General features: G+C 39.1%; 7 protein-coding genes and 1 long non-coding RNA gene across 20 annotated transcripts; 5 read left to right on the plus strand and 3 right to left on the minus strand.

The window, feature by feature from the left end:
• Positions 1-9199: 9199 nt before the first annotated feature.
• poll (polymerase (DNA directed), lambda) lies at positions 9200-15254 on the minus strand. 2 transcript variants are annotated; one of them, XM_077246731.1, is made up of 9 exons: positions 15196-15254; positions 14818-14950; positions 13589-13886; positions 13313-13412; positions 12906-13226; positions 12351-12524; positions 11134-11262; positions 9904-10072; positions 9200-9820 (listed from the first exon to the last, which is right to left on the minus strand). In XM_077246731.1, exons 2-9 carry the CDS (start codon positions 14924-14926, stop codon positions 9459-9461), a joined length of 1662 nt encoding a protein of 553 aa, XP_077102846.1. In that variant the 5' UTR covers positions 14927-14950; positions 15196-15254; the 3' UTR covers positions 9200-9458. The 2 variants fall into 2 exon arrangements, with proteins under 2 accessions (XP_077102846.1, XP_077102847.1); XM_077246732.1 differs by lacking the exon at positions 15196-15254 and adding an exon at positions 15018-15106.
• Positions 15255-15447: 193 nt separating this feature from the next.
• On the plus strand, positions 15448-24980 carry dpcd (deleted in primary ciliary dyskinesia homolog (mouse)). The gene is made up of 7 exons (XM_077246713.1): positions 15448-15548; positions 15786-15866; positions 15958-16073; positions 16185-16318; positions 19327-19349; positions 22591-22670; positions 23300-24980. The coding sequence occupies exons 1-7, from the start codon at positions 15485-15487 to the stop codon at positions 23402-23404; spliced, it is 603 nt and encodes a 200-aa protein (XP_077102828.1). The 5' UTR covers positions 15448-15484; the 3' UTR covers positions 23405-24980.
• Positions 19379-20679, plus strand: LOC143753893 (uncharacterized). The gene is made up of 3 exons (XR_013207834.1): positions 19379-20100; positions 20248-20310; positions 20427-20679. It is a non-coding gene; the product is annotated as an uncharacterized LOC143753893 (long non-coding RNA).
• A 7154-nt stretch (positions 24981-32134) lies between the features above and the next one.
• fgf8b (fibroblast growth factor 8b) lies at positions 32135-36532 on the minus strand. The gene is made up of 5 exons (XM_077246715.1): positions 36046-36532; positions 35927-35963; positions 34361-34547; positions 33250-33356; positions 32135-32785 (listed from the first exon to the last, which is right to left on the minus strand). The coding sequence occupies exons 1-5, from the start codon at positions 36075-36077 to the stop codon at positions 32510-32512; spliced, it is 639 nt and encodes a 212-aa protein (XP_077102830.1). The 5' UTR covers positions 36078-36532; the 3' UTR covers positions 32135-32509.
• Positions 36533-55033: 18501 nt separating this feature from the next.
• On the minus strand, positions 55034-70840 carry slc2a15b (solute carrier family 2 member 15b). The gene is made up of 12 exons (XM_077246716.1): positions 70689-70840; positions 67192-67290; positions 66173-66333; positions 64783-64907; positions 63902-64047; positions 63597-63729; positions 61064-61251; positions 60853-60963; positions 60558-60659; positions 57556-57631; positions 56255-56382; positions 55034-56084 (listed from the first exon to the last, which is right to left on the minus strand). The coding sequence occupies exons 1-12, from the start codon at positions 70731-70733 to the stop codon at positions 55821-55823; spliced, it is 1578 nt and encodes a 525-aa protein (XP_077102831.1). The 5' UTR covers positions 70734-70840; the 3' UTR covers positions 55034-55820.
• A 16358-nt stretch (positions 70841-87198) lies between these two features.
• Positions 87199-89507, plus strand: lbx1b (ladybird homeobox 1b). The gene is made up of 2 exons (XM_077246973.1): positions 87199-87511; positions 88084-89507. Exons 1-2 carry the CDS (start codon positions 87199-87201, stop codon positions 88557-88559), a joined length of 789 nt encoding a protein of 262 aa, XP_077103088.1. The 3' UTR covers positions 88560-89507.
• A 6473-nt stretch (positions 89508-95980) lies between these two features.
• cenpk (centromere protein K) lies at positions 95981-106586 on the plus strand. The gene is made up of 10 exons (XM_077246717.1): positions 95981-96091; positions 96332-96485; positions 96795-96839; positions 102308-102371; positions 102525-102571; positions 102670-102752; positions 104539-104634; positions 104941-105076; positions 105171-105224; positions 106151-106586. The coding sequence occupies exons 2-10, from the start codon at positions 96378-96380 to the stop codon at positions 106304-106306; spliced, it is 789 nt and encodes a 262-aa protein (XP_077102832.1). The 5' UTR covers positions 95981-96091; positions 96332-96377; the 3' UTR covers positions 106307-106586.
• A 5622-nt stretch (positions 106587-112208) lies between these two features.
• On the plus strand, positions 112209-226554 carry rims1b (regulating synaptic membrane exocytosis 1b). Of its 12 annotated transcripts, XM_077246718.1 has the most exons (35): positions 112492-112781; positions 125201-125414; positions 132913-132933; positions 153345-153610; positions 154998-155872; positions 166603-166646; positions 166829-166939; positions 169114-169213; positions 169420-169543; positions 169657-169713; positions 169989-170035; positions 172235-172350; positions 172509-172639; positions 173444-173615; positions 173859-174012; positions 191745-191801; positions 194563-194716; positions 195356-195469; positions 196022-196084; positions 196437-196514; positions 198248-198367; positions 198728-198817; positions 199458-199541; positions 199759-199872; positions 201064-201155; positions 201420-201458; positions 213384-213499; positions 213664-213824; positions 214947-215099; positions 218124-218341; positions 221556-221706; positions 222346-222452; positions 223193-223294; positions 223511-223650; positions 223906-226554. In XM_077246718.1, exons 1-35 carry the CDS (start codon positions 112615-112617, stop codon positions 224122-224124), a joined length of 4971 nt encoding a protein of 1656 aa, XP_077102833.1. In that variant the 5' UTR covers positions 112492-112614; the 3' UTR covers positions 224125-226554. The 12 variants fall into 12 exon arrangements, with proteins under 12 accessions (XP_077102834.1, XP_077102844.1, XP_077102840.1 ...); XM_077246719.1 differs by lacking the exons at positions 132913-132933; positions 191745-191801 and having other exon boundaries at positions 112209-112781; XM_077246720.1 differs by lacking the exons at positions 132913-132933; positions 169657-169713; positions 191745-191801; positions 196437-196514; positions 198248-198367 and having other exon boundaries at positions 112311-112781.
• The last annotated feature ends 8668 nt before the right edge of the window (positions 226555-235222 follow it).

The following is a 235222-nucleotide window of genomic DNA, read 5'->3' on the forward strand; positions in this document are numbered from 1 at the left end:
GACGGGTGTCGGATTGATTCGAAGCCTCGAAACAATATGGACCATTTGGTTCAACTGTTTCATTGCTTCACGAAGCCTCGATCTGCCCATCACTAGCACTAACCCCCCAAACCCTTCTTATCGGTAATTGGCAGGAACAGTTTGTTATGTTTCGTGGTGCGGTTAGCCCAGTTTGTTTTTGTTGCCGTTTGTGGAGTCAGTCCCCAGTCTGCAGAGACCGTGTTTTTTTATAGTGTGTTCAGGGGACAGGCAGCTAGCAGATAGTGAGATGTTTGTTGTATGTGACAAAAAATGTTTTGGCCTAAAAAACGCGTGACATCGCTTAGAGCACCTTTAAACATTAATAAATGAATAAATAAACAAATAATTATGCGAATAAATGTAAAAATAAATAAATAAATGACTATACTTTTATTTCCTTATTTATGTATAATTATATTTTTTCCACATTTATTTTGTCATTTATTTATTTATGCATTTTTTAATTTTCAATTTTATTTATTTTCACATTTATTTATGTATATATGTATTTATGTCTACATTTATTTATTTATTCATTTATTTATTTATGTATTTATTTATACATTTATTTATGTATACATTTATTGCTCTGTATGCTAATGAGGGGGCGTGTTTTACCTAAGACATAGCAATTGATCTCAGAGTGGCAGTGCTGAAGCATTGAGGCCACAGTGACACCTTGTGGTGTGACCAAACAATACGCAAGAGGTTTGTGGACCTGACTTTACAGGTCACGCAGGAAATAAATTACTTAGAGATGGGAAATATGGCCAAAATCTTATAACACGGTTTATGTCATTTAATATGCCCTAACTGTATGTAGCTTTAGGTTTACCATACATAGGCCTACTCTTTGTTCCGGACATGGCCGTAAAACATCAGCAGGTCGGGATTTCTTATGTCTGGGCACACATGAACAGAATCCGCAGACAACAGACACTTTTACACGGAAGCGCGTCATCCAAAAAACACATTTTATGACATGCATTGTAGATCCGTACACAGAAATAACTGCTAACTGCATTTTTAATGTAGCCTATCTTTCCAAAAACAATGTCATTTATTTATTTATTTTTACATTTATTCGCATATTTATTTATTATTTATTCATTTATTCATTTTGAATTTCTGCAGGTTTGGTCATCCATAGAATGTATGTACTTTTGTTGTGTAACATGCATTTAGTGATTAGAATTGGGTAAGTAAATGTGCCTCAGTGAGCCCCCTCTGACAGCGTGTCTTCCTAAATCGTTGTGAAGTGTCCCCAGATGTCAGAGTATGTGAGAGAGGTTCATGCTTCTGGGTCTTTTTTTTTTTTCATTTATTTGTGAACTGCTTTCTGTGCATTTGTAAATCGCTGCACACATTCAAAGCTTCTTATGCATTTGTAAATCCCCTCACGCATCTGTTGATTTTGAAACACTTCTAGCGTCGACGTGCAGACAAATCCACAAATAAGTGGACTCCACCCTGTGTTTCCTCAAGCCAATCAGATAACGGCCAGCTTTGAAAGCTGGCTCAAAGCTGGCCAATCTAAATCTAATTTTCAAGTAGCCAGCACTAGTCAATATAAGTATGATTATGCAGACAGTTCATATATCTGCAGCTAAAAAAACAGACGTCACATAGGGTAAAATGTGTTAACATTTCAAACATGCTAGTTTTACCTTATTTGAAACTGCTACGGCAGCAGTGAAATGATATTGGGGCACTATTTGCTTTTCCCAAGCTGTGTTGCGCCTCTTGCCGGTGTAGAGAGGGTGTTACTGATCATGATGCTCGGGATCTGTGATGATTATAATTCCCTGAGTTTATCCTGATGGAATTATAAAGAGGCCTTAAACTCCAACAATCTTTTGAAAAGAGACAGTTCAGCTCAATCAAAAGCTAAAAAGTATTTTTTTTAGTTAAGATAATAATGACCAATCTGATTCAATTTACGACATTAGGATACAGTAAATGTCATGAATAAGTTATTATCAATAATGCATGCTTAAGTTTTAAAATCCTAATGTGTCCTTTTCTTTCATGTTAGACAATGATTGAGGGCCATGCTGATGTGAAGACCACCAATGGCTATGCCTATTTTGCATGGGCTTCCCCAAGTAGTGCACCAACCATATCAGAAATATGCAAGAAGATGATGAAAATCATGGCCAATGACCTCAAGAAGGTGCTCAACAAACTGTACGAATAAAGTTCTGACCCTCATCTGTGGCATTACAAGTTCATGTTAGATCAGGGTAGTCAGGCCCTGCCAGCCGCCATTAAAAACCTACATGAAGAAGAAGAAGGAGTCAGGCCCTGCTCCTGCGTATACAACTACTGCCCTAATTTAACTAATCAAGGTCTAGAAGATTACTGGGGAAATTATTGGCAGTTGTGTTTGAATTAAACACTGCAGGTGGCCCTTTAGGAACGGGGTTTGGTTTATTAAATTAATTGGGCTAAGATTTACTCTTACTAAAATTTACTGGTTGAAATACTGTTGTAGAGAATAAGTGGTCAAATGATTTCTAATAGTGTTTTTCAATTGTCATTTTGATGCTGCTTTTAGCCATTATGCACCTTGCCGCTGGAAGAACCTTCCGGGGGAAGTGAGATGTGCAGAAAATAATTAAATTTTTTAAATATAATAATATTTTAAATCTAAATTAAAAACCCCACCTTTTCAGTCTGGTTTTCGTGTAATTTCTTAGACCCTCAAATCTTATGAAACCCAATCTTTTATATTTTAGTTTGCTAATTATGGTAATTAATCATCATTAGTAGGTAATGTTTTGTCTTTTACAACATTGATTTTCTATTTGATACTTTTAAACTTGTTTAATGTTTTTGTTATAATCTATTTGTGGGTCTATTTTATTTGTTATTTTAAATTAATGTAAATTGCTTGTTCTTTCCTGATCATTATTTGTAGTGTCAATTGCTTCTTGCCTCTAAAGCACTTTGAACTGCATTGATTTGTTTGTAAAGGTGCTACATAAATCAAATTTGATTGATGATTTGATTATAAATGATTGATTGATTTTAGTAGATACTCTTCTTTATACAACGGAACTCATACTTCTTACAAATGCCATTATTAGCATAACTTTTGAGTGTTGTGGTGATGCAGAGGATGGAGTAGGCTAACTCTCAATACCTGGGTTGTAACCTGAAAACTTTTTTGGCAGTCAGTTCAATTCAATTCAATACTTATTGTCCCCAATGGGAAAATTTGTCTTGGACTCATACACATTCACTGACCAAAAACATAATCTAGTCTTGATCTATGTTATGCTTTGTGTTATAGCCTAAATGCTTCTCTCTCTTCTTTTGTTGCGTAGGATTCCTGACAGTGTTGGCAAGGACACTGAAAAGGCCTGCCAATCCATCTACCCTCTGCTTGACGTCTATGTCAGGAAGGTTAAGATGCTGGGGGTGGATTTGAGGTCAGAAAGTTTGGGAACCTGTTCTAGACACACAGATAGGATAGTAGATTATATTAGATTCTCAACCAATGAAAAGCCCCTTCACAGGCTGCACTCGAATGCTACTGGCTTGTGCTATAGTCAGTCTCTGGAGGCACTGTAACTGTAAATGAAGATAATAATGCTAATAGAGAGCTCATGTTGCTCTAATTGACTTACTGCTGATATCAAGTGTTGTTTACATTTAAATGAGCTTTAACTTTCTATGTCAGTACAGCAGCTTGAGTTGATATTTGAAATTAACACAACTGTCCCTGAAGCCTTGAAGTTTGATCAAAGGTGCTACAAGCTTTTCACAAATCTCCAATTTAGTAAGTTTCATCAACTTTTATAATTTAGGAAGTTGTTCGTCAGTCATCAGCATGGAGCAGCATCGCCCGAGAAGAACCAGGGATTTTCCCACACACCCAAGAGGATTCTTGGTGGAGGGCATCTCTTCCATTCAAGCCCCCTGAGAGCTTTCACAGCTGACCTCTGTAATCAGGTTGGATCACACTTACAGCTCCATCTCTGTGAAAGCTCAAGGACCCAGTGGTTTGGAAGACTACTACATGAAGAACACTGCTGTCCTTCCCAACATCCGCCCAGCAGCCTTAGTCTCTTCAGTGGACATGTGTCAGCAGGAGGAGCCATGTCTCCATCCACGGCTGCAGCGTGCAGGGCTACCTGGACTACCAGAACATGTACCGCACTGTGGCGGAGCCCATGATGAAGACACTCTGTGGCCGACAATGTCCCTACAGCCTAGCGTTGGGAGACCCTCAACTGCCCTTCACTGGTACCCAGCAGAAGCTTCGCTCCATGAATCCACGTGGACATCCGTGAACAGTTGTTAAGTTGGTCAAGTTGTTTTTAATGCATTGTTATGTGATTGATATGATGTTTTGGGTGGTTTCCTGTGTGTTGACATGTGCTTGTCAAGATTTTCTGAGCGGTTGTTATTACTGTGTTGCTGTGCGGTTGCTGGACTTTTCTGTGGTTGCTCATGCATTTCTGCTAACTGGTTGTTAGAATGTTGGGGTTGGTTGATATGTTGTTGCTTTTAAACAGTTAGGGTAGGATCCCTCACATGGTTTGCAGATTGACATGCTGTGAGGGCTTGTATGCATCAGTGATGCTGAGATCTACGCCACTGGTACTTCACAACTACTGGTAGGGTCACCCATAGGGGACAGGTCTGAGCTGTGATAGCAGACAAAGACAAACCACCTGATTCTCGATGGCAACAGATAGGCCTGATTTTCCTGACTGTAGAACATTGTCCTGTGATAACAGCTACAAGACCAGTGTTACCTGAATGAAAGAAATGTTATGTGAAAGTAATTGATGGATCAATGGAAGCAACCATTCAAACAGAATGAGGAAACACAGAATGGTTTAATATTAGTAAAGGTGTACGACAAGGCCACATTCTTTCTTCAGCAATCTTGTAACTGTGTTCAAAAATCTAATTTGAGGACCAGTAATTCTAAAATATTATATTGTTTCTTAAATGCAGGGTTAACATGAAATAAATCACTTCTGAAATTGTTTCTAAATTTAGGCACATGATCATGCAAATACTGTTGATTAGAGCAGTGAAAATTATGAAAATAACAGTAATTTCTATTTACAGCAGGCATCACAGTAATCTAAACTTCATAAACTGTAGCTTATAACACTAATTTGTTCATGAATAATCAAGTTGTGCGTGTTAAAAATAAAAACTAGATTGGTCAGTTGATTGATATATTTAATCTCGAATGACCAGATTTTGTTTAAATCACACACATACACAAACAAGGCCTTACTAAAACTAAAATAAAAAATGTACTGAAAAGCTAAAACTAAATAGCTTTAGTTTTTTTATGTTAGGCCATTGTTGGTGAAAAAATAATAAAAATATAATTTTATTCAAGTTGTCCTTTTTCTTGGTTTCATTTCTAATGTCTGATTGTATTTTATGCTTCAAGACAAACTGCTTGGTTGTAGAAGAAATATTTTTAACGAAAAATAAATTCTTGACATTTCTTTTTAAACAACTGGCTCACCAGATTGATCCGATTCTTAAACCAATTCTTTTTAAAAAAAAAGGACTTCTGTTTATGTCATATATCATTGTTGTTCCATATAAAGTAAATAGTTGGAGAGGAATTATGCTTGAAAATCATGTCGAAAGTGCTTGCTTGTGGAAGGTAGAGCCACAGGAAGCCTCATTTTATCTTGTTTGAGAAGCCATTTCACTTATACATCCCAATAGGGAAGAAAATACCTTCTGTTTGATGTTGACTTTAAACTTAAACAATTCATTCAATATTACAGAGAAATAGAAGTGGGGAACTCGTATACAGTGGGGAAAATAATTTTTTGATCCCCTGAAGGTTTTTTGGCTGTTGCTTTGCAACTTGAGGTTTCAGCTCCCTTCACAGATTTCCTTTAGGATTTAGGTCTGGAGACTGGCTAGGCCACTCCAAGACCTTAATGTGCTTCTTCTTGAGCCAATCCTTTGTTGCCTGGGTGGCATGTTTTGGGTCATTGTCATGCTGGAAGACCCATCCAAGACCCATCTTCAGTGTTCTGGCTGAGAGAAGGAGGTTCTCATCCAAGATTTTACGGTAGATGGGGCCATCTACAGTAAAATCTTGGATGAGAACCTCCTTCTCTCAGCCAGAACACTGAAGATGGGTCTTGGATGGGTCTTCCAGCATGACAATGACCCAAAACATTAGCCCTCAATACGGTGAAGTCTTCCTGTACACTTAACTGAGAAACAGCCCCAGAGCATGTTTCCATCTCCGTGGTTGAGTGTAGGGATGGTGTTCTTGGGGTCATAGTCGGCATTTCTCTTTCTCCAAACACGGCGAGTTCAGTGAATGCCAAAAGAGCTAAATTTTGGTCTCATCCGACCACAAGCCTTTTCTGAATCATTTGATATTCATTGGAAAGCTTCAGAGGGGCTTCTGTGCTTTCTTGAGCAGGGGGACCTTGCGGGCGCTGCATGATTTCAATCCATTGCGGCGAAGTGTTATTAATTGTTTGATTGGTGACTGTGGTCCCAACTGCCTTGAGATCATTAACAAACTCCTCCCATGTTGTTCTGGGCTGATCCCTCACCTGTCTCATTATCATCCTTACCTCACGAGGCCAGATCTTGCATGGAGCTCCAGGCCGAGGGCGATTGATGGTTATTTTGTATTTCTTCCATTTCCGAATAATGGCACCAACAGTTGTATTCTTCTTACCAAGCTTCTTGCTGATGATCTTGTAGCCCATTCCAGCTTTGTGCAGGTCTACAATTTTGTCCTTGATGTCCTTTGACAGCTCTTTGGTCTTGGAGAGGTTGGAATGGAAGATACAGATTCTGTGGACAGGTGTCTTTTATACACATTACAAGCTGTTATTAGGAGTACTTTCTTAAAGTGACAGGACTAATCTGTGTTTCACATGGGCACATAACTGTGGGAGGCAGAATTCTTGCTGGTTGGTTGGGGATCAAATACTTATTTCTCGCGATCAAATGCTAATCAATTTATAGCCTTTTATAATGTGTTTTTTCTGGATTTTTTGGTTGATATTCTGTCTCTATCCATTAAAATAAACCTAAATTATAGACCCTTCATTTCTTTGTAAGTGGGCAAACGTACAAAATCATCAGGGGTTCAAATCATTAAAATAATTTAACCACTGTTTACAATTTGTTCAAAAATAAATTGCAGAATGTTTTAAAGATTTTTTTAAAAAATGTTAATAGTAAATGTAAATCCTAGGCAAGTACTCATGATTAGTTTTAAATATCTTGCTTTCTGAATATGGTATTTATCCAACAGTTTGAGACATTTATCTCCCTATTGAAAGTGACACACTTCCTGCTGCCAGTTGGTGGCACTATGACTTTGACTCACAATAGTCCAACCCATGTGATCGGCCTCCTACAATGAACACACAGCTGAAGTTTCTTTAAAATCTGTCGATGTATGCAGAAGTTATAACACACTTCCCGTTTCCCTTTTTTCGCCATAAATTCATTGCCTTGCTACGGCCAAACCATTTAGCATTCTCAATGTCTTGACTTAATGCTGACTGAGTTTGGTTGCAATCTGATGAATCCACTAGGAGGAGTATATCAAATTCCAGGGCATGCTTTTTTCAAACAACCCATAATAGCCAACTTCCTGTTGGGCGGGCGTATGACTTAGACTGTGAAAGTTGTTCGGCTCGATGAGATCTATGAGTGTATGAAGTTTGGTTACTCAGGGTATATGCAGGAATCATAGAGATGATTTTTTACTACCAACACAACATCAAGCAGCAGCCCTTTTTTGGGGGGTGTGGGAGGGGTATACAAAGCACCACTTACTACTTACTATAAGTGTGACACTGTCACACTCATCATATAAATTAGGTACAATAATGTTTAATTGTGATCATTAAGTATTGTCATTGTCAATTATGTTTTTTTTGTATTGTCGAGTTGAGTTTCAGTTGTCCTTATCTTAACCCTAGCCCTAGAGTTATCCTAACCATAGCCCTTAGCCCTAATAAGGTGAATAATAACCTTGGCACTTCTCAAAAACAAATTACACTTAACAACCATAAACATTAATAAAGATTAATAATAAAGTGTGTCATGTCACACACACTTATCCACAAACACACATTCTCACACATGCAGACTTAAGCAGTGAATTTCCATCCCAACATAACATGTTTTCGAACAATTCCCCAATGCCCTCATTAGAATTATATGAATGATAGTTGGCTGCGATGTTCTCAGCCCTGAGGGCTGATGTTTGTGACGGTAAGGTCTGTTGTCTGGCTATCGCTGCCGTGGTGGTGCTGGTGGCACTGGTTTGCTGCTGAGGTGGTGCGACGACAGCTGACCTTAAGTTGGCATGATTTGCCGCGAACTGTGTAGTGCTGCTAGCATCGCAAAACAACGAAATATGGAGCTGCTCCCCCCTCACGCGAATCCGCTGCTGGTGAATGTTCGATCTACTGTGTGACTTGATAGCAGTAATGCCGTTCAAGGAAACATTTATAGTTTTTTTGCAGACAGTGCAAAAAGCTTCCCGGTCATTCCCCATGACGGGTCGTCAACCCAAGTTTGCTAAAACTTACATTTCCCCATTTCACACTGTAAGTTTGGTAGAAAATAGAAGCAAGTGGCTAATATCAACTGAGGTAAAAAGGCGGTAAATGTTGTTGGCGTCGCTGATAGGCTATCAACCACGGAACTCACAGTTTACTTCTACGTCATTGCTATCAACTCCGACTCACTCAGGTCCTGTTAGCGCCGTATATAATATGTAAACTCATATTGAGGTGGTGATGAAAAATTTACTACCAATTCAAATTGCGTTTGTTACCTTTTACTACCTTTCAAGGGCCTTAATTTTGGTAGATTCTTTTTACTACCTCACGGACAGAAAAGGAGTGTGCTACAGAGCCCCTCAAATACGCCCACATAAAAGAGTGCGTCACAGAACCCCCCCCATCACAACTTGTGCCTAGCCATGAGATGTCCAACGTGTGTGCAAAGTCTGCAAGAGTTTTTGAGCTTGTAAAGGGCCCCAGAAAAGCTTTTAAGTTCGAAAAAATTCAGCAATACAAAAAAAGTCATCAATACAGCCCATGTTGAAATGAACGATAAATTTCAATAATGTCCACTTTCGTTCTCCAGTAAGATGGCTTGCTCATCCAATTTATTCATGAACGACACAAGTTCATACTTTTTGAGGGGTTTTAATAATTTACATATTTATAGTAGCATAAATAGAGAGAAAATAATTCTCTCATTAATAAACAATAAAAAATCTCATCTTTGACTTTGATATCAGGATTAAAAATTTCAATTCCTCACTATAGAACAACCTTTTATGCACTCATACATTAAAAATGTGCTTACAACAGCATGATTCTATAAAATCATAAGGAGTTCGCATGTAAAACTTGCAGTCACATGCAAAAAATAAGAATCTAGCCTCGTCACCAGTCACGCTCATGTGGTTCTCTATAAGGTATGCCCAGGTGTTTGAATACATCCTTCTCTGCCAGTGTGTGTAAAGGAGTTCCTGCCACCAATTTCACGCCACATTGCCGCACGACAGCACAGTTTAGCGAGTGCTCTGATAGGCTCATGTGTTTGGTCTTAGCCAATGCCCTCATTGATCGGTTAAAGTGGGCGGAGCCAGTGAAGTACAGAAGAGAACATGCAAATTCAGCATAAGGCACTACAATGATGTCTAGGCGTCTGTGGCGCTGTGAAGGGCCTGGAAGCCGGCAGACGCCCATGTACTTCTTCTGCTCACCGTTCTCTTCATGGCTAACAAGGTCATCTGTCAGGAAACCTGGATGGTAAAATAAATATCAAAAATGGGTTTATTGAATCAATCTAAATTATTCTACATTTCTCTGTAATATCACAGTATACCGCTCTGATGGAGGAAGTGCAACACTTTGCTGAAAACACCCTTGTGCGATACTCCATCAGGGTGAGTGATGAGAACATCCACATCTCCACACGTGGTCTTGCCCCTGCGGTATGAGCCACACGCCATAACCACCAGCTGTGTGTCCACACTGTGAGCTGCCTCCTCCACCTGTCAATCACAAAAATATTAATGTTTTTAAGTCGTATCATTTATTTTGTTCATATGTAACAGTTTTTATATAATTGATGTAATTTATATACACTTATTTAAAAGTTTAAGGTAAATTTTTTATTACTACTTTTATTCAGCAAGCATACATTCAATAGATCAAAAGTGAAAGTAAAGACTTTCTTCTGGACTTTCTATTCAAAGAATTTAAGGAAAAAAATGTTTAAGCAGAACAGAAATGTTTTCAACATTTATAATAGTAGGAAATAATCACCAGATCATATTAGAATGATTTCTGAAGGATCATATGACACTGAAGACTGGAGAAATGATGCTGAAAATTCAGCTTTGCCACCACAGAAAAAAAATGTAATTTTAAAATATATAAAAATAGAAAACAGTTATTTAAATTGTAATAATATTTCAAAATATTAGTTTTACTATATTTGATCAAATATGCCATTTTCATTAAAAAAAAGGACATGGTGATTAAAAATGTACCCATGCTTATTTGTACCTAGCATTCAGGCAATTTGGAGCTGAAACGCTGAGGGAAAATAAGTTTACATGCTCTACATATCATTCTGTCAAGCTAGAACAGCACATGCTGCCCTCATCTGCCCTTTTTATGTATCAGGTCTGTTTAGAGGAAAACAGGGGACTGTTCCAAGTAAAAGTAAGAAAACAATTTCCTTGGGCCAAAGACTCCGTAAGGGAGCTCCGTAGCTTCTGACTTATGACGCGCCAGCTTTCAAGGACTCCCACTCTTCCTATGGGATGAGAGACTCACTAACAATATCTGTTACGTCCATCAGCCAACAGACAGAGACAGATTGACAGTATTGCTGCTACCAATGCAAAAGAGTTTTTTAACCTGCTTGTGCTTTAGAAATTCAGTTTTATTATTTACTGCTTTGAAAATCAAGTAGATACATTCTTGTTCTTCACAACCGGATGCTTTTGTTATGGATATAAGGAACAAAGGAAATCCCTCTGTTAAATCGCTTGGTTATAGCCATTTTCTTTTACTACAGGCCATTTAAAATAAGGTCTGTACAAACCTTTTTCTCGATCGCATTTGCTTCACTTCTCGGCATCCGCTCGAGGAGATCATCGTAGTGTTTTAGTCCGATCCTTAGAGTGTGATTCAAAACTGCCTTAGTGCGAATATCCTCCAGTGTGCGAAATCCCTGATAATAAAAGAAATCAAATCATCCATTTAAACTTAAACGTAAAATATTATGGTTATTACTTAATATTATTGAAAACTGTATTTTCCACAGAGTACAAAGCTGCTATAAATGTTCTGCACTACTAGTAACACCAAATATTCCCCATCTAGGCTTGGTAATATAGCATTAAAGTGTGTTCCGCATGACTGTAATTTTCGACCGCTACGGCAGTCACTGAGGAGGGTGAACCACAAAGGGTTGCAGGGAACCTGGCATTAGCTGGCTTACTTCTGAATGGAATGTACTGACAGTTTACAGATGACTTTCATGCCTGAGAACACTAAAATTTGAAAAGTGTCCATTGTTTGGACATCAGGTAATCCGGCACTAAATTCACATTACTGGTTGAAGTTGGCAGAGAGCTACCTCCATGTTTTTCCTGATTAACTAACGGAGTCATATGGTGCATCCCAATTTGTACTTATGCACTATTCTATGACGTTTTGTAGTATAAATACGCGAGTAGTGTCTTCACATTGAAAATTCCCAAAAGATCAAATTGAACTTGAAATACCTGGATTATGCACTTAATTAACCAAGAAAAACAAAGTGTGGAACGTTGGACACTTAATAATGCACTCGACTGACGCGGACTCCAATGTTGCATGACAAAATAACCATATTAAAATTCATACACTACACGGTTGAGTACATGGCACATAAGTTAATTGTGTATGAGTGCATAGTGCGTTATTGGGATACAACTATAGCCTTTTTTCCCTAAGGCTGTCATAATCCAAACTGTTTTGGCGATAATTTATTATTTCATTCCCTCATTTTAGTTAAATCGTGACCACATTGTACCAATTCATTCCCTCGGTTTAGTTAAATTTGTACAACGTGACCACAATTAAAATAAACCAAGGGAACAAAATAATAAATTAAATATTTTCGTCTGTCATGTGTGGGGCTCCATATAATTTAGAATAATAATGTTGCATTACAGTGGAACCTGGCATACAAATGCATTTTTTTTTTATTTATTTTTTTTTACATATGATTAATATCAAAGAGTGAACTACAGTTTCCTTGTATAACAGTCTTACCTGTTGATACCACATCTGTGCAGTCTTGGCCCCGGCACCCCAGATGTTAGTGAACATTTCAAGAACAGGTACTTCCTCCCCAATGTGATCCAGTTTACGCAAGTGTCCGCTTTCCATGATTTCCATGATCTTGTCTGCCATGCGTTTACCAATGCCTGGAATTTTACATGCTTCCTATACATAGAAGGGGTAAAAAGCATGTTTATGTTTAAGGTATTGTTTTTTTTACTGAAATAATTATTAAAGAAGCCAGCCATATTATGCCCTTTTACAAAGTCTTGATTTAGTTTTTGGGGTCCACTAGAATAGGCTTTCATTTATTGAATGTTCAAAACTTTTGCAGACATTTTTCATGCTCAAAAAGCATTACACATTAAATTAAGTTGAAAATGTTAAAAAGCAAAATAATAAAGTATTTTATTATTACTAAATTAATTACTGTTGCATGCTTGAAACTACCTTTGCAACAGTACCCATTAGTGTTCCTAACACAAATAAGCACCTCCATGAACCCTAAAACCTCATAAAAGGACTCATATGCCTATCTGAACTGACCTCATATGAAGTGATGGGCTTGTGGTAGCTTTTAAGGGCATTGATTGCTTTAGAGTAGCCCAGAGCTCTCCATTTATCGCCCTTGTGTGTATAAGCTTTTGCCAGCGGCTCCAGTTTGTCAGTTATGTGCTTGTTATGGTTCTCCCCTTTAGTCGTGGATGGTTGGGAACAGACCCACTTCTCGGACAAAACTGGATTCACTGCCAAACTCTGGCTCTGGTCTTGGTTGCTCTCAGATGGGTGAACGCCACTGATCAAGGCCTCCAGATCATTCTGAGATACACCATCTTCCTCATGGTGCTCCTCCTGAATATCTGGCACCTGTGAAATGAGTCATATTAAATGCACTGCATGAAAAAAAAAAAAAAAAGATTCTCAAAATAACCTCCAATCCTTCCCTTTCTTACCATCTCTGTGGGATTTTCTTGAGGATCCTGAGCTACTGCTACTTGTGGAACTGGGCTGACTTCCGTCTCATTTAACTTCTCAGAAGGGGCAACTGTGGGACTGAGCACATGTACATTTAAACATTTATGTCTACACAACTTCCTTTAGAATAAACATTTACAAAGGTATTCAAAAGTAAAACAACAGGTGTCTAAATATCAATGCAGTTATACACATTTCTTAAATAAAATCACAGGCAATGCCACTGAAATTGAGTCTAGTGTCCAGTGCCCTACCTCTCAGGAGGAAGGAGGCTGTAGTCTTCAGGGGCTAGTAATCTTTTCTCACAAATGCAGGAACTTAACCAAGTGCATTTGACCAGTTGAACAGCAGAGGGCAGTCTTTCCACTTTCAGAAGCCTCAGAGCTCTATTACAATCGACTGAATCATCCACCACAATGTGTGTGCAGATGGGAGAGAATGTGGACACTACCTGTCCTCCATTCTGGGTGATCTGTCGATGGAATATATCACACCTGGCTTTCCCTATACCAGCTGGAACTATGTATATTGTGACTCCTTGGAATAATGTACCTAAGAAAAAAAAGAAGCAGACATTTAAAACATAACCACTACTAGTACTCACCAGATTGGGCTGACTGAAGCAGGTTGAGAGGAGCAGGAAGTTAAACTTTAATAATATAAATAATTATAATACTCTATTATATATTTTAATTCTTTAAAAAAAAAAATTACTGGAAAATTAGCAGGTTGAAATTGTTTCAGAAGATTCATATATTAGAATAGAAATCAAGTCAGTTCTGGCAGGTCACATCAGTCAAGCTTGCATCAGCTGATCCAAGTCTACCTATAGGAATATGATGCCTATCACAGCATCCCTATATATAAGGCCCACACAGTATTATCAGCAGCTTTATAATGTTGCTCAGTAGCCAACTACCCTCCCCCATCCCTATCCCCAGCTCCAGCTCTCTTCCAGTCAGGATTTGGCCTTCTAATACTCCTCTTCGAATCAGACTGTCATTCATTTATTGTCATTAAGAATGTGATTGATATGGATGGGCAGGGAGTTCTTGCCCAGAACAAAAACATATATGTCCAATACAAACTGTAGTCGAATTGTCAGTCATCTTTGACGTTAGTGGTCCTGACAGAACTACTTGTTCAAGTTGCTTCGGTAAGTTAGGTAGTTTTGGTTGATTTCTAAACAAATCCAATATCTATGGAACTAGGGCAATTCCATTGTTCTTTTTTTTTTTTTTTGGCATAATGGTGATTTTCATTAAAACTAATTCACGGTCACATCCTAAACCATAAAATGACCGTCAAATTAAAAGGAACAGCACTTCACCACTCAAACAAAGATACATAATTCAGTGGAAGAAATAGAATGATATCTATTTGACAAAATATTTACATTAAGTAAAATAAGGACTGGAACTTCAATCTCTCAAACAGTCCTTGTTGCTTTACTCAAGTGTACTTTGAAGGGGGAATTATGAACCTGTTATTGGTTTAGCGGGCGTCCGCTTGTGGGGAGGCTCGTCCTTCTGAACATTCGGCCTGGGTCTCTTTACTTTAGGGAAGGCTTTCAGGATACCATGACCTTCCATTCCGGCCAGGGTAGGGAAAGGAGCCTTAAAAACAAATTGATTGGGATCAGTAGGCTTCACATATCTACAGAAATACACAGATCGAACCTACAGAAGGGTGTTAGCACAAGCAGAAATACTATCCGAAGAATCCATTAGACTAATGTCCTCATATGCAACCAGAGCAGCAAGCGAATAAACAGATTGCTGTGTTTTAAAACAAATATTAAACAGTATAAATCTCTTAAAGGCACAACAACTTATAATGACTTAAAATACCCCAACCTTACCCCTTCCAGCTACTTTTTCTAGGAACAACACACGAGATCAACGGATCGACTTCCGGGTCATAGTCAACACTAGCGTTTGCGTTTTTTAAAAAATGAAACATTTTAAATTATACTTTGCTTTTGTAACGTTACTTAATTTTAATACTTTTCATATTGTTATAATTACATATATCATTGTAAATACATTTTGTAAATGCATTAAAGATACGAAATATCTTGTTTGAGAAATAGCAGTTGCCTTGGCAACTTCAGGCGTGGGATTGTTTGAGGAAATGAAAGCGCATGAAGCATGGCTGTCCAACACTGGGTAAATGCGCTCAGGAAAGCCAAGAAAACAGCCATAATATCGGATGGTGCGCATATATATTCTGTATTATTTTTTGATTTGCTATTTTGTATGTCTATTTATGCTGGTAGTCTTGCTAATACGTGTTATAAGTCGAATACATTTGCTACTGGCTAATAGCATTGGAGTCTATGCAAAATATCATAACATACCTGTTAAAAGAATGTTTTTTTAAAGCGTGAATATTGTTCGATGTAAAGTACAGTATGAATTGACAGATTCTTTCATATGCCTTTCTCATTAGGGAAAAGGAAAGCTCATTATCTGTTTGAGGATGGAAATGAGATGGCTGAGGAGTATGACCTGAAAACTGACGAACTTGTCTGTAAGTGACTATCGTTTTGTTAATGTTTTTGTTTAATTAAATCTCATACTAATTTAGATTTGTATTTTATAATCATTCCATCTTTCTTCAGTGCGAAAGTGGCGACATAAAACCACTTTTGGAGGGCAAGGGCAGTGGACATGGGAAGTTGGTGAAACAAACCCAAACGACATAACCTCTGATTTAATAAAAGAGAACAGTTCAAATGTAAGATTTCCTTTCATTTTTCATTATGTTTAAATGACTGTGTTTTAATATTGATGTGTGCTAGGCACCTGTTTTGTTATTTAAGTGTGTTTTTTTTTTTAATGCCCACAGCCATTGTTCATGCGTAAGGACACAAAGGCCAGTTTTCAATGGAGGATCCGTAATATTTCTTATCCTGTTGAAGTCTACAGTGTGTCAGCAGAGCCGACGGAAAGATGTTGTGTCATTCGAACCTCAAACAAAAAGTGAGTTCTTTAAAATTGATGCAAGTAGGAGGCTTTAAACCATTTCAAAATCAACTAGTCTTGATTGTGGCCTATGAAAGGAGTGTTTTAAGTAATTTAGCGTTTATTGACTGTATATGTTCATGTTGTCTGACTAAAATTGGACAAAGTATCACATTTTGTGTTAAAGTAGGTTGTTTATGTAATAGTTGTACAGTATAATGTGTGTGTGTGTGTGTGTGTGTGTGTGTGTGTGTGTGTGTGTGTGTGTGTGTGTGTGTGTGTGTGTGTGTGTGTGTATACTTTAAAATATAATTTATTTCTGTGGCCAAAAGCTGAATTTTCATCAGCCATTACTCCAGTCTTCAGTGTCAAATAATCCTTCAGAAATAATTATAATATGCTGCTTAATATTTTTTTGGAACCTAACTTAATAAAAAGTTAAAAATTACAACATTTTTTTCAAAATATAATGTTTTTCTAACAATAGAAATCTTTACTATCACTTTAAATTACAATTTAACACATCCTTTCTGAATAAAAATATTAATTTCTTTTCAAAAAAGAAATGAAAAACTTTTGAATGGTGGTGTATATTGTTTCAAAAGATCTCTATTTTAAAGGGGTGGTTGATTGCGATTTCACTTTTTTATTTTAAATAGTGTGTAATGTTGCTGTTGGTGCATGAACAGTATCTGCAAAGTTGCTGCTCTGAAAGTTCAACGTAAGCAGAGATATCGTCTTTTAAAAATCAGGAAGTTTAATGCCTACAAAAACGACTCGAATGGGACTACAACGAGATACTTCCCGGGTTTTATACGTAACTAACCCATAATCAACCCTCCCTCCGGAATATGCAAAAAAGGCGGCATGGCCATATTTCTGCGGCTTTGTCGAAGAGGAAGAGTTATAGTAGAGAGCAGTAGCCATGCCGTCGAAAGTGTGTTATTTTCACCCAGCTGTCAGGTCTTCTGTGTTCGGGCTTCCTACGGACGCGGTAGTTCGTCAACAATGGCTACAATTTATGTTTGATTATGTTCCAGAAAATTACAATCGGACTTTTAGCTCTCTGTGCTGCGCATTTTACGGTAGACAGCTTCCAGAATCTCCACGAATTCAATGTCGGATTCAACAACAAACTGTTACTAAAACATGAAGCAGTTCCAACTTTAAAACCAGAGGCAGCAGTTGTTGGGCCACAACCAGTAAGTAAGACTTAATAATTTTAAGTGTATTTGCATGTATAATTTCAGGCGTAATGTTTTAGTTCTTATCAAGGACGTAAAAAAATGCCAGCGCTGGCTTTAGTAACCACTTAGTTATGCTATTTCCTGTGTCTATGACAAACGCGTACAAACATTTTAGACCTGAATTTGTAATTATGTACTAATTTTGTAAATGTATTTTCCATGTATACTTTATGACGTGATTTTTCGATTTGATCAAGAACGTAAACTAATGCCAACGCTGTTTGCCTATAGTAGCCAGTTAGTTCGATGCTATTTTGTGTGTATAAGACAAACTGCTGCTGTTATCAGATGTTTTCACGTTCTGTTGGCATTTTAACACAGTTGCCACATGTACACCAAAAGAAAATGATACACTGAGTAAACTGAGTTTTGTGAATAGATAAACGGTTGTTCATTATATCGATAAAACAATAACTTTAAAAAACGCTACTACTCAGTCATTTATTCAGTTATATTAAACATTTAATCAGGAGAAAACCGTATCTCAAAAGCCAACAAGCAGCAGTAGCATTTTCAAGTAACAGCGTATCGAAATTCTTATATAATAATAGTAGAATAGAATAATAATAATAATACAAAAATGTACCATTATGAAACGTTTTGTAAGATCCGTGTTTGGGGAGGTTCTGCTTGACTCTCTTCATTGCCGCTTGCTGGGTCCGGCAGTTTTGACACCATTATTTACATTTGACCGGAGCACATGCAACTTTCGCCCATAAAGGCGTGAAGTTTACGGACTACGTGCGCTACGCAGTTTAGCCAAGTGCAACACACCGGCCCAACCAACCAATCTGAGCCCATTGCCTGTTTCTGAGCGAGTGGTTTCATAGAATCAGGAAGTCAACCGATCGTTCAAATGACAGAGGAGAAAGCGGCTTACAATAAAGGTGAAATTTATGAAAAATAAGACTTTTAAAAAAACAAAACCACGAAGACATGTTATATTCACCCCATAAACAAAATCATGCAAAGGAAAAAAGCAGTAAACTACCCCTTTAAATAAATGTTGTTCTTTTTTAAAATCTTTTTATTCATCAAAGAATCCTGAAAAAAGTATCACAGCTTATAAAAAAAATATTAAGCAGCAACTGTTTCCAAAATTGATAATAAATCAGCATATTAGACTGATTCCTGAAGGATTATGTGACACTGAAGACTGGAGTAATGGCTGATTAAAATTCAGCTTTGCATCACATAAATACATTTAATTTTTTAGTATATTTAATTTATTATTATTATTTTAAAATAGAAATCCATCATTTTAAATTGTAATAATATTACACAATACTACTGTTTTTTCTTTCTATATTTTTGATCAAATAAATGCAGGCTTGATGAGCACGAGACTTCTTTCAAAAACATTAAAAATAAGTTTGTAAGCATGTTCATTTATGCATTCATCTTAATTTTAAATGAAATTGGTCAACTTCTGCTTATAAATTCAGGATTACCTAGTGAAAAGCAGTGTTATTTTAGTATCATATAGTATACTATTATAGTTCTATAGTATCCGTTTTTTACATCAAATTTTAGACAAGCTGAAATTTGTTTTTTATATTTTATTTTATTAAGTTAAAGTTTATAGCATTTCGAGTAATATAAATATTTTTTTATGGTTTTAGTTTTAGTTAGCTACAATAACCCTGGTGAAAAGTATTGATGAACTAATTGTTTAGTTGCACAAGCCCTACAGTAGCCCTATAGGTGGCACTGTTGATCTAGATGGAAGATGGATGGCCGGCCATGAGAAACATTCTTGTTTATCTCCTCATTTCCTAGGTACTATAAGAAGTTCAGTATTCCAGTGCCCGGTTGCATAAAGCACCTTAAGTTTTTCCCTTAAGTGTGGGACTTAAGGCGTGATTTCCCCTTAACTAAGGGAATGATTTAAGGGTGTTGCATATAATCCCTTAATGAGTTCTCTTAGGTAAGGGAAACCGTTAAGTGTTTCACGGCAGCGATCCAGGTTTGCCGTTATAAAAATCTATCGTTGCCATAGATACGCTCCTATACACATTAACCTAGGAGCTTTAAAACAACGAATAGCCTAAAGAAATGGATAAGGAAAACAAAAAAAGAAAGCCAAACTGGACTGAGGATGAGAAGTGTATTCTTCTAGATGAATATGGGAAAAGAAAAGGAATTTTAAGAAGCAAATTTAATCCCGTCATAACTGCTGGCAAAAAAAATAAACAGTGGGAGGAAATAACCGAGAAAATTAATGCACGGAACTTAGGAGTAAAGAGGACGGTTTCAGAGGTAATTAAAAAATATGAAAACATCTCTGTGGGGGCAAAAAAAGAAATAAGCATTCATAAGAGGGAGTCCAACAAAACTGGTAAGAAAAAAAACGCTCTTAGTTTTTTCTCTATTTTCTTCGCACGCACCGAGAGCTAACGATAACAAAACTGTAGGTGGAGGACCACCGCCAACAGAATTATCAGAGACAACTAAACTGGTCCAAGACATCCTTGGGGCGGACTCACCTGTCCTGGCTGGCATCCCTGGCGGCTTAGAGAGTGAAGTGACTCAACCAGAGGAATGTAACACGGAGTGAGAGAACATTATTGTCTTAAATTAAATAAAATGTATCTCTATGGGGATAAACGATATGAAAATCACGACAGGCGTAGTAATAAAATATTTTTATTTGTATATAAATATAAATTTTGATTGGTATTTCTTTGTTTCACGCGTTAGACCTTTCCAGCAATCAAAGCAACACCGACAGAGCGCCAGCAGTACGCCAAACCAGGCAACAAAGTGAGTTATTTATTAGTTAACAATTATTTTAGTTTTGTTAATTTGACTTAGAACAGCCCCAATATTATTTATTATATTATATTTCATAATTCCTCCAAAACACTTGTGAATTGCAGAAAGACGCAACTACCCTCTCCAGCCTCTACAAGAGAAGAAGTGCTGGAACTGCAGAGAGACGTCCTACAGCTACAAAAAACAAAGCTGCAATTGGAGATCGAAAAAATTAAAAAGGAGAAGGAAAATCAAGACCTTTACAACATAATTCTTAACAACAAACTGTTGCAACTACAAAGTGAAGGGAAAATAACAATAACATCACTTGACGAATAAATATATTATTATAAATACATTTTATGACATATCTGAAAAGTTTTGTATTTATTTATGTAATTACAAGGACAAATATATTAACAAAATTCCAATAATAATAGCAAAATACAATATAGCTAATATATTTATAAAATATTAATACTAAACAACACTAGCCTATAAATTATAATTTATAAATCATTACATTAACTTGCAACTGCTAACCTACTATATACATTGTATCATTAACATTAATAATAATTATTGTAATAGGCTAATAATACATTTTATTAATAATATTACTACTGCTGCTAATATATATATATATATATATATATATATATATATATATATATATATATATATATATATATATATATATATATATATATTTAAATATTAGCCTACAACTATTGGTCATACTAGGCCTGCTAATTAAAGAATGCATTTACGATGGCATCTCTGACAACAAATCCAGCCTGTTGGAAATCTTGCTGCAGAAGATTTGCTTCATGAGCCTCTTCTGCTTCATTACCCTCTTCTTCGAGCTCATCTTCCTCTTCGAAGGCAGAATACATCTTGGACATGTTAAAAAGAACAACGCAGGCGACAATAATTTTGCAAGCCCTTGGAGGCTCAACGCGCAGTTCACTGTGGAGACAGTGAAATCTCCGTTTAAGCTGTCCGATCGTCCTCTCAACTATCGACCTTGTGTGAGTCAACGCACTGTTGTATCTTTCCTACAGGACCAAAGAATAACCATAATTATCAACAAGTCAAAATACATTTTAATACACAAAAAAATATCAATAAGTTAGACAACATATGGCCTATGTTTTTACGTTCAGTTTATGTTTTTTTAAAGTTAGTAAAGAGGATTTTTTTTTCAAGTCAGTTTAATATCAAGTTGATATAATTTGTACATCTTAGTTGTCTGTAACATTATTAAATACATGCCTGCGCAGCGTTAAGGCAATTCATGAAGGGCGTCATGAGCCATGGTCGGCAGGGGTAACCACTGTCACCGAGCAGAAGACCACCGTGCATTCCAGCTTCAAAATCTCTCCCGATCTTACTCTCTGTCAAAATCCTAGAGTCATGTGTACTCCCTGGCCACGATGCAACGACATTTCTTATTCTGCACAGATGGTCACACACTAACTGCACATTAACAGAATGGTAATTTTTCCTGTTCACATACTGATCTTCGTGCGTGCGGGACGCTTGAATTCTGACATGTGTGCCGTCAATTACACCACTTATTCGAGGAAACCCCGCTTTCCGAAAAAAAGAGGTTTGAATGACATCAAGTTCAACACCAGATGGAAACGTCACGGTTTGGCTTAAATGACGGCAAAGGGCCCCTGCAACCCTGTGAATAACTCTACTGACGGACGACTTATGAACGTGGAAAACATCTCCCACTACAGACTGGAAACTCCCAGTTGCAAAGAACCGAAGTGCTATAAGTAACTGAAGCACAGAGGGTAGTGAGTGGTTGCGCTGGGTAACATGGCCAAGGTCGCCTTCCAGTTTGTCAGCAATTTCATAGATTCCGCGGCGATTAAATCGATATTCTCGAAGCAGTTTTTCATCGCTAAGATGATCCAAAGGGTTCTCCCTATCCCTAAAAATTCTTCTTGGCACATAATTATCTTCAATTGGTTCCATAAATTCAGCCATGTCGTCTTTTTTTGTCCGCGTTACTCTTAAGGTAAAGTTTTCCTAACCTTAAACTGTACTTAGGAAAATGACAGTTAAGGGGCTTTATGCAACACTTAACGGTTTTTAAGGGATTCCTTAAGTGAAAAAACAGCATTTAAGGGAAATTCTAAGTGTTTATGACGTTTCACTTAAAGAAACCCTTAAGTACCATATAAGGGCATTTTCTGCAACACCCTTAAGTTTAAGGGAAACATAAGGGCGAACTTAAGGGAAAATTACACTTAAGGTGCTTTATGCAACCGGGCACAGATCTCGACCGTTGCCAGCTGCCTTTGGAGAGCGCAGCCTTGAGTTTTACCCACGCCAACAACACTTTAATCATCAGCGTGAGTGAACTCTCACCGCTAGTCTCACTTAAAGGACAATTCAGGCCAAAAATGAAATCAAAGTTCTCAATGCTTCGGGTTGCAGGTAGAGACCCTAATTATGCTACCGTGTTACTGTGGGGCTATTTTGAGCCTTGCTAGTGGTCTTAACTAGCGATTTTTATTCATACTTATTCGATGCCCCATACACTAGCGTTATAAGCTAATCCGTGGTTAAACTGAAAATAACGTTAAAACTGGGTACATTCGATTATCATGAAAACACATCCCAGAGAACGGTCGACTCGGTACTCATGTGTTATTTAGCCGGAATTGTCCTTTAATCACTTTCTCTAAGCTCTTTCTGTATTGTAAGGTATGTATTCACAGTTTTTTTCCGCATCACGTAGAGGAACTTTCCCTTTTGCATGGATCTGGGACCAGGTTGCCAAAACCCTAATCCCCACTAAGAGAGCAAACAATTCTGGTCTCAGATCATCAAAAGGGCAACTATGCCGTCAGTTTTTATAGGTTCACCTAAGTAGAGAAGGTTGAACTGAACTGCTCTCACCTCTGTTGTCTGCTCCAGTACTCAGCTATTCCATCCAGCAAGGGATTTTTATATGGAGTTTCTCTTGCTTTTGTTGTAGTACAAGAAGCCCAAAGAGATTTTAGCACTGGAACAGGAGCTGCTTGTGGAACTGAAGAAACTGAAGGGGACAAGTGAAGGAGATATTGACTGTAAAACTCAGTGAACTGCTGTGGATGCGGAGCCTTTGCGTTATTGTATTTGTCCTGGAAGCGGTTCTGCACAATCACTTCAGCTCTGTGTCTCACATTGGCATGTTTCTGTCAGCCTTGTGCATCCAAGCAACTCACTTACAATGTATGTTCTTTTTCAATGTAAAATTTCAAATAGTGTTCTGAATGATGTTCCTACAGCTGTTCTTTGTTAAATAATGCGTTCACTGACTAAAATTAAATAAAATTATTATAAGAAGTTTGTTTTATTCCAGCTATTTCCACTATACTGTAACCTAAAAAATAGAATACAAGTGTTGTGAGATAAATCATCACTTAGTAAACACTGTTTGTACATTTAGGCAAGGTATGTTTATACAGGTACATATCATATGCAATAGTAATTCAAATTTAGCATAAAAGACTCCAAAAACATACAATAATTATAGCAGATGCATAAGAATTAAAAATAAAAACTGACTTAAATTAAAATGTATTAAAAACAAATCAGAAAACATACATAAATAGATAGTAAACAGCAATTCCAATAGGGTCCTCACCATCGGTGCTCGGGCCCTAATGATACAGTGCAATCAGCAGAGTGCTCATTCAGTAAATGTATCAAATTCATAAACTGACTACTTGTGCATCTAGCAGTTGTCTAGTTGCATTATTGGAGATTCATCATCATATTTCTATAACATGAAGGTAATTGAACTTCAGTTTCCATATACTGCCATTTCCACTCATCAGTTTCTTTGAAGTGAATCGTGGGAAAATTAAACATTTAATTATTTTTATTTTTTATCTTGGTTCCTTGATTTTATCTGTATTCATCTCAAGTTTATGGATAATGCATGGACCACAGTACTGTTGTTTGTGTTTCTACTGTAAATAGAATACTACAAACTCAAAGTCTTTGGTGGTTTAAGCCAAGGGAAAGACAAAACAATACCATGTGAGTATATAGTTTCTGATTCTGGTGACTCTTCACTTCTAGTTCCCACTCCACCGTTTTTGTGCCAAACCAAGAGATTGTATGCATATAACAGGCACTAAACCACAAGTCGTTCTCACTATTGTGTATAATGGCCTCTGAGGATGTTGTTTTCGGCCCTGGAATTCACCAGCCAGGGTTCACGGCTGACACTGCAGTCTCTTGTTTTGGGTTTTTACATGGAAACAATTTAATATTTTAGAATGACAAAGGTGGAAAATGTGGCAGATGGCACGCTGTAAAAAGTGATCAGTTGACTTGACTTACATAAGTGATAAACTTCACGCGTAATTTAAAAAAATTAGTTATGTTAACTTGACACTTCCACATAACTTATTTTTTTTTTAAATTTTGCACAAAGTTTATTTACTAATAATTTGAAGGCAAATGCTGTCCTTACTTTTTAAGTTAAGTCAACTGATCACTTTTTATGCATGTTAATTCATTCATCTGTATTATTTAAGTTGTAAAGCTTGTTATTTTATTGTCGTTTTGGGTTTTAGGCATTACACTGTCATCGTTACAACATTGCAAATATTGTAATACCTTTATTATACACATTCACATTAAAACAAGTTAACTTGCATTGTTTACATTTTGTTTTGAGTATTTCAACTTGTTTACGAATTTGCCCTATTTAATTTAAGTTTTGTGGTAATCAACATTATGCCGTGCACAAGTGCTGCCAATTAAAGTCGAGATGTGATGAAAGTCGTGACAGATCTATTCTTCTTAAAAAAAGATAAAGAAATATAGGGAGAACTGGTTAAATCCATCAGTTGTTGATTGGATAGAGGCAAATGAGAGCTTGCAAATGTAAGAAAGGGACAGATTTTAAACAGACAAAATGATTGGAGACATACATCACCAGTAAGAAGTTTAATTTTACTGGAAGATTGTTATGACATGTTGATTAAAAAGTATGCGGTATAATATATATATATATATATATATATATATATATATATATATATATATATATACACACACCTAAAGGATTATTAGGAACACCATACTAATACTGTCTAATACAATAAAGATGCTCTATTGGGTTGAGATCTAGTGACTGTGGGGGCCATTTTAGTACAGTGAACTCATTGTCATGTTCAAGAAACCAATTTGAAATGATTCGAGCTTTGTGACATGGTGCATTATCCTGCTGGAAGTAGCCATCAGAGGATGGGTACATGGTGGCCATAAAGGGATGGACATGGTCAGAAACAATGCTCAGGTATAGGCCGTGGCATTTAAACGATGCCCAATTGGCACGAAGGGGCCTAAAGTGTGCCAAGAAAACCTCCCCCACACCATTACACCATCACCACCAGCCTGCACAGTGGTAACAAGGCATGATGGATCCATGTTCTCATTCTGTTTACGCCAATTTCTGACTCTACCATCTGAATGTCTCAACAGAAATCGAGACTCATCAGACCAGGTAAAATTTTTCCAGTCTTCAACTGTTCAATTTTGGTGAGCTCTTGCAAATTGTAGATGAGTGGTACCCGGTGGGTTCTTCTGCTGTTGTAGCCCATCCGCCTCAAGGTTGTGCGTGTTGTGGCTTCACAAATGCTTTGCTGCATACCTCGGTTGTAACGAGTGGTTATTTCAGTCAAAGTTACTCTTCTATCAACTTGAATCAGTCGGCCCATTCTCCTCTGACCTATACCATCAACAAGGCGTTTTCGCCCACAGGATTGCCGCATACTGGATGTTTTCCCCTTTTCACACCATTCTTTCTAAACCCTAGAAATGGTTGTGCGTGAAAATCCCAGTAACTGAGCAGATTGTGAAATACTCAGACCGGCCCGTCTGGCACCAACAACCATGCCACGCTCAAAATTGCTTAAATCACCTTTCTTTCCCATTCTGACATTCAGTTTGGTGTTATATATATATATATATATATTCATTGATGTATTCATGGATATATATTCAATAAGATCAACATGCATTTAGAAATATAGATAGGGCGAATTTCCATTCATACCAACTGGCATTAAAACCTTAAAATATTCCTTTAATGGCTAAACATAAGCTTGTTAAGTTCTGTTAGTTTAGTTTCATTTTCATGGACTTTTAGTTTATTTATCTTCAGTTACTTGTTCCCTTTGTTCTACTTTTCCACCAGTCTTTAGTTACAATGGACACTCATGGAATCAAAACACCTGTTTGCCATTTAGTTTGTTATCATTGTATATTTAAATTCTTCCTTACATTCAGGTTATTGTCTAATATTGTTTGTGCCTAGCACTCTCTTTCGTGGTGTTCGCACATTTCTGCACTACCTGCTTTTTCGTTATTTAATAAACATAAATGGACTGAAACATTACATTTGTAAAGCGTAACGTATCTGTGCATCATTTTGCCATAAATGCTGCTCAAGATCAGTGTTTTGATTAAATATACCTTTAAAGCTGCAGTAGGTAACTTTTGTAAACAAATATTTGTTAAAACTGTCATTATGTCCTGACAGTAAAATATGAGACAGATAATCTGTGAAAACATCAAGCTCCTCTGGCTCCTCCCTGTGGTCCTATTGCCATTTGCAGAAATACACTGATCACCCCTCTCTTGCACAGCACGAGCGCGTACCATCGTTCGTGACTCCTGTTCGAACTCGTTCATCCAAATGAACGAATCCTTTTTATAGTCATTTCGTTCATTCAATGAACGAAATGACTCGAAAAAAGATTTGTTCATTTTTTGTACGAGTCTTTTTCAGAGTAATTTCGTTCATTCAACGAACGAAATGACTCGAAAAAAGATTTGTTCATTTTGATGAACGAGTTTTAACAGGATCACGAACGTGCATCACAGAACAGAGCAAGGCGAGCATTTGTGCTTATAAAACTTAAAGTTTTTTATTTATTTTTGAAATGACCGATCGTTTTGCTAGATAAGACCCGAATTCATCGTCTGGTATCGTTTAAAGCCCTTTGACGCCGCACTGAAACTGTCATTTGGTCCTTGAAACGTTTGTGTCCTATTGAAGTCCATTATATGGAGAAAAGGCCTGAAATGTTTTCATCAAAAACCTTAATTTTTTTTCGACTGAAGAAAGAAAGACATGGACATCTTGGATGACATGGGGGTGAGTAAATTATCAGCAAAAGTTTTTTTTAAAGTGAACTAATCCTTTAACGTTATCTCACTAGCTATTTATAACTTATAGAAAGAGAGCAACGTTATAAAGTTACATGTATTGCAAAATACATCATTATTTGAGGACCAAGTTTGTAGTCAAAGTATTGGCAGGCCATAGTCAGTGTAAAGCATATTGTTGATGTTTTGTCCCTATTAGTGAATGTTCCATAACTGTTTATAATCCGCCGTCATCGGTGGTCCTGCTTACTAGCCTGCGCGTTCACGGCAGGCTCCGCTGTGGGGGAGGAGCTGTGGAGGGAGGGCTGTAGCGTAGAAGAGAGCAAGGGGGTTGGACCTGAAAGTTGTGCTTTTTCAAATTTTCAGGCTTAGTCAACATTTTCTCAAAACTCCCTACTGCAGCTTTAAAGAATTGTATAAGTGTGAAGTTATACATGTTAAGATTCAAGGATTTTTAAAGCAGTTAACTGTCACCTGCTTCAATATTCAACGTCCCATGACGCACCATGGAGCCTGATTTCTGGCAACACTCTTCTGGTGATGGTGATGGTAGCAACTGTGGGGACATGCCATTGACATGAGCTGTCAACATTATTTAAAACATACCGTCCGTTCACCAGAATCTGCAGCTTTTGCAGGGTGTTAACCTCTCATTGTAACAGCCTCGTATTGTCCACAGACAGACGGAAACCATTGTGCATCATTACACTCGTGTGTTGACAAGCAGTGCCACGAGCCAAACATCTGCACACATCATTGAGACCTTCTAGGAGGAGAGCAAGAGTCCTGGCGCTGTCTTCACCCCTTCTTGCACTGCCCAAAGATTGTACGCTCCAGTTCACAGCAATATGAGATTCCATATTCATCCAATATCAAATGTCCAGGGGAGATTGTTGGCCTGAGGTCTGTGAAAAATTATTTAGAAATGTCTTACATGGAAAGAATCAGATGACTAGGGTTAACTGCTACCGAGAGAGATTCTTATAGTTCCACCTTCTATTTCTTACAGTCCTGTTTTCTTAGAGGTACCGGCTCTTCTGACAGACTGGTGACCAGTGGTCTGAACTTTTGGCAGATGTTGACTGTTATCAGTAAGTCAGAGCAGATAGAATGGGTCTTACAGGAGCGATCTGCAATCCCGTTAGCATTTTGGAAAGAGTTATTGAATACTGATACTTTAGCAATGCAGTTTTTTCTTTAAAACTGGGTGGTGGTCAACATTTGCATTGTTTTGTTTTTACATTGTTTGACTCAAGTTTCCAGACCTTTGACTGGATGTCTGGTCTATATTACAGCTTATTCTTGTAACGCCTACAGCTTGGCTGACATGTAAAGCAATCAATTACAGTTAGCCTTTTTGAATTCCCGCTTCCATTAGGTCAATGTGTTTTGTAAAGGTTTTTATATGTAAGCTCAAGGTATTTTCACATTTTATTCTATGAGATAAAATACATCACTATAAGACTATAAGAGATTTCTAATAAGTGTCTAAATGTGACTGGATTTTACTGCACAACCTTTACTGGATTTATGCCCAGATTTGCAGTCTGGAGTTGATGCTAATTGCCAAAAATCAGAGTCAGTCTGCAGATTTTGGGCAGTCAGAGAACAGAAAATCTTGTAGAATATGATGGACACAGACTCAGACTAGATTCAGACTGTGATTCCATCCAGTCTAGAGGATTTCAAACATGTTTTAGAACACATATTGTTTTAATTTGCTGTGTGTCTATGCGTTTCTGTTTCTGTATGAGCTTTCAGAGCTGTGTTCAGAAGAATGTAAAATTCTGGTGTGATCCTCAGTTGTTTAGTGCATGATGTCCAGTTTTTCTCTGTAACTATTTACAGGAACATGTATGATGCTTTTGTCTTTTATAATCTGTTCACGTTTTAAAAGTTGTGCAGTGTAAACATTGAATGTTTTATAATACCTGCATCATATAATACCCTGTATAATACCTACATCAAATTTGTAGCAATGGTCTGGTTTATATACTGGTATGTTTTTTTAAAAATGGATAATGTATGAACAATTCTAACTTAGGAAATTTGTGGTTAATAAGCGGACACAAAAACAGTTCCCTTTTAAAATACTAAAATTAAGTCTAATTTTTTGAATGATCCAAGCATAGAATTAGCCTATAGTGGTCTTTTGACAAGAACAGAACAAAGCACCAATTTAAATATAGATTTAGTAGGTCAATAAAATGCTTTTCTAGATGCTTTTCTACCACAACGTGGCTCTGCAGATGGAAGCAGTCCAAGGGCCAACTAACAAATCAGAAGTCCTGGGAAAAGGCGACAGGGCGAAGAGCTCAGTGCTGTGATTTTTGTTCAGTGTCTCTTCTTCCCTTTCTCCCTCCCCATCCTGAGGCCTCAATGGTCATGCTCAACTGCCTCAACAGAGAGACACTCTTTTTTGGCCCTTTTCATTCGTCTGTGCCCCTCATTGCCTCTTCCCAGCCATTTGCCCTCTTTCAGCCCCTCTCGCCCACATCTCAACCCATAACACCCCCCGAAACGTTTTCTCTCCCCCCGATTCGCTCTTGGTTTCTCTCTCTCGCCCGCCCTCACCCCCTCTGTGTGACTGGGCTTCCTTTTTTGATAGCTGACCCCTCCTTGTGTTATTATTCAGGTCCACCATTGTATAACATGTTTCTTTTCTACGGTGCCTACAAAGGCAGCATTTGATCAGAGGGTTACGGTGTGCGGGTCGCAGAAATGCAACTACACGGTGGTAACCTTTGTTTGGGACAGCAATGGTGGGTTGACCTCATCTCTTCTAAAGCAAAAGGCCCAAGCTATTCAAAGGCCCAGTCTCACTTGCTGAGCACATTCAATCGAGGCCGGCCTGTCACAGATATTGCCTCACAGTTATCTGAGGCTCAGGCCTCTTTTACTAGGAGTTCGACTGCTGGGCCAAAAACATAACAACAGCTATACGGTCCTGGAGGTATACCTCTTGAATAGACCCGAGCATGCCCTTGAGGTTTCTCTCAGGCTGCTGTTGTTGTCAACTGAATAAGCCTGACTCTGAAAGAAACTGGCTCCCAATTTGGCCGACTTCTGTTCCTGGAGGCCTTAGACTTTAACCCACACTTGTCGTGTTCGTGTTCTTGATGCGCCCACACACATTCAGTGTGATCTATGAGATAGCGAGAATTCAACCCGTCAGCTAATGATCGCTGACTCCTTCAAAGCAAATTCAGCATAGAAGCGCATCTCAATGGAGTCGAATCAATCACGGTCCGAATTTAAAGTTCCCACAAAAGACTTTTAGGGAGTCAATGAATCACACACCCAATAAACTTGTTAAATCAATACATGAATTTAATACACGCTCTAAAATAAATATTTCCACTTTTTGAAGTATCTTACAATCTTCCAATAAAAATATATAGTCATGTACAAACAAAAAAGATGCTTTTTGATAATGTCACTACTCATCATGTATCTGTGTGAATCTGTGTGTATCTGCATACTTTTGAGATTATGAGTAGGTAGCTGCCATGTTCTCTGTCAATAAAAAATGTGCAAAAACAGTACCCTTAATTGGTCAGCTTACGTTAGAGTAGTGATATATACCCTTTACGGGGTAAATGAGGTCACAAGTTATCCCTTTAAAGAGGTCCTATTATGTCCTTTTACGAAGTCTTGATTTTGTTTCTGGGGTGTACTAGAATATGCTTTAATGCTTGATTGTTCAAAAAACACATTTTTCACGTTACAAATTTTATATTTCGAACGCGTCATTAGTTCCAGTTTTGATGAAGCCTCTCCTTTTGAAATACAAAATGTGCTGTGATTGGTTAGCTGGCCCAGTGTGCTGTAATTGGCACCATGTTCGGAAAATGTCACGCCCCTTACCATAATGTTTAATCTGCTCAGGTGTAAATATTAAGTATGATGTCAATTTCAAACCAATTCAAGCTTGATTCAGACTTAAAAATGTTAATGAACAAGAGGATCGTCCAAAACGGATTTTGTCTCTGCAACCACGGATTTCACAGGACGTTTCAGAGTGGTATGTTTTTTTTTCTGTAATTTTCTTATTCATTTTAGATATGATGTTATACACAATTTAATCATGATATTTGTTGAGAATCTATGGTAATACAAACAGTAATTGGTCACAAAACCATGGTTAATTTCGTAAGAGGCGGTGAACAGTCTTACATAAGCAAGAGCTTACAAAAGCTACAGTAAACACTACATCAACACTAAGCGGAGGCAAAGCTTTGCCCTTTGTTTACATCGTAGAAACTACATAAAACGTTTAATTGGAACTGTTAATAGAAAATACAACTGCAAATAAATAATAGGACATAGCTTTGGAAATGGGGGTGGACAAAACATTGTCTCTTTGCCATAGTGGCAACACTGTCTTCTCTAATGCAGCTCATTCAGGCCTTGTCCCTTTATTTGCGTTTTCTGTGGGCGGATATTATTTAAATGAGTAACATTATGACTTCACAAAGCCCAGAATAAAACGCACTGTAGTACAAACGAGTCGTTCGCTGTTGTTCTTGGAAAGTGGATTTATTTAAATAAAATATCTCCCTTTGGAGTGGACTTTAAGCTTTGTAACCTTGCAGATCTTTTTTATGCTCAAACAGCAACATTACAGACTAACTAAAGTTGAAAAAGTTAAATAGCATAATAGGACCCCTTAAAGATTACTGTCCCTGTGACATGATATGTTGTATCCCAAAAGGTAAAATGTGTGCACATTTTTCTGAGAGTGTTTGTCTGTCATGTGTTCTGTTGTCTTGTTGTATTCCCAGAGATGTGTTGCTCATTATTACAAGGCTTACGGTGTGCTTTGTTCAGTCAACAGTTCAGTAATTGTCCCAGAACAAACTGTTCGTGATACAGCCGTTCATCTGTACAGCCTCCTTTTTTCATTTCTTTTACACAGCATCAGTTTGCCATGATGTCCAGAACTATGGATGCACATAGATTAGATTAACTCAAAGTAAGATAGCACTCCGGTATAAGATATGATACTGTCCTTTTCTCAATTCGTGTTTGTGCGTTGATGGTGCTTAGTCCTCTTGTTGAGGGGATATGGGATTAAATCAAAAGGCTTTCTTTCTGTTAACAGGTGTCCTCGAGGAAGACGTTTCATGAAATGAGCCTCTCGCTGGTGCTGCTGGGTCTGCATGGCTTTCCTGGGTCGGCCCTTGCGTGTAAAGGCCATGTACCAGCCTTTGTACTTAGCGTTCTGCAAAGCCGTGTAGTTATTTTCCAGAACAATCTCAGTGAATATGCAGTCCTTGCCACGGCCCTTCCTCTGGCAACAAAAAGAGACAGACAGCGGAGGACTGAAATGACAAACTCAGAAATCTGCTATTCAAGCCTGAGAGATTTATGAGGCTCAGTTTTGTTCACAGGGCATGATGGGTTTACCTGTGATATGATTAGTGCCGTTCGAGCCAATTTAGATGTCTATATTTTATTAAAATTATACAAGTATGATTTCATCGCATTCAGCACTTCTTAGACTCTTTTATCCAAAGTGACTTACAGTATATTGCATTCAAGGTATACATTTGATCAGGTTCTTGCTTTTCCTGGGAATCAAACCCATGAACCTTGGCATTTCTAGTGTCATGCTCTACTGTTTGAGTTAAAGGAAGGTATCTTATAGATATATCATTGAAAAATAATTAAACATAAACACACTTAATTACAATTACATTTTCATGTGTATGCAAAAAAAAAAGGGGGGGGGGGCACTTAAGGGGTTAAACTTACCCGTCCAATAAGCTTGCCTCTCTTGTTCATGCAAATGTAGTATCCTGTTTTTGCTCCTCTGATTCGAACCCGGCTTCCAAACGTGTCGGTTTCCACAATAAGTTTAGCTAGAAATGTGACAATGTTTGTTACTTTTACACATCACTTTCAGGTGATATATACAATGAGTGATGCTTCTGATTGTGTACTGGATAGTTTATGATTTGCACTGTTGTAATGTTGTTTGGGTTGGAAGTGTGAACTGCTAATATTGAATCTAGATGTGTGAATGCATGAGTGTGTTAGGCTAAGACTACAAAGAGTAAAAGTAAGAGTAACAAAGAAAGGTAAAACCAATGACGCTGACCTCACTTCTCTTCATAAACTGACTCATACTTTGAGTTGTAAAGCTATGAAAATTCCTCGTAAAATGACCCTCCAAAAAAGTGGGCAAAGTGGATGGACTGCACGAGTGGAAAGATGGCTAGACACACAGAAATACTTTGGTGACAGAAATTCATTCCCAGCGGACGGGATTCTAACCACTGTTTTGTTTGGAGAAGAAGTGCTGTAGCTCACTTAAAACAGGTGCCTTACTGTATAGCTTTAAAATTACATTGAGTTCAAGTAAAAACAAGATTCACTTTTCATTGCCTATTTGCAACATCAAGGCACACTATGAATCATATATTTAGCAGAATAAAATATGTATGTAATTTTGGTGATTGAAACTTTAGATCACCATCTTGCTTCAAACATAATACAGGAACATTTGCAATAAACATTTGTTTTGGAAGACATGAAAGATGAAAAATAATTATGTTAGAAAATGGCATGTTATATTTCTGTCCTACAACTTTTATTATTTGGAGAACTATTCAGGAAATGTTAAGACGACAGAGGTAAGATGAGTACTGATGTGTTTTCCAGCAACGAAACGGGTTTCTCTTGAGATTCCCAAACTCGACAATATAGAATCCATTTCAAACTATGCAGGTTACTTTTTGGCAATGGCATTTACTGGACATTCTTTAAGGTAACCTGAGGTGATATCCTCAACTGACTGTTCTGTCCTATTGTTTGACAAAGTAAAATAATGCATAAGAGTGCATCTGCAAAGATTGTGACTTGCCATGAATATCACCATCCTCGCCGTTGGCATTGACCCTCTTATTGCCCAGGACTTGTACATGTTTTCCGCTGGTCCGGCTATAGAGCTGATAAGTCCTTGTTAATCTCCGACTCATCCTGTCCGATAGACGACTCTGCTCCGTTACGTGGTGCTTAAAATTGGGGACGGAGATGGACTGCATCGTCATCTATAAAAATTTGACAGAAGAACATGCAGATTCATGGTGAATAAACAGAATAACTATATTACGATTATTGATTCATTGTGTATATTAAAACAATGATATAAACATTATGGACTGCACTCTTAAGTACAATAAATTGTTTCTCATCAGATTCAAATAAGGATTCCATATGTGCCTGGTCTAATGAAGTGGAGGACACAAGATGGTTGGCATTCTCAGGGCAAGTGCGCTGTCCACACTCTAGATGACATGCCAATGAGGGTTTGTTTCTAACACTGATCTTTCACCCCTGTCTCTCTGTCTTTTCCCATAATGATTTTCTTTTGTAAGTCAGCCATGTGCCTTGCCCACATGTTAGAGCCATTACCTTTAAAGTGAGGGGTTTACGCCTTTTCAAGATGTTTGACAATTTGCCAATGACTCTATTAATAATGAGTTGTTTTCACGGTTATAACACATTTACTACACACATATAACATCACAGGATTAATGTGCGTAAAATACTTATCGTTTTCAGTGTGTCTTAATGAATGTTTACAGGAAAATATTTGTAGGGGAGACGGAGTAGTGTTGTAACATTTTTTTTTTCAATGTCTGTGACTGTTTTGTTTTGCATTATGTGACTAAAACTTTGACACATTATTCCCATTTACCTACAAATTAAAGAAATGTATAATTCTATGAATTATTTATAATCCATAAAAATTGATTTCAGGCACAAAAAGTGTTGCTGTTGCAACCTAAATCTACAACAGGATGGGGTGTAATAATAGAAAATTATTTTTAAGGTTTATATTTTGTGCATGAATTTATTGTGGTATCCAAACATTCTTGTGCTAAATATTTAGTATTGCCCATGCATGATCACCCCACCCAATTTATTTTGAAAATATTAAACATACAATAAACATAATTAAAAACAGCACATAAAATGTGAAACAAATTTGAAATATATGCTTACAACTCTAAAGATGAAGAGTGTGGTTTGCCACAAGAGTTGTCACACCTGTCTTTGTGGGTCCAATAGAAAACTCTGTAAAGTCATGTTACAACCCTCCCAGTGATATTTCTATTTTATAACATGTAGGTAAAAAGTTTATGTGGATGCTATATATCAATGTAAACAAAACAGCATGCTCATTCACTTGAAACTGTTCTTTAACATCCACTAATACCTAAAGTTACAAACCAGATCTAAACATTTTACTTTATTATTATATATATTTTTATTTTTTTACAGAGACACTTACATCTACAGGTGATTTCACCCATGTAGCTCATTTTGGTTAAACCGATGTTACAATATTAAAGGTTAACAACGGTGTATACCTATTAGTTTGAGATGCTTGTTTGCGAAAACTTACATAATGAAGAAAACTTACCTGAGAGTAAAAACACAGTGTCATGAATTGAAGGAATCTGAAATGCAACAATTGTAGATTATTATTATTTCAAAAATATAAAAATAATGAAATGAAACGTCTATATTAAGTATACTTACAGGTAACCTAACCTCGATGATTTCAGCCTCATTGTGAGATTTCCAAACCCTGTCTGATTATTATCCCAAATGATAAGTTCTTCATTAATTCCTCTGTACGTGTATTTTATTGTGTGAAGATGCTCGGTCCATCGGACTTTCAGCAAAAATGAACTAAGTAAATAAACTGAGTGACAGGACAAAATATAGCCTTTTGGTATTGATAGAATGTGTGATTTATTTATCCACCGAGTCCATGTCAAACGAATCCGTCAAGCAGTTCGTATTCCTGAAAGTTCAAGCACCTTACTTGCGACTGTTCCCACAAACATAATTCATGGTCGATGTCCAATTACAGCGAATATACGAAAAATAAAACATTCTTCATTGAAAGTCACCGACAAGATCCGGCAGCGTGCGCGCGCCCATGTTTAGACTATGTTTCCACACGGTGTCTCCAATTCTGATGTAGCCTATTGCTAGCCTAAATGTCACTGAAAGAAGTCACATTCGGGTTGATAAACTGTTATGTTTCCCTGACGAGAGGCTGAGAGCATAAGCCTCACTGTGTCGATCTCCACTTTCAAACACCCAATGTCAAACCCACTCTTCACGTGCGTTACCTTTACTGAAGCGCCATCCCACTCGTCAACATTTAAACTCCTTCAAAGACATTCGTTTAACCTGAATCATTAGGCTACAAGAAGAGTTTATGCTATCCAGTTAAATATAGGCTACACTCATAAAACCTGAATCGAATTTTTTGTCACAATTTTATGAACAATAAAAAATGCAAGTTTATGTCGTTTATTTGCGATTATCCTAAGTAAAGAACAGTGTTTGAAAATGTAATTAATTTATTATGCTTTTTAGATAATAATTAGATTAAGGAAAAAACATGGTTATAGTAGGCTAATCCGCATGGGCTAATACAAAGAACACAATTTAACCTTGCTCTTAAATTTGTGATAAAAATTTATGTTGGAATTAGATTAGTCTAAAACGGGTTTATGTATTTTAAACAAGAGTTTGTGTCAAAGCACCATAAAAGAAGGTGTACTAAACATATAATTAATATAATTATCACAAGTATTTAGCCTAAATACTTTATGATTTTTAAATGGTCTATTAATAGTAGCATTACGTTTGTTCTGTCTCAGATAGGCTACATATCATGAAACCAGAGTCCGAGCCCCATTTGGGATAACATGCATTTAAAATGTATAGTTCTAAAAGTATAACATTAAATGAACAAGTGACGTTTTCTTCAAGAAATAGGCCTATGGCTTCAGAGTAATAATAAAAAAAGACTTGTGTTACAGAAATTGTAAATAGTTATCATTTACAATAGCCAAAAATAAAACATAGTCTATACTTGTACTTTTTTTATTTTTATTTTTATTAGAAAAGTCATGACATTTGTATTGAACTATCCAATGAGTAACATGCTTGCTTGCTTAGTTGGGAAAAAGAGTGATTAAAAGGGTTAACACCTACAGTAAATATAATAACCTGAAAACCCACATTGTTACATCACCTCTTCATCATTAAAAATATGCATTTTTGCATTACCTGCAAAATCATGACAGACTTAATGCTTATTATATTTTTTTACATATATAAAAAATAAATAATTTATCATTGTTGTTACTGGTTTAAGTACACCTACCAACCAGACAAACCAAAGAAATATATAACCTAGCCCTTAATAGTTGTTTTTTTTTAAAGGGAAAAATTCTCCCACAAGGAAAAGGGAAAAATTGCAAAGATTCTGGTATGCACTGCAGAACATACAGCTACATTAGTATATACCCTGGCTGCCTGTAAGACTTTACTTCATGTGCCTTTGTGGTGACCCCAGTTTTCTTTTTTCTTTTTTCACTCACACACACTACATGTGTAAGTAATATACGCTCCATGAGAGTACTGGACTTCAGATGTTTATAACATCTAATGGCTAGACATGTGCTGTCAGTACTACAGCTTAGTTAACTTTGAAACGTTAGATCCACCGAAAAACAAAGCATTTAACAGTTCAGATATTTCAGGGAGGAATTGAAGTCTTAGTCTGCAGCCTACATTTGTGATAATAATATTTCAAGGTCATATCATGCTTCCATCAGCATACATTAAATGTCTCAATGCAATGATGATGTGTCACAAAGCTGTAATTGCCCTGGATCATTGGACTAGAAACCACTGGCATATCTCAATTGCATATTGAGATGTCTTTATCTGCTATAGTGGGCTTTTTTTCTTTAAATAAAGGCTTTACTCTTGCCTTTAATACACTCATATCCTGCAATGACCATAACACGGATCACTGCAAGTTCCACCAATCTCAGACTGAGACTATAATTCCCATGCATGACTCAAACCCCAAAAAAGGATTTTCACACCTTTTGAGCACTCATAGGAGCGACAAAACAGCTGCTAAGCAGCATAGAAAATGTCATTATCGGTATTGGTTTAATTCTGTCCCATAAATTACTCATATCAGCCCATGTGCTGGCTTAGAGGGTGAGAATGTACCTGATTGATTAGTTCCAGAGGGAGACGGCCACAAGTGATTTTGCCACATGGAATGATTCAGTGCACTAGTCAGGTCCTTTCTCAGATATTACACTGGATTTGTGTGTTTAAAACTTTTGTTCAGGTCCTATCTTGGATTTTAATGTGTTTTTTGCAATCAGATATGTTAAGGTAAAGAGTAGCCTACTGAAAGTACTGAAAGTCTTTTGATTGAAATCATATTTAGTGTATGCTTATTTATGAGAATTTATGAGAAAAGATATTTTGTTTGATCACCTTCATTCAACTGTGTTACTGTCACATGTACGTTCTGTTTTGGTTTAATTCCAGTTCCTGTACCATTGTTCTTTGTTCCCCATTACCCTGCCACTAGTTAGTTTCCTTGGTTACTGATTGTTACACACCTGTTTCAGATTCCGTTGGTTAACCTCCCTTCTGTATTTAAGCCTTAAGTTCTCACAGTTCTTTGTTCGGCGTTGATTTTCGTCTACGTTATACGTGGTTGTGTTGCTAAGCTTTCTCCTGTAATCTCCTGCATGTTCCTTTGTTGGATTTTTGATTAAAGGTGTCATCGGATGCAAAATTCACTTTTATATGGTGTTTGTAAATAAATGTGTCTTTGCAGTGTGTGGACACAACCAACCTACAATTAAAAAAAATCCATTCACCTCTTTTATTTGTAATCCTCAAAAAGCCTAAACACTCTCAATAATCAAGCCGTTTGGATTTTCTGAGCAATATAATGTAATATTGCTCATGCTCTGCCCACGACCACTGACGGACTTTCCCGTATTAGCATTTTCCCGCCCTCAGCCATTTGTATACTGTCCACCAAGGCAGGTTGCCAGGGCAGCACTTTGTGTCTTTTGTTGACCCCCCCCCCCCCCCCCCCCCCCACATGGAAGAGAGAGGTGGGTTGAGCAGTTGCCCATTATCATTTAAAGAGACATGCCCCGAAACGGGTCGCTGTGAACAGAGCTGTTTTACACAACCATTGAGGAATTTTAATCAAAGTATGTTACAAACTTTACATGAAGACCCTACAGAATCATACCAACTTGTGGAAAATGGGCATCCGATGACCCCACTTAAATTCTCCATCATCATCCGCTCTCTAGTCACGGTATGTTACTGTTACATGGGCAAATTTTCTCAGATGACAAATGTCTTGATTAATTTCCATTCAATTCATCTCTAACATTTTACAATAAGGTATCATTTGTTAACATAAGTTAATTACATTAGTTAACATAAACTTACAATGGACAATACTTATACAGCATTTATTAATCTTAATAATTCCAACATTTACTAATACATTTTTTAAATCAAAAGTTGTATCTGTAAAAGGAATAGGAATCTGTCATTGTTTTACTCACCCTCATGTTCTTCGAAACCCAGAGGCTTCGTTCAAATTCGTAACACTTATGAAAATATTTATAATATTCATATTTTTTTGTGCATTCATCATTCAAGTGGCTTAATCCAAGTTTTATGGAGAGACATGATCGCTTTATATGATGAACACATTTAATTTAGGCGTCTATTCAAATAAACATTGATCAAAAGACAAACAGTAGGCTACATAGGCCAGTGCACTTCAGAAATCATCCAAGAACAAACCTCACTGTGTGTGAAGTCTTAAATTATTTATTGATCATATAACAACCTTATTGATAATATAGCATTTGGTTTCTTAGCTGTTTTATTATCCTTAACATGTGCAAAATGATTTTGGCAAGACATATCAGATATAATCCCATTACTATTTCTTCCACTTCCTTCACCTTAAACACATTAAAGCCTGTATATATTGTTTTTTCCCAAAACAATTTTATCTTTCACCTTCAAATCGCCTCATTAAACCTTAGCACCCCAAACCAAATATATTCTACTAGATTCACTGACTTGACTCATCATTATGGACCTGATATAGTTCTTTGAAAATATATGTGTCACAAACTACATTCCCCATAATCCTCCCTGACACGTGATAATGCGCACCTGTTTTCCGTCAACTCTCCACCTGCTCATTCTCCGTCTGCAACAGATAAGACTATCATTCAAATTGTCATTAAGTTTGGTCACTCCATGATCCAAGTAACTTGTGCTAATCCTGCTGCTGGTTCAATAAACTTATCATTGCAGCATTCCTGTTCTCTCTCATCCTGTGTCTCAAACATGACAAAATGCAGTGTATTCACAATTGGTATAACATTCTCTGTTTTTCTTGGCATTTGAGACCTTAATTCAGTGTGTTCATTTTCCTGTTAGTAACGTTCACTGCACATAAAAGCACAACTCTATAATTTGTACATATATAACAGAACATTGTCTCCTTTATTTGACCCTGTCTTTTTCTCAGCTTTTAAACACCCTCTACAACAATCTGTTCAGGGTGAGAAGCTAGCTTGTTTTCTTTCTTGTTCTCCCTCATTCTATCTCTCTTTGGTCAAACAGGCAAAATAATTCTGCAGTGGTTCACCAAGAGTCATGCTTTTGTCAAGTTTGTGGGAACCCGATGGTACATTTTAATATCACAGCCATGTTTTAATTCAAACTTAACCAGGTCTGGTCCAGATCTGCCATCTGGTCATTGAGTGGTTGATGCTCTTCCAAACATCGTCCCCGTCCTTCTAAATAGCAGCAGGAAAATAAAATAGAGAGACAGAGTGAAACATGAACCCTGGCACAAGGATCTCTGGTTATATTTAGAGGAAGAGGGGAATGAGTAAATGTCTGAAGCAGCTAATATGAGCCCACTCCATTAAGTAAAGTATTATTCACTCCATCTGATGCCAAGCATAAAAATACACACCACTAAAGAGAGAGAGAGAGTGGTGGAAAGGTAGACACCTTGGAGGAAAATAAAATGAAATGTGCCTTGAATGTGGAAACAAAGTTGGAAGCAGATCACAGGTGTCATCCAGTAACACTAATCACAATATATGCTTTTAGAAGATACATGCTGTCAGAGACTGTTCTAAACGCACTGAATCCAGCCGTAATTATACTGTAACTGCCTGGATAGCAGACATGTGTTAATGCTTTTAGCACAAGCGAATCTAAGGGAACTGAAAAAGGGGGTTCAAACTTGTTGTTTAGTGCCTTATTGGTTATAGTAGCAATTATTGACATCCCATAATTGCAACCGGACTGTGAGTAGGCCTACAACATTTAATTTCTATTTCTTAATTTTCTTTTTAAGGGCAGTGCAGATTAGGGATCTCGGTAACAATTTACAATGAGGTTCAATTTGTTAAAGTGTCCATGAAATCAAAACTGATTTTATTTTTTTATTGCATGGTTTATTATATATATTTTTTTTAAACATGGACGTGCCCTCATAATCTTTAATCCAAAATTCATCTCCCCTCGTAATATGGGACAATATCACAGCAATTAGACAACAATCCAATCAATAGTTCACCCAAAAATGAAAATTATCCCATACTTTACTCACCCTCAACCCATTCGTGTATAACTTTCTTCAATCGGAGTTATATTAAAAAATATCCTGGCTCTTCCAAGATTTTATAATGGGAGTGAATAGAGCCTGAGTTTTTGAAGCGATATTGAGTATAGAGCTAAACATTTGGCAATATTGTATTATTTACAGTCATGCCAATAAAGCAATTTTTTAATTGAATTGAATTGATAAAGGTTAGAACTAATCATTTTTAAGGAGTAGCCTATTACAGCACACTGTAAGTGTATATTAGCACCCTTTGTTTTTTTTTGGCTTCTGATAGAGTGTTTAGTCCTGGAAATGGCAAGTCCCCATGAAATCAAAATGAAGTTTTTTGGCTTTTAGTGTAAATATGTTAGCCTAAGTCTGTTATCTATAAGCTAGTGTGCTCCAATGATGTGCAACAATGATAAAATTTGCATTTTGAAGATATAAGCATTCAAAACTTACAGTTTTTCACTTCCGCCATGGGGATCAACAATTTTGATGACATCACTGTGCACTTTAGCTTCTCTTCAGACTTTCTGTCCAATCAAATGCTTTCTAGAATCAAAAAGTGTCCCGCCCCCTATATAGACGCTGAAGCGGCGTCTGAAATTGGTCACTCTTCACACATTTACTATTTTCAACATGGTGATTGGGGAAAGGACCGATTCAGACAGTGTAAATATGCTTTCCATTCAGACGAATGAAGACTGGTTTCACGTTAGTATCACGCGAACCGCCGCAGCTCGCACAGTCTTCTCCAGTCCAGAGACACAATAGCACAGAGCAGATCATATGCGCGAGTCGACGCAGACCACGAAACGTATCGTACTAATTTGAATTCTGCACAGAATGCCATATTTTAAAGCGATATGCAGGATACTTGGAGGAAACTGCGGCTTTGCCGAGCACAACGGATCTGGCAGAGCTGTGAAATAAATGAAACGCTATTGGCTATTTTCAAAAAGGGGAGAAGCTGCTCGATATGTCCCGCCCTGTCTTCCTGTTTCAGTGAAAATTACTTCAACACATTGAACAATGCTTTGCATTTCAAGGCACTTCAGTGGGCCTTTAACAAGCAGATTACGGCTCTATGAAAAAAACTCGATCCTGATTGGTTAGTCGCACCACCCACCAGTCACTGTCATCCATGGCAATACTGTATATCACATTGCTCTGGGTAACTAAAAACCTTTTATATTTCTCATATCTCTTGTTTTATACAAATGCAACAGGCATGATCTTAGATCTCATTGAAAGATTCTATTGAAAATTACATCGCTTTAGTTGGTTATTAGGCACACAGTGACATCATTGGTCTTGTTGCGAGGCTAAAAGTTTTGAACTGTACAATATTAATTTTTTTTAATGGAAGCTTTAAAACAGGTAATATTCAGGAATTACAGTAATTATCATTCATTTTATTTAATGATTAGCTGTGTGATAAGCTAGATAATGCACATTTAGCCCATCTTCATTTTAATAAATGCTTACTTAAAGGGTTAGTTCACCCAAAAATGAAAATTAAGTCATTAATTACTCACCCCCATGCTGTACCAACCCCGTAAGACCTTCGTTCATCTTCGGAACACAAATGAAGATATTTTTGATTAAATCTGAGAGGTGGTTCACTGCTACATAGGCTGCCTGAGGGAATGAAACTTGACGGCCCAGAAAGTCATTAAAGAACATGTTTAAATATTCCATGTGCCTACAGTGGCTCAACTATAAGTTTATCAAGCGACGAGAATACTTTTTTTCCGAAAAAAACACACATAAATAACGACTTTATTCGACTATTCCTTTTCTTCCTTTGAGGGCCTGAGACGAGAGTTCAAGAGATTTCCACGACGCATGCGCGAGAACTGAACAAGAAGTATTAGAAGAAGAACGTCCTCTTCTCAGTTCTCGCGCATGCGTCGTGGAAATCTCTTGAACTCTCGTCTCAGGCCCTCAAAGGAAGAAAAGGAATAGTCGAATAAAGTCGTTATTTATGGGGTTTTTTTCGGAAAAAAAGTATTCTCGTCGCTTGATAAACTTATAGTTGAGCCACTGTAGGCACATGGAATATTTAAACATGTTCTTTAATGACTTTCTGGGCCGTCAAGTTTCATTCCCTCAGGCAGCCTATGTAGCCGTGATCCACCTCTCAGATTTAATCAAAAATATCTTCATTTGTGTTCCGAAGATGAACGAAGGTCTTACGGGGTTGGTACAGCATGGGGGTGAGTAATTAATGACTTAATTTTCATTTTTGGGTGAACTAACCCTTTAATTGTTCATTGTTAGTTCATGATTAACAGCAAATGCATTAATGTTTACAAACTGAATCTTATTGGAAAGTGTTGCCTGCCAGCATCTTCAAGTCAGGCCAAGGTAGCGGATAGTTCAGGTTGAGAATGCTCCTTGTCTCTGCTTTTACTCTCCTCTCCGCCAAGGGGTTTTTCCATTGACATGGGCGCTCCATTCCACTGAATGAGATCTGATTTACTGTCTTGTAAACACATAGGAAGTAGCATTGAGAACGGTTTAACAAAGTCAATAAAAGCAGATATCATTCCTGGTATAGGGCGTGCATGTGGTCTCCCTCATGCACGCACTTACACTCACACTAAAGCAAACACACACTTTTGAGCCTTTTGCTCCCCCTTTCTTCTGTTTTTCTGTTCTGTGCTGGAGAAAAGCGATTGCTTTTGCAGGCCTACCTGCAAGTTTGCTTTGAGTCTTTCTCTTTTTCATCTGGGTGCAGAAAAGTGGCCCCTGGTGCCCAAACAGCTGTGTAGACCTGGGAGGGAAAGAGGCTTGAAAAAGGGACGAGAAGAAAGAGAGGAAATTCAGTGGACCTCAGAGACTCTCCTTTTCTGCCTCTTTCCCGTTCTTTAACTCTCTCTCTCTTTCTAGCTCTCTCCTCTACATTTCTCTCTTCACATCCCCCCCTTTGACTTTCTGCTCTTCATCTCCTCCCATCTCTGCTTTTCCAGCCTCTTTCATTCTCCCTCTCTCTCTGCTCCTAAAACAGCTTTAGGCCTCTGAAAGATGAGATAGAAATGATTTTTTAAATCCTAAACATTTTTGTCCCAGGTGCATCATCGATCAGACCCTCTAGTGCGGTTATGTTTCGAGTTTTGAACTTCTTCGAAAACCCCTCCCGAAAGAGCTTTCTTTAGTACGGTAAGGTGGTGGAAATCCCATTTGCTCAAATCCTGCAAGATATGTATATATATGGTCTGAATATAAATGTACAAGGTCCTGGGCTTACTAAACTGTCGTCTGTCCAAAGTTAGGGGGGGAGATGGCTGAAATCTTCATAGGAGCTATATGGGAGTGTTACCTCCCACAATGGAATTCGCTCTGGAGAGGGTCAATGCTACCCTGTCACTACCTTCTATATCATCTTTCAACCCCCCCCCAAAAAAAAATCCAAAGATGAAATGGCTCGCTTTTGACCCTAATACTTGGACTTTTAAACTACCTTTTTTGGGGGGGAAGAATTCTTAGTGTTGAGAGACATATGGTGATTGATAGGAAACTTGAATCAGAGCTCTACTGATCTCTGTAGGCTTGTGTTCCAATGGACCAGAAATTCTCAGTTATAGCTGAATATTAATTCAACTTAAGACTAAAAGAATAGAAGATCACTGCAGCACATTTACAATGAAAAATTCACAAACCCTGAACATTTGCTGGAGGATTTAAGGTACCTAATTAGATCACTTGTCAGACTTCAACTGCTCACATTTTGTGAAATCAGAAAAGGTTTATAACCCACTGTTTCTTTTAAATGTCAAGATTTTATCTTGTTATATATACATTGCAGACTTTTTATCTCAAATGTCAATTCCAAATTTGAAACAGATCAGAGAAGCTGCAAAATAGGCGTTCTGACTCATCTGGTTCTCCAGAAAAGTTGCAACACGTCTCCAGAGACTCTACAGAAAAAAAAAAGGCAAAAGAGGGAGAAAGAGCATACATAGATATACTGTACACAGGTGAAACTCGAAAAATGTTAATATCGTGCAAAAGTTATAATTTTGATGATTATAACTTACAGTTTATGAAAACCCCAAATTTCGTGGTTGGATCTTCCAACAGGACACTGATCCAAAAACAAACATCAAAATCAAAACAAAAATGGGTCACTGAGCACAAAAACCAAGCATCTGCCATGACCGTCCCAGTCCCTGACCTGAACCCTATAGAAAATGAGTGAGCTGAACTGAAGAGAAGAAGCGCCAACATGAATCTGAAGGATCTGGAGAGATTCTGTATGGAGGAATGATCTCTGATCTCTTGTCAGGTGTTCTCCAAACTCATCAGGCATAGGAGAAGATTCAGAGCTGTTATCTTGGCAAAAGGAGGTTGCAAAAAGTATTTAATAAAAGGGGGCAAATAATTGTTCCCAACATGTTTTGGAGAAAAACATTTATTTCATAATGAAATTACTTCAATGAAAGGTTCTATTTTTTCTTTTTTTTTCTTTTTTTTTGTTGATGATTATAACTTACAGCTTATGAAAACCCCAAATTCAAAATCTCAGAAAATTTGAATATTACATGAAATCAATGATAAAAGGATTTTAAATACAGAAATGTCAGCCATCTAAAAAAGTATTATCATGCATATAGTTATATATATATACTAAATATATTAGTTTCACCTTTTAATTGGAATTACTGAAATACATGAACTGTTGCACGATATTCAAATTTTTCGAGTTTCACCTGTATATATATATATATGTATATTTGTGTGTGTGTGTACTCACATGCAAAGCGAGAAAACAGAAAGGGATTCGGCTGGCCAATGTTTCAGAGGGAACTCATCGCGGAGAGGATGAGAGGGGAAAAAAGGGCAGTGTTGAGAGCGGTAATGTTTGTTTAGTCCCCATCAAAGCCAGGCGTAATTACTTTACCATGCGGAGGTTTAGCCTGCTGCAGCATCTCTCTCTTCAACCTTAACATCACCCACACTACCTCAGTCTTATGTCCTCAGATCCATCATTTGCTCCCTTAAAACAAGATTTTTCAACATGGGGTCTAGAGACCCCATTTCTCAAACAAATAAACAAACAAACAAATAAATAATTATATGTTAGTAAATAAATAAGTAATGAAAAGTAACTGACACGATTGGAATTTCAAACAGGACAAGTTCTATGGTCAGATGAAACAAAACGATTAGCTATTTTGGCAGCAAACACTTAAGATGGGTTTGGTGGACACAGGGATAAAAAGTATCTCATGTGTAAAATTAAATACTCTGCTGTATCTTTAATGCTGTGGGGCTAATTTTCTGCCAGAGGTCCTGGACATCTTGTTCAGATACATGGCATCATGGATTAAACCAGACCAAATACAGTATGTGAGGTGGGCTGCACCCGTCACACTTAACAAAATAATTATAACCAAATTAGAACAATGCAGATAAAACAGATAACAGATAAAAAATAAAAACCTGACTGCCTCTGCTAGAAACTTTATAATGGGCCGTGGTTGGATCTTCCAACAGGACAGTGATCCAAAGACAAACATCAAAATCAAAACAAAAATGGGTCACTGAGCACAAAACCAAGCATCTGCCATGACCGTCCCAGTCCCTGACCTGAACCCTATAGAAAATGAGTGAGCTGAACTGAAGAGAAGAAGCGCCAACATGAATCTGGGAATCTGAAGGATCTGGAGAGGTTCTGTATGGAGGAATGATCTCTTGTCAGGTGTTCTACAAACTCATCAGGCATAGGAGAAGATTCAGAGCTGTTATCTTGGCAAAAGGAGGTTGCAAAAAATATTTAAAATAGGGGGCAAATAATTGTTCCCAACATGTTTTGGAGAAAAACATTTATTTAATAATGTGATTTTCTCCCTACTTTCAATTCTTTTACTTCAATGAAAGGTTTGATTTTTGCAACAAAATTTTTTTTTTTAATAAAATATCAAAAGGATTAACAAAGCAGATTTGTTTTTTACAGCCATCTTTGATCATGTTAGCCAAGGGGGCGAATAATTCTGACAAGCACTGTATGTATGTATGTATGTATGTATGTAAGTATGTTTGTACATACAGTATGTATGTATGTATGTATGCATGTATGTTCAGTGTCTATGTATGTATGTATGTATGTAAGTATGTACAGTTTGTATGTATGTACAGTATGTTTGTATGTTTGTATGTAGAGTATGTATGTATGTACGTACGTATGTACAGTATGTATGTATGTATGAATGAATGAACGAACACTACTAATAATTATTATTATTATTATTATTGTTATTGCTACACTATTGTTTCATTTCAGGATTAACACAACTCTTAAAGTGTCAACTCTATAGACAGTGAATATTTGCCACATAATATTGTACATGTACTGTACAACAAATTAGTTCTCACATTTTAAATGGGTTGAAAATGTAATGGCTGCCTTTATATTTTAGAAAGGGGGTCCGTAGTCAAATTTGGGTGTCCATGGTTAAGAAAAAAATTAAAAACACTACCTTAAAATACTCCTTGATAGTCCAGCATTATTTAATTTATGACAATTTTTTTTTTTTTAAATCTCTCTTGTTAAAGATTGACTGAAATGTTAAGGTGAGATACACAGAGATCTGACATGATAAATCTTACATGGTGGTTTTGGTTGGTATGTGGTATGACATTAGTTTGTTGGCATCCCCAGTCCTTCATATATCCCATGGTGCATCAGGCTCACTGCAATTGTAAAAGTCACTGTAAAATTCAGCAATTTCATCATGGAAACAGGACTCCTCTTTCCCAAAGCCAGCCTGGAGAACTAATCATCTGTCTATCACAGAGGTGAAGCTGTACATGAGTGTGTGTGGCAAGGGGGTTAAATGTGACCCCAGCTTACACCGTGACCCCCATCTGGGTGGGAGACAACCACAAGATTGTTAGGGGACCACAAACCCTGCAGAATCATGTTCGTCTGACCCCATCTTCACTCCATCCTTTAAATTCTTCATCTTGCTCCATTATAAAGACCACACCTGTAGTGTATATAAAATTAAGAATCTTCTTAAGCTGACTAATGCAGCCATCTGCGTTATTTGGGAGCAACTTTTAAATAAAGCATAAAAAACATTTGTGGGGTTGTGCGACATTCAGAATTAAAAATTGTTTTGTTTTTTAATTAATGAGTGTGAATTTGAATTGAATTGGCCACATCCTAGGATGTTCTTTTTCAGTTAAATTTAATTCTATTTCCTTCCATTTAAATTCAAATTTCAGTTCTGTGTACTATTTGCTACCTCAATTCAATTTCAGGAATTATACTGGAATTTAAAAGTAATTGTCAGTTTATTTCGGAATGGCACACAACCCTGCAGCCTCCACAGTTTATTATACCATTCACATTTAAATTTACAATGAGATATTTTATTTTTATTTTTGCTGGGCGTGTCCCAATAGTTGGGAATGCTTTTAAAAATGTTCTGTCGGACACATTATAACTTAAGATTGGCACATTCCAGGGGCATTTCTGTCCCTCTTCAGGCATCTATCATCTCTATTATCTGTACATATACACAGTCGCTCTGCAGCACCAGTTTGGGACTGTCAATGTGTTAATCACCTAAGAATGCTAGCACACACACGCACATTTACACACAGACATACCGTTATATGGTCACCAAAAATGCAAAGAGTAATAACAGTAATAGAAATTACCAACTAATACTGCTAATAATAATCTAATAATCATCATCATCATCATCATCATCATCAATCATTATATATACTGTATAATCCTGGTTAGTTTTTTTCACCCTGTTGATTAGTGTTTGATTTGTCCCCAGGTGTGTCTTGTCAGCTTGTTACCTCCTATGGATATATATACCCCAGTGTTTCCTGTGTTCTTTATCAGGTCTTGTCCTGTTATGATGGTGTGCTCAGTTCTGTTTTGTTTCAGAAACAACCTCCTTGGCCGTAATGGGACAGGTAGAGTTCCGAGGGAGATGTAGATGTGTATGCGGAGGCACTTGCTATCACAGGCAGCACTGATGACAGTGGAAGGACATCTGGGACCACAGGTCTTGAGACCACCAGAATTGCGAGCGCTGCCTCCACCGGACTTGGGACCACTGTACTAGAGACCACTGGACTTGGAAGCACTGAGACCACCAGACTTGGGACCACCGGACTTGAGTCCACTGGATGTGAGACCACCAGACTTGGGACCACCGGACTTGAGTCCACTGGATGTGAGACCACCGGACTTGGAAGTGTTGAGACCTCCGGACTTGGGACAACCGGACTTGGGATCACCAGACTTAGAACCACCGTACTAGTGATCACTGAACTTGGAAGCACTAAGGCCACCAGACTTGGGACCACCAGACTTGGAAGCACCAAGATCTCCAAACTTCGGGCAACCAGACTTGGGACCACTATATTAGGGACCACTGGACTTGGAAATGCAGAGTCCACCAGACTTGGGACATTCACTGGGCTTGGGATCATCTGACTAGGGACCACCGGACTCGGAAGGGCTGAGACCTCTGGACTTGGGACCACCGGACTTGGGATCACCAGACTTGGGACCACTGGACTTGGGATCACCAGACTTGGGACCACCGGATTTGGGATCACCAGACTTGGGACCACTGGACTTGGATGGACCGAGATCTCCAAACTTCGGACAACCGGACTTGGGACCACTGTACTAGGGACCACTGGACTCGGAAGCACAGAGACCTCCAGACTTAGGACCTCCACTGGGCGTGAGACCCCTGGACTTGGGACCATTGGACTAGGGACCACCTGACATGGAAGGGCAGAGACCTCGGGACTTGGGACTCCCGGACTAGGGACCATCAGACTTGGAAGTGCTGAGACATCTGGACTTGTGATCATCAGACTTGGGACAACAGTACTAGTGACCACCAGACTTGGGACCACCGGACTTGGGACCACCAGATTTGGAAGCACAGAGATCTTGGGACCACCGGATTTGGAACACCCCACTTGGGACCACGTTACTAAGGATATATGTATAGATAGATAGATAGATAGATAGATAGATAGATAGATAGATAGATAGATAGATAGATAGATAGATAGATAGATAGATAGATAGATAGATAATATTAATTATATAATAATAATTATGATTTCCGTTTATCAGAGAAACATCATAATCCACAAATAACAGAACACATAACACAGACACATGTGCAGTAATATTTTTTTTTCCTTCAGCAAAAATACCTAACTTTCTGAAAAATAAGACTTGGCTTTCCAGGGTTTCCTGTTTCCAGGAAGCTTAGACAGGTATGAAAAACATGCTGTGCCATACAGGAAAGATAAGACAGAGCTGGAATTCCATGGCAAATTTTTCAAGTGTTGAAAGCACCTGACTGGTATGTGCTGGTACTCTTGACAGTGAATGAGTTGGGGATTTTGGGAGATGGTGTGTGCATGTGCATGTATGCGTGTGTGTGTGTGTGTGTGTGTGCGTACGCGCGTGCGTGCCTTGTAGGGGTGAAGGGTGGATGGATTGATGAAAGTGATAAGAGCTTAGTGGACACTTGACACAATCTGTCAGTGACAGTGTGTTCTTGCATGTCTCGGGTGTAACTGAGAGGAGTGTTTTTTGATCATTAAACACTCGTGTCTGCCGCTCTGTCACTCAAAGCCCAGGAGGTGACGTGCTTGGATGCTCCACCCGAATCTCAGAGTGATGTCCCTGGATCACAAAACCAGTCACAAGTCGCACGGGTATATTTGTGGCAAATGCCCAACAACATTGTAAGGGATGCCCAGGGGTCTGTGGAAAATTAGATTTATATCTCTAAACATTTTAATAAAAAAAAACTGTTTCTCTTCCGATTTATACATCTAATACTGCAGATAATATTTTCGAGATAATATATATTTTTATAAAATCTTTTGACTATATAAATAATATAAATACATATTAGGCCTATTTGATTTTACAAACACCATGTGGTCTTTATATCATCACACTCTCTTTCTCAGATAGTATTACAGCTGCCTTTTATTTTTTAGGGAGGGAGCCCTTCAAATTGGGAAGACCCCATTTTTAGGAAACTGGTCATATTTATGTCCGGGATGCCCTCTGCTGTTTTTTCCTGCACATGTCATTCTGTGGTCTTTCATTAATACACACACCATAAATAAAGTGTCACATGACGTGAAATATTAAATAAACAGTTGTTGTATTAATACTTGAAAACAACATTTAATCTGTAACAGTACAGACAGGTACAGTGCAGAATGTATGTATATATATATATATATACATACAATGTAGTTTCACTTTCATATACATGTATATTGCTTTTCAGATATTTGACTTGCATTGTTCTAATTTGGTTATAATTATTTTGTTAAGTTGTTAAAGTAACACTATGTATTTTTCAACCTTCATAATATATTTCCAAGACCCTTGTGATGGTACATCGACTTACACTAGGTTAAATGACACGTCTGTCATAGCCTGACGTGGTCTGTATCGCTTTTACTGGCACTATGTAACTTCGGGTTTCGGGTAGTACGGTTACATAGTGCCAGTAAAAGCACAAAAACAACTACAAAATTCGACTGCTTTACGGCTTACATAGAATTTCTTCGTTTATGATGTCTTTCATAAAATCATGCATCATACTCTACCTTGTCTGTGGCCATTGTTGACAGAGCCGGCCCAGGCCTTTTGGGGGCCCTAAGCAGAATTTGATTTTGGGGCCCCCTCCCACTACGCGGAGTCACCTGTGCTTTGACGATTATTGACACAAATACCATGCAATAGTGATACATTATAAATTAATACAGCGAGGTTATGTCTTATTAATACAAAATAAATACTTAATAAAAAATAGATAGCCTACTTAAATAAAAAAGTTTTAACTTTTACTTTACTCTTTTACTAACTCTCAGAAACGTCTTAAAACAAACTGTCTCAAAACATATAATATAAATTATTTGCTAAAATAATGACAAAACTGAGAAATCAGAAACATAATAAGAGCAAGGGTTCAACAATGACAATTATTGTTGAAAACTGTAAAAATATTATTATTTCTCAACTGTCTCAATACAGTGTAACTGTCCTCAAAATCTTTTTTTTTTTTTTTGATTATTATTGTAACAGACATTGTTGGATTGTACATGACAGAATCCAACAAAGCCTGTTACTGTAATACCGGTAATGATGTACTGGCGCTCGTTGTATATGTGTGTATGCAATGTATTTTTCCCCTCGGGGCTTGCCGTAGATAGGAATGGGTCAATTGCTGCACAAAACACACCGTAAATAATCATGCAAACATACTTTTATCTTGCTCTTTTTGTCCCCTCCTCTGTCATTTTTGTCTTTCTATTTTCGGCACCAGAGGGATAGGTCCTTTTTGTGACATGGCTTAACATTACCGTGACTATGCGCAGTTGCGCACGAATTGTCTATGCACGCGCGAGGTGTCTAGATTATACGCATGACTTAAACGCTGGCAAACCCAGCAGCCGTTGTAGGCAGGTATATTGATCATGAAATCAGAATTTACTTGTCTTTAATTATTCATTCATATTAATTCATTCATTTATGTCACTTGTTTAAGTCATGTAAAAAAAAAATTCCGATTTTTCGACTCGATTGGGTGGCCCCCTCGTGGCCAGGGACCCCAAGCAGCCGCTTAGTTCGCTTATGCCTCGGGCCGGCCCTGATTGTTGATTCCAAAGCCGGTGCTGGATAAACAGCGAGCGTGAGCGTGCGACAGTAGTAGGCTAAATTATTTACGACAGCGGTAATGGACAATTCCGCTTCCAACCTGTAGGGCGACCGCAGAGGAAAAGTTCCTTGGTGTTGCTTTAAGTGTGACGGGTGCAGCTCACCTCACATATTTGGCCTCTAACATGGTTTAAATTGGTTATTTTGAAATTTAATTGGATATTTTTTTGTTATTTATTTAAATCCCTTAGATAAAAAAAACACAGGAAAAGTTAACAAGTTAACAGTTTATTAAGTCTTGAATGTTTAGAAGGTTGAACACGTATATTCCTCTTTACTGTTTAACTCTACCTAGATTCTTCTGGTCCAGGGGATAGGTGATGCTTCAGTCTCCCAATTTGTGCTTTTCCAGAGAAAATGGAAATTTATTTTATTTCATTCAGTATTATTGTTGTTTGGGGTTTATTTGGTAAAGTATTATTTTTTTAATTTACCTCCAGGCTAAATAGGTATTTACAGCAGTGTTGTCCAGCAACAGTAACATCATGACCTGCTGATTTTAGTGTTTTTGTTTTGTTGTTACTTTGTTATTTGGGCCAGTCTCATTTATAGTTTCAGTTAACTTCCATCTTAAGTCTTTGATTTTTGTATGGACTTTGTTTGAAAATGATCTTCGTTACATCTGTCCCTGTATATTATTTGGTTGCTGTTGTTGCTTTTGTTCTTTTTTTGGAATAAAATAAACCTTCTTTTCATCTGTCCACTACCTGTCCTGCCTGTTCTTGGCCATGATCACCACATTAACTTTAATAAAGCTGCAATTAAAACTACTGAATGGACAGTGTAAGTAGTAGTAATAATAATATTAAAACTTTTAGCCATGTTGTACCTGCCTGGTAACAGATTTCAACAGGCAGGAGGAATAGAAATCCTCTTTATCTTTAAATATACAAACCAAATAAGAAGCACTTGACAAGTTCTTTGGTTATTTGTAATTTAGCTCATGTGCTCTTATCCAAAGAGACTTTCAATACAGAAACAGTTCCCTGCAATGCAACCTGAGGAGAGTTATGTGGAATTAGAACCCATATGCTGTTATTTTTCCATGGAACACACTTTAAAATTTGTATCATCACAAATCACAAATAATTATTTACTATACAAAAAAGGTTCATGGTGACTATGGGCCGTCGCACCCCAAAAAAACTTTAGTAATTTTAGTTTAGTAAAATTTTTTTGGGAAAGAATACTTTTATTCAGCAAGGGTGCATTAACTAATCAAAAGTGACAGCAAAACTTCTACATAAAAATATTAAGCAGCACAACTGTTTTCAACATTGACAATAAGAAATGTTTATTATTAGGGAAAATAAATCAGCGTTCTGTAATGATTTCTAAAGGATCACGTGACACTGAAGACTGGAGTAATGGCTGCTGTAAATTCATCACAGGAAGAAATCACATTTTAAAATATATTAAAATAGAAAACAGTTATTTTAAATTGTAATAATATTTTACAATATACCGTATTTTGAATAAATAAATAAATGCAGCAGAGCTTAAGAGAAAAAAAAAAGTCCAATCCCAAACTTTTGAACAGTAGTGTAGTCCATATGACTTTTGCTCTATAGCCTATTCTAAGCCTTCTGAAGGCATACAATAGCTTTGTGTGAGGAAGCTCACAGGCAGTTCAAATTAAATGTGGAGAATAATGCAATTTTGTAGCTTTCAATAAAATTATGACATCTTCAAATGAACTCTCAAATATGGCAACTAATATGCAGTTTTGACATTTGGTTAGCAGTCAAGCAACAATGTCTGATGTTGTTGATTTCCATTGAGGCTCCATTTTGGTCAGATAGATGTGAGAAGTTTGTCTGATCATCACACAAACCACTGTATGGCTTTCAAAAGATCTGCAAACCAAAGCATCATAAAAGTATCCCATATGACTTGTGCGCTACATTGTACAAATTATATGGGCTGCTTTAATGGTTGCTCTTGTAGTAAATATTTTACAGAATAATTCTTAAATGAAAACTTCACATTCTCACAGCACTCAGAACAGTGTTTTGTAGCACCAGAAAACAGCATACCGCACTCTTTTTTCCACAACTATTTCTCGATTCTGTCCATTTTTTCTATTTTTTCCACATCTACAGACACCAGTGCTCCATACCCATTCATCTTTTTGAGCCTGAGTTGGTCAGTGGTTCCCAGCGGCTGGTTTTCAATTTCACAAGCGTTTCTTGAGGCGAACATCTCACTGATCTCCACAAAGGTTTTGTTCTTTGTTTCAGGGATGATGAAGTAGACGTAGGCTGCCACCCCCACACACACACCACAGAACACCAGGTAACAGAACGCTCCAGCTGACATCTGAAATACAATGCAAATCTGGGATTCAAATCTATCATTTTAACCTGGAAACGAACAACAAACTTGTCTCTCAAATTAGCATGCTGACAACATAATTTGCAAATAAATCAATTGTGAACTGCATTCTGTCCGCAATATACAGCAAGCTCCCTACGCAAAAAAAGGCGTACCTGAAGGAACGGAAAGACAAATCCCACAGTGAAGTTTGATATCCAGTTGAGAAATCCCCCTACAATGTAGGCAGAAGGTCGATGGGATTGTTTAAAGAGCTCTCCTGTCATGAGGAATGGGACACCAGCTGTGCAGGAGCAAACATAATAGCATCAAAGTCATATTAAAAATATATATTTAAAGTCATTTAAAAAGCAACACAACGATATGATGAGTTATGTAGCATATATATAGTACATGACTCAACATCTTTTGCAAACAAAATACAAATATACTCCTTCACCAGCAGGTGACACTAGTCTATCAAATAAAAGGCTTAATTGTAGCAAACCTTGGCTTCATTTTAGAATTTGTTTAATTGGCTGCAGCAGTAAATAACAATAACATCTATTTACAAGGAAAGTACATTAAACTATGTCTGACAGAGTTCATTTTACTAGTATCATTCCATAAATATGATTTTTTGGTAAAAAAAAAAATAAAAAAAAAAATTTTGCAAGAACCCTTGCAACATTATTTTAATTAAGAAAGACACCACTACTGCTCACATCTATGGTTAGATTGATTTGTTTAGATCCAGTGAAGTCGTGTCCCAGCACTTTTTCTCAGGATCGATGTTGTCCCCCACCACTTTTTGAAACATTGAGGCAAGGATGTACCTAATACAAATAAATTAAACATCTCCAGTTAACTAGCAGAGCATTCATTTAGTCCGCTATTAAATAAGAGATCTAGCGCTAAAATGTGTTATTTTTTAAAATCAAGCTGAGAGCTCGTTGCCTCTGCTATCAGTGTCATGGATACAGTGTTCTCTGTGGCTCGCGCAGTCTTCACTCGGACGCGCGCTTCAATCTATCGCCGTTGCGGAGACTCTCTATTCATTCCGGTGAAATCACAAAATAAAATGCACACAAACGTGTCCCTGCTTGATATAGACTGTAACCACTTATGAACATATTCAGTTTTGATGAGAGAGAAAAAAACTACACGAGTGCGGATTAGAACCCGTAACCTCTGACACGCTTGGCAAAAGATCTAGCACTAGACCATTTAAGAACTCAAATAAACTTTGCGGATTGATGCATTTATTTACGGGTTGAGCAGAGAGGCTGTACAGTTTGACAGGTGGGCAGCGTTGCTAAGAACTTGCAATGTGTAACAATTATCAGACCGGCCCTCGCGGCCTTGAAACACTACCGGCCCACCAGGAAAAGTCCCGACTCTCCCGACTGCAACTCCACCCCTGTATGAAGGCATGAAAATGAGAAAAAGAGAAATTCCTGTTCAGTGAGATTCTCACCAGGTCCAATGCAGAATCCAGCGATGATTCCAACCACACAGGCCACACTGATGTACCGCATAAAGGGTAAATGAGCCTAACCAAAGACAAAAGTACAGGTGATCAAAATATATAAAAGTTTGAGGTCAGTCATATTTTTTCCCCCAGAAAGTATGCATTAAACTGATCAAAATTAAAATAAAGACTTAAATCCTTACAAAAGACTTATATGTCAAATAAATGCTGTTTCCATCGTGGTTTTTAACAATAATATTAACTGTTTTCATTAGACAACATTGGCAACAATCAGCACTTTAGAATTATATTCTGAAGGATCATGTGACACTGAAGACTGTAATGGCTGAGTAATGAGCTTTGCAATCACAGGAATAAATTATATTTTGTAATATTAAATTAGAAAACTGTTATTTTAAATTCTAACAATATTTCTGTCACGCTTGACAGCCGGAGTGCCTATTATGACCACCAGAGGGCACTCCTCCCATGTCCTTTGCCATTCCATCATGAACTACATTTCCCATAAACCTTTGCCTGGAATCATTAGGTGTGATTACATCCACCTGCATGTCTTTAAAGGCTGATTTATACTTCTGAATCGGACCTACGCGGGAGCCTCTACGCTAATACACTACGCGTTGGTTTTCATTTATACGTCTGCGTCGTTGTCCGCGTTGACGCGCAATTACACCTGCAGAGGGAGCATGTGAAACCCGAGGGAGGGGTTCTAGCAGACCAATCACAGCGCTTGCGTCCGCATAGATTGACGCGTTGTTATATAAATTGGGCTTTAGTATTGGAGCAGTCCGTAACAATTTCACACTATTCCTGCTTTTATTGTTTTTTCGATCATATTAAATGCTGCTTTGATGCGCAGAAGAAACTTTTTTATCGACACACACACACACACATTGCTATATTTGTGGGGTTTCTCCATAGGCGTAATGGTTTTTATACAGTATAAACTGTAAATTCTATCCCTTTACACTAACCCTACCCCTGAATCTACCCCTCACAGAAAACTTTCTGCATTTGTACATTTTCAAAAAAAGATCATTTAGCATGTTAATTAATCAATCCATTTCCCTCGTGGGGACCGCTGACTGGTCCCAGAGCCCGTCCTCAGAGAGCCTGGTCACTCCCTATTAAGTCATATTGTACCAAATTTTGGTTGTAGTCCACCAAAATTCCACTAGGGGGCGATTGCCCATGAGTGCAAAATGAATGGGAGTCTATGGAGTTAGACGGCTAAATCGGTCTCTTTCACCGGATTGCCGTTGAGAAATCTCAGATTTGATTGTCGATTTAGCAAGTTCAACATGGGTTATAGGTCGAAAGTCGAATGAACGAGTACTTTTGTCCTTTCGATTTCTTACAGGTTGAGCTGTTGTTGCCCATTACACACTAGCATTCTGCTAATGAACGCTGATTGGTCAGTGAAGCCAGAGATACTGCTTGATGGCATCGTGGCATCCGAAGCGGGACCAGAGTGTGTGTGTATTTTTGGCGTGGTCTTTTAAAACAACAAAACAAAAACTCTTCTAGCACGTGTATTTACCTGTGTCAGCTGTGTTGTCGATGCCTCGAGAGAAAAGACAGTGCAGAGCGTGAAAGCACCAAAGTGACTGAAGGATTGTCGTAAAGCAGTATCTCTGGTCGTAGGATGTGTATGACGTCATTTTTTAGAGTCACTAGGTGTTTCTCAATGTCAAGGAAGGATCCTCGGAAGCCGTTATTTCGAGGATGCTACGTCATCGACATCCGTCGAAGGACTGTTCCAATGTCGAGAACCCTCAGAATTTCAACCAAGGACTGAGTCCTTCGTTCGAAAAATATCCCATACACAGGAAAGGATGCATATGTGTAGCCTTCGCGCTCTCAAATCACCCACAATCCTATGCGCCAGCTTTACTATCTTGTTCAAAAAATAAAAAATGTCAGACGTTAGCGGAGTCGGAGCAATAATGGGGCACTATGCTTGTACATGTAAGATACCATATATTTGTTATAAAAGTTGTACATATAAGTAAAGTTTAACGTTTAAGTGCCAGTACAAATTACTACCGTATTGATATTACAAATTATACAAATATATACAAATTACGTTATTCATGGCTAACTGAACCGGACCTGTCATTTAGCTTGGTTGCGGTCACCGGCATTTCTTTTATAAATAACTAGTTAAATTGTACAAAGTAATTTAAGATGATTAGCAGAAGAGAATTCTTTTAAAAGCATTTAAAATCGTACTGGCCCCAAACTTTTGAACGGTAGTGTACATCACAACTTTTTGATCTTTTTGAATTTTTGCAGCGCCAAAAGCGGACCTTTTCACTGACGTAATGACGTGCACTTGCTAGCCTGTTCCATTTACGTGTTCTCCGAATGCTAAAGAGGAGCCTCGCCTAGCCTCTGAAGGAAATGACTTGGAAGGATCAAACCTGCCAAGGAAGTATCCTTGACATTGAGAAACTGCTACTTATTTGCTTTAAAAAGTCTTTTAGATTGTAAAATACTTTTTAAAGCAAATAAGTGACTCTAAAAAATCTAACACCTAGCAATGAGTAATTTATTTGCATCTCCATTCGAATATTACATTCAAATTACTAGACAAAAAATTATATCCTGAGAAAAGTGGATTTTGAGAGGTGGTATAGCTCCATAGACCTTCATTCATTCTGCACTCGTCCTGTGAGCGCCCTCATATGGAACCAGAGTGGAACTGCAACCAGTTCAGAAGCCGGAAGTTTACAGAGTGAAAGTTCTCCCCTTATTAGACCTTCTCTGCTGGTCCCCACAATGTAGGTGATTTCAGGTTTTACTATTTAAGTGGTTTTACAAGATAAATCTTGCTAGACTTTTCTGTAGACTTGCTGTACATTTTCTAAAAGTACCTTTAATTTACAATTAGTTATAGTAATAATTAATAACTAATTAATACTTAAGTTTCAAAATTCTTGAGGTCATTAAGACAAGAGGAAGTAAATATTGGTGATCATAATTACCTGTAACATGAGGGAGAAAGTGATTCCAGCACAGCACATGCCCATAAAGCTGAAGCCACCAATCATCAGAGCCCTCCTACCCACACGCTCAATAGTAAAGCACTGGACAAAACATCAGATTATGAATTACACAGTGTTACTTAGGAGCCAGTAATATCATCAAAGGTTAAATTTGCCATTCTCTCAGCAAAGAACCTAATATGCATGTACAGAACAATCACAATTGCAAAAAACAATTTAAGATTGTTTCCTAATAATTACGGTATATCTTTGATGTCAGTCATTGTGTTCTCACCCCTACGAGTCCAGCGATGACCTCTATGGCTCCAGTGCCAACGGTTGTGTACTGAATCTGAGGAGCAGGAATGCCGGCATTCTCAAAGATGGTATTGGTGTAAAACCAGATCTAGAAATAGAAACCAGGTGTTCCATTTTATTATTTCAAATAACGTCATTGCCATTTTATGGTAATTGTCATAAGCAGTACCACTGTTAAAAACACACACCGCATCGATTCCGGACAGCTGCATCCCAGCATTGACCACAATGACTGTAACAAGCTGCCAGCGAACAGAGGGATCCCTGATGAGCTGCCATACAGAGACGGTGTCCATTGAGGACAAAGAGCGCTGCTCTTCCTGCATCTCCTCTACCTCAGCCTGGATGTTAGACTTAGTACGGTACCACTTCAGTGCTGCAAAGAGGAATCAGAATCTGAGCGTCATTATATAAGAGTATCGGCTCATCAGATCATGCCAGAACACCAGTGAATCAGAACAGCAGAATACAACAGATCACTTTGTGTGAAAAAGAAGTATGCTTAAAGTCCCCCTGTGGTGAAAATCAAGTTTTTAATTGTTGTTATTACATGTGGTATTATGATGTGTGGTTGTATGATTTTACTGTGTGGTTATACGCTTTAAGATAAACCATATGCAAATTCAAAAGTTAACACCATTGCTGAGTATTACAATGCTGGCCTACTTACACACAACACTGCAAGACCATGCTGTGAACCAGCTTCACCAGCACTATACCAGCAGAAACCAGACTGGAACAGCATGGAATCCATGCTGGTTTATGCTGGATTTCTCAGCAGGGTATATATACATCTTCAGATATGCTTCAATGGACTATATGCACGGAGCGTTCTTTAAAACTTCCATATAAGCCAGCTGGAAAACCTCCGGTGAAATGTCACTTCCTTTTTTGTTGCTATCTTCAATGTCCTGAGGTAGCTTTAACAGCATAAATATTTTAATACTTAGTTTATAATCAGAATATAGTCACTTAAATAGTCAGACCTATAGAATTATTTTGGTTATTCAAATGTAAGACGACATAAAAAAAGACGTGTTCCTCAGCAAAATTCGATCATCATTCACACTTTCGTTTGAAAACAAACCCTCAACACTGTAAAAATTAAACATTTAGTGTGTACTTTAGTAAGATTTATTGAACAACACTGGAGTTTTCACAAGTGTGCCGAAATCAGTGAGCTTTCGCTGGCATCGCTGCACTGACTGACAGTTATTGTTTTTCATGAGACTTTTGTGAATACTTGATACTTCACCTTGACAAAGTTTATTTTTAAACCTAGTATTTATTGGTATATATTTATAGTTTTTGGTCATCACATTAAAAATAACATTTGAAGTGCTTAAAAAATGTTTCGTGAGCATGTCCAATTACAGGCATCGCGTTTCTCATTCCAACGTTCACATTACATTCACAAGTCTTTATTGCAATCAATAGAACTGAATTATTGGTTAAATTAGGTAAGTGTGATAATGGCATTGAAATGTAAATACAACATTAAAAAGTCAACCATTGATGGTTTTGTGTGGATGTACAGTGAGTACAGAATGTTCACCGGAAATGCCCGAGCTGGCTTATCGAAAACCAGGAAGTAACTGTGCATATAGTCCATTAGGAACTCAACATGAGGTTAAGCCTCATAACATTATGAGCTACATTTTGCCATGATGACAATATAAAAATCATTCCCTTAAATCATGCGCAAATATATCATAATTCTGAATGGAAAGGTCTTTGTTTCTACTCTTCTCTAATCCTGTCACATTCTTTGCTGTCATTGAGTTCTTCACCTGGTAGCTGCTGTATGACTGATGGGCCTTTGTAATGGCGCCATTATCTGAAGAGATTACAGTAAGGACAATAACTATAATCTTATGAGAGTCTCCTGGTCTGGCCACTAATCCCTCCAACATAATTCAATCAGCTTTAATGCAGTGAAGTGAGAGGAAACATTCAGAAGAATTTCTAGAATCCATCTTTTCACGGAAGATTTTAAGTATTTTTTTGGTTTCAAACTTGACACACCAGAGGATATAGTGATCAATTTTTTCCATGCAATTACAATGAATGGGCACTGATACAAAAGCACCAATAAAAGTATCATCACACTAGTCCAGGCAACATATGTGCTGTATAAATCTCTTGAATTTAGACAATAGCTTTCTGTGAGACAAAATGTTGTTATTCACTGATAATCTTCGTTATATTCTCAAAAAAATCACCTTTTGTGTTCCAGAAGAAAGAAAGTAATACATATTTGGAACAACATGATCCACCGTCCTGATGGAACCACATCCATAATGGCATACTCTCTGAGTATGTACTTCTCTTGAATTAGTAATTACTTTGTGACCACTAAAAAGTACATTCTATATAGTATGAATGTGTGTAGCATGAATGTAATCCGGACATACAATACAACATCCCTCATGCTGTCATTGTCATGTGACTAGCGTCAGTTGGGTCGCTTCACTACCATTCACAAATCATCTCTAATGTCCTCATGGGATAGGAAAGTGTCCATCGTTTGCACACTTCAGAATCTCGTCAGAAGCTGCAGAAGTCATCGGAGTACTTTTCGCCTACTGTTTTATGGATACTGTGAATTCAGAAATACTACTCTTTTTCAGCTACTAAACAGTAGGGATGTATGCAATTCTGGATGCAGCCATGATTTAGATATTTGGGTGAACTGTTTCTTTAAGTGGGAAAAGTCTTTACCTGTGATAGTGGCATGAATGTTTCGCTTTTCCATCAACAGATATCTCGGACTCTCTGGAAACCACGGCAACAACATGAGCTGAATAAATGTAGGCACCACGACTAGGGAGAGAAACAGAGGCCAGTGCTCTTCCTGTGTGGAACAACCAAATGATAATGATAAGACTAAAATCAAAGCAGTAACAGCTCTGTTTAACATGACACAACATGCTGGTACAACAAATCTTAAAAATATATCATTCTGAAATACTCATAACAGAGAAAGAAAATCAGATATTATAAAATTCAATATAAAAAGGAACAACCTTGCCCAAGATCTCATGGAGTCCTAAAATCTGAGCAATAAACACTCCTATACAGATGAAGATGCTGGGCACGAGTCCTAGGAAGCCCCGGAGATTCTTTGGAGCAATTTCTCCCAGATACATTGGCACAACGCTGAGAGATATTCCTACAGCAGCACAGCAGAGGAACATTTATCAGTACAGCAGAAAAATACATAAGATGAATATTATTGATGGTACTAGAAATCTAAGGGAAAAATTCAAATCCTATATATGTAGACAGAGTCAAGTGTAAATTTTTACGATGCGAACAGTGACACTGCGTCATGGTGTTGACGCTATGCGAATGGCTTCAGCATGAGCCAGAGTCTGCGTGTAATGACATGTGACGTGTAGTTCACGCCAAGCCATTGGCCAAGGAAGAAGTCAGGTGATGTAATGTCATGCGTGATCAAGTCTATAAATAACACCTGTGCAAAAGTGTCACCAGCTTCTTGTCTTTATAAGCCGCTTTGTCTGTCACTTTGTATGCAAAACTGTCCGTCTCTGTTTAGAGTTCAAAGTCAAAGAAGTTTAGGAAATGTGTCTCGCCGTTCCCCCGATCTACCGTATTCCTGGGAATGATGGATGCAAGTTTTTTGCAAGTGTTCCTTGTTTGGGAGTGGAGCACGCTCGATCAGCTCTCGAGGGGTAAGGTAAGATGATATTGCACCCTAGGACGGATTACGTCCCGAAGAATGTTAACCGTTTTGGTGACCGCATTTAGTAAAAAAATAAAATAAATAAATAAACAATTTCATGTCCCACAGAAAAAAGAAATTCATATAGCTCTGGAATTGGCATGAGGGTGAGCAAATGATGACAGAATTTTTGGCATTAAAGGCCTTATTTTTTTGAATTACCTGAATGTATCCCTGTAATGAAGCGCCCAATGATGATCATCTCTGGAGATCCACATAATCGGCTGAAGCCCATCAGCACTCCAGCAATAAACACCAGAACTGTGCTGTGTACCAGTGTCCCTTTCCTACAAATTATGAAGATGCGCAAAACATTATAGCAGCTACAAGACTTTAGCCTTGAAGCTGTGTAATGTATTAAAGGTGCAATGTGTAATAATTTTGAGTATCTATTAACAGAAATGCAATATGACATCCATAACTATGTTTTCAGTGGTGTATAAAGAAAAGAGAAGAACTTACTTAACAAACCGTAATGTTTTTATAACCTTAGAATGAGACATTTATATCTACATAACCGCGGGCACCCCCTTCTATGAAGGCCGACATATTGTGACTTCATGTTTCTACCGTAGCCGAACGAGAACAAACAGCGCTACAGAGTCCGTTTCCTCACTACCTTGAAAGAGAACCCGCAGAAGGCTAGCAGCTAGCCATAAACACCGTGAGTAGTGACTTTTCCCTTGTCAGTGGTGTAAAATATGTAGTTGGATTGTTTCATGTAACTTAATTCTTCTCCCTCGCTGTGTTATGGCTTTGCATGTGGGGATAAATGTGCTGGTTACGTTCGTGAGACAGCTGATTAGTACTCTTGTCATTGACCGAAACAGTAACTTTACAGGAATCACCAACCCGTTGATCGCGGCCGACAAGTTGATCTTGGAAGCGTTTTAAGTCGATCGCGAAGAGTTTTCAAAATCAGAGAAAAAAAGCCTATTGTGTGTAGTAAATGGTGTCTAGGGGATGCGGAGGCGCGCGCGCTGTTACAATCATGTCCTTTTTGCCGCACGCACCTTTGGGCTCATGCGGACGCGTCGAGTTTAAACAAGGCTTTACGCTTTACGCTTTAACCAACTCAGCCAGAGTAACAGCTCATATTTAGCCAGCTAAACTTTTACTTTCCTGTTAGAAAAAATATATAGTTGCATAGTTTCATGTGGTTCTTCTCCCTCGCTGTATTATGGGTTTGCTATGTGGTGGGAAATGTGCTGGTTACGTTTGTGAGACAATCAGCTGATTACTATTATTATATTATATATTAAGACCCTTGATCCTCACCTGACTATGGCTTTGTAAACTTTATCCATGATGTGGTTTATAATGGACTGTGGTACAGAAACAGTGACAATGTTACACACTCTTGGCTTACTCTGGCTATTCTCTGCTGTCTCAGACGACGATAAGTTTGTCCGGTTTTAGCCACCGTAGCTTCTTCGAAAGGGAGGGGTGAGCAGTGGGCCCTCAGTGCAACTCGCAACCGAACCACTAGATGTCGCTAAAAAATACACACTGCACCTTTAAGTGTCATTTATGTATAAACTGCGGACTCTACCTCCCAAATCTGGTAACCTGCATTCCCACTGTGAGAGAGCCAACCAGGCCTCCAATGGCAAATATAGACACAGTGACTGAATACATAAGTGTGAGAGTCTCTTCATCCACTCCTGACCCATTCCGCCTCACAATGGTTTGGTTAAAAAAGTCCTTTATATACTATGAGAAGAGCAAATACAAAGAAAATATGACATTGGATAGCTCTTAATTAATATACATTTCTAATACCTTGTCTGGGGATTACCTTTCTTGCTTACACTATTATAGGCTTATTATAGGCAGCAATGTGAGATTCAGTTACCTAAATGATTTAGGCTAAGTTATATCACACACTTAATTCAAAACAATTTTTTCAGTTGTTCGCAATCAAATTTTAATAAAATGGGCCTCTAGTATTATGTAATTGAATGATAGCGTAAAGAATGATAGCAAATAAAAATAGCAGGTCAAAATGACTCGATGAATGTAATCATCGTAGAGAAAAACTCACTCTCCCAAAAATCTTTATATATATATATATATAAAAAAAAATTCTCTCACTTTTTTTCCATTTGAATGACCTTTTTTGTGTTCCCTTGTTTTGCCATTGTCATATTTATTTAATCTAAATGAGAATGAATTTATGGCATACATTTTTAGCTTCTCCATTACTCTTTCACAAGCTGCAGTTACACAAGCTTTCAGTACGATCACACTCTCATACTTCTAGTCAGGACTCGTGACTTGTTGGCAAAAGGGTGTACCATTTCAAGCCTTCACTGTAATGAAGATTCAATTATTTCATATTATTTAGCACTTGTGTAGTTTAAATAGCCTTCATTCAAATTAAATGTTATGTCAGAGGGCACATTTTAAGAGCATATTAAAAAGCCCTCAATCAACATCAGAAGAAAATAAGTGAACAAACTGATTCAGTGTTTCAGCAAGTAAGTGATTCAATCCAGCTGCATAAAAACAACGGTTAGTGTTACTGTATGTGAGTCTATGTGAAAACTTGTGTTTGTTGGTGTCAGTCACCTGAGCAGGAGAATTAACCACAGCCAGGTTATAACCATAGAGCATGGAGCTCCCAAAGGAAGAGAGGAACGCTACTGCCAACAGGGATGAGGTTAAATGCTGGAGAAACATGTGATAGACAACCATTTTTAATAACTTTCCTTCCTGTTTTTGGATTTAAACTTTTCAGATGATCTCTGGCACTTAGATTAAGCACATTATATGTTTCTAACATGAGGTTTTTTTTTCACAACGAACCTGTTTTAGGAAGAATATGAAACTATATGAAAATGAACAGACTTTTCTTTAATCTCAAATTCTCCCTATAAGCAGCTTTGGGAGTTCAGTGCTGTTGGCAATGGTATAGGCAGCATGAGTAGATTACAGAAATATTTGCATTTCAATACACACTGCAACAAACATGGACAAAGAAGTAAGAATTTTCTATCTGGAGCACAAAATCACACTTCAAGCATAAACGTGTTAACTTGTTTAAAAACAGTACACGGAGTCTGAAGTATTGGACACTGGCGCTGATCCATTTAGCATGTGACTGCATAAGCGTGAAAGTGGACCATGACTAGATCTGGCATGGGTGTTCACTGCCCAGGGAAACTGAGTTACAATAATTATCCTGCACATGAACAAAATTCTCAACACTATCACAACCTGCTAAAAGTGTGAAAGCAGTTAAGTGGAAAAAATTCTCAGCTGCAGGAGATGGAAGAACTGGAAAACTGAAAGCATGAAGGTTGTCATTCATGAGATATTTATAGTGGTAGTATATTGTAAAAGGAAAGACTGTATTATAAAATAAATTAGTAATGCTTTGTTGGAGACTGACATTCAGGGAAATATTTATGAAAAAGCAACTAATTGTTTTCCAAATTTTCTCATGAGCAGCAGAAATAGAGTAACAACATGTAAGCAGGATCTGAGGTTACATTTACTCAAAATTGTATATGGGTGGGATCTTGTCACAGGGCCGAAAAAGAGAACAAGGTTCTCAGAAAGAGAGCTTTTTTTTCATCAGGAACAAGATGTTCACAAGATGCAATAGAGTTCTGGAATTTAAAAAAAAAAACATTCATTTTCATTGCATACAGAAATTGAGCCATAACAGTATAAACCTTTCACATTTTGAGAAAATTTCACAGCAAACAATGACTATGAGTCAAATAGTTTATCATAGTAATTTATAATGTGTTTACATCATTCATTCCAATAACTCCATTGAAAAGGTAATGTTTATCTTTTTAAAAGTTAGGATTTTTGTTGGCATGAGTAAAAAAAAGGTTGTAATGGCGTGATTGATCTCTGGGTTTGGTTTTGGTGTATCCTTTTTCGAAGAAGTTTTAATCCCTTCACAGAAAATGAATGGGAAATATAGTTCCAGTGTAGCCTACTACATCCAGGTCCACATGACAGCTTTCACATTCCCAATTTTTCATGCAAACCATGCATGCTCCGTTTTGACTAAACATTTACTACATTTACTACTACAGTGATAAACAGTTTTTTTTTCTGTCTGACAAGATGTGTTGTGTTATGTTATTTTCTAAGATGACACCTTTCTTGCAGCCGTTTTGCTCGATTACTAGAGATTTTGCAGCTCGCTAAAATACTTGGGAGCATTTACTATAGTAATATATGCATTTATAAACTTGACCATGAAGCATGAATATGCATGATCAAGTTCTTGTTTATTTGACGAGACAAATCCCAAATAAAAGACACTTTGGACAACTGGGGGGGGGGGGGGGGGGTATTTAACTCTGAGGAAGAGCAGTGTAAGTACTGGTAACTGAGGTAACAGAGGTACATCATTAGAGTTGATAGACGCCTGCATAAATCTAATTATTCTAAGTTAGAATATGTTATCTGTCAAACTGAGACAATAACTATATTTTTAAATTGGAGAAATGCTATAAATAAACAGGCACTTCCCAAGTTGGGTTTAGTTGGGATCAGCTTTTATAGAGAAGACATTGCAGGTAAAATAAAGGCTTTGCAAACAATCACACTTACAAAATAGAAAAACATATTTCGTTATAATGCCAATTTCTCCCAGTCAGTGCGAAGGAATTACACAGACGTCATGTTTTATCATGTTTTGTATGTTTTCTCTCTCTCTCATAACTCGGGCTGGGTATTGTTCAAAATCTTTCGATCCGGTGCCAATTTCAATACCTCAGTTTCGATACCGGTTCCTAACAATACTTTTTTCGATACCAATTTTATGAAATCCATTTTAACAAGATTACATAACACATTACCTCGGAAAAACTTTGGTTTTATTTTTTCAGTTTGACTCATGCTCCTTAGCCAGTGTAAAAAGGAACAAAGAAACAAAGAATGTGTTATAATGTCCTCATGCTCACCAAAGCTGAATTTTTAAAAATAAAAAATACAGTAAAACTTGTAATATTGTGAAATAGTATAACAATTTAAAATCTTATTTGTATATATTTCAAAATGTAATTTATTGAAATGAATTGAATTCAAAGCTGAATTTTCAAAATCATTACTTCAGTGTCACATGACCCTTCAGAAATATGAAAACAGTTTGCTGCTTAATATTTTGAAAACTATGATACATTTTTTCATGATTCTTTGATGAATAAAAAATTCAAAAGAACAGCATTTATTTAAAAACGAAATCTTTTGTAACATTACACATGTTTTAATGTTACCTTTGATAACTTTAATGCATATTCCTATTCCTTAGCTACTGAGAAATAATTCTGACTAACAAACACATTTTTGAACGGCAGTGTACGTATTATTTATTGTAATATAAACACTGTCAGAGTGATCAACAAGGTATCTCTTCATTTACCAGTCGAAGACGGAGCTACTTGTATATTTACTCCGTGCACTGTCAAGGTCTTCATCATATTTGTCGTGGTACCGGACTTTGCAGCAATTATTTTACCGCAAATACTGCATCGCGCGCTGTTGGCATGGAGCATGGAGAAATGTACCCACACTTTTGATCGACTTCTCCACATCTTTAAGGTATTATGTGGGTGTTCTCGCGTCTCATATGAATATGTGCGCGGAGAATGTGTGTGTGTGTCCGCGCGTGTCGCTGAGTATGTGCGCGAGTTTGTGTGTGTGCTCGCGTCTCATATAAGTATGCGCGTGGACGTGGAGAGTTTATGCGTGCACGCGCGCGTTTCATATGAGTGTGCGCTGTGTGTCTTGAGTTTGCGTGTATGTGCATTTCATATGTATTTGTTTGAGCACTGACGTTGACGAGTTACCTCCTTAGGTATCGAAATCTGGAACCGAACAACATGTCATTTTCGGTACTTTATTATCGAGGCAATTCGGTCGGTACCTAAAAAGTATCGAACTCGGTAGCCTACAGCCCTACTCATAACTCTTGCGTCTTAACGTTGCGTCAAAAATTAAAGACACTCAGCATTTACATGTATTATTATTATTAATAATAATAATAAAAATAATAGGCTACTAGTCTAATAGCCTATGCAAAGTAAATTAGGCCTACTTACCCCTCTAGATTTCCCATTAGGATCTATCAAAACCTCCTCTGCCATATGAGAACAAAAGAAAGCAGCCCTCTGAATAAAACTCGAATGAGAGCGGGTATTGTCTTTCCCTAAAAACTTTATACAACCGGCATCCAAATGTAGGCTATTTCGGGAAAGAAGGCGTGCTGAATTATGATGCTCATTTAAGAGAGAGGAGGAAGAGTATATGACGTTCAACCAATCAGTGCTTGCTGTCAAATGAAGCTCCTCCTGGAAGTATTTTCCACCATTTTAAAAGGTCAAATTGTAAGACTGACATTGTCACATGCTAACAACCCGCGTGATTTAACTCTTTGTTCAAATTAACTGACTTCAATGCGTGAGTGGACATTATTCCGCTTTTTTTTGTCAAACTGCCCCATTGGAAATAACTGAAGAGTAGCTATAGCCTACTCAAAATGAACCATAAATGAAATGCAAATAGTTGGTCCAATGATAATAATAAATTGTAGAGTGGAGAATTTTATACGTCTTCTTTTCATTTCATAATGCAATATCTACTTTCCCATTGAAAGCAATTAACAATGATCAATGAAAGACACTAAATAGACCTATTTAGCCTATATTATTTATGTAATGTATGACCTGTATGACTTTCTTTCTTTTGTAGAACATACAATAACATATTTTGAGAAATGTCTGAGGTTTGTTGTTGTTAATCAATGGAAGTCAAAACTGTTTGGTTACCAACATTCTTCCAAATATCTTCTTTTGTGTTTCGCAGAAGAAAGAAGTGAGTAAATAGACCTTTTTAGCCTATATTATTTATGTAACTTGCATCAAAACCCCAAAGCTTTGCATGAACTTTTAGTGAACTGCTTGTGTATTTAATCAGATTCAATAGGTTAAGTGCAACCACACAACACTGGGCATAAATGACAGAAGACCAATGATTCATTGTTCTATGTTAGATTATTGATACAAAGATTGTGCATCATGAAGATGACAGACTGATGGAATTGAAACTCCTGATCCCATGTATCACCACATCTAACTCTGAAATCTGCACATGAACTGTAACTGAATTGCTAAATTTTAAATTTGTAAATGTCTTGCAGTGTGAATTAGCACCGCTGTTTAAGCACTCACGTGAAACTAGACTGCAAGCCACTATCTTAAAACATTAGTCATGGTTCGGTGACCTTTGCTTCACATCAGGCCCTCAAGGGCTTAAAGAGTTAGTTCACCCAAAAATGAAAATCCTGCCATCATTTACTGACCACAAAGTAATTACAAACCTGTATGAATTTCTTTCTTTTGTAGAACATAAAATAACATATTTTGAGAAATGTCTGAGGTTTGTTGTTGTTGTTCAGTGGAAGTCAAAACTGTTTGGTTACCAAAATTCTTCCAAACATTTTCTTTTGTGTTTCACTGAAGAAAGAAATGCATTCGGGCTGTATAAATGATGCCAGTTTTCTTTTGGAGGTGAATTATCCCTTAAAAAATACTAAATTAACAGTTTGTCACATAAACTCAATTCAAAAGAGGAATTAATAGCAATATTATAATATAGGGTGCTACACAATCATGTGGTTTATAAACATTAAATATGTTTGTTTCCCGTCATTTTCAAATATTCTCAGTTACTCATCATTGTGACTAACCTTTAACACATTCTGAAATAATAGTTCTGTGTTTGGATTTATTTAGGCTCTTTACTAGCTCCCTCCGGCTTCTTTCTTGGACCTCTCTCTTCTCACATGAGTATGTGTTGACGCACCCACGCAAAACCTCTGAATTGTACATGAAAAGGATCAGATGATAACTTTATCTTATCATACACAAAGACATGATTTTTCAAAACATTATATACATTTAGTTACACAAGTGTTTGGGTTGTTTAACTTAATATATATCAGAGAGCGACTTCTGCTGACAGACCTGGCGTCTTGTGCTTTTCTGAGTAATGTTCTCATGTCAAATGGTTTGGGTCATATGACTCTCAGCGTGGAGTGATGTCCGTAGCCTCAGACAAATTTTTGTGTAGAATCAATTATTATCTCACACAGGAGGTTATTCACTCTCTCTTACTATATCGTCACTCATTCATCCAAATATCTGTAAATCTAACCGATAATGAGAAATGATAGACTGCATCGGGTAGGAACACGTGGAGGAATTTACTATGAGAGTCACTTGGCTCCTATGGGAATTACTCATGTGCTTTTGTTTCACCACACTACTTCAATAATCTGCACTGCATTAAATATATATATATATATATATATATATATATATATATTTCTCTGAGAAATCTAAGAGCAGTATTTGTGTCAGTTCAAGTGTTTGGAACCGTGTACAGTTCTATACATGGTCCACTGTTACGGCTGGTGTTCTCGATCGCACACAGGTATCCAGTTATTTCCTGGGTGTATGACATGCAGGGGTCAGGACTCAGGAATTGGCAGGTTAGTGTCACCCCCTTACCCACTGCTGGTAGATACTGTAAAAAAAGCAGGATTCCCCACTGATGGCTATCCGTGTGTGCTGCCTACATATTTTTTACCAGTGACATTATTTTTGGAGGGCTCTTAAAAGTATGAAATGTACATCTGTATATTTGACTTTGTCTTTGGCCTTTGATGAGTGATCAGTCACATGACAGATGTTCCTAGAAATGAGTGGCCACGTGCAAAGATGACAACACCAGGGTTAGTATTTCCAGGGGATCAAGGTGAAAAACAGCCACTGAGATGAATATAATATAGGTTTCTTCAGGTATCATAGGCCTCCTTGGTCTCTTAGCAGCTCTTACCTTAAAGTCGCCATTAAAAATTCACCTCATTGCATTTTCTTAAATGCATGTTATAGATCTTATTATGAACAATTCAACCATTCATAGAAAAAAAGGAAGTAATGTTTAATCAAAATGCTGGATCTTTTAGTGAAAACAACAGACATCTCTCTGGTGACACATACAGGACTTCTCCAATCATTAGTACGCTTAAGTCTGCATTATTGCTTTAGAAGACTTGGAATGTAACAATTGAAGTCCACTGGAGGCAAGTAGTAGTGAGAACCCAAATGCAATTTATGTTTGGGCGCTTGAGACGCAAGATATCCTTCAAAAAAATCTTCTGTGTTCCACGGAAAAGAAAAGTCATATGAGCTGGAAACAAAATGAGCACACACCTCCAGGGCTCCTTACATTATATCTTTGACAACACCTAGTATGGTATTTTAAGTCCATTTGTAAGATCTTTTGATTTGCTGTTGGATGCATAACATTTCGCCTGATAACATGGAAAGGTTTAATTTGTGATATTTGACTGCAAGACAACAGGATGCATGTTACAAACATAAGACATGATAAGTTAGGCACTAAATAAATCCTTAAATCATTTCAAAAAGAAAAATGGGAAAATAAATGCCAAAAGTAATTTAAAACTATCTTTTTTTTTTTACTCTTTATTTTTATTTTTTATTAATTTAACTGATCCTGCCACAATGTATTTTTGTAATGGTGGTTTTGTAATGGTGAGAGGATCGGTTGCCTGTTATTTTCCTCTTTCTGTCTGCAGGCTGTGCTATTGCTCCAAAATTACAAACGTTCTTTTGTTCAGTTACACACTTTCATTCAGTTTCATTTGAGATCCTCTGACTTTCTTTTATATGACATTGACCATTTCTTCTTAATTGTGTCTCTTTCTTTGTATATTTTGTCACAGATCTGCCCTGTGTAAAAGAAGAACAGCTCCATCAGCTTACTCAGTATGCAGACATATATTTCAAAGTCTAATGTGCACAAGTGAAGTGCTTATTTTGCACTGCTAGTGGTGCACAAATATTTATGCCATGTCTATACACTCAGAGCAAATATCCATGTCGACAAAGCCTGTTTTAACTACGGTAACTCTGGCCAACATTCCTTTAAATATAATATTTGCACTTAGTGATGCTATTTGTTTCTATATAGAAATGGGGCAAACCAGGGTTATTATTGTTGACAAAAAAATTAAAATAAAACCATAAAAGAAAGTCAGTACTTGAAAAAAAAGTTTGAGTACTTCAATGCTGCATATTATTTCAGATACCAAGACAATGTTTCTCATTTTCGTTCAGTTCACGTTGAAGTACTACAATAACTAAAACTAAAAAAATGACACTTAATGACAAATAAAATACCATTTAAAATGTTAACAAAAACTATAATAGTATCAGAGTATCATTATGAACAGTATCTACCATTATTTACATTCATTCTTTTAAAAATGTATCCAAATGTATTTTTTACGTTTTAGTTTTAGTGGAAGTTATTTTAGTACTTCAACGTAAACTAAATACTATTATTTTAAATGAGATTTTATTTGTTCTATTTACTGTTTATTTAGCCTACGTATTAATTTTAGTTCAAGTTTTATACATTGTTGAAGTACTAAAATAACTGAAATTAAAAATTAAAACTTTAAAAAAGTGAAATTGTAATATACCACATTTATAACATAAATATATATACCACATTTTATGGTGCTTTTTCTTTCTTTTTTTCAATATTTAAAAACTCTGCCCACTGCCAAAGATTTATGACTTAATATTAGTTCAAGTCATAAGATAGAGTCTCTTGTAGTTTGAGATTCTGTTGAAGAAGAGCTGACGTTTAAAACAATTGTGAACGGGTCGGTGCTTATGAAGTTGTGGAGGGTCTTCTGATGTAACCCTTGTTGTAGCGCATTCAAAAAAAGAAGTTGTTGTGGAGGGTGCTGTTATCAACAACAACAAAAAAATCTAATAGTAATTTACATATGACCTATTCGTATAATACATTTCAATAATTAAAAAAAATGTTGCAAGATGTGGATTTAAAGTGTGTGAATCGTCATGAATTAAACCAACATGATACAATGAACATTCAAAAAAAATGTTGCTCCTATACTGACCTCTGCTGGACAATCCTTGGATGGCAAATAAATAGATCAAATAGATCTAAGTGTATGAACCTCTTCTGATTTTATCCAAATAGTTAAAGATAATAAAATATCCATCCATCCATCCATCCATCCATCCATTCTCTAAACTGCTTATCCCTTTAGGGTCGTGGGATAATACAATGTTTTTCAAAATATCTTCTTCGGTGTTCGACAGAGGAAAGACATACATACAGGTTTGGAACGACATGAGATATGATGACAGAATTTATTTATTTATTTATTTATTTTATATGGGGCGAAAATACCTTTAACTCACTATGTGTAACATTACAGTGAACATTCTCAATTGCATTTCACACAGAAGAAACTGGGTCATAAAAATGACATTCATAAAAACGCACATGCAGGTGCAACAATGGGACCATATCTCCATGGCCTCATGCTAAATGAGTTCTTAATCACAGATCATTACGCGTTTTAAACTCCTGTTGGCTGATAATGGCTGTTCTCCAGTGCTGAGTCTGGTGGTTATTAAGTTAATTTGTCTTTCCTTGCCTGATAAATCACTCTGTCACTCTCCCTCCACTCCAGCATCATGAGTGTAAATCTGTCTAAATTACTTTTATTAGGTTTACGCTGACAGACATTTTTACACAGATCAAGACTGCTCCTCCTTATATAGTCTTACCCACTGAAAGCTGATCTCAGATCAGGTCATAAGACCACTGTCAGAGCAGTGCGGATGAAACATCAGTCATCATAAGCTCAGGAAATGTTCTCTTGGGGTGTCATGCTGAGAATAAGATTAATTGAATTGTCCTGAATATACCAAAGAGGCTCTTGATTTAACAAAGGATATGTAATTGGGATGGAAGCGAATGTAAGCATATTTATTGCACTGGGAATTTTCTAAGACAATGCTGATTTACACAGATGTGTAGAAAAATGTGCAGTCTCTGCTAAAAAATAATAGTGAGACATCAAAATAACTATGATTAATATATTTGAATATTTGATGCATTCGCATACAGTGAAGCGTAATGTGACTGGCTGCTGGAAATGCTTGTGGTCAAAAAATAATTCTAAATTCTTTGTATTTTATCAGTAGAGATGAAAAAGGGAGGGAAAAGGAAATTTTATTGAACTGAAAATGGAAATGCTGAATTTATGGCAGTGTCCATTGCTTAAATTCTTTACATACCTACATGCCAAACCAACATTTTTACTGAACATAGAAAAAGTTGCAACTCAAATTATAGTGAGCTAGAATCTTAAAAATGTCTAAACTTCATTTATTTGAGAAAAATTCTGTGAAATATGTGTAAGATGCACATTTCCAAGTAACATATAATCAAAAACATACAGTATGAATTTACATTTATTCATTTAGCAGATGCTTTAGCGACTTACAAAGTATAATGAATATCAAATATGCATTTTAGCACCAGCTCATTTTAACCCCCCCCCTCCAAATGAAAATCATTTAGGAAAATAATTTTCCTAAAAATATGTAATGATGTTTTTCATAAGTTCACTTTTCTGGTTAAAACTGGTTAAATTGACTGTTGACTGGTAACTTTTTGAATAACATTTTTTGTTTAATTTATTAATTTATTAATTAATTAATTAATTTATATTTTTTGTTTAATTTAATTAATTTATTTATTAATTTATTTTCAACCACACTAAAAAATGTAATTACATTTTTTTTTTAAATCCAAATCCAAAAGTTTCAGTGTGCCGTGGCAGTTGATAAACTGAAGTCAATTAATCAATGGAATTAAAAAAAGGTTCACACAAATCTTTTTAGTATGGACAAGAATATTCTAAAATGTAAATAGTAATTCCAAATTTGAAAGAAGCACAGCTGAAAGTCAGTGTAATCATCTGCAAACATCATCTCAATGGGTGGTAATGCTATTAAAACACCAAGGGGGTTTAATTACTCAGCCTCCACCATACAGCACAGACTCACTATGCTAAAGACCTTTGAACTCAGCTTAAACACTCTGCACATACTCCGGCTCGTCACAAAGACACGAGTCCAAGTCGAGCCGCACCGTTAGCAAAGCGACCAAGAAAGGGGCCGCCCAAACTGTCTGTCATGTGTGACGAAGCACCCTCTCCATCACTGGAAATAGTGAGCCTTTTTTGCCATCCTTCTCAATTTCTCCCAAACACTCTTCACTCCGTGCTCCAGAGGGGGCCGCTCGGTGTAAGTGAACCCCCTGTCACCCCTCACCCTTCAGACCCGCAGAGTGTGCTGTGAGACAGCTGTGCTCTGCTACACTGAATAGCCAGGACAAGGGGCTGTGTTAATGTGTAGCTCCTCTTTGTGGCTCTAGTCTCTTTTAAGGACAATAGAGCAGGCAGGCAGAAAAGCTGTACGGGGAGAATAGAGTCACTGCATATTTAAGCCTAGTTCATAAAAACAGGACACCAAAAACCCATTGGATCCATCACTGTCTTATTTGGCTGGGAAAGCATGTGATTCGGAGTGTAGAGGAGGAGAAGTCAGTCACTCTACTATATTTAGAGAGCAGGTGAACTGTAGCAGAGACATACAGAGCTGCGTGAGTCAAAGGAATTGTTAGTTTGTGATTACAGTATTTGTCTATGGTTTTATTCTGTTCGTGCAGAGCCAGTGCACTCACAACAGGGTTTTATACCAAGGGTCCATGGACATACTGCAGTAAATGTTACATAGAAAGTAGAGAGAAAACATATGAAACACATAGACTTTCCTTTAAATTTGACTTTTCTAACAATCTTTTTATGGATTCTATTATTATTATTACTAAGAGAATACTGCTAACCGGGTGGTTCGACATGGACTTGTGTCTTTGCAATGAACTGTAGTATGTTGGGAGAGTTATATTATTATTATTATTATTATATAATGTAATGATGTTATTGTTTTTAATGAAAGTTATTATGAAGGTCAAATGTAAGAATAACTCTAACAATACATAATCTGATATGAAATACACTATAATACATTGTATAATGTATTACTAAATGTATATGTGAGAAAGCGTATCAGTGTAGAGACCCATTAAGAATATTCTATATAAAAAGAAAATTCGGTAAATGAGAACAATTACGAAATAAAATCAATTAGAGAAAAATAAGGAGAAAACTAGAGCATGGAAAAAGGAAAGATCTGTGATTTAAGCGAACTGGAGTGATGAGACAGTTCATGTCTCTTTATTTGATTGTATTTTCTTCGTTTGTTTTCTTTGTGCAATATTGTATGTTCAGGCATTTCATTCCAGTCCTGCACTATACTATGACAACAATGAGGCCAAACCTCCAACAGTCTCCAGCATAAACAAGGGTAATTGAGTATGCTAATGAGCCCACACTCCTGTGATTGGCCGGCTCGTTAAACCGCCTAAATGGCTTTTACTAACCCTTCTGATTGATGAGTGTCTGACAGGCTCAATGTAGGAGTGTTTGGGCCAAACTACAGGCGACCAAAGCCTCTCTGACACAGACAGATCCTCTTCTTGTACAGTATACACACACACAAACACAAAGCTCGATGCTGCTAAGTAAGTGACTTCACAAATGAAAACAAAGACACACTCACTCCGACACATACTTACTCACATACAAAGAGCAGCTGAGGATTTCTCTTCTCTAATGCCATCCCATTCATCAAACTGAGTGTAATTGATGTTAAAAGCTCAAAGCAGTTCCCTCAGCCCTCCCCCTGTCTCTCAGTGATACGTAAAGCTGGGTTCAGTCGGAACAACTCATTGATCTGACAAGAAGACCATATGACATCCTAGTGGCACAATATGTTCTGCTCAGATTCAATTAGGTTTCCGACAGACACTGACAGAGATGCAGGTGATATTTGTATGTAACGATAATATATAATGAGCAATTTAAAATGAAAAAAACTTTTGACAATAAAGTAACTTAAAAAATAACATAAAGCCAATTCAAATCGAAATTAATTTTACTAAACAGCCTTTACAAAAGAGTGTTACTAGTGAATATATGGCTAGACGAGGATGAGGTGTTACTGTGACTTACAGTGTCCCAGGAAACAGGGAATTTTTCAGAACTTTGGATTTACGTTCTGGCAAGGTTCTCTCAAAGTGACGAGTAAACATTCTCTCAGTGACGTTAAAGGGTTAGTTCACCTAAAAATGAAAATTCTTTCATTAATTACTCACCCACATGTCGTTCCAAACCTGTAAGACTTTCGTTCATCTTCAGTAACACAAAAGAAGATCTTATTGATGAAATCTGAGAACTTTCTGACCCTCCAAAAATGGTTTTTGCGTGCATATGTGGGTAGGATTAGGGGGAGGGGGTGCGTGCGTATTACACGCCATAAAGTGCGTATCATATGCACGCTAAAACTATATCATATACACGCAAAAGACTATAATTTGGACTAAATACTCTTTTTTAAAAATATATACAAAATTCTAATCACTCATTAAAAACTTCTGCATAGTTAATGGGATAATGGTCCACTTAATGTAATAACACAAGTAGTTATCTAATCAATCCAATATTATATTTCAGGTTGTGGTGGATATTATATTTCAAGCTTTGTGTTTGGGCCTCATGAAAATTAATTTACTTAATCCACAAATCTATGGTAATTGCAATATAGGTATAAACTGGTAATATATTATTGTGAAAGTGGTCTTACACTGTTAAGAAATGATCTATATCATAATATTTTAAAATAATAATCAAATATTTACATGTGATGGAAATGACATTTGTTCAGTGCGGATCGGAAAATATGTCAAAAAACACCAATTTGTCTTATAATGCAAGTGCGTTCTCTTATGGATCATTAAACTAGACTAGTTATATTTAACTGTTACACTGTGACAATTTTGATTTGAGCACTTTTTTCCCCCTCAAGTTCACAAGACCAAAAGTGCCTGTAGTTGAAGAACCATGGATTAGTTGTATGATCTCTTTAACTTTTTGAAGCGTCAAAGTGTCCATGGAGGGACAGAAAGTTCTCAGATTTTATCAAAAATATCTTCATTTGTGTTCAAAAGATGAACGAAAGTCTTATAGGTTTGGAACGACATGAGGGTGAGTAATTAATGACAGAATTTTAACTTTTGGGTGAACTAAACCTTTAAGAGTGCGTTCATTCAAAGGTATCCGGTCCAATGTTCTTATGATGCTATCACAAACACATGGAACGTCTTTTTTTTCTGAAACATTTCAGTTGGACGTTTGTCTAACTTTTTTTTTTTTTTTTTAGTTCAAAGGTAACGCTCCCATAATGTTTGAAAAATGATAAAATGGAATGTTCCTTAATATTAACATAACCAAAACATTTGCAAAAAGACATTTCAGAGAACATTCAGATAACTTTTACTAAATGTAAGAACATTAGCAAAACGTTCTTAGAACATATTTTTGTTAGCTGGGATAGCCTACTGCAGTGTTTAATATGAAGCAATGTACACTGTAAAAACATATATATTTTTAAGTTGTTAATAAAAAAAAGTTCACATTTATTTCAATGTGTTTCTTTAAATATTTGTAAAATTTACTAGCAATTTCTGTGTGAAAATCGTTTCAATCGTTAAATCCTACACTTTTTTTCCACTTTGTAGCACACACAAATGCACACACTTGCACTTTCATACACTGCACTGAAACAGTCTCCATTGTTGGGTTAATTAAACACTTCAGGTTTGACACTTTGACCTGTCATTGAGACAAATTACTCATCAGTCATTTTTTTGTTTGTTGGTTTTAGTCACTATTTGCATTTGTGTAATATTGTTTGACATTTTTTATTATATTAGTGTACTGGAATGACGTGTTTTCATGTTTCATGCAAATCATTGCTAATATGCTACATTCTCAAATACCATTGGGGCAACCGGAGGTATGTTGATGCCAGGCTGTGTGAACAGCTTTCAAAGGGAATGACTGTGTCCGCTGGCATCAGGCCTAACCAGCAGACAGGCACAATGCCACATGGGCGCCGTGTAACAAATGTTCTGCCATCGAGACAAAGAGGCAGCAGACTGCAGTGAAGCCTCAGTCCCACGTTCAGTGAAATACAGGTTGCATTTATAGAGTTCAGTCATTTCTAAAATCAAAGAATCTGGTACAGATATTTTTTTGAAGTATATGCTTTTATGATTTTCACATGTTGTATTTGTAAAGCGTTTGCCTGTGGCTATGGGTCTCTTCGATTTATCGTTCTTGTTCTTCTATGTGTTATTTTACAGACAGTCAGTTTTAGAAACATCATGCACTTTTTAAGTTCCTCATGTCTCCAGTAGGTGGCAGACTTATGTTAGTGAATTCTCACGATAGCCGCACACTCGCATGCTGTCCGCTTACTTTTCACGAAAGTTTTTGTTCAGGCCAGGGAGTTGTCATTACGAAAGTAACTTATAAAATATCTAATAAAATATTAATTTAAAAAAATCTGATTTTAACTAATAAAAGCCTTCTCTGATAGCCTATATCAAGGCTATTGGACCTTGATCGTCATATAAAACAGAGAGTGAATTTGATAAAAAGCAATATTCTAATATCATCGAATTAATATAGTTAAAATAGTTAATATAATAATATGAATATTTATTTTGGCTTATATAAGAGAAAAAAAATATTGATCTCCTAAACAATAATAAGGCACATATTTCTGCGTTTTTGACAATGGCTGCATCAATAATTTATCATTTTTTTTCAGTCTGTTGTTTTCACCAATGTAAAAAAATTAATAAAAAAAAAAAAACCTCTCAAATTTCCAGCCCATTCACCATTACCTTCAGGGGAAATACACGATTACATTAATGTTCCTTGCTTCAGTTCATTATTTAATGGTATTAAAATCTCTTTTTCGCTTTTGATGAGCTTTTCTTTCTTCTGTGATTCAACCTTTTAATTACACTGATTTAGAATCTATTTATTTGTTAGGCCTGAAGCCATTACATAGTGTATATTCACATTTAATTTAGAGTTAAGAAATCTCTCATTTGTCTCAGTCTCTACTGTTATTTGTTTTTAAACTGCTTTTTCAAATCCAGTATGTTCTCTAAATGACATATAGGTTACACTGTTTTTGTGTGCTATACTAATTTTCCACCACAATGCACATTGTAATACCTATTATTAGTGTGTTTTCAGTATAGTTCCAGTATTTGCAGTTATGTGCTTTATTCTCTTTTAATTTAATAGATACGTGTAATTTTACCCCATCTCCATTGGCTTATGTTTTACTGTGACTAATCTGAAGGTTGTGACCCTCAACATAAGCCTGACCTGTTTGTTCACATACATTGATCTCTGACTATTAGGATATCCTGTTCTTAAACATTTGTTGTTATAAAAGTGCTACAGTAAAATATTACGAACATTACAAATTGTAATAACATTAATTATTTTCCCTGTCTAACTATAAATACATTTTTTAATAAATATATAAATAAATACTATTACTACTACTACTACTACTACTAATTATTATTATTATTATAACTACAACAACAACAATATATACATTTTTAATGTCGTTTGAAATATTTTCTACAAAATATGTCTAAACTATAACTATTTTTACTAAAGATAGACTAAATATATACTAAGATATACTAAAGATTTGTGTGACAAGAAATTATCATAGAAGCTTGTTCTAAATACAAATCATGTTGCAAATAAAGGTGGCACATGTCCACCTGCATTGGGGAAATGGGGTTAGTAATATTAGGGATATAATTGTTACCATGCATATACAAATGAAAAGATTTTTGATATGGCAAGATAAACAAAACAAGCCCTTCTTCCTCGCTAATGGAAAACGATTTGTTGAAGTACAGGCATCTTTCAACCAGCACTGGCTGATGCCATTGTAGGGCTTTTGCCCGTAAAATGGGGGCTCTTTACCCTAAATCATTTATCCTTTCATTTGTTCAATAATTAATTGATTTGATCACCTTGAACAAAACTGAAAATTTCACACAGTGAATTCCTAGATCAGGAAAACTGTTCTGCAGTGTATGTGTTGAGTCGATGGTATTTTGGAATAAATACCTACATTGATAAGTGCATTGTGCTTTCCTGATCATTTTGAATGTAACCAGTGATGAAGATAATCAAATTCCCTGAAGATCTCATTCATTTACATAGGGAACTTTGTTTCTTTGTGACTATTCCAACATTTTGATACTCTGAACCGAAGGCAAATTGCAGCACACACACACACTTTAGCTGTTATAACTGGAAGATGAAATCACTTAAGATTCACATGAAAATTAATGAAATGCTGGCATTTATAGACTAATATAATAGTAATATAATAGACAAATAACTGTTAAAGGTTTGTTTGCTCAAATAATAATACCGGTATACAAAAAAAAAATAACATTAAATTGTTAGTTTTTTTAAAACTTTTGCAAGCTATTCAAAGTCCATTCATATTTTCATTATACAAGGTGACTTCATTTTCACATCTTAGAAGCTGTCCAAAATAACCTTTATTGGACCTAATAGAAACATGAGGGCATTCTTAAGCAATCTAATTCAGATTCTTCCTATGTAAAGTTGCATAAACATTGAAAAAAAGTGTAAGAATGACATTGGATTTAACCCTATTTATTTCTTAAGCTATTGCATTAGTTAGCTATTGATGAGCAATCTTTCTTAAAAAGCCAGACGTTCACTTTTCATATATTAAAAATGTGTAACCAATCCGCATGGCGACGGCTCTATCGGGACAAGGCTGTTCCCTGTCAGGGAATGTTCAGATGTGAGATGAAACGCTTGTATTACACAGAAATAAACGTTTGATCAAAATGTCACATTCTTATGTAACTTAATAATCATTGAAGGTGGTCTGTTTTAGGGGTGGGATTTGGTGGATTACCACAAGCTCATGTTTCTCTTAGATATTGGAGACTGTTATCCTTCCACTTCCTACATCTCTCCAACTCAAACACACTCTCACATTCACATGCATGAGACTGCACAATTGTTTTTTAATCAAAGTCATTTTAAATATGGCATTTCAATAGGTTTTTATATCATTTATCTATATTTGACACTTTTGTTTATACCTCTATTTATTGCCTCTTCGTTTACTTTTTTTTTTTGCCTCCATATTTGCTTAATATAGCTCTTCAGATCAGCTGTTTTATGATTTAGTTGAGCTGACATCACTCTCTCTGAAGGACTCGCTGATTTACTTTAGGCAGATGATCTTCCATAATCACAATGTTCATTCCCCACCCAGGCTGTCTATAATTTCCCTATGAATATACAGTATACAATATGTGGAGATCACATGATTTTAATTATTTTGGTTATTTTTAAATTGATTAATCTTTAAACTATAAGCTATACTAAATTTCAACCAAATTTTAACATAAACCATGTTTCAGACTTTGACAATCAATGATTGTCATTGTGAGAGAATGCGAGATATTTGGGGTAACTGCTGGTTAATTTAACATCATGCATTTTTAATTTAGAACTTCTGGGGAAAAAAGCCATTCCTTTGTATTCATGTCTCTCTTCTAATGAGTGCTTAATCCAGAAATGTTTTCAAATAACAGAAATAACACCAGTTATTTATTTATTTATGTTTATGGCTGCCCATTTGGGCATAATTGGCTTAGTAGATTCTTTTAACAATATTTTTTCTCATTTCAGATGTCACTAAAACACAATTTACTCTGATAGAATTATAGACTTTGTAGCCCCAGTTAATAAAGAAAAACACTAAACAAAGAAGGCAGCCAGAGGTCAAGACTGCCATTAACTCAACAGTCAGACTGCATTGTCTGGGCTAATTCATGTTTCCTGCAAGCTGCAAGAATTGAGCGTGTTGTGTGTGTTGTTTGAAGAAAAAAAAAGAATAAAGCATTAGAGCATTCATTGGGTGACAGATTCTCCCTCTCAAATTAAACAGTCATGTCTGTTGTCAAAGTTAAAGTTTGTGCTCTCTTTTTGTGCTCAATATTAATAGGAGAACTGTGAGTTTTCAGTTGTCTTGGTCTGCATGTTTTTAACCAATTTCACAAGAAGACCCCACAATAGTTCCACATTGAAATAAAAAGCTTAATATATAAAGTTAATAAGCAAAATAAGTCCCTCCCTTGTCCTAATTTTCCTTCATCCAATGACAATTTGCACTAGTCTAGCATTCACATTCAAAGCAAATCAGACTAATCGTGTTCTGTTAGATTGAATATATCTTGGACCACTTCTATTCATCTTGAGAGTCAATAATCTTAAACGTTATCTTAATTATTTTTCAAATTAACTTACAATTTGTTTGAATTCTGAAAAGACTTTGGGGAACGTATTTATTTGGGGAACTTAGGAACTTAAGTTATTATTTACGCGGTGGCTTGTCTGGCATGATCTTGTTTCGAACTCTAAAAAATGCTGGGTTGTTTTTTTCCTAAATTTGGGTGAAATATGGACAAACCCAACCGTTGGGTTAAAAATGTAATCTAAAAACCTAACCTAACAGTTGGGTTTGTCAATTTTTTACCCTAATTTTGGTTAAAACAACCCAGCATTTTTTAGAGTGTTATAGTTCAGAACTTTCAGACCTGGCAGATTTTTTAAGGATGCGCTTTATAATTTTACATAATAACGAGAAGGGGAAAAAACACTTTGGTTAAGATTGAACGAATCGGGAAATAAGATTTAATACTTTTTATAGCCTAATAAATATGGTAATTAGAACTCAGGACAAAGGAATGAGTTCCGATATTAAACGGATAACAAATAAAATTACACATTTCAAATGCCAATAGGTTTTATGTAATTATCTAATAGCTAATTAATGAATATTAATACTTCATGGTGTGTAGGCCAATAAGCAGCGATCGCATATGAACTTCAGAAAATGCATGGCTTAATGTCGACTACCTTTTTTTTCTTTTTAGCAAATTGGCATGTCTAAAAGACTCAAAAGGCACAACCCCCCCCCCCCCCCCCCCCTTATCTTATGAGAACAATAACACGTAGGCCTATGCGTGTTCTAAATAGGCTATATTATAAAGCGGCTATATTTATTTAAAAAGCTACAAGGCAGACTGCTTCGTAGCCTACAATGTTTCACTGCAGCAAATATTTCTCAATAATAAAATAATGCACACGTTTAATTATTATTGATTGAAAAATTGGCGCGAAGGCTTTTTAATATTAGAATCTCACCAGTTGTCAACTGTAAGATTATGATCAGTCGTCGTGTAGGACTGTTTGTTTCTTGTGTAGAAGGCAAACAACAGCCACCAAAGACAAACCTTCATCACTTTACACGACTCCGCCTTTCCGTCATAGTTAATTAAGTGATCACTAAGTCTCCTCGGTCTCCAGAACTCTTAACAGAACTGCAGAGCTGTCAAAGCACAAGACTCACTGCTACTTGCTGTTGGGTGGTGATGCTTGGTGAGAGAGTAACTCGTTGGACGTCACCATTGTAGCTGGGTAGGCAACAATCACGTGCTGCACGATTATTGGAAAACTGGACAGATAGTGATAGTGTACTATCGCCAACACATATTTTGATAGTAGCCTATACCACTTCTCTTAAACACAAGTTTTGTAACCAAAGCTGATTGGCAAAGGCTTGGATGATGACCGCCAAAGTTATCAAAATGTGTGAGGCTATGGAGAGGCGTGGGATGAACCCCCTGGACCACCTTCCACCACCTGCGAGTTCCAACAAGCCCTTAACGCCCTTCAGCATCGCAGACATCCTCAGCAAACCTACTGTCAAACGACCTCACAGGATTCACCGGCTTCCAGCATCAGAGAGAGCCCGGCAGAGCATCACTATATCAAGGCAGACTCTCATCAGTGAAACATCGCCTCTGTGTGCTCTGCAGGAGCTGGCGAGCAAAACGTTCAAAGGTCTCGAATTAGGTGTGCTCCATGCAGCAGAAGGTAAGAGAAGAGTAATTTAAGTTTTAGATTGTAAAATAAATAAGTAATAATAATTCAAAATGAATGTAGGCTACAAATAGTAAAAAAAAAAAAAAAAATTTGATCAATAAGTTATAACAACATATGTTTTACATTGCTTTAACTCATCAAATTAGTTAAGCAATTTTCAACTTTTTTTACAATTTGGAAGATTCAACTCATTTTTTTAAAAGTCAGTTTAATGTCATTTAAGTTGATTGTACTTAAACATTTAAGGCAGCAACTTTTTTACAGTACAATGGCATGGAAAACTAAGTCATTTTGATTAATAGTCTATATGTTTATTGATTCATGTTTAAATTAATTTTGAATCTGTTGTCATATTAACTTATCAATTAATTAATTAATATTAATATATATATATATAGTGAAAGTTATTAAAAATATTATCAAACGTAAATAGGCCCACATTTCTTTATTCGCCATTATTTATTAGTAATATTCTAAAATATCATGTTCTAGGCTACTACTATTATTAATGTAACTTAAAATCTGTCAGTGCTGCATCATAACGTTTTTTTTCTCTTCGACAGGAAGGGATGGGTTGACTGTGTTTGGTCAAAGGGACAGTCCAAAAAAGCGCCGAAAATCTAGGACGGCCTTCACTAACCACCAGTTATATGAACTAGAGAAAAGGTTTCTCCATCAGAAATACTTGTCCCCTGCAGACAGAGACCAAATTGCCCATCAGCTCGGGCTGACAAATGCGCAGGTCATAACCTGGTTTCAGAACCGAAGGGCAAAATTAAAGAGAGACTTGGAGGAGATGAAAGCGGACGTGGAGTCGGTCAGATCCACGGGTGTAGTAGTGCCTCTGGATAAACTCGCTAAATTGGCGGATCTGGAGAGGTGTGCAGCTGGAGCCACGGGGCCCGAGTGCTCGCCACGGCTAGGTCAGGAGTACAAGAGTGCGCACAAATTGTGTCTGTCCCCCATGTCGTCTCTCTCGGACCACACAAGTCAATACTTCTCCGAGGACGAAGACGTGGAAATAGACGTTGATGCCTGATGTGAACCACTATTTAAACTCTTTAAAGACTCATATTTTAAGTTGTTACAGTGCGTAACAACAGCATGCATGAACATAAATGCAAGTCTGGCTATAAATTAAAGTTTCAGTAAACACTATGTTCTCCTATTTGTTCAATATAGTGTTTGAGCTAGCAGCTGTAATATATTGTATAAAATGGCTTATATGAGTGTAATAAGAGAATATTTCATAAATCAGGGCAACAAACAGAGCAATACAACTTCCTAATGAGAAAACTATTTTTACAAGTGTATTTATTGCATATTCTTCATTTGTACACAATCGACAGTGACTGCTTTTTGTAAAGTTTTGTACAGTTTACATGCAAGATAGTGCCTTTCAAAATAGGGCATTGCACCAATGTGTCGTTTAATGTATTGAGTTCAAAAATAAAACAAATTATTTATACCTTTTATAATGATGATGTTGTTGCCGATTGGTTAAATTACAAAATCTTACAAAACACTTTATGGCCTATAGGCTATATAGGCTATATAGTCTACATATATAGGCTATGTATACAATTAGCCTATTGCAAAGGAAAATTATATAATTTTCCTTTGCATTAGGCTAATTGTTAATGTAGGATATTAAGTGATTCTTGATAACGGTAGCCTACAGCAAGAAAAGTCTAAATTTTATAGCTTTAGCCTATAGGCTACTGCGGTAGTTTATACGTCAATTATATTTTACATACGATGCTGTGAATTTTTTAATAAAAAAAAACAGTGAAATATTTTCAGATGTTAAACATTTATTGACAGAAAGGGTATTTGCACGACGACCAAGAGCTTCATAGCTACTCTCTTTTCTTTCTTTTTTTTAAAGTGCGAACTGCCTTGATTTCTTAAGAAAAGAAGAAAGAAAAACATTCTTGGCCCTTTAACGCTATTGTTTTTGCTCTCTGCAGAAGAAACAGAGAGCCTTTGGCTTGTTCCTCTCTCTCTTTCACTCTCCAATAGCGTGACTTGGCTTTTGACCCAACAACGTGTGTTTTTCCATTCTGGGCGAAATTTATGTGAGAAACACAAATCTGGGGCGCTGGGGAGAAAAAAAGGAGAAGAAAGACACAAAAACACCAAGTTTTGGTCCAGTTTCTCCAGGGCTATATAATCCTTTTTGTTCACGGGTGAAGCTGTAATTTCCAGCGTAAAGCATGAAAGCTGAGGACAAATGAGCCATCCACCCCGATGTGACAAGCGACAATGGCGCATGGCTGGACTCCTGCGGCTCACCATACTGAAACAAGTGTGTCCAGCCACATAAAAAAGACGCGAACGTTTGGAGGCCATATGGTTTCTGAAATTTTCACACAATTTCAGACAATTTGATGGATTGCGTTAACCCCTCTTTTAAACTGTTTAACGCGGCGCGAACAAAGGCCATACATTGGAGTCTCTCCTCGGGAAAGCATCTGTACCCATGAATGTCCGCTCTTTTCTTCTCGCCTTTTTAGCTTGCCATTTTGAACAAGTCAATGAATTACAATGAAACTCTCTCTCTTTTTTGTGAGCCACTGAATTTCGTCCCCCTTTTGGGGATTTCAAATGATTTGTTAGACTTGTGTGGGGGGACTTTTTAGTTCAAGAATACGTCCTTATTTTGTTGGAGTTTTTCATGTTAAGGAAGGGACTCGTTAAGCGTTCAAACCAAGGCCCTCATGACAGCTTTGCTAAAAGGGGGTCTTTTGTTTATAAAGCTTAATTCTTTTGCCTCCTTACCTTGAGCGTATTTGACTTTGAGGAGATTAATAACGAAAAAAAAATCTGGATAATGTGCTAAAGAGCGTGCAAGCGAGCTTTAAAAACAAGACACATTGAGTTTGTCAGTAGCAGGTGTGTCATGTATAAAAGGAACAACAGCAGGCCAACGACTGCTTTGAACAGTAACTGTAATAAATGTTTACCTCTTCACCTTATTTTGTAAAGAGTAAGATAAAGAGTAAGGCCAAGAGAATGTAGCTGTTATTGTGGCTAGAAGCATATAAATGCTCACAATTTGTCCTGTCATAGAATCACTGTCATAGAACCCCCCCAAGTTTAAAGGTAAAAGTTCATATTTTGTGTAATTTACTTTTATTAAACAATTGTACTAAATGATGGACCTGATAAAACTGATAAGAACATGGGTTTAACTTAATTTTTTCTAAAGAAAAAACAAACAAACATTAGTAACAGGAATGAACACTGGGTTCACTGTAAAAAAAAGCTAATTTTACAGAAAATAACTGTGATTTTTTAAATAATATCTGTAAATTAAAAATTCAGCTGTTATTTTAGATATTGTGACATTAATGACAAATTCCAGTAATTCACATTTTTTCTACATAACATTTACTATTTTCACACAGTATTATTTCTGTTTTCTTAAATTACATAAAAATGTATGTAAAATTACAAATATAATCTGTAATTAAACAGTAACAAAACAGTTTAATGATAAAATGCTCAAATGACTCCAGCCCCCCCAACCCCCCCCCCACCCCCCAAAACTGTAACATTAAAGTAAAACATCCTACTGATTATTTTTAGTTTATGTATTTAGTTTAAGAACTTATTTTACAGGTATTTCCTGAATTATCAAGATCATATACCTTCATTGTAAAAACAAATCGTAAAAAAACGGTCAAATGACTTGCAGCTAAGGCTGTCAAACAAAAAACATAAAATTAAAGTAAAATATTAAAACACTGTTATTTCACAGGTATTTCCTGAATTATTATGATCAAATACCTACATTGTAAAAAAAATCGTAAAAAAAAGGTCAAATGACTGCTACGGCTGCCAAACAAAAACCAAATAAAATAAAATATAAATATAAAATATGCTAGTTTAAATAAAGTGCAAAAAACTTTAACAGAAATTGGATGTCACCTTGATTGAGATCAGTATTTGCTTTAGTTTGGCTCTTGGCCCTTGAGTTTGTAGCATTAGTTTTTCTCTGGCTGCTCTAATTGTGTATTTGATACACATTTGTTATGGCAATAAATGCAGGAGAATATCTCATCAGATGATGATCAGATGATGGTTGTCACTTATTGGTCATGTTATAATCATGGTGACCTGATTCACTGAGATGATTTTGAGTCAAATCTCTGAATATATTAGCTGAGGTTAAATAATATATAGAGATACTTTAGTTTTATCCAAAGTCTATGATTAATGTCATCATTTTTCACATGGCCCTTGTAATATTGTGGCATTATATTATAACAATCTGATATTCTGAAATTTAAAATATATATTTATTTTACAGAAAAAGTTTTGTGCTGGTTGATTTATTTAGGAGTAGAGACATGAAGAATCAACAAATTCTGTTTGAACTGTTACCGTCAAGACGGAGACTCAGATCACTGGCCACAAGAACATCTCGGCACAGGAACAGTTTCTTCCCACAGGCCATTTCCCTCCTGAACAGTTAACACTCCTCCCAAGGCATATGCCTGTAAGTGCAATACTTCCACTGTTTAGTGCAATATCCCACAACTCAGGTGATACTTATATGTAGATTTATTTATTTATAATATTCAAAACACTGTAAATAGGTTCATAATCTGTAAATCTGAAAATGTCTATTCTGACTAAACCCAACTGTGATAGTTTTATTCTCATATATTTATATTTTTATTTTTTATTCTTATAATTTGTAGTATTATGTTTCATGTTGTATTTGTATATGTCCACTGGAAGCCTCAGTACCAAAACAAATTCCTTGTGTGTGCAAGCACACTTGGCAATAAAGCTCTTTCTGATTCTGATTCTGATTCTGAAATGAATCTAAACAATGGTGACAATCAACAAAGCTTTTTTGTGTCTTTAGTAGCTTGCTTTGTGAGAGTTCATTGATATGAATTTTTTTCAATGTCACCATTGTTTTTTGTTTTTTTTTAAATTTATTTTCAAGGATAGCCCCTTGAGATGAACCATCTCATTTTCGAGGGGGTCCCTTCTTTACAACAAACAAGATCATAGTCGAAAATCATAAATAAAGTAAATACAACACAGGACTATTACAAACATTTAGATACATTGACATTCTCATTCATAAACACACACACTCAAACAATGCTCTCATAAACTTACTCCCATCCCATTTGTCCCATACCATCATCAAAAACAGGTCAATAAACCATCTGCGAAAAATGAAAATACACAAACAAGATATGGATATGCTTACAAACATCCATAAACCCATACATCTGAATAGAAGAGAGAAAAAAAAAAGGAATCAAAAACAAGAACATATTGTTTGAAGATAAGTAAAAAGAGATGATTTGAAAACATAAAAAGAGGTTATAGATCTGAGCGAACAAGGAAGATTGTTCAATCTGATGGAGCTTTAAATTTAACTGCACGACGTCCTAATTCTTTATTAATTCTGGGTATATGAAAAAATAACTGATCCGTGTGCCTTAAATTGTACTGAGTGTTAAAAGGAATTAGGTAATATTTCAAATATGAAGGGAAATTAAAATGAATGCATTTAAAAATAAGTAATGACCAATGAAATTGCCTCCTTGACTTGGGTGCCAGCCAGTTCAAAGACTCGTACAATTGACAGTGGTGAGTTCTGTAGGGACATCGAAGCACAAATCTACAAAGACTATTATATAATACAGAAATAGGACGATTGTTGCGATTCATACTGTGATTATTGATGTCTGAGTGAATCTATGATCCTGTGACTTCATAAAATCTATCATTTTCACAGCACTGCAGGTTTTTCTGCACCAGTATCAGCATGCAAATTTATTTAATGACTTAATCAGATGTTAGACTTCAGGCCACTACATGATGACTAAAAAGTGACCAAGATCATCTGATCTGAGGTTGTCTTCCTTGATTCCTACAATAACAAATATGTTAAAGTGAGACACACAGTTAAAAGAACCAGAGAAAAACTAAAGTTAAAAACGGAAAGGTCAGAGCCCAACTAAAGCAAACACTGATCATCAAAATGGTGACATCAATCTTTATTATTTGAAATAAAAGATCAACTTCTAAACCTCTGTTAATTCTCAATAAGAATGTTAGTATGAAAGAAATAAAGTTGTAAAAAATTGTAATAAGTGAAGATGCTGAGATCTTGAGAGATCTGTTAGTGTTTAATGTTCTGTTGGGATTTAAAGTGTTTCTGTATGGTCTGTTTTGTGGGTCACCATTGTGTAGAGTGTGCTTCAGTCCAGGATGAGCAGAGAAACACTGATGCTATGCTGCGTGTTGCTTTATTTAACTGACAGTGTGACATCAACATGACAGTGATGTACAGTAAATCATGCATGTAGTTCACTGCAAGAGATTCAATGTGTTTTTTAATAAAAATTCAGCAAATATATGTGAAATAACTGTTTCTGTTATAAAGTTTAATGAAGATATATATAAAAGTCATTTGCACTTATATAAATTAGGATATTTTACATTCATTGTATTATAAAATCACGGAGCTGATCACGGAGCATAAAATGTTTTTTGTTTTTTTTTACAGTGAAGGTGTTTGGTCGCAATAATTCAGGAAATAGCTGTAAAATAATAGTGTTCTGTAAAACAAGGAAAATTTCTTTAAAAGTTTCTTTGCACTTTATTTAAATTTGGATATTTTACTTTATTTTTACGGTTTTTGTTTGGCAGTCGTAGCTGACAGTCATTGACCGTGTTTTAAGATTTTATTTTTTACAGTGTGGAATGAGTGTCCACGTGTGTGTGTGTGTGTGTGTGTGTGTGTGTGTGTGTGTGTGTGTGTGTGTGTGTGTGTGTGTGTGTGTGTGTGTGTGTGTGTGTGTGTGAGAGAGAGAGAATGTACATGACTGTGTGTGAATGACATTTCTGAAGGGATGTACTGTGAAGTACTTCACAGCGAAGGAGGTGGAAAGAGAAGAGAGAGGAAGAGAGAAAGAGGGAAGTTAAGACAAAAAGGGGGAAAGAGAGTTTCGGGTGTGTCTTGCTCCTTCCCTTGCAGAATGCCATGGGTGGGTGTTTCTGGCACCACGTGTTTCTCGCATCTTCTACGAAATATAAGAAAGACGAAGACAAAAAGTTTGTCACTTCGTGGTGGACTGCCTCTGGAGGTATGGTTTACATTGTAAAACTAATAATGTCTACAATTTAAGTAACTGTAAAATTCATAAATCAGGAGAATATTATTAACGTTATATCAACTAATATTCACACTATAAAATCAACAGAGGACTCTACTCACCCCTGTTACTTTAACTCACTCCTGTTATTTTTCATATGAGTAACAGGACTGAAAGTAACAGGATTGCGTTTTTAAGCAAAAAGTTATCAAATACACAACATATGGCCACATAGCATACATGCTAATGAGGACACTGAGCAAATTCTAGTAACTTACTTAAAGTTAACAATTTTTTTAAAATAAACAAATAACATCTGAAGAAATAATCAGTGTTTTGAGATCGACCTGCTTAGTCTCAATCATAGGTATAATTTCATAAAATATACAGAAATTGAGAGGACTCACTTTGGTTTTCACATGGCCTGCATAAGATCCAGATGACGCAACTTCCAGATGAAAATGTGTCTTGTGGCTTGTCCCAAGTTTTTTGTAAGGGTAACAGGATTGAGTGAAAACCCGGGGACCTGAAAAAAATGTGTATTTTATATATAACATATTATGGATTTCTTATGGGAAAAAAACACAACAATTGTTGAGTCACAACAATGCAAAAATAAAATAAAATAATAATAATAAGATTTCTGAAATATTGATGATAAAGTTTAGGTTAAGATATAGGGGACATATAACAAATTCTATTTTTTCTAGTATTCTCAGTTTTTATTAATGTTTTAAATTATATATTTAACATTGGAAGAAAAAGTAATGTTCAGGACACTTTTCTTAATAATAAAATATATTTTGGCTCGATATAATTATTTTCATGTATATTTATAAATACAATGTCCTGGGGACAGAAATTTTACCCATTCGGTGGAATGGCTCATCTATTTTCCTTCGCCATTTGGTAGAATGTAATGCAGAACGTATCGGCCAATTTCACTATTTCTCGCTCAAGTTCTGTTATTCTGCTGCCCTCTTGTGGAGAACATTCTGGTATTGCAGTCTTGTGTACTAGCTTGATTTTTGCAGTTACACAGGATATGTTAAGATCTTGTTTGCGCATTTATCTCAAATCCGCAGATTTTTTTGTATTTGTAAAAGGAACTTTGTGTCGTTTTTTTTTAAAGTAGCCTATATAGCTATATTTATATTTATTTATTACTCTTATATACTTCTCGTATAAGTCCACGTTTTACATTCGTAGCAAATATTCCTTGAAGTTCTATGCAATATACAGACAAATTGGTGTGATTAAACCTATGTATTAATGAAATATACAAGCAGCGCCGTCGCAAAATCCTTGAACGTCCACAGCGTATGACGTCAGCCTTACGTCACGACGTTGTTGCTGGCGGTAGTTTTGTTTTGCGGGTTTTGTTTAGTAGTGCCAAACTTGGGTGTGTAGAATTCGCTTAAAAGAAAACCGATATATGGTGAGTACAGCATGACTGCGAAATTTGGATATACCACATGATATCGACACAAAATATACGAAAGCTTTTTCACTTTACAAAACTGTTTCGCGAAAAGTTATTTGAAATCGTTAGCTGCACGGCTAACGTTCACATGTTGGATCATAAACATTTTTGAATGTAACGTTATCTGGCTGGAGTTTTGCGTATGATCTGCGTTTCTCTTTGCTGCTCTTATGTTTGGTGCTTCTTGTTTGTTAGACTTTTATCACATCTGTAGAGCCCAGGACCATCAAAGCGAACAGAAATGGAGCAGGACAACCAGTCCTCTCATTCTTCAGATGACGCAGGATGTATGGCTGCAAAAGCAGTGTTGTTAGAGGATTGTGAGGAGCAGTTTGGACTGCTACAGAAGGTAACTTAAGTTCATTTGCTATGGAATTCTTTTCAGATCGGTGGTCAAATAAGTTATACCAATTCCTTGTTATGAAAAATGTACAACTCTTTATGAAACACAAGGCTTTTTTATAGCCTATGATCACAAGGCGCACAGACCTGGGTGGTGTACATTTTTGTATCATTGAATGTAGACCAAAAAAATTACATGTTTGTCAGATTTTTTTGCACCCTTTTATTTAGCCTTTTGTGAATTATGTTGACAGCAGCTGCAGAAATTCAGCTGGGATGCAACTGTTTAGGTAACACAAGCACTTATATCTTTCAGCTTCAAAATGAGATCATTTTGGCTGACGCAGAGGCGGATGATGAGGTTTGTCTTTCTCCTTTTGGTACTTTTTATTTTAGAAATCAGTTGTGTGCATATAAATGTAACTTTTCAGTATATAGGCCATTCTACAAAATTGGTTCAGAGTTTGAAACATCTTGCAAAAAATGTCTTTCCCCACAAATGTTGTATTCAGCAAATTGTATAATGTACACATTTCTAGTAATTGCGCAGTTAATTCTCATATTTTATTTTCAGAAAGTTTTGGAATATTTTTTTCTCTCCCCAAATTTGAAACTACCGAAACCACAATAATAAATAATTTAGTAAGAAGGCTTTTATTGACCTATTAATATTTTGTTTATACCTACCTTGTAAATATATTTTTTGCTATTTTATTAAACAGTTTTAACTCAATAAGTTTTAGTCAATAACAAACACAATTTTAACAATATTTCAAGTGTATTTTATGAGATTTTTTGTATTTTGAATCCAATCTTTCTTTGTAAAAGGCATAATGTTTATCATACTGATTTCAAAGTTAAGTTTAGATATACATTAAACATATACAGTATCTCACAAAAGTGAGTATTTCCCTCACATTTCAGCAAACATTTTAATATATCTACTCAAGGGAGAATGCTAAAGAAATGAAACTTGGATTTATTTTAGAGTAGTAGATGTGCTGCTTGTATAGCTATGTATGTTTACTGTCCTCTAAAAATAACTCAACATACAGCCATTATTGTCAAAATATCTGGCAAAGTGAGTACTCCCTAAGTGATAATAGCTGTACGTCGTTTAACCATGCAAAGCCACATGTCCTATTCATCATGTTCATGTTTTTGCCTGCTGACAGGACCATACAAATTGTTGTATCTTGTATTAGAGCGGTTACAATTTGTGCTTGGCGTACAATACTCTCATACTGACCACTGGATGGCACCTCATGGCAAATAACTCCCTAAGGATTTGAGAATTAGAATTGTTGCTCTCCACAAAGATGGTCTAGGCCAGTGTTTTTCAAACTTTTTCAAGAGGGTCCCTTTTTTTTCTTTTCTTTTTTGACGCGACCCATAGGCTTGTGAGCAGAAAAAAAATCAGATCAGCACTTTTTTAACCACTTTTGATGATGCACGTGCACTTGCTGATCCTTGACGCGATTGCAACGCAAAGTCGATTCTGATATAATTTGATCAAGCTATAGGCCTACATACAGGAATTTTAACCAATTAATAGCCTGCTGCATGCTTAAAAAATACACAAAACATATTCCACAATAAACTCTTTAAATGTAATATTCAGAACAGAACGAGAATTTTAAAAAATAACTATAAACAAGCCAAAACGAAATAATTTAAAGCGAAAGTAAAAAGGGGCATTATGCTCACGTAACTCTCTCATTAGAATCAAAATGTTTCAACATTCGCGATGTATTTGATGGTAAACTATTTTTTATTATAGGCTTTGTAGCAACTTCACTCACGTTGCAATATCGACAGGGAAAAAATCATCACTTTCACATATGCAAAAATGTGCTTGGAAACATCACAGTTGAGCGGTGCTTACGCTGAATGGTACGAATTGTACTACTGCTATTTAAACAGAGCAGTGTGAGTTTATATTAGGTTGACTATTTTATTATCATATTTTATTTCGGCAGCCTGGAATGGTGTATTTGTGTGTGTGTGTGTGTGAGGCGCGGCACTGGAAACAAAAGCATATTCCGTCACTTTGTACAGGACATCATTCAAACTGCAAAGTGTTTATTTATATTTGTGTACACTCGCAATAAAACACAACATTGTGCTTTTGTCAAACTGTAAACTCTTGTCAAACTTAACCTACAACTGTCACCCAACCAAAATCACACACAGTTTAAAAGCAAACATATTTATAATTCAAATGAGAATAAAGTTAGTGTTAATTTCAATTTTAAGGAAAACAAATATTGATCTGAAATGTGTGTGTTGCTGCCAATGGAGCGAACGAGAGTGTGTTGCGGAAGGAACGACGAGTGTTTGTGTGTTGCTGCCGATGGAGCGAACGTGTTTGTTGTGGATGGAGCGAACAAGTGCGTGTTTTGTGTATAATATTAATGAGAAGGGTGGGCCTGCTTATTCTGCTTAATCTGGTCCCAAGCCGGTTCGCAGGACGAGAGGGCAACACGCATGTCAGGAAAAGCATTCCGTTCAGTTTGTTTCGTTTCGTCAAGGTTTTTTGTTTTGTGTTGCCTATGGCTACGAGTAGGTCGGTCAGCCGGTCAGGTGACATGTGGATTATTTATTTTGCATGAATTTGAATGTTTTTTTTTTACTGTACTTCTAATCAAAGCTATTATTATTAATATTATTAGAAAACGGAATTTATTTATTTTTTATAAATCACTGGCGACCCATTTTTTAATTCTCGCGACCCACGGTTTGAAAACCACTGGTCTAGGCTATAAGAAGATTGGTAACATCCTGAAACTGAGTTACAGTACAGGCCAGGGTCATACAGAGGTTTTCCAAGACGGGTTCGTGTCTCGCGAGGGTCAATCAAAGAAGTTGAGTCCTCGTGCTGTACGTCAGGTGCAGAAGCTGGCTTCAAAAAACAGACGCATGAGTCCTGCCAACATTGCTTTAGAGGTTGTAGAAGGGAAAGGTCAGCTTGTCAGTGCTCAGACCATACACCGCACACAGCAACAACTCGGTTTGCATGGCCGTTGTCACAGAAGGAAGTCTCTTCTGAAGCTGGCTCACAAGAAAGCCCGCAACTGTTTGCTGAAAGCAACCTGTCCAAGAGCATGAATTACTGGAACCATGTCCTGTGGTCTGATGAGACTAAGATAAACTTGTTTGGCTCAGATGGTGTCCAGAATGTGTGGCGATGCCCTGGTGAGGAGTACCAAGAAAATGGTGTCTTGCCTACAGTCAAGCATGGTGGTGGCAGCATCACTTTCTGGGGCTGCATGAGTGCTGCTGGTACTGGGGAGCTGTGCTTCATTGTGGGAAACATGGATTCCAACATGTACTGTGACATTCTGAAGCAGAACATGATGCCCTCCCTTCAGAAACTGGGCCGAATGGCATGATAACGACCCCAAACACACCGACAAGGTGACAACTCCCTTGCTGAGGAAGCTGAAGGTGAAGGTGCGGAGTGGCCAAGTATTTCTCCAGACCTGAACCCTATTGAGCACCTGTGGGGCGTCCTCAAGCGGAAGGTGGAGAAGACCCGTGTGTCTAACAACCAGCAGCTCCGTGATGTCATTATGGAGGAGTGGAAGAGGATTCACTTAGGGTGTACATACTTTGGTTGCCAGCTATTTTGACAATAATGGCTGTATGTTGAGTTATTTTCAGAGTAAATATATATTGCTAGACAAGCAACACAATGATTACTCTAAAATATATCCAAGTTTCATTTCTCTAGTATTGTCCCTTGAGAAGATATACTAAATGTTTGCTGAAATGTGAGGGGTGTACTCACTTTTGTGAGATACTGTAGATGATATAGGCTACATACATTAGTTTGGATATACATTGAACCAAACACTATAATATCATCTAAGTTGATTATTCATATACTTTATTTTTTGCAAAACATCTCATGTTTCGGTCATGACTGCACATTTTCGGTAGGGACTAATGTTTAGGTAGCGACTAACTCACATTACAGAATTTTAACTCTAAACACTACTAAAACATACTAAAATACTAATGATATGCATAAATACTATAATGTTGTTTATTTCCCCCAAATAAAGGATGTGTTCCTTTTGTCACTACCAAAACAATGATGACGTTTCGGTCATGGCTGTTTCAATAGTGCCAATTTCAGATACTTTTGGGGCTAGATCAAAGATGCTAATCAGCACATGCTTATAACTAGCACAGTTCTGAACAGTTCCGTTGTACAAACATAACACATTAACTCACAATGATGGGACCTAGTATCTACTATGAACATACCTGTCAAGTATCCCGTTTTGGCCGGGAAAGTCCCGTATTTAACCCTTCTTTCCCGCCGTCCTCCCGTATTAGTATTTTCCCGTAAATCTCCCGTATTTTAACCTGCGCTATTAAAAAATAATAATGGCCCGGGCGGATAAAAAAAAAAACATCCCCAATCTGAGCTCTGTCACTAGCCACGCGATAACTGCCAACTGCAGTAGCCTACTACAGGTACTGTGGGTACTGTAGGTGGCAGTTGTCGCGAGGTTAGTGTGTGAGGTCAGATGATGAGTGACAACGCGGGGGGAAAAAAGAAAAAAATCGGAGACGGATGGTGGACGCTACGACAGAGACGGAAGGCATGTAAATACCGCGATCAAAGTTACTATCAGATTTAATGTTATTACCTTGACAAACTATACATCATTAAAATATAACACTCAAGTTTCAGTATTTGACCACTATTGTATTCTCAGAAACTTTGAAGATGTTTCATACAAAATACATTTCTAATAACTTTACAAAACTTTGTAGCTATTACTAACTATTTTTTTCCATTATGACAATAATTAATTCTACATTTACAATAAACTGCCAGGTGTCAGCTTTCAAATGAGATCATACTTGTGCTTTTAGTGCAAAGTGTTTATGAACTGTAGGCTATCTGTTTCAGTTTGGGTATGCCATTTCTGAGGATTTTTCAAAAGTGGGGTTGCAGCCTAACAGGTTAAAGAATGCAAAGTCTGCAACAAATTTGAACAACAACTCACTAAAAGAGTAAATAAAAGTTATGTGACATGTAAAGAAAAGCTGTAAAAGAAAAGCAATATGAAATTAAAAGAATGTGTGGAATGAAAATAAAATGTAAATGAGACAAGCAATGTTAAATGAACAGAAAATATGCAAATAAGCCTTTAAAATAAATGCTCTTCATATATACGCTTTTGTGTTTTCATTTAAGCTATAACACTTGTCTGAAAATGTAAGGGATAACGTTACTGGAGCTTGGTTTGGGGTGGTGGGACTGCTCGCGGTGGGCGCCGGAAAATTTCCCTTATTTTCAAATCCAAAACTTGACAGGTATGACTATGAAAGAGAGGCTATGAGAGACAAGGACAGGAATTTTTCCTGATCAAAAATGAAGGGGTGCAGTTAAAATACAATACCCGAAAGACTAAAACATACACTGTTTCGGTAATTTGCGCGAAATTTTTTTTTTACATGGGAGTTTCATGATTTACAAAGAAAATGTAAATTATTTTTTTAGCTTTTTTGTTTAAGAAAAAAATTGTTTATTTTCGAAAACAAGAAAGGAAACAATTTGCAAAAATGATTTACATTTTTTTTTCCCATAAGTTAAAATTGAGGGGTTAGGGTTCGGGACAGACACCTTTTGAAAGTACCCTATAAATCAGTAAGCTTACTGATATTTTAAATATTATCGTGGGGTTCAATAGATAATAGAAGGATCTTAGTAAACATCTAAGGTTTGAATACTTAAATGCTTTTTAAATGTGATTTTTGTTTGTGGTTGCCAAAATACAGTTTATTAATTATTAATTTTTTTGTGGGCAGGCAGTGAATCGCCTGATTGCAATCACATCTGAGCTTGAGCAGTGGCAGGAAATGGAACCAAAATGTAAGCTGTTACCTCTTGTTTTATGTGCTGTTTCAAAATTATAATATAGGCTAATAAGTATTCAATATTCAAAACTCTGGTAACCACACTTTTAATTACACAGTTTATTTGAAGACATTTATTATTATTATTATTATTATTATTATTTTCTAGTGCTGACAACAAATCCTGAAGTCCTAGTTGCTGTTGGAAAAGAAGAGGTACGTAACTTATTACTTCGATAACACTTAATAGGCAGTGAGCGTACCGAAATATAAATACAGTTACAACTTTCTTTTTACACTATTTCTCCTCACAGTTGCAAAGACTCAACGGTCAACTTAAAATGGTCCTGTCATACTCGCAAGCAAAGTTGGATGCCCAGAAAAAGATTTTGAAAAGGTGCGACACAGTTTTTGTTAAAGAGCTCCAATTATGCTTTTTAATGTTTCTTTTCATGCAGTGTTGCATACTTACTTCTGACGAGTCATATTTCATGCACAAATTCCAGCCTATGGTCTTATTTGGCTGCCCGCGAATGTCTACTTTGATCCGCCCTTAAACACTGTAGTTGTAGCTGAGGCCTGGAAGAGTTTGGTTTGTGTCGTCATTGACGAGAAGATGCTGTTTTCTGTGCTGCGAAAGCAAATCCACTTTGCATGCACTTCCAAAGGATGAGGACTCGGGCTCGAATTGATACGGTTAAATCAATGCCATCATTACTGTTCGTATCACTGTGTATACGTGCTGAGGAAGGTTTCGGAGCTGAAATTCAGATATGGTAATAGACAGTTTAGTTTCTGACAAGCTGTAGACCAACAGACTGGGCCATCTGAATAATCAGAGCAGAGTAGGCTCTCGGAAAGGAGGGGTTTAGAGAGACGTTTCAGGCTCTGTGAGAAAAGGTGATGCTGCGATGTAGTGTTGTCAAGATACTGAAATTTCGAACTGTTCAAATACCTTGAACAATATCAATTTTCGATACTATGGGGAATACTGCCATACATATAATATATTATCTGATAATTGTTTGATAATTTGGGTAATTTTGTTCCAGTAGCTTACATACAGAAGAGGGAGGCTTTATTTGAATCGTCGAACTAAAATTTAATTACAATAGAATAAAGAGATACAATAGAATAAAGAGACAAATGAAATGGCTTTAAGTTTTTCAGGTGGGCCTAATGGTAGTTTTCAGGTGAGAGACACTACAGAAATAAATCAAATGTAAATTAACACTGGATAGTCTTCATTGTAAAAATGAAATACAGATGAATGCTTACAATTAAAGTTACAAAAGTTTCTCTTTTTCTCTTGTTCTTTGATTAACATGATGACACTCAGCAGCAGCAGGTATATCAGGCTGCTTTCACTTTAAAAGCTTATGCACAGACAGATTCAACAGAGTGGTGCAGGTATGACGTCACTTTGTAGGCCAACCAGAAGTTAGCATCAAACTGGTTCCCTCGACAAAAACCCAAAAGGATTTTTACATAGGCTTTCGGATTATCGCAAAAGACACAAGTTTATGATACTTGCATGTTTTGTCCATCAAGAGAATTTTCACAGATGAACACAACTTCTGTGAATTTTGAAGAGTAAATGCAGTTGCCAGAAGTAAAAAGCTAAAGGTAGGCTATAAACAAACTACACCACAGTCCCAAGAATTCAACGTCACCACCACTTAGCTTCCGACTTAACTCTTTTGGGTTTTATCTAATAACATCTTCCCAGAACATTTGAGTTAGAATAGATAATAAGAGCACAACTATAAGCATAGTGAGGCTGTAAAAGCGGACTGAGCTTACCTGCTCAGCGTTATGTTTAATCTCCCCGACAGCCTCTGTAGTCTCGGTTTGCCACTTGTTAGCAAAAAATCACGTTTTGGAGTAATACTGATGCATTTTATGTCAGAATAAAAGTGAAAGTGTCTTGAGCTTGTTCACCTCCAGACCTTATTTCAGCCATTAAACCAAAATCCTATTAAAAAAACCCACTGTCTTCGGGAGTTTTAGTCATTTTAGTACCAAATGTATATATATATTTTAATGTTTTTTTTCTTCATGGTTTTAGTTTAGTTAACAGTAATAACTTTGTTCAAGATTACTATGCTTAAATTAACTTTTAAATAGGACTGAAAAATACATTCATTAATAATATATACAACATGTATAAACATGTTTTTCAGGGAGCAGACATGGCAAGCTGAGAAGAAAGAAGCATTGAATGCAGTGTCTGAGAAAATCACCAGATTACGATCTGAAAATGAGAAGTCGGAGCACAGGTTCTTAGTATAATGCTGGGATTAAAAATCACATTTTTACATCTGCTTAAAGGGACATTTACCCAAGAATAAAAATATACTCACCATCATGCCATTCCAAACATTGGGGTTTATACTTTATCTGTAAAAAACAAAAGGGCAATTCTTTTTAGCCATGTTCATTCATTTGGTTAAAATGGCATGCGAGAACTAATAGTGCTTGTTTATAGAAGATTATATCTATACACGCACTCTTTGTGTTTTTACTATAATGATAATGTGTTTTACATTAATAATCCAATCCTATTTTTCCACATTTTCTTGCAGTATTTTGCAGGATATGAAGAGAAAAATTAACAATCTAAAGGAATATCATAGCAGTCTGATGGAAATGCTGAGCGACATGTTAGCTGAGCACTTCCCACTTCCTGATCCCCTAGGAAACGTCACAAAGAAAAAAAGAGTAGGTGGCATCTTTACCGTCTCAATCAGATCAGAGAATATTGGATTTGTATTTTTTGGCTTTTGCATATAAATATTGGATTTGAATTTTTCAGGCTGTTGGATATGCTGCAGAGATTAACCTGATTTCACTGAGTGAGATTATCGAGGTATGTTCGGATACTCATCACAATAAAACAAATTTATTTTTATATCTTCACATTATGTTTGCAATCGTTTTAAGAATATAAAAAGTTCATTTCCATTCTATTAAATCAATAACAACATAATGTGAAGATTTTAAGAACATAATCTGTTATTGATTTAATAGAATGGAAATGAACTTGTTTCTTGACACAGTATGTTTAAAGGCACAGAAAGTGATTTCTGAGAAACACTGTTGATATTTGAAATCAACCCAAACAAACACACACACCCCCCAAAATGCACAAGCACGCCATGCAAGAGTGGATGTCTCTTTATCAAAGCTGAAGCAAAGTAATATTATGCCAAAATAAATAAAGCGAAGATGACAAAAGAAAGACAAGGGAGAACAAAAAATGAACATACAGTATACCAGAGTACAAGTAGGAGTTGGTTGTTAGTTGCCAGCAGCATAGCAGCTCCAGACAAAATATGAAAAAACTATCCTGTTACTATAGCTAACATTACAACAACATATATTGGTTCTCTGAAACATAAAACCAATGTTACTCGCATATGGAGCAGAAACAACAACGTCTGCGTCCGTTTTCAGGCCTTCCCGCTTGGGTCTCTCCAGTGTTGGAAAGCTTTTCTAATATTAACGTGGGTCTTAAAGCTCTTGCCTGATCATAACCATTCTTTTCCCAGTGATATTCCGCTGACCTTTTCTCTTTTAAGTCTCTCTGCTATCTCTCTTTCAACAGTCATTCTTCAAATCTCGCTCTTGCTCACTCCCTCTCTCAATGCCTCCTACTTCTGATTGGGTTCACGTTTGTTGTGCTGCTCGTCAGATCCACTTTCAACAGTGTTTCTCAGAAATCGCTTACTGCGCCTTTAATTTACTAACCCAGTGTTATTAACACATTTAATCATACACATTTATTTATTACAGAGATTGACCAATAAAACATTAGAAACTCCACATGACCCTTATGTGACTACTGATGACACTTTCTGGCCCCCGTACACAGAGATGCTTCTTCGCAATGGTATTGCAATAAGACATCCAGAAGATTGCAATAAAATCCGTCTGGAAATGTTTTTTTAAATCTTAAGCGCACTAAACTGAATCTAATTTAAAAATTACATTTTTTGTATGTCTGTCGTTAACTGTAAATGTCTATTTTTACTTCTGCAAAATCTGCAAAATATTTGCCATTATGGTATCACATTGCAATTGATTTGTTTTGGAAGTACATGTCAAGTAAAACACTTAGAATACGTGTTTCTCTTCTATAGTTGTGTTGGTGTTTTGTTTTACTTTGTATATACATATATTTGTCTACCTGGCAAAAATAATTTCTTAATTAAAACCACCTTAAACATTCCCTTTGACTTTTAGTTGTCTCCAGTGCTGCTTCAAGATGTCAGTTTGGGAAATTCTCAGGGTTTGTAAACAAAAACAAAACTGAAAAATTTCTACAATTTGTTGTTTAACATGTTGTATGTAGCTTTTTTTTAATTGTGTGAAATCAGAAATGGCTTTCAAAAATACACCTCTTCTAAAAAAAGATTTCATTAAATGTCATTATATCATCATGTATTATTAATGAATAAGTAACAAGTTCCTATTTTGTTTTAAAAGTTCTCAATTTGTTAATAGTGCAGTGTTTAGTTTGTTTATTGGACTATTTCATTGTTGTGTGTTACCCATATGCTGTTGTCTTTATGTGGGTAATACTGAGAGCTGTATTTTAAGTCATTGTGTGGTCTTAGCTTACACGTCTGTGTTAATATCAGTACATTTTACAGTAATATACAGATTTTAATAATTCAGGCTGTAACATGTTTTAATGACAGAAACTGAACTACAGTCACCAAAACACCATCCAATAATGCTTATAACATTGTTATTGTATTTTTACAGTAATGTCCTGTTGACAGCTGGCACAGCTGCTGGTTTTGTGAAATTAAAATGAACAATCAAAAATATTGTTTACACATAGAAATATTAAATGGAGCCAAAAATAGCCTTGTGACAACTAGCCCCAGGGCATTTTCCTGTGTAATGCCATGTCCTTTCAACAGAGAGCGCGAGGGCGCTACTTTTTCCACTGGCGGTTTGTTAACCTTTTTCCTGTTGAAAAGTAAGGTAGGCCTACATTGAACCAGTTCAGTTCCTGTAGTCGTTCAGAAGTACACTTAAGCGTATATAAATGTTGCTTTTATATAATCTGTCAATATTGCCATTCGGATACAACATTACATTGGGCAGTATAAAGTTCGGCGACACTGAATAAAAATTGAACGGGCTACATCATATTGTCCTTCCTAGCGTACTTGTTGGTTTAAACGAATTCGCATTGCTTTAAAGAAATAGCTCAAAAGTGTGGGATATTGTGAATATTTAGCCTACCTGAGTACTGAACTTGACAAAAATATCTAAGCTTCTTTCTCTAAACACAACTGTCTTTCCCAAACACTTTATTCAATAATAATTAATTAACAAACTTTACTTAAATCATAAATTAATATATACTCACATAGCTAGAAATATGAGATAATGTAGCCTACTTGTTAATGTTTGAACTTATTAAACATTACATAATGATTAACAGAACAGTAAAATAAAATGCTTACAAATGATAAAACTTTCAAATTCTTGAAAATATGCAAATGTCATTAAGCTTCAGTTTCATTTATTACCTAATGCACTTTTTTTTCAATTTACAAATGTACAATATAGCAAAAAAGTTGTTTGGTAGTGATCCAGATGTTCAACAGAAAATGAACCAATATACAGTATGACTGGCCTTTAGGGGTCTTTAACTATGTACTTGCATCAAAATAATAATAATTAAAGTCCCTGTAAAGGCAATTTAAAAAATAAATTCTAAACACATTATAAATGTTAGAAATGTGCTGCTAAAACATATTACAAAGACTGTGAACTGTGAAGAACTGAATTGTGTGGAGTTAGATCGTTAAACAGTTTTTCACTATTACTATTTTCCGGATTTTTTGGGCGGGTCTAAAACGGGGCTCGATGACGGACTGGAGCCCCTGAGCTCCTCGACAAGCCCCTACTTGATGACAAACTGGATCGAGCCACAGAGGCTGGCCGCTGGCGCCGAAAACTGGTGAGTGCTTGCCGCGAGTGGGCGTGGTTTCAGCGCAGCCAGCGGACACGCCCCCAGCGTTTGAGAGCAGAGGCTACTGATCATTTTTTCAAGATTTTGATAGCTTATTTTATGTACTTGTCGGCTTTTTTTATCATTCAAATTTGGTTGGGTGGCTAATAACACATTTTTCTGTGGTGTGACAAACTCAGAACACATAATTAATTTTGACTTTACAGGGACTTTAATCATAATTGTTAGTTATTCAAAAACACTATTGCTGCTATTGAGATGTGATATGGGTAAGGATAGAGACAGGTTTGGTGGTAGCCTATGTGAAGGTTAGGGTTCAATTAGATTACTATAAGGGAACAAGTGGTTCAAACTGTTTATATTGCTTTGTTTTGCTAAACAAGTTTTTTCTTTAAAAAAAATGTTTTCTCCTGTTGATGTTTGATTCAAGTTATCCTGTTTAAGTATATAAGTGTTGAGGCAATGCAAACTTGTTTTGCACCCAAATTACAAAAAAAAAAAAAAAAACATGAACAAATAATGAATAAATTAATTGTAATTAATTTGGGACATTTTAACTTTAGATTGGGTACTGTACTGCAAAAACATGAACAAATTATTAACCCTCTGGGGTCCTTCGGCCCAAATGGACCGAAACATTTAAATAAATTTATTTTTAAAAATCATAGCTTCATCGGAATGGTCTGAAATTTGGTGACTTTGTTGGTACTTGGTATATGAACACCCAATCAAATTGGGGACAGGATTTGAATAATTTAAGTGGGTGTAAAAAAATTGTCACACTCAGGAACTTCGGGTCCAAATGGACCCGCATAGGAAATGAATGGCAAATTGGCAAAAATGTGAAAATACCGAGTTTTTTTGTGCGTACAATCTACAAATCAGCCACGATCCAGAAAAAAAGCACACAACAATGAAGGGGTGAATCTATAAAACATCAAGAGTGCAAAACAGACACAGACACATCCACATCCACACACACACACACACACACACACACACACACACACACACACACACACACACACACACACACACACACACACACACACACACACACACACACACACACACTTTTATACATAAACAAACTAATAAATTCAGATTACATATGTGTTTTGCATTTTTAAAATGCTCAGTTTGTCCACCAGATGGCATCCATCTCATTTCAAAAATTGCTTTCATGAGGTCTAGGCTTGACTCTAAAATGAAATACAGCTTTAAAAAAATATATATTTTTTTAAATAATTTTCTATTATATTCAATGGGGGAAATGGGTCATATTTATTGCATAAATATTAATTATAAATCAAAATTATCTCAAAACACCAAAAAAGAAAAGAAAAAATATTATAAAAAACAAGTAAAAAAAAAAAATGATGATTTTCTTTTAATAAATATGAATCCCACCCTTCCGGCCCATTTGGACCCGAAGGTCCTGAGTGTGATTCTGAAATGAAGGACCCCAGAGTTAAGAAAGGATTTGTGAAAATGTGTAAATAGTAGAAGTCTGCTGCATACACACCACAACAAACAAATATCAAATGTGTGAACTCTACAGACTGTGGTTATGAGTTTATGAATAATAAGTTCACACAAATAGTGTGAAGTTCTTAAAATTACTAATTAAACTTTTTTTTCAACATTTGTAAATGTAAAAAAATTGTAATAGGTAATAAATGACTTGAAGTTAAATTACATTTGTTAGCAATTGTTTTATTTACATTACATAATGATTATGTATATTATCTCATAGCTCTTTGATTTTATACTATTAACGAATTATCCATTAAGCATAATGTTTCTTTATTATGTATTAATGTAATTTTTAACTATTGTAAACCATCTGTCAAAATCATATGTAGATTTAAAAAAGTTCTTGATCATTTGAATTGAAAGTTAAATGGCATTTGTAGCATTTCATTAAATAATGATCTGTTGTCATTATGTAACATTTAATAAGTTTATTAGTAGCTTAAACATTAACAAGCACATTATCTCATGTTTCTATCTATGTGAATATATATTAACTAATTTGTTAATGATTTGTTGATGAAAGTTATTATAAAGTGTTACCGAGCTGTTTTAACTTAAAGCAACTTGCACTGGCATATCTTAAAATTCGCCAGTGTCATTGTTTTGACTCAAGTAATAAGTGAAACATTGTACAAAACATTGTTTTGACTTTTTTTTTTTCTAAGGCATGATTATAAAAGCTATGTAAATGTCCCATTTGAACCAAGGCCTAATCCTGCCTTAATCTAAACCCTGCTGTGAAACCAAGTCTTGGTGTTCTTATCTAGCCTGGTTCTAATTATTCTCAATTATTCATATTTCTGCATCATGTTCAGTTACCACATCATGTGAAAGTCAATGGCATGTGATATCAATGATGTCAAATGCATTGACTTGCTGTTTTTAAATCTGAGTGCATGTGAAGAACATTCCACATGCTTTGGCAGTCTTTTGGAGCTTGACATGTAGGAACTATACTGTCTTTATATATTTATAAGGTTACTTTTAAATAATTAGAGGAAAATTATGGTAGACGGCGACATTAAGAACAGTGTGCATTCAAGTCAAAGCTGCAATATATTTGGAGATGAGACTAGAACGCACAATTTATTTAGGCATCGTCTAATATTTTATTGATAAATAAATGGAAATATTTGCTAATTTAGTTGTTATAGCACAACATTAGAAATCATGAAATGATGTTTTATTAACAAAGTTCGGGAGGAGCACGTTCAGATAATTACCACGAGTGGAGAGCACTCTACCATCAATGATTAAAATGTGTGTATAGACTCAGCAGTCTCACCTCATTTCATTGACAGTTTAGCAGCATCCCTCCACCCCCCCTTCTCCACTCTTCTAGTCCTAACCACTTTACATACGGGTGGAGTACTCTGGGTTCGGGCCGAACTACGAGCTCGGAGCCCTCCCCCGGACAGCACGCCAAATACGCATTATACTTTACCCCCTCTAATTGTATGCAAGTGTGAACTCGTGAAATGGGCTATATTGCAACACATGGGACAAGAAATCAGCGATACAAACATTCACAGAAATGCACTAAAGTAGCTGAAAGTGTTTTGTTACACACATGCACGCACAAAATGCACTTTTCAAGTTTTGGAATATGTGTTCTATTATAACTTTGTGGACCGAATTCATAGCGGAACAAGTTTGTCCATTGCAGCGTGTGTCGCTGTCCGGGGTTCTGAAGAAAAAAAACTAGCCTAGCTGTTGGACTTACATGTAATCAGCAACATTCGTCGAATTAATTAATCATATAAATTGGATTATTGTTGTATTTTTTCTTCTTCTGCGTGGATTGTTTACTTGCTTTGGTTTCATTTCTGACATGCATTAGAATTATTATTTATATATATATATAGCTATACAGGCCATGTGCAGCCTAAATAAAATTATAGGTTTCTTTTAAGATGTCTATTTGATTTTTGTTATGTGCACATTATACTTTTGCGGATAATTTAATTTCAGACATCCCTCAGTCAGACAAAACTGTCGAATTGATTGTATTTAAGTGGTCCGCGCGAGCGATTCTAAAAATAACCTGGCGAGAGTGTGCACATATTACCGTACTACTGCCAGATAGGCTAGCCTACTCCTAGAAATACAGAGATGCCAGCATACTTGTGAAGGTGCGTGGTCGAGCAAAAACACGACACACCGATATGAAAAAATAAACGGGAATGTAACTTTCATACAAATGCCTTTTTGCCAATTTCACAAACGAGTAAGCGTTGAAGATAGTTGTATACGCGGCCGCGGATCTGCATTTCCATTGACTCTTCTCTCTGAGAGCGACGGAGAGAAAGAGAGAGAGAGAGAGAGAGAGAGAGAGAGAGAGAGAGAGAGATCAGTGGGCGAGAGACGGACTCCGCCTTTGCCATCGCCCAATACCGAGCCCCCGGTTCAGTGAAGGGGGAAATCACAGATCTGCTAGCTAATGCCGGAGTCCCTCTGTTTGCGTCGTCTCCGGGCGTAGAGATGATGGGCTTCCCGTAACTGGAGGTGGAGGAGAGTGGCGGGGGTGGGGGTAGCGAGAAAAGAGGAGGGGTGGGTTAAAAAAAAAACACGAAGAGAAACAAAAGCACAGTTGTGGGTGCCTGAAACCATGCAAGATTTGCACTGTTCTCAAAGAACGCTGCTCTATCCGTGGACCATGTCGTGAGGTGTGGCTCCAGCGCTCGGGATACTGCCAATAGATAGCCTACGCCTGGGAGCAGGGCAAAAGATGTCCGCCTCGGTAGGGCCCCAAGGCGGCCCTCGCCCACCCACCGTGCCGGCACCCATGCCTGATATGCCGGACTTGAGTCATCTCACGGATGAGGAAAGGGAAGTCATCATGGCAGTGATGGTTCGGCAAAGGGAAGAAGAGGAGAAGGAACAAGCCATGCTAAAGTAAGTGCTAGACGATTTCCTTTGTGTATAAAAGCGTCTGGTTGCAATGGCCTCTGTATATAGAAAGCGGGAGTTAATGCAACAGATGAACTTGGGATAGATTGGCTTTAACCGTCGTTGTAGTGTGTGAGTAAAAATTAGCTAGATTTGAGGTCAGGCGAGTTACAGGTGCACCATGAAGAGCAGTCGGAGAGATGGGGCGTGACAGAGAGCGAGGATGAATCATACTTCGCAACTGCGAGCCACCCCACTCCACCCGATGCACCTCCGGGGGCAGCACAAGGTGCTCTTCACCCCCTCAAGCAGTCGCCCAAACACTATTTTATATGGTAGGCTATAACACACAGCGAATGTTATCTTGGAGAAAGGCAATTGAATGAGGCTTGCGCGCTGGTCTGTGAAGAAAGAAAGCACGTCTAATGTTATAGCCTACACGTTAAACGACAGGAAGCTAAAACGTCTGTTTTGTGTCTATTGACAATATTCAAAGGTATCCACTATCTGGACTAGAAATATAGCCTTTCGCAGCGTTACAACCGGGGTGTGGTTCGTGATTGGCTCGTGATTATTTCGCCTGGCTCAGTCGATGCATGTGAGGACGACTTGACTACAAACTTAAAATGTAAATTTTTAAGATAGCCTATAGATTACTGGAAGTGGCGACTGTAGCGATTATCGTGTGTTTCGAGATGATATCTAAAATACAATTTCCTCTCATGTGACAATCATCTCTCTCTCCTCGGCATGAATGATTTTGAGACGAAGCTGACGTAGAGCGTTAGTTATGGTTCTGACTGACTGAGTTGCGTTTCGTGTATTCCCTTACAGTTACTCTTCAGACGGAAATGACGTGATAGAAAATTGAGGCGAGGTTATGTAATTTTCCCTATGACGATTTATCTGCAACGGAAATGGTAATCTATAGCTTTGACGCCACTAAATCACGACTCTCCAGGCACATCTGGAAATGTGTGGCAGTTGTGGCGTTTTCTGTGCCTGTGAAGTGAATGTGCTGAGAGGAGAAGCATATTTCAAAATCACCGTTTGTCTCATTACATATCCACAATGACCTCGTATTTGTCCATACTGTATGTCACTCTCTTTAAGGTTCACAGTGACAGATGTAGAAAATATGGAGAGGCCTACAGATTTACCATAATCTTAATCTTACATGCTTAATGAATCATGTGTGCTTTTTGAAAATGGTTTTCCCTACACTTTTAAGTATCTTTCCTTTGATATAAGCAACTGCTCTATCAACAACCTACTATAGTCAGTGAAAATCAGATAAAATATTTATTAAATTTAAATAGAAGTATGCTGAATGGAAAGTATGTACGGTAAAGTGTGTTATGAAACAATTTCCCTGCCTTAGGCCTAAATATTAAGGAGAAATGTACACAAATATCAAATAGTCTTTTCATATAGGTGATAAGTCACCCTTATAGACTATAGTTTATGACATATTATGCATAGAATTCACTCTCCATTCGAATATGCCTACTTTTCTACTTTATATAGTATGCAAAAAGCATGATGCCAAAAGAGTACATGTCCTAATACCTATTTGAAAAACATTTGGCAAAAAGTACATGGATGGCCTATACCGCTGAGATACTGGAGTGTGCATTCGATTGGCACTTTACCATGATGCCATGGGAGAGAAGTGGCACATGCCACTAAAGAGACACAACTGACCGGTCACATGACAAAGCCAACATGGCAGATGAACTTTTTAACATTTTTCAAATATAGTTCCTACTCAGACAGTAGGCGATTTCAGACAGCATCGCTTATAGATGACACAGAGCACACGCATTTCCTCAATTAGGCTTAATTCTTACCACTTAAACACATTGTGCCCATTGATATTTTAGAGAAATGTGGCCGTGGTCGCAAATAAGGGACCCTTCCGTATCTTTGTATCTTCTATTAAATTGGTTAGGTTCACTTGTATGTGCTAAATGAAAAGTTAGTATCAGTGGTTTGTTGTTTGTTGTAGTCAGCAGTAGGCCTATTTGATGAAATGCCTGTCTGAGAAATTATATTGGTATATTTTTTGATGGGTTACTGTGTTTTATCTCAGTTTTATTTGAGATCAGGCCAGCTGGGACAGATAAAACCCTGTAATCAAGCTGTTCATACGGTTTCAAGGCAGCCTTGAGAACAGGTCAGAGCTAATCATTGAGAAGTGTGTGTGAATGCAACACCTGGTCAGTCACTTTTACCTATAAATACAATTCACTGCAGTTTCCAGCTAAAATGAACACTAGTGGAGAGGTGGACAGTTACGAAGTACATTTACTTCAGTTTAAGGTAGTCATTTGCTAGCATGTCAGGTGGAGCATCATTGACTGGCTTAAGGCACCTTGATGGCACAACAATGCAACAATAATAAAACAATGTGTTGACATAAAGAGAAAAATAAATTTACTTTTGATACTTAAGTACTTTTAAATACAACTGTCACTTAAAGGTGTAATATTTTACCAGTAGTACTATCTATACTTTCACTCAAGTAATGGAGTTGTGTACGTTGTCCACCTCTGCACTAGTGGCAGTAAAATACCAACAACTTTTATTCCTTTTCACACAAATTATGATTAGCCTAACATTTATTTGTCTTGTGGTTCCTTTCACACTGCTATATTATAACCTTAAAACATTGCATATTGACGCATGTTGACATTTGCATCACCATATGTTTGGCTTTTCTGACGTAGTAAACTTGTTTGGTATATGATCAAAGAGCTCAAAGAATAAGCAAGCTAAAGTGGCATGGTTGCTTCTACAAATTAGTTATTATTTTGATTTAATTTTTGTTAACACTATCAGTAAGGTTTTGTGTAGGTGGTATGTTATTTTCAAATGTGAACAGTACATTTCATTTCATAACTGCCATGATAAATACAACATCCAGCGTAATAAAATGTTGCCACATTCACGTTACTAAGTAGCACGTGCAAGTAACAAAATATCATTTTGCAGAAATGTGGGCTCAAGGATGTTTTTTCCAGTGAGCCTGTATGTGTATTTATGCTTAAGAAAATTAAGTTAAAACTCTGAAAACTCATAAAATCATGTAAAAATAACAGACATTATTATGACAAGAAGTGTTCCCTCACAGAGCTCCTTCATTGGAGAGCTGTTCTCCCTTGAACACCTCATCCAGAACACTGTCTTGTTCATAAACCCTGTATCCAGCTTGCAGTTGTATTGGCTGTGTGTTTGTGGATTCTGCTACACCTAAATGGAGGGAATAAATACCTCCCCAAGAGAAGGCAGAAAAAAGGGTTTAGGATTTTTCAAAGGCTAGGATAAAACTGGCTTTCAGTGGTGAGCTACTATTGTATTGGTTACCTAGTAACCAACAGTAAATAAAACATCATCAGTGGAAACAGCCGAGTAGTCACATGGGATTAATATTCTCTACGTCAGAATTTATTCAGCAATGTGTTTCCATCTTCCATTATTCACATTAACTCTTTTTCGCACAAGTCAAAAACCACCTCAAGCGAGCATAAAAACTTTTTTGCAAATTAAGTATTTTTATTTTCTAAAAATTGTCGTTTGCATCACTTGTTTCTGATGTTCTCAGAACTTTTCTTAACCTTCCGGTAAGGTTCTTCTAACATTAATAAATGTTTGTTCAGAATGATCAGATCTTTAATGTATGCACAAATGATAACACAAAAACTTTATTTATACATCTATCATTGAGTGTTTTTTCTTCTTCTTCCTGAAATGTTTTAGATTGACATTATTTAAATGTTACTACTTGTTTCAGAATGTTTAGAACATACACAGTATCTTTCCCATAATGTTTGCAAAATGGAATGTTCCCTTAACATCCACATTATCATCCAAACTGGATGTTTTAAACATTCGGAGAACATTCAGCATGTTTTTTTTTCATATCTAAATGGGAATGCTAGCAAAACTTTCTTATCACAATTTTTGTTTGCTGGGCCTAAGGAAAGCCAGCATGCCTGTCTGAGGATACAAAACCTGCATATTTCAAGCCAATAATTTATTAGATCCCACATAAACAGTAGAAGGTAAGAGGATGTTTAATTCGCATCATTTTAGAAAAATATCCTATAGCCCTCGTTGTTTCTTTTCCAATGTGACTACTAAGAGGGGCAGCCATTTTTTTTCTTCTAGACTTATGAAACAAGTTCGGTTGTTGAGGACAGCCTCTTGCCAGACTGCAATTTCAAAACAGTAGCTTTGTTGCAGAAGAAAAGTCCTTAAAAGATAATGTGTATTACCAAAATCAGTTTGTTGAATAGATCATCTTTTTTTGTTCCTTTCCTTTTTTCTTAGCATATAAGGAAGGTTTCATGGTTTCTGGGAGGAAAAAACGTAGGCATTAAATTATGAATTGAAGCTGAAAATAGCTCAAACTTGGAAGTCATTGCTGATATATTTAAAAATTTAGCTTGTCATGGGCTTCTCTAGATGTTCGCAGTCTATTTTTAACCTGTTTATTTTTTACCTTCCCTCACAAATTCTCACTTACATGTAATTGTGTGAGAGCAAGATTTGGCTTATAGCATTACAAGTCTGTTTGCTTTGAGATGTGAGTGAAGAGGTTCATCTGCTCTTTTAACACTAAAACTGCTTTGACTAAACACTCAATTGACTGGTTAATAATTGCAACAACCGGTTAGTAGTAGCCATTTCATGTTTGCACATAAGTGTTAAGGTCATTTGACCTCCTTTGAGACGTGGATGATAGATCAGGATTCAGTACTGTTATCGGCTGTAGTTCACGGTCTTGAAGGTGTCTTGTATTAGCTATCATGAAATTCTGGGAATATGCCTATAAAAACAGGGCATTCTCTTACATGTTGTAAAAAGAGTAAAAGTGTCTGAGGAAAAAAGGGAGAGAAAAGTTGCTTTTTTAGCACTCAACAACATGAAAGTTTAATGAACAAGCATTCTCCATGGGTTGCCCGGGAATAGTGTGTGTATGTGTGTGTGTGTGTGTGTGTCTGACCAGTCAGAGAAATCCCCAGTTTACCACAGCAATGCTCACCAATACAATCACAAATGGCATCACATCAATGCATCAGTGAAGGTGCTGCATATATAGGCCTATATATACATGGCTATGCCTACACATACTGTATATTATTTGAACAATAATTTTAAAACCACTCAACTCTGGAAAAAAAAAATCTGAAAAGGAAACCGGAAGTCTTGTCAGTGAATATCGAAAAATAAAGGTAGAGAGAGTGAGTTAGAGAGAATAAGAGAGTAGGCATAGAGTCCATTACAAAAGGCACTAAAGGCACTTTTAGCAGTCTATACATTCATAAAACTTTCCAACAGCAACAAACACAATCAACAAACATGATAAAAGATGCTGCCATTAATTTTAAAATCATACATGCAATATAATTATTTCTTATATGAGATGACTGGGTAGGTGACTTATCATCATGAATTGCTGCCAACTGAGACAGTTTCAGAGGTAGTTATTGGATTTTCCTATTTTGCATCAAATTTATATTAGTTACTAAATTTGTACATTTTCTAAAGAGAATGTGAGAGGTGCTTTGCCATTTTCCAAGTTGTTTACTATACATGCATTATATTTTTTCTGGAACTCGCAACCACATATAATACTTTATAATAAATAATAACTTTATAATAATGCTATAATATAAAAGTTTGAAAATGATAGCATATAGTTTATGCTGTTGCTATATGATTAAAGTGTCAGCTCATGGGAGTAAATGAGCAAGAGGAAAAAGTGTGAGCAATTTTTCAGCAGCTGTGCAAACTACAAATAGTTTGTTATTGTACTTAAAGGTAAATTATTTAAGAATTTTTATGTTAAAATACATTCTTTTAACCGAGTTTATTGTTCATTGACTATTATTTATGACAAACAATTTATGAGTTTAAAAGTGTAAACATTGAGCACCCCAGGCACCATTAAAACAGTGAGATGGTTTACTCGGATCTGTCAGTCTCTTTCCAGCTCAAGACTTATTGTCACAAGTCTTCTCTGTTTGTGTTGTGTTGGATAAGAGGATTCCCTACCTCCTTTGATTCTGCCTGAATCCGAATCGCCTTCATCAAACCCGTTGGCCCCTCCCAGCCTCCCTCTCCCACCTCCTCTCCAAACTGTTACAATGGATTTAATGTGTTCTGTCAGTCACTGTGTTTCTCTTCAGTGTCCTCTCCAGTCCTCAGCCATTCTTGCAATCCAGTCATCGTTGTCTCCCATCAGCCCCTCAGTGGCTATACCTCGGGACTGCTGTGAGCCACCTCCTCCTGGGCAGTGCTGGAAAGGGTTTAAATAGGCAGAAGATGCTCTACGTGCAGGAGCTAAAGAACAGAACAGTGTCAGTTTAACTGCTCGAGACAAACAAGGGACTCATGAATAACATAAAAACATGGATCATCCATATGTTGAATCAATGTTAAGAATCAATCAAGTGTATGTAAACTATTAAACTGATTCAACTATTTTTTTTCTTAATTTACATTAAGTAGATTCTTCTGACTACAAGTTGTCAAGTCAATTCTTACATATCCTCAATCAGTTACAGTGTGCAATTATATATTACATTTATTTTACTTTTGATACCTTGGTAGATTTAATATCAGTTATTTTTTCTACTTTATCTTTTACTTGAGCCAGTTTCTGTAAATGTATACTTTTTATTTTATATTAATATTTACTTAACTATGACAATTGGATACTTTATACAACATTGTTTTCTGTAACCATTGGCCATGGTGAATTCAGCTTCTCCTTCATTATAACTACTTTTATCTATTGCTTCCTCTCTTTTGATGGATAAGAATAGATGTTAACTTATGAGCAGATTGAATGATCAATACTTGTCTTTCTTTCCGCTCCTCTGTATCTAGTTTCAAATGGATGTAAAATGGGGGATGAAAATATAGATTTTACTTTTATGAATGAACTTCTCTTATATTTATACACAGTTATAATGAATTTCACAACATGTAAAGGTCTGCAGTGCATAATTTTAACCAGGCTATATTGGAAGAAACAATCTTTTTTTAGTTTTTTGTAACTACTGATCATTCTACAAATTGTATTTTCCATCTGTAAAGTCATTGAAAGCGTAAATGGGTGGGAAGTCCTCTTGGGGTTGAGTCATGTTTGTGTGGCTATTTTTCTGTGTGTTTGTGGGTTCTGAGTGCTGATCCAACTGGACACTTTCAATTAATTTGTGAAAAATAGAGGGGGAAAAAGAGACACCCAGGCGAGGCGGCAGCCGGGAATCAGCCAGCGAGATGGAAATAGTCCCTTTTCTCCGCTCTCCTCCCTTTTCCGCCCGTCCTTCTCTCTCTCTCTCTCTCTCTCTCTCTCTCTCTCTCTCTCTCTCTCTCTCTCTCTCTCTCTATCTATTCATCCAACTGTCCATCCTTCAGTGCTGTCTTGCTCACACCTCACACTACCCTTCTGATGTAATTAACGGGTGATAATTACTAGCCAGGTCATGTCTGAGAAAAAGAGAGAGAGAGAGAGAGAGAGAGAGAGATAGAGATTCTGATATCTGAGGGGCATTTTAAAGCTATGCATGGGTCTTGAAAACTAGAGCAATGAGGAGCTGTACGGAGTATACAGGGGACTTTCCTTATTCAGACTTTCCATACAGAATTTCCTCCGCCTTTGTCTTTTAATTCAACAATATCACACACACAAGTGATAATTTTCACACTAGGTAGTTTGACATTGGTTTTAATATTGGGTAAGTTAAATTTTAGACACAATAATTAGTTTGTCAGTTTTTGGTCCTCCAGCAAAAAATGGTTCCAAACAAAGTCAAATCCATTGTGCATCTGAGACTTAACACATTATTTGCCTTCCTGAATGAATCTGTGTTTTTGATGTCATTTGGGTGAATGATTTAGTGAGTATCTCAGAGAGCCACTGGTTTTGTTCTTGAATGAATTTGTGGCCGAATTCAGAAGAATATACTACTCTTTTTTTTTTACAGAAATAGTAAGAGTAGTATTCTTATGTGTTAATTCGGTCAGAGTTTTTGAATGATGTGTTTCAGTGAATGATTCATTGACTTAAAGACAGTCATTTGTTTTGTTTCTGAATGAGTCTCTGGAGTTAATGATTCAATTACTCACTCATAAAGAGTGGTGTAGAAATATAACCTCCAAAAAGTATCATTGATAAATCCTCACCATTAATGCAGAGGTTTGGTTTTTCTGTACAACGATGTAACTCGCTGCTTAACTACCATAGTTGAAGAAATCAGCTAGCTAGTCACGACTGTTTGACGAAACAGTACTGTCAGAAATTTGTCGTTCAACCACATTGGTTAATGATGTCACGCACGTGGTGGAGTAATAACTTATATTAATGAATCTGTTTGAGATTTATCAAATTAATGATAAATTCTGTGCTATAAATTACGGACATGGTATCTGAGGACTAATTCTCATTTTTCTCACTTATTTTGCTTTATTTCCAAATTAAATCATAGGCTTGTTCTTAGCACGTACGCACATGCGCACAGTCTATCTGGAGCCTGTAAAACAAAGAAGTGGAATTATACAAACAATGAAAGTCTCAGTTCTGTTGCTGGACTGTATTCTAGCACTCTTGTAATGCTGTTCAGCGAGTCAAATTTGAGAAACAGGACTAAAGGTTTTATAATTGTTAATAATTTTCGGATAAATCTGATCAGGTTGGGACATTTACATTTCTGTCAAATCTGAACAGATTTCATAAACACAAACACGAGTTTTTCATATTTTAGTCAGGAATGTGGGTGTCCTTATGTTGTGTCTTACTTTCTTGGCAGAATGAGGTCATCCCATCTTTTCCAATCCCACAAGGAATTTTCTGACTAGTAGAAGGAAAGCTCAAAGTTCTCAGGTTTCCTGATAAATTTATATATATATATATATATATATATATATATATATATATATATATATATATATATATATATATATATATATATTCTTTTTGAGTCTCTAATACATCTCCTTTTATGGTATGCTCCTAGGATTTAGCACAGTTAAGTTACAAGTTTACAAAGTTACAAGTATAGAAAGACCAAAGTTCAACCCTCAGAGCTAACCTCAGTCTGTTCCAACAAAAATGTATTGATGTTTTTTCTTCTGTGGTCCAATGACCAGCCAAGTACTCTATATTAGTGAATCAGTGGATCTAGATTTAGCTTCAGTATCAGCAACCTTTCAAACTTGTGGCACATCATAGAAACACAGAACAATTCAGGTGTAATTTAAACCTGAAATAAACATTTAGAAAAAAACATTTCTATTAAGCTTTCTAATGGTTACAGTTGAGTTTCTTGTCCAGTGTGAGATCATGTTAAACAAACCTGCTCAACTAGATGAGATTTCAGTATTAAAGTAGTAGTAGGGTAGCTAATCTAAAACATTGTATTATCATTATTCACTCACCATCATGTTGTTTCAAACTTGTGAATTTCTTTCTTTCCTGTAAAACAAAAGGTGTTTTTTTTTAAAGAAAATATCATAGCCATGATTTTTATATTATGAAACGACCGGGACTGTCAAGGTCCAAAATGACAAAAACACATGATCAAAGTAGTCCAATAATTTTGAATGATGAGCAGACTGAAATTTAACTTGTTATTCACTGAAACTTTTGATTTCTATCCTAACTCCCTTTGAAACGTTCTTAAGAGAAGTAGCAATGTCTGATTTGTGAACGAATCAGTATTCCGAGTCATATCCTTTCAGTGGGTTGATGGATCCAGTCCACAAAACCGGTTTTAATGATTCTGAACTGATCTAGTTCTCGATTACAACTCACTGTCTCGATTATCTACTCTCAGTGATTAACAAATCACTAGAGGGGAAAATAATCAGTGTTTCTCACACAAGAGAGGGCCACTCTCTGAGAAAACATTTGAACATTTGAACTCCCCCTCATGCACTATTGAGACGAAGGTCTGTTTAGTGATCTCAGTAGTGATTCTCATGATTGGTATTCTATCAAAGAAAATTGTTATGAAATGTTTTGGTTTATTTATTTGAATAAGCATAAATTAAAGGCAGTGCAAACAAAAAGGAGATGACAGATTCAGACCTCATTGACTTTTATTTTATGGAAATGATTGCCCAGCATATTCTTCAACATTTCACCATATAGGGCTATTCTACAGAAGAAAGTCACACAGGTTTGAAACGACATTAGGGTGAGTAAATAATGACGGTTTTTGAGAGTTGTAGAGCTGGCTTACTTGTGTTCCCATGATCCCTGGAGACTTGGTCCCTTGCTATACCATAATAGTTATTCCCAGTTGAGAGGACTGACCGAAAGCAGCTTCAACTCTCTCAACCCCGACAGTTCTCTGAGGTTAGACTTTACCTGTCAATATCTAGCTTTTGTGAACTTAAATAAGTTTATCAATTTGCCTAATAGTGCTTGTCTTACTTCGCTAAATAATGACTTCATGTTTATCATGGGTGGTGATGGTGCAGTGGATAAAACACATGCCTTTGGTGTGAGAAACCCGGGTTCGAATCCACTATGAGACACCAATGTGTCCCTGAGAAAGACACTTAACCCCTAGTTGCTCCAGAGGCGTGCGACCTCTGAAATATAGCAATTGTAAGAAGCTTTGGATAAAAGCGTCAGCTAAATGAATAAATGTAAATGTTATCGTCATTCTTCTGGAAAACCATACACATTTTTCTTGCTAGTCTTGTCATCTTATTTAGAAGATTTGTTTGCCAACGTAATTCAATATGTATATATAATGCACTTGAAATGTCCATACATTTCCTTAAGCATATCCACACATAACCTTAAAGAGGTCACTTTTTTTCTTTGATTCTCCTGCCAATGATTCATCCTTGTCGCCACGCCTTCGACTTCCCACGTAACGGTTTCATCTTGACTGCGTAATATAGCATCACAAGCCAAGACTCCACAAAGTCACAACCTCCATCCAGATACCTGGGACTGCAGTCTGCTGTCTGATTCTAGAAGGAAGCTGCGAATGTGGGCAAGCAAGAGAGAATGCTAGCATTTTCAGCCGTGGAGACCAGAAGTTGTGGGAAGTGTGCATTTGTTAGAGAGTTTCAGTGGATTCTGGAGTCGCTATTTTGTGCAGGTTTGGGATTTTGAGAGAAAATTGCAGATCATGGCTGTTCGCCACAAACAGAGGTGATGCTTTCCACTTGCTTTTGCGGTTTTTATTTCTTGAAGAATAACTTTTACTGCAGTGTAGTAAAAACTGTACATTTTTAAATGGCAAACGTTGTAACAGGGTTGAACAAAACAGTCAGCTCTTGGTTGGAATTTGAAGATGAACATTTCGGTTACCTGTCAGCCTATAGTGTTAGAGGCAACTTTTACAGGAAAATACATGCAAGGAATTCACAATTTACAATGAGCTTTTTTTCAGGGGAATCATTTTAAATGGCTTAATGTCTTTACTGTGGTCATTAGAGCTGCTAACCACTTGCTATAAGAAAACTGTTATGCTAATGTGCTGTTCCTTTGAGAAATGTTTCTGGAATGAAGCCCCATCTTTTTTAAGCAGACAGCAGTGCCTCATTGGCAATTCATTAACAGTTTAATTTCATTCCAGTGAAGGAAGAATACAAACAAAGTGGAGTTAGGATACAATACAGACTGATACGCACTATATGACACATTTCGGATATAATATGATGTTGTACATGTGCTAAATACTTTCCATTAGCCAGATAGCTCATGTACGTCGCCAAGATGTCTGTTCATTTTCATCTGGAAAATAACACTTTTAGTTGTTTAGTTGTCTGCAATTTTAGTAATCTGCAATACTACAATGTTTACCTGTTGGGTTTTTGGAAGATTTCTTGCAAAACGTATGTCCATGGATCCCTGGAGGTACTTGAAGGTACTGCTAGGGGTCTAAGAAGAAGATATACAGTATGAACTGTTTTTTTTTTTAAATCTTCATGACATTTCTAACTTTAAGACAAACAAATTATCTGGTAAATGACACATTAAATGTTATTTAATGTTTTATATTAGGGTTACCTGGGTTGGCTGAGATTCTATTGTAGTATATTTATATACCATTTATTCATATTTTGTAATAGATTTTTATATTTTCAGTTTCATTATTATTTGAAGTTTTATTAATTTTGTGCATTTGTCTTTCTATAGCTTTAATTTATTTATTTTGTCATTTTATTAATTTTAGTCCTTCTTCTCAAAATTTATTTATTTCACTTAGCAGCCAAGACAACACTTCTAATTTTGGCTTAAGTTTTTCATCTAATATTTAAATATTTTTTATTTTTTTATTTTTACATTTCATTAGTTTTATTTGTAGCTTTTTTTAACAATACAAACAAACTAACAAACACTCCTCTTTTCCCTCTCTCTCTTTCTCCCCATCCTATTTAATGTCTGTCAGGACACTGCACCAGCAGTTTGAGAGTTATAAGGAGCAGGTGAAGAAGATTGGAGCAGAAACGAAACGACAGCAGGCTGTCCATAAAGATGATGCACCTACCTGTGGCATCTGTCGTAAGACCAAGTTTGCAGATGGCTGTGGGCATCTGTGTTCCTACTGCCAGACCAAGTTCTGTGCCCGCTGCGGGGGAAGAGTGTCGTTGCGTTCAAATAATGTAAGGACCCTTTCATTGCTTATTTTTCCTCATCCTCCATGTTTTCTTTCTCACTGTGGAGTCACTTCCATTGACACATCATTTACCATTTTAATATTTAATTTGTTTAATTATGCTTGCTTTAGTCTTTTACTGTTTGTAACTACATATCTGTTGTTTGGTTGATTCCCTTCTGAGGAATTTACTGAATCTGTACAAATCATAGAACTTGGAGGGATTGGCAAGTCCAAATTCAGAATGCAAACAGTTAATCTCAGTTTCTCCTATCCAAACAAGTCTACAGATTTAAACTGCGAAATCCGAACCACCCACTGCTCCTCTGAGCTTTATAAATACTCCGTTCTTTGAGTGAAATCTTCATTGACTTTGCTAAGCACCAGCAGGGTAAGGTGGGACCGATTCCAGCAGCACAACATGCGAAGGTCTATTTTAAGAGCTCATCCTTGTCTGCTGTCTCTAAAGACACCCTCCCTGCTCTAGAGTGACTTACCTGAGATTGGACTCATCTCACTGGGCATGCTGAGGAACAATCTGCCTTAGTTCCGTCCTCCCCAGCTGGGTGAGGTCCCCTACTGTCCCTACCCAAAGTTTTCAATAAGGAATAGTAACAGTGGGACTCTGAAAGCAGTGTTCTGTGGATACTGATAATATGACAAAGTATTTTAAAGCAGCTCAACCTTATATTGCTGTTTATGTTAGGGATGCCAGTATACTGGCACCATTTTAATAATTGGCCAGTATTGCCAATTTTAAGCTGATATTGGATGTTTAGATTTAGATAATTGTCTAGCAATAACGTGTAGTGTTAGTTCGTCCAAAAATGAACATTCTTTCATCACTTACTCACCCTCATGTTCCAAACCCATGTGACTTTTGTTCATCCTCTAAACACAGATGAAGTATTTTTTAATGAAACATGAGAGACTCCTCTGAATCAAGTCTGTTCTCACACTTCAAGCATGTAGTGGTCAAATTTTTTTTAAATGATCCTACAAAATATGAGGAAAATTATTTATTTAAAAAATATATATTTTAAATATGTGGAAATAACAAAAAACTACTTGGTTAAGATATTTTTCTGGCAAAAATATTTGGCAATAAAGGCAAACTGCAGATACAGGTTTTAATTGACAAAACTGTAATTATGCAAAAGAAAAAAAAAAGAAAATCAAAAGCTCACCGGAAAAAGCGTAGAATGATTAGCAAGCAAGCAAGCAACTTCATTTATATAGCACATTTTCAAAATACAGACGTTGCCCCTTAGTGCTTTACACAAATGATGACATTAAAACCAACATTTAATATTACAAACAACAAAACAAACATGACTTATTCAAGAGCTAAATAAAAATAAATACGTTTTTAAAATAAGACGTAAAACTGGCAATTGATGGAGCTGACCTCACATGGAATGGATTACAGCATAATCAGTTGTTAATATTTCGGTAGTTCGCTCTTGTTTTTGCATGTGTTGTTCATAATAGGGCTGGGAGGTATTACGATATACTGCATGTCATGGTGACGTATACGTATACGCGTAGCACAGCACTATTGACACTTTAGACTCATGAAACGCCTCGCTTTTAAATTGCTTATGAATGCGCTTAACTTTAGCGAATTAGCGGCAATTCGTTGGCGCAAATTGCTTAAATGGTGGGTTCATTGTTCTTTTTAATGAAAAACATCTCGGGTTACGTCTGTAACCCTTGTTCCCTAAGAAGGGAACGAGACACTGTGTCATTTGAAACGACTCTTTGGGGATGCTCCATATGAGTAGGTCTCTGAAGTATGAATGAAACTATTCCAATCCTGGTTGGTGTTGCGTCATGACGTAACATGTTACGGCATATCCGGAAGTATAAAGTGACCCCGGCACACAACTCGTCCCCAGGCATCAAGGGCCGTGGCGAGGCAACGCAGTGTCTCGTTCCCTTCTCATGGAACAAGGGTTACAGACATAAACCGAGACGTTCCCTTTCGAGGGAACTCGCACTGCGTCGTTAGAAATGACTCTTTGGGGAACGAATGCCCATTATGCCATGCACCAAATATGCCCTCCCTAGTGTGAAACTGTATCAGGCACAAGCTAGGACGAGAGCACTCGTGCACCCGGCGTGTTGGGGAGGTGCAGACTATAAAACCTGATAAAGGTGTGTGGGGTAGCCAAACCGACTGCCTCACAAATCTCCTGGAGAGGCACTCCAGAGTAGTGGGCCCTGGAGAACGCCATGCCCCTAGTGGAATGAGCCCTCACGGCCAAAGGTGAAGGTAGATTGCGCACCAATTACTAATTGTTTGTTTGGATGCTGGGAGCCCCTTCTTAGGTGACCCAAAACACACCAACAGTTGGTCCGACCTCCTCCAAGAAGAGGACCTCTCAAGGTAAATAATCAGTGCTCTGAGAGGAGAGAGAACATGGAGCCTCTCTTCTTCTGCCGACACATGTGGTGGAGAATGAAATGCCTGCAGGACCGTAGACCGTGCCATACTGGAGGGCACCTTGGCACATAGCCAGGTCTCGGATGCAAGATGGCCTTAACTCCTCCCGGGCCAAACTCTAAGCAAGCTGGTGATATTGCCAAGGCCTGATGATCTCCCACCCTCTTAAGCGGGTAATGGCTAGGAGAAAACCCATTTTAAGCATCAGGTCTTTAGCTGATGCCGACTGAGTGGTTCGAAGGGGGCCAGGGATAACCCTTCAAGAACCACCGCCAGGTCTTAGGTTGGAACTCTGGTCCTGGTCGTCATTCTCATCCTCCATGTACCATGTAGACAACGTATGACCAGCTGGTGCCTCCCCAGAGGCCCATCACTTAGCGGTGCATGGAAAGCCGCAATGGCAGCCATGTACACCTTAAGTGTGGACGGGGTGAGACCAGCAGAGAAACGATCTTGAAAGAACTCCAGAACTGAAGCCAGTTAACTGTCAGTTAACTGGGTCTAACTCATGTTCTCTACACCAAGTGGAAAACACATTCCACTTTAGGCCATACAATCACCTAGTGGATGGAGTTCTGGAACTAAGTATGGTCTCTACCACTCCGGCTCAGAGGCCAGCATCTAGGTACTGAACCCCCTCAGGGGCCAGACCCACAGCTTCCACAGCTCCGGGCGAGGGTGGAATATTGTGCCTTCCATCTGAGACAGCAGGTCCCTCCTCAGAGGACCTGTCAGGAGTGCTATTATGTCTGAGAACCATACTCGGGCCGGCCAGAACGAGGCAACTAGAATTAGACTGACTCAATCTAGACGAACCCAGTCCAGAACTCGGGGGAAATGCGTACAAGCGCAGCCTCGGCCACACCTGTACCATGGTATCCAACCTCAATGGGGCTGGATGTATGAGGGAAAGCCACAGTGGACAGTGGGACGTCTCTCGAGTGAGACGCGAACAGGTCCACTTCCATTGGGCCGAATCTCTACCATATCGACTTCACCACCTCTGGGTGAAGTCTCCATTCCCCGGGCTTCAGCCCCTGCTTCGAAAGGATGTCTGCTCCCTGATTCTGAACCCCCGGAACATACATTGCTCTGAGGGAGAACAGTTTCCCCTGAGTCCAGAGGAGGATCTGATGCACCAGTCTGGATAGAGGGCGTGATCTGAGTCCCCCCTGTCGATTCAGATAAGCGACCACCGACATATTGTCTGACCTTATCAGGACGTGGTAACCTTTGATGTCTTGGGGGAAGCGCCTCAGAGCTCTGAACACAGCCAACATCTCTAGGCAATTTATATGCCAAGAGCGATGATGGTCCTGCCACAGACCCCTGGTAAAGTGGCCGTCCATGACCAGGCCCCAACCAGTAAGGGAGGCGTCGGCTGAAACGGTTTTCCCGGCAACATGACGCTCCCAACACTGGACCTTGGGACAGAAACCACGGTTTCATCCATATTGATCGAGAATGAAGGCATGTGCGCATAACCCTGATGCATTGTAGTCGAGTCCCATACCACGCCCAGGAACGTAGTTCTCTGAAACGTAGTTCTCTGGGCGGGCACCAACACGCCTTTCTTCGTCTTGAGTCTCAACCACAAGCTCTGAATATGACCAAGGACGACATCTCGTGACCAAAGACATTTTGTGACCAAAGTCAATGCCCGTTTGCAAGCTTTTGGGACGAATGAGACGGTGTGCGTTCGCTGGACATTGAAGTGTCCTGGACGGCAGGAAATCAACATCGTTTTACTGATGGCTCCATTGCGAGAACAACCGGTTGCTCTGCCACGGGGGGGGACAGCCCTTAGAGGTCCTACTATGGTTAGGACCTCTTACCCGAAGCCCTCTTCGCCTGAAGGACGGCCCTCAGGTCGCCCTTCTGGTCAGAGGACTTCGAGTGAGAGTGTTTCCTCTGTTGTCAGGCTGCTGAGGCAGGGGCTCTAGAGGCAACGCTCTCCTTTTGTACCTGGCGGTACGAGGAGCTCGTTGACGGCTGACCGCTTGGTACAGCATTCTTTGACTTGGATCTTGAGTGGCGAGGGAGAAATTGCTGGAACGCCGCAGATTGAAGACGTCCTTGCCTTCTGAAACCTGTCGACAACAGTATTTACTGTGTCAGCTGATGTTAAGTCTGGCCACAGCACGTGTCACAACCTCAATGAGCTCCTCATAGGCGGGAACGTGAACTGGGAATCTATTTCACATTCATCCGCGTCGATGCTGAGCACATCGACTCCCTCAGAAGCAGAGAGCTCGAGCATCGGGCCCTCGTCACGGGCAGAAGATACCACAGCGCGGGCTTCTGCACCATGAACGGGGGCCTCGGAACCTTCAGATGAAGAATGAGAAGGTGCCGCAGCAGTCTCATTCTCATCTGCAAGATCCCTTTGGGAACCCGACAATCTTAGTCGCCGCGCCGCCTCAACGGATGCGGGACTCGAACCGTGGGGAACGCAGGCCTGGCCATCCTCATCAAAGATAGCCAGGCAAGAGCGCAGCCCTCTGATAGGGAGTGCTTCACAATCATCACAAGCAGCCCCCTCGAGCTGCCCGGGCGTGATGCACTCCCAAACAATTCATGCACAGTTGAATTGTTCACTCATCATGATATATATATATTCTTTCTGATATGTGACAAACAACACCAAAAAGAACAGACAACAACGCATGTGTGTGCCGGCTTCACTTTATACTTCCGGGTATGCCGTCACGTTACGTCATGACGCAACACCAATCAGGATTGGAATAGTTTCATTCATACTTCAGAGACGTACGCTTAGGGAGCGTCCCCAAAGAGTTGTTTCTAACGACACAGTGTACAAAACAAACAACAAAACTGTACAAGGAGAAAATATTGTCAAATAGGCACTTTTACTTTTTGCTTTGAAACCAAATCTTCCGGCATCGTCTTGTCAGTCAGCTCACCTCACTCTTCTTGTTAGTCAGCTGGCCTAACACTCGCCACGTGATAAAATTAATCTGACTCCTGCTGCTGATCTGTGCTGTGACTCTTGTTTGGCTCACACTTAATTGAGCAGATGTGTTCAGTTTTTAATTGTAGTGTCTGTTCTCTAACTTTTACAATAAAAAATCAAAAATGCAATGCAGATGCCGCAGTGGGCAAGGGATGTTATCAGTGTGTGAGTGAACACTGTGTGCAGCACTAACACTGACTAAACTGACTATCGCAGCAAGCCTAGTGTGTGTAAAAAACGGAAGTAGTGTATGCGCAGGTGTATGATAGTGTTTTTAAGCGTGTTTATTTATCCAGTAAATGTTTTCTGGGTCTTGATCACTCTGTCAGACTCACTTTTATGCTAATCAGTCATATCCTCTTCTGAAAATTGTTTATTCCTTGTGATAATTCTAACACTAAATATCAGTTTGTTTCAAATTCACCCAGCCAGCAGGCATAATCAGTCAATACCTTTGAAAGGCCAGGACTGGAATAGAGCACACCCTTCACATGCTGTTCCTGTGTTTCCCTGTTGGGGGCATTACAGGTACAAACTCATGTAACCTCAATCATCCAAAGGATTTGCTGCAGACCTCCCAAATCAAACACAATTTGTATAATAAATATGATGCACAGATTCAGTGAGGCCTCACAGTTATGGACAAGCATCCTGTGAGGTTGCTTGGATCCCCTCATCTGTGTTTTGTTCCATTCTCATTTTAGTATGAGTGGAAAACATGTCTAGAGGTGTCATTGTTTCTGTTCTCACATTTCATCTCTAGCAGAGAGCCAATGGTCATGTCTGCCATTATGTATAGAAAAAAAAACATCTGATCACACAGATAACATTTCAAGTTCAATATGTCAGTATATTAATGGCATTGTTACAGTTCAATATGTCAATGTTACATGTATTAATATTACAAGCATTAAAACATTTTTAAATGCCCTTGACACTCTCAATGTCTATTTTGATGCACAAGAGAAAACTGGGTTGTTTCACTAACACTTTCCCACCTCCTTTGCCCTCCACCCACTCTTCCTTCCTTCTATCCCTCGATTCTTTTTCACACACTATCTCTTTCCATTTCTCACCATTTATTTTCAATTTGAATTTCACACTTTTTCTCTTCCACCTCCAATCCCCCTCTACCTCTGTTTGCTTGTCTTTCACTCTCTGCTTCCTGGACTGCATGACTCAAGGAGGACAAAGTGGTTAGAGTTTTTCTTTTCTTTTTGTTGTGTGCTTTACTAATGTGATTTGAGGAAAGTGTTACGCCTGAATGTGCACAATCACTGGACTGAATGGACCAATGCCATTTCTGTTGCTAATATAAGTAGTTGTGTATGTATGTGTGTGTGAGTGTGTGATTTGAATCTTTTTCCATATGCCAAACCTTCAGTGAAAAAGTGAGTTCATACAAAAAAAATATCCCATTAAATTTACGGTAAAAAAAAAGCAGCTGTGGTTGCCAGAAATTCACTATAAGAGATACTGTGACAATGCTTCGATAATGGTATGGCATTTATGTGCTCAACTTATAACATATATTTAATTTATTTATATAATGTTAATATAACCACTTGAATTACCAAAATCTGCTTTTAATGTATTATGTACTGATAAGCACCATAATAATACAGGTGCCATAATAGAAAGCCACAATACATCATTATAAGTGGCCTGTCCATAAAACTTGGCCAATACTCATATATATCGATGGTTCACAGGGTCATACACACAAAGACAAAAGACCATCAGGGTAACTCAAATAACACTAAAATAATGCAATAAACATTAACTAAATTACTGAAAAGGTAACACATTAGGAAACAACCAAAGAAACCTAAAGAAACCAACCTATTTAAATAAATGCAATCATATTTCATGAATGTACATCTGGGAATGTCTTTTTACTGTATTTCACTGTAAAATGCACGATAATTCATAGTTTTTAGTTGAAAAGAGAGCATTGAATTTTACTGGAATTGTTACCTTATTGAACCTCTGATGTTGATTCTATTGATTTTTTTTCTGCTATATTGAGCACAAACAAAATTTGACTAATATTGCACCCATTATTTGTCTTCTGTTCATGCAAAGTGTCTCATAGGGAAAGACAGGGTAAGACATTCTGAGTATTGTAGATTCTGCATGGGCCACCAATTATTTCCTCATGAGAGCCAGCTAATAGGATACTAGCATGTGTTGGCTGAACCCCATCCCCCTCCCTTCCTTGTTGCTACCACCAGGGATGCCGAAGTAGTTGCCACAGCAAGGGGGATAGGGGAATAGGGTATTTGGATTTGTCGGAATATTGATGTCTCACAACTGGTTGCTCTTTAGTCAAATGGGTTGAACTTAAACACTACGTAAGCTGTGCTCTACATGATTCTCAGTAGAGACATGATTCCAAACATGGAATGGACTCCTTTTCACCTAAAGCGCTACCAGTGATGAGAGAATGCTTATCTGTGCATGTTCACTGCACCTGCTTGTGCCCTGGGACTGCAATAGGCATGGCACGGGGTGAAAGTTCAAGGTCAAAATTCAGGGTTTTACCATGGTGATATGGTAATGTCATATTCACAACTCACTTTGTTAGTATTGATGAAAGCACTCAGAGAGAAATACTTACCCTGCACTCCAGTGGGCACTTGTGACTTGTGTGTTTTTGTGCTATTATGTGTGTGATGTGTTGTCTGTCAGGTGTCTTTGTTTATTACTGTGTTTGTGCTTGTCGTAACTTTGTGAATGACTAGTATTGGTGTTGAATTTATGCTGCTGAAATAAAAATATCCTTCCTTTCTTGTTTTTGTGTAGCATATTCTACTGAACATCATGTGCTTAGTTCTGAATAATCATGTTGTTAAAGAGCTCAACTTTAAGCTGTATACTGTGGATGTCTCCAACAGTGTTGACGCTTACCTCAAAGTATAACTTGTTTTTTCGCATACATTTAGGATGTGCTTTAAGCCCAACGTGTAGCCTTTGAAAGTATTCTTCATTTGACATCGTACCTGATCCCAGGCAGCTGACACATTAAAAAGTTGTATCTTTGTCCAGTGTCTGCGCTACTTCTCTCCAAAAGTTATGGATGAACAATTAATCAAATCAAAACTTAAATCGTATTTAGTGCAATTATCAAATCACAAAGACATTTCAGAGTGAAGTGTGGCACGGTGTTCACTTTCACATGAGAAGCTTATGATCTGGTGTCTAAGAGAAGCTCTGTTTACAGTAAATATTGCTCCACACAAACTCCACACAGCTCCTGCTGGAGTTATGGTGGGGCACTGCAGAGGCAGTATCGAGTTAAGTGGGGCACTGCGGTGGCAGTATCGAGCTCCTACGGGGGCTGTATTTGGACTGGAGGTTTGTCACTGAGGTTGGAGAGTTTCCTGCCACTGAATCAACAACATGGAGCATATAAATTATAAAACTTGAAACTCACCTTCACCGATGTCGCAGAAGGGCCAGGAGCTTCTAACCCAGGAAGACCAGGCCTGACTACCCTGAAAGTTGGCCCCCGCGCTAGTGATGTGCGGATCGATACTAAAATATTGATATTTACGATCCCAACGTCTCCTGCTCTAGTATCGATTCTCATATAAAAAGATCGATATTTTAACTCAGTAATTTGGAGTGAGTGTTTATGTTATCATAAGTAACTTGCTGTCAAAAGTCTAATTATATCCGGTTAGGGAAGGAACTACTTCTCTTTTCGCCGGTCAGTTGTGTGTGCACTGCGGCTCTGTGACGGAGCCGGCTGCTGCAGCCCTTTATTTACATTTCCTGCTACGAAGATAGCAGACTGCAGAGATGGCTGACCGCAAAAGGAGTCATGTCTGGCTGTATTTTAGCTGTAAAGACAGCAGTGACGCTCTGTGTGATGTGTGTGGAAAGACAGTGAAATACAGGGGTAACACTACAAACCTCGCTAAACATCTGAGGTTAAGTCACAACAGTGAATATGATGATATAATGAAGCGTCTGAGGAGGAGGTCCAGGGCGAGAAGACGCAAGCTGCTAGGGCAAGACAGACTACAATCAGCGAGTCATTTGTTAGCGGCAGAAGTTTCATTTGGAGGGAACTCAAACTGCATCAAATGACACTTTGGGGGAACTCCCCTCAGCGCAGTGCCTCTGAAGCATGAATGAAACTAAGCCAATCTTGATTGGTGTTGCTTCATGACGTAACGTGTGACGGCATATGCGGAAGCTACAAAAGGACGCCGGCTAACAGAGTTAGCTTTCTGTTCTTCAGCAAGCGCTCTCTGTTTTGTCAGTCATAAGCATTATATATATATATATATATATATATATATATATATATATATATATATATATATATATATATATATATCATGGCGAGAGCTAGTTACAGGCAGTTTGTGCACCCCTGTCCTCGTTATATCACGAGTGGGGACACACACCAAATGTGCGTGCATTGTTTGGGACTGCAGCACACGCAGGCAGCTCTCGAGGGGGGTGCTTGCGAGGATTGTGAAGCTTTATCAATCCATGTGCTGCGTTGATGGCCAGGCTCGCGAGCCCCGTGGTGCCTGACAGGGGATCTCGAGACTGCTGAGGCACGTTCTCGGTATTATTCTGCCAGTTCCGAAGTTCTCCCTCCTCGTGCGGAAGCCCGCTCTGCGGCTTCTTCTGCTCGAGTGGAGAACCCGATGCTCGAGCTGTCTGCTTCCGAGGAAGTGGACGTGCTCACCATCGAAGGTGGGGATTTTGGGGACGCCACCCCATGTCCCCGCATATGAGGAGCTGGTGGAGGTTGTCTCTCATGCAGTGGCCCGATTAAACATCAGTTGGCCACATGAGAGGCAGGAAGCGCTTGCTAAAAGCAAGTTGGTTGAGCGCTTCCTGGAGCACAGAGAGCAACCTCACCATCGGGGTTTGCCGTTCTTTCCCGATCTACATAACGAGTTGCGTAGATCATGGAATAAACCTCATTCTTCTCGTGTGTACAACCCCCCTATTTTAAATTATAGTAATATTCTGGGGGCACGAGAGAACGGCTATGGGATGATGCCTTGGATGGAACAACCGCTTGCCACTTATTTATCCCCCGAATCTGCATCATCCCTGAAAACCCCGGTGCTGCTCACTAAACCGTGTAGGGATACAACGTCTTTGGTGGGCAGGGCATATATGGCTGCGGGTCGGGCTGCTGCTTGTCTGCACACTATGGCAGTACTTCAAGGCCGACCTTCTTAAGGATATTGATGAGGGCGAGGGTCCAACTCTCGAAGATATCGCAGAGTTGAGGAAGGCTGCTGACTTGTCTCTCCTAGTCACCAAGGAAACGGCCCGTGTTATTGGTCGTTCCATGGCGGCGATGGTGGTCTCGGAGAGACACCTATGGTTGAATTTAGCGGGCATCAAGGATAAGGACAGGGCTTTCCTCCTTGATGCCTCTATTTTGCCTTCTGGCCTGTTCAGCGACGCCATAAACACCGTTGTCGACAGGTTTCAGGAGGCAAAGAAGCAGTCTGCAGCCTTTAAGCAGTACCTCCCTTGACGCTCCAAATCCAAGAAGCCTGCCCTCAGTGGCAGCCGCAGCCATCCACCAGCTCCCCTGCCTATAGACAGCCACAAAAGAAAAGTGTCTCGTCTAGAGCCCCCGCTCAAGGAGCTTGGGGGCATAGACGGCGCTCTCAGGCGAAGCCTCAGCAGAAGCAGGGCAACCTGAGGGCCGTCCTGCAAGGCTAAGAAGGCTTTGTCAAAGTGATCCTAGCCAGCGTAGGTTCTCTGCCGGCGACCCAACCCGTGGCGGAGCGATCGGTGTGCTTCGGGACGAATCGTTTTCCAGCGAACGCACGCTGCACTGTCCGCCCTGCAGCCATGCAGCAATCGTGTCCACCCATCGATATTCGTTTTCGGTCGAAGCCAGCCTCGAGAGGGGTACCATTCAAAAGGGGTACAGACTGCAGTACGGTTTTCGCCCACCAAGATTCAACGGGGTGGTCTGGACTGTAGTCAACCCAGAGCAGGGCCAGGTATTGAGACAGGAGGTAAACTCCCTGCTGGTAAAGGAGGCTATAGAACGTATTCCTCCGCCAGACAGGAAGTCCAGGTTTTACAGTCGCTACTTCATAGTTCCAAAGAAGCATGGGGGGTTCCGTCCAATAATAGATCTCAGGCACTTAAAACCGCTCTCTGAAGAGGTTCAGGTTCAAGATGCTTACTATTCCCATAATCATGAACCAAATTCAATCCGAGGATTGGTTTTTCACGATAGATCTGAAGGACGCATACTTCCACATTTCCATCCTTCCATCTCACAGGAAGTTCCTGAGGTTTGCTTTCGGGGGCAAAGTGTATCAATATCGGGTTCTTCCGTTCGACCTAGCTCTCTCCCCTCGCACATTTACCAAATGCATGGATGCAGCTCTAGCACCCCTGAGACTTCACCGTATGGTGTAGAGAGTGTGAGGACCCAGTTAACTGCCGGGTGGCTTCAGTGCTGGAGTTCCTCCAAGATAGCTTCTCGGCTGGTCTTACCCCGTCCACACTCAAGGTCTACGTGGCTGCCATTGCGGCTTTCCACGCCCCTCTGGGTGATGGGCCTTTGGGGAGACAGCAGTTGGTCTTACGTTTCCTCCGTGGGGCTTGGAGGATGAGATCTGCAGCTCATACCAGGGTTCCCACATGGGACCTGGCAGTGGTTCTTGAAGGGCTGGCTGAGGCCCCCTTCAAATCTCTGGAGTCGGCTGAGGCAAAGAACCTTTCCCTAAAGGTGTTTTTTTGTTGGCCATTAGTTCTCTGATCAGGGAAGGAGATCTCCAGGCGCTCTCTATATCCAAGGGTGCCATTTGCTCCAGGCGACATTAAAGGCATCCTACATCCAAGGCCGGTCATTTTTGCCTAAGGTGCCATCTAATGTAGCACGGCCTATGGTTCTGCAGGCTTTTCATCCTCCACCTCACGTGACGGCGGATGAGGAGAGACTACATCTGCTCTGCCCTGTCAGACCTCTTAAATTGTATATTCAGAGGTCCTCTTCATGGCGGAAGTCAGATCAGTTGCTCTTGGGGGTTTTCGGGTCACCCAAGAAGGGGCTTCCCGCATCCAAGCAGACCATTAGCAACTGGATTGTTCAGGCTATTTCTATGGCCTATCAGGTGCACAGTTTGCCTCCACCTTTGGCTGTGAGGGCTCATTCAACTAGAGGCATGGCGTCCTCTAGAGCCCTCCTTTAAGGGGCCCCAATCCAGGAAGTCTGCGATGCAGCAGGATGAGCCACCCCGCACACTTTCATTAGATTTTATAGCCTGGATATCCCATCTACACCTGGCACCCTTGTGCTCTTGTCCTAAGTGTGCCTGTGCGCAGCTTCACACTGGGACAGGCAGGGCTCGTTGTGGCATAGTGGGTAATCATTCCCCCAAAGTGTGATTCTACGCAGTTCGAGTTCCCTCGAAAGGGAACGTGTCGGGTTACGACTGTAACCCTTGTTCCCTGAGAAAGGGAACGAGAACTGCGTCCCTTTGCCACACCTTCCCCTGCCTGGGAGCGCTTTCTTCATCACGGAAGCTAACTCTGTTGTGTGCCGGCGTCCTTTTGTAGCTTCCGCATATGCCGTCACGCGTTACGTCATTACGCAATCCAGCTATCCAGGTACAGAGAAAGTGTGATAATCACGTTATCACTGACTGTAGTTAAGTTATTCAAGGGAAAATTGTAAACATGTTTTATTACTTAGCAAAACCCTGTGAATAAGGACAGTTTTCAGAACAGACTCAGGTTTAAAATTTTCAGGGGAGCCTAATTTACTTTTTTGTAAACATGCAAGACTTGACTTTACAAAAGGCTGGAAAACACACGAGAGGGAACATACAGCGAGTAAACATATGATGACAATCTGGCACAGGACTGCAAACACAAGGAGAATAAATAACAAGCAAACAAGGCAGGTAATGAGGGAGAACAGGTGGGGCAGATGAACCAATAATCAGGTAACAAAATGTGCGGGGTTAGACAATCGACAGGAGAGCACATGGCACAAGGAAACACACATGATGCTCACACTAGAGGTCTTCACGGGTCCAAAAATTCATGCCCGAACCGGAAGAGACCCGTAATGTGCTACACCGAACCGACCCGGACCCGTCTATTATTTCAAAAGTTGGACCCGGACCCGTGCAGATCCGAGAAATGCCATAAATGTACTGCCCGGACCCGACCTGGACCCGTCTATTATTTGAAAACTGGACCCGAACCCGGCGGGAAGACACAAACCCGACTGGACCCGATTGTCACATATTATTTCGCACAAGTTGCGAAAAATAAAAAATTTTGTCTTACCTAATTTTAGTAGCCGTCGTCTCACTTCCTTGTAACGTTACCTGACTGACTGTGATGGATTACAATCCACCGACAAGAAAGTTCTATCCATGTTATTTCTCTCGTTATTCCAAGCTTAATCCACTCATTATTTCAGCTTTAAAAGTCCATTTGATGTCACAGTGATGGATGACAAATGCAACTTTGCACATGTACATTCTGACTCGAGTTAACTCGCATTATAACTTTAACTGTTTGCCCTTTTGAACTATAATAACGATTGCTCGTTCAGTGCCATGGCCGCTAACGTTATTTATTTGCTATCATATCTGTGCTCTGCATTGAGTCTGAATCTGACCACCAAAACTTTAAGATTAAACAAGACGGTTCATTTATATTATTATAAAAATGGGAGAAAATGTAAAGTGCGGTTTGGCGGAAGCTCTGGTTGCCATAGAAACATGACACGCGCTTGAGACTGCACATGCGCGCTAGCTGGAAGGATCAACCTAAAATATGTTTTATAACGCAATTTGAGTGTCATAGAAAACATTTATGTGACAGTTCACCTCAGATTTTGTTGCTGATTTGAATATTATCAATGTATTACACATGTTAAACAGTCCCGGGACCCGAAGTAATAGATTCGAGTCTCGGGTTGCACTGTGAAGACCTCTAGCTCACACCAAACATGACAAAAACACGAGCACATGGCCAGTGAACAGAATCACAAGCCATGTGCTCAAACAAAACAAGACATGAACACACAACTAATGAAAACACTTATAAGCCGCGTGTTCTCACAAAACTTGACAACTTGTCAATGAAAACACAAGTTATGTGTTACACAGAACACAACAACATGACCACAACAACATGAACACCTGGCCAATGAAAACAAACCAAGCTCTGACATTTGAGACAAGAGCGCTCGACGAGTGAATGAACACACAACTCCTTAATTCCTCCGGGAGCAAACTCCAGGCACTGCGGTAGATATAGAGAGAGCCTGGAGATCTCCCACTCTCTTAAGAGAAGTGATGGCTAGGAGAAAGGCCACTTAAAGTGACGGGTTCTTGGCCGCATCTGAGTTGATGCCTTCCCAAAGGCCCATCACTTAGAGGAGTGTGGAAAGCCGCAATGGCAGCCACATACACCTTAAATGTTGACGGGGTAAGAGCAGCAGAGTAGCAATCCTGGAGGAACTCCAGCACTGAAGCCACTGGGCAGTTAACTGGGTCCATGCCGCGCTCTCTACACCAAGTGGAGAAAACATTCCACTTTAGGTGAAATGTACAACTTTATGGTGGACGGAGCTCTGGAGCTGAGTATAGTATCGATCACTCCTGCCGACAGACCGGCTTCTAGGTACAGGGCCCCCTCAGGGGCCATACCCACAATTTCCACAGCTCTGGCCGAAGGTGGAATATTGAGCCTCCTGCCTGTGAAAGCAGGTCCCTCCTGATGGGAATCTCCCATGGGGGGCCTGCCAGGAGTGATATTATGTCTGAAAACCATACTTGGGCCGGCCACAAGAGGGCTACCAGGAGTAGACTGACCCCGCCGCGACAGACTCTCTCCTGAACTCCCGGGAGCAGAGCAATCGGGGGAAATGCATAAAGGCCATCTGCACCATGGCATCTAACCCTAGTGGAGCTGGATGCGTGAGAGAAAACCACAGTGGACAGTGTGTCATCTCTGGAGATTTGAACAGATCCACTTCCACTGGGCCAAACCTTTCGCATATCAAATTCACCACATCATGGTGAAGTCTCCATTCCCCGGGCCTCAGCCCCTGCCTCGACAGGATTTCTGCCCCCCGATTCTAGTCCCCTGGGACATACATTGCTCTGAGAGATAACAGTTTCCCCGGGGGACAGAGGAGGATCTGATGCGCCAGTCTGGATCTTTGACTGTAAAAAAAAGATCGACGCTCTTCGCTCTCTTCCATAGGTGAGAAGTATAGCCGCCAGTGTCCTGATATGGCGCTGACATCTTGGTACTTGAGTCTGCGCAGTAGCAATCTGGGACCAGACCTGCGCAGTAGTGAGCTGGAAGTAAAACCGCGAAATCAATGCCCCGCCCTCACTCTCGCTGAATCAATCGCAATCATGACGTCACAGCACCGTTTTTATAGCATCAAATAACTAACACAAACAAACACTTGAAATTACATCAGCGTGATAAAACCTACAGTAATTGACAGAAACTATATTTGGAAAAAAGATATGTGAAGTGTAATTTAATTGTTTAGTTGGTCTCACGTCCCGTAATATAACACGGCGAGGCAGGGTTTATGATCTATACTAGGACCAGTCACCGGGCAGCGATCGAGATGCTTTGGCTTCACTTTTCAGGGCTTGTGCGGCACGCTTGGTCTGGATAGAGGACGCTACCTCAGCCCCCCCTTGTGGTTTAAATACAGTAGGACATCACTGATGTATTGTCTGTTCTCACAAGAACGTGCTGACCTTTGAGGTCTGGGAGGAAGCTCCTAAGAGCCCGGAAGACCGGCAACATTTCTAGGCAATTTATGTGCCAAGAAGAATAATGTTCCTGCCACAGACCTCTCGTAAAGCGGCCATCCATGACCGCGCCCCAGCCAGTGAGGGTGGGGTGAGGGAGCATGTGTTGAAACGGTTTTCTGGTGACATGGCACTCCCAGCACTGGGCCTTGGGACACGAACCTAGGTTTCTTCCACACTGATAGGGAACGAAGGCATCTGCGCGTAACCCTTATCATGGGGAACGTGTTCCCCCTCGGGGAAAACACCTTGGTTTTCAACCACCACTGTAGAGCCGTCGTGTGCAGCAGGTATCACATTGGACGCAGCTGCCATGAGCCCTAACAGTCTCTGAAACTGTTTTACAGTGATGGTGCAGCCTAGTTTTATCCTGGTCACCATGGCCAGGACGGATTCGATACGTGCACAAGACATTTGTGCCCGCATCATAGTCGAGTCCCACACCACCCCCAGGAACCTAGTTCGCTGGGGGGGGTGTCAACATGGTGTCAACAAGTCTCAAGCCCAAGCTCTGAATGTGGCCAAGGATGACATCTCGATGCCAAACTGCCATTTCCAGAGACAGTCGTCGATGTAGTTTAGCACACGGATGCCCTGGAGCCTCAGCAGGGCCAGGGCTGCATCCATGCACTTGGTAAAGGTGAAAGGGGAGAGTGCTAGGCCGAAAGGAAGAACCCGATATCGGAACGCTTTGCCCCCGAAACCGAACCTCAGGAACTTCCTGTTTAATGGAAGGATGGATACGTAGAAATATACGTTTTTTAGATCTATCGTGACTAGGGATGGGAATCGAAAACCGGTTCCACTCGAGAACCGGTTCTAAATTTTACGATCCATCGATATTGTATGCCCTCGACGTTAACGAGTCCTCTTATCGATGCTCCTGCTCTGAGTCAGCCATAGTATGTACAGACCGTGAACTCACAACTGTCCCTTTTGTCCTTTATCAAGCACCATAGCACCGCGTCCAAAGATAATCTTTGTCCTGCAAAGTCTTATTTGATCAGTGAGTAAAATTGTCTCTCTCTGGTAATGTAGATGAACCGCTGCGCTTGTGACAGGGCGCATGTTAAACTGATCGAGCAGAGAGAGAGAGAGAGAGAGAGAGCCCCGGTCGCGCGCACGCACTCTCTCTCTTCGGAGCAAGGCGAAAGTAGGCTTCACCGTCTCAAAACTAAGCGCTGTCTTCCTCTCTCCCTCGCACATATTAATCAAAATAAACGACACGATGGTAAGGTAGGGAGACTAAAGTTTTATGTGGAGCATTCGGAGATTTGTTTTTCCTGAATTGCCGCTGGGTGTGAATTGTGCTAAAATACGTTGCCTTATCTTCTCTGAAAAGTCTTCCGCACATTCAGCTGACATAATCACACTTCAAATAAACGAAAAAAAACGATCCAGTGATGAAATGTTTTCTGTGATGACACACATCTTGTGGGATGTCCCAACTGGCAGGATAATCACACAACGCGCACACGTCCGATAATGACACGTCCAATTCGCGAACTAATGACTCATTTGAACCGATTCGTTTTAATGAATGGTTAAAACAACTGATCTTTCCAACACTGAACTCACGGGACGTTTAATCGGTGTATAACTAATCGGTAACACTTTACAATAAGGTTCCATTTATTACAGAAATTACATAAAAAGTACAGTTTGCTTAGTCAAGTGTAAGCATTAAAACGACTTGTTTTCCCCCCGAAAAAGACTACTTTTTCCCACACAGTGCTATCAGGAATCGATAAGAGAATCGTTAAAGAATCGGATCGATAAGCAGAATCGTTAGTGGCATTGATATTGATAAAATCTTATCAATTCCCATCCCTAATCGTGACAAACAAGTCCTCTGATCTGATCTGTTTTTCGAGCGCCGTTCTCAATACCCTGAAGCGGAAGACTGGCAGGGAATGTCGAAAACGATCCTCGGTGTGGGCGATGTGTCCCGAGTGCACTTGGCGGCAGGATACAGATATTGATTCCTGAGGGCTGCCTGGAGGGGAAGCTCCTTCGGTTTCGTTCTCGACACCCTGAAGTGGAGGACCGGCAGAGAATAATCGAAAACCATTGTTGGTGTGCGGACGAGAATAATGCCTGGCCGCATGCCTTTGGGGCAGACACTGCAGCGTGCGTTCGCTGGAAACCGATTTGTCCCAAGCACAGTTGGCGGCGAGATACAGAGCTGCTCATTATGCATGCAGGCAGCCCCCTCGAGAACTGCCCATGCATGCTCTTCCAGCTTAGTCAGATTATTATTTCACCTTTTTAATTCCTCAGAATTAAATGCAGCCATAATCACCAGACAAGTGAAACACAGGCTGAATTAAAATATCTAACTTCTCAAAGCCAGATTATATTAATTAATTTAATTAACCGGTCTCGTAATCTACACATTGGCTCGGCAACGCGAGATACGAGCCGTTCATAATATATATCGGCTTTCTTCCCTCGAGAAGAAAGTCAATAGGTGCGAGGCTGAAACACCCGAAAGCGCACGTCTTTTTTTTTCTTTTTTGCTATACGCATCAAGATATTTCTCAATTAACACAGCCAGCAACCTCGAGAGCTGACTGTGCATACCTCGCATCCAAACAGTATCACACACCGATCACGTGTCACGTCCTGAAGATTTAACGCGGAAGGCACGCGATTTCAGCTTTGCTTAACACGCTTTCACACGCTTTCAGCTTTGCTTAAACTAACAATTCAAGTTCCTAAGGGACTAACAACACCAAATAGACAGATCACATAACAGAAAGCGCTTGCTGAAATGCGAAAGCTAACGCCAATAGGATTAGACTAGTTTCATTCATACTCCAGACGCACTACGCTAAGAGCGTAAGTGTCGTTAAGTGTTGTTATTGACGCAGTGCGAGTTTCCTCGAAAGGGAACTCACTATTTGGTATATACTAAGCCTATAAATATATACAACGCATTTATATGACTATGAATTAACTATAATGATTTGTAAGTACTTTAATACTTATTATAAAGTTTTACCAACCTTTATATTAAAAACGTATTTATTACTATTTATATTAGTATACTTTGTGCTTTAGCCATCAAGCCTTTACCTGTACATAAAGGATGCCATAATTGGTCAGCTGCAGAAATGTTTTGAAAAGAGCAACGTGCTTGTCACTTTCTAACAAGATAAAGAAGCAATCTCTTCCTAACAGCCTTTTAGTGTGAAAACTGCTTAGCTTAACCATTAGCCATGTTGTTAGGAAAAGGAATGAGTTTTACTTACCAGTGTAACAATCCCTTCTGACCAGCAGCTGGCTAGATACTCTATTTATCCCTGTTCTGTTTACACAGAATGCACAAATGCTGATGTATGCACATGCTATTCCTCCTTTCAGTCCTCCTTTGGTCTGCCAGTGATTGAGCTGCTAAGCAAATATGAAAGTCCTTTAGGAGTCTGTATGATGTGTCTGGATTGATGTGTGGCAGTTATAATTGCATGGATAGTGTTACTTCTGGAAAAGAATGGGGCATTTGTATTGGAAATATGTAATTTTCAAAAGATCAGGGAACAATTTGGTTTTCCATGATATGACCCCTTTAAACTATACTGACATATAAGCAGCCTGACACAGGTGTCTGTATTCTTTAATATTATAAGTCCCTTGAGTGCTTCGCTGGATCCAAGCTGTGTGTTTGTGATGTATAGGCAAGTTTTCTCTTTGAGGTGTGCAATGGACACTGCGTCAGCAGATCTGTCAGTTTTTGAGAGGAAGGCAGTTATTTTTCATAACCCATAAACATTTTCTGAACTAGCACAGTTGAGCCCGTCCTTTTCTTCAAACACTGCAGATGCAATTTTCCTCTCAGTCCCACCAGCATTCATTTATCTTCAGTATCATGTTAATGCGTTTGTCCTTTAAAGCTAGTCATATCACTATATTCACTATATTTCAGCTCGTAGCAAGGCGTTCCTGGTTCGTGGTATTATAAAACTTTGTAAGTGTACAGTTTAATAATAATATACTTTATAAAGACAGTACCATCGCGGAGCCATCTTTGGAAAACAGTCTCTGTGATGGTACTGTCTTTATAAAGTATATTATTAATAAACTTTCTGTACACTTACAAAGTTCTCAGTGCTCAGTTCTCAGGTTTGTATTTAGAGACCCTCATTAAACTACCGTGTTAGTGTGGGGCTATTTTGAGCCTTGCTAGTGGTATTAACTAGCAACCTCTTTTTACTTATTATATGCCCCATATACTAGCGTTATAAGCTAAACAGTTTTTAGAGATAAAACTCTTTACACTCGATTATCATGAAAACAAATCCCAGAGAACAGTCGACTCGGTACCAATGTGTTATTACACCCCAGGTTCATTTTGCGCCGGAGTTCTCCTTTAAATATAGACTTTATTATAAAAAATGCCACATATGTCCTTCATTGAACGTTTTTGAGTTATAATGCAAATGAGTCACTGAATCAAGTTTTTAATTTACTGACAAACAGTTTGAACTGATTTACAGAAATTATTTATTAACTTTTTATTAGATTATAACTTAACTTTTCTTTTCATATAATTTTACTAATACTTTTAATAGATAAAAATGCAAAAAAAAAAATCCAAACTAATAATTGTTTCCCCCCCATTTCAATTATGACACAAACCATTTAAAATGATTCACAGAGAACTAATTCACAGAAATGTTGGCATTATTGCTCAGTACTGGCAGTCAGTATAATAGCCTTTTTTGCTTGTGTTTTAGGTTGATGTTAGTAAGTTTATAGAAGACAGAGAGGAAAAGCTGTACCTTTTCCAGAAGGTACTTATGATAGTGATGGCAGTGCATCAGAAAATAAGGTCATAGTAAGAAACGAAGAAGTTGAAGATCAAGGAGGATAGAAGCAGTGAGGGTGATGGAAGAGATGAAGAATATAGTCATAGATTGTTGTGGACGTTTTTGGTACATTATCCTATGCCAGTTTGGAAAATGTGATTCACAATACAACCAGAGGTCAGGAAAGATGCCACTAATGCTCCAAAAATGATAACTAAACAAATCAAAATCAAGTTACGCGTGGAAAGTGATGGGCTACACAGAAAAAGAAGAGTCTTGTTTCATTTTTTGAAAGTTTTTGAAATTTTTACATATGAGGTCCAAATGAAATATTAGCAAAAGATGAAATGGAATGTTAATACAGCTTTTTAATGTTTTTTGAAACACTAAGATCTTTTTTTGTTTGTTTTACTACTTTTCAGTTAGTGAAAATTCACGTGTGTGAACTTTCAGAAAATTTGCCAAAATTAATTTACCATAATAGGACAAAGTCAGTTATAAATGACGGCAAACTAAAAAGGGTCAAGGGTCATATGTACAAATTTAATTTTGGAAAATGATTTCAGCCTTACTTATAAATATAAAGTCATTTATTTTTTCTGTGATTTTATAATTAGTCACAGAGGTTTAAACAGTTTTTGCTACTGAAGATTAAATAGACACTAAAAGACACTAAAGAAGGCACATAATGTTTTTATTCGTCATTTTGTCTATATACTAAATATATATAGTTATTTTTAATATATGAAAAATTCCCCATAGGAACTTCAGTGAACATTTTTGAGGAATGCCGTAAACTAGCTAACCTTTGAATTCTCTGACATGAACCGTTTGAACTGATTCACAGATATGAATCAAACTGAACAACTATAACATACTTTTTTGCAACTGAAGTTTAAATATGAAACACTATTAAAATATCTTAATTAACATTCTCATATTTTTTTGTAACTAGTTGTCATGATATTAGTCTTTAGGAAATTAAAAGTGCAAATAATTGTGATATTCATGATTCTCCATACTGGAGAGTTACATTGTCCTCTGTATTTCTCCTTTCACTGATTTGGTTACCATGGAGAACAGTATTCACCAAAGCAGTGGGTGGCTGGCACACTTTCTCTTAGAGAACAGTAGAGAGTTAATTTACACTCATATAAATGTACAGACAATGCTCTCTCATCCCTCCCTCCCTCTCTTTCTTACCATACAGTATGTGCTGACCTCAGGTCTGCAGTTAAATTCAATTGTGCTTGTTTGCTGTCTGATTTTTTATTGGGTCTTCTGATACTTAGTTTCTAGTGATCTCCCTGCTCAAGAAAATCCTATTCATGCTATTCAGGAATGCAGTGAAACCACAGTTCTTGACCTCTCTCTGATTTAATCTCTCTCTCTCTCTCTCTCTCTCTCTCTCTCTCTCTCTCTCTCTCTCTCTCTCTCTCTCTCTCTCTCTCTCTCTCTCTCTCTCTCTCTCTCTCTCTCTCTCTCTCTCTCTCTCTCTCTCTCTCTCTCTCTCTCTCTCTCTCTCTCTCGTAACAATAGCCAGGTCTTAGTGGCCTACATTCTCCTCAGTTCTCTAGTGGCTCTTGAATCAAGCCTTCGCAAGTTGAGAAGCTTGCCCTTCATATTGTTATGAACTGGCCTTTGTAGAAAAAATAAAAATATTAAATGGAGAGAAAGTGAATCCTCCATTGTGTGTGTAGCTTGAATTCGAAATCTAATTCTAATTGAAATCTAATTCAAGGATTAAAGCCTTGGATTATTTTACCCATCCTTGACTGCACAAAACTAGTGATGGGTAATCCAGCAATCTACACATCTAATCTTATATGAAGCACATTAACATGTATTAGGTGTCTTTAAGGTGTTGATTTTTTTTCTGTTCCTACACAAACTCTTCGGATCATGATCTGCCAAACCAGTTCTCACCAATACGAATAAATTACTTTCTGTTTAGCAATAAGAGCACGTTCTAGTTTTTAATTGAGATCTGTGATCCTTCTTTTCAAGATAAATGTTGATCAATGGTAGTTTCCCCATTGCATTGAGGGGCAGCAGCATTGTCTCATCAATGGATTGAATAATGTTCAGGGGCTAGCAATAGCGTGGTGGGATTAGCCGGGATTGCTAATCCTTCCCGAGAGTGTTTCTCTGGCTGGCTGACAGCTGTGGGCCTCTGCACATCTGATTTACCTCAGATTATGCTGGAGTTGTGCCAACTGGATCCAATCAGGCCATGATGCTCTCTCTTCCCCTCTCTCTCACTCTCCCCATATCAATCCTGTCCTAGAACAGCCTATCTCCTCTTTAAGATCAGGTCAACACTGAAATGCAACGCATTTGTCGACAAAGTATCTTTTACTGGCGATTCTTCAAAGAATTTGTATTGGATTTTCATGGAGTTGAAGGTTGACCCTGTGAGAGGGGATCTATTATCAAGGAGGATGCTGACGTGTGAGTACAGGTGTTTCTTGCATAGAATAGTTAAAAATCAAACTATTCTCATTCAAACCTTTATGAAATATCAAACCTCTGTCTTAACATCATAAAACTGATTGTTATTGCTTAAATTAAGCATTTGTGTCTGTGTCTGTATCTGTTGCGAAACATCGTGTTTTTGTGCATCATATAAGCTCTTGGTTTCATGCGATCATCGAGCGCTAAAGATGACTACAACATTACAGGCTATTTGGGTGATATCTGCTTTTCCGTTCTCACATCATTTATCCAATTGATAAAACATGCAGTGTCATTTGCAGGGTGTCCATGTGATTTACACAGTTTTGCATTTTACAGACCTTTGGCTTCCTTCTTAAGCTTGTAGAATCACTGAGATCAGTAAAAAAATGAAGGTGGTTCTTCTCATCCAAATGTTTTTTGGAGGACAAGAGCCACAGCAGCTGTCATGTACTGCAATAGACTTTGATTTACTGCAGTTCCGAGGGTGCTTTAAGAGCGTAATGTTTGATCAATAGATTGGACCTCTGTGCTTTTAAAGGCATGAACTTTTTGTCAATGCAAGAGCTGCTCATTTGATTTAGCATTCCTGCTAATCATGTAAGATCAGGCCTGTCTAGCTGGCTGGCACAAAAAAAAAAAGCGAGAGAGAGTGTAATAGAGAGGGTGGAAGAAAAATGGGTAGAGGAAGTGAAGAAATATGGTGTCGGCGGAGTTATTTTAGGCAGCCTCAGCCATCCATTTCATGAATGAACTATTACAGGGCTCAATAATAAGGGGCTTCACTGGGGAAAATGAAAGAGAATAGGAAGCAGATATATAACAAATATGAGGCTGATGATATAATAACTTTTGCCTTTGCAATACAAAAATCTACCCAGATTAAGAAAAAGGACGACTGATTTCTTTTAATTCAGAAGATACTTCACCTCCATTTTCACACAGACACACACACACACACACACATACACACACACACACACACACACACACACACACACACACACACACACACACACACACACACACACACACACACACACACACACACACACACACACACACACACACACACACACACACACACACACACACACACAGAGAGAGAGAGAGAGAGAGAGAGAGAGAACCAACTCATAGGGTTACAAACACAGATAAAACATAACAGAACCCTGACATTACACCCCCCCCCCCCCCCCCCCCCCCAAAAAAAAAAGAAAAGGCATGTCTACGCACCTTAAAACATAAACATAAAAAGAGTGAAGGGTGAGAGGATGTTCTGGAGGTGAGTGAAGGGTTGGCAACCAGGACAGGCAGGTTCAGGGCGGACAAGGCAGGAGCAGCCAGGTTGGAACCCCCAGCAGAAGGGCCATGTCGCAGATCCACTGCGGAGACAAGGGAGAAAGGAGCCATGGGGAAGGCATGTCTGTTGGACACAGGGAGACAACTGACCGAGATGCAGCTGTCAGTGGAAACCCAGGTGGAGCCACAGGACTGAAGAGCAAGGCATAGCTGGAGCGATAAGGTGTCCGAGGTGGAGTCGGGGTGTTGGAGGACTGAGGCGAAGGCGCTGCGACAAAGGACCAAGGCGTAGCCAGAGGGAAGGCAAGGCCCGACATAGCAATGGGTTGGAGGGACGAGCCGAAGGTAAAGGACCGGAAGTCTGTGGTGCAGGCAGTGCAACGGCTGACCAAGCTGGAGCCAATAGGAGGACAGACCCAGATGGAGACGAGTAAGGGAGTAGGCATGGTGGAGCCGAATAGGAGGAGTAGCGGGCATGGAGGTCCTAGGTGGAGCTACTGGGTCAATCATCGTTGGCTGAGCTGGCAAATACTCTGATCAAGGTGACCCAATGATTACCAGAAAGGGACCCGAAGGGTAGGGAAAGGTAGTGCAGGCAGGGCTGGAGGACTGGACAATACAGGCGGGGGTGAAAAGACTGGCAAGAGAGGAGGACACAAACATTCAGGACCGGCCTTCTTGGCCGATGCGGAATAGGAAGAAAACTCATGGACAGCTCTCTTGCCCAACACAGAACAGGCAGACTTGAAACCGGAGGAGGTGGGATAGGGAGGCTGGGCAGGAACACAAACTCAGGAAAATTTATGCTGTTAGCAGTGACAGGCTCGATGCAGGGAACAGTAAGGGGCAAGATGCATTCACTTTCAAAGTCACTCAGTTATTCTCCAGCCATGGATGAGGGATTGGGGCTCCATGACATCCCCTCAAACTCCACCAATATATACAGTATATATATATATATGGGAATGAGCGATGTAGCCGGCTCATACACCTGGACACACTCTGGGACAATCCAGGGCTGGGCTGGTGGCTGGGGATGGCATGCTGATTTCCTACTTGCTCTCGCAGATTGTAAATTGTGAACCGTTGGGGAGAATGAGCCATTCCATGTAATCCTTAAAGCTCTCTGGAGGCTTGACTCTGGGTAGGCATGTCCTGGTTTTCTTATTCAAACCTGCACAGAAAAACACATGCAGGCCGGCATCGTCGTAATGGACCAGATGTTGTAAGTCCAAGAACGCATGTGTGCCTCCAGAGACTCACATGCAAGAGAAGGAGGATTCTGATGGCCGCTAAATCTGTTAGAGGTCTGTACTTCTGTCACGTTAAGTTGCAGCAGAATGCAAAAATAAAAAAGCTGAATTTAAGCACAGCTGTCAACACAAAAGAACTGAACAAAACAGATCTTAAATAGACCAAAATAATAAAAGAAATCAGCATCAGGTGTAAGCTAATCAATCAGCCACCTTGGACCACCCTTAGGGTTAATGGGCTAGTTCACCCAAAAATGAAACTTCTGTGAATATAAGTGAAGATATTTTTTTATGAAACCTGATTTCTGTACCTTCATTGAAAGCTAACCCAACCTTTGATACTTCAAATAGTTCATAAAAACTATTTATGATAAAATATAATTCGAGCGGTTTAATCCAAGTCTTCTGAATAGACACAATTAATATAATATAATAAAATATAATATAATATATAATATAATATAAACATTGATCAACTAACATATAAAGAGCATGAAATATGGTAAGGGTCAAACTTGCTTGCTTGATGCGAAATAACAAATGAGGTTTGTTCTCGCATGTGATGCAAGCATGTTGGAACGTCTACAAGAACTAATGAGCTTTGTTCTCGTGTGTCAAGCAAGAATGGTTGATCTTTCATGTTTACCATATTTGATGAGCTATGTAAATGTGTTGATCAATACTTTTAAATGCATTGAATTTTGATTGTGCGGACCTTCAATGGATGGACAAAAAGTATATGAGAATATTAAAAAATATCTTCATTTCTGTTCCAAAGATGAATGTCTTATGGGTTGGGAACAACATAATTACAGAATTTTTGGTTGAGCTAGCCCTTTAAGTGTTTTTAAAAAAAGTATGATTGGGATCATACATTTCTTTAAGGTCATTAAAACCCCCAAAAATTCAGAGCTTTGAATTTTTTTCAATGGGGTCTTTAGGTACCATCTATTTTGAAGGCTTGTACTGGGGATACTAGATCTTGCCCCCTGACAGCTTTGAATGTTGTCTCACCTTTATCTGTATGACCAAAAACGACGCCGTATTTCAAGTTATTTCCACTGTCCACATGAACACTTGGATATGCGCCAAATAACAGCGCACATTTATCTATGTAGTGGCAAATGTACTACTACTACCTACATGTTTCAAATGATAAACCATAGTAGAGTCAATGAATGATAGATGAATGTTTGGATTTCCTGCCCGACAAACTGTAATTACCACATGGACCAGTCGTGTTACAATCTGTACAACACGGACTGCGTGATTTTGCCACTTCCTGTGGAGGTTTTTTTTTTCGGTTACTAATTAAAATTTGGTCGACTAAGTCTCTTTTCATTGACTAACATTTGGCGGACTATTAGAGGGCAGACCTACTAGATCTACAATCTTTGAATCTTTGAAAAATATAACCACCAATTAGCGCAGTCCAGCAAGTGTAGAAAACTGTGGGAAAGTAGTAGATGAAAGTTAAAATAAGTGTTTTTTATATCTGATAGAGTTTAGTCTGGTTGACTTGAATCGCTTGAATAATATCGCAGCTCATATTTACACCTGGTCAACATTGTCAGTTCCTATTCCTTCCTTGAAATTGCTAGATTGAATTTTTGCTGGCTTAATATATAATGAAAGTCCAGTGTTTGGTGTGTTTTAAAGTGTGGATGTGTGTATGTATTGTATGTATATTATATTATATATTATATTATGTGGTTATGTATATATTTATGTCTGTCTCTTTGTCTTAAATTTGTTTGTTTTAAATGTCTTGTAAAAAACTGTAAAAGAATAACATAATTTAATTCAAGTATTAGCTGTACTGTACATCTTGATCATTTACAATGATCATCAATCGCTGCCTCCATTAATAACACTTCTATTTGTCTATGCAGGTGATGTGGGTATGTAACCTGTGCAGGAAACAGCAGGAAATTCTAACTAAATCAGGAGAATGGTTTTCAGGGCCTGGGGCTAGGCCTCTTAGTGTGGGTGCTCCCCTCAGTGGCCCCGAGTTGGAGAAGGACAGGAGGTTGCGCTCCAGATCCCAGGCTCCGGGCACTAACAACACTCTGCCACCCAACGCTGGTTCTGGTGACCCCACCAAGGGAGCAGATACGATGCCCGCCTCACGCTCCCGCAGTGAACCACCACGAGACAAGTAAAATGTTTACACACATACTAGTCCTAAGATATATATCTCAGTGGCCCTACTGATCAAAATGAAGTATGCAGTGCAGTAGTGCATATTTACTGGTGACACTCAACTGACAACAGACAATGAGAAATAGGCTGTTGGGTATTGCGTCAACTAGGCATAGATCACAGTGGTTGATTTGTTGCCTCTTGGGAAAGATCAACTAGATTTTTTAATTATTTATTTTTATTTAGTATTGCTGCATGGTAAAACCACAGTAAAGAGTACCATCGCCACAACCATACAAATCTTTTGACTGTTGTGTCACACCTCGCTCCGTATTTTGAGCATCTTGTGCTACTGCAGGGGTGTCCAAACATACTCCTGGAGGGCCACTTTCCTGCAGAGTTTTAGTTCCAACCTAAGGTAAGCACAACTGGACCAGCTATTCAAGCTCTTCAGACTGACTATAAACTTCCAGGCAAGTGTGTTGGGGCAATTTGGACCTAAACAGAATGTTGGCCCTCCTTGAGCAGGTTTGGGTTTTGAGCAGGTTTCCCTGTGCTAATGTATGAGCATTGCATATTTGGAAACACTTTACAATAGTGTTCAATTCAATTCAAGTTTAGTTTAATAGCACTTTACACAATAAATATAGTCTCAAAGCAGTTTTACAGAAAATGCTTGTTTCAATGTTACATTTTAGGAAGTATTGTGTTATCAAAGTGTATCAAAGTAATACAGTTATAATATAGTACATGATATTTTGTTATATCTGATTATTTTCAATCAAGCAAGACCGATTGAGCTTCAGTTTACCATAATTCATCATTCAAAAGTCTAAAAAATGTTAATAATGTAAAGAGATTTTGTCTCTTTATAAGTCTAGGATCAAAACACTCAATTCATATGGATTACTTTTGCAATTACTTATTTTTAAGATGACATTTCAAATTCTAAGTATTTCCAGGGTTATGTGAAACAATCCTAGTTATACAGGCTTCTTTAAGACAGATTAATCCACTGGCCATTGGGTTCCCACTTCCCAGAACTGAATTTACAAAATATGTGGTGTTACATATCCTTACTGTTAACATACAATTTATTCTATTTTAAGCTGGACATTTCAACAAAATCTGTTCATTCTGACCTCTTTTCAACTGGCACTATATGGACTGCAGCTCCTGCCTTATAATCTCTTTAAAAAAAATGAAGTATGTTTCCTATCAGATGCATATTCAGCTAAATCATTTTTGCATTTGAATTCCCACATTTGAAACACAGGTGTTGATCTATGTATTATTCAAATAACTACTAATGTAGCAGTTGTAAATGCAAATTGGCTTTGATACTTGGAAATTCCAAATACTATATCTCAAAGTCTTACCTACTTCTGTCCAATCAATAATAGGAAGAGACCCGTGTCCCTACACGAGCAGAATGGAAAGGTGATTGGACGTGGAGAGAGAAGACGTGGACCAGCCAGGTTGTCATCGCAGACCTCTGAAGATCGAGCTCCAGGTGAGAAGCGAAACGGCAGACGATTGGAGAAAGGCCACTCACAGGAATACCCAGAGGATGATCCCACCCATCCTGAGCGGCGAAGGAGGCAAGAGGAGGAAGAGCGAGAGCGACAAAGACGAGAAGAAGAGTACCAGACCCGTTACCGCAGTGACCCGAACCTAGCCCGCTACCCTGTTAAACCGCAGAAGGAGGAACAGGAAATGCGTATGCATGCCAAAGTGTCCAAAATGCGTCAGGAGCGTCATCACAGCGACCTAGCCATCAACGAAGTGGGATTGATCCAAGATGGGGTTGAGGCTGCTGGTAATAGAATTAGCAGGCAACGAGGATCTAACAACGACGACCGCAAGACAATTTTAGAGAACCATCGAGCTTATTCTATGGACAGGACCGTGGGGGGTGGTGTTGGGGTACAAGGATCCGTCGCTAAACAGGGCCACGGTAGCCCTCACATGGGCCCTCCAGGGCCCCCAGACCTCAGGGACGGACAGGACTGGGCCCCAAAGGGGCATCTGGAACCTGGGTCCGCAGCTTTTCTGCACAGGGCTAAGCGAGAAAAGGCTGCAGAAATCATGGGTAAAGATTCTTCTCTTAGCTCGGACCAATCGGAGACGTTACGGCCACCTCCACCACGAGCCTATAGACCCAGACGAGGCCTCAACAAAAGGCAGATGTCCATCAGTAGCTCTGAAGAAGAGGGTGGCTCCACTCCTGAATACACCAGCTGTGAGGATGTGGAGATCGAAAGTGTTGGTGAAAAAGGTAGGTACATGACATTTGTATATGTTGTTAAATTTATTGTCAAACTGTAGCCTCAAATTCATTAAAAAGTATTATACTACAAAATCTAATTCAGTGGTAAATATGGTTATAAATTAAAATTTATCTGAAATATTTATTTGAATTCTGTACATTTTTAGTGATTATGGCAGCAGTGTGTGTGTGCGTGTGCGTCTTTATTACATAGCACTGGCACTATTTTATGAGGTTATTAAACTAGCAGGTTTTCTAAACTAAAATGAAATCTGGTTATGGCTATGAAACACCATGATGAATGTTGCTTTTTTTTGTCATGTAAAATTGTCTAAAATAATGCAGCAATTAGAAGAACTAATTCAATATTGGTGAATTCCTCCCTTCTTTAAGTAGTAGTTTTAGTAGTATAGAGTACACAGTACACACTATTGCTCAATAGTTTGGATTGGAAATAAATTAATACTTCCATTTGCCAAGAATGCATTAAATTGATTAAAAGTGACAGTAAAGGCATTAATAATGTTCCAAAATATTTATTTTTCAAATGCTGTTATTTTGAACTTTCTATTCATCAAAGGATCTTGAAAAACTGTATCACAGTTTTCACAAATAATAGTCAGCATAATTGTTTTCAACATTGATAATATTATGAAATATTAGAATGCATAGTAGAATGATCATGTGACATTGAAATCTTGAAAGCGGTAAAATTGAAAACCATGATTTTAAACTGTAATACTATTTTACAATATTACCGGTTTTACTGTGTGTTTTCATAAAATAAATGTAACCTTGGTTAAGCAAAAGAGATTTCTTTCAAAAACATTTTAAAAATCTCAAACAATGTAACTGTGCTCTTTATTCAGCTCACTCACATACAATAATCGATTCAATATTTCTCAAACTGCATCAAAATGCACAAAAATGCTAATTAGGAATGATTTAATAGTAAAACTGTTACCCCACACTTTATGGATGTAATCTTAAAATTGCAAACATCACTTGTTTGGCTTCAATGAATGCCACAAATTAAAATCCAGTTAAATATCTCTGTTTTGTTTTCTATCTACTGTGAATTGCATGTTAGTGTATGAGAGTGTATGCACAGCTTCAGTCAGCTCAGAATGGTCCAATATCTATATATTTATATTGTGGTAGCAAATTTGTGTACAATTATTTTTTTATTTTGCATTTTATTTAAATTTTTACCTCTGTCATCTGTAATGGTTTATAAGTTTATATCTTAATTTTGCATACATTTTCACATCAAGTCCATATATAGCATTATTTTACATACGTCATTGTAGCTGTTGAACCATGATGTGTACCCATAATGATCAGTCCTGAGCCTTAGGTCTGTGGGGAAAAAAACCCCTGCTGATTGATGCAGTGAAGCTGCATTTGTTTTTTTGGAAAATTTTAAGGGAACCAGATTTGGGAATTAGGTCAGCAGCTCTCTCACATAAAACCACTGAGTGACTGACTGACCTGCGTCAGTCCTGGGACGCAGCATGTTCCATTTGGGGACTTTTTCATATTCATCCTTGGGTAACCCATTCCAGCTTTTGAGTGTGATTATGCTTTGGTTCTTCCCATTTTTCTCAGCTGCAAGGTTGCATGGTTTTAAAAAAAGTCCCCAGCATGATACATTTGTGATTAATCAAGATTAATTATACAAAAAAAGGTGAACATATGATTTGATTGTGTGCATTCATGATACAAAAAAGCTAGCTGTGAAATTTGCCTTAGCAAGACAAATGAGTTTGCCATTTTATTCAGGATCCACTGTCATTTTCATTGGAAAATCCTATTAATCACAGTACATAATTTGAGATTTAATAGAAAATTATATTGTGGTGGAAATGATTGTTTAAGAGAGTTTGTTTTAAGTTGAAGTTGAAAACCACTCTGAAGCTACCATGTGCAAACATAATGTCAAACATGCTCAAACATGAATCGGACATGGGTAATTTCCCAATCCCATCTTCCCTTCTTCTCTTTATCACCTCTTGTCACTTCCTCCTATGCTCTCCTAAAAAGGCAAATACAGTAACTATGCCAACACTAGATTCCATAGCTGAGAACACAGAACAAAAACCCAATATTAGTCATAATGCCTTTGTAGGGCAATATGAATATATATTTTCTTTGGCATTAAGTTTATAATGGCAGATGAAGAGATAATGTGACTTCATTCCTGATAACTGGGCCTCGCAAATACTGGATGGAAGCTTATAATGTCAGTGATTGCCAAGGGAATAGCTCATGTTTCATTCAATATGTGCAGAGGGTGTTCTTGGGTGCTGCGTAGTACTATACATTAAAGTTGTACGACAGTTTTAGGAATGCAATCAAGATGATCAAATGAAACTGTAAAATTTTATAGTAGGCTGTATATTATCTTGTTTGGGGTTTGGCATTTTAAACATCTCTCACCTTTGTTGCTGAAGGCAGATATACTCTTTTATATCCCGCCCCTAAGTTAAATGAACTCTATTAATTTATAGCATTCGTGTAAATCTAGCTAATCTTTATGATACTATCATTAAATACTGTTTCTAAAGTGGGAGAATTCCCTATTCCTGTATGGTAAATGTCAAATGCTGAGCCTTTTTAAACCACAAACATTTATTGATTAGGGCTGTCAAAATTACGCATGCATTTAATTGTTGAAAACAGTTAATTTTTCTTAATGCTGTAAAGGAATTTATTCAATTTGACATCAGCAAAAATGACTGACAGGCAGAGTCAGATTAATAAAATACTCCTTTTTACATTGACTTTTATAATACACAAGTACATTTGCTCCAAATTTAGTTTGACAGTCTTAGCATTGCTGTGTATTATTTTCTTTGTGTGTGGCCTGAAGGAGTCAATATCAAACTTATCTGGATCTGAACCTTTGAACTCTCAAAGACACATATATCTCAGAATTCAAGAGGATAATTCCTCACAAAGCAGGGTTAACGTTAACATTAAAGGTACACTATGTTCCTTTTGGTCCTCTAGAGGTTATAAAACAAAACTGCATGCATTTTGCTAAAGAACATTGTTTTGGTTGTGCTTCAGCTCTGTGTAACTATGTGGATAAATATGGTTCCCTTTCAGTCGATAACGTCGGACGTAGTCGACGCGACTGAAATGTGATCCCTTTCAGTCGATAACGTCGGACGTAGTCGACGCGACTGAAATGGGATCACGCTAGGGAGCCTATCATCTTCGATTACTATTGAACGAGCCAATGGAATTTGGCGTGCGTGATTTGCATCACACACTCCGCCCCCGCGGCGCGGGTATAAATACGGAAGTGGATGCACGCACTAGTTGCCTTTCGCTTCGGAGCCGTTCGTCTTTGATGTCTCTGAAGAGTGCTGTTGTGTTCAACGAGCGAGTGTGTCGGTGTTCTTGCGGGAAGACCTCTCCAGTGTTGGTGTTCTACAGCGTGGTGCAGCGGTGATCGCGAGCTTCTCAGCTCTCAACTGCTGTTTTAACAGCATCAAATTTCTACTGTTTGTTTGTGTGTTGACGGTTGGTTAGAGGGCGAGAAGTGAGTGCTTCACTGTTAGTTGAAAGACTATTCAGTGTTTGCCGCGGTCATTCCCTGTGTGCTCCGGCACTGGTGACGGTCCCATTTCCTAAAAGAGCAACACGGGTGTGAGTGCGTCTTTTTCAAGATGCCATTCCATCCGTGCGTTTCTGGGTGCGGTCTGGCACTATCCCCTTCTGACGGTCACGAAAGTTGTGTCGCATGTTTGGGCTTACAGCATGCTGAGGCAGCTTTCGTGGATGAGACATGTTCTCACTGCGGGAACATGTCCATCTCGGTGTTGAGATCTAGACTCGCCTTCGTTAAAAGCGTTGGCGCAGTCCCCACGTCTGGGCCCCGCCCCTGTTCTTCCTCTGGGTTACCTTCCCAGAGGAGGACTGGGGTGCCGTCCAAGCTGGGTGATCTGAGGATCACAGTGAGGGGTAATCCGCCCGGCCACGCCCCGTGGGTCCCTCACTCCTCTTTCACACCGCAACCGGTGGAGCTCCCCATTGATCCCGCTGGTCCCTCTGTAATGGACGGGCCAGCCGTGTCATTTGGGGCCCCTCCAGGGGATACGTTGTCAATCGCAGCATCGGAGGGGGAGCTGAACTCTGGAGATGATGACTCGGCTGCGCTGCCTCCCTCCGGGAGACCAGTGTTGCCCGAGCCAGATCCAGAGATGTCAGCTATGCTGAAAAAGGCCGCCGAGGCGGTAGGGCTCGTGTGGAACCCTCCACCGTGTCCCGAGCCGTCTCGGTTGGATGATTGGTATATCGGGGCGGGCCGTACTGGTTCTCAGTCCGCCGCCCCGGTTCCTTTCTTTCCTGAAGTGCATGAGGAGCTTACGAGGGCATGGATGGCACCTTTCTCTGCCAGAAACCGCCTGAGTAGCTCCTCCCCTCTCACTACCCTTGATGGGGGAGCGGTGAAGGGTTACGAGGCTATCCCTCCGGTGGAGCGGGCCGTTGCGATGCAGTTATGCCCAACGGCGGCCGCTTCCTGGAGAGGTGATCCTCGTCACCCCTCTAAAGCCTGTAAGTTCTCGTCCGCTCTTACGGGCAAGGCTTACAAAGCTTGTGGGCAAGCCGCTTCCTCCTTGCATGCCATGGCGTTGCTCCAGGTCCACCAGGCCCAGGCACTCATGAACATGCACGAGGGTAGTTCGGACCCTGAGCTCATGGGTGAGCTCCGCACTGCAACTGACCTCGCCCTCCGGGCGGCGAAGGTTGCAGCTCGCGCGGTGGGTTCGGCGATGTCCACACTAGTGGTCCAGGAGCGCCATCTCTGGCTCAACCTGGCCGATATGAGAGATGCGGACAAGGTTCGGTTCCTGGACTCTCCCATTTCCCAGGTTGGGTTATTCGGCGACGCTGTGGAGAACTTTGCCCAACAGTTCTCTACAGCTCAGAAGCAGACGGAGGCCATCCGGCACATCCTGCCTCGGAGGGACGCTGCTGCCTTCACCCGCCCCCCGAGGTCAGATCCTCCGCCTGCTCGTCGCCGTGGGCGTCCGCCTGCAGCCGCCTCAGCTCCCGCCGAACCACCGCAGCAGCCTTCACCCAGGTTCCGGCGCGGAGCCGGCCGCGGAAGGGGCGCCCAGCCCGCTCCAGGCGCTGCCAAGCCAGGTGGTAAGTTCCAGCGCAAAAGAAAACGCTGAACCTGGACGGGCTCTCAGGGATGGAGGAGTTGCTTGTGGAGTGGTCGCCGATCCACTCCCTCTGGCTGGTTGGAGGGCCGGCTGGAGTTTTTTGTTATGTGTGTGTCTGTTCCGCCGCTGGCCCCTATAAAAACGGGGTCAGCGGTACCCACATATTCAGAAAAAGAGCAATTTTTCTATTCCTGAGTCCCAAGTGGGCCAGTATGGCGGATGTGACCCTGTATAATAGCCTTACATCCCCCAGCTTCCCTTGGTCGCCAACAGGCAGCTTGGGGCGTTCGAGGACCCGGTCATCCGCCTTCTCACGTCCCCTGCCGCTGGTGGAGACAGGTAAGTGTTGCACTGCACACTAACACCACTGTCTCTACTTTGCTGCCCCACCTCAGGCTCGGCGACCCCGCTCAGGTCAGTGATAGTAACATCACATTAGGTGTTGAGCAGACGTGCTCCTGAAAATTCAGTGATATTCTTCACACCAGGTGTTGAGCAGTGCTCCTGACTTGGGCGTGCTTATCTTATCCTGCTGGCGAAGGATTTGATATAGCCGCTCCTCCAGCCGGTACGAAGGCCAGTTGTAAACTCGTTCTTCGTGCTACTAGGTGGTGGGTTGTGACCATCTTGGCCCAAGATTGGTCTGCAGCTTTGGCCTGAAGGACACGTGGTGTCCTTCCCCTCGAGTGCTCCAGAGCCCGTTGGGTCTTCAGGTCAGCTGGAAGAGAGTAATCTCGCCCACGGGCTGAGTATCTCTGTTTCAGTTTTGGAGAGGTACTCGATCCAACACGTCTCTCCAGTGAGAATGTGTTCAGCTGGGGTTGAAGTGAGAAAGGGTCCCACTGAAAAGATTCAGAGGCTCCTGGGGTATACGATAGCGACAGCCTAAGTTGGCTTCCTCCGTATGTGACCGCTTCAGCGCTAGCTTTACGATCGAGTCCCGAGGTGACCGTGGCAGAGCAGCTCACCCTGTGTGACTATAGTTCATCCCGGTCTGCTGCCAAACCCTCCTCAGCAGAGGGGCCATGTACAAAGGGCGTGTTTTAACGGGGGCCTGGGCGACCCCCGACTACACGGGCATTCGTGCCTCGAGTTGTTAGACATTGCGGGTGTCACAAACTCTCCCGTCACCTCCTCCTTGGAGTCAGACGCTTCTGAGGGCGCCTTGTTCCACCCCTCCCGCTTACTCAATCGTGCCGCCATCGAGCCTCACGACAGTTATAGCCAGGGCAAGTGGAGACTCCATCCCCTGGGTCCGCTGGGTCTTGACCATTCCGGGGCCGCTCAATTGCCCCCCCGGTTTTATTTTTCCGCCAGTGTTTGAGTAAACCGAGCGGACTACCCTTGGACAAACACGGGGTCCCAGCTGTCCCAGGGGCCCGCAGAATACGTTTAACCCCAGTGAGCCTTCTAAGAAGTGACGGCGACTCAGGGTCGCCTTGCGCTGCTCAGGTCAGTGAGATCATCACACTTCATGTTGAGCAGAGTTGCTCCTGAAACTCAGTGAAGTTCATCGCACTCAGGTGTTGAGCAGCAATGCTCCTGTAGCTCAGTGAGTCCATCACAGGTAGCGCAGTGAATTCATCACACGCAGTGCTGAGCAGAAATGCTCCTGGTGCTCAGTGAAGTTCCTCGCACTCAAGTGTTGAGCAGTAATGCTCCTGAAGCTCAGTGAGTTTATCACACTCAGGTGTTGAGCAGTAATGCTCCTGAAGCTCAGTGAACTTGTCACACTCAAGTGCTGAGCAGAAATGCTCCTGTCGTTCAGTGAAATTCTTCGCACTCAAGTGTTGAGCAGAAATGCTCCTGAAGCTCAGTGAGGGAATGCTCCTGAAGTTCAGTGAACTTGTCACACTCAAGTGCTGAGCAGAAATGCTCCTGTCGCTCAGTGAGGTTCTTCGTGCTCAGGTGTTGAGCAGAAATGCTCCTGAAGCTCGGTGAGTTTATCACACTCAGGTGTTGAGCAGGAATGCTCCTGAAGCTCAGTGAACTTGTCACACCCAAGTGCTGAGCAGAAAATGCTCCTGAAGCCCAGTGATCTTCACATGTTGTGTTGAGCAATGCTCCTGTCCTTTGCGCCCGTCACTTGCACCTACGTGCCATGTCAGGAGAGGAACAGGTCTTCATAGTTGCCCCTTATTGGCCCAACTAGACCTGGTTCCCTTCAACAGCCTTCCTGACTTCCCCTGGAAACTCTTTCGGGGACGGGGCACGATGGCACACGCGTTCTTCCCCCGGAGATTCCGGGCGGTCTTACATCTGAACGCGGAGGTTCAGGTGGCTATCACAAGACATGTGATAGTTACCATCACTTCTGCGAGCACCCCCTAGAATTGGGTAGCGTGCTTACGCCTTTAGAAGTGGAACCTAGTCGTTGAGTGCGTCTTCTCTCCTGAGGAGATCCTGAAAGCTTTCGATCACTTCAGTGCTCTCTTTCCTGCAAAATGGGTTGCAGTAGGCTGTTTTCCTGAATCACCCTCAAAATGATGTTGCCTCGGTGTTTAAACGACGCTCATCGTGTTGCAGAAGTATGCAGAAGCACGTTCTGGTCGTCAGGTTCCTGAGGAGCAAGGTCTTGTAAATCCTTGTGTCCCTCTTTATCCTCTTGGGCCTTGTCCCTGGTGCGACTGCACTGCAGAGACCGCCCCTGAGCCACTGCAGGTAGTGAGTTAAAAATTCTGTTATATCAGTTCTCCTGCTCGCGTGGTCTCTACTAGAGGGTAGGGACTTGCTCGCTTTCGGTCAACGTATTGTGCCTGGAGTCTGGGCCGGCTAACTCTCACAGGCTGAGACCCCGGCTCGGATTGTGCCCAAGGTTCCTACCTCTCCCGTAATAGGAGCAGGTGGTGAGCCTGCAAGCGCTGCCCTGGAGGAGGCAGATCCAGCCCTGGCTTCTCTGTCCGTTTGCTTGGACGTGTACAGAATGCAAGTCATAGACCTCAGACCAGCTCTTCAAATATCTGTTGGAATTCAGCAGAGAGGGAAGGCTGTTTCCATGCAAAGTTGCACTTAGTGCTTGCCTTCATTTCGGCAAAGATCCGAGATGCAACATGTCCACTTAGGTGTTGAGCTCCTCTATGATGAGTGTAAAGGGCTCCGCCTGGGCGTTGACGATATACTTTGCTAAACAGATTCTAGAGTTGGGGGCTGGACGACACCTGGTTGAACCGCTGCTTCCCGTGGGCTCCCTTCTCATGAAGCCAGTTTCACCGTGAGCCCGGTTCAAGTGTCGGCTTGCTGCGCCATTCCCCTCCTATGGACTGGATACGTGCGCCTTTTTACTCCAGTTGAGTTCCCTTAAAATTGAACCCTGTTGAGTTCCTCCACACCCCTCCGACGTCGGACGTGCGGAACGTCTGGTGTTAGGCCTACCACTCGTAAGCAGTGTGGAACCTGTGTTAGGCTGGGTCCATATGTTGCGGTCCCTTCGGTGACCCCATATGTGTATTCTTCCACGATACGGCTCCCTGCGGTGAGCCCGTGTCTTCCCTCGGCAGAGTCTCTCTGCCGTCACTGTCCGGTGTGTCTCCCCCCGTCTTAGGCTGGAGCCACCCCAGTGACATTCCATATGTTAGACTGCCCGGTTGCCGCCCAGTTCATATGTGTATTCTCCACATTACCTCCCTCTGGGTTGGATGTGGCTTCCGCAGCGTCCCTTCCTTCCAACGTACGGGGAACGCTTTCCCAGTGGTCCTGTAGGAACAGCAGTGACTTCCCTGGCCTAAGCCCTGTCCTTCCCCGCCTTAAGTTTGCGGGGGCATCAGGAGGCTTTGGTTTAGGCACTGGAAGGTGGCAGCGTTAGTGGCGTGTTCAATGGTTGATCCCATTTCAGTCGCGTCGACTACGTCCGACGTTATCGACTGAAAGGGAACGTCCTGGTTGCGTATGCAACCCACCGTTCCCTGAAGGAGGGAACGGAGGACGTAGTCCCCTTGCCACTACCGCTGGACCACCGCTGACCCCGGGTTACTCTCGGCTCCTCAGCGAAAAGCAACTAGTGCGTGCATCCACTTCCGTATTTATACCCGCGCCGCGGGGGCGGAGTGTGTGATGCAAATCACGCACGCCAAATTCCATTGGCTCGTTCAATAGTAATCGAAGATGATAGGCTCCCTAGCGTGATCCCATTTCAGTCGCGTCGACTACGTCCGACGTTATCGACTGAAAGGGATCACATTTCAGTCGCGTCGACTACGTCCTCCGTTCCCTCCTTCAGGGAACGGTGGGTTGCATACGCAACCAGGACGTTCTTTATCTAACTAAAAAAAGAGACAGAGATTATCCTACTGCTTATAAAACATTCAACCCTAGGCTTAAGAGATATAACCAGTTTAGATGGAAAGGATCTCAAGCTGAATTGCTGAAGACATTACTGTAGCTTTACCCATTAATAGACACAATACTTCCTTGAAAATAAATTTCAGCGCAGCGTTACAACAACCATAATGAAATGGCCCTTCACAATAGATAATACTTTACAGTGAACTCTGTTTTAGAGCTACATATGGCAATTTATCTTTTCAATAAAAAACATATCCACTTGTTGAGTAATAAAAACGCCATCTCTGCATCGCTTTTTACAACATTTCAAATCACTCAGTTCTAGCCATCCCCAAAAAGCCCAGCCAATGTTGATTCTCAATTTATTGTGTGCTCTGTCATGTTCTCTTTTTGCCAGGAGACTCTCCTCAATTTGCCGTTTGTTTAAAATGGGTTATACCCAGAGGTTCGAGATTTAGCGTGTTCGATGTCAACCTTTCTCACTCGTTGTGACAACTAACCTATGCCACTCCCACACCATACATGCGTCAAAGTAGCCCAAGTAACACTTCTCTATTTATGGTTCTGACAAAACATGTACTTTATTATAATGTATGTACGCAAATATGACGCATACATGCAATTTCCCGTGAAAATCATCCTGTCAGGAAACCGTAATCAAATGTAAAATAACACTGCACTTTATAAATAAAATATACATTACAAATATAGTTACAAAAGTTATTTAGCTTTTTCTTTTGTTGTTTGATTAACTTTATTATAGCAAGTGGTGCAGCAGCAGGAATATTAGGCTGCTGTCACTTGCAGCTGATCTTATATACTGTTACACATGGGTTTTCTTTGTAAACTGTTATGTTCACTTAAGACAGGGGTAGGCAAGTTCGGTCCTAGAGAGCCGCTGTCCTGCAGAGTTTGGCTCCAACACTGAAATAAACCTCACCTGCATATAGTCTTAGTAATCCTGAAGACATTGATTAGCTTGTTCAGGTTTGTTTGATTAGGGTTGGAACTAAATTCTGCAGGACAGCGGCTCTCAAGGACCGAACTTGTCTACCCCTGACTTAAGACATAACCGACTGTGTTTACGAGGATATTTTGACATATTTTTGTGTGTATTTGTCCATTCAAACATGCGGAAGAAAACTCAGTTCAGTATCGTGTGCATTATTCAGTTTGAGAGGCAGCTTTCTGTGCAATTTCTGACCTTAAGTATTCGATTGCAGAATTGGAATCTTAATTCGATTTCCAACCATAATTATAATGTCAATTTTCATACAGTAGGTGACTGGGACTGTCATCCTCTGGATCCCACTGTGTGGCATGTAAGTATTTCAATTTGATTTTAATCATATTGCAAACATGTATCAGTGGCAATGGGCATAATAGCAGACACATAAGTTGTTTGATTACAGAGTGTTTCTGTAGCTGAACTCTCTGAAATGTGTGTCAGTTCGTGTATTTTCAGCATTAATGGGACTGAAAAGCATTGTTCTGTTCCTCACAGCATCCAGTGAGCTGGCAGCCATCCAAAGAGGGAGATCATTTGATTGGCCGCATCACTTTAAGTAAGCGCTCCACCATGCCACGAGAAGCAGGTTCCCTACTGGGTCTGAAGGTGAGCTTGTCAATGACAGTTTACACCAGCTAATAACATTGTCCCTGAATTGCGCTTGAAGGGTTGTACTACACCAAAGGTGTGGTCAATTTTACCATTGCTCAGTGAAATTTTGCAGGTGAAAGAAATTGGCGCCAGATGTGACAGATTATGATGAATAATACAGGAATAATGCTAACAAAATAAATTAAATGATTTTAGTTCTATTGTTGATGTGGTTACAATATACAAATATAGACATTTTATTTCTGTACGATTGGATTATTGTAACCCGCTATATGTAGGTGTCAGCCAAGTACTATTGAATCGGCTTCAATTGGTTATGAATGCGTCTGGTAGACTTTCAATAGGGACTCGCAAAAAGCAGCATGCAACACCGATTTTAGCCTCACTAAATTGGTTGCCTGTGCAGTTCAGAATTGATTTTAAATTATTGCATAATTTGGCCCCACCATATCCTGTGCATCTCCTTCATATAAATAAACCTTCTAGGTCTCTTAGATCAGCAAATCAGATGATCCTAGACATTCCAAGAACTAGATTAAAATTGAGTGGTGATCGGGCTTTGCTGTGGGAGCTCCAAAGAGCTGGAATAATTATCTTTACACCTTAGACTTGCTCCCTCTTTAAGTTATTTTAAGCGAAATTTAAAATTTCATTTGCTAAAATTAGCATTTGGATCAGTAGGTTAATTGGTAAGAGGCTCTTCACAGATATTTGTTTGTCATTGTATTGTCTGAAAATACATTTTATTATGCAATTTTATTTTGTGTTTGTACAGCACATTGGTCAACATCACATTGTTTTAATTGTGCTTTATAAATAAAGTAAATGAAACAATGAAAAATATGATGTTCTTTTAAATTTTAAACCAAATTTTAAAATTTCGGATGCAATATCATTTCTAGCTTTGCTAATTTTTACATGCATACATACATATTTATTTATGTATGTATGTTGCATTCAAATCAGAACCCCACAGGATCCCTGGATTTTTTACTTCTCCAACATTTTTCCAAATCTTACCATTAAGACCCTCAAGCTTTTCCTCCATTTGGACTCTTTTTTTTAAAATGTTCTGTGGTTTTTAAGTAGTCAAACTCAGGGTTTGAAAGATTTCTTTATTTTAACAATTTACAGTGGTCTTAAAATATACATGGAGATTATATGGAATATATAGAACATGGAAACAATTTAAACATTTGCATTATTTAATCTGTACAATCTTATTCATAAGTATGCTTTTCTACTGTTCTTGTTCTGGTGTTTTTAAGGTACTAAATAGTCTTTATACTCATGATATTTTTTATTTCCTTAATTCACTTACATCTAAAATCTTTTGTTTTTTCATACTTCTTTACCCTATTAATGCATTTGGCGGACATTTTATCCAAAGTGACACCTGTTTCACATTAAGCAGAGTGTAAGCAGCACAAGCTTTTATAAAAACATTTACAGACATATAAAAGATTCTCCAACATTTACAAAATGCACACATTTTTTCAGGTGCCATATTAACAGATTAGCACATTTACATTGCATTTACGCAAAAATAACAAATTTCACCATAAAATCATATAAGTGTCCCGTGTTTCACAGTCCCTATGACTTTCAGCACTGTGAAAAAAAATACTCAGAAACACATGGCCAAACTTCAAAAGTCTGTTTAAATAAATAAAACTAGAGGTATATCTTAACTTTAAGATTACTTTTATCATATAAACTATATACATATATACAGCATGCCGTATGCATGTATGTGTGGCAGGGAAACACGGTCACATCACAGAAGTGTGTCATAAATCACATCATAAATCAATGCACGTGAAAAAGGTGACACAATGGACAATACTTGTCTGTATTTGCTGTACACAAGCCGCGGTTAAACTGCAGTGTAAAAGCATAACGGGCGCTTGCTGCTTCCACTCTGTATATGCACAGCTTCTGCACTTCCGCCCAGTTTGTGCGTCCAATGTGACACAGCCATTACAGTGTATTCAAGTAAAGCAGTTTATCAGTTTGTGTGTTCTCTTGAAGTCAATCCTATAACCGTAGTGTGGCTAGTGCCATACTTTACAACAAAAAAAATATGTAAAGAAGCTTGAGAACAGTAGTTAGGTTGTTTTTGTAGATTGTGAGTAAACATGGTTGACTCTGTCATCTGTCCTGTCCAGGTGGTTGGTGGGAAAATGACGGAATCAGGGAGACTGGGGGCCTTTATCACCAAAGTAAAGAAAGGAAGCTTGGCTGACATTGTAGGCCATTTACGAGCAGGTATTATGATTATTTGAATTTGGCTTACTATTTAAGAAAATTGCAGTATTTTAAAATATTAGTTCGACCATAGCTTTATTAATGTCTTTTGCTAGAACTCTGTTGATATTTTTGGTTGCATGTACATTTTTCACAGCTCATTATTCAGTCAGTCTGCCTATGCAGAACACCGCCAAGTGTTAAATAGTTTCTTTTTTTGATTTCAGGCGATGAGGTGTTGCAGTGGAATGGAAAGGCTTTGCCTGGAGCAACTAAAAAGGAAGTGTACAATATTATTCTAGAGTCCCAGTCGGCACCTCAAGTGGAAATAGTTGTGTCCAGACCAATTGGGTAAGCTAAACAAAGCACAAAAATCAAACATGGTTTGGAAATGATATAAAAGAAAACAAATATCTGGATCTATGAGTGACTCCAATGATTTTTCTTCCTGTTGCATGTTAAAGATGTATTCAACGTATTCTGTCCAAAAACTTCTTGAAAAAGGTCTATAGAGCATATCAGTAAGTAAAGTATCTGAGAGTGTTATTCCTCCCAGTGTCCCCATTGTCACCCTACATCCTCCAGACCCTCGTCTCATAGTTAAAACTGTTCAGACATTGCATCAGCGATCCTTTGGTTCCCTATTCTTTCCTCTGACTGGACAGTGTTTCCATGATGTCTCAAAAGGGGAAATGCAGTCAAGTCAGTGTTTATGTGTGTGTAAAAACTGACACAGAGAGAAGCTAATGATCTGTCATCTGACTTTTTTTTTTCCTGTGTTTAAATTTTCCTACAGAGATACACCAAGACTTCCAGGGACATCACATCCTCCTCTAGAATCAAGTAGGTTTTGTGAAAATTCTGTCATCATTTACTCACATTTATGCATTTGAAACCGCCTTAAATGGGACACGTGGCTTTTTTCCATGTGGTGAAAGAGGAGTGGAATTATGGACAGTCATAATTGTTTTTTACATGAGAGCAGTGTTAATCACATTAATCACAAATTACTTGTGAAAATAGTCATTAACACATTTTCTTTGGTCATCACATTAAAAAAAAAATTTGTTAACCCTTTGATGCACAAGCTATGCAAACCCCTTCTAATGCACAACATGGGTCTAAAAAGACCAATATTCATTTCGTGTTATTTCATGCATGGCTTGGCATTTTTTTGTTCCATCTTTTGAAATTACTTTATTTCAGCATTTAATATTCCATGATCTATTAATTTATGATTTATGCATATTCAAAATATCTTGTTTTCTATGATCACAAATTTATATTTTAATATTTCCTAGGTTTTGTGTTAATACATCAAGTTTAAACACATGGGTCAAAAATGACCCATCTATACAAGCGTGATAAAACAAAAGAATAAAGAAAACTTTTTGTTAAAATAACCAATTTCGCAGTTATTTAGATCAACACATATACTGTAACACTTGAAATATGTTTATTGGCCACTTTGTCACACATAACACACATATAACAGATAACACTGAAATTGAACTGTAGTGTAGTGCAACTGTAGTGAATTGTGGTGAATGTAACTGAATGAAAAAAAAAACTGACAAATGTGTGAATAAAATCACACGGGTACAGCGCCATCTTAAATTGCCATCTCAGTGCTTACATGTCTCACAAATGACAACTACGCGTTTGTGCTCGTTGCACACGGGCCTGGTGCACTCTTCGATTGGCCCTCCTGCTGATGTCCTCCTGTTTTTTAATTACATTTAAATAGCGCTTTTGTCTGAACTCAAAGTGCTTTACATGTTAGGGGGGAATCTCCTCGACCACCACCAAAGTGCAGCATCCACCTGGATGATGCGACGGCGGCCATAGTGCGCCAGAACGCCCACCACACACCAGCTTATTGGTGGAGAGGAGACAGAGTGATGAAGCCAATCAGTACTGTATATATGGGGATGATTAGGAGGACAATGGGCAAATTTGGCCAGGATGCCGTGAGTTAAACCCCTACTTTTTTTCCGAACGACATCCTAGTTTTTTTTGGAGGTGTCCTCCAAGCACCTCTTCATATGGGGGATGACAAGCTTCTCGACCGTGCAGCTCATTCAGCACATTGTAGTATTGGATAATTTCTGGTTTCTTAACACTGTTATCATCCACATTTTTTCATCATGCATGGTGCTCAGGAGGACAACTGCCTTCCCCTTCTTCAACCATAGCTTATCATGGTCATGTTACCACTGAATCCAAATTCTGATATATACCGCAATATATACTTGTATATATAATAACGTTCTATTTCAAATTTTATTTTGTTGACCTAGCTAACATTAGATAGAAAAGAATATGTCAACAGCAAGCTAATAGTATTGGACATGTTTCTCTTTCTCACTAGTAATGGATTTCAAGGTCACAGTAACGTTAGCCTAAACGTTCAAATATTATATCCAGTTGTCTTTCACAAAATATCTAATATTTTCTGTGACAAAAAAAGAATTATAAAATAAGACTGACATGCATGAAATATACAAAAGCAGGGCGTGTTGAGTTGTGAAATGTGTGGCAGGTGAATAGGATATGTAAAGACCTAAAACAATCTAATTGAGGAATACCTGGAATACTGAATGACGAAATGAATTTCTTGCAAAGATATAAAAGGAAAACTCAGTCGGGTCACTTTAGACCCATGTTGTGCATCAAAGGGTTAATATACTAACAATGAATAATAAAGCGTAAAGAATTTTTCAATATTTTCATTAAAATAGTGTACTCCTTGTTATGTTATTATTTAAATTTACGATATTTTATTTAATTTCACACTCTTGTAAACTAAAATGTTATTTTTATAGAATAAAATTAGATATAACTTTAGTAAGAGTAAAATTGACTTTTAATATTTAAAATAAATTAATCTGATTGACTGAAACTAAATCTATCAAAATTGACACATTTGCACGAATTATCATTTTCCTAATTTTGTCCTTGTTATTAAGACATTTCTCCAAATAAGCATGCAATACATCTTTACAGTTGCACATTTAACATGTAATATATTTAAACTTACAGCTGGTTCGAGTTCTATAGAAGAATCTCAAAAGATCCATCCATCCATCTCTGTAATGTCACCGACTAGTCCCGGGATGTTGAGAGACCTCCCTCTGGTCCTGCCAGGCCAGCTGTCGGTAAGTGTAAAACCACTTTGCAGAGAAAATATTTAGCCGTTTTCTCAACTGAAAAGGAAGGTAGTTTGGTGATGACATTTTATCTGCTAGCTCATATTTAAATAATGTATAGCCAATATTTTGTGAACTTTGAGAAAGTGTAATTTCTTTTTACCAAGGTGAAATTATGGTATGATAAAGTGGGCCATCAGCTTATTGTGAATGTCCTACAAGCACGAGAACTGCCCCCTCGACCTGACGGACGACCCAGAAATCCCTACGTCAAAATGTATTTTCTTCCTGATAGAAGGTAAAAAATGTAAAATACATTCAAATTTACAGAATTTTTTCAAGGGTATTTTTCAGGTCAGTAACATTTGTTTGTTTCTTTGTTCATTTTGAAAGAAATTATACTTTTATTCAGCAAGTAAAGTTTTACAAAAAAATGATATTCCAGAACAAGTGCTGTTCTATTTAACTTTCTTTTCATCAAAGAATCCACAAAATATTAATCAGCACTTCTATTTTCAAAGATGATAATTAGAAATGTTTCTTAAGTACCAAAACAGCATAATACAATGATTTCTGAAGTATCGCGTGATTCTGAAAACTGGAGCAATGGTTGCTGAAAAGTCTACTTTGCTGAATCACAGTAAAATATGCATCATTTTAAATTGTAATTATATTTCACGTTACAGTTCACTCTATTTATGATTAAATAAAGATTGTATCAAAGATAAAGGTCATTATGAGCATAAGAGACTTCTTTCAAAATCACCTAAGAAATCTTACCAACCGTAAATTTTGAACAGTACTGTAGATAAGTGGTCTCAGAAATATTTGTATTATTTTAAATGTTTTAACTATTTGGAATGGTTTTGTATTTTCTTTTCTTTCTTTCATGATATATTTATCAATGCACTAGCTTTGTACTGTAAGAACTCACTTGCATTTTTCATTTTGGGTAATGCTGAGTTTATGAAATTCATTCCATGTTAAAAGATTGAATAATAAGCAGGTGGAAATGGAATCTGCTTTTTTGTGCTGATTTTTGGGAGAAATTTGCAAAGTTTTGCAGTGTACACACTCTTTTAAACACACTACATTCCTCTAGTGACAAGAGCAAGAGAAGGACGAAAACGGTGAAGAAGAGTGCAGAGCCAAAATGGAACCAGACGTTCCTGTACTCTCACATCCACCGCAGAGACTTCAGAGAGCGCATGTTGGAGATCACTGTTTGGGACCAGCCCAGAGTCCAGGAAGAAGAAAGTGAATTTATGGGAGAGGTGTGTGTGTGCTTCAATTATTTTGTCTTGACAGTAAGATATCTATGTATCTATATCTAGGTTCGGAACAACATATAATATATTTGTTAGGATTCATTTCAGAAGTGAATTCAACAAAAAGTGCATTTGTGAAGCAATGTGTTCAATTCCCTTGACTCCACAGGACCCTACAGGTCCTTTTGGCCTCCAAATAGTTATTCTAACATGGTTAATATTCCTCTTTCTGGCTTTCTCTTTGCCCAGATTCTGATTGAGCTAGAAACAGCTCTATTGGATGACCAGCCACACTGGTACAAATTGCAATCCCATGATGTGTCATCCCTACCATTGCCTCAGCCATCCCCCTGCCTCCCCCGCAGACATGTTCATGGAGATAGTCCTAGTAAAAAACTGCAAAGTAAGTATCAGCTAGTGTATGTGTGCTAGTGATGTGTGTGTCACTGTATATAATTTGCATAGTGCTGGGCAACGATTAATCGTGATTATTTAATATATGTGATATATACATCATATATATGTGTGTACGGTGTATAATTATTTTGTATATATAAATACACACATATGCATGTATATATTTAAGGAATATTTGCATGTATATACTGTATATATATTTGTACATAATTTATATTATATACAGTATAAATATAAATATTTTTCTTAAATATATACATGCATGTGTGTGTATTTATATAGACAAAATAATTATACACAGAACACACACATATATCATGTAAACACAAACTTTTATTTTGGATGCGATTAATCATTACCCAGCACAAAATTTTATATTAGCACCAAAAATATATTTACTGGCCATACAATGTCTTACAATTTGGGTCTAGAAGACTTGATTACATGTCTAGATAAAGTATGTTCCCTTTTGAAGTTGAACTCTGATGCTGCGTCATGGCGTTAACGCTATGGGAATGCTCCTGCGTGATCTGGTGTCTGAAGCAGATGCCAAAAATGTGCATGGTCAGCTTATTTGTATTCAGAAGCCGCATGTTTGTTGAGCGTGTCTGTTCCTGTATTGTGTGTGTATTTAAAGTCTTTAGACAGGAGTTAGAAAACAATGTCAGAACTGAACTACAGGATATGTGTGATGCAGTGCACTTGCTTTTTTACGGCGGACGACTCACGTGAAATGCATTTTCTGTATGGGTGAGGAGCAGGCTAGGTCAGTCCTTGTGTGTCCTAGGGCTGTCACGATGTCAGATTTTTCTGATTTACTAGGGCTGTCACGATATTCTTTTTGGCCAAAAGAATTCACAGTGACGATGTATCGAGATATCTGTAGAGACCTTGAAAAAAAAACAATCTTGTCAGTCAAATGTAACTTTACTTTGTTTATTTTGTGTTTTGCTTTCTTTTTTAGCAAATGAATCACAGAATTGCATAACCAGGAGAGAGAAAATACTGTCCAGTTCAACAGTATTATAAATAAGTTTTAACAACACAACTATTACTTTAACCTGTTAACTTGCGTCCCCATTTGGAACCCAAATACCAAAAATGGCATACCCAAATTAAAATACATAGTTCACGAAGCCCTTGGACTTCAAACATTGTAGACTAATTTGAAAGCAAACCTTTTGCAGCTTGTTGTCATATAGTCAGAATTAATTAAATCAATGATACAATTCTGAGATTTATTTAAAACATTTTTAAACCATGTAATGTGATTTCATTTAGAGGAGACTAAAATGCTAAGCTTTTAGCTTAGTACAGCGTCCAAATAAATTTATGAGAATAACAGCATTTCAACATTTCTTTCCAAAATCATGTTATAGCATCGGTCGAGTGATTGAAATAACTGCCTTCTGTGAACTGATGTGGCTTCTTATCACAGAATGGGGCAGAAATAGTTATTTTATAGTATTCTGCATCTGACTCTGAGGGGTTGGAGGTAGACAAGCAGACAGGTGATTCGGCAGAGCAGCTTCCTCAATCTGCTGTACATAGCGTCAACGCCATGATGACACAGCATTTCGTTCCCTTCACAGTGAACCTGGTTGCATATGTAACCCCTGTTTTAGATTTTCTAAGTAGCAAAAACTAAAAAAAAAAGTTATACAAATGATTTACTGTACTTTATTTACATGGTTTTAAAATGGTAAATATTGTGTGCTTCGTTTGATGTTTTCTATGAGAATGTCATGGAGAACAAAGCGCTTGTTTTCCGAAACTATTAACAACGTCACATGAATGCTCATTTCATAAACACTGATGAGACAAAGCACTCATGAAATAATCTATTTTAACATATGTTTTATTTTTTCATAGTTTTTGTCCTTTGGTGAAAAAAAGCCTTTAAATTTAGTGAATATTTTGTCATATCAAATTAATTTTAAAAAATTCTAAGTGACAACTTATTTTGTTGACGTTAATCAAAATGAAACCAAATTTTCATTCATTTTATATATTACGTTAAGCACTTATTAACATTCAAAAAAGAAACATAACTTGTGAATGTGAATTCTTCAGTTATTCATTTTACATTTTGCAGATGGGTTTTATTGCATTGTTAGAGAGTTAATTAAGCACTTCAGTTTACTGGTGTTCATTGTTCAGCTCACGCACCTCAAGCAGGACAATTCTCAGCATAATTTGATTATTTAAAACAATCATAATTTTTTTAAAAGATTTTTCTTCATCCAAAAAAAAAAGTACATTGTTAGTATATTGCTGTGCTAGGTAAAAGTTTATCTTAAAAAAAAAAATTATCATCGTTATGCATATTTTATGCCTTGGCTTTGTAGTCGTTCTCATAATCAAAAAAACACTTTGTTAATGGACATCTCCATAAGCAATGTTGTTTAATTGATTAACTCTGCAGCTAACTGATCATCACAGTACATGAACAGAAGCATCCTGAAATCACATAAAAAGATACTAAACATGAAAAGAAAATCAACAGCTACAGTATAAATAAATCAAGCAAATGCTCAAAAAATGCAACCATATTAATTATTCATACCCCAGTGCATACTGAGAAGAGGGTAATTGGGACTGAGCTACAGTACAAAGCCATTTATAAAGCAAAAAAAAACACACAAAAAAAAAACAGACCAGACCAGAGTTTGGATGATTAAAGTGCACGATAAATGGAGTTCCCTTTGAGAGGTCTCTCCTATTGCGTAAGTAGCTTACGCTATGGGAAAACTCCTTTTCTCGAGAATACTGAAGTCTTTATGTAAAACGCATTGCAGCTGCACAGCTGACAGCAATGAACGAAGGAAGCTCGTTCATTGGCTGTGCTGCGGCAACTTGCTCGAACCAATGACGGGGCGACTCTGAATGCGCGACCAATGAGCGCGCTTCGCGCCCGCGCGCATCAGAGCCCGTCAAGATGGGCGTGGCCAAGAGCTATTTATTGGGCGCCCCGTCATGAGAGTTCTTTAGATTTAACCACCTTCAGCGAACACCTTCTTCGCTGGATCCTCCGGATTATTGAAGCCTTCGCCGCCGTCGAAAAGCATACCAGCGGGATTGCTACGAGGACGTCGGCACCTTCAGCCGCCTTCGAACGCCATCCTAATGAGCCATCCGGCGTGCCACACACGCAAGTATCTTTACATCTGTTCGCCCCGCGACACTTGTAAAAGAGCAAATTTCAGAGGCGTTGTTTCAAATGCCTTCCTGCGTGTCGTGCAGAGACCTTCTCCCGGACGGGGATCGTCACATCATCTGCGCTCGCTGCCTGGGTTCACCAGGGACCACGCAGAAGCTGCTTTGACCAAGGGCGGATGCCCGGAATGTGATGACCTGGGTCTCTCCGCACTGCGGGCTCGCCTCGCCGCTTTCGCCGTGAGCGAGCCCATCGCCGCCACCCCTCTGTTTGAGCCGCGCAAGAAAAAGCGCCGCTCACAGAGGCTTCCTGAACCTGAGCTCAGTGACGTCACGCCGAGCCAGTCTCCGCGTGCTTCACCGCCGCTCTTGCCTTCCCCACCGCCGGTTCAGTTCACCCAGCCGGACCTACACCCCTCTAGCAGAGCGGTGGGCCTTGTGACTTTCGGCGCGTCCGAGGACGATGGGGGAATAGATGACAGCTTGTCCATCGACGCTGCATCGGACGACTGGCCGGGCTCCACTCTCGACCCCGCCCCGTCGACGCTAGCTAGCATGAGCGGGGGCTCCTGCATGGATACCGAGATTATCTGTGTCCTCTCTAAGGCCGTGGAAGACCTCGGGCTCGATTGGTCTTCTTCCGAATAACCAACCCGGAGCCGATTGTGTGACACTTCTATATTAGGGCTAAGAAAAATACACTATTTTAGTAATACTTGGTTTTACAAATGTGAAGGTGGATAAAGCATTGTAAAATAAGTAAAGGTATGATTTAAGTGATTTTAAGTGAGTTAAAGAGAAGACTTGGGTTGTTTTTGGTATTTTTGCCTGTGCATCACATTTGGAGGATTATTATCGTTTTTGCTGGATATTTGTGGTTCATTTCTGGGGCGCAAGGACTAAGGATTCATAAACCCGGACAATACTCCTCACACATGGACTATTTGATCAAGGACTTTGGGATAAGTGTTATTTTTCTTGATTTGATTGCTGTGTTATCAATATACTTTGTTGGGTAATCTGTTTATGCCTTTCTTTGTCTGATTTCAAGCATTGATACAGTTTTTCCCTTTATTCATTCATGCCTTGTGTGTGCCCTGAACTCTTAAGTGACTACTGGTTTACTTAAGTTGTAAGCCAAGTTTGTTACAGATGGTGGCCCGTACGGGGAACACTCATGTGTATGGTGGTAATGAAATGAATTGATTTAACTGTGTTATCTGATTTGTTATTTCCCATTTTGGTCAAACAGTGTTTTATACTTACAATGGAAACTGGTAATTCTAATTCAGAGGCAGAGTTAATTCCAGTAGATGATGTGGGTGTAGCAGAGTCCCTTCCTTTCAATCCTGCTCCACCTGGAAATGTATACAGGAATCCAGGATCTGTAATAGAGATAAGCTCACTGTTGGGGGAAATGTATATTGACAGCCAAGCTGAAGAGAGTGATGATGAGGCTCAGCCTGTTGTAAATCCGTTAAGAAATGAGATTGGAGGAACAGATTTAGTAATATCAGATCTCTCTCAATCAGTCCAAGAATTACGTGCTGAAATGAAAACCTTGAAAGATGGTCTTCGAACATCCTGTGAGAGTGCCGTGAACCGTGAAGCTGTGTTCAGAGATGTGGTGAATCAACGGCTCGATGACATTGAAAATTTCATGCAAAGATCTTTGGCTAAGCTAGAAAATGGAGTTATAGACTGTCTTCAAAGAAGGGATGAAAAGTGGCGAAAGGAAGTTGACCGTATTAGGAAAACCAGCACTCCAATGACCCGTTTTTCCTTTGGGGCTGCCACTTCAAACAGTGAGAGAATGCATTCAACTATACCAACTGCTTCCTATCCCAAACCCCCAATTCATTTAGAATTCCCTAGTTTTGGAGAAACCAGAGAAACCAGTGATGTAGTGGAGTTTGTGGAGCGATGTGAAAATTTTTTGACACTCAGACACTTGTCAGACATCGAACTTGTAGCCACCCTAAATGCTGTTCTCTCTGGACCTTCCAGGAGTTGATGGCTGGCAGAAAGAAATAAGATCCATAACTGGGACGAGTTTAAAGGAGCCTTTTTGGGAGCATTCCTTCCCACTGACTATCTCACGGAGGTAGAGGAACAACTTAAAGCTATGATCCAGGGTCCCGATCAATGCATCAGAGATTTTGCTTATGACTACAGGGCATTATGCTTAAAGTGGAAGACTGATCTTCCTGAGGAAGAAGTGGTGAGAAGAATCCTAAATAACTGTAACCCTTCTCTGACAGGAAGCTTAAGGGGTGCTGTGCATACAGTGGAGCAATTGGTCAAGGTTGGGTCATTGGTGGAAAGAGACCTCAATTCCAAAAGAGACTATTGGGCCAAAATAAATCAGATAAAAGCTAATGAAAAAGGGAAAAAGAATCCAACAGCCCGTCATGTCAATGTCTCCAAACCCCTGTCTGGACCAACTCAACATCTAGCTTTAGTGCAGGCTACCACCCCTCCGTTGCTGCGAGCGGTTTTGGGAATTCGGGGCAAGCTAGTGGAAGCTATCCTAGACACTGGTTCCACATTCACTTTAATGCAGAGACAGCTGTGGGAAGTGTTGGCTAAGCCAGGTGAGCAACTGAGGAAACATTTCAACAGGACTTTCATGCTAGCGGATGGGAAGGCCCAAACCTCAGAAGGCAGAGTCCATGTGACCTACGAGTGGCATGGAATGATGTGGACAGTTGACACTTATGTGATGGCAGACCAACAGCTTGCTTTTCCCCTTATATTAGGCCTGGATTTTTTAAGTCAAACGGGAGTACGTTTACATGTGGGAGAACATAGTTATGAACTGTGTATCAATGGACGGATGACTGTGTTTCCTTTTCTCTGCCAGCCCCTTGGGGAAGAATTATGGAGCCAGCAGGAGGAACAGGTTATCAATGTGTTTATGGCACTGCCATTAGAGGCTGGAGTACCTGAGTCAGTAACGGTGGTGGAATCTTCATTGAAGGATGATCTGATACAGAGCTATCCTCAGGTAATACAACAGCTGTTGCATGCATGGCCTTCTGTCTGTTCCAACAAGCTGGGGAAGACAAACCTAACCACCCACCAGATCATAACCACAGATGACCTCCCAGTTAGGTGCAAAGCCTATCGAGTCTCACCTCTAAAGAAGGATATAATTCGGGAAGAGATTGAAAGGATGCTCCAAGATGGCATTATTGAGCGTTCACAATCTCCTTGGGCATCCCCAGTGGTACTGGTGCCTAAACCTGATCAAAGCCTACGGTTCTGTGTTGTCTATAGGCGTTTAAATGCTAAAACACCTCAAGATGCTTATCCAATGCCCCTCATCCATGATATTCTAGAATCCATGCATGGAGCAAAATATTTCAGCACGCTGGATTTGAAATCAGGGTACTGGCAGGTGGAAATGGAGAAGAGTAGCCAGGAAAAAACTGCTTTTGTCACCCCCTTTGGCCTATATCATTTTTTGACAATGCCGTTTGGTCTGAAAAATGCAGGAGCTTCTTTCCAGCGTCTCATGGAGAGGGTATTGGAGGGGTTGAGAGGCAGCATCTGTTTTGTATACATCGATGATATTATTGTATACTCTCCGTCTGAACAGCAGCATCTTCAGGATCTTGAAGCGGTCCTTTGTAGACTTCAAAGGGCCAATTTGACCTTGAATTTGAAGAAATGCCATTTTCTCAAGACTGAGCTAAAATTCTTGGGCCATGTAGTCTCAGGAAAAGGGTTGGAAGTGGATCCGGAAAAGACAGCTGCTATTTCCAACTATCCTATACCTCATGATCTTCTTTCCTTAAAGAGGTTTGTAGGCCTGATAGGATGGTACCACAAGTTCATTTCTCATTTTGCTGAGCTTGCTGCCCCCTTGTATCATTTGCAGCGGAAAAATGTTTCCTGGGCTTGGACCAAAGAATGTCAGCAGAGTGTGGAGAGTCTGAAAGTAGCCCTACAACAAGCCCCTGTGCTGGCCCAACCAAATTTTCTTCATTCATTTCAAGTACAAACTGATGCCAGTGCCATCGGACTTGGAGCAGTACTCACGCAAAAGATTGATAATGAAGAATTTGTTATCGCTTATGCTTCGAGAAGTCTAAGGGGAGCCGAACTAAATTATTCAACCTCGGAGAAAGAGTGCCTAACTGTTGTTTGGGCAGTAGAAAAATGGCACCACTACCTGGAGGGGGTACCCTTTGTAGTTTACACGGATCATGCAGCATTGACGTGGGCCTTTAACGCTCCAAAGACCACATCCAGACTCACCAGATGGACCCTGAGGCTACAACGATTCCAATTCCAAGTTCAGTATAGGAAAGGTAGAATGAACGTGGTACCTGATGCCCTATCTAGGTCAATCCAAGATCAAGCAATTGTGGCTGCCTGTGTAGCAAAGAGAACCTTCTCATGGAACTTTGAGTTGCCATCCTCTCTGGCTGAGATAGCAGAAGCTCAAGACCAAGATGAGCAGGTAAAGGAGTTGATGGGTAAAGTAGAAGTGAAGAATGAACAAATTGATCGGATAAGATGGGATATTCAGCAGGGCGTGTTATACAGAGTTATACCGTACGCTGGTGGTGCCAAATAACAGCTGGTGGTGCCAAAATCCCTTGTCCTCCCTTTCATCGACTACTTTCACAACAATCCTTTAGGAGCTCATCTCGGGAAGATGAAGACCCTTTTGAACATTTTGGAGGTGGCATGGTGGCCCGAAGTCAGAAAGGATGTGTGGCAACATGTTAAAGAGTGTGTTGTGTGTCAGCAATACAAGCCTTCCAATTCAAAACCTTTGGGTTTCCTCCAATCGACTGAGGTGAATGAGCCTGGTCACATGCTTGGTGTTGACCTCATGGGACCGTTCCCTAAAAGTAAAATGGGCAATATCTTTCTTTTGGTAGTGGTGGACTACTTTACTAAATGGGTTGAGCTTTTTCCTTTGAGAGACAGTAAGACTCCACGCATATGTCGAATCTTAAAGGACGACATCTTCACTCGTTGGGGTGTCCCGAAGTACATCCTATCAGATCGAGGCCCACAATTCCTCAGCCAGCTCTTGGTTGATTTGTGCAGAAACTGGGGAGTAACTCAAAAATTAACTACCAGTTACCACCCACAGACCAACCTCACTGAAAGAGTGAACAGGACCTTGATGACCATGATGGCTTCTAATGTGGGAGAGAACCACCGAGAGTGGGACATGTGGCTGGCAGAGTTTCGATTTGCAATAAATAATGCCAGACATGAATCTACTAAAAGGACGCCTGCGGAGCTCACTCTGGGAAGACAACTTCAAGGACCTCTTGAGAGACTGGTTCAGTTTTCACCAAACCCCTCTCAATCTTCGTACTCAATAATAGAAAGACAACATCACCTCGCTGAAGAAGTTAAACAATCTGTGAGGAAGGCTCAACTTAGACAAGCCAGGTACTATAATACCCACCGGAGAGATACACAATTCCAGGTGGGAGACCTGGTCTGGGTGAGGGCCCATCCTGTTTCTAAAGCTTCTGAGTATTTCTCTTCTAAATTAGCCCCACGATGGTCAGGGCCAGCGAGGGTGAGGACGAAGCTTGGCCCAGTGAATTACAGAGTCAGATGGATTCATCCAAATAACAAAGAAGAGACAGTAAACGTTGTTAATTTAAAACCCTTTTAACTCTGTGACACTTCTATATTAGGGCTAAGAAAAATACACTATTTTAGTAATACTTTGTTTTATAAATGTGAAGGTGAATAAAGCATTGTAAAATAAGTAAAGGTATGATTTAAGTGATTTCAGGCCCTAGTTGAAGTTTTGTCTTTTGTATGTGGGACCTTTATGTTTGGTGTAGAAACATCCTGTAGTTGGCAAAATGGACTTTTATTTTGATAGGAGGGCACCTTATAAGAGGAAGCCATTTGGGGAGAGGAAGGGAGATATACCTGTTTTGAACCAAAGATATGGGTGCTTTTTTAGCCTTCTCCTTGGGGGACATTTATGGATTGATGACCCATCGAGGTTAAAGAGAAGACTTGGGTTGTTTTTGGTATTTTTGCCTGTGCATCACATTTGGAGGATTATTATCGTTTTTGCTGGATATTTGTGGTTCATTTAGGGGGCGCAAGGACTAAGGATTCATAAACCCGGACAATACTCCTCACACATGGACTATTTGATCAAGGACTTTGGGATAAGTGTTATTTTTCTTGATTTGATTGCTGTGTTATCAATATACTTTGTTGGGTAATCTGTTTATGTCTTTCTTTGTCTGATTTCAAGCATTGATACAGTTTTTCCCTTTATTCATTCATGCCTTGTGTGTGCCATGAACTCTTAAGTGACTACTGGTTTACTTAAGTTGTAAGCCAAGTTTGTTACAATTGGATGAGTGGTTTCTGCAGGGGCGCCAGCAGGCCCCTCGGCAAAGGCCTTCTCCCTTCTTCCCGGAAGGTCACGATGAACTCACCAAGTCGTGGAAAGCCCCCCACTCTGCGCGCTTAAAGCCTTCTTTTTCTTCTTCGCTCTCCTCTGTGGACGGCGCGAAGGAAAGAGGCTACGAGGGAACACCGCCCCTCGAGGAGGCCGTGGCCAATCATCTCTGCCCGCCCTCCACCACCGGATGGAAAGCCAAAGCTTCCCACCCCTCGAAGCCCTGCCGCACTACTTCTGCTCTCGCCGGTCGCGCCTACGCTGCCGCCGGCCAAGCTGCATCAGCGCTTCACTCAATGGCGGTACTTCAAGTGTTCCAACGCCAAACTTCTCCGCTCTATGGACGAGTCTGGCCCCGAAGCCTTCAGGGACCTACGCAGCGCAACTGATATAGCTCTGCGAGCCACGAAGGCCACCGCCCAGTCTATTGGCCGTGCCATGGCTAATTTGACTGTTCTCGAGCGCCATCTGTGGTTAACTCTGACGGAGATGAAGGACGCGGATAAGGCGCCATTTCTCGACGCGCCTATCTCCACCAGCGGGCTGTTTGGACCGGCGGTTAAGGGTTTCGCCGAACGCTTCACTGAGGCCCAGAATGCTTCACAAGCTATGCGCCATTTCCTGCCCAAGCGCTCCAGCTCATCGCAGAGCAGACAGAGACCGCTACAGCCGCAGCGGGCTAGAACAGCTCCCACCGCCTCTCAGCCCGCGCCTCAGACTGACACTCGACGCCGCTCGCGCTCTCACAACCACAAGCCGCCGTCTGAGCGACGGGGTCCTCGGCCCAAGATTGTGCTGAACCCTGAGCCTCGAAAGCCGTCCTAGCCACAGGAATGAGAAGAGAGAGTGGGTGTCTCGCAAAAGCCGGACCACTCTCTCTGCAAAAGCTCAAACATTACCCAGTCCCCTTACAGGCGGCTGGATATGTCCATACAGCAGTCAATGGGCCAGTCAAAGAGCTCGCTCACCTGCAAACAAACGCCGTTTTTACGGCGACGTTCAGAAAACACAAAAAGAGTCTTTTTCTGCCTGTGTCACTAAGGGTTCACATGTCCACAAAGTGTGCATTCCCAGATACTGTCAAAACAGTGCCAAATTCATTCCCAGCTCAGGCTGCGGGCCCCATGAATGTAGATCACGTGCCTACGGTCATGTACGCACCACTACACACAAGCACTGTTCACACAGTTATAAATTCACCCCCAGTAAAAGCGGGAAACATTATAAAAGTGACGAGTGTGCCTACCACTGTTTATGCACCCCCACTTATAAACACTGTCCTTACAGTGTCAAACACAACCCCAGCTCAGGTTGCGAGTTTTACAGACACGGCGCGCGCTGTTGTAATCACACACGCGCCCATTCACTCAGCTGCTCAGCGCGCGCCCGCGCCTCTGAGAGCTACGAGCTCAGGCGATTCGCTGGCCGGGTCCCTACGTCACAGCGGCCCGCCCCTAGCCTGTATTCAGCCCATATCTGTACACGCAGCGGCATGGGAAAACATTCCAGATATGCCGACTGTGGTCGAGACGAAAGTGAGAAAGGAGTGTTCACATGTTCTACGCACCGAGGTGCGCAAACTAATAGAAAAGGGCGCTGTGGAAACTGTTCCCCCCTCTATGAGCGAGGAAGGTTTTTACAGCCGCTATTTTCTCGTCCCGAAAAAGGATGGCGGTCTCCGCCCCATCCTAGATCTCAGACACCTGAGCAAAGCACTAATGATTCGCTCATTCAGAATGTTAACAACCAAGCATATCCTCGCGCAAGTATGCCCAGGAGATTGGTTTCTCTCAGTGGATCTGAAAGATGCTTACTTTCACATTCCAATAGCGCCTCATCACAGGCCGTTTCTGAGATTCGCTTTCGAGGGACAGTCTTACCAGTACACAGTACTTCCGTTCGGCCTGTCCCTGGCTCCCCGTACATTCACGAAATGTATGGATGCAGCACTTTCCCCCTTGAGACGAAGGGGAGTGCGAATACTGAACTATCTCGACGATTGGCTGGTCCTAGCACAATCAGAGAGTCAGTTTATAACACACAGATCTTGGATTATCAGCCATTTAGAATGCCTGGGTCTAAGAATCAATTTTGCAAAAAGCATACTATCTACCAGCCAGAGGATTTCTTTCCTGGGAATAGTTCTAGACTCGATGCAAATGACAGCGCGTCTCTCATCAGAGCCCCCGTCAAGCGGTTTCAGAGGATGCTCGGTCTCATGGCCTCAGCATCGGCCGTACTCCAGCTAGGATTGTTGCATATGCGCCCTCTCCAACGCTGGCTCAAGAGCCGCGTCCCTACTCACGCGTGGCGTTCGGGCCAACTTTTAATCAGAGCGAACCACGGCTGTATAAAAGCCCTGACGCACTGGAAAGCCGCCGACTGGTACCAGTCAGGCGTGAGTCTGGGTGTGAACACAAGGAGAAAGATGATAACGACAGATGCCTCCAAAATAGGTTGGGGGGCACTTTACGAGGGCAGGCCTGTCTCCGGCTTTTGGTCAAACCCGGAAAAGCGCCTACACATAAACTGTCTGGAGATGAAAGCGGTTGCTTTGGCTCTCAGAGCCCTGCTTCCACATCTAAAAAAATGAACACGTCCTGGTCCGAACGGACAACATGACGGTAGTGTCGTACATAAATCGCCAGGGTGGATTCAGGTCGAGCTCCATGCATTCAATGGCCAGGAGACTCATTTTATGGTCCCAGCACAACTTGCGCTCGCTGAGAGCAGCGCATGTGCCAGGCGCCCTGAACCAGGGGGCAGACATGCTATCCAGAGACAAGATTCTCCCAGGAGAATGGGCTCTCAACCCGCTGACGATTCAGTGGTTATGGAAAACCTTTGGCAAAGCGTAGATCGACCTCTTCGCCTCCAAGGAGAACGCGCACTGCTCTCTTTTTTTCACGAAAAGCACGGACGCACTCGCCCAGAGCTGGCCGAGCCGCCCCTTATATGCCTTTCCCCCGATCGCGATGCTGCCACAGGTCATCAGTCGGGTCAAAAAGGAGCAAAACACAGTGCTTCTGATAGCCCCACTCTGGAAGAACCAAACATGGTTTACAGATCTGATGCAAATGCAATCTGCACCACGGCCGATTCCACTGAGGCCAGACCTCCTCAGTCAGGCCAGCGGGATGATGTTTCATCCCCGCCCCGATCTGTGGGCCCTTCATGCATGGCCCCTCAACGGGTTCCCAGGAACCTCACGAGCGGAGCACTAAAAACCATCGCTGAGGCGCGGGCGCCCTCCACGAGACGCTTATATGCTCAGAAATGGAAAGTGTTCAGTGACTGGTGTAATGCCAAGGGCCTGAACCCTGAAACATGCGAGATTACGAACGTACTCGCTTTTCTACAAGGGCTTCTGGAGGCGGGCCGCACCCCCTCCACGCTCAAAGTATATGTGGCGGCCATCACAGCGTCACACGACCCTGTAATGGAACGTCCATTGGGAAGAAACGACCTAATTATTCGTTTCCTAAGGGGCGCTAGGAGGATGAACCCTTCACGCCCCCCCTCAGTGCCGATCTGGGACCTAGCTACTGTCCTAGACGCTCTTAAGGGGCCCCCGTTCGAACCACTCCGAACCGTGCACCTTAAACAGCTCTCGCTTAAGACTGCGCTCTTGCTGGCACTCGCCTCGGTCAAGAGAGTGGGCGACCTGCACGCGCTTTCGACAAGCGCTGCCTGCCTAGAATTCGGACCTAACGACTGCAGGGTCGTCCTTAGACCGAAACACGGGTATATTCCTAAAGTGCTCACCACTCCCTTCAGAGCACAGGTTATCTCCCTAACTGCGCTTTCGTCTCCAGCAGACGAACACGACGCTATTCTACTCTGCCCCGTTAGGGCTCTCAGAGTGTATTTGGAGCGTTCTGCCCTATTCAGACAGACAGAACAACTGTTTGTATGCTTTGGCGGCCGTACGAAAGGTTCCACGGTTTCAAAGCAGAGAATCTCTCACTGGATATTTGAGGCTATAGCACTGGCTTATGAAGCTAAGGGACTTCAATGCCCCTGGGGAGTCAAAGCACACTCCACCAGGAGTGTGGCTTCTTCCTGGGCATGGTCGAGCGGGATACCGATCGAGGATATTTGTGCGGCGGCAGGCTGGGCCTCACCGTCCACATTTATCAGGTTCTACAACCTACAGGTCCCGACATTGCATTCCAATGTACTATCAGCATGATGCTAGTTGAACTACAAGTTCGTATCTAGATTATGTATGTGCTTGTTTCACACTGAGCGCCTAATAGCCGCTCTGTATTTTTTCCCACATATAAAGCTCGCCTCTGCCGGCTTGTTGGATGATAACTTTGCTTTTCAGCTCAGGCACCTGCCTCTGGCTATCATAAGGCGAAGTTCAGCATGCACGGCGTTTTGCATGGTGTTCCCATAGCGTAAGCTACTTACGCAATAGGAGAGACTTCTCGAAACGGAACGACTCGGTTACTAACGTAACCTCGGTTCCCTGAGAGGAGGGAACGAGTATTGCGTAAGCTGCCGTGCTTGTGCTTGGTTAGTTCGCTTCAATGACGGGGCGCCCAATAAATATCTCTTGGCCACGCCCATCTTGACGGGCTCTGGCGGGCGCGAAGCGCGCTCATTGGTCGCGCATTCAGAGTCGCCCCGTCATTGGTTCGAGCAAGTTGCCGCAGCACAGCCAATGACCAAGCTTCCTTCGTTCATTGCTGTCAGCTGTGCATCTGCAATGTGTTTTACATAAAGACTTCAGTATTCTCGAGAAAAGGAGTTTTCCCATAGCGTAAGCTACTTACGCAATACTCGTTCCCTCCTCTCAGGGAACCGAGGTTACGTTAGTAACCGAGTCGATATTGTCTCTCAAAAGAAAAAAATAAATTCCGAACTGCCTGTAACAAGTGGTAAATAAGTCTAGTCTTAATTCCTGCTCGTACCTACCTAGGTTTGTAACAAGTTTGCATAATGCCAGCCTATGGTCGTCATTAGCTGCCTGCGAACAATACCCACCCTCAAACACTAGAGTAGTTGTAGCTGAGGTCTGGAAGAGTTTATTTCGTTTTGTCAACATATCGAGAATTTGCTGTTCCCTTTCGAAAGGGAACTCGCACTGTGTCAGAACGCTATGGGGAATGGTGTCTGATAAGCTTATCTAATCATGGAAATCCTATTGGCCGGCGACAGCCTATGACATCATCACTAGTGTGACCCGGAAGTATATAAGGGGAGCCTGGAGAACATGTCAACAGCTTTTTCGTCTTCAGTGACTGTTTTGTTTGTACACTTTAACCTGAAAACTTCAAAAAGGTAATCATGGCTTGTGAAAAATGCTTCAGGAAGTGTATGCATCCGTGTCTAAGATATTGATACTTGATGACACACAACTTGTGTGTTTATTGTTTGGGCTCAGAGCATACACAATCAGTTCCTAAGGGATCTACTTGTGCCACTGTGAGTTTTTTCCCTTGAGAAAACTCCACTCTCGTCTGCTGTCTTCTCGAGGGAAGAGGGACAGACATCTGTACCAGGCGATTCAGGTCCCGCTCGCACTAAGGCAGAGCAGAGACTGGAATCGTGTTTTTTTCAGAGGGAGCTTGCTGAGGAGGTTGAGAGAGTTGTTAATATCTCACACCCTTCAGAGACTCGCGAGAGTGAGCTGCAGGATGAGGATGTGTTGTCCCTAACATCCTCTTATCCAGCAGCGAATGCTCTGCTGTGTATAAAAACAACCAGCCCAAGAGAGCAGGAGATGGCTGATGAGGGTGAAGAGGATATACAACCCAAACCCTCACAGCAACCCTGCACTGCATATGTTAAGCTGTTGAGTGTTATGGAACGCGCTTCAGTGCGCATTCATCGCCATCAGCGAAATACGCTGTTGTTGAGGGGATGGGCGAACACGGGGATGTGTCGATGCCCCAATTGACGAGATGTTCGCAAACTATCTCACGGCTGGAGAGGCATCGACACTGAGTGCTCCGGCCCTGCCTCTTAAGCCACTAAAATATGACAGCACGCTTAAATGGCAGGGCATACGCGGTGGCGGGTCTGGATGGTGATGCCTTGCACACAATGACGGTGTTGCAAGCATACCAGGCTGATCTGCTGACAGATTTGAAGCATTTAAATCTCTCACCCCAAGCGCTTCTTGCATCAGCCTGATGCTGGCCTATTATGAGTTATTCCTTCAATTTGGAATCCTTATGTTGTTCTGGCGCCGGGTTTGGTAGTAAGTGCGCTCTTTTTTGCTCTTTTGGTGATAGGCCTCCATTTTGTGAATGTCGTTTAGGCTATCGCTCTATGGGCAGCAGGTTGAGCTCTGTAGGTCTTCTCCTTTACGTGAGTTGTTAGTAAGTATTAAGGGGGTGTTAAATATGGTTCTCATAGGATGGTGAAATAAGGGCCCTGAAGTTCCCAAATAGGCCATGCATACCCTTCCCATAGGCCTGCTCTTATGTTAGAGTCGCCAGGCTTATATAACTATGTAGCATTCAGGTTGGCTGTATGGAAAATTCTCTAGTGAGGCCATCGTTCATCCGAGCATCTAATAGACATTTTTTTTTTTGTGTGAGATGGCTTCCTCCCTATCAGGAGTTATTCTACTGAGACCACCGCTCTGTCAAGCTCCAGATAGAACTACAAAGTCATGCATTGATAGTGTTGATAGCCACCTTATACTAGAGCAGCAGTTCTCCTCTCACTTTAGAGAGTCCTTGAGATTATAGCTCTGAACTTCAGTCAGAAGCACTGCCTGGGCTGACGTCCATGAAATTCGAAGCTGTAGGCCTCCTCGATAATCCGGTAGCGTAAGATTGTACTCCCCTTGCTTTAAAGGGTCGATAGCAATTTTTGCTGAGTACACTGCCTGTTGGCAATGTGAAATAAGTGTAACCAGGCCCACAGAGATGTTTGTGAGAGCACCTGACTTGAACACCTGTCCCGCTATCAAGTAGTTAGGCCGTGACAGATCCCCTTGAAGGTGGATTCCGAACAAGTTGGATGCTTAGCATTGCAAAGGCAAAACCTAGACCAGAGCTTGGTCAATACTTATCAGATTTTGAGTATAGTGTTCCAGAATCTATCTCAAGATCGTTCTGTATGAATACTTAGCTCCCTAAGTCTGGTCGGAAGGTCGAAGGACTCTCACGAGGCCTCCCTGTTAGATCAGCCCTAGAGCTGGGGGCGCTCCCCTATTAGCGTCCCTTTCAAAGTGTCAAGCCTCCACATCGCTTTGAAGCACTGTGTAGATCCTGACGCCATGCGAGTTCTCTTTCGAAAGGGAAAGTCTCAGGTTACGAATGTAACCTATCTTCCCTGAGAACAGGGAATGAGACACTGTGTCTTTTCGCATGCCTCGGGGATGCCTGCTGAACAGTCTCAGACGAAGTTTTTGACATTTTCTCCAGGCTCCCCTTATATACTTCCGGGTCGCACTAGTGATGATGTCTTAGGCTGTCGCCGGCCAACAGGATTGCCGTGATTAGATAAGCGTTTCAGACAGCGGTTCACGTGGAGGCGTTCCCCATAGCGTTCTGACGCAGTGTCTCCTTCCCTATTCTCAGGGAACATAGGTTACAGTCGTAATCTGAGACGTTTTCTGTGCTGTGAAAGCAAATCCACTTTACTCAAATTGATACGGTAAAACCGGCATAATCGTACTGTATTACTGTTCATACAAGAGCTAAGGAAGACTTCAGAGCTGATATTCAGATATGGTAATGGAAGTTTTGACACACTGTAAGCTTAGGACCAATCACAACAGACTGAGCCATCGGACCAATCAGAGCTGAGTAGGCTCTCTGTAAAAGGAGGGGTTTAGAGAGACTAAATCCTCATAGCGTTTCAGACACTGTGAGAAAATAAATGTTTCTGATATGTATATTATGAGAAAGTTTGTGTTTTTTGATCTTGGATTCATGAAAAACGATAGTAGGAGTCTTTCAAAACAAAATGAGTAACTTTTAAAATAGCACAATAGGGGCACTTTAAAACTGCTAAATTGCTACAACAACAACAACAAAAAACTTTAAATCTATTGTTTTACACTATAAAGTAAAATAAGGTAAAATTGATTAGCTTTGAATGCAGGTTATAATGCAATTATAATACATGTTGTTTTTATGTTCAGCAGTTGAAATGTATGCTGTGTATGTGTGTCTGCGTGTGTGTCTCAGGATCTCATCGCATCATTGAAACAGATTATGATGATGGTATAACAGTAGTGTCCTCAGGTGGGTGGGGGCAATGCTTACTCTTTTCAGAGAGTAGAAACTCAGCACAGGTTGAGAGAGAAAGCTAATGTCATGTATTATTACTGCAGAGGTGTATTGTAGAAAATACAGCTGTTTTTAAATTTCCTCCAAGCCTTTTATTTGTATAGAAGCCTATTAGTTGATATACAAATAAATATGATTCTTAATTGGCACAGATAAAAGCATAAGATGAAAAAGTTTGTTACAAATTGCTGTTTTATAATAGAATAATGGATTATAAGAGAAGGTTGTGTTAGTTTTTGAAGAACAGAATACGGTCTCTCTCCTCCTATGCTGGGCTGAACTATAGTGTTAATTTGAACCACAGAAGTACCTCACATTAATTGTGCATGGACACTGTGGAGGAATGACTCTGTAAGTCAATCCCTCTCTATAAAAACACACTTTTATTACCTTCATAAGACCTGTTTAATTGTGTTGTCAAGCTGGATTAGCAAAAGGGTAAAAGTGAATATAAGATTGTATTACAGCATGTAACAGGATTAATATGGGTCTTATGACAATGGATGTTATCTCTGTTGCATGCCTGTAGAAAAGCTTGCTATAGAGTTTAGAGCATAAAAAAAGAATATGCTGTGGCTGATATTTAAAATTTTATGTTTTATACTATGTTCCATGCATATTTTTAACACATGAGTACTGCAAGTTGTCAGACCTGCAGTAAACACTGTATTTCGTTTTATGCTATAGAGTTGCACCAGTATAATTTAATAGTCAATTTCAATATTGAGTAGTTGATCATGATACTTTTTTGACATTTACGTTAATTATCTATGCAGTAATATTTAGTGCAATGTTTATTTACATGCTTATGTCTACAGTGCAGATATTTGAGTGCTTTCCATTTATATTATATTTATTAATTGAAAAAAACTATACTTGTTCAGTGTTAGTGCTTTGATGAGCAATCACATTTTATCAGATGCATGAGTCATGAATTCTAGCGCTCAGTGCTTAATTTAGCGTTATTCTAATTTTCTTTCAACTTTGATTGGGAGAATATTAATTTCCTTCCCAAATCTACATTTTAATGTAACTGCAAGTTAGAAATGTAAAAGTCAGATTTCTCTTACAAAGAGCATCAATTCTTGACAACTCCATCTGCTTTTCCAGTTCTACGTGTTAAATTGTGCTCAAATACATTCACTTCACAGATATTTTCATAAGTGAACTGTAGTTGTGGAATCTGTATGTTTCAGTGAAAATTATACAGAAATGATACATTAATACTGTTTCACATCATGATTTGATGGATTGGGTTAGCCTAATTAAAGCTCTAATCTCTGTGTTTTTAACCAGCAAATCCTTCATCAGTTGTACTGTACTGTAGCATTATCTTTAGTTGTTTACAGTTGTATTCTGGAATATTAATTTATAACATTGAAACTGTGTTATTTGCTTGACTTGGGTACCGTTGGGCACCAAGCCTTAATGCATCTCTAATTTTTTTTTGCCGGTTTTTAATGTCAAGAAATACATAAAAACAAAGATAGAGGAAAATGTTTATGAAGCCACTAAAGAGACATGGTGATTGTAAAGATATTTGTGAGAACACAAAAGTTTTGTGAGGGAATGAAAAGCATTTAAATTTGCCTCCCATATCATATTGTTACCATCACAATACATTTTTTAAAATCACAAATCTCATGCAACACGTATAGTAAAGGGTTAGTTCACCCAAAAATGAAAATTAAGTCATTAATTACTCACCCCCATGCTGTACCAACCCCGTAAGGCCTTCGTTCATCTTCGGAACACAAATGAAGATATTTTTGATTAAATCTGAGAGGTGGATCACTGCTACATAGGCTGCCTGAGGGAATGAAACTTGACGGCCCAGAAAGTCATTAAAGAACATGTTTAAATATTCCATGTGCCTACAGTGGCTCAACTATAAGTTTATCAAGTTTACTTTATTCGACTATTCCTTTTCTTCCTTGTGGGCCTGAGACGAGAGTTCAAGAGATTTCCACGACGCATGCGCGAGAACTTCAGTTCTAACAAGAAGTATTAGAAGAACAACGTCCTCTTCTCAGTTCTCGCGCATGCGTCGTGGAAATCTCTTGAACTCTCGTCTCAGGCCCACAAGGAAGAAAAGGAATAGTCGAATAAAGTCGTTATTTATGTTTTTTTTTTCGGAAAAAAAGTATTCAGTCGCTTGATAAACTTATAGTTGAGCCACTGTAGGCACATGGAATATTTAAACATGTTCTTTAATGACTTTCTGGGCCGTCAAGTTTCATTCCCTCAGGCAGCCTATGTAGCAGTGATCCACCTCTCAGATTTAATCAAAAATATCTTCATTTGTGTTCCGAAGATGAACGAAGGTCTTACGGGGTTGGTACAGCATGGGGGTGAGTAATTAATGACTTAATTTTCATTTTTGGGTGAACTAACCCTTTAACTCTGCCTTGGATAACATAGATGTAATACATGAAACCAATTGATTATGAAAATAAACACATTTAAGGTACCAAAATCAGATAAACATTTGTAAAAGTACAATCATATAGTGCCTTTTTTGTGCTTGTTTTCTTTCTAGCATGTGTAGAGCAGTAACAGTTGTGCTGGTACCTCAGCGCAATCCTTTGGCATGAATTGTTGTAGTAGTTTTAGAAATGTGAATGTGGGTGTGTTATTGTCACTCTGATGTCCCTCCAAAAAGGTGTATGGTTTTAACTGGAACAAGTTTGTGACACAAAATGTATATGTATTAAAGCAGCAGAGAGGAACTCCAGAGATAGAGAGAGGTCAAGCACACTGACCGTACCTGAGAGGCAGGCGGCCATACAGCATCGCTCGCGGTCCGTATCCCCGCACAGAGAAGACCAATGTAGAGCCCGGTCACGACCTGCACATGTCCCTATGCAGAGGTGAGCCACATCAATTGGATACCACATATTTACATGTTTAATAAATTCAACCTGATTGACCACTAACTGGGGTCACTTATTCATCAATATTGCTGATTTGAGTGCACAGAAACCATTGGATGAGAACTCAATTTAGCTGGATGATGACATCACTGTTTTCTGCAGAGTTTTTTTATATAGCTGAATTCAACTCATTTCATAATTGATGTACTTTACAGTTACTGAACCGACATGAAACAACACTGAACTGATTTTAACTGAATAATGACTGTTTACTATTATCTTTTTACAGCTGCTTTACAGCAGAATTGAATTCCGTTTGCATCATTGAATCATTATTTTCCTGTTATCACTGTAAAGCCTACCTGTATTATTTATCAATTATTATATTTTATAATTAAGTAATTACATTAAATAAAATGGTTGGAAACAAATGTTGTAGTAATGAAAACATGTTTACAGTGTTCAGTGTTTTTATACAGACACAGATTCATGCACCGTTCATACTTGCTTTCTTAAATGTAATTTTGTAAGAATATTATGCTGGAGGTGATATTGCTGTGTACAGTGTCTTGCCCTCTAGACTAGAGGATGATTTATGTGTGCTGTACGACTCATCACCCTTCATCCTCTCTTCAGGAGTCTGGATGAGATCCACAAAAACCATCATCATTCCTGCTCTCCCTCTCGTTACCATGACTCCCACCAGGAACATCGCTCCGGAGATTCGGACTATGAATATTCAGAGGACAGGTATCACTATTTTAGTGTGTGTGTGTGTGTGTGTGTGTGTGTGTGTGTGTGTGTGTGTGTGTGTGTGTGTGTGTGTGTGTGTGTGTGTGTGTGTGTGTGTGTGTGTGTGTGTGTGTGTGTGTGTGTGTGTGTGTGTGTGTGTGGAAAACATTGTAACTCAGCTCTCTACATTGATTTGTGCAGTTTTATTATTTGAATGCTTTGGCTATATTGAACTGGATAATTGTATTCACACCTGGATCTTTTTACTATTAATGATAAGTAGCATCAAGAACAGTTGATGTTTTAGAAATGGAGTTTGACTTGATTTTCATATTGTCAACAAAATGTTTTATGCTATTACTTTACTAAATACTAATACTACTAAAATGACTAACAGCCATAGTTTTTAGTTCATTCCCATTAATAATAGTACAAATATTGCTAAATACATCTATTATTTTCTACACATTTTCTTTTTTTTCTTTTCTTTTTTCCTCACCATCCTCTTACTTTTCTTTTATGTTTGGTTGTCAAATTATCAATGTTTCACCATCACCATGGCAACCTCAGCGAGGTCCTGGAGGTGCACAGATCAATCCGAGGTGGGAGTGCTGAGTGCCTGCATACAAACAGGTAAAAATCCAGAGCTGTGAATCAAACCCTCACTGTAAGCTGCCACCCTGAGTTACCTGTATCTTAGAATCCCTTGCATTTCTATGTTCCATTTGATACTTATTTCTTGACAATTTTAGAGCATAAAAATCATCTGACAAAGACATATAATCAACCAAATGAGGATTTACTGCAATACATATTTATTGTGTGCCTAATTCAAGAATCTTTGAGTTCATTTAACTTTTAAGAATTTTATTTTCTATGCCTACCATGTTAAACAATTTAAACATTTTTGTGTGTTTGCTTGAGTAATCATTTTCATTATTTTTTGCTCTTTTTGATGCCTGCTTGTTTGTGCTAATTAACTTAGGAAATTAGCTAGGCACTGTAACACACTTCCCCCAAAGATGCCATTGTTAGTGAATGGTATACATAAAGATATTTACAGGTAAGCTGGTTGAAACTAACCGAGTATCAATGTTGTGCTTGAGCATATTCCAATTCTGTTATTGAAGCTTTCCAGACCCTTGTGATAATGTGAAATGTACCTCTGTTTAGTGTGATTTGTGTGCTGTTTTAGTCATTACATACATTGTTCTTCATCCCTTTCATTGTGCCGTACTCTCAAGGGTGTCTCATACAACCGTTCACCTCTGTACTGTAGTTAACAATGTTTTCCTTTAAAAGTAACTGTATGTATATTATTAATTGTCTTTGTAGAAAGATTTTTAAGGGGAAAAAAAGTTGAGTTATCTATACATTTCTAGGTAAAGTCAAGGGCCAGTGAAGATTAATGAGAATCAAGTGAGCAGAAGATAAATCACAATTTTAAATTGACTAAAGACAAAGAATTACAATATTTCACGAATTACAATATTTTCATATCATGTATAAATATAACATTGTACACTGACGTTGACAACCCCATCACACCGATAGGTCATACACTATATGGACAAAAGTATTGGGACACCTGACCATTACACCAACTGGGGCTGTAATAACATAACTTTCTAAATACAGACATTAATATGGAGCTGTAACAGCTTCCAGTCTTCTTGGAAGGCATTCCACAAGATTTTGGAGTGTTCTTGTGGGAATTTTAACCATTCATCCGGTAGAGCATTTGTGAGGTCAGGTGTTGGACCAGAATACTGGGCTCGCAATATCCATTCCAGTTCATTCCCAAAGGTGATTGAGGGGATTGAGATCAAGGCTCTGTGTGGGCCAATCAAGTTCTTCCTTAACAAACCATGGACCTTGCCAACCATGGACCTTGCATTGTGCACTAGGGCACAATCATGCTGGAATAGAAAAGAGCTTTCCCCAAACTGTTCTCACAAAGTTGGAAACATGCCATTGTCCAAAATGTCTTAGTATGCTGAACAATTAAGATTTCCCTTCACTAGAAGTAAGGGGCCAACCCCTGAAAAACAGCCCTGTACCATTATCCCTCCTCAACTACATTTAACAGTTGGCAGTCAGCCAAGTAGCATACTCCTGCACCACTCCATCCAACACTTGGCATTGTACTTGGTGATGTGAGGCTTGCCTGTAGCTGCTCGGCCATGGAAACCAATTCCACAAAGCTCCTTTCACACAATTTTTTGTGCTGATATTAATGCCAGTGGAAGTTTGGAACACTTCGGCTATGGAATCAGCTGTTGGTGACTTTTACACACCATGCGGCTCAACACTAGGTGACAACGCTCTGTGACTTTACGTGGTTTTCCTATGTGGATTCCGTGGTTTTTAGTTCCTATAGCTTCCACTTTTGAATAATAGCCTATCACTTTCAGTTGACTGTGAAATATCCAGCAGAGATGATATTCCACAAATTGACTGCAAACGTGGCATCCTATCACAGGTGAACAATGCTTGAGCTCTTCAGAATGACCATTTTCCCCCACAAATGTTTGTAGGTGTTGACTACATGTCTAGGTGCTTGATTTTACACACTTGTGGCACTGAGTCTGATAATTAAGAGGTGTGTTCCAATACGTCTGTCCATATTGTGTATATTAAACTGAGAGCATCAGTAATTTCCCTTCTTGTGATGTTCGCATACAAAAAGCCACCAAGCCTCTCTCTTCTTTTACTTCAGTTTCATAGATTTTTTACTTTCTTTTTGTGGCTGTTATGCATGCTTTTGTTTATTTCTTCATTTCTTCCTATGTTAAGCTCTACCCTCCCTGCATGCTTAAAGAACAAACCGCCACGGCGAACAGAGAGGGATGGAGTTATCCCTCTTAGTGCCATTCCACAGCGTGTTCTCAGGTTCACAGATGAGGTCAGCTCTGGGTAAGGGAATAGTGCTCAGCTGACTAAATCCAAACAAGATAACTGTACAATCAATAGGTAGTGAGGAGTAGTAATGAGAAATGGAAAATATTTCAGTATTTATGCCTGAGAAATATTGGCAACAAGCAACTATTATAATAGTAATATTAGTCATATGGCTTTTCTGTATGATACTAATTTGTTTCTTTCTTTCTTTCTTTCTTTCTTTCTTTCTTTCTTTCTTTCTTTCTTTCTTTCTTTCTTTCTTTCTTTCTTTCTTTCTTTCTTTCTTTCTTTCTTTCTTTCTTTCTTTCTTTCTTTCTTTCTTTCTTTCTTTCTTTCTTTCTTTCTTTCTTTCTTTCTTTCTTTCTTTCTTTGCAGTGATCTTCAGCCTTCATTAGACAGAGTAAGAAGTGCCAGTACGACTTGTTTAAGACCAGAGTCAAACTTCCACTCACCTGAAAGAGAAAGGTATGTGAAAACAAAGGGGAATCCAGTACCTACGAGTATACTATTCTTACTCCACACCCAAACTGTGCCAGGACATAGTGTCTGTGTAACGCTTTAAAATCTTGGGGTCAGTAAGATTTTATTATTATTATTGTTTTATTAATACTTTTATTCAGCAAAAACACATTAAATTTTAATTGAAAGTGACAATGAAGGCTTTTACATTTATACATAATAATAATAATAATATAAGTCAATATGAGCACCAAATCAGGATTTTAGAATGATTTCTGAAGGAGTATGTGACATTGAAGACTGGAGTAATGGTTGGTGAAAATTCACCTTTACAATCACAGCTTTACCATCAAATTTTTAAATATATTTAATTAAAGTTACTTTAAATTGTAATAATATTTGACAATATTACTGTTTTACCTTATCTTTTATTAAATAAATGCAATTAGGTGAGGATAACAGACTAATGATTTAAAAACCTTACTGACACCAAACGTTTAAACGGTAGTGTAGTTGAGGAGTCTGTTCTGCAATCTCAGCCTTTAACTGTTTTGGTTAAATCAGAGATCCATCATACCTCCATGATACCTTTAGCTATTACATTCCTCCTTTTGTTTTTGTTTTTTCTGTTTGTTTTATGGATCAGTCATTTTCCATCTCAAAGGCATTCTGTCAATTTGGATAGGCCAAGCTCTCAGATAGCTAACAGGAAAACGATTGATGGTGACAGGTAAGATCTCATAATAAACCTCAGAACATATCTTTATCATTTATCTTTGTGTGTGTGTAAATCTATTTCAGTTTTTTCACTAGTTTTACTTTTTTTTATAGTTGGTTTACCCTTTTAGTTTTTTAGTTGTTTTTTTTTGCATGTCTGATTATCTCATTACATTTTTTTTTTTTTTTTTTTTTTTGCCCTTGACCTTCTTTGCGGTGGCTGTGTTTAGACTCCAGCCCACCTCTATCCTGAGGGGCAGCAGGAGGAGGAGAGAGCCTCCCCTCATGCCCTTTGGCCAGACCAGCTCAGGGGGTTCCTGCCCTAACTCTCCGCGAGCTGACAGGTGCATGCTGGGAGCCCCTCAGAACTTGATTTGTTTGCTTTAGTTTGTGCAATGCTGTTTATTGTTATGTCTTAGTAATACAAAATCTCTTTCTTAGAAATGTTATCACCATAAATTAGAATTTTTTTAACTGATAACATTAAATCTCAAAGTTGCACTAGGTGATTATTTGTTATTTTGTTTTGTTGGCCGATACAACATTGTACTTGAACTTGATTCGAACATCTACCAGCAAAAACAGTCGGTCAATATATAAATACACTTTTCACAGATGTATTTGTAACACACAATTACAATTTTACACAATAAAAGTGTCTAATAATGGGAGGGGTTATGGAGATAATGTGTGCACTGGTCATTCTTAGCGTGACGGCTACAATCCCACTCTTTGAATAAAACTGCTTTCATCTAATGCAAATGAACATCATTTTAAATTAAGGCTGGAATATACGGAGCCCCTAAAGGGACATGAAGGAAAACTTCATGTGAAACTCTGTAAATGCAAAATATATTTTTTCATCCTATCTCATATTTTTTTCCATCACCATGTCCATTTTATTGGCTCTGTAGCAATACAGAGTTGATGCTACAGTAGTTGCTGAAAGTCATAACTAGTCTGCAGATACTAGGCAGTCAGAGTTGACAGATTTCTTAAAAAAATCATGTAGTGTATGATACGCACAATTGTTTTTTTTTACTTCAGATCCTTATTCCATCTAGTAATGAAACATGTTTGATATTTTTAAAAAACATATTGTTATCATTTGTCATGCACCTTTTAGCAACGAGGCACATGTTTCTGTGTGAGTTTGTTGAGTTTGGAATGATTTGAATGTCTGGTAGTGTGTAATCTTTAGTCATAGTGTATGATGCCGATTTTTTTTCACTGAAACCAAGTCGACAAAGTATATAATGATAATTTTTTTTAACCTGTTTAGATTTTTAAAGTTTTGTAGTGTATTCCAGCCTTTTAAAAACATTTTGACACAAAAAGTGGACACAGTTATAAGTGTGTAACTAATTACACAGTGTAATTAAGTGTGTAAATAATTTATTTAACAATAAATATAATAATTTCTCCTTCAAATGTTTTCTTGTTTCTCCATAACTACATAGTATATTACAATGAAATGTAACCTTTAAATAACATTGTAACATGTTTTTTTCTTTGACAAAAATCTCTCTTTCCAGAGAACTTTATTCCCCAGCTGGGACCACGTCATTAGGGCGCAGAGGCAGACAACTGCCACAACTCCCTGCAAAGAGCAGCAGTATAGAGCAAGGTAAGCAATTCACTCTCTCTCTCTCCCTCTAAATACTCACAAAATCAGACAGCAGTAATCTGAAATGCTATTACCATTAAAAATCACAGCCCAAACCCATGAATCTATCCCAGTGCCTTTATAAATGCCAGATAATTTCATGACTCCTCTGTCCGTAGCCTTTTTCATGTGCTCCACAAGATCACGCATGTTGATCTTTCTACCTTACTCCTTTCTGTCTCTTCTCATGCCATTTCTCATGCCTTCAACCCCATCTTCATGAAGAACATGTCAACAGTAAACCTGAGGAGAAACCTAACTCAGGTATCTCATTCCATTCTCTGCATTTTGCCCTAAAATTGATCACTTGCTTGTCTAGAAGAACTGAACAATATTAGTTTTTACTCCACTGTATATTTCTTATTCAAACCCCATTGTAGCTCTTCCAAATAGGTTATTTGCTGGTCAACCAGCCACTTTGTTGCAAAAACAGACTGATCATCTTTAGCTGGTTTGTTCTTGGTCAAGATGATTTACTAGCTTCAAACCATCTAATGATATGCTTGTACCAGTTATAAACCACTGTTCCAAAATGCAGATACCACTTCAAGGCAAGACACCACCAGGTGATTAGGGTGACATAAAAACAAATAATAGATATCTGTCAGGGTTCTGTCATTACGGTTTATTCTTGTTTGACAATCCTACTGTCTCGTCATTGTTTTCGCTCTCCTGTCCATAGGAGTTGTTTTGTGTGTGGAGCGTGGTGTTCGGATCCCAGCACTTTGGTCTTGTTTGGTTTCGGTTCTGTGTCAGTGTCCAGGCATTCATGTTCCTTGTGTTTGTCTTCTGTCGTGAGCGCATGGGATAAACATTCACTCATTCTTGTGAACTCTGGTCTTGTGTTAGATTGCGGTTTCAAGTTCGCTCGGGCCGTAGTCTCTTCTGTCTGCAAGTTTTATTGTGTTCTGTGTAGCATGTGGTTCATGTTTATATTAGGGATAATTTCTCATTTCGATCATTGACAGGTCTCAAAATACTCGGGGAGTGGGGCGTGTCCTTCTTGAAAATGAAAATATTTTAAGACAATTACGAAAATGAATGTTGACATGAAAACATGTCTATGAAAACACGAACGTATGACTAGAAAAAAACAACACTGCTAGATTATGATTATCAAAAAAGAAACATCTAAAATGAATACCTGCTTGAGGTAGGAATAGGAATCTCACTAGAGAGGCCAATCTACTTCGAGTGAAACTAAAACAAGCCAATACACATTGGCGTGCAATCATTTGCATCAGCTGCCGGCCTCGTTAGCGCTGGTATATAACGAGCAGCTGCTGGATTACACTTCAGTTTTTGCTGAGGAGCCGACCTGACAAGCTGGCCGCCCCGGCGGGTGGCAACAGATGTGGCGACGGGACCTACGTCTCCGTTCCCTCCCTCAGGGAACGAGGGTTACCATAATTATGTAACCGAGACGTTCCCTATCTGTCAGTCACTACAACGTAGCTCATGATTGACCAATAGGAATCCCTACCAAAGCGCCACAGCCGCTGAACCCCATCCAGCGCCCTGTACAAGCCTCTACCCGTGCTTGCCTGGAAGGACGATAGGATGAGGCTTTACACAGAGTGTACCCGTCACTGTTGTTCCGTGATAACCCATACAGTGAGACATTGGATAACACTGGTAAAGCGTGCCCTTTCTGTTTAGGAAGGAGAACGCTGTGGAAGCCACTTCTTCAAAGAGTTATGTGGAAAATACACATGGACTAACCCGAAGGTTGTACTGCATACGAAATAATGGATGACTTAGCCCAAGGGAAAGACACGGGCCTCCGATAGGAGCATCCGTGGAGAATATACACATATGGGATCCCCGTAGGGTCACACATATGGAACCTAGCCCAGATCCGGCTCTCAAGGATTCAGCGGATAAAGGCCTGGCACCGGGCACTCCGCCATGTTTCCGGGCCGAGGGGTTTTGGAGGACTCGACAGGTTTTTCACTCTGGAGCAATAAGGGTGCACAGTAGGGTGCAGCAAGCCGACAGAGCCGGGCCTCTCGGTGCTTCTACCCGTTTAGGGTGAGAACACGGGAGGAGACCGGCTCTACACGTAGGCTATAATATCTAGCGAACGTGTTAGGTGTCGCCCAGCCTGCAGCTCTACAGATATCTGTTAGTTAGGCGCCACAAGACTTGCTTGGAGACAGCCTTTCCCTTATGCTGGCCTCCGTAACAGGCAAAGAGCTGGTCTGAGGTCCTGAGACTTTGAGTTCTGTCCACGTACAAACGCAGAGCGTGAATAGGTCCGACAAGAACCTACAGAAACGGGAAGTAAGACACGGTTCTTCGCGCCAAGTGTAGTTAGGGCACAGCAGCGGCCCGCTCCACTAGCGGGATACACGTGTATCCCTTAGCTGCCCTGCCATCAAGGAAGGTGAGGGAGGAGGGGCCACCGAGACGGTTTCTGGCACTAAAAGGTGCCGTCCATGTCTCTGTGAGCTCCTCGTGCACTTCCGGGAAGAAAGGCACTGGGGTGGGTCGCTGAGAACCAGCGCGCACCACCCGAGATACCAATCATCCACCCTCGAGGGCTCGGGATGCGGTGTTTTTTTCCACTCGAGCCCGATCCTGTTGGCGGCCCGGGAAAGCATGGCCATCATCTCCGGGTCCGACTCGGGCACTTCTGGCACACTCGAATGAGGCCGTCGTCCGCAGAGACTTCTGACCCACTCTCCGATGCAGCAATCGACATCTGGTCGTCGCGGGGAGCACCAAAATGAACAACTGGTACACACCTCGAGGATGGTCCAGCCTGTTCATCTGGTAGCTCAACTTGCTGCAGAGCATGAGAGGGGTGAGGGTTCCTAGGGTGTTGGTTCCCCGAAGGAAGCGCGCTCACGGTAATCCTCAGGTCACCCGCATCACTGCCCGTAGCAACCCTCTGGAGAGGATTGGAAACAGCTTTTGAGCGCTCTCTGCGGCGCACCTTACCAGCCGTTAGAATAGCTTTTATTTGCTCTGAAGAGAGAGAGAGAGAGAGAGAGAAGGCTGCTCATGCTGTCGCACCGACACATCCGCACTGCAGTGAAAAGTCGGTCCTCATAGAAGGCTTGTACAGTCAAAGACAGCATCGAAGTATTGGCTCCGAAGCAAAAAACTGAAGTGCAATCCAGCAGCTGTTCGTTATATACCAGCACTAACGAGGCCGCACAGCTGATGCAAATGATTGCACGCTAATATGTATTGGCTTGGTTTAGTTTCACTCGAAGTAGATTGGCCTCTCTAGCGCAATTCCTATTGGTCAGTCATGACCTACGTTGTAGTGACTGACCGATATGGAACATAACATTACAACTTGCATCTACACAAAAGGACACAAATGTGCATGTGAACTTGAGCGTGCTAGTTTTTTACTGTCTATGGTTTGAAAGGGAAACTCTGGATGCGCTCTTCTCTTAACAGCATGCTGACACACGGGCAACTAAAGCACAGAGAATTTACAACATTCTATTACAATCCTGTTCTTATTATAATGCTTTATATATGGCATGTATATTGGCGGTGCACATCTTGCACTTAATTTTATTTTTCATGAAAGAAAGTGATTACAGTCATCACTGCGCGTTTTCGAAGTCTAATACGCTGAAACATAGTTTTACTGTTACAAAATTAGAACAAAATAAAACTGCTACGTTATTATCATCAATGATTTTGTAAAAAGAAATAGCCCATCTAAAAGGAATATGAACATCTCAAATAACCCAATAATAGTCAATAATGTCGGACATTGCATTTGAGCAAAAAATGAAAAATGAATGAACAGTCGGTAAACTGCAGCGTTTTGCTAGCTGGTTATTAAACTCAGATCAACCTTACATTTGAGATTAATCAGATATAGAGAACATAAAAGTAAATTTACAACTTACATCTGCACAAAAGGACTCGAATACACACATGAACTTGACCGTATTAGTCTGATGTGTAATTCTTGTTGTGGACGCACTCTTACTTTAACAGCGCGCTGAAAAACTAAAGCACAGAGAATTTACATTTACATTTATTCAGTTTGCATACGCTTTTATCCAAAGCGACTTACAAATGAGGAATACAGCTGCAAGCAATTCATTGTGAAGAAGCAAACAAATACAAAAAGTGCTCAAAATACAAAGTTTCAGACATTGCTTAGAGTAAGCTAGAATAGGGAGCGATTAAAGTAAAATAAAAGCATTGAATTAAAAATATATATATATGATGAGGTTAAGTGCTCACGGAAGAGATGAGTTTCAGCTGTCTTTTGAATGTTGTCAGGAATCCTGCATTCCGGATGAAGGCGGAGAGATCACCAGCAAGGAACAGTGAACGAAAATGTTCTGGAGAGTGATTTGGTGCCCTCTATGTGATGGTGAACCCAGATTGGGTAACGTCCAGCTGGTTATTCTGTGAGAGGAAATATGATACCTGGTTGAAAACAACTCATTCAAGTGTTTTTGCTTTGAATGGTAGGAGAGAGACAGGTCTGTAACTATCTACAAGTGACGTATTTAATGTGGGTTCTTAAAGCAGTGGGCATACCCGAGCCTGCTTGAATGCGGTAGGGAAAATGGCAGTGCGGCCAATGTGTGTGAGTGCTGGTAAAAATGTAGGAGAGATGGCTTAACCCTTTCACACGTACGATCACACCGGTGTGATCAGTCTAGGCTGGTCCCTGGAGCGTACGATCACACCGGTGTAATTAGAACGGTCAGTTTATCACGTGATCAACTGCTAAATTCAAACGTGCTTTCGGCAGGTGGTAGGATGACTGGAGTGGAGAAGTTTAGATACTTCTGTCTGAGTGAGTGTAGAGAAGGAGGAGAGAAGATTTCTGGCTGTGGATGTGGTTGGTCTGAGTTCCTGCGTGTGTGTGGAGCTGAGAACTGACTGCTGATGGTTGTTGTTTTTTTCGGTGAAGAAATTAGCAGTTAAAAAGGTGTTCTCATAATGCTTTGTACAAAGTAGATCGGCGCTGCACATCTTGCAGTTAACTGCATTAAATTATCAAAGTGATTCCAGGCATCACTGCAGTGCGCGCTTTCAAATCCAGTTTCACTTTGTTACAAGTATTACAAGTACTCTTGCCCATCCCTAGTTTATATTGGCCATGTGCTTTCATGTTGTCATGTTTTGTCTTGTGCTGTGTAGGACAAGACAAAACTTGTGTGTGTTTTGTGTGGACACACAGTCGGTGAGAGCTCTCATTGGCTACATGTTCTTCTCATGTTTTGTTTGAGCACATGGCTTGTGATTGTGTTCACTGGACATGTACTCTCGTTGTTTAACTTGTTTGGTGTGAGCACATGGCTGGTCATGTTTGTTTCAATGTGCCATGTGTTCTGCTGTCTTTTCAAACCCTGCCCTTCTTGTTATCTGAGTATTTGTTAATTTGCACCTCATGTCCTCCCTCGTTACCTGCTTTGTTTGCTTTCCCTATTCATTCTCCATGTGTTTGCAGTCCTGTGGTAGATCGTCGTCTAATGTGGACCATGTTACTGGCTTCCTGTTGTTTCCTACCTTGTCCTGTCCCACCCTACCTTATCTTGCCTTATTCAGCCGGTCATGTTTTCTCCCACGGGCTAGTTTTTGTTTGTTTTGTTTTATTTTGTTTTTTGATTTAATAAAAGCCCATCTCTGCATTCTTGAGTCCCTGCCTAATCCCTTCACCCTAATCGGTGACAGAGCGATCTGCCCAACATGAGGACTACGCAGAAAAATGGGTTGCTCTATCTACCAGCCTCCACTGCCCGCAGCCCCCTCTCCCTATGCATGCTCAAGGTCACAGCATTTAGTTCCCTCCATCAACAAGAGACTGACCTGAGGGAATTCACTCTGGAGTTCAGGAGTGTGGTTCAGTTCAGGCTGGGTTACAATGAGGCGGCTCTCAAGGACTTATTTAACTATGCCCTTGATGAGCCCATTCAAATTTGGAAGTTATTAGGCATGGAGCATCTGTCTTTTGATCGTTTTGTAGAGTTTCTCACCTGCATTGTGAGGAAGCCAGCACTGTTACAAGAGGTGCCCTCTCATTTGGTGCATACTCTTCCTCCTTCAGACAGTAAAACCTCCACTTTTCCAACCACCTTCTGCCGAAGGAGGGGGAGAATCAAATCCACCTCTAGCCATGCTGTAGCTTCTCCAGAGGCGGCCATAGACATGGCAGCTCCTCCTAGAGACTGCTGCAAACACTGCAGCTTCCCCTGAGGCACCCGAGACCACTGCATTACTCCATGAGGATGCAGTGTGCTTTGCAGCTTCTCCACGGGCGGCCGTCTATGTCACCTCGTCCTCGCAAGCTCAGGAGAAGGAGTGCTCCTGTTGCTCCCCCAAGCCCAGTGATCCTGGAGGACCTGACTCTGGTGGTCCCTGCCAGGTTCAGTAGTCCTGGAGGACCCTTGGCCAATGGTCTCTAATCCAGTTGTCATGGAGGACCTGACTCCGGTTGTCCTGGAAGACCCGACTCTTCTGGTCCTGCAGATCCCATATCTTGTGATCCTGGAGGACCCATCCCTGGTGGTCCCAAGTCCGGTGGTCCTTGAGCTCCCTGTCATGGCCACTGAGGCTGTCCCTGAGCAGCCCGCTCTCCCTGTCTGTCCTGTCACGGTCAAAGAGGCGGCCCTCTCCCTGTACGTTGCTGTAGTTATGTGTGCCTGTGGCCGCACATGCTTCCCTGTTGGCTACTTCGGCTCCCGATTCTCCTGAGCTACCCATTTTCCCCGTCTGCCTGTGCAGTTGTCTGCCTGCGCAGCCCTGCCCTTGTTCCCTGCCCTGCCGGCTCTGCCCAATCTTCCTGCACCACCTTCAATCAGGACATCAGGCACACCTGAGCCTTACTGGTCTATACCCCTGGTTCTGAAATTATTGCTTCATTTACAGAGGGGAACCTCTAGCCGATAAACAAGTATCCTGAAGAATAGCAAACATATGACCGTCCATCTATTACCTCCAGTATGACCCTGGGGGGCTACTGAGAGAGTGGAGCGCCATAGCACTCTCATACAATTCCCTACCATGTAGCACTTATTGGCTGATGGTTTCCCATTTTTTCAGTTCTAGCAAACAACAGAGAGTATGCTATATCCCGATACTCCGCAGGGACCATTTGGAAGTGTGTTATCATAGCCCCCACTATGTGCACACTATAATCTCCAGGTATAGACTGGAGGGGCGATAAATTAAGGAGTGAGATGCAAAATTTGAAAGCTTATTCTACTTGCTGTACTGCCTATCCATATAAGGAAACTGATTGATGCAGCCTCCAACTAGGAGGGAAGTGCTAAAATGCCATTTCCAATATGAATGTGATTTAACAAGAAGCATATTGATACTTCTCCAAGCCCCATGCCATAGAAGGCGACAGAAGAGGAAATGGGACGCTCTGCGGTATTTCCCACTCTACCTGTCCTGTCTAGCCTATTTAACATGTGATCACAGTGTGAGCACATAGCTAAACCGCTGCTGTCCTGGTACCAGAGGGGGATGAGTGATCAATGAGGATGGTGGACACAAGTTGCGGTATTGTCCATCATCCATTTTTATTACAGCCCAATTGTTATAGGAGCATATTGGTAACACCTCTAAACTCCCGGCACCAGGAATAACAGACAGATAAAGGCACAGAATGCGAGTAGCGGAATTTCCCATCTTTCCTTTTCTCTCCATATGAAATATGAAGGATACTGAAACTGCCTCAATATCCAAGTTAACTTGAGGGTACCAGATTACAGACTGGGACATGGTAGCGTGAAATGCCCAATCTCTTTATCTAAATCCTCTTTTTATGTGCCACCAGGGATGCACATCAATATCGACTGCATACTCCTAGTATTGGAACAGGCGACAGATGAAAAAGTGATGTGCAATCTGATGATGTGATGTGCATTCACTTCACTACAGCATCGCCAGTCCTGCACTAGGATGGGCAGCAGGTAGAAGAGTGGGATGCGACAGAGCCCAAACTCTACACCTGCAACACCCAATACACAGGGGAAGCATGTTCATATAATCTCCACAGCGCAAGCTAATGGAGAGACAAATAAGGTAGTGATTATAACAATCACTCTACCTCCTCTACAACAGTCTAGCTTTACTGCTAAGGAGCCATACTGATGCAGCAATACCCATTGGTTTCAAGGGCACGACAGACAAAGGGGCAGGGTGCTAACAGTGAAAATTTTGCTACCCTATCTGTTTGAAGCTCTTAAAGTGGGTCACAAACGTGAACACGCCAACTTTGCTAAAGAGTGTAATTACAAGGGAAGCACAATATCTATCGCCATAAACCAAAGGCAATCGTCTAAAAAGTGGAGCAAATGTGCAGCCACTTATTTCATATAAAGGCAACTGCGCTTCCCAGGCTCAGGGAAGGATGATACCTGAGCCAATGCTACTGCAATTATCTAAATGTCATCCAAGAAGTGAACAGTTATAACATATTCCTCTATCTCCTAGCTCAATACTGGTGAAAGCTTACGCTTCTACTTCTCCAGGAATCATGTTTGATATAGGTCACATTAGGACCTACCCCTGAAAAGCCAAAAGAAGACCCTAATGGATCGGCTTTCTTTGCACTTTTGGCTGAGATGACTTCCTTTAGATCCTCCATTGGCTTCTTATGAGGTTGCCGCCTCCAGCCCCCAGTGACACTCCTCCTGACCTTGTCTCCAGCTAGGGTCAGCAAGCTGAAGAGGGGGATAAAGAACCTCGACTGTGGCTGGGGATGTGGTGCATATGTGTTCTGAGATACTCCCTCACACAGGTTGAAATCCTTGAGTAGGTCAGCTTGATAAGCTTGCAGAACAAACATGGTGTGCAAAGCTCCACATTCGTGGCCCGCCACCACATAAGCCTTGATATCGGGCATTGATACGCTGCATCGGGGATGGGAAAGCTCACAAACAAATTTTCAATGATTGTTATGACCTGCGAGAAATCGCTCATCCAATCTACCTGGTGCGGATTCCTCCCCCTCCACTGACCAATCTAGCTTTTATTTGGCCGTGGTGCGGGTCATTGCGTCGACCAGATCCTCATATGTGGGGGTGAGGGAGGAGACAGAGTCACTCAGCATGTCCATCTCAACAGTTCCTCATGTCAACAACATGCTCTCTGCCAGGTCCGAAGAAGCTGCGAAGTGGGCTTTTGGATCTGGCCTGAGAGCTGGAGAGGTAGTGAATGATGTTTGATAATGGGATAGACCTGTCTCAAGCTACTCAGCTGGCTTAACCTGTAACCCCCCACGATCAAAGTCACTGTGTTGCCTCAGCAGTGGCGGGACCCAATCCACGGGGAGCAAAACTTGAAAAGAGCCATGTGGGAGCGGAACTTTCTCACTGTGACGTGAACACACTGAGTACAAGCAGCCCCCTTGCCTTGAGGGCTGACTGAGTGTGCTCCATTTCAAGACATATAACACACAGATCATGAGAATAGTGTGTTAGTGTTAACGTTCTATATCTTTGTGACACATCTCCTAAACGCACTAGACATTTTTTTTCTCCTAACTGCAAACACACAGAGAATCTTTACATGCGCAGACAAACATATGGCTTCCTAAAGACAAAGAAACTGATGACTAGGTGCCCTCATATATCCTGCTGACATGCCTGTGACATCACTGTGGTAGCCAATCAAGTTTGGTGGGTAACATACATGCTTCAGACACCAGCACATATGGAGTGTCCCAATAACGTCAACTCCATGACACAGATTTGAGTTCCACTTCAAAAGGGAACCTTCATTATATAGCAGGCTTGTGCAAAATTCTGAATTTCAGAATTGGCCTCCATTCAATTCATGAATTGGAATTTGAATTGAATTGACTCCGCCCCACAGGAAGTTGAATTTGAATTGGAATGACAGTAAGTGGAATTAAATTCATGGCAATTCAAAGAAATTCTACACAGTCACACATAGGGTGATCACCATCAAACAAACCAAATGCGGGACGATGTGGGACATGTTACCAACACTAAAACATAACCTGAATCTGTTATATAATGTCCATTTAACTTAATAAAAACATTTGTATTCTGCATTTCAGCTGATAAAAATACTTTGTTATTTATTCCCTTTCAGACAACACAATTACATCACCAATGTAACTGTCATGATGTGGGTTTTGTGTGTTGTCTTGTCTTTTCATGTTCAGTGGTTCCCTGACCTGACTTTTACTTCTACCGGGTGTTTCTCGTTATTCCCGACGCCCCCTTATTATCTTGTTTGCTCGTTTGTCCTTGATTATTTAAGCCCTGTGTTCCTGCCCTGTCTTTGTGAGTTGTTGAATGTATGATAGATGTTAACGTTGGTGATTTCTGTATCCTTGAATCCTGTTCCTGAGTCTTTGAATCCTGTTCCTGTCTAAGTTTGTTAATAAAGCCACACTGCGTCTGGATCCAGCCTCATCGCTATTTCTAATGCACTACGTTACAGTAACATAACATGTCTTTATTTTATTTGCCATTTAAATTCAACATCATTGAGCAAGGCAGCAGGCATCATGCAGATCACTATTTTTGAAACAGTTCTGACTAATTCCAACTAAAATCCAACAAAATAAACAATGAACAAATAAAATATAAAACAACATGAAATTAGTTTATTGACAGCCTTATACATGTATATTAAGAATATATTACACCAAACACTTTCATATTTTTAGAAAGGATGTGAATTAAAACAACTACAGCAGGCAATAAATTGATACATTCTGTTAAATTAAAATTTTAAATTATCGAATTATCCATTTGTTTTCTGACAGGGAACACATGGAACGAATCACCGCTCAACATTTTGATTGACAACCTACTAGTGACCGTGTTTACTCCTTTCTTTTCAACCATTGGATAGGATTTTAAAAACGGCTGTTGTATTTGTACTTCTGGAATATAGGTGAAAAACTACGGCGCAAAAAGAATGAATAAAATGCTTTCTTAAAAAGGCAAAAGAACGCATGCACATTTTTTTAATATGATAATTAAAAACAAACAGACTGATAAAAATGCGGGACATTTTCTCAATATGCGACGTGGGGGACAAGGGGTGAAAATGCTGTGCGGTACAACACAAAGCGGGACGGGTGGTCACCCTAGTCACACAACAGAAATAATATATTGAATCCTCTTTCTAACGCATTCAGCGTTAGGAAGGTTACTTTGGAAATATAATTGCTTACTGTTATAAGTTACCTATTATAAATGTGGTTTGGATTATTTTATTTGGATTACTTTATCAATGTAAATCAATTTCCTTTTAATTTGATTAGTAACTAATTAAATTACACATTTTACCTCAGTAATACAACTAAATACAATTAAATTCATTTTGTAATTCAATAACATAATTTCATTACAGTTAACTCACTCCTCAACCCTGCATACATTTTGTTCTAATTTATATATATATATAAACAAATGTCCACCTAAAATTGTTTTTTTTTCTTCTAAAGATTTACTAAAGTAATTCTGGGAGTCATGTTCTATCATGTTCGGAGTCATGTTCTATCATGTTCCACAAAATTACAATTACAATAAATCAAACTTAATTATTTGTTCTGTGACTAGAGCTTTTAACATTCATTGCTGGTGGAAAATATTTCCTGTTAATGTAATCTGTACAAGTAGTTCAAACTAATATCATTTATAGAATATGTAATGCAATCATATCTGACATATACTGTAAAAATTCATTGTTAAACATTTCACTTAAAATATCTATATGAATTTCTTAGAATTTGTTTTGAATTGCAATTCTGCTTCCTTTAATTCAAATTCGAATTGTAATTATAGATCCTGTTTTTGACATCAATTCAAATTCAATTCAAATTCAAGAATTGAATTGGAATTTAGGAGTCATTCTCAATTCAATTCTGAATTGTGCACAAGCCTGGTATATAGATAAGAATAAAACTGGAACTTTTGTTGCATGTAAGTGCTACTGTAGTAAAAAATTATGGTTCACAGTGAGAGAAAAAAACTCATTTTGAGAAAAAAGCCTTTTAAGATAAATAGCAGATAGATAAAGTGTTATAAAATAAACACTTTCAGTATTTTGGATGTTTTCTTTCCACTAGAAGAAGAAGAAGAAATGTTATGGAAGCAAAATATCCCAAAATCTCATGCCTTAAGCTGTCTTTTCAAGCAGGGAAGATTTAATGTGCATTTCCATCAAAAGTATAATTTCCCCTCCCTTACTATCTCATTGTAGCACTAGCAGTGGAGGAGCGGGCTCGTCCGTTGCAGATGAGAGTGCCCTCCTATCGGCCAGGCTCTTCTACAAGCTTTGTTCACGACCCAGAAGCAGAGCTCAAGAACAGGAGAGATGTGAGTCTTAAACTGGCTTTTAGGTCTTCAACTCATTTGTCTGGCAGTGCTGGTTGATGATTAAACAATTCTTCACAAAATGTAATTCTTCGCTCACATTCCTTTTTGTTCGTTTTATTGTTTTTAAAAATGGTTCTAAATATTTGTCGTTTTCCATGGTTTAGATGTATAAAGACCAGAGGAGGAGTTGTGATAACATGTCTGCGAGGTCATCAGACAGTGACATGAGCGATGCTTCAGCCATCTCCCATGCCAGCAGTGCCTCACGGCTGAGCGCCACCAGCTACATGTCCATTCAGTCTGAGAGGCCGTCTGGGAGAATAAGGTTAGCCTATAAACAGGCACAGAAACAAACACACAAGGTCCACATTTAACACTTGGAAAGTACTGCTTAAAATAGCTAATGTTGGAGTTAATTTGCAGTTATTATTAAAAAAATGCAACATTGTACATGGTTTAAGTCAAAGTGTAAGAATAACAGTGACCGTCATTGATATAAGCAACACAAGCTACACAATCAGACCCTCAAAAAGTACAAAGAGTATTTTAATGACTAGAAGTTTATAGCATGCCTAAAATGCTTTTGCACCAAAACACATTTAATACTTATCAGATTATATATATTAAATAAAAGTAAATAATTTTTTTAAAGGAATTAATATTTTTTATTTGTTTTTATTCAGTAAGAATTCATTAAATTGATCAAAATTTACATTACATATTTTTTACAATACTGTTCTTAAGATCTTTCCACAAAAAAAAATGTTAATCAGCAAAACCACTTTCAACTCTGATAATAATAGGAAATGTTACTCTAGTACCACATCAGCATATTATCATTATTTCTAATATATGAAAATATAGATATATAAAAATGCATAAATATAGTTATGACCTTAAAAAAAAGTAGTCAGTACATTTTCTTGATTAACTCTTTATTGGAAGTTGGGGCAAAAGTTGATTTTGTACCCTGCACACCAATGGGTGGGGTGGAGGTGGGGGGGTTTGGAAAAATAGTACAAAATATATATATTTTAATAGCTACAAAATAGTTTTACAACTTTTTACTCTCTCTTTCTTTAGCTCTCTGCTATTTTTCCATACTCTAAAAAATCATATTCTGTTCTGTCACATTAAATTATATTGTTGTTCACTTGCAATGCTTATTTATTCCCTCTCCTACAAATCACAATATTTTTCACTAGTAAAATTGCTAAATTATCCTATACTAGCAGTAATCAATTCAGGTCACAAAAAATGATGTGTCCTCGGGTAGTGATAGTTCATTTTTGTCATTAGTCGTGTTTGACATTTGCATGCTTTCAGCTGTCTGTCTTATGCATGGCTTGTTACTTGTGAAACATTTTTTTTTTCTGCATGATTTACCTTTCTTTCTATTATGGCTTGTGCTCTATTTCATGCATGCATATTGCATTGGGGGTCAAAGGTCAAAGTCGTTGGAGAGTTGTAAAGGAGAAGAGAAAAAGGAGAGAAGGATTTCATGGGGGGTGAATGGAACAGACAACAGGAGGAGTCTGGGAAAGAGACGTTTCTCTGAGGAGCTTAAACGCAGACGTCATACGGTGGCTGGAGATTTGAGGTAACATGGACCAGCTCCCCCTGCCCATGTCTTCACCTCAACCACCACCGGATAAAACTTTATCATTAGCTAATACCAGAAACAACAACAAAAACAACATCTAGAATTGAGCAATCTTATCTTATTTCTGCTGATAGTGCCCTTTATTTTTATGCACATTCTGCATTGTTTTACCGTCTTATTTGCTAAAGGAGCTATGCAAACCGAGCAACAGCATACAGAAAATGTATATATAATCTTCCTCATCTAGAAGGCTGGCAGACTATTGCAATCTGTCATACTTCACTGGGACTTAATGATCCCAGTGATCCAGAAACCGTATTCGGCTCTTTAAAATGCAAAAAACATGCTCGACTACACCACACATCTGGACGTATGCCCAGTTATAGAGTTCTTCACAAGCTTTCGATCCTCAATTGATGAATTACTGCTGCCATGATCAGTAGAAATGTACAAAAAAAAAATCCATTTACAGTACCACCTGCATACCATACGTGGTAATATTGCAACGTTAAAAATATACTTTTTTCTATAATAAGACTAATCTACATAGAAAGGAGCCAATGACAATGAAAAAAATGAAAATAATAAAAGCCTTTCTTCTCCTCAAACAGAGCTTGTACATATATCATTAAAAGCCTTAAATTAACTTTCTGTCTATTCTTGTCTCTTTCCTAACCCGTTGCAGGCTTCACTAACCAGTTATATATCTTCATCATTTTTTTTTTTTTTTTATATATCAGTTTGAAGCCACACACTAGGTGTCACTGGGTGAAGTCTGTTTAGTTCAAACATAGTTAACATGAAATATTTTTGGGTGGCATTGACGTGTGCGATGTGATTGAATGTGTGTGAATTTTATTTTTAAGCTAATTTCTTTATAATTATAATGCATGCAACTTTTATTTCATATAAGTTGACTATGATCAATATTTGTATAAGTTCATTTGTCACAGCCCTTAGAATGAGTTGAGTCAGTCAGGACAGAAAAGTGGTTAAAAATAGCGCAAAACGTAAAAGAAATTTGGACCAGTTTTATTTCTAAAATATTTACTATCCCTTGTACATCCATATGAATTTAAAATGTTGATGTTGAAAAACGTGTGTGCATCTTTTGCGTCAAGTATACCTTAATACCTTAACTTTTACCAACTATTCATATTTTATTGGAATATTCTTTTCTGCTGTCTTAAAATTATCCTGTACACTATATATAGTTTGAGACAAGGTTAATTGTGCATGCTGGGTTTGATATCATTTGTATCATTTGTATGTTTTGCTTCATTCACATGCCACTCTGTGTGTGTCTATGTGTGTCCTGTGTATTGTGTGTATTAGATCCCTCTTTGCATGCCTCACCTCATATCTCCCATGCTTGAATACTGAGCCTGCACTGGATCCTCCTAAACCCAGAAACCTGTCTGCTTACCCCACTGTCACTGGCACTGCCCTCCAGCCTGTGGAAGAGAGACCTACCTCCTTACTTCCTATTCCCACCCTACATCCTACAGACAAGGGATTAGGGTGTAGACATGATGGGGATAGTGCAACTGGACAGTCCTGCAGTACCTTGACACCGTCAGAGGGTGCAGACACACGACAGCTCCTCCAAACCTCCAGGGGGCAGCAAAGGACATGGCTGCACTGTCAAAGTGTGCTGCTGTGTCATAATACAGACAGTTTGAACTACTGATCCGAAGATGTTGCTTTTTAATTAACACAATTCTATTAAATCAGATGTAAATCAAGTTTTAAGGATTTCATGAATCAAAACACTTTTGTGGCTTTTAGTCACTTTGTGTTAAATAGTGTACTTCTAAACACAATTCACTTTAAGTGTCTACACTTTTAAACTCTTCCAAGAAAACAGATCAGAATACTGATATTGATTACATTTTTGTCCAATCAAATGCTTTCCAGGAGAATGAGAATGTCCCTACCCCAGTATTTTTCCCATAGTGATTTAAAAAAAGTTTACTTAATGCTTGTTTAAGAGTCTACGAGATATATAATCATGAACCAAACCAACCATCTACAAGGAATATCAATACTCTTTTGTTTATAATCTTTGATTTGATGACAAAGGTGAGACATAAAGACAAAGGTGCGAGACTGTATACTTAACGGCTTCAGTGAGGGAAAGAACTACAATCCCATGAAGCATTGCAAATGGCATAATCAAATAAAAATGATGGAGAAATATAAAATATTCATTTTAAAGATGTTTGATTATGTTATATGTTTAGCAACAAATAGGTTTATTTCAAAGTATGCATATTATGCATACAAATATTTAAGTAGTTTAAGAGTGCTTCATGAGAGCAATTTGATTCTCTGATTGGTGGAGATTTCTGCAGAATTATGGGTTGTGTAGTTTTTCACCAGGAATTACCCTGCTGAACTTGATTGTGTAAAAATTTGTTGAAAATTGAAATAATGCAGGCTGATGGCTTCAACAAAAGCATATATCATTGATTAACAACCTCATAGCTCGCAGTTAGTCTGTCTTTTAAATGTCTAGAAATTACCATTTAAAATCAGTTCCCATATGCAGAAAATGAAGGATATTTTTACTTTCGGTACTTACACTAATCCACCTGCAACAAAATCTGTCTCGCCTAAACTCGGGAAAACACAGGAACTAAAACTGTGCTTGTCAAGTGATGTCATAACTAGTGTTGACTTGTTTTGACTACTTTGTCATGATTCAGACTCAGTCTAATTTTATGTAGAGAAGCAGATGATATTGTCCAAAAACAGATTTCGAACATTCTTTCTTCCATACTGGCTTGTGCAAAATAATTTGTCTGGACAAAACCAGCCATAATTTTGCGTTTAGATTAAAAATAAATGCTGTGGTTTGTAAGCTGTTTTAGCAGTGTACAAACATCTTTGAAAAATAATAAAGCATTACGATCTTGAATATGGTTTCCAACAGTTAGTGTCTTTCTCTTATCTTTATGTATCAACTAATTTGTCTCAACTATTCATCTTTCTTTTACTCTTTCTTTTTCTTGCTTACAGTCGTCAAGTCACAGCCTCATCTGGTCGGAATATGCTAAAGAGCACAAGTGTTAGCGGTGACATTAATACATCAGAGCGAACAGACGGCAGCCAGTCTGACACTGCTCTGGGAACAGTCGGGACCGGAGCTAAAAAGCGTCGATCCAGCCTCAATGCTCGATTCGTGGCTATTGTGGGAAACCGTCGCAGCCAAAGCACCTCACAGATCAGTCAAACGGGTCAGTGTCTTTAACGCACATCCTGATTTTCCGGAGTCAGACTCGTTCCTGTGTCAACATATTTTGTTGATCCTGGAACAACATTCCTGTCTGAAAATTGAATCCTAACCATATCTCTACCCCTAAACCTAACTCTATCCATAAGTTATCCCTAAAATCAGAGGGAAATGTTTGGTGAATAACACTTATGTAGAAGCACCTAACCCTGGTTGTAAGCCTAAACTTAAGTTAAACTGTAAACTTGTCTCTTAAATCTGATTGGTTGTTTGGAATGTTGTTCCAGGATCCACAAAGATATTGATCCAGGAACATGTTGTACTTGTTGAAATCAGGTTCTGTGTCTGTAGATGTCTATAACACAACAAACCTTGAAACTGCTACTTTCTGCTGATCTAACCAAGGCCAAATGTTATATTAACCAATAATACAACAAACCTGTATATATATATATATATATAAATATATATATATAATCTTTTTATTTTTTTTAATTTTTTTGCTGAATGTTTATTTACAGAAATTAAAAACATATACAGGTCCTTCTCAAAAAATTAGCATATTGTGATAAAGTTAATTATTTTCCATAATGTAATGATCACAATTAAACTTTCATATATTTTAGATTCATTGCACACCAACTGAAATATTTCAGGTCTTTTATTGTTTTAATACTGATGATTTTGGCATACAGCTCATGAAAACCCAAAATTCCTATCTCAAAAATTAGCATATCATGAAAAGGGTCTCTAAACAAGCTATTAACCTAATCATCTGAATCAACTAATTAATTATAAACACCTGCAAAAGATTCCTGAGGCTTTTAAAAACTCCCAGCCTGTTTCATTACTCAAAACCGCAATCATGGGTAAGACTGCCGACCTGACTGCTGTCCAGAAGGCCATCATTGACACCCTCAAGCAAGAGGGTAAGACACAGAAAGAAATTTCTGAACAAATAGACTGTTCCCAGAGTGCTGTATCAAGGCACCTCAGTGGGAAGTCTGTGGGAAGGAAAAAGTGTGGCAAAAAACGCTGCACAACGAGAAGAGGTGACCGGACCCTGAGGAAGATTGTGGAAAAGGACCGATTCCAGACCTTGGGGGACCTGCGGAAGCAGTGGACTGAGTCTGGAGTAGAAACATCCAGAGCCACCGTTCACAGGCGTGTGCAGGAAATGGGCTACAGGTGCCGCATTCCCCAGGTCAAGCCACTTTTGAACCAGAAACAGCGGCAGAAGCGCCTGACCTGGGCTACAGAGAAGCAGCACTGGACTGTTGCTCAGTTTTGCATGTCATTCGGAAATCAAGGTGCCAGAGTCTGGAGGAAGACTGGGGAGAAGGAAATGCCAAAATGCCTGAAGTCCAGTGTCAAGTACCCACAGTCAGTGATGGTCTGGGGTGCCATGTCAGCTGCTGGTGTTGGTCCACTGTGCTTTATAAAGGGCAGGGTCAATGCAGATAGCTATCAGGAGATTTTGGAGCACTTCATGCTTCCATCTGCTGAAAAGCTTTATGGAGATGAAGATTTCATTTTTCAGCACGACCTGGCACCTGCTCACAGTGCCAAAACCACTGGTAAATGGTTTACTGACCATGGTATTACTGTGCTCAATTGGCCTGCCAACTCTCCTGACCTGAACCCCATAGAGAATCTGTGGGATATTGTGAAGAGAAAGTTGAGAGACGCAAGACCCAACACTCTGGATGAGCTTAAGGCCGCTATCGAAGCATCCTGGGCCTCCATAACACCTCAGCAGTGCCACAGGCTGATTGCCTCCATGCCACGCCGCATTGAAGCAGTCATTTCTGCAAAAGGATTCCCGACCAAGTATTGAGTGCGTAACTGAACATAATTATTTGAAGGTTGACTTTTTTTTTTTGTATTAAAAACACTTCTTTTATTGGTCGGATGAAATATGCTAATTTTTTGAGACAGGAATTTTGGGTTTTCATGAGTTGTATGCCAAAATCATCAGTATTAAAACAATAAAACACCTGAAATATTTCAGTTGGTGTGCAATGAATCTAAAATATATGAAAGTTTAATTTTTATCATTACATTATGGAAAATAATGAACTTTATCACAATATGCTAACTTTTTGAGAAGGACCTGTATATATATATATATATATATAAATGTTTCTTGAGCACCAAGTTGAGCATCCACATATTAGGATGATTTCTAAAGGATCATGTGACACTGAAGTCTGAAGGAGTCATGGCTGCTAAAAATTCAGCTTTGCTATAACAGGATATAAAAATAGAAAACATATATACTTTAAATTGTAATAGTATTTCATATAATTACTGTATTTTGATCAAATAAACACCCTTGGAAAACATAAGTGACTTCTTAAAAAAAACAAAAAAACATTTAAGAGTCTAAAAGTCCCCCAAAATGTTCTTCAATTAAAAATGTTTGTTTAGATGTTTTTTAGGTTACCTGACATAACTTTTTTTTTAGCCTGTGTTTGTCCTAAGAGGTTGTTAAAGTGTTTTCACTAGACAAAACAAAAAGGACACACAAAATGCAGTGTCATAAACATCAAGCCTACTTTTCCTGTTTCAGCCTTTGATCAGTATCCTGCTACGAGTTCAAATGTGTGCTTTAGCTATGGCTTGTTTGTCCTCATCAAACCTGAATAGCATCTTTTCAAAAGAGGCACCTGTGGCCATTTTACTACTTTCAGATGTCAGGACTGACTCTGCTTTGTTTGGTATAATAAGACTTTCCATCAGGCGACTCATGCCCCTGCCACAGAGCCAGTTTCTTTTGAAAAAGTCTTGAAAGCACATTAGAGGAGTTGTAAGACCTGCGGGGGATCTGCATTTTATCCTCTCTGTTTTATGTAAGACAAAAGTGACTCAGGAGGAGACATGCACCCCCCCCCCCCCCCCCCCTTTTTTAAGACAGATAAAGGGGTGGTTAACGCAGTACGGTTAGCTCTCATCCCAGTGGGAGCTACAAGCAGTCAAATTATTTCGCTGTCTGCTTCAAACATCCAAAAGGATGTAGAATGTTAAACAGATAGTGTGCAGCTTGACCGGAATTGTTTAGAAAGGACATTGATCTCATTGAACGCTTTAAACATTTATCACAGACAGTCATGTAGGAGAGATACAGATTTTTTTCTCTACAAATGAGTGATACAAACTTCTCTTAAAAGTCCTAAAAGTACATTTCTTTATTGTTTGTGGAATCTGTCCATCTTCAGAGGCATCCAATAAGAAGTCGAAGGGCAGTCAAGGGACAATCCAGCGCAGTCAGGAGACAGGAATGGCTGTGGAATTACAGAGGACTATGAGTCGTCAACCCAGCCGAGAATCCAACAACGGAAGCATGAACAGCTACAACTCAGAGGGCAGGTAAGTTTCCTTCTCGTTGCTTTATTAGATTATATTTTGTAATTTTTTTAAATGCAGCACTTCCACCCATGAGAACAAGATTGGCACTGCATTGGTCACGCACTTCTCCAAACATCTGTTTCGCGTTCTCTAGAACATGGAAAATTTTGTTCTTGTTATCTTTTCATACCAATTGCCAGTTCTTGTATGTACATGTCTGTCTCAAAGCAGGGGTCAGTTGGAGCAATTTCCTGTTCTTGTATTTACAATGATCCAAAATAATTTGACATTTTCCATATTGTTTTCCATTCTGAAATGGCCCACCTTAAACCGGGATTATTCTTTTCTAGAAATAGGAGCATCATTAAGTGCTGTTCCTTTTATCCAGTCAGGCATTTTAATGGTCAGTCAGGCATTGCCATTATGGATAAAAATGTAAACATGCTTCAAAAAGACTTTCAGTTTGTGGGAACACCATGCCTGTATACAAACCCACATACTTTGGATACATTGATCATTTTAAAGTGACGAATTAAAAATAAATTGATCTCCAAAACTCTCCGATCCCGTTACTAGATTTTTTCTTTTATGAATATACTATAAGTCAGTAAGAATGACACCTGCAACACCTTTTTTCATTACAATGTTTGTCTTTGTCAGTCCAATTTTTCCAGCAGTTCGAGTCGAGACTCAGTTCAGTGACTTCCTGGATGGACTGGGCCCTGCTCAGCTAGTTGGTCGACAAACCCTAGCCACACCAGCAATTGGTAAGCTTTTCTTCTTTGTGACTTTTTAAATAAATTTTTTTCTGCCTTTTTTCCCTTGTAGCATCCTATCCTTATCCCATTTGCTGTCAATTGTTTACCATTTTTTATTCAATTATATGCAACTGATTGTGATTATTTGATTAACTACACAAGTAACTGCATACTGTATATAAAAATTAGCGAATAACCAATATAATTTAAGTCATTATGTTATCGAAGCAGACAAATGAAAAGACAATACTGTACAAAAAATGTCCTTTAGAATTTACTTTATTTTTCATATAATTGAACATAAGCTGGCCTACAATTTTCATAGCAATTCATTTAGCAATCAGTTTCTTTAGACTTAGAGAACGTTCACATTGGATGCGTTTCAGTGATCTGTCTATGCTAATTTTCAATCATCAGTCTATAAAATCTGTCATATGGACATAATTTACCACAGCATCGTGTCTCATTGTTTTTAGCGTCTTTTTTCAAGTCTTGTGTCAAGTTAAAAACAGTTATGTTGTATTCTAGTTGTATAGTTTTTTTTCTATATTTGTACTAAATACAGTAAATTACATTTACAGTCCTAATTTACTGACTTCAGTTCAAAATACAAAAGGTAACTGCCTTGGGAAATAATGTCAAATAATGTTTTTGCATGAACCATTTGAATAAATTCATTAAGCAAATTTACCGTTTAAATAAAATGGCCAATATTAGTTGGTTTTCTTTGCATATTCTGTGATGTCCAGGTGACATTCAGATTGGCATGGTGAATAAGAAAGGCCAGCTGGAGGTGGAGGTGATAAGAGCACGAGGTCTCATCCAAAAACCAGGATCCAAATCACTCCCTGGTGAGTCCTTTCTGATGTATTCTGAACTCACCGCTTGTGATTCAAACTCCATGTACAGTATCATATTACTCAGCCACATAACTCATCAGGCAGTTCTAGGTGATACAGAAAACAGCCAAATTTGCCAGAGCTAGTTATACTTGATATGTTCAGTAATGTCAGTAGTATGCATTGTGTTGATACCTGCCTAATTTGATCCATTCTGTTCAATCATAGCTCCATATGTCAAAGTCTACCTTCTACACAATGGGGCATATGTTGCTAAGAAGAAGACAAAAATTGCACGCAAGACACTCGACCCGTTGTACCAGCAAGCACTGCAGTTTGAAGAAAGTCCGCAGGGTAAAGTTTTACAAGTGAGTCATGTGACTTTTTTGTCTTTTTTTCTACATTTAGTTTATTCTTGCAGATTCTATCCACTTGATGAGGCAGTTGAACAAAACTTCTGTGAGAAAATGTCATTGAAGCCCACAAGGGCTGCATGAAAAAGACAATTGTCTAGTTTAAAAAGATCACATTTTTGAGATTAGATATTATTAACTTTGATTGTGTGACCTGAGAGTTCCATCCACTGATGAATCAATAAACAACCTGTAATTTCATTTTATTAGGTAATTGTCTGGGGAGATTATGGGCGAATGGACCACAAATCCTTCATGGGAGTTGCACAAATCCTACTAGAGGAGCTGGACCTCTCCAGCAATGTCATTGGCTGGTACAAACTTTTCCCGCCTTCTTCCCTTGTCGACCCAACTCTTGCCTCTATAACTCGACGTGCTTCTCAGACATCCCTGGACAATTCACCGGCACCTGCGGGAGTTCGATCCTAGTTGACTAACAATATAAAGCACAGTCAATACAAGCTGAGAGACAACAAGATAAGAGCCAGGCAGAAAATGCGATGAAATGACACAAAGCTTTGTTAAAATCTGACAATCACTCCTGTGACTTTGTTTTTATGTTTTTCTCTTTGTGGGTAGCACGTGTTCTGCCGAATTTGTTTGTTTCTCTCACTGTTTGTTGCGTGAGACTTAGTGCTGTCTAGCACACTAGCACGTGGGAAGCACCGCTTTAGGGTGACATAGAAAGCAGGGTGATATTCTGTCAAGTCTTCATTAAAGAAATGTACGTTAGCTAGTTTTTAACAGAGCATCAGAATGTATCAGCCCAAAAACAAAGGTGACCTCTGACCAAGGGATTGTGGGGCCTCAGCCGAGGCCCTGTCTAAACCCTGTTTGTACTGAAAGTCAAAGGTCAGCCACTGGAAAGACGTAGGGTGTCCCCTGGGGAGGTTGTCTGGAAGGGCAGGGCCTTTCTTGGTGCCTAAACCTGGAGGACCCAAAGCCATGGTTCATTTCCTCCAAAAAGTTCCTCTGTTTTCAATGCTTGTGACAGCTAGCAGAGGCCACTCTCTTCTAGAAGTTATTTTATATTTGTTTAGTTTTATTTATTTATTTGTACATCACTGGCACATTTTATGAAAATCAAGAGGTTTGTGTTGTCCAGTGTGCTGTGAAAATGACAAGAAATGCTAAAAAAGAGATTGAAGACAACGTATCTGGAACAATACACATTTCTTTGCACAGTATACATTTTTATTTACTGTTAACTGAAACGATTACATTATCCTACAGTACATTGCATACATCATCTTATTCAGTAAATTCAATCCGATTTGTAGGTATTTACACTTATCATTAAATGCTATTAAAAAGTATATATTTAGTTAATGAAAAAACACTATGTACCAAGGTAAACATATTTGTGAACATGTAAGTTTTATAATTTAGGGTCTTTGGTAAAAGAAATCTATAAAATTATGTTTTCATCTGTTGAGTAAATCTTGATACATAGAGTTTTTTGGACACTAAACTAACTTTTTTAATTTGTTTGATGGTAAGTGATTGCGTAAACGTACATTTTCCTTTTTAATATATATGGTTTAGCAAAAGCCACTTTCAACTTATACCACCCTGAGGTCACAAGATTGACTCAAACTCTTCAACAAGCCTTTGCACATATGTCTTTTTTTAAATTAATAATGCAAGCACAAAAGCTTGATTTTTAAATGAGATGAGAAAAAATGCAAATTCCTCTTGTGTGTCTCTGTAAATGTTGAAGTGACCAATTAGATTTTGCCATCACAAACATAAACACCAATCATCTATCAGGCCAATGGCCCCTCCCTCCAGTGCAGTGGAGCAGCATGACTCGGATCAGTTCCCAGCTGCATGCACATTTTTGTAAAACAGACTACACAAATGTTAAAAAGTAACAGAAATAGATATGTGTTAGTTCAACATACTGTAGGCCAGCTTGTATGTTGCATGTAATGTACAGTTTGCTTGTACTTGAATATAAGAGATAAACCAAGAAAAAGAAGCCATTTGCTTTCACTCAGACTTTTCAGATCAGCTAAAAAAAAAATAGTCCATTCGGTGCTGAATGTTGCAACAGTTTTTTTCCCCCACGTTTTTAATTATTTATTTTTAGTCTTTTATATACCTTTGGGGAAATGTGCTGTACTGTAACACTGAACAAAAGCTAACCTCCTTCCTGTTTTACAGATTTTACTAAATCATAATTTACCTCAAAACCACAGAAATTAACCTATAAAATGTGTATACATCCCATCAAGTTATTCATGAGTATACCGATATCAAAACAGGAAATGTCAAAAATATATCATACATACATAACCGTATACATGTTAAATATAAATGTAGATGCACAGAGACTAATTAGCGCATGTGTTGTAAATATGAGATAACCATGTGGTTAAGCCATATTTGCAAAGGGGCCAAGGCTTACTTTTGAGAACAACCATCCCAATATGGGACCGCTGAGCGGACACCTTTCTTATCATATGGGTCCAAATCTAGAGCTCTCACTGTCACTTTTAGAGGGCCGAACCACTCCGCTCTGAAGCTGTAGCCAGATCGTCCTTTTCTCTGTGCTTTCGAGCCAAATTCTTCACCTCTGCTATGAACATGAAATCAGAAAAAAAAGATTGTTTTTATTCACGAGAGACAGGTTTTATTTTACTTGATCAGTATTCTTGAGTAGACGGGAAAACAATGCTGACTGTTTACAACTTCTAGTATGTGTTTCACTGAGATGATGAAAAAGAAAAAGTATTCACTGCAACATTTCTGTTTGTATACAAGTGTGGCTCATATGATGTGTATGTTTTATATTTAAAAGAAAAAGAAAAAAGTTAATTTTTATTATTTCCAAATAAAAAAAGTGTGTGGAAGAAATTTTCAACACAATGGTTATTTTCTTCTCTTTTTCATTTAACTTTTTACTTATCAACAGTGGTTAGACAAACAAACCTCAGCCAATATATTATCCCAGATGTGACACTACACTAGATTAGAGTTTTAAAATAAATAAATTTAATCAATATTTATCATGTAGTGCATTCATATAGTGTTGGCTGACATATTTTAAGATTTGATTTAGGAACAATAACATCTGCAATATGTTTTGTACGACCTCATCCATGATGGAATTGGCTATCCCTCAGGATTTCCCTCCAATCATGTTTATCTACATGGTTCATAAGTAAAACAATAGCAAAAAAAATTGTTAAATATGAATAATTTCACATGAGACTGTTATACATTCAGTACGGGTCCAAAGTTTGGAAACATTACTATTTTTAATGTTTTTCAAAGAAGTCTCTTATGCTCCTCAAGCCTGCATGTATTTGACCAAAAATACAGAAAAAAAAACAGTAATATTGTGAAATATCATTACAATTTAAAAGGGAGGGAACGCAGACGTAGGTCATGACTGACCAATAGGAATCTCACTAGAGAGGCCAATCTACTTACCATATGATGTGCCAATGCAGTTGGGGGTCCGTCCACACCCCTGACACTGCATGCTCGTTGTACGTGGAACCCCAGCCGGTGGCAGAGGCATCTGTGAATACTACAGCATGCCTGGATACCTGTTCCAATGGGACTCCTACCCGCAGGAACGAGTGATCTGACCACGGGCTGAAGGTCTGGCGGCATGCCGGTGTGATTGCCACCTGGTGAGTGCCGTGATGCCACGCACATCTCGGGACTCGGCCGTGAAGCCAATGCTGAAATGGTCTCATATGGAGCAGGCCGAGCGGGTTACCGCTGCTGTCAGATACCCCTTTTCCACCAAAGCATTTTGAGAGCCGGTTCGGAGCCGGTGCCTACTCGCTAACCAGTTCTTTGTGTTTCGACAGCCAAATAACCGGTTCTCGGCCAGGAAAACTGGTTCCAAAGCAGCACCAAATCTTTGCTGGACAGAGAACCGTTCTTTTACCACGGCTGGGGGCGGGTTTAGATGTGTTCTAAACATCTTCTCTGACCGCAGGGCCAGGAGAAACATTTGCAGAAACACGATGTAGTCTGCCATTGTAATTGTTATGCTTGAAGTTGGCGCAAACGTTTCTAGCTTTTAAAAAAACAAAAACATTATGTAAGCAAAGAAGAAAACAGTCACAATATAGAACAAATAAACGGAAAGAAATAAAAGACACAAGACAGGTGTACATAACTAATCAGAAAAGATTACATATCAAAGGAAAATATTCAAGGACTTACATATTTCAATTGTTTTTAAAGCCTTCTTGGTTCACGAGTTAGAGATAATCCCAAAGTAATATTGTACTTGCAAGCGTTTCTAGCTAAGACGTATAGCGACGTACACAGTGACGTAACGACATCGTTCGCCGAGCGCTCTAGTTAGTGGAAAAACAAAGCGGTTCTGAGAAGGTTCGCAAGTTGAACCAACTCCGAACCAACTTTGAACCAGCACCAGGTCCGAACCAGTTCTTTTTTGGTGGAAAAGGGGTATGAGTGTGCTGTGCAGCACTTACTTGGTTCCACGGGACAGGAGGTGCAGGAGGCGTGACCATCCCTTGGTGGTGTTCTCTGACCTCACTCTGCTGCCCGCTGGCGACAGAAGAGGCGGATGAGAGTGGTGAAGATTCTCTCCTCCCACTGCTCTCCGGGCCCTCTGCAGAACCAGAGATGAAGGAAGCTGGTCTATTATTGAGAATTTGGGTACCGCTGGTTTTGAGGCCAGCGGCGGAACAGAAATTTTTTCCACCCGGCCCTCCTCCGGGGAAGGGAGCGGTGAGGCCACCGTCTCCTAGAGAGCAGTTCCATCCATTTCCGGGTTGCCCGTCCTGGGGTCACTTACCTCTGGCTTTGCCACCCTTCTTGGCGGGGGCCTGGACGGGTGGGCAGCCTGCCTGCGACTGTCTCCACGGCACCGTTTAGGTGGAGGCTGCTGCTGCGGCGCGGGAGCCGGGGCAGAAGCAGGAGGATGCCCCCGCCGTTGAGCAGACTGAGGAGCCAGGGGCGGTGGGGTAGAGGCAGCAGCTGACTGCTGCGGCAGAATGTGTTTGATAGCCTCTGTCTGCTTTTGTACAGCCGAGAACTGCTTGGCGAAGTTCTCGACCGCGTCACCGAAGAGGCCGGTCTGGGACACAGGGGAGTTAAGGAACCGCAGCTTGTCGGTCTCCCTCATGTCGGCCAGACACAGCCAGAGATGGCGTTCCTTGACCACCAAGGTGGACATCGCACGACCCACTGACCACACGGTGACCTTCGTCACACGAAGCGCGAGGTCCGTTCCGGCACAAAGTTCTTGGAGAACTTGTGGATCATGACCACCTTCGTGCAGGTCCTTCAGTGCCTTGGCCTGATGGACCTGTAGCAACGCCATGGCGTGCATGGCAGAGGCAGCTTCCCCACAGGCCTTGTAAGCCTCGTCGAATAGGTCCGACGAGAACCTACTGGAGGAAGACACGGTTCTCCGCGCCAAGTGGAGTTAGGGCACAGCTGCATTGCAGCGGCCCGCTCCACTAGCGGGATACGCGGGTATCCCTTAGCTGCCCCGCCATCAAGGGTGGTGAGGGAGGAGGAGCCATCGAGATGGTTTCTAGCAGTTAAAGGTGCCGAAAACAATGGTTTTCTATTTGAATTTACTTTTAAATATAATTTATTTCTGTGATGCAAAACTGACTGTTAATCAACTATTACTCCAGTCTTCAGTGATCCTTCAGAAATCATTCTAATATGCTGATTTTATATCAATGTTGGAAACAGCTGTTCTGCTTGATAGTTTTTTTATAACCTGTGATACTTTTTTGATGAATAAAAAGTAAAAAATAAAAAAAGATTTAGAAATCAAAATAGAAATCTTTTGTGACAATATACACTACCTTTCAATAGTTTGGGGTCAGTAATTTTTTGTCTATATTTAAAATAATAATAAATTATTGCTTTTATTCAGTAGAAATAAATCAAATTGATTAAACAAAGTGACAGTAAAGATTTATATTGTTAGAAAAGATTTAATAATAAATGCTGTTCTTTTAAACTTTTTACTCATCAACGAATCCTGAAAAAATTATCACAGGTTCGAAAAAAAAATTAAGCAGCACAAGCATTTCCAACATAACTGAGTATCAAATCAGCATATAAGATGATATGATATTAGACATGATTTCTAAAAAGGAATAAATACAGAAATAAATTTGTTTTTAAAGTTCATTTAACAAAAAAAAAACATTATTTTAAATTGTAATAGTATTTCACAATATTACTGTTTTTTCCTCCATTTTTTTTTTTGATAAAATAATTACAAGCTTGATGAGCATAAGAGACTTTTCAAAAACATTAAAAATTGTAATGTTTCCAAACTTTTGACCGCTATAAAGGCGCACCTTTTCGCGGCTTATATCTTGAGAACCCCTCAGTCAATATTCCACAAACTCTAATCTAAAGACAGGGCCTTTCAAACGTATCCAACTTGACCTGGTCCCCGAGTTATAGCCGTTCAAAGTCAGGGGTCCCAGCGAGCGGCGATCCGGTAGGGGGCGTCCCCGAGGCCTGCCACTCTCTCGTTTGGGCAAGGGTCCCCGTGGGACCTCCTCACCTGAATTTGATGGTCTACTATTTCCGGTATGGTGAAGTGCTGAGTCCCAGCTTAGGACCCAACCAATCCGATTCAAAGCACATTTTATGGGTATTCGATTTAGTGCCTGGTTAAAAATCAGATAACACATTCTATAAGTCGTTGGAACTTGTTACAACCAATGACAGTAAAAGAAATGGACCCACGATCCCCTTGATTTCAACGGAGAAAACTGAAGCCCGATTAGTGCACTCACTTCCTGATGGCTGAGCGTACCGCGCTGGCTCAAACTGAGCTTGAGGACAGTCTGACAGTTGTAAATCTTCTAGTAGCTGTGCCAAGACAAATCTGAATCAACTAATTCCTCAAAAACGTTGTTGAAATATTTTTTCCTGTTGCTTTTATGGACACTCTATCTATGGGCTTCTCCTTGACTTTATGCCTCCATGACACCCCCCCCCCCCCCAAAATTAATGGAAGTTAATGGAACGGTAACAGCCGGTGAAGTTCTGCTACAATGGCGGCCCCCGCGAGTCTTCAGTTTCCGGCTGATGGATTACCCCCTTGGTTATAACGACCATTAATATCTTTTAACTTATATGTTTCATATACTAGTAGCTATATAACCGAAGCTATAACTTATATAGATATGATCTATATAGATTGTGAAATTAAACATTTCTTGTTCTCAGTGTTTTTTAAATAGTAGCATAGCATAAAGCTATCCGAAATTATTAGAGATAACATTTTTTTCACCATCTACGATATTTTTCAATAAAACACTTTGATAACAAATATGATACAAGCATAATTCTGTTTAAAAATTAATTATGACATGCAATTCAAAAATATATATATTATGCCTTATTAATAACAATTACAAATGTCACAAAACATACCTAAACATGCTTTTTCTTTCACTTTAACTATATATAATCAGGATAAAAATAAAAGATTATCACATGAATTTAAGTTTGATTGATTACATTAAGAATCGTGACAACAGCTTTAGAGCAGGCTTACTACTGGTGTCCTAAACTGGGACTCAACACTTCTCCACACCGGTCATGGGATCGATCGACCCATTGCGCGTTGGACGAGGATTCGATTAGAACTACAAACAGGAGTAATTGGATCAGGTAAACAGGAGAAGGTAAACAGGTAAACAGGAGTATTGTTTAAAAAAAAAAAACTAGTAGGCTACAGACATGGCCCAGACAGCAATATAGTGTCGGTCCAGATCCGGCCCACAACTGGTAGCCTACCTGTTGAATCCACATGTACCAGATGTGGGCCGGATCTGGGCTGACACCATGTTGCTGTTTGGGGGAGGATGTGCGAGTCCGGCGGTTATGTAGAGGTTTAGATAAAGGGGTTTGGGTGATTAATTATCAGTAGCCTATCTAACCTGACAAAAATGTATTGATTAAATGTTGTCTACATTATATTTTATCTGCAACAGCATTGTGAACTGTTGTAATGTTCAGCCATTAACTTTTAAATGCATCATAGGCTATCCAAATTGCAAGGAGGAGGAGAGTCTCCACATGAAAGACCCACGATTGACAGATTAACGTGCTACAACATTTCGCTCCGAAATGGGAGAAAATAAAATTACATTGAATGGAGGATTTTATCTGTGACAAGATGATTGACAGGGCAGTTTACGATGACAGCCCGTTAAAGATGATGTAATATGTCCCAAAGCTTACCCTTTTGCTACACACTCAAAAGTATGTACTTTTTTTCTTCACAAAAATAGTTCATACTCGCTCAGCCCTATTGCCATACCGATGCTGACTGCATTGGCGCCGTGTGCTAGATGAGGAGGCGTATGACAGTTCTCCTCACACTCACCAGCAGAGGGCAGACGTTTGTTAGGATTCTTCCGAGAGTCAGCGCTGTCCGCTGTGGATCATGAACTCAGCACTCTCAGCGTCATGTCAGGGCTCGTTTTGTTTGCAATGCTCAGACTTAACCCTGCGGTTAATAAAGAATTGGGCTTGATTTTAGACCGTAGATTTTAGAATTAATTAACAGCGAGAGCTAGCCTAAGAACCAATATGTCCACCTCAGGCTACTTCAAACAGAGATTATAAGTAGCCAGACCTCATTAATGTAGGCAACCTTACCATTAAAAATATTAGGCTATTAAGCTCCACCTAAAGCAAAAGGTAACAATTTCCAATTCACCTAACGTATGTTGTCCATCGCCATTTATGTTGCAGTGCAAATGATGCATGCCTTCCCTGCCGCCTGGCAAACTGGCGTCACAGCAATTAGCCTGATACATGTCTCTGTGTTCAGCCAATGACCCCAGTGCTCCACTCGTGACTGATAGCAAGTGATGGTGGTGGTTGCAGCAAGAGGGAACATGGCAAGCAGAAATGATTCCATTGTGGGCTTTACTGGATCATTTTCTCTCAAGTTTCTCACAATATAAAATACATAACAGAACGTGTCTCATTAACAGCAGTCCTGTAGCATGCAGATGGTGAAGTGTAGGCTATATTTCTATTCTTAGCCCTTGATGAGCTATAATGAATGTGAGTCTGAGGGTCTCTAATGTAGCCTATTGGAACTCCATCGCATGTTTTCATACTTTCTATAGTCTGAGTCATTGGATGTAAGGTTGAGAAGCAAATGGAATGCAGCCCAAGATGAGCCACATAAATGATCACCCATCAGCATGAAAAAAGGGGGGAAACTTAGCCTACGTATTTGGAGATTTAACAGAAATATGTCTAGATTCTGATTGTCGATGCTGATGTGAGTCATGGAACAATGTTAAAAGGTCTTGGTATTTTAATTGCTTTTGAAATAAATAATTGTTGGTGGAGAAAAAAAAACACGGAATAACTGGTTTTACCATCCTGGTAACGCTCCTTAATTGAGTAATTATTTAGTAGCCTACAGACATGGAACAAATCCTGCGCAAGATGTTGCTTACTGTATGCTATCATACAATAGCCTATGCCCACGGTTGTCAAACTGGGGTACGCGTACCCCAGGGGTACGTGGACTGATTTCAGGGGGTACGCGAAAAAAGATCCACGGGACGGTTCGTTTTTTATTTAAGGGGCTACCTGAGGAGTTTTGAGATCTGTTTTCAAAAAAGACTTGACCCTCCCTTCGCCAGCAATAATTTTTCGATGACCCTCCAAAATGATTGTGAAAAAAGGCATGACCCTCCCCGATAATGTATTGATTACTTCTGTACTGGTTTGCGCTTGACTAATGATGTAGTAGCTTCTCGAGTCCGGTCTCGAGACCGATTTCTGCTTTCTCGGACTCGTCTCGGACTTGTATCTTCAAAGGTCTTGACTCGGACTCGGCATTGGCGGTCTCGTCCCCATCACTAGTTAATGCTGAACGATAGACCAAACCTACAATTCGGTTCGTATCATGATTTTTTATTTTAGATTTAAAAGAAATAAATCATGTTTTCGGTGCTGATGCAGTGGTGACGCGATCATGTAACAAGTGGCGCTCCCAATTAAGTATCTTAGAGCTGCAACAAAGAACCGGCAAAAGTAATGATTATGAATATGTAAAATATAGCAAGGATAGATTTTAATTGTTTTTCACAAGGTTTTTCAGTGTGTCGGCTTCAAGATGAAGTTGACGATGCTGACTCGCAATCTTCACAGTGACGCGCCAGAGAGAAATGCAGATTTCATACGGATTACATAAGCAGAGAGCAGTCTGTTTTTCGTTTTTAAATGTTCTGTTTAAAAGTAGACATCAAGCTTTCTATATATTTCTCAAGTTTGTGAAGTACATTATACGCTGAGTTTCGGTTCATTTATGAGACGAGAGTCCAGTTCACGCGCCGGCGACTCCGTGTCATGATGATCTATTTTCTACTATATTTACTTCTTATTTATTAAATCCAGGCAATTGGTTGATGAAACATTAATTAAAATTAAGATACAATTAATAAAAAACGAAATTTACTTTAAAGAAAGGCTTTGTTGCTTTCTGAAGTCGCTTTCAGAGCGGTCATGTCAGTAACGGAGAACTGTCACGTCCGTAACATTGTTTTTTCCCTCATAAATGCGAACTCGAAAAATGAAATAAAAATAATATTTTATGTTCTGTGGAGGCCGACCCTCATCCGGTGGGTAGTATTACTTTTGTTTTTCGCAGTGTAGTTCACAGAATTACTAAAACATATTTTGCTACCTAAAAGTTAAAGATTTTTTGTGTCATCTCTCGTGTATTTCCCTCAAATTAAATATAAAACGCATGTGTAGACTGATATTTTTCTAATGTCTGGAGCTTTATTAAGGGAGTGTGGATATATAAACAGACGTTTCAGTATTAAATGCATTTTCTGAGAATTTATATTTCAAGTTCGGACCTGGCAAACCGAGCGATTAAGACGTTGATGCCATTTTTTTATGTTGATGATTTTTTATGTTGATGCCATTTATTTATGATGGCAACGTATTTATGTGAGTTTGGTCTGCCTTAAGACCAAGTATAGGTACAGACTGTTTGTGGAAAATGATCTAAGACTGAAACTGTCCCCAATTCGGCCTAACATCGCTGCGTTATGTAAGAACATCCAGGCACATCCCTCACATTGATTAAACTCGTGATGTGGATGGAGAGCTTTAATGAGAGGTTGAATATGTGTTGTAGGCCTATTGTGTGTGAGATTGGGTGCATATCTCTTTAAAATCATTATATTCAGCACATTTGTATCATATGTTGACTTTTGATGAGATTTGTATCATATGTTTATGATTATATTAACTATTCTCGACAAAATTGATGATAAATAAATATTAATAAATAAATTAAAAAACTTGTTAACAATTGGTTGTGTTGGGGGTACTCCGGAAGATCTATAATGTCTCAGGGGGTACATGCCTGTTAAAAGTTTGGGAACCACTGGCCTATACTAATTCTGAACGCAAGACGGCGCTTTGAACTGAAAATTAGAGGAAGCACGCAGTCAGAAGACGAAAGCCACAGTTTCCCCCATCAGTCAACAGCTGCATGGGATTT

This window comes from Siphateles boraxobius, unplaced genomic scaffold (genome assembly GCF_051911475.1).
Source record: "Siphateles boraxobius isolate OS27281-9 unplaced genomic scaffold, OSU_SipBor_1 29, whole genome shotgun sequence".
Lineage (NCBI taxonomy): Eukaryota > Metazoa > Chordata > Actinopteri > Cypriniformes > Leuciscidae > Siphateles > Siphateles boraxobius.

Coding starts and splice junctions, on each gene's coding strand:
- lbx1b (XM_077246973.1), top strand. CDS start 87,199: ATGATGACCGCCAAAGTTATCAAAATGTGTGAGGCTATGGAGAGGCGT. Junction 87,512..88,083: donor TGTGCTCCATGCAGCAGAAG/GTAAGAGAAGAG, acceptor TCTCTTCGACAG/GAAGGGATGGGTTGACTGTG.
- rims1b (XM_077246718.1), top strand. CDS start 112,615: ATGTCCGCCTCGGTAGGGCCCCAAGGCGGCCCTCGCCCACCCACCGTG. Junction 169,714..169,988: donor AAGGTCTATAGAGCATATCA/GTAAGTAAAGTA, acceptor ATTTTCCTACAG/AGATACACCAAGACTTCCAG. Junction 198,818..199,457: donor CACTCACCTGAAAGAGAAAG/GTATGTGAAAAC, acceptor TTTATGGATCAG/TCATTTTCCATCTCAAAGGC.
- dpcd (XM_077246713.1), top strand. CDS start 15,485: ATGGCTGTCCAACACTGGGTAAATGCGCTCAGGAAAGCCAAGAAAACA. Junction 16,074..16,184: donor TAAAAGAGAACAGTTCAAAT/GTAAGATTTCCT, acceptor TAATGCCCACAG/CCATTGTTCATGCGTAAGGA. Junction 22,671..23,299: donor ACAACACTTTAATCATCAGC/GTGAGTGAACTC, acceptor CTTTTGTTGTAG/TACAAGAAGCCCAAAGAGAT.
- slc2a15b (XM_077246716.1), bottom strand. CDS start 70,733: ATGGCAGAGGAGGTTTTGATAGATCCTAATGGGAAATCTAGAGGG. Junction 64,908..66,172: donor CAGGTTACCAGATTTGGGAG/GTAGAGTCCGCA, acceptor CATAATTTGTAG/GAAAGGGACACTGGTACACA. Junction 56,383..57,555: donor TGGATTCTGCATTGGACCTG/GTGAGAATCTCA, acceptor GCTCCTGCACAG/CTGGTGTCCCATTCCTCATG.
- fgf8b (XM_077246715.1), bottom strand. CDS start 36,077: ATGAGGCTGAAATCATCGAGGTTAGGTTACCT. Junction 35,964..36,045: donor TCATCGAGGTTAGGTTACCT/GTAAGTATACTT, acceptor GTTGCATTTCAG/ATTCCTTCAATTCATGACAC. Junction 32,786..33,249: donor GAGGCAAGCTTATTGGACGG/GTAAGTTTAACC, acceptor TTTTGTTGCCAG/AGGAAGGGCCGTGGCAAGGA.
- cenpk (XM_077246717.1), top strand. CDS start 96,378: ATGGAGCAGGACAACCAGTCCTCTCATTCTTCAGATGACGCAGGATGT. Junction 102,572..102,669: donor TTGCTGTTGGAAAAGAAGAG/GTACGTAACTTA, acceptor TTCTCCTCACAG/TTGCAAAGACTCAACGGTCA. Junction 105,225..106,150: donor CACTGAGTGAGATTATCGAG/GTATGTTCGGAT, acceptor TATTTATTACAG/AGATTGACCAATAAAACATT.
- poll (XM_077246731.1), bottom strand. CDS start 14,926: ATGGAAGGTCATGGTATCCTGAAAGCCTTCCCTAAAGTAAAGAGACCC. Junction 13,413..13,588: donor AGCCTCCTTCCTCCTGAGAG/GTAGGGCACTGG, acceptor ACATGTGCTCAG/TCCCACAGTTGCCCCTTCTG. Junction 13,227..13,312: donor AAGAAAATCCCACAGAGATG/GTAAGAAAGGGA, acceptor CTCATTTCACAG/GTGCCAGATATTCAGGAGGA.